Genomic DNA, 234568 nt, shown 5'->3' on the forward strand with positions numbered 1-234568 from the left:
AGCAGGGATAACCTAAGAAACAAAAAGGCTGGGGAGAAAAAGCCAAATAGCAACAGATCCCTTGTGCAGGCCAAGTGTTGCTAAGCAGAGCAACCTGGGTATTGTATGTAGGCATAGACATGTGGAAGAAGTAGAATGAGTAAGTCAAAGGCAAGGAAAACTAGCAGGAGCCTTGTAGAAGGCTCTCATTCTCTTATTACTATTTGAGACATTCTGATGAAATGATTTCCTGTTTGCTGCTGCCAATAATGAAAAATAATTTATGAAGCCAAAAACTGATAAGTACTGGTAGGAGCCTTAACGTAACCCTTGAAAAATTGCATTAGTTTATTTGAAAATTTAAGATTGTGTTCTCAATGTCCTTGTTCTCCTCTCCCAAATTCTTGTCTCTAGTTGGCCCCTGTGTCATTCCTCTCCACCAAAAAGTTCTTTTATCCATTATGTTTAAAAATCAGTCTTTCATTCCCCCTCCTCATCATTAAAATGTGTGGTCTTTATAGTACAGATAAAACTAAATACAAGGTAGAAATCAAGCTGGTTGAACTAATTCAAGCTCATGTAGGGATAATTGAGAGCTCTTGAATGATCTCAGGACACTGCTCTTTAAAAGAAGATAAGGTTTATCCAAATTAATTTCTGATCCTGGAAAAATTTTAAACTAAATGATTTGATGAATTTTTAGAGGGAAGGTTTGGGGAGGGAGAGGAACCTCTTGGTGCCCTTTAGATCACACACTACTTTGCTGCATTGCTTTGACTACTTTCTAATTGTACTGTCATCCAGGACAGGGAATATGATCAGAACCTTAAAAACGCACGAATGCAGAAGCATAAGGTCTTGAAGCATTAGATGTTAAATGAAAGTGAGAATCATAGCATTAGATGTTATTTTATTGAATCTCAGTAAAACTACCCATTTGGTGTCTTCCTGGAGAAAGCCTCCTCTCTGTGTGTTACATCTTCAGAGCAGTCTGGTTAAGACTAATGATTATCTGCCTTATTTTGGAATTTCCTTGCAGAGATAACAGTAGGTAAGAGATGAATGAGAAGATTAGCATCAAGGTGAGATACTCTAAACCAAGCATGTCAAACTCAAAGGCTAACATGGGCCAAATAAACAAGGTTTAAGTTTATGTGGGCCCCCCAAAAACAAAAGCTTCAATTTTCATAGAAATGTAAGCTTATTTTGATAGAGACATGCTGAATGCAAAGGGCTGAAATAAATGAGTAATCATTAACATAAAATAATAGAACATTTTTTTAAAATTAATATTCTTGAACATTAACTTACCAGACACTGAGTAACTGCACAAATTAATAAGTGTAATGCAAATAAACATTTTTCTTGTTCTCCGATAGGGAAATATTTCCTGTTGCGCACACAAACAAGTCAGTCCAAGACTAATGACGTTGCAACTGGCTGCTAAAATATTCGCTGCTAGTATTAGTGGAGAGAAATGATGCCCCTGTGCATAAGGCACTTAAGGGAAATGAATGTAACATGATTATAGTAATCAGTCATTAGCAAGCATTGTAGTTGGTTATTAATAATTATGTATAACAGAGTATTATAAAAATTCATTTATGAAATTTTTATTAAAATGTTTATTACACACCATTATATTGGTTGGGCCACAAAAACATTCGTTGTGGACTGCATGGGCCTGTGGGCCGCGAGTTTGACATGCTTGCTCTAAACTAATGGAGAAAGAAAAAGTCCCTTGGTATACATCAGCCTCAGCAAACTGAGTAGCTGGTATTTTTCTTGCACTCTCAATTTGCCAGTTGGTGAAATTCAGCACTGAGTTAATACACACAATTGTGAGTAATGCATGCACTGTTTCACAAGCAAACTCACTGCAGACAATGAGCGACAGATTCTGCAGTGAGGTTCCACCTAGTTGGCCTGTAACTTATTTGCCGATGCATGGCTCTGCTGGATATAAAAAAAACAAACAAACAAACAAACAAACAAAAAAAAAACACAAACAACCAAAAAAACCCCACTCTTTATTCTAAGCTTTTTCCTTGGCGGTTTCCATCCCATCACCAGCATCATCCTCCGCCTCCAGCACAAAGACACACTTTGCAGTTTGCAGGGCTGCTAACTATACCTAAAGTTAAGCATCACAATCACTTTGATTGACAGAACAGCCAAATGAGACTCAAGAGAACAGGAAAGTTTTCTATGTACACTGTACATCGTACAGTACATTGTACAGTATCATGTCATCTGTGAATAGAGACAATTTTACTTCCTCCTTTCCAATTTGGATGCCTTTTATTTCTTCTTCTTGTCTGATCGCAATGGCTAGCAATTCCAGTACTATGATGAACAAGAGTGATGAAAGTGGGCATCCGTTTCTTGTTCCTGTTTTTATGGGAAATGGTTTTAGCTTTTGTCCAATGAGTATGATGTTGACTATAGGTCTGTCATACAGAGCTTTTATTACGTTGAGGTATGATCCCTCTATTCCCACTTTTTTGAGAGTTTTTATCAAAAAAGGGTGTTGGATTTTGTCGAATGCTTTTTCTGCATCTATTGATATGATCATGTGGTTTTTATGTTTCAGTTTGTTTATGGGATGTATCACAGTTATTGATTTGCGGATATTGTACCATCCTTGCATCCCTGGAATAATTCCCTCTTGGTCATGATGTATGATCTTTCTAATGTATTGCTGGATCTGGTTTGCTAGAATTTTGTTGAGTATTTTATCATCTATGTTTATCAGGGATATTGGCCTGTAGTTATCTTTCTTTATTGTGTCTTTATATAGTTTTGGGATTAGGCTAATGCTGGCCTCACAGAAAGAGCTTCGCAGTGTTCCTTCTTTCTGAAATTTTTGGAATAGTTTGAGGAGGATAGGTGTTAGTTCTTTGAATGTTTGGTCACACTCCCCTGTGAAGCCATCTGGTCCAGGGCTTTGTTTGCTTGGAGTGGGTTTTTTTTATTATTATTACTGCTTCAATTAAAGACTCTATCAGAAAAATACTAGATTTAATAAATGAATTTGGCAATGTAGTAGGATATAAAATTAATACCCAGAAATTCCTGAGGTTTTTATACACCAGTAATGAACTCTCAGAAAGGGAAATCAAACAAACAACACCATTTGCTATTGCAACAAAAAAATTAGATACTTTGGCATAAACTTAACCAAGGACATAAAAGGCCTGCATTTGGAAAACTACAAGACATTAAAAAAAAGAGATAGAGGAAGATATACACATGTGGAAGAATATACCGTGTTCAAGGATTGGTAGAATCAACATCATTAAAATGTCCTTACTACCCAAGGCAATCTACAGATTCAATGCAATCTCTATAAAAATACCAACAGCCTATTTCACAGACGTAGAAATAATTCTCCAAAAATATATATGGAATAAAAAAAGACTGCTAATAGCTATAGAAATATTGAGAAAGAAAAACAAAGTTGGAGGAATCACAATGCTATATTTCAAGTTATATTACAAAGCCACTGTACTCAAAATATGCACATCAACAGGTATATAGACCAATGGAGCAGAACAGAGAACCCAGAAATAGACCAATGCCATTATGCTCAATTAATATTTGACATACAAGGCAAGAGCATACACTGGAATCAAGACAGTCTCTTCCATAAATGGTGTTGGGAAAATTGGACAGATACATGCAAAAAATTGAAATTTGACCACCAACTTTCACCATACACAAAAATAAACTCAAAATGGTTAAAAGACTTAAATGGAAGTTGGGAAACCATAAAAATTGTAGAAGAAACCATTGGTAGCAAAATCTCAATCATCTCTTGTAGCAACATGTTTATGAATACATCTCCTAGGACAATGGAAATTAAGGAGAAAATAAACAAATGGGAGCTTCTGCACAGCAAAAGAAACCATCAAAATAAATAGTTTCTGCACAACAAAAGAAACCATCAATAAAATAACAAGAGTGCCTACTCCATGGGAGAACATATTTGCCAATGATACATCTGATAAGGGGTTAATCTCCAAAATCTTCAGGGAGCTCATACAACTTAACAAAAGGAAGATAAACATTCCAATTAAAAATGTCAAAAGACCTAAATAGACTCTTTTCCAAAATGGAAATACAGATGGCCAAAAGGCATATGAAAACGTGCTCAAAGTCACTGAGCATCTGAGAGGTGGAAATCAAAATGACAATGAGATGCCACCTGTAAGAATGACAATTATATAATTTATGAAGTGATCCCCCAATTAATCCAGTACCCACCTGGCACCACACATAGTTATTACAATATTATTGACTATATTCCCTATGCTGTACTTTATATCCTGTGACTATTTTGTAACTACCAATTTGTAGTTCTTAATCTCTTCACTTTTTTCATCCAGTCCCCAATCCCCTCTAATCTGGCAACTATCAGTCTCTTCTCTGTGTCTTTGAGTCTTCTTCTGTTTTATTTGTTTATTTATTTTGTTCTCTGGATTCCACATAAAAGTGAAATTTTATGGTATTAGTCTTTCTTTGTCTGACTTATTTCACTTAGCATAATACCCTCTTGGTCTATCCATGTTTTCACAATAGAAACAATTCATTATTTTTTATGGTCAAGTAATAACCCATTGTACATATCTACCACTTTTTTTTAATACTTAGAATGTTTTATTTACTCTAGGTAGGCTGGGAACAATTACTTACATTTATACTTTTTAAGATATTTCACTTTATTGAAAAATAGATAATTTTTACATTATAGACTTGTGACTTTCATGTGTTTGCTGCTTTAGGTTGAGAAAACATCCAGCTCTTTCCTGCAATGTGTTTCAGTATTACAACTTATCAACAAAAGGTGTATGACCCAAATTTCCACTTGCTGCCATTGACTTCTGGCCAGAAACAATCTTCTTTGCAGCATTTATGACATAGGTGTCAGCTACTGAGTCAGTCTGCTAAAGGACTGTGGATGGTGGCATGTATGAACCAGTAACAAGAGCTTGAGAACTGACTTCATCCAGGAATCCCTCAGAAGAATCCAATGACTTTAGGTACCTAGGTTTCAGCTTGTTCTTAGCAGCCTGGACATCTGTACTGGAAAGGTTTCCTTGAGCAATTGCTTTTACTTGGTTGTAGGCAGCCTTGATAACATCTCTGGCTGCTGCATCTGGAGATAATGTAAATCCCAGAGTGCAGAATCTAAGTAGCTGGCATTAAAAGGGGAAATGTCAAATGGCTGGTGAAGTCCCTTGGCAGAAACTTGGTTCAGAGGGCTGGTGGCATTGCTGCCTCTCTTGACATGTGGCCCAGCACCCAGAACATGCTGAAGAACATTAAGTGCATTTCCTTCTGCCCTTCCTGAGGTTGAACTTTCTGCTGCAAAGCAGCATGGAGGAGATTGTCTCCATTCTGTTCTCAAATTTTACCTCCATGGTATCTGGCCTTTGCACCAGGTAAACTAAACCCACACCTCATGTTCAGTACCTGTTCAGCAACTTGCTTCAGAACAAGATGACTCATACCAACTCCTATCAGAGCCATTCCTTCACTTGTAAAATGGTTCTGAACATAGTAATGTAACTCATCTGTTGTCACTTTTCCAATCCTATAATCAGGACAATACAAGGAGTTAGCCAAGGCATGTCGGTAAGCTGCAGGATGCAAATTTCAATGATATGAGCCTGTGGATTCTGAAAAGCCACAGCTTTGTCAATCCTTATCTGAGACAGAAGGGCAGCTACCTCGCAACAGCGAAATTCAAGTGCTGTGGTGACATTGAGTAGGAACTCCATTAGAATATTGATGTCATCCTGCAGGCATTCCACAGTGTAGGCCATGTTTTCCCTTGTTGAAGTCACAATTTACCACCACCTGCTTCAATTCCATAGGTTAACTTGAAAGATGATGCTCCTTTTGTAGTCAGACTGGATGCAAAATGAAGCAAAAGAGAGGTTCCTATGTTGTTAGAGTTCTTGTACCTACTGCCTGCTTTAATGAACAAACCAATTCTTGATGAAGGAGCATAGTTTTCCAGAGAAGCAATCACTAAACCATTTGGTAATTTGGTAAACCCAAGGTCCTGAGGATGTGGAGGCACTCCTTCAAGGGTAGTCATGGCCTTCACTTTGGGAGCAACTTTGAGGGAATAAAATCTCAAGAAAGACCTGGCTCCATTTAGCAGCTGCATGGCCCAGAATTGCTCTGACCACTGCCACTGCCAATGTAAAGGAAAGCAAGATTGTTGTGGACCTGTATCCACTCATCTATTGATGGGCATTTGGGTTGCTTCCATATTTTCCTTCTTGTAAATAATGTTATAGTGAACATAGGGTTGCATTTATCTTTTCAAATTAGTGTTTTGGGTTTCTTTGGATACCAGTATATACCCAGAAGTGAAATCACTGGGTCATAAGGTAGCTCTGTTTATATATTTTTTTAGGAACCTCCATACAATTTTCTATAGTGGATGCATCACCTTGCAATTCCACCAATAGTGTTCCAGGGTTCCTTTTCTCAACAACCTCACCAATACTTGTTAGTTGCTGAGATAATGATGATAGTCATTCTGAAAGGTATGAGGTGATTTCTCATTGTGGTTTTAATTTGCATGTCTCTGATGATTACTGACATTGATTATCTTTTCATATGTCTATTGGCCATCTGTATGTCCTCTTTGGAAAAGTGTCTGTTCGGGCCCTCTGCCCATGTTTTAATTGTATTGTGGTTTTGGTGTGTGCTGCTTATGTGTGTGTTGAGTTGTATGAGTTATTTTAAAAAATAAATTTTTGATATTAACCCCTCATCAGATGTATCATCTTCTTCCATTCAGTAGGTTGCCTTTTCTTTTCTTTTCTTTTCTTTTCTTTTCTTTTCTTTTCTTTTCTTTTCTTTTCTTTTCTTTTTTTTTTGGTGGATTCTTTTGTGTGCAAAAGCTTTTTAGTTCGTTGTGGTCCCATTTGTATATTTTTTCTTTCGTTTCCCTTGCCATAGAATATATAATAAAAAATACCACTAAGAGAAATGTCCAAAATGTTACTGCCTATGTTTTCTTCTAGAAATTTTATAGGTTTTGTTAGTCTTATATTTAATCCATTTTGAGTTTATATTTGTATACGGTGTATGAAGATGGTCTAGTTTCATTTTTTTGGATGTATTTGTCCAACTTTTCCAACACCATTTGTTGAATAGACTGTCTTTACCCCATTGTATGTTCTTGCATTCTTTGTCAAATATTAATTGTCCATAAATGTATCTCAGTGCCATGCTGTTTTGATTACTATGGACATGCAATATAGTTTGATATCAGGTAGCGTAATATCTTCAACTTTGCTCTTTTTTTCTTTTTTGTTATTGTTAATCCTCACCTGAGGATATTTTTCCCATTGATTCTCTTTTAAAGAGAATGGGAGGGGTAGAGACAGACAGAAATATTGATGTGAAAGAGACACATAAATTGGTTGCCTTCTGCACATGTCCCAACCAGGGCCAGGGATTGAGCTTCAACAGAGGCACATACTCCTGACCAGAAACAAACCCATGACCCTTCAGTCCATGGGCCCACACTCTAACTACTGAGCAAACTAGTTAGGGCTGTTTTTTTATTCTTAAGATTGCTGTGGCTATTTGGGGTCTTATGTGGTTCCATATAAATTTTAGGATTATCACTTCTAGTTCTGTGAAAAACACCAATCTGTGAATCAATAGATTGCTTTGGGTAGTATGGATATTTTAACAATAATATCGTTAGTTATAACTAAACTATTCCAGGCCTCTTGTTGGTCTTTTTGTCAACTTTCAAGGCAGTGAATTGAAACAGATAGGTTGAAAGATTTGGTTTTAGACCTATATTTGCTTTTTACTAGTTTTGTGGACCTGGAAAACTTACTGGCCCCTCAGAGTTTGTTTCCTCATCTATAAAATAGGATAATCTATTTCCTGGACAGATCACATTTTTCTGGTGAGGACAAGTAATATATTGAAAAACCCATATGTAAGTTAATTGCTACTTTTCTAAAATCTTATACATATATAAAGTTGTTTTTAAAGATCCATTTCAACAACAAAACAAAATGCTGATCCATCCTTCACACTGCTTTTTAAATTCTGTGTCTACCTTTTATATAATGATGCCCTCTGCTGTTCTCTTGTATATCTTTCAGACCATACAGGAGACATAGTCTATCTTCATTCTACCCAAGACTATTAGAATGGGAACGATACATGGCTATCAGTTAGTCTTATTTTAATGTATCTGTCCAACTTTATTTTAAAGATGAGAGCAAAATATGGACATAATGGTGAACTGCCTAAAATCAGTCAAATCAAGACCAGGACCTAGACTTCTAGACTCCAAAATCACTGTCCTTTAGTTAGAATGACAATATAGAACTATTAAAAACTATGGAGTTTTAATTAAATGTCCAAATAGACTTTATTATTATGCCCCAACACTTGTTCTTTCTCCTAAATTTATTATCAACATTAAAAGGTTATTGGTGGCATCTACCCAGTTACCCAAGACAGAAACCTGTTAGTTTTAATTTTGCCTTCTCCTTTACCCACCACATTAAATGTTATGTATTCTCTCTATTATGACTTTAAATATTCTACCTTCTAAATACATTTCTACCTTCTAAATCTAGTAATTCTTCCTTCTAAATCTATTTCACCCTCTTCTTTATTTGGACTGCCATCATTTAAGCCTTCATGTTTCTTTAGCCTGTGTTATATCAAAAGCCTCCTAAGTTTTTTAGCTTAGGTTAACTTAGCCTACAGTCATTCTTCATTCAATAAAAATTTTGCTTAAATCCTTACAATGTTCAAGGCAATATGCTAGACATGGAGAATTAAAATAGAAACAGATATTGTGTTCTCAAAGACTCTAGTAAAGATAAATATGTAAACAAATATGAAATTTTGGTTCCACCAAAATAACTGATTGATGAAACAAAGCTGAATTTATTCTTTCCACTGTAAAGGGAAGTATTAACTCAGCATAGACTTAGTAGCATTTTTAAGTAGTGAAGGTGAAGTCAGGATATCTATAAAATTTTCAAGTCTTTTTTAAGGCAAGGCTTTAAATGGGGGAGGAGAATTGACTATAATCGAGTAAGAATCATGTTACAATAGTTTAAGATTGATTGACCTAGCAGGTGAGGATTTTGGAGAGAGAGTTCCAAAGAGGTTTTGGGTGTAAATTATTGGTTGATGTTTTCTGTTGCGAAGATGGTGGTTCCTTCAGTAAGTTCCTGGGATGTAACAATAAAGTTTATTTGCAATTTTCTTTCTGGTCAAGAATTTTATAGGATAATAGAGTTGGTGAAGAGAGTAGAATAGTAAAGTCATGTGATGTAGACAAACTGTGGTGGTAGATGGTTTCACTTATCAGAAGGAAGTACTGAAAAGCATTATAAACATATGTATGGGGTACTATGGGAGGATGGAGGAGAGAGTGGGGAATAATTAGAAAAGGTTTTACAGACGTGAACTGCTTCTTAAAATGTAAATAATATTCCATTTATAGATATACAACATTTTGTTTACCCATTCATCAGTTGATAGACATTGGGTTGCTTTCACTTTGGGGCTATTATGAATAATGCTGTGATGAACATTTATGTATACATTTATTGTGAACATATATTTTCATTTGTCTTTGGTACAATATACATCTAGGAGTAAAATTGTTGGGTTATATGGTAATTATATGGATTACTGTTTGAGGAACTGCAAGACTATTTTCTAAAGAAGCTGCACCATTTTACATTTCTACCAGCAACATATGAATTTTCAAATTTCCTTACATTCTTGCTAGCATCTATTTGCCATGTTTTTTTTTTTTTAAAAAAACTATAGCCTTCTTGGTGGTATTTTATTGTCGTTTTGATTTGCATTTATCTAATAACTAATGATGTTGAACATTTTTTCATGTGCATGTTGGCCATTTCTATAACTTCTCTGGGGAAATGTCTTTTCAAATCCTTTGTCTGTTTGTTTTTTTTTTCCGATTTTTAAATCATTTTTTATTTTCAATTACAGTTAATATATTATTATATTAGTTTCAGATGTACACCCAGTGATAAACATTACATAACTTAGTAAGTGATCATCCCATGGATCTTGCACTCATCTGACACCATACATAGTTATTAGACTATTATGACTATATTCCCTATGCGTACTTTACATCCCCATGGCTATTCTGTAACAACCAACTTGAACTTCTTAATTCCTTCACCTTTTTAAAAAAATGATTAAAGTATTACATACGTGTCCTTATTCCCCCACTCATGCCCTCACCCCCCGTTTGTCTGTGTCCATTGGTTAGGCTTATATGCATGCATACAAGTCCTCGGTTGATATTTCTTCCTTACCCCCACCCTCCCCAACCTTCCCTCTGAGGTTTGATGGTCTGATTGATGCTTCTCTGTCTCTGGATCTGTTTTTGTTCATCACTTTATGTTGTTCATTATATTCCATAAATAAGTGAGGTCATGTGATATTTATCTTTCTCTGACTGGCTTATGTCCATTTGGTTTTTAATTACATTATTTTTCTTTTAATTGTTGAGCTGTAAAAGCAAATTACTCTGGATATAAATCCCTTATCAGATATATGATTTGCAAATATTTCCCCATATTTATGATGTCTTTTCACTTTTTTGATGGTATATTTCAAAGCACAAATGTTTCAATTTTTTATTGAGATATCAGTCACATAACATAAAATTAACCACTTTAAAGTGAACACATTCAGTGACATTTAGTACATATAAAATGTTGTGCAATCACTGCTTTTATCTAGTTCCAAAATATTTTCAACATACCAAAAGGAAACTCTGTAACTATTAAGCAGTTGCTCCCCATTCCTTATTCCCCCAGCCACTGGCAATCACCAATCTATGTTATGTCTCTATGGATTTATCTATTCTAACTAGCTCATATAAATAGAATCATGCAATATGTGATTTTTTGGTGTCTGGTTTCTTTCACTTACTATAATGTTTTCGAGGTTCTTCTACATTGTAGCATGTATCAGTACAGTAATTACTGACAACATTGTTGATAGGGTCGGCAACATTAAGTGAACTGACTATAATGAAACCAATTTTTACCATAGGCTAATTAATACCAATAAGAGTTAAGCCCTGACTGGTTTGGCTCAGTGGATAGAGCGTTGGCCTGTGGACTGAAGGGTCCCAGGTTCAATTCCGGTCAAGGGCATGTACCTTGGTTGCAGGCACATCCCCAGTAGAGGGTGTGCAGGAGGCGGCTGGTCGATGTTTCTATCGCATCGATGTTTCTAACTCTCTATCCCTCTCCCTTCCTCTATGTAAGAAAATCAATAAAATATATTTTAAAAAAGAGTTAAGTTCCTAGGTACGTCAATCCTAATATATAAAAACCCAGGGTCCATAACATCCAAAACGACCAAACGCCAGCCTAGGGAGCTGAGGGAGCGGGAGCTGATCAATCAGTGGCAGTGGTGACTGGCCAGTGGCTGAAAGACGAACTCTTGGTCCCTCCTCCCAACCCTCAGGCTCCAATAAATCGGTGGCAGAAGCGGGCGGAACTGGGGACTGGCTCCCTTAGTAGTCCTGCAGGCTCTATCTCAAGAGGACAGGACAGGCACCAACGGACCAGCATTGCTGGCAAGATCCCGACAGCGCTGCTGGCCTCCTGGAACTTGGCCTCGGGCACTGCGGCCACTTCCCCTCTTTAGATGCTCCATAAGGAAGAAAGGATACCTCCAGCAGCACCAGGGGCGACCAGCAGTGACTGCTTTCCCCATGCTTCCTCCAGGTCACTTGAGCCCTCCCTGCTCCAGATGAAGTGTGATCACTGCACACAGAAGAAATGTAGTAAAAAAATAAAAACCAATGACCAAGGGCCCGCCTCCACGAGCTCTCAGGAGCCTCCGAGCATTGGGCACCCTGACTATTTTAGGGGCTTCAGGTGAGCGGGGATGCAGAGGGGTCAGGAAACCACCCTGGAGGTGGGGCTGTTGGCCTGATCGCAGATCCATCCATCCTGCTTTCTGCCAACAGCCGCCCCCGTGGAGAATGGGAGAACAAAGGGAGAGGGCGGTTCTGCAAACCCCAGAAGGAATCCAGGGTCCCAGGTACTTTGCCCTGCCTGCTGACACTTTAGGTTTCTCCCCTAGTCAGAGGCTCCGCCTGAGAGACCCTGGGCAGGTGCCTGGTACAGCCACCTCTCTGCATTTGCCTGTTCTTCTTTGTGTCTGTCTGTGCCTGTCAGGCTGTCCCCGAGCTTGCCTCCACTTCTAGAACTAAGCTTCTGGTATAGCGACGACCCACAAACCCTCATGCTTTTCCTATGGCAGGATACTTGCTCCCCACAGGGTACACCCCTTGACCCGCTCCTCTCTACCCTGTGACCCCTGAGTACCCAGAGCAGTTGCAGCATCCTGGGCCCGGACCAGTGCCAGTGCCTGTCCACGTGCCTGCCCCTGCACCCAGCTTCACTCTCTTCCCCTCGCCTGGCCCCAGTGCCCTGGGACCTGCTGCCAGGCCTGCTGCTCTTCTCTTGCCACTGCCAAGGGTGCCTCTGCCCTCAAATTCTTGGAGCCGATTGATCGATTGATCAGATTCTGATTCACCAGAAGGCTGTGTGAGTGGAAAAGCTCCTAGGCTGGGAGACAAGTAACCGGTATGAACTGCGCTCAGGGGCTGGACAGTGGCTGGGCACAGACACCAACTTTGAGGTGCCAGGTGGCTGAAGAGAGCAACTGCTGTGCACGTCTGTGCTGTGGGGCCTGCCGGCCCCTAAGCGTCTATCTGGTGGACTCCAGGGACCGAGAGATGGAAGTACAGTCACCACCAGGCACCACCATTGGCCATGTGCTGCAGACCTGGCATCCCTTCTCAAGTTTTCCACTCAAGATGCCGATCGCCATACGATCCTGTGAGTGGTGGGGCCCTGCTGGACCTGTGGCTGTGCTGCCGGACCTGTGGCTATGGCACAGACACCAACTTTGAGGTGAAGACTCTGGATGAGTCCCACAGTGTGGGCTGCATCAGCAAGCAGTGGGGGAGCGGGGGCTTCTCCAAGAACCCCTCAGGAATGCAAATGACTTTGGCTTGCAGTTCCCGCTGGATCTGGATGTGAGTGAACGCTGTACTGCTGGGAGCCACATTCCTCATTGACTACATGTCCTTTGAGAAGCGAGGAGGCACTGGGCCCTTTGCCATCACCAGTTAGACGGCATCTGAGGGTGAGGACCATCACCTCAGCCAGAACTCAAGATGATCTCCTGGCCTGGCCTGGTCCCTCCTCAGAGGCAGCCCTTTCCGCCATGTACACTGCAGAGGACAGACAGGGATGCCTAAGAGGCTGGAGCCATGGTGCCCCATCCCTATCCTACTCCCCTGGCCTCCTTCACCTGTGGCCCCCATAGAAGGGTATGTATGATAGCCCTTCCCCTACTACCTCTCACCACTATCTCTGGCCATTCTGGAGTTCGGCTTTCGAACTTGCCCTACTCACTTCTTCTCACCCCCTTTCAGGGCTTCTACTCTGGATGGGGCCTTTGGAATCCAGGGCTCTGGGGTTTTACAACAGAGCTGGGGTGGGAAAAGGTAAAAATCACCAAAGATGGCTGATATGGCCACCCACCTCTGCCTCAGCTTGACCAATTAGTTCAGCCTCAGAACGTGCCACTCAGAGGGGACCCCTACTTCCCCAACAATGGCTCTAGAGCCTCAGCCCCAGTGCCAACCTCCTCTCCCTCTTACCCCTCCCCACAGCTGGTGCTTGCTGCAGCTCTGTGTGCCTTACTTAACCACGCCTTCCTTCCCTGTTCCTACAAAGGAGGCTGCATCTTTGTATGATATATTCATATAAACTTTGTAACATTTTGGGGAAAAACACACACACAAAAATGATGACCAAGAGAATGCCGCAGTCAACATTCAGAGTCCGGCTCAGGAGAACGGTGAGAAGGGAGACTTCCATAAATTGGCTGATTCCAAGATATTTCTGAGTGACCGCCTGATGTGTGACAATTGTGTGACTGCAGAGGAAGGAGTCCAAGTTTCTCAGCAGTCGTAAGGACCAGCGAGCAGGCAGGCAGTAAGGAGTGAAGGGTTTCGGACTGCGAGAATGTGCAGGCTGGGCTGAGGGACCTGCCCCCCTCCCAGTGCATGAATTTCATGCACTGGGCCTCTAGTGTTATATAAAAAAACAAGATTAAAGGAAACAATGTTATTTGAGGACTAGAGGCCCGGTGCACAAAAATTTGTGCACTGGAGGGGGGGGTCCCTCAGCCCAGCTTGCTCCCTATCACATACTGGGAGCCCTCAGGGGATGTCCTACTCCCTGCTCCCTGCTCCCCTTGGGGAGCGGGCCTAAGCCACAGTCTGACCTCCCTTTTTGGGAGGCAACCTGGCTGGTCAGGGGAAGGCAGCAGCCCCATCACCCCGCTGCTGCAGCCACTGCCAGTTACCGCAGCCACCAAGGTGTTTTCATCAACACGGACTCCAGTCCCTTTACCATGAAAAAATGACAACTTTCTTTAGCCATTTTCAAGATGTGTCTTTCATAGGATATGACATTTCTTTATTATATTTTTTATCCTCACCTGAGGATATGTTTCCATTGATTTTTAGAGAATGTGGAAGAGAAAGTGAAAGACAGAGAGTAACATCAAAGTGAGAGGAACACTTTGATTTGTTGCCTCCTGCATGAGCCCTGACCTGGGCCCAGGCCAGGGAGGAGCCTGCAACCTAGGTACATGCCCTTAGTCAGAATTGAACCCAGATCCAGCAGTGGCCAGGCCGAGGCATTATCCACCGAGCAAAACCAGCTAGGACAGGATATGACATTTCTTAACCCTCCAGCAGCGGACTTTCTTTTTCTTCTCCAGGAGTGTGGTAAAAAACCCAAGATCACCTATTTGGATTCTTATTACCCAAATTACTAAGAATATTACCAATGGCATACAGGGAGCTAAGCCAATGAGCGGTCAGAAAAGGTGTTTCCTCTGTAGTTCACACCAATTGCCGGCTTGGCCCCTGCCCAGGCCTAACGCCTCTGGCCAAGTCATTAGACCTGGGCAGGGGGCCTCCAGCTCACTGAATCGTTGGCTCAGCCCCTGCTCCCCATGATCACTGGCTCTGCCCCTCTCCCCACCATCGCCAGCTCCCTCCCTGCTCCCTGCAATCGCTGGCTCCACCCCTGCACCGGCCTAACGCCTCTGGCAAAGGCATTAGGCCCGGGCAGTGGACCCCCCCAACCCCCCGCAATCTCCTGCTCAGCCCCTGCCTAGGCCTAATGCCTTGGTCCCTCCTCCCTGCTATGGCTGGTTCCACCCTTGCCCAGGCCTAATGCCTCTGGCCAAGGCGTTAGGCCTGGGCAGGGGACCCTCAACTCCCTATGATCGCTGACTCCGCCCCTGCTTATGATAGCTGGCTCTGCCTATGCCCAGACCTAACCCTCTGACCAAGGTGTTAGGCCTGGGCAGGGTACCCCCAGCTGCTCATGATCGCTGACTCCTCCCCTGCTCCCCACTATTGCCGGCTCCGCCCCTGCCCAGGCCTAATGCCTCTGGCCAAGGCATTAGGCCTTGGCAGAGGACCCCCAGCTCCCACCATTGCCAGCTCCACCCATGCCCAGGCCTAATGCCTCTGACGGAGGCGTTAGGCCTGGGCAGGGGGCCCCCAGCTTCCCACGATCTCCTGCTCTACCCCTGCCTAGGCCTAACACCTCTGGCAGAAGCATTAGGCCTGGGCAGGGGACCCCCAGCTCCCCCCATTGCTGACTCCGCCCCTGCTCCCAGCGATGTCTGGTTCCGCCCCTGCCCCAGCCTAATGCCTCTGGCCAAGGTGTTAGGCCTGGGCAGGGGACCCCCAGCTCCCATTGCCAGCTCTGCCCCTGCTTCCCGCGATCACTGGCCGGGGGCAGGCAAAGGCACCCGGTTCTCTGATCACGGGGCAGGGCAAAGGCGTCCCCCAGGGCCGCCTTTGCCCTGCCCCCTCGCTCTTGGCTGCCTCTTCGGTTTCCGATCACCGGAAGCAACAGGCGGCTTCTTCCGTCCTTCCCCTTTCGCCTCCCAGCATTGCACCTACGTATGCAAATTAACCACCATCTTTGTTGGCGGTTAACTGCCATCTTAGTTGGCAGTTAATTTGCACATCGCCCTGATTAGCCAATGGGAAGGGTAGTGAAGTTACGGTTAATTACCATGTTTGTCTATTATTAGATAGGATGTGCTGTACTTCATTTCTTTAGATATAGCTGAATAAATTGGGAACTGTGAGTCCTCCAACTTTGTTCATTTTCAAGATTATTTTAGATATTTGGGATCCCTTGCAATTCCATATTAATTTGAGGATTTGCTCTTTAATTTATACCAAAAAAAGCCATTGGAATTTCTATAGGGATTGAGTTGAATGTGTAGATTATTTTGAGTAATATTGCAGTCTTAACAATATTAAGCTTCTAATCCATGAAAATGAGATTATCTTCCATTTTGTTAGTTGTTCTTCAATTTCTTCCAGCAGTTTTGCAGTTTCAATATACAAGTCTTCCACCTCCTTGGTTAAATTTATTTCTAAGTATTTTATTCTTTTGAATGCCATTATAAATAAAATTATTTTCTTAATTTTTTTCATACTTATCATTTCTAGTGTATAGAAATACAACTGATTTTTGCACCCTGTAACTTTGGTGAATATATTTATTATCTCTAGTGAGTTTTCTGTGTATAGATTTTTTAGAATGCTGAAGTATTTGTATATAACCTATATTTTTAAATAGGTTACAGCAAGGTGTGCCTACACATGGTTTTATTTGTGTGTATTCAGCATGGTGTTAGGTATGTGGTATATTTGAGTTTTGCTTTTTGTAACTTTCTAAGATTTTCCCCCCAATATTTTTTTATCGGTATTGGTTGAATTCGTGGATGCCTACTGTATTTATTTTCTTGTCCAATGGATCTGATGAGAACTAGTATATTCAACATTTTGAATGCCTGTAGTTAGAGTAGACATCCTTATCTTATTCCTGATATTTGGGGAATATTTTCAGTCTTTCATCATTGAGTATGATATTAGCTATGTGTTTTCACAAATGCCCAATATCATGTGAAGGAAGTTACTTTCTGTTTTTATTTTGTTGCAAATTTTATCAAGAAAATGTGGTTGGCCCTGGCCAGTGTTGTTCAGTTGGTTGGCATGTGATCCTCTACACTGAATGGTCATGGGTTCGATTCCCAGTCAGGGCAAATATCCAGGTTGAGGGTTTCATCCCCCGCCCCCCCCCCCATTGGAGTACATATGGGAGGCAACCTATCGATGTTTCTCTTACATCAATGTTTGTTCTCTCTCTTTCCTTCTCCCTTCCTCTCTCTCTAAAAATCAATGGAAACATATCCTTGGGTTAGGATTAAAAATAAAGAAAAGAAAAATGTGAAAAGTAATTGTGATCAATTACTTTTTCTGCCTTAATTAAAATTATCACAAGGTTTTATTCCTCCCTTCTGTTAATGTGATGTATTATATTGATTAATTGACTTATGCCAAACCACCCTTGTCTTACTGGAATAATTCCCACTTATTTTGATCTTTTTAATATACTGATGGATTTTCTTCATTAGTGTTTTGTTGAGAAGCTTTGAATCTATATTCGAATGGAATATTTGTCTTTAGTTTTCTCTTCTTGTGATGCCTTTGTGTGGCTTTGGTATTGGGGGAAAATTGTCATTATGAAATGAGTTAAGAAGCGTTTTCTATTTTTTGGAAGATGTTGAGTAAGTTTCATGTTCTATGGTATATATGCACCACTTCTTTATTCATCTATCTATTGATGAACACTTAGGTTGGTTGCTTCCATATCCTGGCTATTGTAAATAATGCTGAAATGAACATAGGGATGTATATGTTTTTTTGATTTAGTGGTTTGGCTTTCTTCAGATAAATACCCAGAAATGGAATTGCTGGGTCCTTCTTTGTCATTTGTTATATAGCTTTTGTTTTAAAGTCTATTTTGTCTAAGTATTGCTACTTCAGCTTTTTTTCTGTTTGTTTCCATTTTCATGAAATATCTTTTTCTATCCCTTTAATTTCAGTTTCTGTGTGTATTTTGATCTGAGTGAATCTCTTGTAGACAGCACATGTAAGGGTCTTGTTTTCTTATCCATTCTTTTGATTAGATAATGAATTTAACTGGGGAGATCAACTAAGATTCTATTGGTAGCAGTGATAGTGGTGGTGGTAGTGGTGGTGGTAGTAGTAGAAGTAGTAGTAGTAAGAATAAAGAGATGGGGAAAAACAAAGAACATGGACTTAGAAGGAGGAGGGAGGAATAGGAAAACTAGAAAGTAGCTGGGCTATGAATAAGAAGGGCATCCAAAAACCCAGCAATGGGTCTTTAGCTTTTGCAGAAAGAAGAAACAGAACAACTTCAATAGTGCAACAGCTGGCAATGACAACATTCAATTTGGAGAAAAGTAAGATGGGTGGGGCAGGAAAGAGAGAGCACTCAGATAATTGATAGAACGGAAACAAATTTTAAAAAGAAAATTCCCATTTTAGTGTAAAGGAAACTTCAGAAGTATGAACATAGATGAGAAACACTGCTCACATTCTCTTGGGGCTTAATCTCTGTCTCAGGCCTACTATAAGACCAGAGATACTCTGATCCTCTTGGTTCAGTGTAAAGAATGGGAAAAGTCTAATTTATCACTGCTCAGAGAACATGAACAGTTTATTAGGAACTGTGACAGGCCTGTGGAGATGATAATTAGAGAAGAGAGTGAATCTCAATTGCCTTATTGAAATTGAATTTTGGGGGGCAGTGGGGTAGAGTTGAATAATCACAAGCTTTGTAGCCAGACAGACATATATCTGAATCTTGACTCTGCTACTTTACTCCCTGTATGTTTTTGGACAAGTTATATATCCTCTCTGAACCTTGATTTTTCTCTCTCCAAAATGCAAATATATTAATTTCATAAGGTTGTTGTGATAATTAAATGAAATAATGTCAGCAAACCACCCAACACAATGTCTGGGAAGTGTATTACTAGATGCTCAGTATGTTCCAGTTGCTTTCCCCAGGCTCTTATCACTGCATTCTAGGCACAAACTGGAGCTGTCTCCTGATTCTAAAGGCTTTGACCCAATAATTCTACTTCTGATATTATATTATGAGGAAACTCCTCAAAGAACAGAAGACATTTTGTGATCAAGGATATTCAGTGAGTTTTTTTTTATTCCAAATTGGTTATACATCAAATTATTATACAACAAATTATTAAGGATCATTGCCTTTGGGTGGAGAATTATCAATAACTTTATTTTTACTTTTCTACCTTGCACATTACATTACTTTTATACTAAAGTTTAATTTAATTACAGAATACTTTTTAAAAGGCTCTTGAGAAGTACTTCACAGCAAACAAAATGGTCTACAACTATATGTGATAATATGGGTGAATACCACAAGCATAATACTGAGAAAAAGGAGCCAGATGCAAAAGAATAGATAGTGTAAATTCAATTTATATTAAGTACAAAATCAAGCAAAACTAATTTATGCTATTAGTAATCAGGATAATGGTAATTCTTGGAGGGATAGTGGTAGTAACCTTTGCATCTGGCTCTGTTTGCTCAACATTACATTTGCAAAATTCATTGTGTCTGTAGAGATGGGGGAGTGACTGAAAAGGAGTATAAGAGAGCTTTTCAGATCTGGATACTAGGTGTGCTCAGTTTGTGAATATTTATCATCCTTATGAATAGTGTTATACTTCAATAAAAATAAAAAATAGAATGATGGATAGATTAATAAGTAGGTAGATAGGTAGGTAGATAGAAAAATGAAAGAAAATGTACTGAGTGAATGCAAATCATCATCAGTGCCTTATCTGGAAAGTAATCTTTAAAACAAAGAAAAACCCTTGTTTTGGCCACAAGATGGCGACATTGGTTTCCTGGAAATCAAATTCCAAAGTGCTCTTCAGCACATTTTTAAGAACCAAATAGTTGGTGTATTGTCTTAGAAGAAAACTTAGAGAGTTTAAAGTCCAGCTTTCTCTAATTTTCCAGATAAAAGAAATAAGGTTGTGGAAGGATGACTTGCCCAAGATCACACTGCTAGTTAGAAGACCTTAGGCTGAAAACCCAGGTTTTGGGGCTATCGGCTTGCTCTGCCACACTTAACAATTCCTATTTTCAGCTCTTTTTCCTTCCTGCCATGATATGGAATAAAAGGTTTATCAATAATAAGTGCTCCTTCCTTTTTTTCTTTTCATTAATTCTTACCTGCGGATATTTTTTCCATTGATTTTTAGAGAGAGTAGAGGAAGAGAGGGGAGAGAAAGAGAGAAACATTGATGTGAGAGAGACACATCAATTAGTTGCCTCACATATGCGCCCCTGCAATCCAGGTACATGCCCCTGACCCAAAACCCTTAGTGCCACAGGCAGATGATCTAACCAGTGAGAAACAGGCCAGAGTATAAGTGACCCTTCTTTTGTAACTCTAGAAAATAGAAGTCTCATATGTAATAGAAAATTCATGACTAGAATTGCCATTATTTTCAGGGTCCAGTGTGAAATTTCCATATATGGACATTTAAAAACATCATATGGCCAATTTTGCCTGAGCTGGCTTAGGTTTCTACTTCCAAGATGTGAAGGATAGACCAGACATGCTCTGTCTGTTTTCCTCCTTTTTCTGTTTGTTTTAGCCTACCTTCCTTCCTTCCTTCCTTCCTTCCTTCCTTCCTTCCTTCCTCCCTCCCTCTCTCCCTCCCTCCCTCCCTTTTTAGTCTCTTACCTCTGAGCCACCAATGTTTCTCAGAACCAAAAACTCAAAATCAAGTATAATGGCTTTCTTGAATAGACCAGACCTTAGCTCTGTGTTGTGATTGATTTGTCAATGTTGCAGAGGACTTTCAGGAGAGAGCTCATGTGGCAGATTAAAGTGTCAAACTAAGATGAAAGATCTCTGTCCTTGTAATCTGGACCTTTTGACAGGCTCCAAGATATGCACAGGAATCTTTTTTGATCACCTCCAATTTACAGGTGGGCTTCTTATATGGGAGCTAGATAGATTGAAACAAGGGGTTATCCTCTCTCTCCCTGGAAATGTTTGGCCATGTCTGGAGACCTTTTTCATTGTCACAACTGGTAGAAAGATGGTACTGGAACCTAATAGGTGGAGGACAGATATGCTGCTAAACATCCTACAATGCACAGGACAGCCCCCCCTAACAAAGAATTAACTAACTCCAAATGTCAATAATGCCAAGGTTAAGAAACCCTGCTGTATATAAAATTAGATGCAAGTGGAATGTCTTTTAGATTTCTCAAGCAAGCCAGATACCTTTCCAGCTCTGTGAGAAATAAAACAGGTAGTGTCTAACTCCAAGGTGAAGACCTATAGAGATATAATGCAGTTGATTTGGGCCAATCCATATTTTATTGTATAATTTTGCTTTTTAATTTCTTCTTAGTCCAGAACTAGTCAAGTCAGTTTTTAAAACATTGAGTGTCTGCAGGAACAAGGGAGGCGCAGTAACTGGTGAGCCAAAAAGACTCTCAAGGGCATAAGTTACAAGGTCAGAGAGTCAACCTTAGCCTGAGATTTCCCTTTCTTGTGCATTCTTTCTAAATGGTGACAAAGGAATTTGAATTTTCTTTGAAAGATCTGCTGAACATTTCATGGCATCACACATATTTCATATATTACCCAATGTCATTACTATCATCTCTCTATATAAAAGCCTAAGTGACCGTTTGACCGTTTGACTGGTAGCTATGATGCACACTGACCACCAGGGGCAGATGCTCAATGCACAGGCATGGAAACATGGAACAGACTGATGAATCTCAGATGGAAGGGGGGAGGGGGAAGGGGGGAAGGGGGGAAAAGATTAACCAAAGATCTTATATGCATACTAGAGACCTGGTGCACAGATTTGTGCACTGGCGGGGTCCCTCGGCCTGGCCTGCAAGGATCAGGCTAAAACCAGCAGTCCAACATCCCCTGAGGAGGGGTCCCGGATTGCAAGAGGGCTCAGGCCAAGCTGAGGGACCCCCCCCATGCATGAATCCATGTACCGGGCCTCTAGTATAACAATAAAGGATGATTGTTGGCCCACCCTGCATCCCACTGAGTCTAGACTCTAGTTGCTCTAAGTCCTACCCCTAGTCCTAGTCACAAGCAAGCAGAAAAGCTTATCAGAGGGAAGTCTCCAGTTACCAGAATTCTTGGTGGCTGAAGGAAGGCTTCTGGTTTATTTATTTTTCTAGGTAACTAGAGGATAACCAGAAAAGGTATTGTTGCTAAAAAATCTTTCTAATATGTGTGTCCCTTTTCTACATTAGGAAGTAAGAGAACCTGGATGACTAGTTTGAAGCAGATGTTTTCATGGTTTTATTCATTGTCTTGCTCATAAGTGACCCCTATCCAGACCTGGAGATAGTAATTGGAATATAAGAACTTTAGAAGTAGTCCAGTCCCTCATTTTCCAAATGATGAAACTGAGTTACGGAGATCAGATTGAGCTGAGGTCATAGGGGTCACAGAGCTGGAAAGGCAAAAGACCAGCTTCAATGTGAATATATATATATATATATATATATATATATATATATATATATATATGTTTTAACTGGGAAGGAAAATAAATAATCTTGCTTAAGTTGAAAGTTCTGGCTAGTATAAATAGAAGGCATAAGTTTTCCTGTTCTTCATTCACTTCTTCTGTAAGTACCAGCCAGAACTCTACTGACAAAATAAAGGACTGAAGCAATTTTCTGAATCATTTCCACTAAAACCCCATTGCATAGCTATAGTCTTTAAATATATGTGGTGTGGCTATAAAGTAATGTGACCAGTTTCCACAAACCACACAAGAAAACTGGGCACACTATTATATATTCATACTGCATGCTCTGGATTTTCCATGAATACAGGGGACAGGAAATCCAGAAATAACCCCCAAACTTGTTTTGAAGCCAGTTTCTACCTCCACCTTCAACAAATCTCTTGGAAAAAGCCACTAAGGAGAAGTAAAATGGACTTACCCATGCCATCACATTTCTCCTTATCTTTTCTCTTATGCATGCTTATTTTATCATCTCCTGATGCTAATATCAAGGCAAGTGACAACAAGTTCGAAAGGAAGGGGGAGAGATGGCAATTGAAAAATAGTCTACTCATAGGGTAAAAGACACAAATTACAGAACACTAGCAGTGATGCTTACACTTCAAGAGAAATATGATTGGTTGGCTTCTCCCACTAGATATGCTCAATAGCCTTACAACTCAAGGTGTGGCCCAAGTACCTGCAGCATTGGCATCACCTGAGAGCTGGTTACAAATGCAGAATCTCAGTCCCCTATGGCATATTTCAAGTTAAACAAGATCGCCAAGTGATTTGTGTATACAGTAAAGTTTTGTGAAGCATTGCTGTAGAGTATGGTGAGAATAATTCAGGCTTAGGATTGGAAAACCAGGTTTCTCTTCCTGCTTTTGCCACTTGCTGGTTTAATAAATTTTTCCAAATCACTCCTTCTTTCTGAGCTCCAGTTTTATCATGGGTACAATGAAGGAATTGGACTAGAAGACCTCTGAGGGTCTTTATGCCCCCCAAATCTAGGTTCCAACTAACAGTGGACACCTGACCCTGGATGCCTCCTTGTAAACATCTCAACTTCCTTCAGATTAGCAAAGTTCATGATTGAAAACCCAGATGGTAAGACATTGGCTTTTGGGGCATTTCCAACTCCTTTCAGTTTGCCCCAACCTTACTGGCTCTTCCAAGGATTCTGAGATGGGATGGTCATGGTTATTATTATGCTCAGTTTTTCAGAGTGAGTCTACATGAAGCAACAGGAGAAAGCAGCTATGCTGAAGGTGGGAAGGAACCAACATCTGTGGCTGTCCCCCAGGAACTGCAACAGAGATACATTTCTAGGATGAGGAGAGCTAGTAACAGCTTCAGAAGCTTGTCCGAGTCCACCTACCAGTTCCTCTTCACAAGATCACCTAAGAAGCACTACATTTATCTCCAGCGTTAATTTTTCTCTTTCTGCTCTTCCATCTCATGGACCAAGTCAAGTTGGCTCTATTGCCACATAGGTTTTGGCCCTAGACTTACTATTGAAAATGGGCTAAAATGCGGCAGAAGAGAAGCATCACCTCAACACCAGGGTCATATTCTGTAGAAAGTAAGATATTTGAGTGGCTTATCTTGGGTGCTTCAAACCTCAACTAGCCATCTTCAGACTACTGTTAGTTTGAAGTTACTATAACTACTGTTACAGTAACAATTGCTGCATATAAACCACCCCAAGCTTTGTGACACAACAATTTTATTTTGCTCATGGATTCAGTGGTTTATGAATTTGGGTAGAGATTGGCTGGGTAATAGTTTTGCTCCTTATGGTATGAATTGAGGTCACTTGAGGTACTTAGGTGATAGGATAGTATGGAAGATCCAAGATGGCTTAACTTCCATGTCTGGTACCTTGGTAGCAATCTCTGGAAGACTGGATCTGCTGACATTGTTTCCTAGAGTGCTTACATGCGGCTTCTCTAGTATGGCTGTCTCAGGGTTATTTAAATTCTTTCAGTAATATAGTGTCACTTTTGTCATATTGTATTTGTTGAAGCAGTCAGAAGACTACTTTGATTAAAAAAAGATGGAACACAGACTCCAAATCTCGATGGGAGGAGTGTCAACGAATTTGCGGCCATAAAACAAACAAACAAGTGAAAAAAAAAAAAACAAACACAAATAACCCTGTACCATACCCAGGAGATAAATAACACCGAGGAAGCACTCTGTATTCAGTCCTTGATTGGACCATGTATACTTCCAAGGACTCCTTTTCCCCCTCCATCATGGGGCCTATATAAGAGGGTGAGCTCAGAAGAATGCTGAGGATGCTCTTTGGTTCTTCTCTCTATGGCCCACACCATATTGTTCTTCACTAGATTTTAGAACCTAGCCTACAAGGAGGAAGTAAAGTGAGGGCATAGGAAAAAATGTTCTCTCCCTTCTCTTTCACCACCCCTGTCTTTTTTTTATAAGACCTATATGGGCTCAGTCACCCATTTCCTGCCTCCTTTCCCTGGGCTGCACCTTGGTCCTGTATAAATTTCCATGAGCTAGGGAATGGTATGTTACTTCACTTACCCTCTGGGATCAGAAGGAATAAAAAGAGCAAACTATGCAGAAAAGAAGGGTTCCAAGAGAGCCAAAAGAAAGCTAAGATTTGTTTGCCTTAGGCCAGTTCTATTTATATTTCCTCTAACCCACCCTAGCAGGGTGGTCGAATTGTGTGACTCTGTGGACTCCAGAGCTCCATTTTATTCTTGATCCACACCAGAGTGCTTCTGCTAAGTGGGGGGAAGGAGTTCCAGTTCCCCATTCCTCTCCCTTCCAAGAGTTACAGTGTATGCCACTTAGCTATTATTGATCACCAACTCTGTGCCAGTAATTGTGACACTTTACACCCATTATCCCATATAAGTCTCACAATAACCCTATGAGATGTATAATATTATCCCTAAGTTACACATGAGGAAACCCAAAGGCTCAGTAAGTTGAAGCAACTTGTCCTGGCTCACAGTGTTTGTATAAAACAGAACGTAGATAGGAACCAAGGTGATCTGACCCCAAAGCCTTCGAGTGGCAATCTACCCATGTTTTTCTCAGCCGAGCAAGATGCACAGTAGTAGTTATTATAAAGCTATAGGAACAATATATTTATAGTCAATAAGACTTTTGGTTAAGGGCTATTTGTAGCTAACCGATTATATTAGTATACAAATTATAATAGTAATAATATACAATTATGTTAGTAACCAATATCAATAAGAGGCCAATGGATAATGATAATAGCATCTAACATTTACCAAAAGCTTACCATGTGCCAAGAACTAATGAAACATGTTAGCTACATTAATTTTTGAATTACAACAGCTTGGGGGTATGTACTGTCATTATCACAGTTGTAATTGAGTAAAATGAGGCACAGAAAAGGTAACTTGCCCAAAGTCAAACTATAAATAATTGACACAGCAGAGTTAAATACAGACAAGCCTGACTTAAAAGTTCATGCTCTTAACCATTATCCAACACTGCCTCTCCAAATTGTATCTGCCTGTGAAAGTTGAAATCATAGGTGTTATTAATCTTTCTATGAAAGTGAACATATGTAGCCTACTATAGAGGTACAGAGTTTTAAACATGTAAGAGCTATTTTGGTCAAGGCCTTGCATCACTTCAGTTGATCCTACTCTAGGACCTTTATGATTATATGAATCCAGAAGCTAAATAAAAAATCATTTCTTTTCTGCTCAAATCTCTTAGGCATTATTAATGCATGAGGCTGTGTGCTAAGCATTTTGGGAAACACAAGAAATTAGACAGTGATAGTTCCCTAAAAGTTCCTGGTTCTGGGTAAATCACTATATATAAAATAAACCTCATCTTATTACTTCTTGTATCTTTGCATCACTACCCTTTTCCTCTAGAAAAATTATATTTTACATATGATTCTTTAATCCTGGAGTTATTAGGTTGTCATCAGAGTTGTTCCAAATTACTACCATCACCACTTCTCTAGGTATAGTTCCTCACCTAGAGACCATTTTCCACTCACCATGCCTGGTGAATTTCAGCTGCCAACCAGCTTGTTAGAGGAGTGAGGGCAGAATCCGAATGTAGCTACAGTTTGGTTTTTCTTTCATGTGGTCCTTTCAACAAGTCTTGACCCATCAGCCTACCACATGAAATACAAATACTTCCCTCTGATTTTCCAAGTCTTCTATCTATATCTGGCCTCACCTAATCCACCAACTTCATTTCTCCCTGCTCCTATGTAAATATCTTCTGTAAGGCAGATAAGCCCTTGACCCCAAAAATAACATCATGCTTATTCCTACCTCCTTGTGTTTGTTCACTCAATTTTCCCTTCTTCCTGCTACCACTAGTGCTTGTACCAGCCAGGTTAACACTTAATGGCGTTCTTGTAACAGGCACCCATTATATAATGTATCAGCTTTGACTTCTCAACTATATTGTTGTGATATTGTGATTTATAAGAAATATATATAAGAACAAAATAAGCCCAACGCAAGCAAAAGGAAGAACATAGCAAAGAGGACGTCAATAAAATTTAAAACAGAAAAATAATAGCAAAACATATCAGTGAAACAAAGAAATTGTTCTTTGAAAGAATCAATACAATTGACAAATGTCTAGCAAAACTGACAAAAAAGAGCCGAAACCGGTTTGGCTCAGTGGATGGAGCGTCGGCCTGCGGACTGAAAGGTCCTGGGTTCGATTCCGGTCAAGGGCATGTACCTAGGTTGCGGGCACATCCCCAGTGGGGGATGTGCAGGAGGCGGCTGATCGATGTTTCTCTCTCATAGATGTTTCTGACTCTCTATCCCTCTCCCTTCCTCTCTGTAAAAAAATCAATAAAATATATTTTTAAAAAAACTGACAAAAAAGAGAAAACACACAAATTACCAATATCAGGAAAAAAACAGAGGATATCACTACCATCTGCAGACATTAGAAGAATAATAAGGGATATACTATAGTTAACTTCCTGTTAAGAGGGGCTTTTTTTCTTCCTGGACTGTAACTGGGGGTGGTTAAAAATGACCACCTGGGTGTAGATACAGGAATGGATACAATTGAGTGAGGCTTTCTCTCACAAAGATTTGCTGTGTGGGCTGGCATATGCCCCAGCTTAAATTATTCAAACTGGATATTGCCTCATTAAGGACAGCTTTGTCAGCCTTTAAATAATAGCTTCCCATTTCCATTGACACTGGTACATTCATCTCCCCCTATGAGCCTGCAGGAGGAAAAATTGTAGTTTTTCTACTAACAAACAACAGCAGCAAAGTTTGGGATCCAAGATGACAGTGGAGTAGAAGGAAGTTAGACTCATCTCTTCCCAAAACAAAATTGAAATTTCAACTAAATTATAAAACAACCAACCTGAATAACCAATTGAAAACTAGCTGGTCAGAAGTTTTATAACCAAGGATTTACAGAAGAAGCCATGCCAAGACTGGTAGGAAGTGCAGATACATGAAAAGAGCTGAAAGACTTGTACTTAGAAAATTATAAAACATTGAAGAAAGAAATTGAAGAAGATACAAATATTTGGAAGCATATACCATGCTCATTGATAATAAGAATCAACATTGTTGAAATATCTATATTATGCAAAGCAATCTATAGATTCAGTGCAATGCCTATCAAAATACCAATGGCATCTTTCACAGAACTAGAAGAAGTCACCCAAAAACTTATATGGAATAACACATACAACAACAACAATAAAACCCAAAACACCAAATAGCTACAGCAATCTTGAGAAAGAACAACAAAGTTAGGAGTATCATGCTACTTGATATCAATCTACAATGCAAGGCTATAGTAATCAAAACAGCATGTTTCTGGCATAAAAGCAGACACATAGATCAATGGAACAGAGTAGAGAGCCCAGAAAAAAACCCATTCCTATATAGTCAATATTTGACAAAGGAGGCAAGAACATACAATGAGGTAAAGAAAATCTATGCAATAAATGGTGTTGGGAAATTTGGACAGATATCTGCTAAAAATGAAACTAGACCACCTTCTTAGCCAATGCACAAGAATAAAATAAAAATGACTTAAAGACTTAAATGTAAGATTTAAAACCTTAAAAATCCTAGAAGAAAACATAGCAGTAAAATCTCTGACATTTCTCTAACAATACTTTTTCTGATATATCTCCTTGGGCAAGGGAAATAAAAGAAAAACCAATGGGACTACATCAAACTAAAAAGATTGTACACAACAAAGGAAATAAAAAAATAAAATACAAAATGAAAAGACAATCTACTAAATGGGAGAACACATTTGCCAATTGTGTCTGATAAGGCGCTAATATCCAAAACTTATAAAAAACTCATACAACTCAATAGCCAAAAAACAAACAATTCAAAAAAAGTCTAAATTATTTTTTAATTAATAGAAATTATTTTGTTTTGAAATTCACTTTAAAAAAGTAGCCAGAGGACCTGAATAGATATTTCTTCAAAGAAGACATACAGATGGTGGAGGCATATGGGTATCATTGTTTCTCTTTCACCTCTCTCTCTCTCTCTCTCTCTCTCTCTCTCTCTCTCTCTTTCTCTCAAGCCAATTAAAAAAAGAAGCATATCCTCAAGTGAGGAGAAAAAACCCACAATCAGGCATCATCTCACAGCTGTCAGAATGGCTATAATCAATAAATCAACAAACTTGACTGTGAGTCCTGCGGTGCGCCCCAGACTCTGACAGGAGGAAGATTTTCATATACATTGTACTAATTTTCTTTCATCTCTGACATTTCTATTATAGAGAAAGGGCAAATAGCAATATTAAAATATTTCCTCTAATTAATTCCCCTTTAATGTGCACGAATTTCATGCACCGGGCCACTAGTAATCAATAAATTAACAAACAAATGCTTGGTCACTGTTCATGCACTTTTGAATGCAGATTGGTGCAGCCACTATGGAAAGCAGTATGGATTTTCTCAAAAAATTAAAAATGGAACTGCCATATGTCTCATCAGTTCCACTTCTGGCAATATATCTGAAGCAACTTGAAACACTAATTTGAAAGAATATATGTACCCCTGTGTCCATTGCAGTGTTATTAACAATAGCCAAGATATGTAAGTAATACAAGTGCCCTTCAATAGATGAATGGATAAAGAAGAAGTGGGACATGTATACAATGAATTATTCGTTGGTCATAAAAATATATGAAATCTTACCACTTGGGACAGTGTAGATCAAGCATGTCAAACTCGGGGCTGCCGGGCCACAGAGCCCGATTTTGACATGCTTGGTGTAGATTGACGTAGTGGGTATTATGCTAAGTGAAATAAGTTAGATAGAGAAAAACAAATACCATACGATTTCACTAATAAAGGGAATCTAAAGAACAAAATTATCAAACAAAAAAACAGAAACAGACTCATAGATATTGAGAACAGAATGATAGTTGCCAAATGGGAGGGAGATTGGAGGGCGAGGTGAAAAAACGTGAAGGAATTATCCATTCATCTAAGTACAAATTGGTAGTTACAAAATTGTCATTGGGATGTAAAGTACAACATAGATAATATAGTCAATAATATTGCAATAACGATGCATACTATTAGGTAGGTACTTGAAATAGCAATGGGATCACTTTTTAAAGTATATGATTGTCTAACAACTATGCTATACACCTGAAACTAATACAAATTAATATTGAGTGTAAACTGTAATAGAAAAAATAGAATAAAAAGACTAATAAAATAATACTACATATAACTCTACACACATAAATTCAGTCACTTACAGTAAAAGGACCATTTCCTTGGAAAAACATAAAGTACCACATTTGTCTGATACAAAAATATATAATTTGAACAGCCTTACAACTAGTAATACAATTGAATTAATAATTTAAAAACTCCAAAAAATCTCCATGCCCAGATTGTTACTACATGATTCTATAAAATGTTTAAAGAAGAATTAACATAATTCTACACAATCTCTTCCAGAAAAATAAAAGGAGTGCTTTCCATTCATTTTATGAAGCTAAAAATCCCCATGATACTAAAAGAAGACAAAGATAGTTGAAAGAAAGAAAGTTTACAGGCCCATATCCCTCATGAATATAGATGTAAAAATCCTGAACAAATATTAGGAAATAGAATCCAGCAATATATACAAATAGTTATACAGCATGAAATATAGAACTTATTCAAGAATAAGGTTAGCAACATAGATAAATACAAAAGCCAATATATTGCCCCTTTTTTGGATTAAAATTTCTATTTTTCTCTCAGTGTAACTTAAAAGGTAAGTAAATAAAACAATAATTATAAATGTATATTAATGGGCACAAAATGTATAAAGCTATAACTTATAACAATAACATAAAGGGGGTATGGAGCTGTAAAGTAGTGTTTTATACTATTGAAACGAAATTGTTATTAAATTCAAGCCTTATTGTTATAAAGTTAAGATGGTAATTGTAACCCCTAAGATAAGCACTCAGAAAACAACTTTTAAAATATACATAAGAAGAGATTAATTGAAATATTAACAAACAGAAGGGGAAAAAAAAAGATGGCGGCATAGGTAAACATCAGAGATTGCTGCCTCGCACAACCACTTCAAAAATACAACTAAAAGATGGAACGGACATCACACAGAACCACAGGAAGACTGGCTGAGGGGAAATTCTACAACTAGAAGGAAAGAGAAAAGCATACCGAGACTCAGGGAAGGCGCAGTGCGGAAAATACAAAGGTGCGAAGGTGCGTGCGGAGCGGGCTGGCGACTGAGGGCATGGTTGTCTGTTTCAATCCGGAGGGAGTCTCAGGCTCTGAGCTCCAGTTCTGGGTGAGTCTCTGGGGACCCAGCTCAAACAGAAGAAGTGGGATTGTCTGGCATTGGTCAGAACTCGAAGGCAGCTTTCTCGCTGAGGTTTGCAGCAGTTGCTGGGACTCTGAGAGGCAGAGCCTCTGGGGACAGGACTGAGAGCAGCCATAAGTACTTGCTCCGCCCGCCCTGTTGATCCCCTGGGACCCGCCCTGCCCATGCCTTGCACAGAGGCGTTTGCAAGACAGCCTTAGGCAAAGGCTAGATTAGCACCTCCCTAGAGGACAGAAGTTCTCCCTCTGCAGACACAGCTGATTCTCACAGCCAATTGGCCTGGAGGTCAAATCCCCCCCAGTATTACCTACAACAATCAAGGCTTAACTACAACAAGACTGCGCACAAAGACCACAAGGGGGTGCACCAAGAAAGCATAAAAATTGCGGAGACAAAGAAACAGGACACAACTGACAGAAATGGAGGATATAGAGTTCAAAACCACACTTTTAAGGTCTTTAAAGAACTGTCTAGAAGCCACCGATAAACTTAGTAAGGCCCTCGAAAAGACTGGTGAGACCACTGATAAATCTAGTGAGATCCTCAAAAAATCTAATGAGACCCTCGATGTTGTGATAAAGAACCAACTAGAAATTAAGCATACACTGACTGAAATAAAGAATACTATACAGACTCCCAACAGCAGACCAGAGGAGCGCAAGAATCAAGTCAAAGATTTGAAATGCGAAGAAGCAAAAAACACCCAACTGGAAAAGCAAAATGAAACAAGAATCCGAAAATACGAAGATAGTGTAAGGAGCCTCTGGGACAGCTTCAAGCGTACCAACATCCGAATTATAGGGGTGCCAGAAGATGAGAGAGAGCAAGATATTGAAAACCTATTTGAAGAAATAATGACAGAAAACTTCCCCTACCTGGTGAAAGAAATAGACTTACAGGTCCAGGAAGCGCAGAGAACCCCAAACAAACGGAATCCAAAGAGGACCACACCAAGACACATCATAATTAAAATGCCAAGAGCAAAAGACAAAGAGAGAATCTTAAAAGCAGCAAGAGAAAGAAACTCAGTTACCTACAAGGGAATACCCATATGACTGTCAGCTGATTTCTCAACAGAAACTTTGCAGGGAGTGGCAAGAAATATTCAAAGTGATGAATACCAAGAACCTACAACCAAGATTGCTTTATCCAGCACAGCTATCATTCAGAATTGAAGGTCCGATAGAGCTTCACAGATAAGGAAAAGCTAAAGGAGTTCATCACCACCAAACCAGTATTATATGAAATGCTGAAAGGTATCCTTTAAGAAGAGGAAGAAGAAGAAAAAGGTAAAGATACAAATTATGAACAACAAATACGCATCTATCAACAAGTGAATCTAAGAATCAAGTGAATAAATCATCTGATGAACAGAATGAACTGGTGATTATAATAGAATCAGGGACATAGAATAGGAATGGGCTGACTATTCTTGGGGGGAAAGGGGTGTGGGAGAGGTGGGAAGAGACTGGACAAAAATCGTGCACCTATGGATGAGGACAGTGGGTGGGGAGTGAGGGCGGAGGGTAGGGTGGGAACTGGGAAGAGGGGAGTTATGGGGGAAAAAAGAGGAACAAATGTAATAATCTGAACAATAAAGATTTAATTTAAAAAACAAACAAAAAACAAACAGAAGGGGCCTGTAAGGAACTCAAGATTATAGATATATATGAAGAAACAAGAAAGAAATTAAACAGTTTACCAAAAAGTTAATGAATCACAACAAAGGTAGTAAAGGAGTCAATGAGAAACAAAAAAATATGAGACATGTAAAAGACAAAGCAAAATGGCAGAAGTAAGCCTTTCCTTATCAGCAATTACTTTAAATGTAAAGGGATTAAACACTATAATCCTATATAATATGAGGCTAATATGCAAATAGGCTAAATAACCAAACAACTGGTCATTATGACATGTGCTGACCACCAGAGAGCGCTCAAAGAACATGGCAGGTGTCAGCATCAGGTGGCAGAGCACCGAACATAGTGGGCGTTGGCCACAGCGGGATGGTGAAGCAGGTGAGCAGGGGCGCCAGACCAAGGCAGGGCGCTGGTCGCTGTCATCAGGGCGAGCCTCTGGTGTTTACTGAAAATTCTTTGCTCCCATGTGCCACAGTCCCACCCAGAGCTCACACCTGCTGCCGGCACAGGAGCCGCCATACACACACACTGCTGGCGCCCAGCACCAGCCCCAATCACTCGGTGCCAACAGCGGGTGAGAGAGGCGGCTGCCAGCCCCAATTGCCCCTCAGGGCTTCTCCACCTCCCCCTGCTCCTAAGGAGTGATCAGGGCTGGCAACCACCTCTCCCACCCACTGCTGGCAATGGCCCTGCTTGCACCTGCTGCCGGTTCTGGAGCTGCAGCTCGCACCTGCTGCTGGTGCCTGGTGCCAGCCCTGATTGCTTGGCACCATAAGTGGGTGTGAGCGGCAGCTACCAGCCCCAATCACCCCTGAGGGCTTCTCCACCTCCCCCTGCTCCTGAGGGGTGGTTGGGCAGCAGCCACTGCTGGCATCAACTGATGGCGCCAGCCCCAATTGTTCTGCACTGTCAGCAGGTGCGAGCAGAGCCAGCACAGTCAGCACATGGGAGTGGCGGCCGCAGGAGTGGCACTGCTGGTAAACAGGGGGCTGGGGGCCCTGGCAGGAGGGGCTGGTAGGGGCCAGGTGGGGGGCACGGAGGATGGGTCAAGACCCTCCCCTGTTCCCAAGCAGCCTCACAGTTCACAGTTCCTTTCAAGGTGCATGAATTCATACACTGGGCCCCTAGTTAAAGGATAAAATTGTTGGAATGGAGAAAAAAAAAACAATACACTGCCTACAAGAGACTCAATTTATATCCGAAGACTATCGATACATAAACAACATGGATAAATGTCTAGAGAATTATATCAAGTGGGAAAAAAAAGCCAATCTCAAAGGTTACATACTCTATACTAAATTTATATAACCTTCTTGAAATGCCAACATTTTAGAAATGGAGAACAGATTCATGATTGTCAGAGGTTAAATGGATGGATGTATGAAGAAAGTTGATGAGGCTATAAATGGACACTGTGAGAGATTCTTACTGTGATGGAACTCTTCTGTATTTGGCTGTGATATTGTGTTAGAGTTTTGGAAAATATTACCATTGGGGAAATATTGGTGATGGTTACATGCGATCTCTCAATATTGTTTCTTTCTATACTAAAAAAACATGTGAATCTGTAATTATCTCAAAATAAAAATATAATCAAAAAATAAAAATGCACAGAAAGAAAAATATCTGGATGGGAACATATTATCTCTGGATGATCGGAATATTCTGGTATTTATTTTTCCTTTGAGCTTTAAAAAATTTTAGTCTGTCTAATATGAACTGCATTGTTTTGTATAATTTTGTTATTTGTGCCAATGTGTGGGAATCATCAAAGTGGTCCTCCCACCATTCCTCTTTCTTCTTCCCCTTTTCACAGGACACCCAGCTTATTTTAAGTAGCTTCCCCACCAAATTCCCACCCCACCATACCCCACCCCATCACACTTCATTCCTATCTGCATTTAGATCTTGCATTACAGTTATAGAGTTTTTCCTTCACCTGGCGGGGATCAAAGCTTTAACTTAAGTCTAGGATCCGTGAATAGATTTCAGGATTCAACCTACGGAAAAGGGCAGGCATAGGATTTGGAGGATTCAGAGAGGGAGCATGAGGGCCTTTGCCACATCTCTGATAATACACAGAGTAAATAACTAAGGAATGAGAAAAGAGCTCCTGGGATATGGTTGTGCTTGTTTTTTTTTTCTTCTTTGTTTTTTTTTTTGTTTGTTTGTTTTACTATTCTTTTCTTACACGCACCCACGCAGCCCTACAAATGAATAAGGAAATAGGCATCTGGCTCCCTTTTCTCTTCAAGAAATGCTGATTCTTGTCTTCTGAGGAATAAGTGCCTTCCCTGCTCCTAAACAATAAATCAATGCCCTGAAAAATCGTCTGAAATACACCAAGGTTTGCCCTTGATTAATTTCTTATTTCACCTTTTCTTCCCTAATGTTAAAAAGGAGATGATACATTTCAGTTTTAAATGACAGTTGCTGGCTTGGACTTATGAAGTATCTTCTTTGGTGCTTTGTTTTGGTTTTTTTTTTTGAGGGGAAAATACCAGTTAATTTTTTTCAAGCATTTTATTATGAAACTTTCAAAGATACAGAAAAATATAAAGAATTTTTTAGTCAACACCTATACACTCACTCCCTAGCTTCTAGAATTTACATTTTATGGAACTTGCTTTATTTATTTTTTTATTTTTATTGATTTCAGAGAGGAAGGGAGAGGAAGAGAGAGATAGAAACATCAATTATGAGAGAGAATCATAGATTGGCTGCCTCCTGCATGCACCCCCACTGGGGATTGAGCCCTGACCAGAATTGAAATGTGACCTCCTGGTTCCTGGGTCCATGCTCAACTGCTGAGCCACACCCGGCCAGGTGGAACTTGCTTTATGACATAAATTTCCATCTAGCCAGCCTATCTAAATACTCATCAATCTGTCTCATTATTGTTTGAGCCATTTCAAAGTAAGTTGCTTTCTTCAGTACACTTCTTAAACACTTCAGCATGCATGTCAGTAGCTCGAGTTTAATAATTGTGCGAGTCTTTTTCTCCTTTGGATGTGAAATTTATATATAGCAAAATGTACAAATCTTAAGTAGTACATTGACTGAGTTTTGACATATACATACAAGTGTGTAATCCAAACCTCTGTCAAGACACAGAATGTGATAATCAGAAATTTCCCTGATGCCCCTTCCCAGTCAGTACTCACCTCTAACCCCTTTGAAGTTAACCAGTATCCAGATGTTTGCAACATAGCATAGATTTGCCTTTCTTAGAATTTTATATAATGGAGTGATACAGTACTCTTTATGGAAAGCTTCTTTCACACAGCATAATACTTTTGAGAGTCATCTTTGTTGTTTTGTATCAGTAGTTTTTACCTTTTCATTGCTTTGTAGTAGTTCATTATTTGAGTTATCACAGTCTATCCAGTCTTTAATTAATGGACACCTGACATGCTTCCAGTTTTTTGCTATAATGATAAATTTATCATTGCTTTTCTGTGTTAATAAGTACTATAGTGTATTTAAATTGAAAGAGCAGGGTTGTGGAAAGTAGTTGTCTCCTACATTATACCTGGTGAACTGCACCTTAGCCTAATGGTCTGTCTCTAGAGCTGGTATCAGGCCTTTGCCTTCCCTCAGCCCAGAACAAAGAAATATCTGTGTCCCTGGCTGCACTTCCTCTCAACTCATAAATTTCTCTATTGAAGCAGGTGTGACATCATTAAAAAGTTGCTTTTAGTGTGTGATTTAATATTCACAATCTCAAATCAGTCTTTTTTTTCTCACTGTCCAATAGACTCCAGCCTAGCACTAGCTTCCACAGTGCTTAGTATAGACAACTGCAATAGGCTCCTATTGGGTATTACATTTCCATTATGGTCACTTATTATCACAAAGTCACTGTGTAATAATTCTAATTTTTAAAAATTAAAATATAGTTAACATACAATATTATCTTATTTTAGATGCACAACACAGTTATTCAACATTTATATACCTAACATAGTGATCACCACAATAAGTTTAGTAATGATCTGTCACTGTACAAAATTAGTTTGATATTGTTGACTACTAGTGGCCCAGTGCACAAAATTTGTGCACGGAGGGGGGTTCCCTCAGCCCAGCCTGCACCCTCTCCAATCAGGGACCCCTTGGGGGATGTCCGACTGCTGGCAGTCAGACATCCCTCTCGCAATCTGGGACCACTGGCTCCTAACCCCTCACCTGCCTGCCTGCCTGATTGCCCTTAACTGCCCGCCCCTGCCGGCCTGATCTCGCCTCCAACTGCTCTCTCCTGCCGGCCTTATTTCACCCCCAACTGTGCTCCCCTGCCAGCCTGGTTGCCCGCAACTGCCCTCCCCTGCTGGCCTGATCTTGCCCCCAACTGCCCTCCCCTGCAGGCCTGATCTTGCCCCCAACTGCCCTCTTCTGCTGGCCAATTTTGTTCTGATTGGTCAGTTTCTATGCCAGTCAGCGTCAAAAGCTCTGCCTCCTAGGTAGCCATTGGCTCCTCACACTTCACCCAGATTTGGTTCTGATTGGTTGGATTCTATGCCAGTCAGCATCTCTGGGCCTATCAACGGGGCCTGATCAGAAAGGTGAGGCCTCCTGGTGGAGGCGTCGACCTCCATCACCCTCCAATCACCAGATGGCCACTTGCCCAGGCCTGACACCTCTGCCAGCGGTGTCAGGCCTGGGCAGGGGACCTCCATCTCCCCCCGATCACCAGCTTCTGGGTGGCTTCTGGGGTCGCACATGGGGGCCTGGATGGTGGCTCTCGCACTGGCGGCTACGCTGTCCCGCCCTGCCTACAGTATGCAAGTTAGCCACCATCTTTGTTGGTGGTTAATTTGCATATTGGACTGATTAGCCAATGGGAGGCGGAGCAAAGGTACGGTCAATTACCATGTTTGTCTATTATTAGATAGGATAATCCCTATGCTATGATTTATTTATAACTGGAAATTTGTACCTTATATTCCCCTTTACCTTTTTTGCCCTTTCCCTCACTTGCTTCTCTTCTGGCAACCATCGGCTTGTTCTCTATATGTATGAGGGTTTTTTTCTGTTTTATTTTGGTTGTTTGTTTTGTTTTTTTAGATTCCACATATAAGTGAAATCATATGGTATTTGCCCTTCTCTGTCTGATTTATTTCACTTAACATAATATCCTTTAGATTCATTCATTGTGTTGCAATGACTAGATTTCATGTTTATTAGGAATGAGTAATATTCTATGTATATACACCACATTTTCTTATCCACTCACAGATCAATAGAAAGTTAGTTTCTATAAGTTGGTTACTGTAAATAATACTGAAATAAACAGAGGGGTGCATATATCCTTAAAATTAGTGTTTTTGTTTTATTTGGGCAAATACCCATAAGTGAAATTATTTGGTCATATGATCACTCTATTCTTAATTTTTTGAAGAACCTCCCTCCATGTTTCCCATAGTGGTTCTACCAATATTCAACCCCATCAACAGTGTATGAGAATTCTGTTTTCTCCACAATCTCTCCAAAACTTGTAATTTGTTGTCTTTTTGATAATAGCTAATCTTACAGATGTGAGGTAATTTATCACCATGGTTTTAATTTGTACTTTCTTAATGATTAGTGATGTTGAGCGTTTTTCATATGCTTATTAGTCATCTGCATGTCTTCTTTGGAAAATTTTTTACTCTGTACACTTTTAAATTAGGTTGTTAGATTTCTTTTTATTTTGAGTTGTACAGTTCTTTATATATTTTTTATTAACTCCTTATCATATATGTCATTTTCAAATATCTTCTCCCATTCTGTAGATTGCCTTTTCAGTTTATTTTTTTCCCATGCAGAAGCTTTTTAGTTTGATGTAGTCCTACTTTCTTTTGTTACCTTTGGTTTTGGTGTCAAATATAAACTCATTGCCAAGACTGATGTCAGAAAGCTTATGGCCTATATTTTCTTCCGAGAATTTTGTGGTTTCAGGTATTATATTCAAGTCTTAAACCTATTTTAAGTTTATTTTTGTGTATGGTGTAAGACAGTCGTCCAATATCATTCTTTGGTGCATGGCTGTCCAGTTTTTCCAGCACCACTTATTAAAGAGACTGTCCTTTCCCCATTGTTTATTCTTGGCTCCTCTGTGGTAAGTTAATTGACCATATATGGATGGGTTTATTTCTGGGCTCTCAACTCTGTTCCATTGATCTATGTGTTTGTTTTTGTGCCAGTATCATAATGTTATAATTGCTGTAGCTTTGTAATACGGTTTGAGATAAGGGAGAATGATTTCTCCATCTTTAGTCTTCTTTCTCAAGATTGATTTGATTATTCAGGATCTTTTGTGATTCCATATAAATTTTAGAATTGTTTCTTCTATTTCTGTGAAAAATGCCATTGAAATTTTGATAGGGATTGCATTGAATCTATAGATTGTTTTGGGTAGTATGCCAATCGATGTAATCTGACAAGTGTAAAATAATTTCTCACCATGGTTTTGATTTGCATTTTCCTGATTAGTGGAATACCTTTCCATTTACTTGTATCTTCTTCAATTTCTCATAGATTTCATTGTACAGATCTTTCACCTCCTATTTTAAATTTATGCTTTGGTATTTTATTCTTTTTGATGTAATTGTAAACAGGATTGTTTATTTTTTTAAAATTTTGCTTCCTAATAGTTTTGTTGTAGGCAGTTAGACAGACATGAGCAGAACAAGGGCCATGGGCCAGGTACAGAAGGTCACCAGGGTAGAAAGCCCCAGGTGCCTAACAAGGACAGTCAAATGTAGAGTGGGACCTCACCCCCAAGGTGACTTTTCCTCCCCGACCTTTCCTCCCTAGAGATAACATTTATGCCTCAAGTTGTATTTCAACTCTAGACCCAGATAAGCAACAAAACTCCTACAACAATTTGTTATTAATGTCTAGAAATGCAAACAATTTCTGAATGTCAATGTTATATCCCACAATTTTACTGAATTAATTTACAATCATGCACCACTTAATGACAGAACTACATTCTGAGAAATACCTCATTAGGTGATTTCATCATAGTGTTGTAGGTGGCAGGAACAGCATCAGGTGTCTGACCCATGGGGTCAGAACAAACCTGGGTTCAGCAACCTCGGTAAAGACCCAAACTGTAAAAGAACATTTATTGGGTAAATGACAGAGGTTGAAAAAGTAATTCCTAGCCAAAACTGGTTTGGCTCAGTGGATAGAGCGTCGGCCTGCGGACTGAAGGGTCCCAGGTTCGATTCCGGTCAAGGGCATGTACCTGGGTTGCAGGCACATCCCCAGTGGGAGATGTGCTGGAGGCAGCTGATCGATGTTTCTCTCTCATCGATGTTTCTAGCTCTCTATCTCTCTCCCTTCCTCTCTGTAAAAAATCAATAAAATATATATATTTTTTTAAAAAAAGTAATTCCTAGAAGATATGGGCTTAGCAAACAAGTTCTAGAGGTAAAGGAAGGGTCCTTGGAGCTTGGGAGTGAGGAAGCTAATAGTAATGTGCCTGGGGCCAGGACAGGGAGGGGGAGGGGAAGAGGAGAGGGAGGGGAAGGGGGAAAGGAAGGGAAACTCAAGGGCATGCTCCCTGGAGGGATAGCACACTGGGTCTTCCATCTTAAAGGTTTTAAGGGCTTAAGAGTGGAGATTTCAGGGGTTGTCCCAGGGAATGATCTTAATAGAATATTTATCAGTTTTCCAGGTGTGTCCTTTCAGAGTTGTGGTCTCCACTGATTGATTGGTGGCACCCGGGCAGGGGTTCATTATTCAATGCAGCTGCTCTTGAAGTTAGCTGTGTCTGGATTTATTGCTTATCTAGGCCTGGAGCTGAAATACAACTTGAGGCCTAGATGTTATCTCTCGGGAGGAATTTTTCAGGGGGTCCAAACCACATGACCAGCAATATGATAGGGGAGGAAAAGTCACCATGGGGCCAAGGTCCCATCTTATAATTGATTGTATATTGCTAGGCACCTGGGGCTTTCTACCCTGGTGACCTTCTGAACCTAACCCATGGTCCTTACTCTGCTCATGTCTGTCTAACTGGCTACAACAGTAGTGCAAGCACAGTGTGCATTTATACAAACCTAGGCCATGTGGTATAGGGTATTGCTCTAAGAGTCTAAGGGAAGGAAAACTAATTTTTCTTCTACCCTTCTAGATACTTGGCTGAGACATCCTTTTAATAAAAGATAAATTAACACAAGAAAAACAAATAAAAGTTTAATAACATTTATACCCTGTATATACATGGAAGAGAGCCAGGAAACCTGAGTAATTTGCTAAAATGGCAGAAGCTACCTTGTTAAACACCATTTTCAGCTGAAGACAAAAGAAGATGTTGGAGGTGGGGGGAGTTAGTTATGAGAGTTTACCAGAAAAAGCATAGTAAATAGAGTAAGGTTGTTTGGGGTCCCAGCCCTTCTGCGAGGCATGGGACCTCCTTGGAAGCTGGGAACTGGAAGAAGACCTTAGCAGCCTCGGGTAGATGGGATGTGCTTTATTGCAAACAAAGCAGCTGGCCACCCGACTGTTCGATAGCACCTTTTATACCAACTCAAACAAAAGAGGCTTCTTGCCAATAAATGACATCAGTGTTACACAAAATAGGTGGGTTATCAGAGTTCGTCTGTATAGTGCACATACTGATATTTGTCTTCTTGTATGTGTATGGCACATGGGTTTTTAACATCCTGCATACTCTGGTCAGGGCCCCTACAGTTTATTATTCAGGTTTGTCATTGTCTTCTGCATTGATAAGTTTCTAAAGATAAGGTCATCCCCCCTTGCCGGTACAGGGAGGGAGATACCCTTACGAATGGAGATTTCCCTTATAAATGTAAATGCATTTTACAAAGGGTAACTTATACTTGGTTTTCAGAACTTCTCCCAAGTCTTCTGTTTCTTAAAATTAACCAGCATGAAATAATACTTAGGCCAAATAGACTTATTTTGGGGTGAAAAATTCTGTTTCCATGCAGTGTCTAGGCTGCAAACTTGCACAGCATGTTATAGTTCTGAATACTGTAGGCAATCCTATCTAATAATAGACAAACATGGTAATTGACCATACCTTCGCTATGCCTCCCATTGGCTAATCAGCACAATATGCAAATTAACCCAACCAAGATGGCGGCCGGCAGCCACACAGCTGAAGTGAGCAGGAGGCTTGCTTGCTCCAGTGATGGAGGAAGCCAAGGTTCCCTGCCTGCTGTGGCCTGGATCTGAGCTCCGAAAGCAACAAAGTTTCAATTATAGAAGCTAAACAAACCCCAGATACCTGCTTTCATCAGGCCATGGCCTCAGAGCTGGAGTGAACAGGAGCTGGCTCTCAGCTCCAGTGATGGCAACAAAGTTTCAATTATAGAAGGTAAATAAATCCCAGAATAAAAAAAAGAAAAAAAGGAGAGGCTGGGAGTTTCAGTCGCCGGCCAGACTGAAAATGGCCCTCAGCCCCTCACCCAGACTGGCCAGGCACCCCAGTGGGGACCCCCACCTTAAAGGGGGTGTGGCTAGCCTGAAAACAGCCATCAGCCCCTCATCCAGGCTGGCCAGGCACCCAAGCGAGACCCCCACCCTGATCCGGGACACCATTCAGGGCAAACCAGCCGGCCCCCACCTGTGCACCAGGCCTCTATCCTATATAGTCAAAGGGTAATATGCAAACTGACCCTAACAGCAGAAAGACTGGGAATGACTGATCACTGACACACACTGACCACCAGGGGGCAGATGCTCAATGCAGGAGCTGCCCTCTGGTGGTCAGTGCGCTCCCACATGGGAGGAGCTCTGCTCAGCCACAAGCCAGGCTGATGGCTGCCAATATAGCAGTGGTGGTGAGAGCCTCTCCTGCCTCCTCAGCAGTGCTAAGGATGTCCGACTGCAGCTTAGGTCTGCTCCCTGCTGGCAAGTGGACATCCCCTGAGGGCTGCCGGGCTGCTAGAGGGATTTCAGATTGCCAGTTTAGGCCCAATCCCCTGGGGCCTAAGCCAGCATGTGGTCATCCCCCGAGGGGTCCCAGACTGCGAGAGGGCACACGCCGGGCTGATGGACCCCGCCCCCCGAGTGTACAAATTTTTGTGCACCCGGCCTCTAGTTTTAACATAATGGCATTTTTGAAAAGCACTGTGCTATGACATTGTGATGGCTATGAGATCACTCATTTTTAGCTCTATAAACTCATGTGAGATTGTATATCAGTCTGTTTTTTTAAAGATTTTTATTAATTTCAGAGAGGAAGGGATTGGGAGAGAGAGATAGAAACATCAATGATGAGAGAATCATTGGTCGGCTGCCTTCTGCATGCTTCACACCAGGGATTGGGGATTGAGCCCACAACCTGGGCATGTGCCCTGACCAGAAATCAAACCATGACCTCCTGATTCATAGGTCTATGCTAAACCACTGAGCCACACCAGCTGGGCTATAGCAGTCTGTTGTTAACTAAGATGTCATTATGTGGTGCATAATTGTATTTTTTTGTTGTTAATCCTCACTGGCAGATATATTTTCCATTGATTTTTAGACAGAGTGGAGGCGGGGGGGGGGACAGAAAGAGAAACATCAATGTGAGAGAGACACATTGATTGGTTGCCTCCCACATGCATCCTGACTGGGGTCGGGGATCAATCCTGCAATGGAGGTAGCTGCCCTTGACCAGAATGGAAGCCCGGACCCTTCAATCTGGAAGCCAATGCTCCAACCACTGAGCCAAACCAGCTAGGGCCACATAACTGTATTTTAAGTATTTTTGGGGAGTTGTTTGGCTTTTCTATATATACTATCACAGCTGCTAATCGTGACAGTTTTATACTGTCCTTCCAATTTGGATGTGTTTTATTTCTCTCCCCCCCCCCCCCCGCCCCCGAATTGTCTGGCTAGGACTTCCAATATTATGTTGAATAAAAGTGGTAAGAATGGAAATTTTTGTTTTCTTCTTGATCTTAGAAGAAAAGTTTTCAGCTTTTCACTGTTGAGTGTGGTTTGTCACACATGGTCTTTATTATGTTGAGGTACATGACCTCTATACTCATTTTGTTAAATATTTTTAACATAAATTGACATTTAATTTTGCCAAATGCTTTTTTTTGCATCTATTGAGATGATATAATTCTTATCCTTTGTTTTGTTTATATTGAGTAACACATTAATTGATTTGCAGATGTTGAAATATCCTTGCAACCCTGGAATAAATCTCATTTGATCACGGTATATGACCCTTTTAATATGTTAAAGTAAGAAACATTCAAACTTATATAGAATTTTTGTGAGTTTATTTAAGCCTGCCGACAATTGCTGGGAAGCAGAATCTCAACGTATTGAGATAATGCTCTGAAGAATGGTGTTTTTTTCACCTAGTTTTATAAATTAGCATCAAAAGAGAAGACATAAGTGGATTACATCAGATCCATTGGTGATAGATTAGGGAGGTTGGAGAAAGCAAAGAGGGGAAACCTCTGGGATTGGATAAAAAGTAAAATGATAGACACATGCTTCTTCTACATAGGTGGGTACAGGATTCATAGGTGTTACCTATGATAACAATAACAATGAGGGAATTTGTGGTCTCAGCCCTGGTGCATTGGGTGTGCCCTGAGGGGTCCAGAAAAAGAGAAGTTAGAAGTTACCCTGACGTTCTAAAGGTATGTTATCATAGATGCAAAGAAACAATAGGCACCCCTATATTCATTGCAGCATTATTTACAATAGCCAAGAATTGGAAGTACCCTAAGTGCCCATCAGTAGATGAGTGGATAAAAAACACACACTGTGATACATTTACACAATGGAATACTACTTGGCTGTAAAAAAGAAGCTTCTCTTACCCTTTGTGACCACATGGATGGACCTGGAGAACAATATGCTAAATGAAATAATCTAGTCAGAGAAAGATAAGTATCACATGATCTCACTCATATGTGGAATGTAATGAACAAACAACTAACAAGCAAAACAGAGACACCCTCGTAGATAGCAGGCAGATTGCTCTGTTAGGGGATATAGGGGGGATTGAGCAAAAAATAAAAAAGGAGAAAAACTGATGGACATGAACAACAGTATGATGATTGCAGGGGTTGCGGGGGAGGTGGAAGAGAGTATGGGGGATAAATGGAGATAGAATAAAAAAGAAAAAAAAAAGAAACTGCCATATCTCTTTCCAAATGTGGAGAAACACTTCTTTCATTTAAGGTGCCTTTAGTATCTCTGACTCATGGGTTTCCCAGGAATAGAATTGCTCTTTGTTGTTGAAATTGTGGAGGTGGAATGATTCCCACCCCCTTCCTGGATCAGAATTGATTTGAAAATATATGTGCCTTTTCATAGCATCTCTGCTCTCACAGCTGTCAGCCCTAGTCAGGGGGAGGCGGGGAGGTTTAATTATAATGCTTCTGACAGTTTCTGAGCAGAGAGCCCAGTGCCTGCTTGCTGCACCAACAGCTGAATTCAACCTGAAGCTGCTGTGCTGAAAACTCACCTCCAAATATCTGACCCTTTATCAGTAAGCCTGCATAATGGTTCAAGAACTTCATGTTTTCACATGCTCAGTCTGGTCAAGTGCAGGTTGTAGGCTGCAGCACACTCCAACTTAAGAGGCTTGCATTAATTTCCTTATCTTACCATTAGGTTAGGGGCAGCCCAGGATATAGTCCAGCAGAGACCAAACCACCTGAGAATGGGGTCCTCAATACAGCCCATGTTCTCAAAGTTCATCACATTTGAACATACATGAACTAACTGGCTCTGCTCTGCTCATGTACCTCTGGGATCTATTTTTTAAAAATATATTTTTATTGATTTCAGAGAAGAAGGGAGAGGGATAGAGAGATAGAAACATCAATGATGAGAGAGAATCACTGATAGGCTACCTCCTGCACGCCCCACACTGGGGGTCAAGAAAGCAACCCAGGCATATGCCCCAACCGGGAATCGACCCCTGACCTTCTGGTTCATAGGTCGATGCTCAACCACTGGGCAACACCAGCCAGGCCCTCTGGGATCTATTTTTATGTCCCCTGTTTGCTTTCTTCCATGACTGTTTAGAAGAGCATGGGCAACAAAATGCTCTGGGAGGTGGGCTACTCTTGTTTTAACCCATCCAGAAATGTTCTTTACTTCCTCCCATAGTACTTTAGTTTAGTACTTATGACACTGAACATTTTATACCTTGCATCATCACTATTTGAAGCCATTTGTTTACTTAATACCCCACCTTGTCCCAGATAGAATTTGAAGTGGTTTGTAGAAATAAAAAAAAATACAAATAAATATCACAAATTGAAAGTGGAATAAAAGAGACACAAGGGTGGAGACATAAAATGGAGTCAAACATGCTTTTTTTTGTACATATCTTAGCTCTCCTTATAAATAGTGAGTGCCATAAGGAAATAGCTGTTTTATTTATCTTTGTATTTCTAACAAGACATGGTCCATTCTTTTTTTAAAATAGCTGTATTGAAATATAATCATATACCACAAAACTAATCCATTTAAATGTGGAATTCAATGGTTTTTAGTATATTCACAGAGCTGTGCAATCATCAGCACAATCTATGGTAGAATATTTTTGTCATCCCACAAAGAAACCCTATACCTTTTAGCAGCCAAATCTCATTTCTTCTTACCCTTAACCCCTGGCAACTATTAATCAGTTGTTGTTTTTTTGTCTCTGTGAATTTGCCTATGATTACTTCGTATAAGTGGACACATATAACATATGGGTTTTCATTTCTGGCTTCCTTCACTTAGAATATTTTCTTGGTTTATCCGTGTTGTAACATGTATTAGTACTTGACTTCTTTTATGGCTGCATAATATTCCATATTATGAATATAATGCATTTTGTTTACCCATTTATTTAATGGGCTATTATAAATAACTAGAAGCCCAATGCACAAAATTCATGCAAGGGGCTTGGCCCTCACAGCCCCAGCTGCCTCTCTGCCCTGCTGCCCCATGGCCCCACCCACTGGTCGTTTCCGAGGGTCATTCCCGAAGGTCGTTCTTCTGTCTGGTTTAATTAACACATTAGCTCTTTATTATATAGGATTCTGCTATGAACATTTATGTACCATTTTACATTCCCATCACCACGCCTAAAGGTTCCAATTTCTCTACATTCCTGCTAATATTTTTCATTATCTCTCTTTGTGATTCTTGCATCTTAGTGAGTGCAAAATAGTACCTCATTTTAGATTTGATTTGCATTTTATTAATGACTAATGATATTAAGCATCTTTTCATGTGCCTATTGGCCTTTTGTACTAGTATATCTTATATGAAAAAAATGTCTATCATATCCATTGCTCATTTTTATTGCATCATTTCTTTATTTTTGAGTTGCATGAGTTATTTATATATCCTACATACAAGTCCCTTGTCTGCTATATGATTTGACAATATAGTTTCCCATTCTATGAGTTATTTTTTCACTTTCTTGGTAGCATAATATGACATATAGAAGTTTTACATATTTTAAAATATATTTTTATTGATTTCAGGGAGAGGAATGAAGAAGGAGAGAGAAACATCAATGATGAGAATCATTGATCAGCTGCCTCCTGCATGCCCCACACTGGGGATCAAGCCCACAACTCAGGCATGTGCCTGACCAGGAATCAAATCCTGATCTCCTGGTTCATAGGTAGACACTCAACCACTGAGCCATGCCAGCTACGCAAAAGTTTTACATTTTGATGAAGTACAAGGTATCTATTTTTTTGGTCAATTGTACTTTTGCAGTTGTATGTAAGAAATTTTTACTTAGCCCAAGATCACAAAGATTTACCCAACCCCTTTCTTGCACAGTTTGGAAATGCAAATGTTTAATTACAGCAACAGCTACCATTTGTTGACTGCTTACTCTGAGCTTGACATTACACCACTTACTGTCAAAAGGATATTGATGTCAGGATTGGCAACAATGATTAACTTTATTGACTTCTTTTTTATTGTTTGAAGTATTACATGTCTCCTTTCTTCCCCGATTAACTCTGCCTCAGCCACTCCCACCCCCAAGGGCAAGCCCTCACTGCCCCAGTGTCTGTGTTCACTGGTCATGCTAATATGCATGCATACAAGTCCTTTGGTTGATCTCTAACTCCCCTTCCCTTGCTGTCTCCCTGAGGTTGGACAGTCTTTTCAGTGCCACCTTGTCTCTGGATCCATTTTTGTTCATCAGTTTATGTTGATCATTATATCCCACATATGAGTGAGATCATGTGATATTTACCTTTCTCCGACCGGCTTATTTCGCTTAGCATAATGCCCTTCAGTCCCATCCAGGCTGTTGCAAATGGTAAAAGTTCTTTCTTTTTTATAGCGGTGTAGTATTCCATTGTGTAGATGTGCCAAAGGTTTATAATCCACTCCATCTGCTGATGGGCACTTAGGCTGTTTTCAAATCTTAGCTATTGTAAATTGTGCTGCTATGAACATAGGGGTGCATATATCCTTTCTGATTGGTGTTTCTGGTTTCTTGAGAAATATTCTTAGATGTGAGATCACTGGGTCAAATGAGAGTTCCATTTTAAATTTTTTGAGGAAACTCCATACTGTTTTCTATAGAAGCTGTACCAGTCTGCATTCCCACTAGCAGTGTACTAGGGTTCCCTTTTCTACATCCTTGCCAACATTTATTGTTTGTTGATGATAGCCATTCTGACAGATGTGAGCTGGAACCTCATTGTTTTTTGATTTGCATTTCTCAGATGATTAGTGACTTTGAGCATGTTTTCATATGTCTCTTGGCCTTCTGTACCTCTTCTTTCAAAAAAAGTGTTTATTTAGGTCCTTTCCCCATTTTTGTATTGGATTGTTTAACTCCCTTTTGTTAAGTTGTATGAGTTCCCTGTAAATTTTGGAGATTAAACACTTATTTAAAATAGTATTGGCAAATATGTTCTCCCATGCAGTGGGCTTTCTTGTTGTTTTGTTAATAGTTTCTTTTGCTGTGCAGAAGCTTTTTATTTTGATGTAGCCCCATTTGTTTATTTTCTCTTTAGTTTCCATTGCCCTGGGAGCTATATTGGTAAAGATATTGCTACGACATTTGTCTGATATTTTGCTGCCTATGGAGTCTTCTAAGATTTTTATGGTTTCCTGTCTTACACTTAAGTCCTTTAGCCATTTTTAGTTTGTTTTTGTATATGGTGTAAGTTGGTGATCTAGTTTCATTTTTGTGCATGTATTTGACCATATTTCCTAGCACCATTTATTGAAGAGACTGTCTTGTCTCCATTGTATGTTCTTGCCTCCTTTGTCAAATATTAATTGAGCATAATGGCTTGGGTCGATTTCTGGGTTTTCTGTTCTGTTCCATTGGCCTATATATCTGTTCTTGTGCCAGTACCAGGCAGTTTTGAGAACTGTGGCTTGGTAATATAGCTTGATATCTGATATTATGATTCCCCCCCTACTTTGTTTTTCTTTCTTAGGATTGCTGTGGCTATTCCGGGTCTTTTTAAATTCCAGATGAATTTTTGGAGAGTTTTTTCTAGGTCTGTGAAATATGCCATTGGTATTTTAATGGGTATTGCATTAAATCTATAAATTGCTTTGGATAGTATGGACATTTTAGTGATGTTGATTCTACCAATCCATGAACACGGTATGTTCTTCCATTTGTTTATATGTTCCTTTATCTATTTTTTTCAATGTCCTGTAATTTCCCGAGTACAGTTCTTTTACCTCCATAGTTAAGTTTATTCATGGGTATCTTTTTTTGGTGCAATGTTAAATGGTGCCGGGAGCCGGTCCATCCTTGCTGTTTCAAGGGACCTGGCATATATAGCACACGGTTCTTAATATGTTTGCTCACCTTCTTGGCGCTGTGTTTTAACCAAGGTCACCTCTCCGAGAAAGGTTGAATCCCCAGGTAGGGATTTTCCCCTGAAGTTAGGGAGGGGATGAAACTCAACTAAGTGCCAGGCGGGTAGTTAATCAATTTAACTACAAACAATCATGCTTAAGCTACATAATCTTTACTCCCTGGAATGGAGATAAGAAACGCCCTAACCTTTGTAATAGAAATTGACAGGATTAGAATCAACTAGTATAAATACAGATGCAACAAGACAACAACAGACAGAATTTAGAACACAGAACTTAGAACACAGAACTCAGAACACAGAACTAAGGACACAGGGCTTGGAAGACAGGACCAAGAGAGACAGAGCCTAGGCATAGAACCTACACAGAACGTTCTCTAGAGACAGAAGAACTTCGCTGGCGAGAGCATGCTGGAGGATCCTGGACAGGGACTGGCCTCAGAGCCTGGAGGCGGAGCCTGGCGAGAGAGCATGGCAGGGGATCCTGGACTGAACCTGACTGCGGAGATTGGCAGGAGAGCCTGACTAGAACCTGGTGACTGAATCTGACTGGCGAACCTGGACAGAACCTCTCTGGAGATCCAGACCAGAACTTGGCTGGAGATCCTGGCTAGGCTGCTGATCAACTGAACCCTGTCTCCGTGTCCTTCCTTCTTCACCGACTCCGTCCACACCTTTGGGGACCCCTGGACCTGCTGGGGTTGGACCCCGGCAAAATGGGATTGTTTTTTTGTTGTTTGTTTTTTTTCCTTTTTTTTTTAGTTTCTATTTCTGTGAGTTCATTGTTAGTGTATAAAAAAGCCATAGATTTCTGGGTGTTAATTTTGTATCCTGCTACACTGATGAATTCATTTATTAAGTCTGGCAGTTTTTTTTTTATGGAATCTTTTGGGTTTTCTATGTACAGTATCATGTGATCTGTGAATACTAACAGTTTTACTTCTTCTTTTCCAATTTGAATGCCTTTTACTTCTTCTTCTTCTTGTCTAATCACTATGGTTAACACTTCCAGTACTATATAACTTTATTGACCTCTTATATGAATGACCTTATTTAATCCTCACAACAAATATTTGAGATAAATATAAATATGTCTATTTTACAGGATCAGAGACATTATCTGCATGTGATTCCTAGAAATGCTGTAGCCATCTTCTGGCCATGAAATAATGCATTGATGTCAAGCCCTGGGAGACAGAAGGGAAATATGGGTAGGACCAACTATTTATAAGATACCAAATTAAAAGCTAAATGAACATCAGCAACAACCTTAATAAATTACATTTATTGAGCACTTTACAAGATTTATTTCATTTGATAGAAACAACAGTTCTCTGAGTAAAAACGTATATGTGGACCCCATTATGAGGCTCAGAAATATTAAGTACTGTAGCAAAACTTGTTTGTCCTTTCCTCTTCCTCATTAATAGAAGTTCATTTTTTTCACCTTCCTCTGGGTAGACATTATTTGGAGGGTTGAACTTTTTCTTGTCCTTGGGAAGTGAATCATGATTACTTTTCGCCAATCAGTGATCTCATTCCCCTTGTTAGTAATTGCATCCCCCCCTCCACCATGGAAATGGGACTAATCCTGGTCAATGGAACCTAAAGGGAATTCTGCTAAGAGGCTTCTGGGAGAGGTTATCATTGAAAGTTAAAAGACACTAATGGAAAGAAATGTCTTCCCTGTTACTTGAAATGAATGGTTCTGCATAGTATGCCTAGAACATCTGTAACTTTGTGGCTCATAAGAACAGAGATTGCTGACAATGTGGGAAGGGAAGAGGGGCTAAATGGAAAGCACTGAATCTCTGATGAGCCATTGAATTAAGAAAAAGCCCTGGAATTGTGTTGCATCTAAACTTGTTGTTTAAGCCACTTTTCATTAGGCATTCTGTTATTGGCAGGTGAATTCATTCTGTCTTATCCAAATACTTAGGAAGTTAAATGGCAAAGTCAGGAATGAAATCAAGGTCTGGCTGTCTCTAAAATTCATGGGCTTAATCCTTATATAAAGTGTCTCTGAATAGGTGAACTCTCAAGGCTGGGCTAACAGCCTGCAATATTATAGCATATTAGATGCTATAGGTTAGAAGTAATTTTGTGTTGTTAAAGAATAAATGTATGAATTTATAAGACAAACTTAGAATCTTAGAATTCTAAAAAATCTTAGATATTCTTACCCAACTTCTCACTTGGTGAAATAATTCCCTTTCTACAATATCTGATAATCCCTATTATCAACTTAAATATTTCCAGTGGGGAGGCAATGATTGTAACAGGGAAAAGTTAGACTTCGTAGTCTCTGACTTATACCCGAATCCTGATTCTATTATTACACTGGCTCTTTTCATCTAAATTTGTAAAATGGCACAATAATAGCCACTCAAGATTGTGATGATGGTTAGTACAATAATGAAGATAAAATGTTTAACACAAAATACAAGGTAGAGAGGTCATTATTTCATTTGACATACAGTAATTTCTAATGAAAATAATTTGAACCCCCATCCAAGCATCTGGAAAGAGGAAAACATACTCATTATTTTTTTTCAAGTACAGTTTACATTTGATATTATTTTGTATTAGTTTCAGGCTTACAGTGTAGTGGTTGGATAATCATATACTTTGTAAAGTATTCCCCCTGATATTTCCAGTACCCACATGGCACCATACATAGTTATTGGGATATTGTTGACTATAGTTCCTATGGTGCACTTTTCATCCCCATGACTATTTTGTGAAATATTTTTTTCTTTAATTCCTTAACCTTTTTCACTCAGTCCCCCAATCTCCATCCCTTCTGGCAACCATCAGTTCTCTGTATGAGTCTGTCTCTGTTTAGTTTGTTTGTTCATATTGTTCTTTAGATTCCACATATAAATGAAATAGTATGGTATTTGTCCTTCTCTGACTAACTTATTTCACTTAGCATAATATTATCTAGGACCATCAATGCTGTTGTTGCAAATGATAAGATTTCATCCTTTTTATGGCCAAGTGATATTCTATTGTATATACATGCCACTACTTTTATAAAAATATTTTTATTGATTTCAGAGAGCAAGGGTGAGGGAGAGAGAGGTAGAAACATCAATGATGAGAGAATCATTGATCAGCTGCCTTATGCACACCCACAAATGGGGATTGAGCCCACAATCTGGGCATGTGCCCTGACTAGGATTTGAAACCTGGTTAATAGGTTAATGCTTAACCACTGAGCCATGCTGGCCAGGCATACCCCACTTTTTTATCCACTTTCTTATTGATGGACACTTGTATTGCTTCCATAGCTTAGCTATTGTAAATAATGTTTCAATGAACATAAGGGTGCATAAATCCTTTCAAATCAGTGTTCGGGTTTCTTCAGATATATACCCAGAATTGGAAATGCTGGGTCATAAGGCAGTTCCATTATTCAATTTTTTTGAGAAACCTTCATACTGCTTTCCATAGTGCCTGCACCAATTTGCATTCCCACCAAACAGTGCACAAGAGTTCCCTTTTCTCCAAATACCAACGTTTGTTTGTTGATTTATTGATGGTAGCATTCTGGACAGATGTGAGGTGATATCTCATTGTGGTTTTAATTTGCATCTTTTCATATGTCTATTGGCCATCTGTATGTCATCTCTGGAGAAGTGTCTATTCAGGTCCTTTGCCCATTTTTTCATTGGATTGTTTGTTTTTGGAGTTGAGTTATATGAGTTTTAATAAATTTTAGATAATAGCCCCTTATTAGATGTATCATTGGTAAATATGTCTTCTCATTCAGTGGGTTGTCCTTGTATTTTGTTGATGGCTTCTTTCTCTGTGCAAAAACTTTTGTTTGGTGTTGTTCCACTTTTTTATTTTTTCTCTTACCTGAGGAGATATATCAGAAAAAGCTTTACTTAGAGAAATGTTTTAAATTTTACTGCTTCTGTTTTCTTCTAGGAGTTTTATGGTTTCAAGTCTAACATTTAAGTCTTTAATCCATTTTGAGTTTATTCTTGTGTGCGGTGTAAGAAGGTGGTCTAGTATTTTTGTTTTGTTTTGTTTGTTTTTTTGTTAATCCTCACCTGAGGATATTTTTCCATTGATTTTTAGAGAGAGTGGAAGGGAGAGAAACATCAATGTGAGAGAGACACATTGATTGGTTCCCTCCTGTATGCACCCTGACCAGAACCAGGGAACCTGCAACCAAGGTATGTGTCCTTGACCTGAATTGAACCCGGGACCCTTCATTCCACAGGACGATGATCTATCCACTGAGCAAACACAGCTAAGACAGAAGGTGGTCTAGTTTTATTTTTTTGCATGTATCTGTCCAGTTTTCCCAACACCATTTATGTAATAGACTGTATTTACCCCATTGTATTTTTGTGTTTCCTTAAACATTTTCAGTTTTGAGGGATAAAGAATTTTGAAGGATGCTAGCTGATACTAAGAGTAACAATTTCACCATTGTATAGGCAGAGAGGGAACTTTGGGATCCCATATGACATTTACCCTTTGAACTTACAAATTTTGATTATATGAAATATTGTATTTTTCTATATAACTACAGTAATATCCCTCATTGCATGTGTTCTTCTTAAAATGTGACTTTAATGTTCCTCCCAATGAAGGGAGGGCTCTATATTTCATCCCCTCAAATGTGGATGGGGGCTTATGACTGATCTAGTCTACATACACCAGAAATGATGTTATATTACTTTTGAAGTTAAATCATAATAAAGATAACAGTTTCTTTGACACACTTGATCTCTGGAAGTCAGCCATTATGCTGTGAGATAACTCATACAAGCCTAAGTAGAGAGACCACACATAGAGACACAATATGGAGGAGAACTGAGGCCCCCAGCTGACAGCCAGCATCAACTACCAGACTTGTGAGTGAACTAGCCTAGCCTTTGAGTATTTGGCTGAGAGTTCTGACATTATGGAGCAGAAAAAAGCTATCCTCATTATCTCCTGTCCAATTTCCTGACCCACAGCATCTGGAGTATAATAAATGTTTGCTTTATGCCTCTAAGTTTTGGGGTAATTATTTTTGCAGCCACAGTAACTGGAATATGTGGCATATGCACAAAAATTCAATACCATACCTGTGGGGGTAATTTTTAAAGCACAGTTCAATGAAACATAGTTATTTTTAATATCACTAGCTGTGGACCCAGAAGTTTGTATGCGTTATCTTATTGAATTCTTACAAATTCCGACAGAGTTGGCCCTATTATTATCCACATTTTATAACCAGTAAACTGAAGATTAAGTAACTTGCTTGGGTCATGCAGTTAAAGTCTACGCTCTTTACATTATGTGACATGACTTCTTGAGGAAGAACTATAGTTTAAATGTGCAACAAAAGATAGACTCTCTAAGACAGTGATGGCGAACCTATGACACGCGACACACGAACTCATTTTTGTGGTTGATTTTTCTTTGTTAAATGGCATTTGAATATATAAAATAAATATCAAAAATATAAGTCTTTGTTTTACTATGGTTGCAAATATCAAAAGATTTCTATATGTGACACGGCACCAGAGTTAAGTTAGGGTTTTTCAAAATGCTGACACGCCAAGCTCAAAAGGTTCGCCATCACTGCTCTAAGACTTGATTACAGAAACCTTGCCCAAATTCCCATGTTTATGCTGCCCAACTTCCATAAGACCACTTTCACTAAATGCCTGTAATTATTGCATTAGCTTCTAGTTAGGTTACCTGCTTTCAGATTTTTGGGGTACAAAGTCCTCCTGTATTCTCTAATGAATTTCCTAAAACACCAGTTTGGGTCTGTCTCTCACCAATGTTCTTGCTTAATAACTTCATCCAAAAACTTCTCTATTTCTGAAGGACTCAATCAAGAATGCCTACTCTTAAAAAAACACAGGATCTTCCACTTTCTCTTTGTTTATCTTTTCATCATTGCACCTCTCAGTGCCTAGCTCAGAGCCTGGCACATAGAATAAGTTCAGGAAATATTTTGTGAAATGAAATATCTTGAGTACAATATTGTGTAGACCAGTTTTCTGCCTTCTTATACTTTGCTCCATACAAGGGTATGTTGGACCAGGAATGAACCTTGGGACTGGCGTTAGATGAGCAAGTACTTTCTAGTTGTTAACTGGGGCTTAAACAAGGCTAGTGAGCACAGGGAAGTTTAGAAAACCCTAATGCTCTCATAAACTTCTGGAAAAAAACTACATAAGTATTCACATCCCCATTGTTAATGTAGAGTAAGAACACAATGTTTTGCTTAGTTTGAGCAAAATTTATGGGTAACTTATTTTTTGTTTGTTTTTCAATTACAGTTTACATGCAATATCATTTTGCATTAGTTTCAGGTGTACAGCATAGTTGTTAGACAAACACATGCTTTACAAAGTGGTCTCCCTGATATTTCCAGTACTTACCTGGCACTATACAATAATTTATTACAATATTATTGACTATATTTCCTATGCTATACTTCACATTCCTGTGACTATTTTGTGACTACCAACTTGTACTTCTTAATCCTTTTTTCACCAAAGCCCCCAATCTCTCTCCTTTTGGCAACTATCACTCTGATCTTTGTGTCTATGAGTGTGTTTTTATTTTGTTTGTTCATTTATTTTGCTTTTGAAATTCCACATAAAAGTGAAATCATATGGCACTTGCCTTTCTATGGGTAACACCTTTCATTGACTTTACATTTGCTAAACTTTCTCACAGATGGAAGATAGAAAATATCTCATATTTTTAAAATTAATTTTAATTATATAGGCAATACATGAATGAATAAGTATTATTTTTTAAAAAACATTGCTTTCCAAAAATTATTATTATTTTTTTGATGATGTATATTCTGTAATAATTCTTTCTTAGAGTTTCTATGGGTGGTAAGGTTTCTGATTTCTTATACGTCCAAAACGCCTTTATTTCATCCTTTTACTTATATAACAGTTTTGGCTTGATATTAAATCCAAGGTTCAACATTATCTTCACTCAACAGCTTAAAGATATTTCTCCACCATTTTCCTGCATTTTATGTTGCTAATGGGAAGTCTGATGTCTTGTTTCATTTTCATTTAGAAAATTTTTAGTATTTTCTTATTTTCCTTGATGCTCTAAACTTCCCTTGTGTTATCTCTAGGTTTAGAGGTTGTTGTTTTGTCAATTACAGTTCTTGTTTTTATAAGTCATCCTCCTTGGAATTTTAAAGGTCCCTTTCAATCTGAGGGTTCATGACTTCAATTCTGGAAATGTTTTTGTTTGTTTTGATATTTAATCTTCAAATACTCAATCCTATCCATTCTTTTCATTTTTACTCAACAGAACTCCTGAGACAAATGTGAAAATTTTTTGATTGATCTATCTTTAGTGCCTTTCTTTAATACTTTCTATCCTTTATCTTATGCTCTGGGAGAATTCCTCAAGCCAATTTTCCAGGTCACTGATTTAATCTCTGTTTGTGTCCATCACAACTAATCATTCAGTCCATCTATTGACATTTGAATTTAACCAATTATTTATTTTTAATACCTCTTATTTTCATATTTACTCATTATTATTTCATAATTACTTTTTATTTCATGAATGTGGTATCTTTTATTATCATTCTGAGGTTATTATAATTTTATATTCATTTTCTGAGGACTATTTCTCTGATGAAAGTCCTTTTATTTGTTGAGTTCATTTGCTCCATTTCATGGTATTTGATTTACTTAAATGTCTGATGATTCTCTTATGATAGGCTTCTGTCTGTAGTTGATATTTCTTTTTAGACTGTATAATCCCTCTGTTTATGCAGCCCATTTAGGAGAATCGAGGGAAGAGATGTAGCTATTGATTTCAGTGTATATAAGATGGAGAACATGATGCAATAGAAAGGGAACCTTGATGAATCTGTGTGCTTCTTTAGCTTCTTTATTTCTCATAAATACATCTGCTTGGCAATTGCCCACCACTCAGGATACTAGATTATCTCATAGCCTTAACCTCTTATACTCATTGCTTTTACTTGAAGACAGATCCCCTGTTACTGCTTGCTGGTCTATGTGGTGGGAAGAGGGATGAACAAAAATTGAGTCTTTTGGATTTTCTTCCTGTGATATTGAATAGTTGCCTCTAAGACCACTTTTTCATCCTACTTTTTGCCTTTTGGCATGAAGAACTCCTGACGTACTTCTACTGTCTATAAGAATTATTTTACTATGCTCCCTTATGTATGTCCTGGACAGTGGTTTTCTTATTTAATCAGAACCCAACTACTTCTCATATTTCAAGTATTCCTCTCAGTATTTGGCCCACCAAGAGTTACTCAATAATGAATATATATTGAATCATTTTTCTGTTGTATCAGGTAGAACAGAGCAAGTAAAGAAACTCTAAATAGTGGCTCAACGAAGGTATAAGATTATTTCTCTATTACAAAAAAGAAGTTTATAAGGAAGTTTCCCAGGGCTGATCACCAGACTCCAGTTTGTCTTGTTGTTGTGCCATTCTCAATACCAGGCTTATACTTTCTGATATAGATAACTGCTTGAACACAAATCATGTTACTCACATTTCAACCAGTAAGATGGAAAAAATGATTAAAAGGGAAAAAAAGGTGTGGTTCCCCTCTCTATGGATATTTCCAATAAGTTATACATGAAACTCCTATATTCTTGGAGTCTGGTACATGCATACTACTGGGGACTTTACATATAATATTTTATTTATTTTTCAAAACAACCCTTATATTATCCTTATTTTATAGATAAACTAAAGGCCCATTGCAGGAAGATTCCTGCAAGAATAAGGCTTCGCTCCCACCTCTGCTGCCTTGGCTCCCTCCAGCCTCCCGCTGCCTCCCGCTGCCTCCCGCTGCCTCCCGCAGCCTCCCGCCTCCCGCCTCCCACTGCCTCCTGCCTCCTCCCGCCACCTCCTGCCTCCCACCGCCCACTGCCTCCCTCTGCATCCTGCCTCCCGCCTCCCGCTGCCTGCCACACCCTGGTTCTGCTCCCATCTCCCTCCTCGACCGCTTTGGCTCTGTTCCTGTCTCCGCCGCCTCTACTTTGCTCCTTTCTGCAGTGCTTGGCTTCCTTCTACATTGTCTTCAGTCTTCACTCCCAGCTGGTATATGCAAATTAACCACCATCTTGGTTGGGTTAATTTGCATATAGTCACTCTGATTGGCTGGTGAGCATAGCGAAGGTACGGTCAATTAGCATCTTTGTCTTTTATTAGTGTAGATGTCACTAATTTGCTCAAGGCCATGCAACTAATAAGCTGTGAAACTCTGATCTGAACTCAGATCTGACTCCAAAGTCCACTTCACTAGGTTTTTTTTCACCATACCAGTGGTTCTCAACATTGGCTGTACAAGATAATCACCAGGGTAGCTTTAAAAAAACAATGTTTGGGAACTACACCAGATCAATTAAATCATAGTCAAGAACATTTTGTAAAACTTTCTATTTTATTCTATTGTGAAGTCAGGGTTGAATACTACTGTACTTTCTTACTTTTCTTTGTAGCTATGTCCCTCTGCCAAGTATTTTATTAATCACCTGATTGCTAACACTCTGCTTACATTTTTAATTGTCTGTGTAATTTTTTAACTATTATTTTTACGATTTAAAGAAAATTACCTCATTTCATATTTGCTTCAAATTTAAAAAAATCATTAAATATATATCAGACATGCAAAATTATACAGATTTTTAAAATCAATCTATATAGTCAGACATATTAACAAGCTATAGAAGAAAAATCACATGCTAAAATTAATAGATGCAGAAAAAACATTTGACAAAATTCAACACCCATTCATGATTTTTAAAAATAGATTTTTATTGATTTCAGAAAGGAAAGGAGATGGAGAGAGATACAGAAACATCAATGATAAAAGAGAATCATTGATAGGCTGCCTCTTGCATGCCCCACACTGGGGGTTGAGCCTGCAACCCAGGCATGTGCCCTGACTAGGAATTGAACCGTGACCTCCTGGTTTATAGGTTGAAGCTAAACTGTTGGGCCATGCTGGCTGGGCCCATTCATGATTTTAAAAATACCTTCAGAAAACTCTAAGAATTAAGGGTAAAATGCTCAACTTGACTGAGAACATCTACAAAAACAGAAACAAGAACAAACCCAAAACCTCTCAATTTCACACTTAATAGTGAAAGGCTAAATGCTGTCAAGCTAAGATTGGAAAATAAGGCAAAGATGTCCATTCTCACCATATTATTCAATACAAAACTAGAATTTTTAGCCAATGCAATAAGGCAGAAAAAAGGCATTCTGATTGGCAAGGAATAAATAAACCATCTCTATTTGAAGATGACACAGTGATCAGTGTAGAAAATCTCAAAACAATTACAAAAAACTTCTGAAACCAATAAGTGAATTCAGCATGGTTACAAAATATAAGATTAACATACAATTATCAATTGTTTTATATATATTAACAACGTGTGGAAAGCAAAATTTTAAGTACAATACCATTTCTAATTATTTAAAATAAATAGAAATAAATCCAACAAAACATGTATAGAAGTTATGTGATGAAAATTACAAAACAGTAAGGAAATAAATCAAAGAAGATTTAAAGAAGATTTTTAAAAAAGTAGAGTTATACCATGTATATGGATTGGAAGACTTAATATAGTAAAAATGTAAATTCTTTTCAAATTGGTATATAGGTTTAACACAATTTCTATCAAGAACCTCAGCAAGATGTTTTATAGATACAACAAAGGTTTTTATAAAATTTGTATTGAAAGACAAAGGACCGAGAATAACCAAAACAATTTCAAAAAAGAAGAATGAAATGGGAAAAATTAGTGTACCTGATTTAAAAATTTTTTTAAAGCTACAGTAATGAATACTATTTAATATTGGAGGAAGGGTAGACACATGAATCTATGTGCCAGAATAGCAAACACAATAACTGACTCACATAGATATACCCAATTGATTTTTGACAAAAGTGAAAAAGCAACTCAGTAGAGAAAAAATAATGTTTTCAACAAATGGTGCTGGAACAATTTCATGTCTATAGGTAAAAAAAAAAAAAAGAACCACGATCTAAATCTTATACCTTGTATGAAAATTAACTCAAAAATGATCATAGATTTAAGAGTAAAATATACATCTATAAAGTTTTTAGAATCCAACATAGGAGAAAACTTCAGGTTTTATGCTTCATGAAAAGTTTTTAGAAATGGCACCAAATACACAAGCTATTAAAAAAAAGAACAAAGTAAAATGTTTTGCTCTATAAAAGACCATGTTAAGAGGCTGAAAACATAAACTACAGATTGAGAGAAAATTTGCAAACTACATATCTTACAAATGACTCATCTATAATATATAATGAACACCAAAAGCTAATCATTAAAAAACAAACAATCCAATTAGAAAATGGGTACAAAGAGTAATTTCACCAAGGAAGATATACAGTTAGCAAATAAGAAAACAAAAGATGTTCACCACCTTTACACATTAGGGAAATTAAAATTAAGACCACAAAGGGATATCATACCACATCTATTAAAATGATGAAAATAAAAATACCAAATGTGGGTAAGGATGCAGAGATACTGGATCTTTGATACATTGGTAGTGGGGATCTCTCATACATAAAGCCACTCTGCAAAAACAGTTTGGCAGCTTATTACAAAATTAAACATACAGGAGGATTAAAAATGGAGGTAGAATAAGTGGAATCTACATTGACATTCTCCCAGGACCAAATTGGAAATACAACTAAAATGCAGAAAAAAAGAAACCCTGAAAAGTCAACTGAAGACTAACTGGAAAGAACCCTGATAATTAAGGATGGAAAGTGGAGACCACAAAAGGTCTGGCCAGGCTCCCACAGACAGAAGCTGAAGTCCTAGAGGGATATCTTAGCTGTGGGGGGTTCCCACTGAGAACCATTGTGTCAAACCCCAAGCTGGGCACTCCAGCCCAGAACTGAAAAAGGTGCCCACAGAACATCTGATTATGATAATCAGCAGGGTTGTTATTTGTCAGGAAGAAATGGCTGAGAATGTAGGTGCCCTCTTAAAGGACCAATGCAAAAATTTAGTGTGCAGCCACTCACTTGGGCTCTGGCAGAGGAATGGCAGGATGGGTTGGAGCTGTGTGAGGAGAAACCAGGTTTGGTGGCTCTGGGGTTGTGTCTTGGAGGGCAGAAACCCTGGTCATTCCCTCATGCTGCAGGGGAACTTTGCTATCCAGACAGTTTTTACCCCTGGGAAGGCAGTTGCCCCACCCTATTGGAAAATCCCAGGCCCACCCTGTGTAGCTTCTAAGGCCCATTAAGAGAACTGAGAATAATGTTTAGCCTCCAGGCAGAAGCAATTGCCCACACCTTGTTGGAAAACCTCTTGCCCCACCTGTGGGCGATAGTCTGAGGCAACTCAAGTTTGAATACAGTCAGTCTACAGGCAGAGGCAGGTCTCTGGGAGGCTTTGAGTCATTGCCTGATCTAATTAGTCAGAAACAGTATTTGACACTGTCCTGCACTAGAGATTGGAAGATGTACTAGATCTACCTAATACATAGTCATGAATTCAAAGAGGCAGCCAAAATGGGGAGACAAAAAAAAAAAAAAAGCCCCAAACGAAAGAACAAGGCATTTCTCCAGAAGAAGAACTAAATGTGGAGGTAAGAAATTTATCAGACATAATGATTACATGGATGTTCATGAGCATGAGAAACGATATAGTAACTATGAAGAATGACATAGCACTAATAAAGAACACAGTGGAAGAAATACACAGATTAGGGGAAGCTGAAAATCAGATCAGGGAATTAGAAGACAAGGTAGAAAAAATCAATCAGAGAACTAAAAAGAAAAAAAAATAATTAAAAACAGGAGAACAGCTTAAGGAAGCTATGGGACAAAATGAATCATAACATTTGCAAAGTAGGAGTGTGAGAAAGAGAAGAAAGGGATTAAGGGATAGAGAACATGTTTGAAGAAATAACAGCAGAAAACTTCCCTAAACTAGTGAAGGAAAAAGTCACACAAGTCCAGGAGGCACAGAGAATACCAAACAAGAAGAACCCAAGTAGGCCCACACCCAGACATATTATAATTAAAATGCCAAAAATTTAAGACAAAGAGAGACTCTTAAAGACAACAAGAGAAAATCAATTTGTTTCCTACACAGAAGCTCCTATGAGGCTATTAGCTGATTTCTCATCAGAAACTATACAGGCCAGAAGGGAATGGCATGAAGTATTCAAGATAATGAAAAGCAAAATCTGAAACCAAGATTATTATATCTAGCAGGGCTATCATTCAAAATAGATGGTGAAATAAAGAGCTTCCGACACACAAAAAAGGCTAAAGTACTTTATCACCACCAAACCAGCACTGCAAGAAATGCTAAAGGGACTGCTATAATGAGAAGAAAAAGATAGAGAGAAACATGGGCATACAGGATTAAAATGGCAATAAATAAGTGCTTATCAAAAATAACTAAATGTAAATGGCTTAAATGACCCAACCAAAAGACATAGGATAGCTAGATGGATTTTAAAAAAAATGACTGAATTATATGCTGTCTATAAGAGACCCACCTCAGAACAGAATATTCTCACAGGATAAGAGTGAAGAGATGGAAATACATTTTCCATGCAAATGGAAATGAAAAAAAAAAGCTGCAATACTCATATCTGACAAAATAGACTTCAAAATGAAGGCTGTCACAAGAGACAACAAAGGTTACCATATGAAACTAAAGAGATAGATCCAACAAGGGTATATAACCCTGGTAAACATATATGCAACTGATATAGGAGCATCTAAATATGAAGTAACTTCTAGAGGACTTTAATGGAGAGATTGACAGCAATACAGTCATAGTAGGGTACTTCAACACCCTGCTGACTTCACAGGATATATCTTCCAGAAAAAGAAAATTAAGAAGGAAACAGTGACTATAAAGGGCACAATGGATCAGATGGATTTAACTGACATTTATAGAATATTTGACCCCAATGCTGCAGAATATACATTCTTCTCAAGTGGATATGGGTCATTCTCAAAGATAGACCACATGTTAGGACACAAAACAAGTCTCTACAAGTTCAAGAAGATTGAAATCATTTCAAGCATATTCTCAGATCACAATAGAATGAAATTAGAAATAAACTACAGTATAAACACTCAAAAACATTCAAACACATGGAGGCTAAATAGCATGTTTTTAAACAACTAGAGGCCCAGTGCACGAAATTCGTTCAAGGGTCTCAGCCCTTGCAGCCCTGGCTGCCTCAGCCCTCACAGCCCTGGCTTTGTCTGGAAGGTCATCCGGAAGGTCATTCTGCTGTTTGGTCTAATTAGCATATTAGCTCTTTATTATATAGGATGAATGGGTTACCAATGAGATCAAGAAATAAATGAAAATTTTCTTGCAAAAAATGAAAATAAACACACAATGAACAAAAATCTCAGGGACACAGCAAAAAGCAATTCTGAGAGGGAAGTTCATAGCAGTACAGGGATATATCAAAAAACAAGAAAAATTAATAATAAACTATTTAACCATACAAGTTAAAGAATTAGAAAGAGAACAACAACAAAAACCCAGAGTAAGTAGAAGAAAGGAAATTATAAATATTAGAGCAGAAATAAATGACACAGAGACTAAAATCAAACAAAAAAATAATACTAAAGATCAATGCAACGAAGAGCTCATTCTTTGAAAAGATAAATAAGATTGATGAACCTTTAGGCAGACTCATCAAGAAACAAAGAGAGATGACTCAAATAAATAAAATCAGAAATGAAAGCAGTGAAGTAACAACTGACACCACAGAAATACAAATGATTGTAAGAAAATACTATGAACAACTATAGGCAAACAACCTGGGTAATGTGGATGAAATGGACAAATTCATAGAAAAAAACCAATCTCCAAAAACAGAATCAGGAGGAATCAGAAAACCTGAATATGCCAATAATGACTGATGAAGTAGAAGCAGTAATCAGAAAATTCTCAGCAAACAAAAGCTCAGGTCAGGAGGACTTCACAGGGAAGTTTTACCAAATATTCAAAGAACTAACACCTACACTCTTCAAACTATTTCAGAAAATCCAAGAGGAAGGAACACTTCCAAACTCTTTTCATGAGGCCAGCATTATATTAATTCCAAAACCAGATGAAGACACTACAAAGAGAGAGAATTACAAGCCAATATCCCTGATGAACATAGATGTTAAAATCCTCAAGAAAATATTAGCAAATTAGATCCAGCAATATATTAAAGAAAGTCATAGACCATGACCAAGAGGAATTTAATCTAGGGATACAAGGCTGGTACAATATTCACAAATCAATAAACATGATCATCACATAAACAAATTAAATGACATAAATCACATGCTCAAATCAACAGATTCAGAAGCCTGACCAGCATGGCTCAGTAGTTGAACATCGACCTCTGAACCAGGAAGTTATGGTTCAGTTCCCCATCAGGCATATGCTTGGGTTGCAGGCTTGATCCCCAGTGTGGGGTGTGCAAGAGGCAGCCCATCAATGATTCTCTCTCATCATTGATGCTTCTCTCTCTCTCTCTCTCTCTCTCTCTCTCTCTCTCTCTCTCCCTCCCTCCCTCCCTTCCTCTCTGAAATACAAAAATTAGATGCAGAAAAAGCATTCGACAAAATCCAGCACCCATTTTTGATAAAAACTCTCAACAAAGTGGGAAGAGAAGGGCCATACCTCAACATAATAAAGGCCATATATGACAAACCTACAGCCAACATCATACTCAATGAGCAAAAACTAAAACCATTTCCCCTAAAAACAGGAACAAGACAGGGATGTCCACTTTCACCACTCTTATTCAACTTAGTACTCGAAGTCCTAGCCACAGCACTCAGACAAGAGGAAAACATAAATGGCATCAAAATTGGAAAGGAGGAAGTAAAACTCTCATTATTCACAGATGACATGACATTGTACATAGAAAACTCTAAAAGACTCCATCAAAAACTACTAGATTTAATAAATGAATTTGGCAATGTAGCAGGAAACAATATTAACACTCAGAAATTCCTGGCATTTTTATACACCAATAATGAATTCTCAGAAAGAGAAACTAAACAAACAAAAAAATCCAATTTACCACTGTAACAAATATTAAGATACTTAGAAATAAACTTAACCAAGGAGGTAAAAGACTTGTACTTGGAAAACTACAGGACATTGAAAAAAGAGATAAAGATATAAAGAAGTGGAAGATTATACCGTGTTTATGGCTTGGTAAAATTAACATTAAAATGTCTATTCTACCGAGAGCAATCTATAGATTCAATTCAATCCCTATTAAAATACCAGCAGCACATTTCAAAGATCTAGAACAAATACTCCAAAAATTATATTTAACAAAAAAGGCCCCTTAATAGCCACAGCAATCTTGATAAAGAAGAAGAAAGTTGGAGGGATCACAATACTGGATATCAAGTTATAGCACAAAGCCGCTCTACTCAAAAACAGCCTGATACTAGCCCAAGAATAGGCATATACCAGCAGATCAATGGAATGAACAGAGACCCCAGAAATGGACCCAAGCCATTATGCTCTATTAATATTTGACAAAAGAGGTAAGAACATACAACGGAGTTAAGAGAGTCTCTTCAATAAATGGTGTTGGGAAAATTGGACAAATACATGCAAAAAAAAAATGAAAGTAGACAATGAACTTACACCATACACAAGAATAAACAAAATGGATAAGAGACTTAAATGTAAGTCATGAAACCACAAAAATCCTATATGAAACTATAGGCAGCAAAATCTGAGACATCTCTCATAGCAATATGTTTACTGATGCATCTGCTAGGATGAAGGAAACTAAGGAGAATATAAACAAATAGGACTAAATCAAAATAAAAAGCTTCTGCATAGCAAAAGAAACCATCAACAAAACAAAAAGGAGGTCACTGCATGGGAGAACATATTTGGCAATGATACATCTGTTAAAGGGTTAATATCCAAAATACATAAGGAACTCATAGAACTTAACAAAAGGAAAACAAACAATCCAATTAAAAATGAGCAAAGGACCTAAATAGACACTTCTCCAAAGTGGACATACAAATAGCCAAGAGACACATGAAAAAATGCTCAAAGTCACTAATCATTAGAGAGATGCAAATCAAAAAGAGGTATCACCTCACATCTGTCAAAATGACTCCCATCAACAAATCAATAAATAACAAGTACTGGCAAGGATTTGAGAAAAGGGAACCCTAGTACAATGCGAGTGGGAATGCAGACTGGTGCAACCATTATGGAAAATAGTATGGAGTTTCCTCAAAAAATTAAAAATGGAACTGCCTTATGACTTAATATTTCCACTTCTGGGAATATATCTGAAGAAGACCAAAATACTAATTTGGAAGAATATATGCATCCCCATGTTCTTAACAGTCCAATTTATAATAGCTAAGGTCTGGAAACAGCCCAAGTGCCCATATGTGGATGTGTGGAGAAAATAGCTGTGGTACATTTACACCATAGAATACTATGCATCATTAAAAAAGAAGGATCTCTTACCCTTTGAGACATCATGGAGACACCTGGAGAGTATCATGCTAAGTAAAATAAGTCTGTCATAGAAATACAAGTATCACATGATCTCACTCATATGTGGAATCTAATGAACAAAATAAACTGATGGACAAAATAGATCCAGAGACATATAAGCATAGAAAATATTGTGGAATATCAGAGGGAAGATGGGGGAGGGTGGGTTGGAGGGAAGGGATCAATTGAAGAACTTGTATGCATACCAGTTTATGCATAACCCGTGGACACAGACAATATGGTGGTGAAGGTCTGGGGTGGGGGGCAGAGGTGGGCAATATACAGTCAAAGGGGGGAAATGGGGGACATATTTAATACTTTCAACAATAAAGATTTAATTTAAAAATATAAAATAGAATATGGTGCCAACAACCCCCTTTCCCCCCAAAAAAACCCACAAAAAAATCCACCGTAAATGTACAATTATCATATGACTCAGCAATTGCATTTCTCAGCATTTTATTTCCAGAGAAATAAAAACTATGGCTGCACAGAAATCTATGCACCACCATTTACACATAGCACTCATTTATTTTATATAATATTTCATGTATTAATAACCACTAATCCAATTTGTTATACCAATGATGGGAATTTGGCTTATTTCATTTTCAACATTTAAAATAATGCTGTTATGAATATCCTTGTAGCTTTCTTCTTGAACACATGCATGAGAATTTTCCAAGATGCACAACTAGAAATGAAATTTTAGGGTCATAGGTTGATATACATTTTCAAATTTGCTAGTTACCAAAAATTACTCTTCAAAATGGAGCCATATATGTCTCCTTTTTTTTTCTCCCCTTGACTTTCCCCTAGCTTCCCGTACCCCCCAGTGTCTTGTGTCCATTGGTTATGCTTATATGCATGCATACAAGTCCTTCAGTTGATTTCTTACCCACCCCTGCAACCCTCCCCGGCCTTCCCGCTGTGGTTTGACAGTCTGTTCGATGTTGCTCTGCCTCTGTATCTATTTTTGCTCATCAGTTTATAATGGTCTTAATTATCCATAAATGAGTGAGATCATGTGGTATTTTTCTTTCATTGACTGGCTTATTTCACTTAGCATAATGCTCTCCAGTTCCATCCATGCTGTTGCAAAAGGAGACATATATAATACTCTTTGTAATACTTTAAGCAATAAAACAATTAAAAAATAGAGCCAATTTATGTTTCCTCCAACATTGTATAAAAGTTTCAGCTTTTTTTGTCTTTGCCTATATTTGGTATGCCATACTTAAAAATTTCTATCAACCTAATGTTTGTGAAATATGTAATTTCTGGGATTACTTCGATTTCCCTAGTTAAGTGTGAGGTTGAGTGTATTTTCACATGTTTATTGGCCAATTGGGTTTCCTCTTCTATGAACAACATGGACATATTATATGCTCATTTTTCCTATTGGAGTTTTGTGTTTTTCTTATTGATATGGTATAACTTTATATATGTATCAAGACTTTAATCCTTTATCAGTTAAATAAGATGCAAATATAATTCCTCAGTCTACTACTTATCTTTTAATGTTTTGATGCTATCTTTTGTCTTCAGAGGCTTTAAATTCTCCTGTAATCAAATTTACCATTATCCTATGTAATAAAAGGCTAATATGCAAATTGTCACCTTGACCAGGAGTTCGACCAGAGGGTGGGGCCGGTTGGTCAACAGCCCAAAGTCCCTCCCCCCAGCCAGCCCCATCCCCGATCGCCCCCCCCCCTCCATCAGGGCAGGCCAGACCCCACCCATGCACGAATTCATGCACCAGGCCTCTAGGTTTTCCTATAAGATTTCTGCCTTTTGCCTCTTGGTGAAGGTCTTTTTTTTATCACAAGAATTTAAAGAGAGTCTCCTAGATTTTCTTCTAATAATTTTATTTATTTATTTTTTTTAATTAAATCTTTATTGTTCAGATTATTACATTTGTTCCTCTTTTTTTCCCCCCCATAACTCCCCTCCTCCCAGTTCCCACCCCACCCTCCGCCCTCACTCCCCACCCACTGTCCTCATCCATAGGTGCACGATTTTTGTCCAGTCTCTTCCCACATCTCCCACACCCCTTTCCCCGCCAAGAATAGTCAGTCCATTCCCTTTCTATGTCCCTGATTCTATTATAATCAACAGTTCATTCTGTTCATCAGATTATTTATTCACTTGATTCTTATATTCACTTGTTGATAGATGCATATTTGTTGTTCATAATTTGTATCTTTACCTTTTTCTTCCTCTTCCTCTTCTTAAAGGATACCTTTCAGCATTTCATATAATCCTGGTTTGGTGGTGATGAACTCCTTTAGTTTTTCCTTATCTGTGAAGCTCTTTATCTGACCTTCAATTCTGAATGATAGCTTTGCTGGATAAAGTAATCTTGGTTGTAGGTTCTTGGTATTCATCACTTTGAATATTTCTTGCCACTCCCTTCTGGCCTGCAAAGTTTCTGTTGAGAAATCAGCTGACAGTCGTATGGGTATTCCCTTGTAGGTAACTGAGTTTCTTTCTCTTGCTGTTTTTAAGATTCTCTCTTTATCTTTTGCTCTTGGCATTTTAATTATGATGTGTCTTGGTGTGGTCCTCTTTGGATTCCTTTTGTTTGGGGTTCTCCGCGCTTCTTGGACCTGTAAGTCCATTTCTTTCACCAGGTGGGGGAAGTTTTCTGTCATTATTTCTTCAAATAGGTTTTCAATATCTTGCTCTCTCTCATCTTCTGGCACCCCTATAATTCTGATGTTGGTACGCTTGAAGCTGTCCCAGAGGCTCCTTACACTATCCTCGCATTTTTGGATTCTTTTTTCATTTTGCTTTTCCGGTTGGATGTTTTTTGCTTCCTCGCATTTCAAATCATTGACTTGATTCTTGCGCTCCTCTGGTCTGCTGTCGGGCGTCTGTATAATATTCGTTATTTCAGTCCGTGTATGCTTAATTTCTAGTTGGTTCCCCAATATAAGATCGAGGGTCTTATTAGTTTTCGTGTAGAGCTCATTAAGTTTATCGGCAGCTTCTAAACAGTTCTTGAGAGACCTTAAAAGTGTGGTTCTGAACTCTATATCTTCCTTTGACAATTTTGTCCTGTTTCTTTGTCTCCGCATTTTGTTATGCTTCCTTGGTGCACCCCCTAGTGGTCTTTGTTCGCAGTCTTATAGTTAAATCTTGATTGTTGTAGTTAATCCCAGGGAGGGTTTGATCTCCAGGCCAAGTGGCTATGAGGATCAGCTGTGTCAGCAGTGAGAGAACTTCTGTCCTCTAGGGAGGTGCTAATCTAGCCTTTGCCTGAGGCTATCCGGCAAATGCCTCTGTGCAGGGCTTGGGCAGGGCGGGTCGCACAGGATCAACAGGGTGGGCCGGAGAGAGCAGTTATGGCGGCTCTCAGTCCTGTCCCCAGGGGCTCTGCCTCTCTGAGTCCCAGCACCCGCTGCAAAGCTGGGAGAGAAAGCTGCACTGGCTCTGACCGAAGCCAGACAGTCCCGCTTCTCCCGTTTGAGTATGGGTCCCCAAAGACTCGCCTGTATCTGGAGCTCAGAGTCTGCGACTCCCTCCCGATTGAAAACAACAACCGCGCCCTCCGCCGCCAGCCCGCTCCTCGCACTCCGCACCTCAGAATTTGACTTCAGCACTGCGCCTCCTCTGAGTGTCCGTATGCGTTTCTCTTTCCTCCTAGTTGTAGGACTTCCACTCAGCCAGCGTTCCTGTGGTTCTGGGTGATGTCCCTTCCGTTTTTTGGTTTCACTTTTGAAGTAGTTGTTCAAAGCAGCAAACTCCGGCGTTAACCTATGCCGCCATCTTGGTTCTCCCCTCTTCTAATAATTTTAAAGTTCTGTTCTTTATAATTAAGTCTTTAAAATGTCTGGAGTTTATTATTATATAATATGTGAGGTGATCTAATTTAATTTTTCCCATATGAAAGTTAATCCCAATCTCATCTGTTGAATATTCCATGCTTTCCTTACTTTATCCAGTTAAACAAATATCTATACCAATTTTCTAAACATTGTTCTAGTCACTTTGAATACAGTATTAAGACAAATAAAATGATTGCTGATTATTAATCATATTTCATTAAATCTCTTGCCCTTGTTGAGTTTGTATTCTACTTTGGGGAGATATATAATAAACACAATAAATAGGTATATAATGTAGTATGTTGGAAGATGACAAGTGTTATGGAAAGAAACTGAGCAGTATAAGGGAAATTGGGAGTGCTGGATTGGGAGGAATGATTGTAACTTTAAATAGGGTCCTATAGTTTTGTCACATTAAGAAGTTATTTGAAGAAAGACTTGAGAGAAGTGAGGAAGTTGGCATGTGAATATTTGGGGGATAATAAAGCTAATACTTATACATACTGTTTACTAAATAAGTAAAATATTACATATATTTACTAATTTAATAATCATAACAGATGTTTCACAATAACTAATATTTGTTAATTTCACAAAATTTCTCCTTTTTAAAAAAAAAATTTGACAGTATTACAGATGTCCTTCAATTTATGTTGGGGTTTTTAATTAGAATTTCTTTATATACATTACTCGGGATGATATCTTTACAATATTGCATCTTGCCATCCATGAGTATGTTCTGGCTCTACATTTATTTACAGCTTCTGTTATGTTTTTCAATAATTTTTATTTTCTCAATAAAGTTCCTACAGATATTTGTTGGATTTTTTCCGATGTACTTTATAGTTTTATGATCACCATGAATAATTTGGATATATTTCCAACCTTATTTCTTGTTTATTTACCCCACCCCAGATCCTATTCTTTTTTTTTCCCCATGGGTAATATAATCTAATGATTCTCTCTGTGTGTGTATGTGTATGTCTATATGATGGATGGTCTTATGTCCTGACCCTGATCTTTAAACTGAGTTTCAGTAACCCAGACCACAGCATATCAAGAAAGATCTAATTCCTTCTCCTTCATGATTTTATAAAGATTCATATTCTTGTCCTGTCTCTTCAATGAATATTCAAGCCCCTCAGGAGCAGTGGCTGATGTCTCCTACTGTGCTTCTTGTCTGTGGTACTGGTCACATGGTAATTACTCAAAAAGTCTTACTGCTGCATTTCTCACAGTGGGGTTTTTATACTTTTCCTTTAATCATTGAACCCTTGACCATAATGCTTCCTTGATCATCAACGTTGACTTCCATACACAAAGAAGTACTTTCCCCCTGAACTCATGCCTGATACCTCTCTTCTGCCAGTGATCCTTCTCTAAAGATGGGAGAGAAAATGTCTTAGTGAGTAGATGAGAGTTCTTTGAGAAAAATATATGTTTGTGAGATTAAAACCAGGCACAATGGGTCTGAGGCTGCCAGTCACTACTTGAGCCAAATTAACCAGAGACGGGGTTGAATCATATATGAGCGTTTATTCCAATGATTCCAGCAGTATGGGGAAAGCAATCAGCCACCCTGGAAAGTCTTCTCTGATCCCCCTCACAAGTTGGCTGATTATATATGCACATGAAGTAGATTAGCTTCAAGGGTACTGTAACAGGGAAGGGGGAGAGTACGGTCTGCAGTCCGGCCTTCAGGATCTCAACAACAAGTGGTTAATCTTCTATGATGTTACAAACAGCTCAACCTGGTCCTGGGACCGGAGAATGGTCAGCGTTCCTGAGAAAATCTCCTGGAGGGGGTCAGGGTCCAGGTAGAGCAATCAAAGTGTGTCCAATCCTTGGTCTGTTCTCAAAATATATTTCTTTTCTGAGTAATGGACCCATTGGAGGCATCTTATCTTTTTAAAGGCTTGTTTCATCCTCCAGTTTCCCAGGATCTGTAAGAAAACTTCTCATCAGTAGTTAGTAAGGTGATTAATTGTTAAGCAACTATGGCTTTATTCTTATTTCATGCCCTTCCCCAGTATCAAGATGATCTAGTCCAGGTTTTATAAAAGTTTTTTCCACAGAACATTAGTCCATGAAATACTTGGGGCTAAAGGTGGGTGGGTTCTGAGCTTAAAAAAAAGCCAGGTAAACTCTTTATACTAAGTTGTCTTTTTGGAGACTTGTGTCATATTTTAAAAATCTTAAAGGCCCTGAGAAATTTCATGATAAAAAAAAACCTAATTTTGTGTAGCCCATCACTTTTGAAAGGCTTTTGAACACAGAACCTTTTTCCTTGGAGCTCAGACAACAAAGAACACCTATTAACATCCACATACCTCACACTTGGAAACTGAGTTTGTTCACCTCCCTGCTCTCTGGTATGTGTAAAACAAACAAAGCCATCTATTCTAGATTGTCTTTTAGAAACAGTTTGCAGCTTCCACTGTAGTGTTGCAAATCTTATACCATGAGGATATTTTCTCTAATATATTCTAAATTCCCCTTTTTTAAGTTTTAAAAATATATCTATTCTTATATCCTCACTGGAAATAAAATTATTTTTTTCTTTTGATGCAAAATGAATTGCTTATATTTACAGAATGCTTATTATGTGAGAAAAAAATATTGAGATATTGGCCTTGCTGGACAAGAATGTTGCAATCATTGATTAGAATTTTCATATTTCTCTACTCCTATTCCCTGATATTTCTGTGCACCTGACCTGAATAACCCTTGTTTTTCAAGAGGTGACTACAATTTAAGGCAGAAACAAATGAAAAAGACACATGCAGTTTCTTCAGGAACTTATTTAGAAACCAGGAGTGAAGCAGCAAGGGGGAGTTGGCTATACTGGTTGCACACTTGAGGCTGACCACCCAGCTAACATAGATAATTTAGGCGTTGCTAAGCCAACACCTTCCAGAGAAGAAAAATCATATTTTTATCCAATTTTGAGGTAGCTTACAGTAAAACACATACACATAAAGTGCTTAACTGTGAACCCTCAATATATATATTTGAGAAAAATTCCTGGGGTGTGTGTGTGTGTGTGTGTGTGTGTGTGTGTGTGTGTGTGTGAGAAAAGGGTTACTTATACTTGGAATTAGATATAAGATAATTACTGAGCATACTAATGTCTCTGAGCTTCCTGGAAGCCAAGTAAAATTGGAACCATGATAGTTCAAGACTGTTAAATATTAATACATGAAACCTCAGTTGTGAAAATGGTAGCCCACCCCTCTTTAGTCGCTCATCTTTCTCTTCTTTTATCTTACAGTTTGGCTAGATTTAATAAATTCAATTTGGACTCTTCCTTGCTCTTTATAATATATATGATATAAATAAGCCAATTAGTAACAAATAGAACAAATAGGACATTCAAGGAGAAAGCTGTTAATATTTATCTTGTAGCCATCAGACTCAGTTCACATAGAAAGGTCTCTGGGTTGGATTTTAAGTTTCAAACTCTCAAAGGTAAATTTCACAGATCCCATTAACAAAAGCTAAAAGGTCTTTGGGGTCCTTTTTCAACTCTATCCTCTATGAAATCTGGAACTCCTTTCCCTTGTCTTGTCTGTTTCCTACTCCCTTTTAGTCTGTTCCATTGTCCTCATTTAAAAAAATACCCAGTTGTTGGATGTACAGACTAAAATTCCTTAAATAACTTGCCGATTTAATTGTTTTCTCTCAAGAAGGTGAAAGGAAGATATTGACAATTTCTAAGAAGCCTGCTTTGACTGTGTCCAGCCCCTCAGGCAGATTAAGTCAAGATTTTGGCCAAGTGAAATTACCAATTCGTTAAAAGAAAAGGCTAGCACAATGCTCATTAGAGCATTCTAAACTTGCCTGTGCAATCTTTTTGCTACCCTGCAATTTCCTGTTGGTTATAAATGAAACCTTTCTAGTTGTTAATGCAGGCTGAAAATTGAAAAAAAAACCATGCAATTAATCATAGGAGGTTGGGGGATTCACTAAGCCTGAGTATAGGGGAGATGCTGGGCAAGGCACTAGGACCTAGAAGGCATCTATCCACCCTGGCAGGAATTTCTTGCTTGGAGCTCAGACAACAAAGGCACAGAGAGATTGGTTTTCTTTCTCTCAGCATCTCCACCCAACCAGCAGAAAACCGGTGAGTGGGGCTTTCAAGTTATTTTCAGGAAGAATGTAACAGATGTCAAACGGGGAAAGCACAAGGCAAAGTTCTCTCTTTCTCTCTCTTTTTCTCCACCCCTCTGTCTCTCTCTCTGTCTCTTTTTGCCTCCTGCCTTATTCCTGGATTTGTTTCCTAAGCCTCTACCTGGAATTTTCCTTTGAAAAAGTGAGTTTGATGTTCCTTTGTTTTCACTGTGATGTTGATTTAGAGATTTAGAATAATACCACCCTGACACTAGAGCCAAGCATTGCTAGCACGCCTGGGGAAATGCCTGCTACTTGTCTTGAGGAGGTGGGGTCTCTACCACTGCAGGTTGTCTGACAGACAATGCTGAGCTCAGCACAGGTCATGGTGACACTGGAAGAAAAAGGGGACTGAGCCTGGAAAACCTACTAGGCAGCAGTCCTCCTTTATCTCATATCCTTCTGGTCCCTTGCAAATATCTCAATGTGGCAGCGTGTAGCAGCTGAGCTCTGCTTGCTTTGTGAGTCCTTTTATCCCCATCTGTGAGATGCATGTTAATAGTTTGTTTCCTAAGCTGTCACTACCTTTGCTAGCTTTTGAGACTTCTGTTGAATTTGGTTTCATGTTTTGATTTTTTGTTGTTGTTGTTCAACAGAAGGGGAAAGCAAATCTGACAGATGACCATCTTGTAACACACCTGGGCAATAGACACGTTTGGGGTGAATTGCCTGCTGTGAAGGCAAAATGCCCCTTCAGTCAGGTTAGAACTACAGAACAATGAAAGGTGTGCTTGCTTCTAAAGACCCCATATGCTGTTCAGAGATTCATTTGGGAATCTTTTAAACAATTAAATTATTCTGTTAAGAGGTGGGGCTGCATTGGTGGGAAGGGGGATAAAGCATCTAAAAAAAAAAATAGAAGAGGATTTTGTTACTAAATGGAACCAGAGGGAAGCAAAGCTAATAAATTGTTAAGTAACTGAATTTTCTAATCCTTTTCTCCCCCAGCTTATTTCTTATGAATGTTGTATAGCTGTACCAGCTTGGTGGGGAAAGGGTTTGATGAATAGCACAAAGACACTGGCTATTCCCTGGAGGCTGCCCCTTTAGAGGAGACTCTTACTCAAGGCTTATTCTGGGGGAGAGTATGCACACATTAGAATGGGAAAGAGAGTTTGGAATAAAATTAAAACACTCCCCTTCATAGTCATTTTACTGAGATGCAAAAATTGTTTCCTAAGCTAGAGATGCTAACGTTGGCTAGCTCCTTCTATTCTCTTCAAGGGGAATTTTCTTAGGCTATGGATTCATATTCAACTGTTAGTCATGTGAGCATGTGTGAGGAAACAGATGCCGGTTTTAATGTATTTAGCCCGAAGTTACAATTTGATAGGAGCCAGTGTCAGTAGGTCCCAGGATTTCAAGCTATTTCAAAATCCTTCCCACTTCTCTGTTTGGAACAGTGCCAAAAGTGCCTCTCTCTATCTCTCATCCCAACCCCCACAACCACCAGCACCCCCTTAGCCCCTCCTTCTTCTCTATTAAGATCAATATTCCTGCAGCTCAGGGGCAAGCAGCAGATGGGTCACTGGCTTTTTTCAACCAGCTCTTTTCACAAGCAGCAGATTGCAAATTTGGATCTGGCTAATATTTGATTTTTTTCTCCCCACTGTTTTTTCTTTCCTCTTTTCACCCTGACCCTTTTCTCCAATACTCAGGTATTTGAGGTTCCACTAAAATATGGAACTTGATTTTGGACATTTTGACGAAAGAGATAAGGCATCCAGGAACATGCGAGGCTCACGGATGAATGGGCTGCCTAGCCCCACTCACAGCGCCCATTGTAGCTTCTACCGAACCAGAACCTTGCAGGCACTGAGCAATGAGAAGAAAGCCAAGAAGGTACGTTTCTACCGCAATGGGGACCGCTACTTCAAGGGGATTGTGTACGCTGTGTCCTCTGACCGTTTTCGCAGCTTTGATGCATTGCTGGCTGACCTGACTCGGTCTCTGTCTGACAACATCAACCTGCCTCAGGGAGTGCGTTACATTTACACCATTGATGGATCCAGGAAAATCGGAAGCATGGATGAACTTGAGGAAGGTAATTCAAGGAGTGGGTGGCGGCCTTTGGTGGGAGGTGGCATCATTGGTAATGGTTACATTTTTTGGATTTCATTGAAAGAAATTAGGAAATATATTTGTCAAACAGCACGTTGATGCTCAGGCTTCTGATTCTATAGACATCAACAGAGCCATTAGCGATTACCCTTCATGGCCTTCAGTCTCTGCTGGGGTTCAAGTGTAGATTGCGGTGATAATACATTGTGCGTATCCATGAGGGTTTACAAAGGAAAACCTGAACTGTGTGTCATTTACTCTAGATCTTAAAATTTAACTCTAAGTAGTACTATCAAGGCAGACAATGAAATCATTAAGGGTGTTAAGTGATGAAATAAGTTTGATTGGGTTAACAGAAAGAAAATATACTCAAATGTCCTTTGAACTGCTAAGAGACTATTTGTGAATTGCAACTCTGGAAATATGCATCTTAAAAGTAGGACTTCTTGAATATGTTCACAAAGGATTATGCTTTTAGGTAAGTGGTCATTGCTCAGCTGTTGCTTCTAAAAAGCCCATTTCAGGGTGTGTCCCTAAGGCTGAGGTCATTGAGAGAAATATAAAAGAAAGCTGTAGGTATTCCTGGTATTTTAATAAGGACTATTCTTACTAGAATAGGAACTAACTAACTGTACCTAGACCCTTTCAAATCCTCTCTACATTTTGGTTTTGCAATTGAATTTTATGACTAGATTGCTGAAAATCCTGACAACCTGTGTACACACCCAAAAACAGGGGCTGAGCGATTATCAAAACTTGCTCATTCATCAAGTATTTTTTGGTAGTCATTTAGAAAATAGATCTTGAGATGCATTCTACTTTACTTTATCAAATAAATTATATTGAGGATGCCTTCCTACCCCCACTTTTAATTTTATATGACATATGTGATCAGTTTAACCTGAACACAATGCTTTCAAGGACAGCCTCAAGAAGTGGTGATAATGAAAATGCCCCTGCACAACCTCTCCCCCCTCTCCAGCCTTCACTCCTCACTCCCTCCATTCCCTGAGCAAAGGTGTGTTTAGAGCAGGCAGATCCCTAGGGAAATCAATTATGAAACAGCCAACAAGGAAGCAGAAACAGCACATTCAATGACTTGGTGTGAGAGTGCTCCGCCTCCGCTTCACTGCTTCTAGGTTTCTTGTGTTCCCAGACAAAGAAGCATGAGGGCTTCCCTTGTATGAGATCACATTCTTGCAAGTAGCTGCTTTTTCCAAATTAAGGTCAAGTAATTTAGGACCAGTTACTTATAAGATACAGTGTCTATATGGCTACTAGATTTAGGTCTTATGGTTCAAGTCCAAGGTTTTTCTACAAAACTAACTGACCTTGGAAAACAATGCTGAGGAGGCTTAGGTTATTTGATCATGTGCCAAATGGCCAGGTAGAGGTTAATCTTAGGCTTTTTCTGAGCATTGAAGGATTAGCCATCCTAGTGTATATCTTAAAATAAAGGAGAATCAGGGCAAACTGGAAGAAGGGCTTCAAGCTAGATTGAGGGAGCTGTCCAACAGAGTAATCAATAAAATGTTTGTCTTTTGTCACTGTAAAATACACATTTGAGTCAAATTGGAGGGTTTTATTCTGTAATAATTTTCACAAAGCAACCCACATCACCCAATATGTCCTCATTTTCACTAGCTGTGATCTTCTAAAGACCATAATTGACACTACCACAGACTTCTGAGCCAAGTGACATTGCATTTAAAGCAAGAATTAGAATGGTCTTGTGTTTGATAAAAGAAAGTTGTCATGCACAGATTCTCCCCCCCTCCCAATCTATTTTTAACATGTCTTACTCAAGTATAAGATGTTGGTCTTTGATTCCCCACCCCAAAATGTGTGTGTGTGTGTGTGTGTGTGTGTGTGTGTGTGTGTGTTATAATCTCAGTTCAGTATAGGTAATGCATGTAATTTTGAAGACTGGAGCTTCATTTTCTTTTTTTTTAAATATATTTTATTGATTTTTTACAGAGAGGAAGGGAGAGAGATAGAGAGTCAGAAACATCGATGGGAGAGAAACATCGATCAGCTGCCTCCTGCACATCTCCTACTGGGGATGTGCCCGCAACCCAGGTACATGCCCTTGACTGGAATCGAACCTGGGACCCCTCAGTCCGCAGGCCGACGCTCTATCCACTGAGCCAAACCGGTTTCGGCTGGAGCTTCATTTTCTTTTGATCCTCTTAAGCCTTGCTAGATTGGACTCCTCTCATTTACCACTCCTGGGTGCAGTGATAACACTTCCTGGTGAATTACTGGGCTATGTAGAGTATGAATATGTCTCAATTGCATTTATTCATGTCATCTACAACCACAAGCTGCAGTGGCCCTCACTGCTGCCACCCCCCTCCCTTGAGTACTGCCCACTTAGACAAGGAAATTATGGGGTATCTCTGGGATAATGTTGGTAAATGTGACTGGTTTTTCCACTACCAGAGCGAGAAAAAAAGGGGCATTGCCATAAGGAGGATAAATAAAAGGGGCATTTTTCCTTCCTTTTTGTCCTTTGTAACTCCCCATATAGGAACACAGGGCAGAAGTCTCTCATTTTGGTAATTTTTGGAAGAAGTTGAATGAAAGCTTTAAAAAATCATATACATGGCTTCCTATGAGATTTCAAATTGAAAATGTTTAGAAAGATCCCTGGGTGAAGAATCAGGGGCATTGGATTATAGTCTTAGAGGCAGAAGATTCAGATTTGTTTCAAATCCAATATTTGTTAACTGTTAGCTTGTGACTTTGGGGAAACCATTTTGATGTCCTGAGCCTCAGTTACTCATCTGCAAAGTGGGAATAACTGCTTTGACAATTAAATAAGACAATGGCTATCAAGAGTTTAGTATTCTGCCTGGCACACAGTAGCACTGAATAAAGGGTAGCAATTGCTGTTTGAGTCATCCTACTTTATGGCTGGTTAGCTACATGACTATACGTTTGTCCTCATTATCACTATGACTAATGTTCTTTTTAAAATAACTTATCTTAAAACAACAACTTTGCTAAGGTACAATTTCCATACCATAAATTTCACCCATTTATGTGTGCAATTCAATGATTTTTAGAAAATTTACCAAGTGGTGCAACGGTCATCATAATCTAATTTTGATCACCCTGAAAAGAAACCATGTAAAAGGGGGAGGGAAACAAGAGCTATCTGTAATATTATTAACAATAAAAATATATTTTAAAAAAGAAGCTGTGTAGCAATTAGCTGCCACTATTTCCCCTGTTCTCTCCAGCCATAAGCAACAATGAATCTACTTTATGTCTCTATAGATTTTCTGGTTCTGGACATTTTATATAAATTGAATCATACACGATGTACTTTTTTTAAAATATATTTTATTGATTTTTTACAGAGAGGAAGGGAGAGAGATAGAGAGTTAGAAACATCGATGAGAGAGGAACATCGATCAGCTGCCTCCTGCACATCTCCTACTGGGGATGTGCCGCAACCCAGGTACATGCCCTTGACCAGAATTGAACCTGGGACCTTTCAGTCCGCAGGCCGATGCTCTATCCACTGAGCCAAACCGGTTTCGGTAACGATGTACTTTTTGATGACTGGCTTCTTTCACTTAGAAAACTGTTGACAAGGCTTACCCATACTATACCATCTTTCAACACTTAAATTTTTTATTGAGGAATATTCCATGTATATATAGAGCACATTTTATAGTATACTTACTATAATATACTTATTGTAATAAGTATACATGCAATTTTGAAGGCTGTAGCTTCCTTTTCTTTTGATCCTTTTGAGTCTTGCTATATTGAACTCCTCTCATTTACCACTCCTGGGTGCAGTGGTAATACTCCCTGGTAAATTACAGGACTATGTAGAGTGTGAATATCTTATATAATAAAAGTGAAATATGCAAATTGACCCTAATGGTGGAACAACTGGTCACTATGACGCACAATGACCACCAGGGGGCAGATGCTCAACACAGGAGCTGCCCCCTGGTGGTCAGTGCGCTTCCACAGGGGGAGTGCCACTCACCCAGAAGCTGGCTCATGGCTGGTCAGCACAGCGGCGGTGGCGAGAGCCTCTCCCACTCTGCAGCAGCGCTAAGGATGTCTGACTAATGGCTTAGGCCTGCTCCACAGTCGCACATCCCCCGGGGGGTCCCGGACTACGAGAAGGTGCAGGCTGGGCTGAGGGACTCACTCCCCCCCAGTGCAAGAATTTTCGTGCACCGGGCCTCTAGTATAATATACTTATCTATAAAATGAAACTAGTAACACCTAACTTCTATATCTATTATAGTGGTTATGAGAATAAAAACAGATAATGGGTATAGAAACACAATGACAAAGTAAAACTATAGCTATAAGGTACCATTATTGTTAGTGATGTAAAAATAGTAATGATGATGAATATGCTAGTGAGGGGTTGGAATGGCTAGTGGTTCCCATACCTGGCTGTCTTTAAGAATCTTTTAGAGCAGTGGTTCTCAACCCTCTGACGCTTTAAATACAGTTCCTCATGTTGTGACCCAACCATAAAATCATTTTCGTTGCTACTTCATAACTGTAATGTTGCTACTATTATGAATCATATTGTAAATATCTGATATGCAGGATGGTCTTAGGTGACCCCTGTGAAAGGGTTGTTTGACTGCCAAAGGGGTTGCGACCCACAGGTTGAGAACCGCTGTTTTAGAGCTTTAGAAAAATATAAATTCCTGGCCCACACCCTAGATCACGGGTGGGCAAACTTTTTGACTCGAGGGCCACAGTGGGTTCTTAAACTGGACCAGAGGGCCGGAACAAAAGCATGGATGGAGTGTTTGTGTGAACTAATATAAATTCAAAGTAAACATCATTACATGAAAGGGTACGGTCTTTTTTTTTTTAGTTTTATTCATTTCAAATGGGCCGGATCCGGCCCGTGGGCCATAGTTTGCCCACGGCTGCCCTAGATCTATTGTGTTAGAAGCCCCAAGGCTAGGGCTCCAGAGTGTATGTGCTGCTTACAAATCTCCCCAGGTGATTCTTATGAGCACTTAGACTTGGGAAATGCTGGATTAGGTTATCCTGATGGTCCCCTACAGCTAACTACAGTGGTGGGAGTTCAGAACTCCTTGTTTTAGTTTTTTGCTTTGTAGATAAAAGGAATAATGGAGCATAGAACATACTATGTTTTTAAATTGCCACATTATTAAATATATAGCTAAAATTAAATAAAAACCAATCATTTAATAATCACTCTGGCCTTGTGGCACTCCTTTGTCTAATGTCTCTAGTCTACTGTCTGCTTCTACATACTGAAAGTAGCAAGGGGAAAATTTGGGACCAAAGTTAGGTTATTGATGTCAGCTTTCCCACGTATCCTTGGTTACACTAAGGGTCTTAGCAAAGTCATATAGAAAATGGGCCTTATTAGCTGTATTCCCAACAAAGGAAGTCCATGAATGACATTTTCTTTTGTCTTGCTTAGTGTTCATTGTTGAATCTTTCTCCTTCCCTCTTATCTTGCCCAGATCTTTCCCCAATTTCTTGTATGTGAGTGTCCAGAACAATTTTAGGGGTATACATTTTGAGCATTATTATGCAGAACAGGGGACAAAATATTTATAATTGAGACAGTCTTTTTAGAAAATCTGAGCTGTATGGTGACCTTAGTTATGATTCAGTTTCTTTGCCATAGTTCATTTATTCCAATGAGATGAGACCATCTTCTCACTAATTTATCCGCTGACTACTAAAGCAAGCACATTGCCAAAGAGGAGGATCTTAGGATAACTGGGAGAGATGCATCATTAGTAGGTATGATAATACCATGAAGTATCATTTAATATGTTTCTTCTTGAGTAATGAAGCCCCAGAAAAAAGGAGAAAGCCCAGGCAGAAGTATTTCACACTGAAAAAATGTTTAATATTTTTGAAAATGGAGCCATCCTGAAAGTGAAGGGAGGTAGACATTAGATCATCTTGAACCCACATCTTATTCCTTTCTTGCCTTTTCAGCTGTACTTCCATGACTTCATTTCCTTAATCCCTCATACTAAAGCACTTTGTCAACTCCAGCAAATTGTCACCTTGCTTGCTCTCTGAAGCCAGCTTTCCTTTTGGTTCCCAATGGGCGGGAAATGGCCCTTGGAAGCTGTGGCAGAATGGGAACCCAGCTGTGTAAAGGTACAACACACCTCACCCAGCTCCAAGTGCCAGGCAACTGGATATACAGGAAATACAGAACTCTGGCAGCAGATGTTGCAGACATTTGCAAAATCAGAACAAGGAAGCCTGGGTCTAGAGAAATAGCACATTTGATGTCTTTCCAGTAGTAGAATTAGAGAGTCCTCAGTGGTGGGCACCTATTTCTTTAACATTTAATTACCATAACAGGTTTGTTATGGTAAAGCTTATTTGGGATGGAAAAAAGAAAAAGAAATTTCTTATAGACCTTTAGAAGGAACTCAGATGTCACTAGTATAGCTAGAATTTATCAAGTGCTTACTATGTACCAGGCTCTGAGCTCAGCACTTTACATACGTCATCTGACTTGTGCCACTGAACAACCTTAGGAGATAAGGATTGTTATTATCATCCCCAGTTTGCAGAGAAGTAATTGAAGCCAAGGGAGGTTAGGTAACTTGCCCAACAATACACAAGTAGGAAGTACTGGGGACCTCATGCTGATTGACATCAAAACAGCTGCTCTTTTTCCATTACTCCATATTGGGACCAAAGGAGAGAGAGTGGAGAGACTGAAATGTACTTTTGGAAGGTGCTTAACGTAGATTTGGCTGAGAGCCGGACCCTTTGGAAAGTTCTTGGGTGCCATATGATACCATAGCTCTCTGCCATCATGTTCATTTGCATCTAGGGGTGCTTAATCATTCTCATAGTTCAGAGGCTTAAGAGGTTTAAGAGATGGGAGCAAAAAAAAGTACAGAGTCCTAATAGGGCTACACAGCTGACTGTCCAGAAGAGACTGTAGATGAGTGAAATCATAAATATATAGCTTCACACATTTCTACACCACCAGTTGTCTAAAAGAGTTTTAAAGTGTATGACAAGTTATGGAAAAAATCTGACATAATGACCATGGCCTCTTGGAATGTGCCAGTGAAACTGTTAAGGCAGTAGGCTGTTTCTAAGATGTAGGGTATATTGGCTGTAAATATATGAGGGAATTGAAAAGCACCCCTTTCATCCTTTTAAATCACAAATTAAAGACCCTAGAGTCTAGTAGTTGAACTGGGTTTGGTTAGGATTAGTCAACAAGGGAGCCAGAGAAATTAGGGTTTCTTTTGGCTGTGGTCTTTGAACACCCTATCGTGTGTGCGTGTGTGCAACAGGGTGCCTGTGCTTGCATACAAAGCAGTAGTGAACACTAGCAGCTTCTGGGATTTGGAGATGTGTTGGAGGCCACTGTGCATACGTTGGAAGCCACTTATTCTCCCCTTCCACACACCCTCATAAATGTCCTCAAAGGTGCCCTAGAGATTCTGACTCAATCTTCTCTCAGCATTAACTGAGTAATTTATTAATTAACGTGGCTTAAAGAATTTGGTGGTACAGCAAAGCGATCAATATTTGCAAAGGGAGTGAATTATCAGCCTGGTGTTTCTGAATGTCTCTGCATGCTTGTCCTGCTGAAACCAAAGGAAGAAGAGCCATCAGACTATAATTGTGTTTAATGCTTCCCTTGCACTGGCTAGAGTTGGTAGGTTGGTTGGTTGGTTTATTTATTTATTTATTTATTTATTTATTTATTTATTTATTTACCTAATTACTTATTTATTTAGAGTCATTACTGACAGGTTAAGCCTGATCAAATGCCAATGATTTTCTGCGGCTTGACCTCTGGATGAACTTCTGTATACCTTGAGGCAAATGTATTTTACTCAACAAATTCACCAGTTTCCAATACTCTTTCCCCCAGGCTGAGTCTACCTCTCTTCAGAAATTCCAGTTTCTAGTCCCAAGTGACTAATCCCTCCTTTTGCCTCTGACCCTTGTGTTTCTTCCGCTGTATTAGTCATTTCCTCTAGCCTCAGGTACATGTGAAATTTACACTAGATCCCTCCAATCCATAAATCAGGCAGTATAATATATTCTCACATCTTCGCCTCATTACTTGCAGCAGCCAAGGGTGAGCACTGGTGAAGACAGCCCTGACTACACAGTGCAGCATTTGGGAAAATAGAAAGATGAGATGTGGGTGGTGAAAACAAGGAAGAGTATTTCTCAAGCAAAAGCTATGACTTGCAGACACAAGGAATATTCTCTCTCTCTCTCTCTCTCTCTCTCTCTCTCTCTCTCTCTCTCTCTGTAATAAAAATGTATTAACTTTGAAAGTTATCCTAGGTTTATAATACAACAATGGAGCAGGTCTATGAGTCCAGAAATAGTACAGGAACATTAAATAAGATGTACATGTGAGAAACACTGTGGTAATGCCCCTAAATGTTAAAAACATCTTAGAAATAAACATTTCAATTCTAATAAAACTGTATCAAGCTTAAGAACCCTACTTGTTAGATTGTGCTTAGGTGTGTTCATTGCCCTGGGGAAAATCATTTTATAGGATTTTCCAAAAAGGTATGCCATTATAATGAATAATGTGTTTCTGATTACTCGCTCTTGAATTTGAATGAGCCAAGTTGTTAGAAAGCCCTGTTAGGAATTGTACCTAAGGTTGGTTATTATTACCACTTCTCCAAAAGTCCTACTCCAAGATTAGTGTGTATTAGTTTGGTTAGAATAGTCCATATACCTACTATTAAACTAATCACCACTTATTTCTTCCCTTAGGGGAAAGCTATGTTTGTTCCTCAGACAACTTCTTTAAAAAGGTGGAGTACACCAAGAATGTCAATCCCAACTGGTCTGTCAATGTGAAGACATCTGCCAACATGAAAGCCCCCCAATCCCTGGCTAGCAGCAACAGTGCCCAGGCCAGGGAGAACAAAGACTTTGTGCGCCCCAAGCTGGTGACCATCATCCGCAGTGGGGTGAAACCTCGGAAGGCTGTGCGTGTGCTTCTGAACAAGAAGACAGCCCACTCTTTTGAGCAAGTCCTCACTGATATCACTGAAGCCATCAAACTAGAGACTGGGGTTGTCAAAAAACTCTACACTCTGGATGGAAAACAGGTAGGTTTGTTTTTTTTTCCAGACTACTTTTCTTCTCATTTGTTCTAAATCCTTGGATGATCATCTTATACCTCAGGCATAATTTCTGGTTAGGGGACTCTTCCTCCACCTCTCATAATTACTATCTGATATTTTATGTCTCATTTTGGAAGAAAGTCTTTTCAGCAGACAAATCAATGGACCTGGAATCTGAGGCTTTGAAATTCAATCTGATTATTTCTTACTAAGTAAAATGGTTATGTAGCCTCAGCTTTTTTATCTTCTAAGATTCGTTATAACCTAGGTCAGTGATGGCAAACCTATGACACGCATGTCAGAGGTGGCACACGAACTCATTTTTTTTAAATGTATTTTTATTGATTTCAGAGAGGAAGGGAGAAAGAGAGAGAGAAACATCAATAATGAGAGAGAATCATTGATCAGCTGCCTCCTGCATGCCTCCTACTGGGGATTGAACCCACAACTTGGGCATGCGCCCTTGACCAGAATTGAACCCAGGATCCTTCAGTTCGCAGGCCGACGCTCTAGCCACTGAGCCAAACCAGCTAGGGCGCAAACTCATTTTTTGGGTTGATTTTTCTTTGTTCAATGGCATTTAAATATATAAAATAAATATCAAAAACATAAATCTTTGTTTTACTATGGTTGCAAAGATAAAAAAAATTCTATATGTGACACGGCACCAGAGTTAAGTTAGAGTTTTTCAAAATGCTGACACGCCGAGCTCAAAGGGTTTGCCATCACTGACCTAGGTCCTACATTCTTATGTATATGAATTTATTTATTACATGATGCAACCTTAGTTGTTCAATGCATGTGACTGGAAATGACCTTTCCTCACTCATTTCTTCTGAGATATCCTCACATTGGTATTCAGCATCAGTTTGTTGAAAAGAAGTTGAAGTGACCCTTGTATTCTATGAAAAGAGTGAGATCTGGAGGAGGCATGGAAGTCTCTGTTTCATTGTCCTTGCCTCACACTACACATTTTTTCTCTCTTCCTTGTCCATGTGACATAGCTATTTTATTTAGGTTCCACTGATGGTTTGTGTGAGAAAAGAACTGTTTCAGTATCCTAAAATTAGCCCAAGAAAGATGCTGCCATCTGCTCTCTTCCAAATCAGGTTCTTCATGTCATTGGTTATGCTACTAAAGTACCACCTATATTAATATCTGGGAAAGAATGCAGTCAGGCGTCTCCTTCAGACAGATGCACCATTCTCTTGAGCACAGAGAGCTGTAAATATATGACAAAAAATGTTCTAAGGGAATTGGAACAGTGGCTGGATCTGTTGGCTCTAAAGAGAATGCATGTCCCTCATAAGAGAAGACAAGTGTGGATTACTTTCTAACTTATAAAATACCATTAGCGTTTGAACAAAGGGGCTGATCATAACTGCCCTACCCATGCTCACAGGATTCTCATGAGGATTAAAGGAAATCACGAATATGAAAGTACTTCTTAAATTAAGACATATAATATAAATATGTATGCATAAATTCATTAAATGAGATAAATGTGTAAATTGCCAGACATTTTCATATATATATATATATATATATATATATATATATATATATATATATATATCTCCTATATAATAAAAGAGAAACATTTAAATTGACCATCCCTCTGCAATGCTCACCAGCCAATCAGGAGTGAGTATGCAAATTAACCTGACAAAGATGGTGGATTAATTTGCATACATAGGCACCGAGTGGCCTGGGTCCCAGGAACATTCTCGGGACTCAGGCCGCTCCTAGCCTGTAGGCACATGTGTAGGCCCTGAGCGGCCGGGGTCCCAGAATGACCCCGGCCACTCTGGGCCTACGGGAGCAGGCACAAAGCAGATGTTCCCGCCCCATGGCTGCTTGCACATGCACCAGCACCAAGCAGCGGCCTGGGTCCATGTCCCCCAGCCTGGCACACACAATGTGTGGGGCTGGCTGCCGGCCTCAAGAGCATGTGGAGACCCGGCGGCCGCCACGCGCGTGGCCTGGGGTCTCTGCACACCCCTAAGCCCGGCGCCCACAACGTGCGGGGATGGCTGCCAGCCTCAGGGGCATGGGCCCCCGCTCCCTGCCGGCGGGGACACTCCACTAGCCCAGTGGACACTACACAGGGGGTCCTCTGCTCATGAGCTGCAGAGGAAACACCTTTTCTTTTCCTTTTTTTCATAATTTTTTCCCTTTATGAAATAAAATATTTGAAATGTGTCCTTATCCCCCCAACGTCCCCTCATGTTTTTTTTAAAATATATTTTATTGATTTTTTTACAGAGAAGCAGGGAGAGGGATAGACAGTTGGAAACATCGATGAGAGAGAAACATCGATCAGCTGCCTCCTGCACACTCCCCAACCAAGGTACATGCCCTTAACAGGAATCAAACCTGGGACCCTTCAGTCTGCAGGCTGATGCTCTATCCACTGATCCAAACCAGTTCGAGCATAAACACCTTTTCTGACTGCTCATTGGCTAAGCTCCCTGTATGCCGCCACTTGCAGTGTTCTTGGTAACTTGGGTTATAAGAATCCAAGAAGGTGATCTAGGGTTTTTCCACCACACTCCTGGAGGAAAAAACGAAGGTCCGCTGCTGGATGGCCTAAGAAATGTCATATCCTGCCATAGCCAGTTTGGCTCAGTGGATAGAGCCTCGGCCTGCAGACCGCAGGGTCTGGGTTCAATTATGGTCAAGGGCATGTACCTAGGTTGCAGGTTCCTCCCTGGCCGGGGCTCAGGTCAGGGCTCATGCAGGAGGCAACCGATCAAAGTGTCCATCTCACATTGATGTTTTTCTCTGTCTCTCCCTCTCTCTTCCACACTCTCTAAAAATCAATGGAAATATATCCTCATTAATATAGTTGGTACTTTAGTAATATAACCAATGACATTTCCTAAATCTATTTTGAATTTTTTATTCAAAAAACTTTTTTTGGACAAAAAACAAAAAAGAAAGAAATGTCTTATCCTATGAAAGACACATCTTGAAAATGCCTAAAGAAAGTTGTTATTTTTTCATGGTGAAGGGACTGGAATCTGTGTTGATGAAAACACCTTGGTGGCTGTGGTGGCTGGCAGTGGCTGCAGCAGCGGGGTGATAGGTCTGGCACCTTCCCCTGATCAGCCCTGTCGCCTCCTGTAGAGGGAGGCCAGACTGTGGCTTAGGCCTGCTCCCCATGGGGACGTCCCCTAAGGGTTCCCAGTCTGTGAGAGGGGGCAAGCTGGGCTGAGGGACGCCGCCCCCAGTGCACAAATTTAATGCACTGGGCCCCTAATATATATAATAGATAGAGTTCTCTCCCCTTTATTTTATCTCCATCATTCTTAGATTGAATTTCCAACATTTTTTGGAGATATACCATACCTTGGCATTCTGTGACTACTCCTAATAATAAATAAAGGGACACTTTCACCTCCTAGGTAAGCAAGCTCCAGTCTAGTGATGGGTGGATTTTTATCCTACAGCAGTCTACACAGAGTGACAATCCCTCTCCAACTACTTCAAACATTGGCTCCCATTTCTTTGGGAAACAAGTTACACAATGCCAGTGTATGATATGGTGTGTGTACAAAAATGCTAAAGAGCACTGCTCAAGGGAGCAGAACAATGCCTCGTCAGGCATCAGTGCCACTGTTGATACTTTCCTTCTCTTTAAAATGTCTCTCACTGTCTACTCCAACCCCTGGGAGTTATATTTTAACACCTGGTTCATGTTATGTTATCTCTGAAAACTGTCTCCACTATGCAAAGTTAAAGCAATCTTAACTTTTTTTAATGCTCAGCTCCTGATACATTGTGAATGATCTACTAGTAAAATGGTTGTTGATTCAATGAACTGACATAAAGAGATTCTTACATGGTCAAGGTAGATTTTCTGAGATGTTCTGAGAGGCCCTCTGCTTTCAATACCCCAGACACATTCCTTTTTTCTATCTGAAGAGATAGGGACCTTCCAAAGGAGTGGATATTCTACCCAGATGATTTCTATCCTTTACTTACTTGGAAGTCACTGAAGGGAGACTTTTCAAGCAATATTTCCCAAAGTATATTCTAAGAACTCTCTCTACCTTCCTGACCCTAGAAGCTCCTCATAAAGGGTTCTGTGGTCAAATAAGGTTGTAAAATGCTGCAAAATATATGCCTTTCTTAGAGATTCATGGTGCTTTTTAGCATATTAAATGTTCTGCGAAGTCCTGCAGAAAGGAAGCACATTTAATTTACTTCCAGAATTATTTAACCACAAACACTTTTTGTGAAATATATTTATGAATATATATGTATATATAATAGAACATATAATGGAAAATATACATTATGGGATATATACATATATATAAATATATTATGGACTATATATACACATATATTCTGCAGAGCACACTAGGGAATGCTGTTAACACAAGATGATGAATGATTGAGATATAACTACCCAAACCTCACAGGTAAGATTGGTATGTATGGGATACCCCACAAATTAAACATTGTTGTGTGGTTACAACAAGGACATTCAATAACTATATTTGGGGGTGCAGGGACAAACCTAATTACAAAATAGATTCTGAGTATACTGAACATTGATGCCAAGCTCAAAATTTTGGATCCCAGCCCATTTTCCAATTTTAGTGATGACAACTCTAATGTTAACATCTGTCAGTCACTTTGATTACTGGTGGGTATTCTTACTACTTAGGAATATGGTCTTTCTCTATGCAGGCTGAAGGCACATGTGTTGCAATGGCTTGGACTTGCTCAAATGAGATTTGGTTTAGCCTGTCTTTGGCTAAATGAGGTACCAGACAGAAAGGAGAAAGTAAGGCCAAGACTATTTGTTATTAAATGTTTTAACATGAAATCCAGGCCATCACTTGGTTTCTGTCTTGCATCTTGCTCTAAGTGGATACCAGATAAACCAGAACAAGTGGTTTTTTCCTTCTCTGTTTAAAACAGCCCAGTTGATTATATCAGATTTATTGTTGCTTCTGTTCTCATGTGTACCATTTGACTGATTGGCTTACATTTATTGACAAACAATCTGCAGACAAGGCTCTCATCTCTTTCTGTTATTATTTTGTTAGGATGTGCTTTGGAGCCCTTGGTCTTTTCAGGGCTTATGTTTTGTCATATAGAAGACTGGTTTCCTGATTTCTTGCCTCTGAGATATTGTGGTTTGTGTAGTCAGGAAACTAACCATCACCAGTAGGAAGGAGTCCTAATTTGTTTCTCAACTCAATAAGAAGTTGCTAATGTAATTAGGAGTAGTTTGTAGGGTCCTAATACTCCCACGGGCTACAATGGATTTCTAGGAGGTCAGGGAAAACAAGATTATATTAGGATGTATGCTTACTCTCAGCTGAGGTTTTTTTTTGATTTCTTGGCAGCTGCAGTAGTTGTGGTATGTTGACAAAATTACAAAACTATCAATTTCTATAATCAAGTCACACATTGATCTTTATGCTTAAAGATCATGGATGCATAAACACTGGAATTCAAATTTCTGGTTCACTTGCTGACTCAGATACATGGTCTAACCTTAAATTCATTTCTGTAAAGCACAGAGCATGGTGCTTCTGTTGGTGATGCAGAGCTTTAACAATAGACTTCCAGCTTTTTGTTATCTTACACAGGCATACAGCTGGTCCTTACACCATCTATTTTCATGCTTCACTTATTGGCATCTCTAGTCTCAGTTTTGTCCACATCCAGGATCTGTGCCATCAAAGATTCTCTATTGCCTCAAGATAAATACCTAAGGGATAACTGTAGCCTTTAGTATTATTTGTGTTAGCTTTGTTAGGCCAATTTTTAATTGGATGAATTTATTTTGTGTTTCTGTCTATATCCTTCTATTACTAACTACTTGCACCAGGAATTTTAGGTCTTAGAATAACAAAGCAAAACAAGAAAAACCCAAAAACAAACAAACCAAAAAAAAAAAAAGAGGTTTGAGCTGATTTCAAAAATACCTATAGCCTTGAAAGCTAGAACAGGAGATTTAAGAAATATTTTCAACCATAGATGGTGGAATAGGAAAATGAGAACACAAAGAATATTTGAACCACTGCTAAGTATTCCAGGAAAGACTTGTCCCTTCTATCTTGTTATACTAAATAACTGGGTGCTGCAAGCACAAAAGCAATTGCAGGAAACACAGGAAGACAAGTTGGATTTAACCTTGGAAATGTTGAATGCTTTTCCCAAGGTCTTTACTGGGCCTATGTAGCCATTTTATCTTTCCCTCCATCATCTCTGCCCCCTCAAGTCACATCTGGCCTTACTTATATTCTCTGGCCTCCAGCTCTCCAAGAGCCAACCTCTATCTCCTCCTGGTGTTATGACCCTGTCAGTCAAGGTTGAGTTCAATAGAAAATGCCACGTGGCTATAAATTATGCCCCAAGAGGGCGGTCATTTACCATTGACCTTCCCTTGAGAAAATCAAGGCTGGAAAGGTGATGTTTGTTTTACCAAAAGTTCCACCCTCTCCCCACCCCCTGCAACCTTCCACAGATTTGATTCCAGGAGACAGGCTTTAAGAGGATTGGCTTGGGCATGAAATTGGGAAAAAGTAAAGATGGGAAGCCAGGCTGGGCACGGTGAAAGGAGACAGTTTGCAAACTGCCTTGCCGTATGTAGAGTATACCAAGGTTTCTCACACTGAGGTAGATTTTGTATTTTAGAAGAGGGCTTTTGGAATGCATCAAATATATTATCTTTCAGAAAAGAAAAGACCAAGTGTAGCCTGGTTGTTGGATATTTCTTAAGTAAATTATCCTCTTAAGAGTTTTATTTATTTCTATTTTTTGTCAATCTTCACCAGAGGATATTTTTCCCAATGATTTCTTTTTTTAGGGATAGTGGAAGGGAGGGGGAGAAACACACAGAGAGAAACATACATGTGAGAGAGACATATCAATTGGTTACTTCCCAAAAGTGCCCCTTCTGGGCCGGGGGTCAACCTTGCAACCAAGGTATGTACCCTTGACTGGAATCATACTCACGACCCTTCAGTCCGAGGGCCGACGCTTTTACCACTGAGAAACTGGCTAGGGAAAAAGTACTATTGTTGATGAAACCCTCCTGGTTCTGAGTAGTGATAGAGGTGGGGTTTGGCCATTTCAATCAAAAGTTTTGGCATAGTATTCCAGTCTTTCACATTGATGAATCTGTTGAAATCCAACAATCAGTATATGGAGAGAGCTAGATTTGGATTTAAAGACCTGAGTTCCAGTCTTCACTCTTCTCCAATCACATCTCTTCTCCAGGCCTTAGTTTTGTAGAGGTGCATGACCTTTAAGAGTATTATGTTAAGTGAAATAAGGCAGTCAGAGAAAGACAAATATCACATGATCTCACTTATATGTGGAAATTATATTTAGAACAAAATAAATTCACTAACAAAATAGGTTTAGAGGTATGGGTGCATGGAACAAACTGATGAATCTTAGGGGGAAAAGGTGTGGGGGGCCAGAAGAGATTAACCAAAGAACTTATATACATATATGCATAGCTCATGGACACAGACAATAGTGTGATAAGGGCCTGAGGTGGGACCGTGACTGTGTGGAGGGGTGCAAAGTTGAGGAAAATAGGGGACATCTATAATACTGTCAACAATATCTATCTATCTATCTATCTATCTATCTATCTATCTATCTATTCAAAAAAGAGTACTTCAGCTCTGTGATAACTGAGTATTTATATCACAGTATTGCTTCTGTCTAGATATTTTTAACCAAGCCACTACTCTTCTCAGTACCCTCCACCTCTCTATGTTGCTAGAATCTGCGGTGTGATGTACTTCACACCATAGTGGATACATTGTATTCTAAGTGGTATTTGCACAGTCCATATATTCAGTTCTTTCTTGCCACCTGTGTTGACGTGACCAAAGAATATTTTTAAACTTATAATTTTGATTTGACCTCCTTTTCTTTCCAATGTGGATAATATGAGTAGAGAGTGGAGGAATAATTTTTAAAAAAGCAATATAAAAGCCAGCCTGCTAAAATTGTGACAAGTACTTGACAGTGCCATTATTAAGGCATCTCCACGACAGTGGTGCTATTTTAGGTGCTGAGAATTGTTGCCAAAGGAGGAGGTTAGCATCAGAGTTATTTCTTTGTCTTCTTTTTTTAAAATTAAATCTTTATTGTTCAGATTATTACAGTTGTTCCTCATTTTCCCCCCCAAAGATCCCCTCCACCCGGTTCCCACCCCACCCTCTGCCCTTACCCCCCCCATTGTCCTCATCCATAGGTGTACGATTTTTGTCCAGTCTCTTCCCGCACCCCCCCCCCCCGAGAATAGTCAGTCCACTCCCTTTCTATGCCCCTGATTCTATTATATTCACCAGTTTATTCTGTTCATCAGATTATTTATTCACTTGATTTTTAGATTCACTTGTTGATAGATGTGTATTTGTTGTTCATAATTTGTATCTTTACCTTTTTCTTCTTCTTCCTCTTAAAGGATACCTTTCAGCATTTCTTTTTTTTTTTTTTAATTAAATCTTTATTGTTCAGATTATTACATTTGTTCCTCTTTTTTTTTTTCCCCCCATAACTCCCCTCCTCCCAGTTCCCGCCCCACCCTCCGCCCTCACTCCCCACCCACTGCCCTCATCCATAGGTGCACGATTTTTGTCCAGTCTCTTCCCACATCTCCCACACCCCTTTCCCCCGCAAGAATAGTCAGTCCATTCCCTTTCTATGTCCCTGATTCTATTATAATCAACAGTTCATTCTGTTCATCAGATTATTAATTCACTTGATTCTTAGATTCACTTGTTGATAGATGCATATTTGTTGTTCATAATGTGTATCTTTACCTTTTTCTTCCTCTTCCTCTTCTTAAAGGATACCTTTCAGCATTTCATATAATCCTGGTTTGGTGGTGATGAACTCCTTTAGCTTTTCCTTATCTGTGAAGCTCTTTATCTGACCTTCAATTCTGAATGATAGCTTTGCTGGATAAAGTAATCTTGGTTGTAGGTTCTTGGTATTCATCACTTTGAATATTTCTTGCCACTCCCTTCTGGCCTGCAAAGTTTCTGTTGAGAAATCAGCTGACAGTCGTATGGGTATTCCCTTGTAGGTAACTGAGTTTCTTTCTCTTGCTGTTTTTAAGATTCTCTCTTTATCTTTTGCTCTTGGCATTTTAATTATGATGTGTCTTGGTGTGGTCCTCTTTGGATTCCTTTTGTTTGGGGTTCTCCGCGCTTCTTGGACCTGTAAGTCCATTTCTTTCACCAGGTGGGGGAAGTTTTCTGTCATTATTTCTTCAAATAGGTTTTCAATATCTTGTTCTCTCTCATCTTCTGGCACCCCTATAATTCTGATGTTGGTACGCTTGAAGCTGTCCCAGAGGCTCCTTACACTATCCTCGCATTTTTGGATTCTTTTTTCATTTTGCTTTTCCGGTTGGATGTTTTTTGCTTCCTCGCATTTCAAATCATTGACTTGATTCTTGCGCTCCTCTGGTCTGCTGTCGGGCGTCTGTATAATATTCGTTATTTCAGTCCGTGTATGCTTAATTTCTCGTTGGTTCCCCAATATAAGATCGAGGGTCTTATTAGTTTTCGTGTAGATCTCATTAAGTTTATCGACAGCTTCTAAACAGTTCTTGAGAGACCTTAAAAGTGTGGTTCTGAACTCTATATCTTCCATTGACAATTTTGTCCTGTTTCTTTGTCTCCGCATTTTGTTATGTTTCCTTGGTGTACCCCCTAGTGGTCTTTGTTCGAAGTCTTATAGTTAAATCTTGATTGTTGTAGCTAATTCCAGGGAGGGTTTGACCTCCAGGCCAAGTGGCTATGAGAATCAGCTGTGTCAGCAGTGAGAGAACTTGTGTCCTCTAGGGAGGTGCTAATCTAGCCTTTGCCTGAGGCTATCCGGCAAATGCCTCTGTGCAGGGCTTGGGCGGGGCGGGTCGCACAGGATCAACAGGGTGGGCCGGAGAGAGCAGTTATGGCGGCTCTCAGTCCTGTCCCCAGGGGCTCTGCCTCTCTGAGTCCCAGCACCCGCTGCAAAGCTCAGAGAGAAAGCTGCACTCGCTCTGACCGAAGCCAGACAGTCCCGCTTCTCCCGTTTGAGTCTGGGTCCCTAAAGACTCGCCCGGATCTGGTGCTCAGAGTCTGCGACTCCCTCCCGATTGAAAACAACAACCGCGCCCTCCGCCGCCAGCCCGCTCCGCGCACTCCGCACCTCAGAATTTGACTTCAGCACTGCACCTCCTCTGAGTGTCCGTGTGCGTTTCTCTTTCCTCCTAGTTGTAGGACTTCCACTCAGCCAGCGTTCCTGTGGTTCTGGGTGATGTCCGTTCCGTGTTTTAGTTTCACTTTTGAAGTAGTTGTTCAAAGCAGCAAACTCCGGCGTTAACCTATGCCGCCATCTTGGTTCTCTCACCTTTCAGCATTTCATATAATACTGGATTGATGGTGATGAACTCCTTTAGCTTTTTCTTTGCAGTGAAGCTCTTTATCTGCCCTTCAATTATGAATGATAGCTTTGCTGGGTAAAGTAATCTTGGTTGTAGGTTCTTGCTATTCATCCCTTTGGATATTTCTTGACACTCCCTTCTGGCCTGCATAGTTACTGTTGAGAAATCAGCTGACAGTCGTATGTGTACTCCCTTGTAGGTAACTGACTGTCTTTCTCTTGTTGCTTTTAAGATTCTCTCTTTGTCTTTTGCTCTTGGCATTTTAATTATGATGTGTCTTGGTGTGGTCCTCTTTGGATTCCTTTTGTTTGGGGTTCTCTGCACTTCCTGGACTTGTAAGTCTATTTCTTTCACCAGGTAGGGAAAGTTTTCTGTCATTATTTCTTCAAATAGTTTTTCAATATCTTGCTCTCTCTCTTCTTCTGGCACCCCCATAATTCAGATGTTGGTGACTTGAAGTTGTCCAAAAGGCTCCTTACAATATCTTCATATATTTGGATACATTTTTCTTTTTGTTTTTCCAGTTGGGTGTTTTTTGCTTCTTCGTATTTCAAATCTTTGACTTGATTCTCGTGATCCTCTAGTCTGCTGTTGGAACTCTGTATAATATTCTTTATTTCAGTCAGTGTATGCTTAATTTCTAGTTGGTCCTTTTTCATAACCCCGAGGGTCTCACTAGATTTCTTGAGGATCTCACTAAATTTATTGGCGGTGTCTAGAAAATTCTTGAAAAACCTTAGAAGTGTGGTTTTGAACTCTATATCCAGTAGTTTGCTTTCCTCCATTTCTGTCATTTGTGACCTGTTTCTTTGTCTCCGCATTTTTTATGATTCCCTGTGTTGATAGAGTGGCTTTCTGTGCTAGGTGTCCTATAGGGCCCAGTGGCTCAGCGTCCCCAATTACCTGAGGTGGACACTCTTGGTGCACCCCCTTGTGGGCTTTGTGCACAGTCTTGTTGTAGTTAAGCCTTGAGTGTTGTAGATATCACTGGGAGGAATTGACCTCCAGGTCAATTGGCTGTGAGAATCAGCTGTGTCTGCAGTGGGAGAACTTCTGTGCTGGAGACACCCTTCTGGGTCAAGATTTGCTTCAGTGGGGCTTTAGTGCTCACTTTGTCTGCCCCCTGAGTGTGCCCTTATGGATCTGAGGAGTTGTAATCTGGATGGTCCCACTCTGACCACTGGGTACACTGGCTCTTGGATCTCTAAGGAGATGCTAATTTAGCCTCTTCCTGAGGCTATTCAGCAGGAGCTATGGAGAGATCTGCAGATTCCTCTTCTTTGTTTGGGGTTTAGAGATGCCCAGATGAGGCCCAGCTGTGAAGCAATGCAAGCTGCTGTGGGGCCTTGGGCCTTCTTTTGGAAGTTCTGTGTCTCTCTGACCCAGCTGCAGTTTGTTAGGTAATTTTCAGATTGCAAAGGGTCAGGCCTTTCATATGCAACAGCCTCTCTGCACAGCTTAGGTGGGGCGGGGTCTCAGGGGATCAACAGGGCAAAGCAAGCAGCTAGGGCTGCTCCTCAGTCCTACCCTAAGAGGCCCCGCATCTCAGGGTCCCGGTAATCGCTGCAAGCACCTCTGAGAGAAAGCCACCCTTGAGTTTCGACCGATGTCAGACAGTCCAGTTTCTCCCCGTATGAGTCTGGGTCCCCAGAGACTCACCCGGAACTGGAGTTCAGAGCAGTGGGGAGCTTGAGACTCCCTCCTGATTGAAAAAGACAACTGTGTCCTCAGTTGCCAGCCCTTTCCACGTGTGCCTCCATACCTCTGCACTTTATTTCTGCACCTCCTCTGAGTCTCAGTGTGCTTTTCTCTTTCCTTCTAGTTGTAGAATTTCTACTCAGTCAGCCTTCCTGTGGCTCTGGATGATGTCCGTTTTGTCCTTTAGTTGTATTTTTGAAGTGGTTGTGTGAGGCAGCAATTTCTGGTGTTTACCTATGCTGCCATCTTGGTTTTTCTCCAGAGTTATTTCTTGATTATATTTAAGATAATTAAGTAGGGATTTATCCAGAGATGCAGACTGTTCCATTACCAACCTCTGAAGTAACTAGTTTCTTGTTCTTATTTTTTAATTTTAATCTTTGTCATTATTGTCATTCCCTCAAAGTGGCAGACAAAGCATTTTCTCCAAATACAGTTTTTTAAGAAATATTTATTGTTGAGAGTATTACAGATGTCCACCTCCCCACCATTACTCCCATCTGCCTGGTTCCCACCCTGCCCCTTCACCACTCTACTGTCTGTGTCCATAAGAAGATCTTTGGTCAATCCCCCACCCCCGCCTTCTCTCTGAGATTCATCAGTCTGTTCCATGCTTCCATGACTCTAATTCTGTTTTTTCACCAGTTTGTTTTGTTCATTAGACTTCTTTTTTGTTTACTTTGCTTTTTAGATTCAAAATAGCTTTATTGAGATACTAGTGGCTCAGTGCACAAATTCATGCACATTGAAAGGAAATTAATTAGAAGAAATATTTTAATATCGCTATTCACCCTTTCTCTATAATAAAAGTGTCAACCAAATTCATGATTGACAATGACAGATGGAAACACATGTGTGTGATTGGCATCAGCGATAGCTTTACCTGTATCACACATGAGCGAGTCAACTTAGCCTTATATATATAGAATAAACTTGCTTAATTATGCTTGTTTTCTGATTTAGCTAAACTTTTTCAGCCCGGTGAAGCACCCCAACTTCTGTTCCAGGTAATTGTTAGTAACACAGCAGTAAATATCAACATAAAGCAGATTATTATTGTAGATCACTCAGGGAGAGCAAAGGGTAAAATACTTAACTGCAGTAGTGTTTAACTATATTCTGTGCAGTGAGAAAACCTGAAGTCATTTTCAAGGTCCACCATTTCTTACTTCTTTTCAGCAGGGTCAACTTTCTAAACTTTCTAATCCTCCATTTTCTGGCTAATGAAAAGAAAATAGGACTCTACCAAGACTCCTATCTACCTAATCCAGGATTTCTGTGAGGTTCAAATGAGATGAGGCATAGAAAAACACTTCACAGATATTTGGATAAAATGTGAAATGTTTCCACCTGGCTATAAAGCAATTGTGTTAATGGGCTAAAGAAACTGCAAGGAGACTTGTCATTGCTAGAGAGAGGAAGCTGGGTGTTGTTACCCTTTGCCCACAGAGACCTTTTCCAAGCTGGGCTGGGCTGGGCTGTGGGCCACATTTTGTGTCATGGCAGTGTCAGCTGCGATTTGGTGGGCTGTCACTCTGGGGTGATGGTGAGTGTTGGGGGAAACTGAGTGTTGCTCTGTCAGCTTCCATTTCTCTGTAAATGGCTAGTGCGCATCATGGCAGCTCCTGTGTTGAGCGTCTGCCCCCTGGTGGTCAGTGTGCATCATAGCCACCAGTCAGACGGTGAAGGGACACTTAGCATATTAGCCTTTTATATATATAGATGCTCCCTGTATCATACAATTGACACATTTTAAGTGTACTATCATTGGATTTAATATATACAGAGTTGTCCATCAATCATCACAACCAAGTTTATATTTTCATCACCACAGAAATAAACTCTATACCCTTTAGACATCATGTTCCAATCCCATCAATGACTAGGCAATTATTTATGTATTTTCTGCCTCTACAGATTTGCCCATTCTGGACATTAAAAATTAATTCAGATGGAATCAACAATATGTGATCCATGCTGGCTGGCTTCTTAACTTAGTATGTTTCCAGGGTTCATCATGTTGTAGCATAGTAATACTTTATTTCTTTTTGTGGCTTAATAATATTCTATTGTACAGATATTCTGCATTTTATTTATTCATTCATCAGTTGATGGAAATTTGGGTTGTTTTTACCTTTTTGCTATTATGAATAATGCTGCAATGAACATTCATGATTTGATTTTTAAGTGGACATATGCCTTCAAATACCCAGGAATGGTATTTACCAATGGTATTCACTGGGTTTTAAAGTATGTGTATATTTAAAAATTTAAGAAACTGCTGAACTGTTTTCTAAACTGGCTGCTACATATTATATCTCTATCAACAGTATATGAGGGATTCCACTTCCTCCACATCCTCATTAACACTTGTTATTATTTATCTTTTTATTTAGTAATCCTAGTGGGTGTGAATTGGGATCACATTGTGGTTTGACTGGCATTTCCCTAATGACTAATGATATAGAATACATTTTCAGATACTTATTGGAATTTGTATATTCTTATTGGGGAAAAAAAGTGTATTTAAATCCTTTACCCATTTTTAAATTTTTTTTATTTTCTTAAATACTTTTTATTTTCAAAAACAGTTGACATACATTATGTTAGTTGCAGGTGTATACATTAGTGATTAGACATTACATAACTTACTAAGTGCTCATTTTAATGTCTCACACTTATCTGGCACTATACAGTTATTACAATATTATTGACTATATTTCCTATGCTGTATTTTACATCTTCATGACTATTTTGCAACTACCAATTTGTACTACTTAATCCCTTTATACTTTACCAACCATCCCCCTAACCCCCTCCCATCTGGCAACTATCAAAATGTTCTATCTGGGAGTTCATTTCTCAATGTTTGTTTATTTTGTTTTTTTTTAATATTCCACATGAAAGCAAAACTATCTAGTACAGTGGGGCCTTGACTTACGAGTTTAATTCATTCCGTGACGGAGCTTGTAACTCAAATTACTCAAATGTCAAATCATAAAGTGAATGAGTGAGACACGTGATGCTGGGCTGATGTTGTTGAATTCACTGTGACATTCGCTGCGCCAACTAGCAGTGGGGTATCTGAAGCTGGCTCGTAACCCGAATTTTAGCTCTCAACTCAAAGCAAAAAATCGGCCAAGAGACGGCTCGTATTTTGAAAAACTCGTTAGTCGGGACACTCGTAAGTCAAGGCCCCACTGTATTTGTCTTTTCTCTGTCTGACTTATTTTACTCAGCACAATACCCTCTAGGTACAACCATGTTTTTCCAGATGGCAAGATTTAATTTATCTTTTATGGCTGAGTCATATTCCATTGCATGTATGTACCACTTTTGTTGTTGTTGTTGTTAATTCTCACCCAGGGTTATTGTTTCCATTGATTTTCTTACAGACAGTGGAAGGGAGGGAGGAGGGGGAGGGGAAGAGAGAGAGGAAAAAAATCAATATGAGAGAGACACATCAATTGATTGTCTCCCACATGCGCCCTGACTGGAGGCAGGGATCAAATCACAATCCATATATGTGCTCTTTACCAGGAAGCAAACCCACATCCACTTGATGAATGGGCTGATACTCTAACCACTGAGAAAAACAGCCAGGTCACACCACTTCTTCGTTATCCATTCATGTATTGATGGACACTTAGTTTGCTTCTATATCCTGGCTATTGTAAATAATGCTGCAATGAACATAAGGATGCTTTTGTCTTTTCAAATTCGTGTTTTGGGTTCTTTCAGCTAAATACCCCAAAGTGGAATTTATGGGTTATTCTTTTTCTCTCGATATAAACTTTGATTTAAATCTATTTTGTATGGTATAAGTATTGCTACCCCAGCTTTTGTTGTATCAATTTTTGTGAAATACATTTTCCATCTTTTTACTTTCAGTCAGTGGGTGTCTTTAGATCTTAAGGGAGTCTCCTGTAGACAACGTATGAAAGGGTCTTGTTTTCTATCCAGTCAGTCACCCTGTATCTTTTGATTCAAACTTTTAATAAATTTCCATCTAAATTTATCATTGATAGCTATGTAGTTATTGCCATTGTATCATTCATACTTTTATTTGTTTTTTTTTCTTCTTAAAGAAGTCCCTTTAACACTTCTTGTAATACTGGTTTGGTGGTGATAAACTCCTTTAGTTTTGTCTTGTCTGGGAAGCTCTTTATCTTTGATTCTAAATGTTGGCTTTGCTGGGTAGAGTAATCTTGGTTGTAGGTCCTTGCTTTTCATCACTTTATTTTGTGTCAATCTCTTATGCCTTGCAAAGTTTCAGTTGAGAAATCAGCTGACACTCTGATGGGAGTTCCCTTGTAGGTAGGTAACTACTTTCTCTTTATACTTTTAAGATCCTCTCTTTGTTTTTAACATTTGGCATTTTATTTATGATGTGTCTTGGTGTGGGTCTCTTTAGGTTCATCTTGTTTGGGACGCTCTGTACTTCCTTTGCCAGGTTAGAGAATATTTTCATTATTATTTCTTCAAATAGGTTTTCAATTTTTTTGCTCTTTCTCTTCTCCTTTTTGTACCCTCATGATGTGAATCTTGGACTACTTGGTGTTTTCCCAGAGGGCCCTTAAACTATCCTAATTTTTTTAATATATATATATTTTTATTTTTGCTATTGATTGTCTGTTTTCTGCTACTTTATCTTCCAAATTGCTGATTTTATTCTCTGCTTCATTTAATCAACTGTTGGTTCCCTCTAATGTATTCTTCATTTCAGTTAGTGTATTCTTCATTTCTGACTGGTTCATTTTTATGTGATGTATCTCCATTTTTATGTTTGCTATTCTGTTGACGTTCTCACTGATCATTGAGCATCCTTATAACCAGTGTTTTGAATTCTGCTTCTGGTAGGTTGCTTGTCTCTATTTAATTGGATTCTTTTTTCTGGAGTTTTGTTCCTTTATTTGGAACACCTCTCTTTGTCTCCTCATTTTGACTTCCTTCCTGTGTTTGTTTGTTGTATTAAGCAGAGCTGCTATGTCTCCCAGTCTTGATAGGATGGCCTGATGTAATAGGTATCCTGTAGGGCCCAGTGTCATAGTTTCTTTGGTCATCTGAGCCGAGTTTTCCATATGTGTCCCTTATGTAATTTGTGTGTGCCTTCCTGTTGTAGTTGAGTCTTGATTGCTGTTAGCACATCAGAGGGATGGATTGACCCTCAGCCTGATTTGTTGTGAGGACTAGCTGTGACTACGCCAGAGGAATTGATGTGCAGAGGCTGACCCTACGTAGCAGGATTCACTTTAGCAGGGCTCTGGTGCCTGCCCAGTCTGCCCTTTAAGTATGTCATTTATAGAGGTGACTGGGTATGCTCTGGTGTGGTCTGAAGCTGGCCACCAGGTACTTCATTCCTGAGTCCTCTTGGGAGGTGCAGGCCAAGGTCAGCCACTGCCTGTGCCCTGCTTGAGGCCACATTGTATGAGCTACAAAGTGATCTTCAGATGGTAGCCACTTGTGCTTGGCTTGTAGGTGGCTGGGAGAAGTTCAGCTTTGAAATGAGGCTGGCTGCCACTAATGCAGGACTTGTGGTTGCTTAACAAGAGGTATGGGCAGGCCAAGACCAGATGCTGCTTGTTTGTGATTTGTGAACCTTTGAGAGATTTTAGGAAAGTCCACAGCACGACCCCTGTCAGACCCTTTGTATGGAAAATCCATTGGAGCATCTTGGATGAGCCTGCAAGTTTGGTGAGGTGGGTTCTCAGGGAATCATCAGGGTGGAGCAAAGAGTGTTGGCCAGGTTGATGGAGACTCAGATATGGTGCCCACCTGCACATGCAGAGGGAGGGTTCAACAAAGAAACAATGACTTCTGCCAGAGAAATCTGCCCTCAGCCATTGCCCTGAAGCCAGGGAATTCATTTATTTCCTGTATGATCCTGGTGCCTTTTGTACAGTTGCCCCAGTGCTGGAGCTCAGAGAGAGTGAGTCTGTTAATAAGAAAGTTCATGTGTGGGCCCTTTAAATGGACTGCCTGGGACTGCAGTAGCTCTTATCTCATCAGGACAGAATCTTCACTGGTTTTCACAACCAGAAATTATTGGGACTTCTACTCTCTTGGGCTGGGTAGTCTTGTGTGGGTCTGGGACTTCTCACTCCTCAAGGGTACCTCTGCAGCTGAGATATCGCTCCTTATTTTAGACTGCCACATGTATGTGTGGGACCAACCCCTTTTGCATCTCTGCTCCTCCTTTGTCTTCTTATTATTGAGTTATAACAGTTGTTTATATATTATGGATACAAGCCTTTGATCACATAGTCTCCCAATCTACAGCATGTCTTTTCATTTTCTACAGCTGTATTAACTTTTCAAGAGGAATTTTCTTTTATTTTGATAAAGTCCAATTTATTATTTTTCTTATATACATTATGCATTGGTATCAGAAGTTTCTTCTATATAGATGCTTGGGAACAGCTATCCACTCCAAGGCTAAAGCAATGAGGTAGGCTAAGCCTCATTAAGTAGGAAAAATCAAGAGGGTTGATAAGAGAATTTAAAAGGAATTAGTGTACCTTGGCAGTGTCCCCACCCCTGTGCTCTAGACTCTGAATGTCTCACCCTAGACCTATCCAAGCTGGCTTGTCCCAGGTTCTATCCCTTCAAGCTGGTGCCAAGAAGGATGCGTGCAGGGCAGTAGGGAGATGCACAGAACTACTTACATAACTTATTTTTTTTAGTAATAGCTTAATTGGGATATAAGTCACACCATATACTTCATCCATTCAAAGTATACAATTCAATGATTGTTATTATATTTATAGATTTATTCATTCATCACCACAGTGAAATGTAAAACATTTTCTTCACCTCAAAAAGAAATCCTGACCATTTAGTTACCATCCTCCCTTACTTCCCATTCCCCCTAGCCCTAAGCAACCATTAATCTACTTTCTGTACCTATATATTTGCCTTTTCTGGAAATTTCATATTGATGAATCATACAATATGTAGTATTTTTTGACTGGCTTCTTTCACTTAGCATAATGTTTCCAAGGCTAATCCATGTTGTAGTATATATTTGGTCTTCATTCCTTTTTGTGAATGAATAATATTCCATTGTATGGATATGCCATATTTTGTTTATCCATTCATTGGTTGATGGACATTTGAGTTGTTTCTATCTTTTGGCTATTATTAATAATTCCATTATGAACATTAATATATAAATTTTTAGGTGGATGTATATTTTCATTTATCTTGAGTATATACCTAGTAACAGAATTGTTGGGTGATGGGGTTTCTGCTGTCCCCTAACAAACTCATGTATCCCAACAGATGTTCCAGACAAACAATTTCACACTTTTTTTCTGTATAGAGATTTGGCCCAGAGTTCTTCCCTAAACAACATAGAAGGAAACATGAAGGTACTTTTAACAACTTTTCTTAAAGCTAGAACAAATACAAAGAAGCAATCTCCTTTTTAAATCTTAGTCCTACCCTGACCCTTTGAACTCTCCAGAATCAAAGAAGTTTTCTAAACAGAAGGGACTTCTAGTACAAAGAGTCACAGATTTCCCCAATCACCAATGTTCCTTAATTTTAAAAAAGGTGACAGGAGAAGATTTGACTTTGGGTGGTGGACACATGGTGAAATATACAGATTTTGTAATATAGAAACCCAAATATGAAACCTATATAATCATGTTGACCAATGTCACCCCAATAAATTAAAATAAATAATAAATAAATAAATAAACAAATAAGTAAATAAATAAATAAGGTATACGCCTGCCAGGCCAGTGTGGCTTAGTGGATGAGTATCAACTTATGAACCAGGAGGTCATGGTTCAATTTCTGGTCAGAGCAAACGCTCAGGTTGTGGCTCAACACCTAGTAGGGGGCATGTAGGAGGCAGCCAATCAATGATTCTTTTTCATCAGTGATGTTTCTATCTCTCTCTCTCCCTGCCTCTCTGAAATCAATAAAAAACATATTTTTTAAAAAAGCCATACATCTGTCAGAATGGCTAACATTACTATATCAACAAACAACAAGTGTTGGCGAGCATGTGGAGAAAATGGAACACACTGTTGGTGGGAATGCACATTGGTGCAGCCACTGTGGAAAGCAGTGTAGGGTTACCTCAAAAAATTAAAAATGAAACTGCCTGATGACTCAGCGATTCCTCTTCTGGGGATCCTAATATATAAAAAGCCAGAGGCCATCACAACCAAAACAACTGGATGGACGACCAAATAGCAGGCTGTGTGGGGAGACCAGGCAGGCAGGGGGGTTAGTAAGGGATGACCAAACAACTGAATAACAGGCTGTGTGGGGTTACCAGGCCAGTGTGGGGGGGGGGAGTTGGGGGTGACCAGCCTGGAATGGGGGCAGTTGGGGGTGACCAGGCCAGCAGGGGAAGTAGTTATGGGTGATCAGGCTGGCAGGCAGGGGCAGTTAAGGGTGATCAGGCTGGCAGGGGGGCAGTTAGGGGAAATCAGGCAGGCAGGCAGGTGAGAAGTTTGGAGGCAGTGGTCCCGGATTGTGAGAGGGATGTCGACTGCTGGTTTAGGCCCGATCCCCAGGATCTCAGATTGGAGAGGTTGCAGACTGGGCTGAGGGGAGCCACCCCCTCGTACACGAATTTCATGCACCAGGCCTCTAGTATATTCATAAAAACCCAAACCACTAATTTGAAATATATACCCCTATGTTCATTGCAGCACTGTTTACAATAAACCAAGATTTGAAAGCAGCCCAAGCGCCCATCAGTAGATGAATGGATAAAAAAGCTGTTGTACATTCACACAATGGAATACTACTTTACCATAAAAAAGAAGGAAATCTTGCCTTTCGCAACAGCATGGATGGACCTGAAGAGTACTATGCTAAGTGAAATAAGCCAGCCAGAGAAATACAAGTACCATATGATTTCACTTATATGTGGAATCTAATGAAAAAAATATTCTAACAAACAAAATAGAAACAGACTCATAGATACAAAGAACAATATGACAGCTGTCAGAGGGGAGGAGGTTTGAGGGGCTGGGTGAAAAAGGTGAATGGATTAAGCAAAAACAAAAACAAAACACCCAAAAAACAAAAAACAACCCTTATAGACACAGACAACAGTATGGTGATTACCAGAGGGAAAGAGGTATAGTGGGAGGTAGAATAGGGTAAAGTGGGTTAAATGGTGATGGAAGGAGACTTGACTTGGTGAACAGAAATACAATATACAGATGATGTATTATAGAATTGTATAGCTGAAACCTATATAATTTTATTAACCAATGTCACCCCAATAAATTCAATTAAAAAAGGGTATGCTAAAAAGATTCCAGATTTCCAGTCCATTTATTTTTCTTAAGATTTTAGAATACTTTTATTCTTGGTGCCACAGACTCTACCCTCTCCAGGTATTATATTACCTCCTGAGGAAAAAAAAAACAGCTTGGGTTTAGGGAGCCACAGCAGTTCTGTATTGTTATCCCAGTGGCCTACAACCAGGGCAATTCCCACCCTCACTCCAAGAGGAGATTTTGCAATGTAACAGTTTTGGTTGTCATGGACGGGGTGAGGAGCAATTGAAATCTAGCTGGTAAAGGACAGGGAACCTGCTAAGCATCATACAATGCACAGAACATCCCCCCAAATAAAGATTTACTTGACCCAAAATGTCAATAGTGCTATGGTTAAAATACTCTGCATTACAGGATAAAGCTCAAGGTAGGCATTGCAGTAAAAGAAGCTGAGAGGAAGTAGAAGACAAGATCCAGGGATAACTTTGTAAAAGCTGTTCAGGAGCTTGGATGTTATTCTGTAGGGATAGAAGCCACTGAAGGTTTTTAAGCCAAAAAATAGTACAATCATATTTGCAGTTTGAGTAGTTCACTCTGTTGTTTTGGATTTGAATAGGACAAAAACAGTAGGGTGACCAGATAGAAGGCTGTGTGATAGTCCAAGAAAGAACATAGAAAGATCTAAACTCTAGCAATGGTACTGGACATAGAAAAGGACAAAACAGATTCAAGAAATATTTGGGAGGTAGGAATTGGAGAGCTTAGGGCTTAATTGAATTTGGGGCTGTATTAGTTTTCTACTGCTGTGTATAAATTACTACTAACATAGCAGCTTAGAACAACATCCATTTATGATCTCACAGCTCTATAGGTCAGAAGAGCAGACTTGACTGGGTTTTCTGCTTAGGGTCTCACAAAGTTGAAGTTAAGGTGTCAAATGGGATAGACTCTTATCTGGAGGCTCTGGGAATGAATCCACTTTCAGCCTCATTCAGGATTATTGGCAGAATTTAGCTCCTTGGACCTGTAGGTCTGAAGTTACCATTGCCTCCCTGATTATCAGCTGGGAGCCATTTGCAGCTTTTAGAGGCTACACACATCCTTCTCACATAGTTCTCTCCATCTTCAATCCAACAAGTATACATTAAATTTTTCTTATGCTTAGAATTTCTTCATATATATATATATATATATATATATATATCAATATATCACTATATATCAATGTATATATTAATATATCTATATATCTATATATTTATATCTATATATATATATGTATATATTTCAGAGAGTAAGGGAGAGGGAAAGAGATAGAAACATCAATGATGAAAGAAAATCATCTATTGACTACCTCCTGCATGCCCCCTATTGGGGAACAAGCCTGCAACCTGGGAATGTGCCCTGACCAGGAATCGAACCATGACCTCCTGGCTCATAAGTTGATACTCAACCACTGAGCACACCAGTTTGGGCTCATGCTTAGAATCTATTTAACTCCCCCTTCTGCCACAAGTCAGAGCAAAATTTCTGCTTTTAAAAGGCTCCTGTGATTAAATTGCTCCCACCTGGATACTAATTTTCCTTTGATTAACTCCACGTCAACTGATAATTAACCTTAATTACATCTGAAAAGTCATCTTTTGCCATGTTACATAAATAATCATAGGAATTACACATTTTCATAGGTACCTATCACACTCAGAGGAGGAGATGATACAAGGGCACGGGCTAGTCTTAGAATTCTAACTACACAGGCGATGGAGGGGGAGGAATCAGATGACTCTGAGGTTTATGGCTGAGGTATATGAATGGATGGTAGGGCCATTCATTGAGATAGGAAAATCCAGAGCAAGTAGAGTTTAGGTATATTGAGCTTGGGATGCCTTGTTACATTTAAGTGGAATCTCCAGAAGGTAGGGGTATATATAGGTCTAGAACTCATAAAAGAAGTCTGGGCTGGAAGTACAGATTTTGATACTTCAACAATGGTAATTAAAATTAGGCTGGGAGATGAGCTCACCAAAGGTTCATGTGATAAGTTGCTCCAGGAAAAGACCATTAAAGGAATATTTGCATTAAAGGGATAGGTAGGAGGAAGAGTCCAGGAATTGTTAGAGAGAATAATGAAGAACTAGATGAAAATGTGTCCAGAGAGTCTAAGAGAATAGTTTTGAGGTGGGAGTGTGCAGCTATGTCAAACGTGGCATATAAGGTCTGTTTCATATGAGGATTTAGAATATTAAATCAAATTCAAATTATTTGAATAATCATTCTTTCTGGGAACAGGAGGCCAAATTCTCTGGTAGATGTGAGGGCAGGGGCTTGCTTAAGAAGACACTCAGAGACAACTAGGCAGATGGAGTCATGACTGGGTCAGTCTCTGGGATGTAATGCTTCTTGGCAGCTCCTCATTCTTCATTTTCTTATGGCCTTGGTCTCCTCTAGCTCTTGTGTTATACATGGTTGCTAAAATTTTCTTCTGATATAATTTATGTCATGTGTGCATTTTAATATACAGAGCTAGCCCTTTGTCCAGTTGTGCTCTGTCCTACCTTATAACTTAAAGCTCAATCCCCAGATAAGTTAATCCTTTTTAGATCTGATTTTTCTCAGAGCCTCATCTCAGTTCATGGATTTAGTTGGGAAGGCTCTAACGAATCAATCCTTACTCTAATGTTAGCTCCTATCAGTTTATAACACATTTCCCAAATTATATTTAATACTAGTTTAAACAAATGTTCTTTGGTCAAATAAGTTTAGTAACATCACATAGAAGCAAGACTTACTGGGAAAAAAGTCTAATAAACTCTCTGTAAACTTCTTGACTTGATTTAGTCCAGTGTTCCTTCCCTAAACTTGAACATCAAACCTTAAAAAAAAACCAAACCCACACCTAACTATGACTATATGGTAGAAGGTACTTTGGGAATCATTGGCTTCTACCTCAGGTATTTATTTTCATTTTATTATTTATTTATTTATTTATTTTTAAAATATTGTTGAAAGTATTACATATGTCCTCTTTTTTCTCCCATTGACCCTTTATAGCCTTTCCCTGACCCCCAACCCAGGCCTCCACCACTCTATTGTCTGTGTCCATGGGTTATACATATATGCATACAAATTCTTTGGTTGATCTCTTCCCTCCCACCGACTCACCACTGCCTTCCTTCTGAGATTTGATAATCTGTTCCATGCTTCTATGTTTCTGGATCTATTTTGTTGCATTTTAATAAGAGAATCTTGAAAAGAAAGAAAAACCTTCAAGGCCAAAGGAATGATTAAAGGAAACAGACACCATTACATTTTGACAGGGTTGATAAACTGGGGCAAGAGGGCATTTGTAGATAAAGTAGCACCTATTCTCTTATGGTCAGGCTAAGGCTTGAGAACATTAGTCTCTGATATAGACTCTAGAGCAGCGGTTCTCAACCTGTGGGTCGCTACCCCTTTGGGGGTCGACCAACCCTTTCACAGGGGTCGCCTAAGACCACCAGAAAACACATATATAATTACATATTGTTTTTGTGATTAATCACTATGCTTTAATTATGTTCAATTTGTAACAATGAAAATACATCCTGCATGTCAGATATTTACATTACGATTCATAACAGTAGCAAAATTACAGTTATGAAGTAGCAATGAAAATAATTTTATGGTTGTGGGTCACCACAACATGAGGAACTGTATTAAAGGATCGTGGCATTAGGAAGGTTGAGAACCACTGCTCTAGAGGGAAAAGGAGAAATTGCTCAAAAGGTGAGATTTGTCAAGAGTCCCCCCAAATTGACTTTTGGTCATAAGCATTACAGTTTGGCTTCCCTAAACACAGTGGTAAAGAGGCAGCAATACCAATTCCATTGCTGGGTTTAGAGCCTTCACAATAGATTTAGTCATATAAGTCAGCCCTCCTTCCATACTGGAGAGTCTCACTGCAGGAACCAGAGACAGATTTACTAATTAGACTTAACTGCCATAACTAGTGCTTGCCATTTATGTAGACTGCACACTTTTTTAGTGTAGATTGCACCAACTCCATGGTTCTCTAGCTGGGAACAATTTGGCAGAACCTTGGGGTCGGAATGTCTCACCCAGCATGATAAAATCCCTTAAAAGAGGTTTTAGGCCAGAGACTAATACCTTCTGAAGTCTCTTTGTGTCTGCCTATGTGTATCCGTGCCCATTTCTTTTAAGTATTGGCAGTCTCATCTGATGAAGTCGTATATAAATATTTATATGTCAAGGTATTTCTGGTCTTACTCACCAGAGACTTCACAGCCATGGTAAAAAGCTTCCCTCTGTCAGTCTTGCCTCCACAATTTATTTAATAAGGCAGTTGATAGGTGAACTTCCTCTTGTTGTTTGCAAAGAGGATGGAGCCTTATTTGCTTGGAGTGTCAAGTGTTTGGCTTGTCTCCTGGTGTGAATTGATGTTTGTGCTTTCTCAGGGACTCCTCTGATTAAAAGAAGTGGAGATTCTCTAGTGGGCCATCCTACCCTTTAGATTTTGGATCTTCAGGAATAGTTGATACACATACAGTTGCATTATAACTTTTCTGGGTCCTAGGCACTTTTGCCTTTGTAGACCCTTTCCTCCACTAAAATTAATAATTATCACTGTGTTGCTATGAAGATGAATATATTAATATTATATACATAAGCATTTTCTTCAATCTAAAATTATTTTTTTCTGATTTTAAAATTAATTAAATCATTACTTAATTTTTGTGTATGGGTACATAAATGTATGGTGGGCCCTAGGCACTGTGCCTACTGTACCTGATGAATAATCAGCCCTGGATATACTGGGTTATCTGTTTTCTAGGTTGGTATTGTGAGCTCACTTCAGCCAAGCAGAGAATAAGAATGCTGTGACTGAGAACTTAGTCCAAGAGAGTGGTAGCTTCTTAGACCTCCCAACTAATAATTGAACCCTTCTTCTGGTTTACTTCTAACGTGTTTTACCAACTGTACAAAGCATGATAAAATGCTGTCAATAGTCAGCATTTTTCCTAGCTTGGCAGACTCAGAGTTGGGAATGATGAATCCTCAACATCTTCAAGGAGAGACTTCTGGGATTGATAAATGGCATCATTTATTTCCAGGCTGTAACTGCTTCTGTCATTTAGCCTGCAGCCCTGCAGAGGGCAGCTGAGTGAAAGGGGGTGTGGAAGTTGATTAGCAATGAGAGAGATTACTGCCAGCTCATCCAGAGAAAACAGGATTGGGGCAGGTTTTAATACATGTCTATTCTTAGTGGTATTTAATATAGACACCTCTATCTCAACCCTTCCATAATCTTCCTTAGCAACAGCTACTCCACACTGGAATGTGGTTCTGAATGGTAATAGTGGTAGCACTGCTATTATGTTGGAAGCTGAAGAATTTGTTGATTAAAGGTTTACCAATAAGCTCTATCTAGAAGTTGGTAGAGACTGGAATTGGGGATGAATTAATGTAGAAAGTGAACATTTAAAAGGGTCTCCTTCTTGGAGTTTACTTCATATAGCCACACTTGCTTTCAGATTTTCCTGGGACTAGGACTATGACTCAGACTCCAGAGTAAATAACTGTTAATGAGTAGGCTAACAAATTCTCAGCCCCCCTACTCAGCTTAACAGTCCTGCCTCTGGCTCCAAGAATATTTCCTTTAGAATACAAAGGAAAACTTGATTTTTCATTACAATACAATAGATTAGGGTTGGCAAATGATAGGTTTAAAATAAAGGAATGCAGGATTTCAAAATGTCAGTGGAGTAAGTGGAAGCTACACTGATATACTCCCAAGATCAATCTGAAATCAAAACTAAAATGCAGAAAAACCATCCTGAATAATCACCTGAAGACTAGCTGGAGAGAACCCTGATAATCAAGGATGGAAAGTGGAGATTTCATAGAGACTGGTAGGAAGTGCAGAGGTGTGAAGGGCTGGCCAGGATCCCACAGACAGCAGCTTAAGTGCCAGGGGGTATTTCAGCTGTGAGGGGTTCCTACTGAGAACTCTGGGGTCCAAACTCCAAGCTTGGCTCCCTAGCTCAGAGCACCAGAACTGAGAAAGGTCCCCACAGAACATCTGGCTGTGAAAAACGGCAGAGTTGCTGTCTGCCAGGGAAAGATAGCTGGAAATGCAGGCAACCTTTTAAAGGAACAATGCATAAAATATTGTGTGCAGACACTCACTTTGCACTCTGGCAGAGGGTGGGCAGAGTGGACTGGAGCTGTGTGAGCAGAAGCCAGGGTTGGGGGCTCTGGGGTTGGAGATTGGAGGGCAGACACTGAGGTTTCCTGTGCTGAGTCATTCCCTCACACGAGGGAGAACATTGTTCTCCTGCAGACCTTTACCATCCAGGCAGCTTTTGCCTGGGAAGGAAGCAGTAGCCCCATTCTCTTAGAAGGCCCCTTGCCCCACCCTGTGGAGTTTCTGAGGTCCATTAAAAGACTGAGAATAACAGTCAGCCTGCAAACTGAAGCAATTGCCTCACCCTGTTGGAAAACCTCTCACCCTACCCTGTGATCGATAGCCTGAGGCTAATCAAGACTGAATTAACAATTTACTACAGGCAGAGGCAGGTTTCTAGAGCAGCGGCTCTCAACCTGTGGGTCACGACTCCTTTGGCGGTCGAATGACCCTTTCACAGGGGTGGCCTAAGACCATCCTGCATATCAGATATTTACATTAAGATTCATAACAGTAGCAACATTACAGTTATGAAGTAGCAACGAAAATAATTTTATGGTTGGATCACTACATGAGGAACTGTATTTGAAGGGCCAGAAGGTTGAGAACCACTGTTCTAGAGGCTTTGAGTTGGCCTGATCTAATTTGGGGCCTGGGGCTAAGAAATACAGATCTTCGTCCTTTCTAAAGGCACCCAGCCTGAGCAGAGCGAGCCACAAGCTGTGGATTGCTGATAGCTCTAAACAGGGTTCTCAGGGCCAGTTACAAACAGTGTCTGACATTGTACTGCACTAGAGATTGGGAGTTGTACCAAATCTATTTAACATACAGCCAAAATGGGGAGATAAGAAAGCAAGCCCCAAATGAAAGAACAAGACAATTTTCCAGAAGAAAAGCTAAATGTAATGGAGATAAGAAATGTATCAGACATAGAACTCAGAATAATGATTACATGAATGCTCAACAGCATGAGAAAAAATAGAGTAACTATGAAGAATAACATAGTACTAATAAAGATCACATCAGAAGGAATACCAAGCAGATTAGGGAAAGCTGAGGATTAGCTCAGTGAATTAGAAGATAGGGTAGAAAAAAAATCACTCAATCAAAGAACCAAAAAGAAAAAAACAAAAACAAGAGGAAAGCTTAAGGGAGCTTCAGGGCACCATGAAACATAACAATATTCCCATCATAGGGGGATGATAAGGTGAAGAAAGTGAGCAAGGGATAGAGAATGTGTTTGAAGAAATAATGGCAGAAAACTGCCCTAACCTGGTGAAAGAAACAGTCACAAAGTTCAGGAGGCACAGAGAGTCCCAAGCAAGAAGAACCCAAATAGACCCACGCCCAGACACATCATAATTAAAATGCCAAAAGTTAAAGACAAAGAGAGAATCCTAAGTCAGCAAGAGAAAATCAATTTACATACAAAGGAGCTCCGATAAGGCTGTCAGCTGATTTTTCATCAGAAACGCTACCAGCCAGAAAGAAATGGCATGAAGTGTTCAAAGTAATGAAAAGCAAGGATCTGAAGCCAAGATTACTATATCTAGCAAGGCTATCATTCAAAATAGATGGTGAAATAAAGAGCTTCCAAGACCAAAAAAAGGCTAAAAGAGTTTATCACCACCAAACCTGTACCATAAGAAATGCTAAAGAGACTGCTGTAATGAGAAGAAAGAAAAGGAGAGAAACATGGACATAAAGAATTGAAATGGCAATACATAAATACCTATCACAGGGGAACTTTAACACCCCACTAACTTCACTGGATAGATCTTCCAGACAAAAACTTAACAAAGAAACAGTGAATCTAAATGGTACACTGGATCAGATGGATTTAATTGACATTTATAGAACATTACACCCCAAAGCTGAAGAATATACATTATTTTCAAGTGCACATGGGTCATCCTCAAAGATAGACCACATGTTAGGACACAAAACAAGTCTCTACAAGCTCAAGAAGATTGAAATCATATCAAGTATCTTCTCAGATCACAGTTGAATGAAATTAGAAATCAATTACAGTAAAAACACTCAAAATATTCAAACACATGAAGGTTAAATAGCATGTTAGTAAACAATGAATGGGTTACCAATGAGATCAAGAAATAAAAAAATTCCTGGAAACAAATAAAAATGAACACACACCACCACCAAATCTCTGGGACACAGCAAAAGAAGTCCTAAGAGGGAAGTTCATAATACCACAGGCCTACCTCAAAAATAAGAGAAAAAATAATAAAAAACTATTTAACCATTCAACTTAAAGAATTTGAAAAGAACAGGAAAAGCCTAGAGCAGTGGTCGGCAAACTCATTAGTCAACAAAGCCAAATATCAACAGTACAACGATTGAAATTTCTTTTGAGAGCCAAATTTTTTAAACTTAAACTATATAGGTAGGTACATTGTTATTAACTTAATTAGGGTACTCCTAAGGCTTAGGAAGAGCCACACTCAAGGGGCCAAAGAGCCACATGTGGCTCGCAAGCCGCAGTTTGCCGACCACGGGCCTAGAGTAAGTAGAAGGAAGGAAATAAAAAAAATTAGAGCAGAAATAAATGACATAGAGACTAAAAAACAATACAAAAGATTAATGAAACCAAGAGCTGGTTCTTGGAAAAGGTAAGCAAGGTTGATTAACCATTAGCCAGACTCATCAAGAAACAAAGGTAGAGGACCCAAAGAATTAAAATTATAAGTGAATGCAGTGAACTAATAATGCAGTGGCACCACAGAAATACAAAGAACTGTGAGAAAATACTATAAGCAACTATATATATGCCAACAAGCTGGACAATGTGATGAAAATTACAAATTCATAGAAAAATACAACCTTCCAAAACTGAATCAGGAAGAATCAGAAAATATGAATATGTCAATAATCATTGACAAAATTGAAGCAATAATCAGAAAACTTCCAGTAAACAACAGCCTTAGTCTGGACAGCTTCACACGGGAGTTTTGCCAAACATTCAAAGAAGAACTAACACATATCCTCAAACTATTCTAAAAAATCCAAGAGGAAGGAACACTTCCAAGCTCTTTTTATGAGGCCAGCATTATCCTAATTCCAAAACCAGGTAAAGATACTACAAAGAAAGAGAATTATAGGCCAATATATCTGATGAGCATAAATACTAAAATCCTCAACCAAATATTAGCAAATTGTATCCAGCAATATATTAAAAAGATCATACACCATGACCAAGTGGGATTTATTGCATAGATGCAAGGCTGGTACAACATTCATAAATCAATAAACGTGATACATCACATAAACAAATTGAAAGACAAAAACCACATGATCATATCAATAGATGCAGAAAAAGAATTCAACAAAATCCAACACCCATTTTTGACAAAAACTCTCAGGAAAATGGGAATATAGGGATCCTATCTCAATATAATAAAGGCCAAGTATGACAGACCTACAGCCAACATCGTACTCAATGGGCATAACCCATGGACACAGACAATAGGGTGGTGAAGGACTGGGGTGGGGAGCAGGGACAAGCTGGAAGGGGTCAATGGGGAAAAAGTGGGCCATATGTAATACTTTCAACAGTAAAGATCTAAAAAAATTAACAAGGAAGAAAACATGTAACAGCATTTATTTTCTTTTTCAAAAAAATGTATTAAAAATATATATGGAGGAAACTCCAAATAAAACATATTTAAAAAACAAAAAACAAAATAAGAAATGCTGTCATTTGTGACAACGTGGATGGATCTCGAGAATATCATGCTAAGCAAAGTAAGTCAGATGGGAAAAAGTCAAGAACCATATGATGTCCCTCGTGGGAAATAACTGAAAGCAACAAATGAACAAACAAGCAAATAAAAACTCTTAGACATAGACAACAATATGGCAGTTTTATTGATTTCAGAGAGGAAGGGTGAGGGAGACAGAAACATCTACACTAATAAAAGAGAAAAATGGTAATTGGCGTACGACGATACCCTTTTCATTGGCTAATCAGGGCTATATGCAAGTTAACTGCCAACTAAGGTTGGCAGTTAACTGCCAATAACTGCCAACTAAGATTGGCAGTTAACTGCCAACAAGATGGCGGTTCATTTGCATATGTAGGCACAATGCAGGCAGGCGAAAGGGAAAGCAGGAAGAAGCCCCCTGCCACTGACAGGGATCAGAAACCCAGGGGGGAGCTAAGAGCTGGGGGGCAGGGCAAAGGCGGCCCTGGGGCTGCCTTTGCCCTGCCCCCCAGCCATGATCAGAGAATCAGGCGCCTTTGCCACCCTGGCCAGTGATAGCAGGAAGTAGGGGTGGAGCCAGCGATGGGAGCTGGGCACAGTCGAAGCTGGCAGTCCCAGGAGCTAGGGGTCCCTTGCCTGGGCCTAAAGTGGAGCCCATGATGGCGGGGCCGCTGCAGCTGTGGGTCCCCGCTGCCCAGGCCGGACGCCTCAGCCAGAGGCGTCCTGCAGGGGCAGGGGCGGAGCCTGCGCGATCGCGGCGCCCCCCGCTGCCACTGCAGGTCCCCGCTGCCCCGGCCGGACGCCTAGGCGAGAGGCGTCAGGCCTGGGCAAGGGGCCGATCCTGCGATTGGAGGGTGATGGGGGTCAACGCCTGAGGGCTCCCAGTATGTGAGAGGGGGCAGGCTGGGCTGAGGGACACTCCCCCCCCCACACACACACACCAGTGCACGAATTTCATGCACTGGGCCCCTAGTCCTATCTAATAAAAGAGAAACATGGTAATTAGTGTACGTCCGCTACTCTTCCCATTGGCTAATCAGCAAGATATGCAAATTAACTGCCAGCCAAGATGGCGGCCGGCAGCCAGGCAGCTTGAAACTAACATGAGGCTTGCTTGCTTCAGTGACGGAGGAAACCAACATTCCCCGCCTGCTTTGCCGGCCTCTGAGCTTGCAGTTTGAGGCATTGTTACAAATACAGAAGCTAAACAAAACCCCAGAAACCTGCTTTCAGCCCGCCGGGATCTCAGAGTTGGAGTTGATACAGAGTTTCAATTATAGAACCCAAACAACCAGATACCTGCTTTCAGCAGCAGAGGCCTCAGAGCTGGACCCAGAGCTAAAGCTGGCCCAGAATAAAAAAAGAAAAGAAAAAAAGGAGCAGTTGGGAGCTTCAGTCACCCGCCAGTAAGAAAACAGCCCTCAGCCCCTCACCCAGACTGGCCAGGCACCCCAGTGGGGACCCCTACCCTGAAGGGTGTGTGACCAGCTGCAAACAGCCATCATCCCCTCACCCAGGCTGGCCAGGCACCCCAGTGGGGACCCCCACCCTGAAGGGTATGTGACCAGCTGCAAACAGCCATCATCCCTTCACCCAGGCTGGCCAGGCACCCCAGTGGGGACCCCCACCCTGATCCAGGACACCCTTCAGGGCAAACCAGCTGGCCCCCACCCGTGCACCAGGCCTCTATCCTATATAGTAAAAGGGTAACATGCCTCCCAGCACCGGGATCAGCGGAGCTGAGAGGCCTCCCGGCACCGGGATCAGCATGACAGGGGGCAGTGCCCAAACCCCCTGATCGCACTGCAGCTCTGTGTGTGACAGGGGCGGGGCCACAACCTCCCTATCCGTCCTGCTCTGTTTGTGACAGGGGAAGGCGCCCCACCCCCCTGATCAGCCCTGCTCTGTGCCTGATAGGGGGGAGCTCCCCAACCCCCTGATCACCCTGCGGCTCTGTGTGTGACAGGATGTGGTGCCCCAACCCTCCCTCCACGGGCCCTGCTCTGTGAGTAATGGGGTAGAGCCATAACCTCCCCATCGGCCCTGCACTGAGTGTGACAGTGGTGGCGCCCCACCCCCCTGATCAGCCCTGCTCTGTGCCTGATAGGGGGGAGCTCCCCAACCCCCTGATCACCCTGCAGCTCTGTGTGTGACAGGATGTGGTGCGCCAACCCTCCCTCCACGGGCCCTGCTCTGTGAGTAATGGGGTAGAGCCATAACCTCCCCATCGGCCCTGAACTGAGTGTGACAGTGGCGGCGCCCCAACCCCCTGATCGGCCCTGGTCTGTGGGTGATAGAGGGCGGCGCCCCAACCCCCTGATGGGCCCTGCTCTGTGCGTGACAGGGTACGGAGCCCCAACCCCCCTGATGGGCCCTGCTCTGTGAGTGACAGGGGGCAGTGCCCCAACCCCCTAATTGGCCCTGCTCTGTGCGTGACAGGGTGGCATCGCAACCTCCCGATCTGCCCTGCTCTGTGCATGACAGGGGGTGGCGCCCCAACTCCCCATCGGCCCTGCTCTGAGCCCAACTAGGGGCTGCACCTAGGGATTGGGCCTGCCCTCTGCCACCCGGGAGCAGGCCTAAGCCAGCAGGTCGTTATCTCCTGAGGCGTCCCAGACTGCGAGAGGGCACAGGCCGGGCTGAGGGACCCCCCTCCCCCCACCGAGTGCACAAATTTTTGTGCACCAGGCCTCTAGTCTATTATGATAAAAGCGTAATATGCTAATTAGACCAGACATTTTTCTGGTCAATCTTCTGGATGAAGCTGAGGCTGTGAGAGAAGCCTGGGTCCCAGGTGCCTGCTGGTGGCTGGAAGGAAGCCTGGGTCCCGTTTGCCAGAGGGAAGCCAGTGCTGGCAGCTGGGGGAATGAAGGGCTACTCTTGCATGAATTTCATGCATCGGGCCTCTAGTCAATGATAAGAGAGAACTATTGATCGGCTGCCTCCTGCATGCCCCACACCAGGGACTGAGCCCATAACCCAGGCATGTGCCCTTACCTGGAATCAAACCATGACCTCCTGGTTCATAGTTTGACACTCAATCACTGAGCCATACCAGCTGGGAATTTCTTCTTTTCTTATGGCTGTGTAGTAACACACACACACACACACACACACACACACACACACACACACTCACATCTTCTTTATCCAGTCATCTATTGAAGGACACTTTGGTTGTTTTTATGTCTTGGCCATTGTGGGTAATGCTGCAATGAACATAGAGGTGCATATATCTTTATGAATAACTTCAAATTTTTCAGATAGATACCCAGAAGCAGGATTGCTGGGTCATATGATAACACTATTCTTATTTTTTTGAGGAGCCTCCATACTGTTTTTCATAATGGATGTACCAATTTACATTCCCACCAGAATACCAACCATATTCTCTGACCACAATGCTTTGAAATTGGTAAAAACAAAAAAAGCAGGAAAAAAACAAAGTATGTGGAGATTAAATGACATGCTACTAAAGAAATAAAATGAGAGATCAAAATATACATAGAGACAAATGAGAATGACAATACAACATATTAAAACTTTTGGGATACAGCAAAAGTGGTAATAAGAGGGAAGTTTATGTCATTACAGGCCTACATTAAGAAACAGGAAAAAATCCCAAATAAACAACCTGTCATTACTCCTTAAAGAACTAGAAAAAGAAGAACAAATGAAGCTCAAAATCAACAGAAGGGATGAAAGAATAAAAATTAGGGCAACCTTAGCTGGTTTGACTCAGTGGATAAAGCATCAGCCCACGGACTGAAAGTTCACGGGTTTGATTCAGGTCAAGGGCATGTACCTCTCTGCAGGCTAGATCCCTGGCCTGGATTGGGGTGCATGTGGGAGACAACCCATCGATATATCTCTCTAACATTGATGTTTCTCTCTCTCTGTTTCTTCCCCACCCTTCCACTCTCTGTAAAAATCAATGGAAAAATATCCTTGGGTGAGGATTAACAAAAAAATAAAATAAAATTAGGGCAGAATTAAATAAAATAGAGAACAAAAATACAATAGAAAAATAAATGCAACAAAGAATTGGTTCTTTGTAAAGATTAATAAAACTGACAAACCTCTGGCTAGATTCACTAAGTAAAAAAGCAAAAAAGGCCCAAATAAACAAAATCATAAATGAAAGTGGAGAAATTACAATGAATGGACACCACAGAAATATTAGTGTTGTTTTTTTTTTAAAGAGTAACTGACTGTGACAGTTCTCTATAATCATTAAATAAAAGACTTACCTGTTATTTGAAGAGTATTGTACAAGGCACTTTGGGGTACTCTATGTAAATACCAGAAAACAGAGTATCTATTCTTGAGATGCTAATTAGGAAGACATGCTCCATACCTAGACTAAAGCTTTAATCTTGTAGAGTAACATACAAATAAATGTTCATAGAAGAGGTATTGTCTCATTCATGTAAGTATCCTCAGGACCTAGAACAGTGTATAGAACATGATATATGCTCACTATATATTGGATGACTGAGTGGAGGATGTCTTAGTAGTAAGTACTAAAGGAATGCATGCATGCTTAGATAAGGACCAGGTGGGAGCTAATTTGGGAAGGCCTTCAAATGGAGGAGAGGGTACAGTGAACTGAACAGAGGAAGACTAAGTGTGATGTTTCTTGAAATGTTCGATTTCTATACATAAAAGTACCCAGGGCAAAGTATGGTTAAGAACCATATCAGATTTGGATATTAGGTAAGCCAAAGGCAGCCTGAAACAGAGGTATAAGCTTTGAAATAGAATAAAATAGATTCTATCTCCCACTTTAGAATTGACTTAGTTTTTAACCATCATCGGTTATTTAACCTCTCCATGTCTCAGTTCCCTCATCCATACAATGAAAATGACATCTAAATTCAGAATGTCAGAGATGGAAGAGACCTTAGACTTCATCTAGTCCAATTGGTTTCTATCCTGGCTGCACATTAGAAACATTAGGAGGCCCATTGCTCAGGCCTTGTGAGGAGCAGCTATAGGGTTAAGCTCAGACTGACCTGTTGGCAAAGTCACAAACAAGTCCCAGCTTAGAGGGCACAGTCCTCTTAAGCATAAGTAGGCTTGACCTTATGATGCTCCCTAGATCTTATCTGGGAAGCTAATGGGCTGAGGGAAGTGCAGCAAGAACAAGAATAAAAACAAGTGAAACTCACAAGAACAGTGTAACTATGGTCAAAACAAGTGAAACTCACAAGAACAGTGTAACTGTGGAAACCACTACCTTGTTTACCTCTGACTATAAAATAAAGGTTCAGCTTGCCTCGGGATCTTTCTCTGTGGCCTCAGCCAGGCACAGGATGATCCACGGAGACTGAAGAGAGCTAGAGAGTTCTGAACGCTGTCTCTGTGTAAAACATTCTTCGTCAACTCCATCCACACCTTTGGGAACCCCTGGACCCCCGGGGCTGGACCCCCGCAAGGCCTGGCCCCACAACAATTACATAAGAATCTTTGGAAGTGCACCCAGACATCAGTATCAGTATTTTTTAAAATCTACCTAGGCAAGCCAATGTCCAACCAAGATTGCAAACCATTGTTCTAGTCCAACTCTTATTTTATACACAAATAAACTGAGGCCAGAGCAGATTAAGGAAACTTTTCAACCTATTTTATAGAGCTATTAGAAGGGTAATATTAGATCACGAAGATGATTTGACTTTGTGTGTTGGGCATACAATGAAATATATCGATTATATATCATAGAAATGTATACTTGAAACCTGTGACACCCTATTAACCAATGTCACCCTATTAAATAAACATTTTGAGAGCTCAAAGGGACCTTAGATATCAAAATATCTATGAAAGTGCTCTGAATAATAAAATGTTATTCATTTGTAAGAGATTATACCAACAGAACTAGAACATTAACAAATATACCCTGCATCATTAAATTATACTAGAAAGATAATCAATGAAACTTGTGAATTTTTTTTCATTTTCCAGGTCTCCCTGAGTTAACAAATATGTAAATTTTCCATTCCAAAAGCTAGAATATGGATTATTAGAAAATACTTGATAAATAAAGTTGGCATACATTGTCCTGAAAAATTCACATTTTTTCAACTAGAAACATAAGCATATTGTAAATGTAGGAGGACATGGATCCATAGCAGGGGGTTCTGTTAAGCCTAGTTCTAGCATATTTCTAACCTACATCATCGGTTAGGGGCATGCTCATACCTGGAGGTGAAGGAATGAGGTTTGAAAAATTTCATGTGGCATCAGGTATTGTTGCTTAGAAGGGCCTTTACTTGCTCCTGGCTTGAGATACTTTCGCTTTGTATTGAATTTAAAGATGCTTCACATTACAGAGGATGAAAAGTTAGAGTAATTTCCAGCAAGATACATTTCCCCATTCCTACCTGTTCTTTATTTAATCAGATCCACTCTTTATAATTATAATTTGTCTTTTTTATGTAAGAGTTTGACATTGGGTATTAATTGCATAATTCCCCTGTTATGCTCCTGTTGTTTAGTTATATATTTTTTGTCTTATAGTCAATTTGTTGAATGATTTTATAGCGGAAAGGGAATACAAATGTAAGGTAATTTTTAATGTAGGCCCACTGTTCACCTCTTTTGTGCAGCTTTGTGAATTACTCCAATTCACTTATCTTGTTTCTATATCAATCATACTGAGAATGCCAGAGTTTATAATTCATTGTTTTGTAATTATTTTTAATGTGTAGTAGGTCTATCTCCTCTACAGAACCTGTCTTATACTCCCTTTATCTCCCATTATTTAAAATATTGTTTCAGGGTTTTTTGGTTTGTTTGGTTGGTCTTTGGCCAACTGTTTTTTAATGTTTTATTAATTTTTTTAATGTTAACACTATTGCAGATGTCCTCATCCCCCCTTCCTTTGTCTCCCTGAACCCAGGCCCTGGACTCCCTCCCCGCAGGCCATCACCTCACTGTTGTCTGTGTCCATGGGCTATGTTTATATGTTCTTTGGCTAATCTTTCACCCTTGTTCATCCAGTACCTTTAACCCCCTCCCCTTACAGCAGTCAGTTTGTTCCATGTATCCATGACTCTGATTCTATTTTGTTCATTAGATTTCACATATAAGTGAGATCATATGGTATTTGTTTTTCTCTGACTTGCTTATTTCACGTAGTGTAATATGCTCCGGGTCCCTCCATGCTGTCTCAAAAGGTAAGATTTCCTTCTTTTTGTTACATATGCATAGTATTCCACAGATTTTTTATCTACTCATCTGCTGATGGGCACTTGGTTTTTCTAGAAACAACCCTGTGAGATAGTTTAGGTGGATATGATTATCTCTCTTTGGCAGATGCAGAGTCTGATTTTCAGTGAAGAGTTTCATCCAAGGTCACAGATCTTATCAATGGCAGAGCCATAAATAGAATCCAGATCTCTTAACTCCTAAGTCAGTCCTTTTCCCCCATACCATTTTGACTGATCTAGTAAAACTCATTTCATATTTTCACTACATGCTAATTAGGTTGCTGCAAGCATGGAAGTAAAGCAAGCTGAAGCCTTCTTTGAAAATATTTTATTTATTTATTTTAAATTGTTGACAGTATTACAGATGTCCTCCATTTCCTCCTCTTTGTTCCACTACCCTGCACCCGCCCCACCACAGGGCTTCATCACACTATTGTCTGTGTCATGGCTATGCATATATGCATATGTTTTTTGGTTAACCTCTTCCCAACCCCACTCCTAAACCTTCCCCTCTGATATCTGTCAGACTGTTCCATGCATCCAAGCCTGTGAACCTATTTTCCTGTTCAGCTTTTACTTATCTGCTTGAATTAAAGCTTACATCATCTGTCAGAGAAACATAGCTAAAATCCTGTTTTGAATTTATATGCATCAGAAGACATCAACTGTTGGCAGGCAGTTAGATTACATGTAAATTTCAAGAATCAAAGGCTTGCCTTAGATAACTACATTAGGAAACCAGAATAATATTCTTGCACCATCGAAAGCCCTTTAGAAAAGATTATAAATAAAAACATATCTTTCAATACAAGCTGAAACTTGAGCCCTCCTCTTCTCCTTTGAGTTTTGGGTTTTTGACACATAGCCTAGTTTTCAGAGTAAGTGGAAACTGAAGAGTTTCAACTCTGGACAGCCACAGTTACTGGGATTTACACCTTAATGTAGACATTTCTTATTTGCAGGTAAATGCTACAGAATGAAATATTTTGCTTGAACAGGCAAAACTGAAGGATACATTTCTTGTTTTTAAAAGAGGATGTTTTTGAAATTGGTTCTGGACAGAGTTGTCTTCTTCATATAATAGGCAGAAGACATGGCTTCCTGCTTGAATCTTGAGGGCAATTCTGCATTTTTCCATTCCAGCTCTCCCCCCAATAAAAAGCTTACACCCATACCACTATACACAGATAATTCCCCTCCACCAAAAACTCTGTTTGAAGTTCCATTAGCTACATGTCCTTTGAGGTTCCCTGTGTTATGGGCTGTGCTTCACTGGCATTTTCATTCAACATTGTGCACTGTCCAATAGTTTACATTATGTTTTAGATTCTCCAAATATCTTTTGATCCAGGAGACAAATGCTACACAAATATTTTTAACCTGAAAAATTCAGGTATACTAAATATGGAGTTGAAAACATAAGGACATGAAATTGACCCAGCAAAAATTTATCATTAATACAGAATTTGGACAAGGGGATAGAGGAAAAAATGAATTATGTTCCCAGCAGAAACCTAATGAATTCTTTCAACAACAACATAAAAAATGTCATTTAAAATTTTTAAGAAATAAAGGAAGAAAGCGTGGTCTGGTGAAAACATCTTTTAGAAAGGATCTAAATAGACACTTTTCAGAGTTGGGAGTTAAAAGACTTGTGTTTCAGTTATAGCTCTATTAGTTTGCTGTTCAAGCTATAAGCCAGCCACTTAATCTCTCAGGGTGCCAGTTTTAACATCTATGAAATGAGGAGAAATATTCTTGTTTTAACTAAATGAGATAATTTCAAAAAAGGGTAAAGCCAGGACTCTTGTAATCTTGAAAAAGAACAAAGTGGGTGGACTCACACTTCCCAATTTCAAAACATACCTAACAAGGTTATAGTGATAAAAATACTAGTAGTGTGGTATTGGCATAAAGAAAGAAATATAGATGAATGGAGTAAAATTGAGAGCCCAAAAATAAGCCCTCACGTTTATAGTCAATTGTTTACAAAAAAAGTGCCAAGCAAATTCAATGATGAAAGAATAGTCATTTCAACAAATCATGCTAGGACAACTGGATATCCACATGTAAAAAATTTAATAAATATAAAAAGTTAGACTCCTACCTCACACTACATATAAAAATTAACTCAAAATGATCAAAGATACAAATGTAAGAGCAAAAACTATACAACCTTTAGAAGGAAACATATGTGTAAATTTTGGATTTAGATCCAGGGGTGGGCAAACTTTTTGACTCGAGGGCCACAATGGGTTCTTACACTGGACCGGAGGGCCGGAACAAAAGCATGGATGGAGTGTTTGTGTGAACTAATATAAATTCAAAGTAAACATCATTACATAAAAGGGTACGTTCTTTTTTTTTTTTAGTTTTATTCATTTCAAACTGGCCAGATCCGGCCCGCGGGCCGTAGTTTGCCCACGGCTGGATTAGGCAATAGTTTTTTAGCTAGACCACCAAAAGTACCAACAATGAAAGAAAAAAACAGACAAATTGGAATTCATTAAAATTAAAAAATTATGCCCTGGTCAGGCGGATGGGGTAGTTGGAGCATCATCCCATACACCACAAGATCTGGGGTTTGTTTCTCAGTCAGGGCGTATACCTGGGTTGCAGGTTCCATACCTGGTCAGGACACATACGGGAGACAACCAATCAATGTTTCTCTCTCACATTGATGTTTTCCTCTCTCATTTTCTCTCTCTCTCTCTCTCTCTCTCTCTCTCTCTCTCTCTCTCTTTCTCTCTCATTGCTCTTCCCTTAAAATCAAAGAAAAAAACATATCCTCGGATGAGGACTTAAAAAAAAAAAAGAAAATTTAGAACTTTTGTGCTTCTTTTTTGTTTATTGTCTAAAGTTTTACATATGTCTCCTTTTCCCACAATTGACCGCCCCCACAGCCACTCCCACCCTGGGCAAGCCTCCACCGCCACAGTGTTTGTGTCTGTTGGTTATGCTAATGTGTATGCATACAAATCCTTTGGTTGCTCTCTAATCACCCCCTCCCCTACCATTTGTCTCTGGATCTATTCTTGTTCATCAAATTATGTTGATCATTATATCCCACATATGAGTGAGATCATGTGATATTCATCTTTCTCTGATTGGCTTATTTTTCTTAGCATAATGCTCTCCAGTTCCATCCATGCTGTTGTAAATGGTAAAAGGTCCTTCTTTTTTTATAGCGGCATAGTATTCCATTGTTTAGATGTGCCACGGTTTTTCAATCCACTCATCTGCTGATGGGCACTTAGGCTGTTTTCAAATCTTAGCTATGGTGAATTGTGCTGCTGTGAACATAGGCGTGCATATATCCTTTCTGATTGGTGTTTCTGGTTTCTTGGGATATAGTCCTAGAAGTAGGATTACTGGGTCAAATGGGAGTTCCACTTTTAACATTTTGAGGAAACTCCATACTGTCTTCCACAGTGGCTGCACCAGTCTGCATTCCCACCAGCAGTGCAGGAGGGTTCCTTTTTCTCCACATCCTCGCCAGCTTTTGTCGTTTGTTGATTTGTTGATGGCCGCCATTCTGACAAGTGTGAGATGGTATCTCATTGTTGTTTTGATTTGCATCTATTGGATGATTAGTGACTTTGAGCATGTGTCTCTTGGCCTTCTGTATGTCCTCTTTCGAAAAGTGTCTATTTAGATCCTTTGCCCATTTTTTGATTGGATCTTTATCTTCCTTTTGTTAAGTTGTATACGTTCTGTGTAAATTTTAGAGATTAAACCCTTATGAAATATATCATTAGCCAATATGTTTTCCCATGCAATGGAATTTCTTGTTGTTTTGTTGATGGTTTCTTTTCCTGTGCAGAAGCTTTTTATTTTGATGTAGCCCCATTGTTTATTTTCTCCTTAGTCTCCATTGCCCCAGGAGCTGTGTCTGTAAAGATATTGCTACAACATATGTCTGCTATTTTGCTGCCTATGGAGTCTTGTAGGATTTTTATGGTTCCCGTCTTACATTTAAGTCCTTTAGCTATGTTGAGTTTGTTTTTGTGTATGGTGTAAGTTGGTGATCTAGTTTCATTTTTTTTTTTGCATGTCTGTGACCAAATTTCCCAGCACCATTTATTGAGGAGACTGTCTTGACTCCATTGCATGCTCTTGCCTCCTTTGTCAAATATTAATTGAGCATAATGGCTTGGGTCAATTTCTGGGTTCTCCATTCTGTTCCATGGTCTGTATGTTCTTGTGCCAGTACCAGGCAGTTTTGAGGACCGTGGCTTGGTAATATAGCTTGATATCTGGTATTGTGATCCCTCCAACTTTGTTCCTCTTTCTCAGGATTGCTGTGGCTATTCGTGGTCTTTTTTATTCCAGATAAAAAAAAGCACGTAATCATATCAAATTCCAGATGAATTTTTGGAGAGTTTGTTCTAGATCTTTGAAATATGCCAGTGGTGTGTTAATGGGGATTGCATTGAATCTGTAGATTGCTTTGGGTAGTATGGACATTTTAATGATGTTGATTCTACCAATCCATGAACATGGTATGTTCTTCCATTTCTTTATGTCTTCATCTATCTCTTTTTTCAATGCCCTATAGTTTTCCGAGTACAGGTCTTTTAACTCCTTAGTTAAGTTTATTCCTAGATATCTTAATTTTTTTTTTTGGTGCAATGGTAAATGAGATTGTTTTTTCTGTTTCTCTTTCTGTGAGTTCATTATTGGTGTATAAAAAGGTCATAGATTTCTGGGTGTTAACTTTGTATCCTGCTACATTGCCAAATTCATTTATTAGGTCTAGCCATTTTTTCTGATGGAGTCTTTGGGGTTTTCTATGTATAGTGTCATGTCATCTGTGAATAAAGACAGTTTTACTTTTTCTTTTCCAATTTGGATGCCTTTTATTTCTTCTTCTTGTCTGATTGCCATGGCTAGCATTTCCAGTACTATACCGAATAGGAGTGGTGAAAGTGGACATCCCCATCTTGTTCCTGTTCTTAGGAGAATTGAGTTTAGTTTTTGCCCGTTGATTATGATGTTGGCTGTGGATTTGTCATATAAAGGCTTTTATTATGTTAAGGTATCATCCCTCTATTCCCACTTTGCTGAGAGTTGGTTTTTTTTTTTTTTGTAAAAAATGGTTTATCAATTCCATTGAGAGTTTTTATCAAGAAAGGGTGTTGGATTTTGTCAAATGCTTTTTCTGCATCAATTGATATGATTACGTGATTTTTGTCTCAGTTTGTTTATGTGATGTATCACATTTACTGATTTGCAGATATTGTACCATCCTTCCATCCCCAGAATAAATCCCATTTGATCATGGTGTATGATCTTTCTAATGTAATGCTGAATCTGATTTACTGGAATTTTGTTGAGGATATGAGCATCTATGTTCATCAAGGATATTGGCCTGTAGTTCTCTTTTTTTGTGATGTCTTTATCTGGTTTTGGAATTAGGGTAATGCAGACTTCATAGAAAGCGCTTGTAAGTGTGCCTTCCTCCTGAAGTTTTTGGAATTGTGTGAGGAGGATAGGTTTTAGTTCTTCTTTGAATGCTTCGTAGTACTTCCCCATATATCTGTCCAGACCAGGGCTTTTGGTTGCTGCAAGATTTTTGATTGCTGCTTCAATTTCTGTGGTAGTTATTGACCTCTTCGGGTTTTTTAATTCTTCTTGGTTGAGTTTTGGGAGCTTGTATTTTTCTTAGAATATTTCCACTTTATCTAGGTGGTCCATTTTGTTGGAATAGGCTTGTTCATAGTATTTTTTCATAATCCTTTGTATTTCTGTGGGATTGGTTGTTATATGACCTCTTCCACTTCTAATGTTGTTTATTTGGGTCCTTACTCTTTGCTTCTTGGTTAGCCTGGCTAGAGGTTCATCAATCTTGTTTATCCTTTCAAAGAACCAGCTCTTGGTTTCATTGATTTTATGTATTTTTTTGGTCTCTATGTAATTTATTTCTGCTCTAATCTTTATTTATTTATTTATTTTTTACTGTTCATCAGATTATTTATTCACTTGATTTTTAGATTCACTTGTTGATAGATGTGTATTTGTTGTTCATAATTTGTATCTTTACCTTTTTCTTCTTCTTCCTCTTCTTAAAGGATACCTTTCAGCATTTCATATAATACTGGTTTGGTGGTGATGAACTCCTTTAGCTTTTTCTTATCTGTGAAGCTCTTTATCTGGCCTTCACTTCTGAATGATAGCTTTGCTGGATAAAGTAGTATTGGTTGTAGGTTCTTGGTATTCATCACTTTGAATATTTCTTGCCACTCCCTTCTGGCTTGCAAAGTTTCTGTGGAGAAATCAGCTGACAGTCGTATGGGTACTTGCTTGTAGGTAACTGATTTTCTTTCTCTTGCTGCTTTTAGGATTCTCTCTTTGTCTTTTGCTCTTGGCATTTTAATTATGATGTGTCTTGGTGTGGTCCTCTTTGGATTCCTTTTGTTTGGGGTTCTGTGCATTTCCTGGACTTGAAAGTCTATTTCTTTCACCAGGTAGGGGAAGTTTTCTGTCATTATTTATTCAAATAGGTTTTCAATATCTTGTTCTCTCTCATCTTCTGGCACCCCTATAATCCAGATATTTGTATGCTTGAAGCTCTCCCAGAGGCTTCTTCTTACACTATCTTGGTATTTTTGGATTCTTTTTTCATTTTGCTTTTACGGGTGAGTGTTTTTTGCTTCTTCGTATTTCAAATCTTTGACTTGATTCTTGCGCTCCTCTGGTCTGCTGTTGGGAGTCTGTATAATATTCTTTATTTCAGTCAGTGTATGCTTAATTTCTAGTTGGTTCTTTATCACAACATCGAGGGTCTCATTAGATTTCTTGAGGATCTCACTACATTTATCGGCAGTCTCACCAGTGTTTTCGAGGGCCTTATTAAATTTATTGGCGGCTTCTAGACAGTTCTTTAAATACCTTAAAAGTGTGGTTTTGAACTCTATATCCAACAGTTTGCTTTCCTCCAATTCTGTTGTTTGTGTCTTGTTTCTTTGTCTCAGCATTTTTTATGCTCGCTGTGTCGATAGAGTGCCTTTCTGTTCTAAGTGTCCCAATTACCTGAATTAGACACTCTTGGTGCACCCCCTTGTGGGCTTTGTGCACAGTCTTGTAGTTAAGCCATGATTGTTGTAGTTATCACTGTGAGGAATTGACCTCCAGGCCAATTGGCTGTGAGAATCAGCTGTGTCTGCAGTGGGAGAACTTCTGCGCTAGAGACACCCCTCTGGGGCTAGACTTGCTTCGATGGGGCTTTGGTGCTCACTGAGTCTGCCCCCTGAGTGTGTCTTTTATAGTTCCACGGAGCTGCAAACTCTGCTCTAATCTTTATTATCTCCTTCCTTCTGCTCTCTTTCTAATTCTTTGAGATGTAGAGTTAGGTGATTTACTACCATTTTTTCTTGTTTTTTTGAGATAGGCCTGTAGAGCTATAAACTTCCCTCTCAGGACTGCTTTCATTGTGTCCCATTCGTTTTTGATTGTTGTGTTTTCATTGACATTTGTTGCCATGATGCATTTCATTTCTTCTTTGATATTTTGGTAACCCAATCATCTACACTAATAAAAGACAAAGGTGCTAATTGATCGTACCTTTGCTACACCCAAGCCACACCCACCAGCCAATCAGGGCGACTATATTCAAATTAAACCAACCCAGATTGTGGCCGGCAGCCAAGGAACTGGAGCTAGCAGGAGCCTTGGTTGCCCCAGCGATGGAGGAAGCCAAGCTTCCTGCCTGCCTTGGCTGGCTGTGGCCTCCACAAAAGGCAACAAAGTTTCAATTATGGAAGATAAATAAATCCCAGATACCTGCTTCCAACCAGCCTCCACTGGGAGATTGGGTGGCTGGGGGCTGTGGCCAGCCAGCAAACAGCCATCAGCCCCTCACCCAGGATGGCCACACCCTCATGGGGTGAGGGTCCCTGCTGGGGGGCTTGGCCAGACTGAAAACAGCCATCAGCCCCTCACCCAGGCTGGCCAGGCACCCCAGTGGGGACCTCTACCCTGAAGGGGCTGTGGCCAGCCTGCAAATAGCCATCAGCCCCTCACCCAGGATGGCCACACCCTCATGAGTGAGGGTCCCTGCTGGGGGGCTTGGCCAGCCTGCAAACAGCCATCAGCCCCTCACCCAGGCTGGCCAGGCACCCCAGCATGATGCTCCACCTGAAGGGGGTATGGCCAGCCTTAAAATGGCCCTCATTCCCTCACCCCAGCTGGCCAGGCACCCCAGCAGGGACCCCTACCCTGAAGGGGCTGTGGCCAGCCTGATAACAACCATCAGCCCCTCACCCGGGCTGTCCAGACACCCCAGCGGGGACCCCCACCCTGAAGGGGCTGTGGCCAACCTGCAAACAGCCACCAGCCCCTCACCCAGGCTGGCCAGTCACCCCAGTGGGGACTCCCACCCTGAAGGGGCTAGGGAAGCCTATAAACAGCCATCAGCCCCTCACCCAGGCTGCTACACCCTCATGGGGTGAGGGTCCTTGCTGGGGAGCTTGGCCAGCCTGCAAACAGCCATCATCCCCTCACCCAGGCTGGCCAGGCACCCCAGTGGAGACCCAAAACCTGAAGGGGCTGTGGCCAGCCTGCAAACATCCATCAGCCACTCACCCAGGCTGGCCAGGCACGCCAGCAGTACCTCCCTCCCTGAGAGAGGTGTGGCCAGCCTGAAACGGCCCTCAGCCCCTTGCCCAGGCTGGCCAGGCACCCCAGTGGGACCCCCACCCTGATCTGGGACACCCTTCAGGGCAAACCAGCCAGCCCCCACCATGCACCAGGCCTCTATCATATACAGTAAAATGGTAATATGCAAATTGACCCTAACAGCAGAAGGACTGGGAATCACTGGTCACTATGACACACATTGACCACCAGGGGGGCAGACGCTCAATGCAGGAGCTGCCCCCTGGTGGTCAATGAGCTCCCACAGGACCTCTGCTCAGCCACTAGCCAGGCTGATGGCTGCCAGTACAGCGGTGGTGGTGGGAGCCTCTCCTGCCTCCTCAGCAGCGCTAAGGATGTCCGACTGCAGCTAGGCCTGCTCCCTGCTACAAGTGGACATCCTTTGAGGGCTCCCGGGCTGCCAGAGGGATGTCTGACTGCCAGCTTAGGCCCAGTCCCCCAGGGAGCGGACCTAAGCCAGCAGGTGGTCATTCCCCAATGGGTCTCAGACTGCGAGAGGGCACAGGCCGGGCTGAGGGACCCCCCCTGAGTGCACAAATTTTTGTGCACCGGGCCTCTAGTTATTTAATAGCATGCTATTTAGCCTCCAGGTGTTTGATTTTTTTATTGTTTTATTGTAGTTGATTTCCAATTTTATGCCATTGTGATCTGAGAAGATGCTTGATATGATTTCTATCTTTTTTAATTTGAAGAGAATTCACCTGTGTCCTAATATGTGGTCTATCTTTGAAAATGACTCATGTGCACTTGATAAGAATGTATATTCTCTGGTCTTGGGGTGAACTGTTCTGATGATGTCAATTAATTACATCTGATCTAGCAAGTCATTTTGGATTGATGTTTATTTGCTGATTTTTTTTTTTGTTGTTTAGAGGATTTGTCTAGTGGTGTTAGTGGGGTATTAAAGTCCCTTACTATGACTGTATTGCTGTCAATCTCTCCCTTGATATCCTCCAGAATGTTTTTTTTATGTATTTGGTTGCTCCTGTAATGGGTGCATATATGTTTACCAGAGTTATATCTTCTTGTTTAATTGCTCCCTTTTGTATTATGAAGTGGCCTTCCTTATTTCTTGTTATGGCCTTCACTTTGAGGTCTATTTTGTCAGATATAAGTATTGCTACCCTAGATTTTCCTTTCATTTCTATTCACCTGAAAAACCCTTTTCCATCCCCTCACCATCAGTCTGTGTGAGTCCCTTGTTCTGAGGTGGGTCTCCTGTAGACAGCAGATATATGGGTCACGTTAACTTTTGTGCTTCTTAGTCCCTTCACCTTTTTTCACCCAGCCCCTGAACGCCCCTCCTCTCTGGCAACCATCAGTTTGTTCTCTGTATCTGTGAGTCTGTTTCTGTTTTGTTACTTTATTTTGTTCTTTAGATTCCACATATAAGTGAAATCATATGGTACTTGTCTTAAGAAGTACAATTTGGTGTTTCTTTGTAACAAAATAGTCATAGGGATGTAAAGAAAAGCATAGGGAATATAGTCAATAATATATATATGAAAGCCAAATGACCAGAATGACTGAACGACCAGAACAACCGGAATGACCACAATAACCAGTGGCTATGATGGGCACTGCAGAGACCAACCAGTCTGATCGGGGTATGATCGGCCCCCACACCCTGATCAGGGCCAAGGCCAACCACCCGCAGCCCCTCCCCCTAGCCAGCCTGGTCCTGATCAGCCCCCATTGGGGTGGGCCAGCCAGACCCCACCCATGCACAAATTCGTGCACTGGGCCTCTAGTCCTATATAATAAAAGGGTAATATGCAAATTGACCCTAACAGGAGAATGACTGGGAATGACTGGTCACTATGACATACATTGACCACCAGGGGGCAGACGCTCAATGCAGGAGCTGTCCCTTGGTGGTCAGTGTGCTCCCACAGGGGGAGCTCTGCTCAGCCACAAGCCAGGCTGACAGCTGACAGCACAGCGGTGGTGGTGGGATCCTCTCCTGCCTCCTCAGCAGCGCTAAGGATGTCTGACTGCAGCTTAGGCCTGCTCCCTGCTGGCAAGTGGACATCCCCTGAGGGCTCCCGGGCTGCCAGAGGGATGTCTGATTGCCAGCTTAGACCCGATCCCCCAGGGAGCGGGCCTAAGCTAGCAGGTGGACATCCCCCGAGGGGTCCCAGACTGCGAGAGGGCACAGGCCGGGCTTAGGGACCCCACCGAGTGCACAAATTTTTGTGCTCCAGGCCTTTAGTATTACAATAAGTATGTATGGTGCCAAGTGGGTATTTGAAATATCAGGGGAATCACTTTGTAAATTATATGATTGTCTAAGAACTATGCTGTACACCTGAAACTAATATAAAATAATATTGAAGGTCAAGTGTAATTTAAAAATAAAATTTTCAAATAAATAAATCAATGAATCTAGGAGACTAAAAAATACTTTTATGCTATAAATGATACCATTAAGAAAGTAGAAAGACAACTCATAGAATGGGGAAAATATTTGGAAATTATCTGACTAGGGACTTGCGTCTAGAATAAATATAAATAATTCTTGCAATGCAAAAATAAAGAAAATGGTCTGATTAAAAATGTGCAAAGGCATGGCCAATATGGTTCAATTGGTTAAGTGTAGTCCTGTGCACCCAAAGGTTGCCAGTTGGATTCCAGGTTAAGGCACATGCCCATGTTTCCAGCTTGATCCCCAGTAGGGGGCATGCAGGAGTCAGCCTATTAATGTTTCTCTCATCCATGTTTTTTTTTTTCTCTCTCTCTCTCCCTCTCCCTTCCTCTCTTTAAAATTAATAAAATCATTTGTTAAAATGTGCCAACAACGTGAATAGACATTTCTCCAAAGAAAAATAGAAATGACCAAGGAACCTATGAAAAGATGCCCAACATTTTAGCCATCAGGGAAATACAAATTAAAACCATAATAAGATGGTTTTACACTCATTAGGATGGCAGTAATAAAAATAAAAGAATCAATGTACTACTTCAGATTGGGCAATGTTTTTCCAAATTGTATTGCATTTTTTGAGAAGCTAATTGACTTTAAAGAAAACAGTTGTTGCAAAAAATACAAAGATTGGAAAATTTTACCACACTGAAGCAAAAGATGAAAAGGTATCAATATCCTAATTGTGTTATTTTACAGATAATGAAATAAAAGCTGTATCTCATCACCCAAAGCTCTGTGCAATAAAAAACTTCTAGGAATGTAGGTATTGGGGTTCAATGGAGTATGTCAGTCAGTAGTCAAACTGTGAATTTATACTGGTTTCTCCACAGGAAAATGGTTATATTAAGGTAGGAACAAAAACAATGTTTTTTAAAGTTAAGATTGAAAATTCATACCTGACATCAGTCAACAGAAATTGCTTTCTCACCACTACCATCATGTCTACTGTCTGTCTTTGACCTTCCACATGACAATACTTCACAATTCCTTTCATTATTTTTTAAATATTTTTTTACTGCCTGTGGGTTGTGATGTATACAGAAGTTGTACATTAAACATATTGTCATTTTTTTCTTTTCTTTTTTTTAGTACAAAAATGTTTAGTTTCTTTTTTTCATAATGTGGTAACTACAAAGTTATGGTAGATTTTAAATATTTTTTTCATTTATATTTTTATATTTCTTTTCATTGAGGCCATATCTCCAAAAAAAGAAAAAAAATACAAACAAAAAAAGAGGGTAATGTACAAGTTTCTGTATGTATATTAGTAAAGTCATGCTCTATTTTGGGAGAGCAGCTGATCACAATTTGCTTCATGAATCAAGGTGTGGAAATAGTTGCACATGATTTAGAAAATGGTTACCAGTACAGACAAAAAAGAAAAAAATTCAACTATAAGAAAGAAACACAACTTCAAAGATTTTTCAGTGATAAAAATCCACATTTGTATTTCAAGATAATGTAGTTTCTTAAAAAAGAAAAAAATATTGAGGTAAATGCCTCCTTTTTTCTGGCTTATGAATATCATTTATTCAGTATAAAATCTTCATATGTTCCACATGTTAAAGATAAATGTACATTAAATCTTGTTAAGCATAGTGATGGGTGTTTTTAAATACTGTTCTAGTTTCCTTAAAGTGGTTTCATAGTAACCAAATTATTTACAAGATATAGGGGAAATACAGTCGTGTACTAACATAGTCCCTCGTTACAAAACTGTGAGGTCCAGAGGAAACTTTAGGGGTTATCTACCTTAGAGTTGGGAGCAACAGTTTGACTTTCTCAAAGTACTTATCTAATTAGCCTTTGTTTGAAGCAATCAACTCCAATGACATGGAGGTATGAGGATTTTCAGTATATATGGGAGGTGGCTGCTAGCCCATGAAGTAACACCTCAAGAGCTCACCATCCTGACAGTGTGAGACTGCCTTTTACTCACTTGTCTTAATTTTAATCAGAGTTCAACCTATTCCATGTTTCGTCTTTGTGCCTCAAAGTTATTTTACACCATGTATATATTTATATTGTGCAGTAAATAATATGTTATATTATATGTGGTGTACATAGTGCTAAGTGGTTATTTCTATTTCAGGGCATATTAATATTCTCATATTCCTTCCTACCTGGTGCATAGTAGTTTTTTAATACTAGTCATTTCTTATTTAATACTAGAGGCCCAGTGCATGAAATTCGTGCACTCGGGAAGGTCCCTCAGCCCGGCCTGCACCCTCTCGCAGTCTAGGAGCCCTCGAGGGATGTCCTACTCATTGCTTAGGCCTGCTCCCCGCAGTTGGACATCCTTATTGCTGTTGCGGAGGCAGAAGAGGCTCCTGCAAAAGCCATTGTGCTTGCCAGCCGTGAGCCCGGCTTCTGGCTGAGTGGTGCTCCCCCTGTGGGAGCACATTGAGCACCAGGGGGCAGCTCCTGCATTGAACATCTGCTGGCCTCTGGTGGTCAGTGCATGTCATAGTGAACAGTCATTCCACTGTTTGGTCAATTTGCATATTATCCTTTTATTATATAGGATTTTTCTGCCTCAATAAAAAATCAAATAATAAAAAAGATAGATGTTAAGTGTTGGGAAGGATATGGAGAAATTAGAACCTCACAAACTGCTTGTGGGAATGTAAAATGGTGCATCCACTTTGGAAACAATCTGGAAATATAGAAGAATTACCTTATAACCCAGCAACTCTACTTGGTGTATATACTCCAGAGAAATGAAAATATATGTCCACAAGAAAACTTGTACGTAAATGTCCATAGCAGCATTATTTCTAATAGACAAAAGTTGGAAGCAATCTAACACCTGTCAATGGACAAATGGATAAACAAAATGTGCTATATCCATGCAATGAACTATTATTCAGTCATAAAAAGTAATCAAGTATTAATACATACTACAATGCTAATGAACTGTTAAAACATGGTAAATAAAGGAAGCCAGGCACAAAACTGTTCAATTCCATGTAATGCCCAGAACAGGCTAATCCTTAGTGACAGAAAGTAGATAGTCGTTGCCTGGGTTAGAGATTTGGGTAGAAATGGAGAGTTACTCCTAACATGTTTGGGGGTTCTTTGGGGAGTTAAAAAAATGTTCTAAAATTGATGTGGTGACAGTTGCACAACTCTGTGAATATACTAAAAAACATTGAATTGTACAGTTTGAATGGGTGAATTATATGATATGTGAATTATATCTCAATAAAGCTGTTATTTTAAAAATAAGTTTTTATTTTAACGCTATTCAAATTCAGTAATACAGTTCATGTATAAATAACAATTTACAATTAACTAAATATATATCACAGTTTGCAATGCTTTACTCTTTAAAATTTTAAACAAAAAATCTGCAAGTGATCACATAGAATGACAGGATTGAAGTAAAAATATTGAAGAGGACCTTCAGAAGTCAGAAAGTTTCTCTCCTGCTGTGAAGAAGTTAACTACTGTATTGTCACATGAGAGTGCCTGTGCGTGGGTGGCTTCTAAATGCTGAAACAGGCTCCTGGCTGACAGTCAGTAAGAAAGGAAGGACCTCAGTCTTATAATTGCAAGAAAGTGAATTCTGTTGACAACTTGAGTGAGCTTGGAAGAGAACTCAGAACCCAGGTGAGAACTACAACACAGTTTATACCTTGACTGCAGCCTTTTGAAATTCTGAGCAGAGGACACAGTTAAGCTGTGCAGGGACTCTGGATTACTGAAAACTGTGAGATAATGAATGGACATTGTTTTTAGCTGCTAAATTTGTTACATAGAATAGAAAACTACTACACAAAGTTTCTATGAACTGAGATGAAGTTAAGGGGTGGGCTTTATGTTGTGCATCTGAATTTATATATTTGCTCTTTCTGCAAGGCTGTGAGCAAAGTAGCACAATAAAAATGTAACCAACATGAAGTCTCTAAAAGGGCAGGCATTCCAGTCAATTCCAACCTTGTGTTCAAATCAGTGGAGTTGGAGACAGAGACAAAATGGATGCCTACTAGACAGACAACTGCGGGTATAGTAGTAGGACAAGCTAGTAATGCCCCCTAAAGTGTCTCTTCATGCCCAGTAACAGAAACGTAACCTTTACCCATTAGCCATATGAAGTTGAAAGGTGGTTATCTATTAGGGACTATTAGTGGAGTGGTGTGAAGAATGTAATTTAATTACATAAAAATTCTAAAAAACTTTTATGTCAAAAGATACCATAAACCACTGTTTTGCAGTGTTGTGCATGGACTCTATTTGTGTGAGGAGCTTGTTAAAAATGCAAATTTCCTTGACACCAACTCAAACCTACTAAATCAGATTTTCTAGAGGGTGGGACTCAGGACTCTTCATTTTAAGGAGCTGGCAAGGTGATTCATATAAGTGCTAATGTTTAAAATTCACTGAGCTAATCCTTCACCTTCTGCAGTATTGGGAAGTTCTCAACATCTGGGGAGCTTTAAAAAATACAGATGGTGGTCCCTTTCATCTGCAGTGGGGGGGGAAAATTGAAGAAAGAAGAAGATGATAATGATGATAATGATGAAGAGGAGGAAGAGGAAGAGGAGGTTGAAATAAATGCTCAATTATTAAATACTAGAAGCCTAGTGCACGAAATTCATGCGGGGGGGGGGCATCCCTCAGCCCGACCTGCACCATCTCCAATCTGGGAGCCCTCAGGGGATGTCCTACTGACAGCTTAGGCCCGCCCCCATGGTTCTCTGCTCTCTGTGGACCTGCCTGCTTGACACCACCACAGACCTTGGTGTCTGCTCTCTGTGGGAGCCTGCTTGCCCCTCGCTGCCTTGGCCAGGGGCAAGCAGGGACCTGCTATCTGCTTGCTGCAGGGGCCCTGTTGTCTGCTCTCTGCAGGGGCCTGCATGCCCCTCAGTGCCGCAGCAAGGGGCAAGCAGCACCCTGCTGTCTGCTCACCATGGGGGACTGGGGCGCTGCTTGCCCCTAGCCCCCATGGTGAGGGCTTAAAGGACTGGGGGACTCCAGTAGTGCTGAGGGGACTGGGCTCCGCTATCTTGTGGCTATGGGCACCGCCATCTTTGTCAAGAAGTGACAGTCAATTTGAATATTCTGTCTTTATTAGATAGGATGTGTATTAAAGATTGGAGAGGTGTCCCACTGTCAAATGAAAAAAAATCCATATGTACCAAACAGAATATTTGACATCTCTGGGAAGCATCTTTATTCCCACTCCTCCCTCAATGCTCCCAGTTTTACACCCAGGAGTGACTGCTTAGAGCTGGTTGCTGAGCCCAAGCAGCCTGATTTTTTAATTGAATCACAACAGGAAGGGGCTTCAACTCCTGCTTATCTTTTCTTACTGGAATATAGTATTAGACCCCAAGACAAAGCTCAGATTGATGCAGATCCTGGTTTCTTTTCTGTAAGTCATGCTTTCAGTGTTGGGAGTCTGGCAGCTGCAAGGCCTGGTTGCTAGGTAACAATTTCCCAGCACAAAGAACCCTCAGCTGGGAAAGTCAGGTCTGTCAGTGTGAAACAGCTGTATCAAATTTTTATTTATCTTCCTCTTGTTTTGGTTAATCACAGGGCATGAAACCAGAATCAATTTTTTCATAGAAATGAGAAATGCTTGAGGATACTAGTTCAGCTGCCGCTGCTTTATTTGCTGCTCTTTAAATCACAGCCTTTCTATTCTTCTTGAATAGAGCCCCAACAAGCCCAGCAGGCTGCAGATGGAGCAGGAAGGTTGAGTAGTCAGATGCCCCTTAGCTTCTTTAGAATCTGGGATGGAGTATAGGAGCATAGCTGAGCCATAAGATAAGAAGTTAACTCCCTTTCTTCAAATTGACCAGCAGTTTTCTAGGATTAGGGTTACCAGATTACCACATACCAATGCAGAATACCAAGCTAAATTTCAGTTTCAGATAAACAATGAGAAATTAAAATTTAACTGGACATTTTGTATTTTTATTTGCTAAATCTGTCAACCCTACCTAGTATGCAAACAGTTTGGCATGAAATTTTTGTGGGATTGATACAAAAAGAGTAAGAGAAATAGGAATTGACCTGATTATGATGCTGTCATGGAGGGTTAAGCCTCTGCTTGGGCAGTATGCTAAAGTCATTTTGTATAGAGTCACACAAAGAAAAGGCTGAATCCATTTCTATTGCAATCATCTAGTTATCCATCAAATGCTAGTCTAGTCACTAAACCTGAGTGTGATGCTCTGGGATAAAAATATATATGATTGGAAATCAGGAGACCTGGGTGGACTATTAACCAGCTGTGTGATCTTGGAAAAGCCATTGCTCTTTTCGGCCTCAGGTGCCTTTCCTATGCCCTAAAGAACTTGGACTAGAGCATGATTTTCAAAGTGTGCCCCCTGCTCCATTAGCAGAATCAACGTCACTGTGAATTTGTTAGAAATGCAGATTAACTGGCTCTATGTCACACCCTCTGAACCAGAAACTCTGGGTGTGGGACCTTGCTAACTGTTTTAACAAGACCTCCTGGTGATTCTAATACAAGCCCACATTTGAGAACCATTGAGCTAGAGAATCTTTAAGGACCTTTTCAGCTCTACTTTCACAGGTTCTATTTACTGCTTGGCAAGCACCAGGAGTTAGCTGATTATTTGAAATGGCATGTTCTCCTCAGTCCCATTCACTCTCCTTAGGGATTTATTCTAAATTAGTTTTTGGAGCTCTATTTCATAGCACAAAGGTCTATCTTATATTTTCACCTTTATTTGTCCTTGTAGCCTCTCTTGTTTTCATACATTCTCTCTCCTCTTTTGACAAATTTGGCAACGACTTCTAGGGTCCATTTTCCCTGGAAGCCAGTGTCAAGATGAAGGTTTCTTCAAGGATCAGCAAGGCTCCCAACTGCTGTATCCCTGATCCAACTCAGCACTAGACAAGGGACTCTGTCAATGGGAATATTGTTATGCAGGAATAACTGGCTAAGGGAACATTTCTATCTACTCAAGTTGTTTTGAACCATAGCTGCCTTCCATTCTGATTTTTCCTTAAAACTCTATTTTTCAAAAGCTCCCTCTCCCCACTTCATTCCTCGTTCTCCCTATTGATCAGTATAGAACTCCACCACACAGTCTTAATAAATATCTTATTACTAAGTGAGGGAAGCAAAATCAAGAGGAGAAACTCAGGGACTAGGTAGTGTGCCCCCTATTTCTCCCAGTAACTGGCATCCAGTGGTGGTGTCCATGGTGCTGAATATGGTTGTTTATCCTAACGTTGGAAATCTTTCTGGAAATGTAAGCAAAGGAGGGGAAAGCTGGATTGTTGTAGTAGTCTGTCCTTTGTTTCATTTCCCACTGGAGATAACCTAATGAATTTGATAATCACATCATGCCACTTAGTCAAGATGATCAAGGTAATTATATGTTTATTTTATAGGCCAATGCCTTTCTCTGGTGCTTTTCTAGTGGAGTGGCAGAGAAAGGTACACCTAGCTTGGGTAACTATATTTTATTCTGACAGATAGTATTCTATATAAAGTGTGTGCTTACGTAAGAGGAATGGATAATTTCCCAAGTGCTTCACTGTAAATATAAATGAGCATGGAGAACAATAAGATATGAAGTTAGCAATCAAGTTAGAGTAGGACTCACAAATAATCTGAACCATCAAAGCAGCTTTGAATGTAATGGAACTGAAGAATGTTGCGTAGGCTACTCACAGAAAGGTTTTTAAAGCTATTCTGGGTGATGCTTCCGTGGGTGGAGAGTAGGACCAAGATAATTAGAAGGGTTTAGTGGTCGGCAAACTGCGGCTCAGCAAACTGCGGCTCGTGAGCCACATGCGGCTCTTTGGCCCCTTGAGTGTGCTCTTCCACAAAATACCGACTTCTGCGCATGGGCCATGAAGTTTCAATCGCACTTTATGTGCGTGCCCGCACGTGGTATTTTGTGGAAGAGCCACACTCAAGGGGCCAAAGAGCCGCATGTGGCTCGCGAGCCACAGTTTGCCAACCACGGGTTTAGCCTAAACTTAAGATTTCTTCCAATTCTACCCATTAGGCCTTGGTTTTCTTGGCCTCCTTCAGGGTTCTTATTATGGCGTGGGCTGTACTTTAATAACACACTCCTATGTGTCCATAGTAGTTTTGTACCTCACATGGGCACCTAATCTCATATTCAGTGTAATTTTATGAACTCTATAATCATTTGGGGGTCAAAGTAGAATAAAGACAGATGCAGGAAGCCTATAGGTGTTACTTTAAGGAGGCTGGGTTTGTCTAGGAGAGAAAAAGGCAGTGTGTATCCATTTACAAATCTCTTTAAAGTACTGCCACAGTCAATTATAGATTGTGACCTAAGTAAGTTACTAAACCTCTTGCAGTTTCAATTTTATCATTTGTAAAATGGGTTTAATGATACTTAACAGGCCCTATATATTGAGTAGTTACTATATTTGAGACACTATCCCTACTTCACAAGTCTCTTGTGATAATTCAATATAGCTGTTTTAAAGTGCCTGGTGCATAGTAGGTATTCAAAAATTGCATCTACTAATGTTATTATTATTTTTAAAAAATATTTTACTCTACTTTTCAGGGGGCCTAGATTTATTTGGGCTATGCACGGTAGATCAGACTATCTTGTTGGCCAGGACTTGATGCTGCCTAATGTTAGCATGTCTGACAGATGTTTCCCAGGAGCCACAATAATTCCTAGAAATGAGAGTAAATAAAACCAATTATTCCCATTTTCTTGGCTCAGCAAACACTAGTTTTGTGTACTAACTCTGAATGAGGACCAGAGGAATCTCTAAGATATATTATTCCTTAGCTGAGAGTCAAAGTATCCACACAGGAAAAATTTCCTAAAGGACTGTGGAATCAAGAACCAGGGAAGGGATGTTTTATGGTTTAACCTAGTCCCGCTGTTCCTACAGTTACGCACCTTAATGGAATGCTCAGCCCCTCTGGGGCTAGAAGGATAATGATAGAAAGGCCACTCTTATTGTGTTTTGGCCACAAGTCCAGTAGCTGATAGCATCAAATCACAGCAGTGATTACTCTGGGGACATTAACTCCAATGGTGGTGTGATAATGGAACACTGACCTTTCTAACAGAAAACTTCATTTCATTGCATTGTGTTATCAGAGTTCCTCTATTGGAAAGGATCCATTGATTGCTGACTTCATCATAACCCCAGGCACTCGTTTAGCTAAATTGCTAGCTATTTCCATCCCTGGCAGAAGGGTCCCTATTAGCCTTTACATGATTAAGAGAAGTCTGGCAGTCTGAGATTGCAAAGGATCCACTGAGCTTAAAGGCTCACACTTCTCCCCATGTTTTCCCTACTCTTTTTGCTACCTGCCTGCTGAACTTAACCTCTAGAATTTTGAAATTGATTTACCAGACTTTTCTGTTTCCAGTTGTCAACAGGCTTCCTCTTAAGTCTCAGCTACAGAGATTACTATTAGACATCCATCTGCTGTCTTGCCCAGAGTGTGCCACTCCCTTCCCTTTGCCAACCAATAGTGTCATCTAGCCTGTGAGACAGACTGTTAGAAATGAGTGGCTCAATAAGGGAGACTGAGGGGTAAGATGGCTTTGTGTGATGTTGCCTTAGTTGGGAAGAAAATGGACACTGATGTACATAAATGGACACCTAGAATGGGGTGTGGAAAATTGTCCAATTTAATGGGATTTTCATTAGGGGAAAGAGCAACATAATGTAGCTTGAGTGAGCCCTGCCCTTTCTCTAGCTCTGTGGAGATGTTAATCAAGCTGCTCTTGGCAAGTCTGTCAGAGATGAAGTGGGTGATGTAACTGATTTTCCAGCCATTCCTTTGTCTGAGTGACTGCAGCACAGCTGCAGAACAGAGCACCAGGGAGCTGGATGTGTTAATGGGAAAAAAGTGCTTCCCTTAGTTCTTTCTTTCAAGGGCGATGTTGTCACTGGGAGCTTTGTGTGTTGGTTGGCAATGTGTCTGGTCTTATTGTTGGTGTTTCTCAAAGTCAGGATGGAAAGGGCTTTGTTACGAACACAATGGATACAGATGATCATGCCAAGGTGTGGATCAGTAACACTGGGCTGCTGAGATTTCTAAGCTTTTTATGTTTGGGGGTCAAAGGTTTCATGCTTTCATTTGGACTCTGTAATTGAATAAATAATAGAAATGATAGGCATACATATACACATATATATCTATAATACAATGTGCATATAATAAATATATAACATTTTCCGAGCTTTTACTATGTGTGGCAAGCATGAAGAAGGAAGTATATTGGTTAATAGTGTGGGAATGTGGTTCTGAGAATCAAACCAATTTATTCTAGCTCTCCAAGTTATTAGATATGTGATTTTGGGCAAGGTACCCTTTCTAAGCTTCTTTTCCTATCTGTCATGGGGATCATAACACTAAGGAGGATTAGATGAGGTAATTGACGCAATTAGTGTAGTGCCTAGCAAATTGTAAGCAGTTAATAAATATTAATTTATTACTAATTTATTAATGCTATATCATTTAAGTCTTCTAAACAACCTGGTGTGGTAGGTATTATTATGATCCTTATTTTATACGTAAGAAAACTGAGGTTCACAGTAGATGTTAACTTGGCGAGAATTTCACAAATAGCAACTGGTTGAGCTGGACTTGGCTATCTGAAGCTATCTGACTCCAGAGCTTTTAAACAACAAGCTCTACTGCCTCAGTTATAAAGGGGTGGGAGCTGGAATTTGTCTGTTTCTCTTTAAGAAGTTTGCATCCCTGGCTCCAATTTGGAATTGCCTGGGGGGAAAAATCAGAACAGAATAGTGATTGCCTCTCAGAAGTGGGAGTGAGTATTTACTGGGAAGGTGTATGAGGTGATATTTTTATATCTTGATAGGGGTTTGGATTATATATGTGTATGCATTTGTCAAAAGTCAAGAAATGGTACTTTTACAATTTATGCATTTCACTATATGTTAATGTTATGTAATAACAGTTAACTTCAAACAAATATTGAACTCTAATTAATTATATGCCTGCAGAATTATTCAAGGGTGAAGTATACTGGTATCTACAACGAATTTTGAAGTGTATGAAAAATAAGATTGGTTGTTAGATGGCTGGATAGAGGGATAGATAAGTGATAAGGCACCATAGAAAATGCTAATTATAGAATGTAGGTGATACAGACTTTACTATATGTTTTAAAATGTTCATAACAAAATGTTGGAATACAAATTTAGAATCACTTGGGTAGCTTTTTAAAAATACCGATGCCTGGAATTACCTCAGAGTTTCAGAAATAAATTAGTCTGGAGTAAGGCTCAGGTATGTTTAAAAATAAAAACCACAACTCTCAAGGTGATTCTAAAGAGTGTTTAAAATTTTGAAAATAAAAGCAAGCAAACAAACACAATGTTAACTGGGCCCTCAAAGCCAATTCACAAGAAATGTCCCTAGGTCCCAAACTGAAAGTGTCCTGATGACGTGTCAGCCAGTGATAGCTTATCCCTCCTTCTCTCTTGTATATCTTCACTGCCTGCACTCTGCTTCTAGTTTCAAACATTTTCTCTAGCTAAAAACAGCACTGGGAAGAACACAATGAACAGTATCAGCTAAATTGTAGATGGCAGCCACCTCCCTCTCCCAGCTACCAGACCATTGCTTGAGGTTCTGCCTCACCTATGCCCCCACTATGCAGTTCCTGGAGAAGCAGACACTCATCTTTTGGCTAAGAGGTTGGCTAGATAGCTCAAGCTGAACACAAGGCTCAAAGTTGCCTGGATTTTAGCATCTGTGTTCTTGTGTCTGAGCTGGTCTGGGATTGTGTTCTCAAACAAGCACTATTTAGGGTCTCTGAAGGGAGAAGAATCCCCAGGATCCCAGAGTTTCAGCCTGTGAGCTCTCTTAAGAGCACTTACCGTATGTTTTCTGCAAACCCATATATTCAGGATCACTCTCTCTCAGAACCTCTCTCTCTCTCTCTCTCTCTCTCTCTCTCTCTCTCTCTCTCTCTCTCTCTCCTGCTAGGGTGCTATGAATCTGTAATGGTTCATACGTGGGAAAGGAGTCATGTTTTAAGTGACTCATAAGCTAAATTCACATAGGAATAGTTCTTTCTGTAATCAATGTGCCAGGGATCACAGGCTGCTGATTCAGCTAAGAAGCAGTGAACTGGGTCTTTTTATCACTGCTTTAACTTATACAGGGGATTGTTTCTCCCTTGCATATGGAAGGCAACTTTGCCAAGAGAAGCTGGGACTGACATATGGCCAAAGAAGGGTTATATGAAATTTGTGTCAGACTATAGTGGAATCATTTTGGGAACTAGTGCAATCACCAATAGTTAAGAGTGAGGGAAATGAAATTAGAACCATATGCTAGATTAAGTCAAGATGGCTTCTCATGGAGTCTCCAAAATATAGGTAGGTGTAATGTTCTAATACAGTGATGCCGAACTTATGACACGCATGTCAGAGTTGACACATGAACTCATTTTTTTGGTTGATTTTTGTTAAATGGCATTTAATATATAAAATAAATATCAAAAATATAAATCTTTGTTTTACTATGGCTGCAAATATCAAAAAATTTCTATATGTGACATGGCACCAGAGTTAAGTTAGGATTTTTCAAAACACTGACACACCAAACTCAAAAGGTTTGCCATCACTGTTCTAATATCTAAACCTACTAACTTGACCTGGCCAGAAACAAAGTTAACTAGAAAAATAAATTTTTTTAATGAAATAACTATAATTTTCAAAATAATTTTTAATTGTGTGAATTATGGCATTGTTTTATATATATACTAGAGTCCTGATGCATGAGATTTGTGCATTGGTAGGGGGTCCCTCAGCCCAGGCTGTGTCTTCTTACAGTCCAGGACACCTCGGGGGATGTCTGCCTGCTGGCTTAGGCCTGCTCCCCTGGGGATCAGGCCTAAGCCGGCAGTCAGACATCCCTCTCACACTCCTTGGCCCTGGCAATCTGGGACCCCTCATTCCTTATTGTCCACCTGCAGTGGATGTGGGAGAGGCTCCCACCACCGCTGCTGCGCTTGCCAGCCATAAGCCAGGCTTTTGGCTGAGTGGTGCTTTATTTTTAATCATTTAAAGTATTACATATGTCTCCTTTTCCCCTAATTGACCCTCCTGCCCCCACCCCCTCCTGCACTTTGCTTTTAATGGCTCCAGTCTATCTCCCAAGCATCATGCATCTTTTAAAAAAATCCTCACGCAAGGATATTTTTCATTGAGTTTTTGGAGAGAGTTGAAAAGAGGGAGGAAGGAGAGAGAGAGAGAGAGAGAGAGAGAGAGAGAGAGAGAGAGAGAGATTGATGTGAAAGAGACACATAGATTGGTTGCCTCCCACTCACACTGACAAGGGCTTGGAATTGAATGTGCAACTGAGGTATGTGCCCTTAAACCGGAATCAAACCCAAGACCCTTCAGTCAGAAGGCCAACATTCTAACCACTAAACAAAACTGGCCAGGGAGCATTATGAACCTTGTTAACATTTCTGGCAGCCTAGATTTTTCCAGAGTCTTGGGCCTGCCCTACACCAGAACTCTACTCTGGGCCTGGTTTTTCCAAAAGGTGGTAGACATTCCATCTATGGTACATGATATTGTTTTATTGGCTTCCTAGATGAACATTTCAAATTCTAATAGTTGTGGAGTTTTTTAGACATATTAGAAAAAATTACACACCAATCATTATTTTATCAATGTTACTGATTAGGATGAGGCTAATTTCTGTAGGTAAAAAAGAATAATTTAAAAAAGGGCATACAGGTGAAAAGATGTTCAAAGTCACTATTCATCAAGGAAATGCAAATTAAATCTCAATGAGATGTTACCTCCGACCCATCAGAATGGCTATCATCAATAAATCAACAAATAAGTATGGTTGAAGATGTGGAGAAAAGGGAACCCTTGTGCACTGGGATCACAAATTGGTGCAGTCACTATGGAAAACAGTATGAAGATTCCTCAAAAAATTAAAAATAAAGCTGCCTTATGACTCAGCAATTTCATTTCTGGATATATATCCAAAAAAACCCAAAACACTAATTTGAAAAGAATATATGCACCCCTATATTCATTGCAGCATTACTTACAATAGCCAAGATATGGAAGCAACCCAAATGTCCATCAATATACCAACTGATATTGAAGAAGCAGCATATATATATATGAACTAGAGGCCCAGTGCATGGATTCATGCAGATTGAAAGGAAATTAATTAGAAGAAATATTTTAGAGGCCAAGGAAGGACCACTGGAGATTGGCCAGCGGGGAAGGGACAACAGGATGGCTCCAGGGTGTGTCCTGCCCATCTTGCCCAGTTCTGATTGGCCAGGTCCCAGCAGCAAGTTAACCTACTTGTCAGTGCATCTGCCCCCTGGTGGTCAGTGCACATAATAGCAACTGGTCTAACAGTCGAACAAACGGTCTGACACTTAGCATATTAGGCTTTTATTTTTTTAAAATATATTTTTATTGATTTCAGAGAGGAAGGAAGAAGGAAGAGAGAGAAACATCAATGATGTGAGAGAATCATTGATTGGCTGCCTCCTGCATGTCCCCTACTGGGGATCAAGTCCACAATCCGGACATATGCCCTTGACCAGAATCGAACCCAGGACGCTTCAGTCCATAGGTTACACTCTATCCAATGAGCCAAACCAGCTAGGGCAGGCTTTTATTATATAGGATATTACTTGGCCAAAAGAAGGAATGAAATCAACATTTGTAATAGCATGGAGGGACCTGGAGGGTATTATGCTAAGTGAGATAAATCAGACAGAGAAAAACAAATACCATATGATTTCACTTATATGTGGAATCAAAGAACAACATAAACAGCAAACAAAGCAGAAACAGACTCATTGATGCAGAGAATAAACTCTGGATTGCCAGATGGAAGAGGGGTGGGAGGGCTGGGTGAAAAAGGTGAAGGGATTAAGTACTACAAATTGATAGTTACAAAATAGTCACAGGATATAAAGTACAGCATAGGGAATATAGTCAATAATATTTTAATAACTATGTGTGGTGCCAGATAGGTACTGGATTAATTGGGGGATCACTTCATAAATTATAAAATTGTCTAATCACTGTGCTGTAAACCTGAAACCTATCTGTCCTATATAATAAAAGAGAAACATGCAAATGAACCTCCCCTCTGCTATGCTCAAGCCATGCCCACAAGCCAATCCAAGTGACTATGCAAATTAACCCAACAAAGATGGCGGTTAATTTGCATATGCAGGTTTCAGGTGCCCCAGGAAGAGACGGCAGCCATGGCTGTGAGCTCCCGGGACCATTATCGGCCTGGGAGGTGAGGCCTGCGGGCTCCCAGGACCTTCGCCGGCTCTGGGAGGCGAGGCTGTAGCCATGCCCACAGGCTCCCAGGACTTTCGCCGGTCAGGGAGGAGAGGCTGCCCGCTCATAACCACGCCCGCGGGCTCTCGGGACCTTGCCAGAGGAGAGCGGGAGATTTGGAGGACTTGGCAGAGCAGGAGACCACTGGACATAGAGCAGAGCAAGAGAGAGGGCGGCTTGAAGGGTGTGGCTCCCTCTGTCACCCCAGCTTCCTCATCACAGCTGTGGAAACTGACAGCAGGTAGGAGGAAGTCCCACCCCCACAGAATCAACCAGAATCAGCCATTGTTCAGACAGCTCTCAGTGGCCTGACAGCCAGGACTCTCATTCACCTGCATCTCAGACCATGACAGTAGAGAGGTGGGACTATGTCCAAAGAATAATTGTTGACACAATGTAGCTCTGCAGCCGAAAGAAAGTGTCTGCAGAGCAGCATGCATCTGATCTTGAAAGAAGGCAGAGCCTGCGACAGGATGTATCTGAACACCAGCTACTGGAAAAACGTCACTCTGATGCCGAAAAACACCAGCGTTATCCACAGAAAATGTCTAGACCAACGTGCCTTTGAAGTTGAAAGAAGGCGGTGGCGATGACAGAATATGTCTAGAGAACAGTCATCAACAAGTACTACCAATACCGGTAGGAACTGCCTTCTCAGCGAAAATGGAATACATGAGGATGCAATCCTCGAACATAGTTGTGGTGGAATGACTGTTCCATGTGAATTTTGCCTATCCCTAAATTTCTCTGATGAAAAACCATCCAATGGGAAATTTACTCGATGTTGTAGCAAAGGGAAAGTCTGTCCAAATGATATACATTTTCCAGATTACCCGGCATATTTAACAAGATTAATGACAAACAAAGATTCTGACAGTAACAATTTCATGGAAAATATTCGTTCCATAAATAGTTCTTTTGCTTTTGCTTCCATGGGTGCAAATATTGCATCACCATCAGGATATGGGCCATACTGTTTTAGAATACATGGACAAGTTTATCACCATATTGAAACTTTACATCCTTCGGATGGTTTTTCTCAGAAGTTTGCTCAACTCTATATTTTGGATACAGCCGAAGCCACAGTAAAAGATTGGCAATGCCAGAAAACCAGGGCTGCTCAGAAAGACTCATGATCAACATCAACGACCCCATGCATGACATAAATGAATTAACAAAATTGTACAAGATGCTACATGAGGTAGAAAAGGAAACCCAATCTGAAGCAGCAGCAAAAGTTACTGCTCCCACAGAAGTAACAATGGCAATTAAATATGATGGTAACAGTGATCCGGGTAGATATAATTCTCCCCATGTAACCGAGGTTGCTGTCATATTCAGAAACAAAGATGGAGAACCTCCTTTTGAAAGGGACTTGCTCATTCATTGTAAACCAGATCCCAATAATCCAAATGCCACTAAAATGAAACAAATCAATATCCTGTTTTCTACATTAGATGCAATGACATATCCTATTCTTTTTCCACATGGTGAAAAAGGCTGAGGGACAGATATTGCATTCAGACTCAGAGACAACAGTGTAATTGACAATAATACTAGACAAAATGTAAGGACACAAGTCACACAAATGCAGTATTATGGATTTCATCTCTCTGTGCGGGACACGTTCAATTCTATTTTAAATGCAGGAAAATTAACTCAACAGTTTATCATGGATTCATATTAAAAAAAAATGGAGGCCAATCGGATAAATTTCATCAAAGCAAACTAATCTAAGTTGAGAGTTGAAAATATAGTGGTTTGATGGATTATCTCAAATCTAGATCTGAAAAGGACAATGTGCTGATTGGTAAAATGATAATACTTCCATCATCTTTTGAGGGTGGTCCCAGAAATATGCAGCAGTGATATCAGAATGCTATGGCAATTGTAACGAGGTAAGGCAAGCCCAATTTATTCATAACCATGACATGCAACCCCAAGTGGGCAGATATTGCAAACAATTTACAATGCTGGCAAAAAATTGAAAACAGACCTGACTTGGTAGCCAGAATTTTTAATATTAAGCTGAATGCTCTTTTAAATGATATCTGTAAATTCCATTTATTTGGCAAAGTAACAGCTAAAATTCACGTCATTGAATTTCAGAAACGTGGACTGCCTCATGCTCACATATTATTGATATTAGATAGTGAGTCCAAATTACATTCCTCTAATTAGTTCCCTTTCAATGTGCATGAATTTCGTGCACCGGGCTACTAGTATCTGTATATACTAGTACTACATATATATATATATATATATATATATATATATATATATATATATATATATGCCTAAGCGTATTAATGACCGAACACATAAGTCATACCATTTCAAACATAGTAAAGAGCTTTTCTCCCACCCTCCAACTTGTGGCTCAGGAAGAAAAATACCTCACTTAGCTATTACAAATGTTTATATCTTGCTGTGAATAAAGGCTCTAAGGAGTGGGGCAGGATGGTTTTGCCAACTTTGGAAAGAATGGCCCACTACTGGGGGAAGGGGATGCTAAGTGGAAGGTTGGGGGCTAACAAAACAAACTGGTCCTCTTCTTAATTTTGTTCTAGGTTCCCCCTCTCTGTGAGTATGACCAGAAATTCCTGGACTTGGAAATATATATGTAAATTGAGACAGGGCTATCACTGGGACCAGAATTGTGAATCTGTCCCAAAGGGCCACTGTGTACCCCTACCACAGAGTACATCACTTCTCATTTGTCACTTCCCTAAGCCCTATTAATACCAGAGAAACACAGGACAAAGGAAAGACTACAAGAAGACAAAGGGAGTAGGCATTCAGTAAAGTTATTAAATATGCATTTCAGAGCAAATAATTATTTCTATTGGATGGCAATTGAATAGTCCAGTATTTGGCCAGTGACTGAACTTGGGTGCATTCAATCCCTAATTTTCAAGCAAGCACTATGGAGTCTTCTCTAATTGAACTCATTTCATTCTTCAGATGATGGTGAATTATTTACAAGGCATAATGATATTCTGCAATGCTCCCTTTCCTGATAAGTGATTTTATCATCTCTCCAGATTTCATACCAGGGTCAGTCTCACTTGGCTCTGCACTTGGCTCTGTTTTCCTTGTGTCTGCAGATCTCAAATTGTCAGAGAGCATCTTGTCAGGAAAAGGCCAGATGGGCATGCAGGGCGGTTATCTAGCACCTGAGGAAATAATGTCTTCAACCTATCTCCACTCCTTCAAGGCACTGAGGAATGAGGGGCCAGACAGACAATGACACAAGAAGCGTTATCTCCAATTTAGCTTAGGGCTGCAGAAACCTGGGCCAGATGAGCATTTTTTGGAGTTTAGGGAGCAGGAAATTCAATTTTCATGTTGTAAGCTCACATGATGAAATCTGATACCACCCTCCCTATGCTCTGGAAATGAACTCAGTCCTCTGCTTAAATCAGGGTCTTGAAGCCACAGAGTCTCACAATGCAATTTTCACTTCCATTTCCCTGTGGGAGGCAAAGTGAAATACTGAAGTCATAGGCATGGATAGTGATACATGGTCTAATTAAGTGCTCAAAATGAGGGATGTTCTCACTGGTTTTACATTTTTATTCTCGAGAGATGTTTTTCTTAGGCAATTATGTAGTAAATAGATTTTAGACTAAATCATTCTGGAGTCATCTTGGCATCCTCAGCACCTAACACAGTTATGTGGTGTTCAGTAAATGTTTCTTTAAAGGGTAAGCCTGAAACCTGGCATTAACTTCTCCCTATCTCTTTGGAATATAAGCTTTGGGGTCTCTGTCTCTTGACCTCATCAGGCAGATGCCATCTCTTCTATGGCCTATTTCTACCCTCTGGATTGATGCCCTGGGAGCCTGGACAATGTCTACATAAAGCAGACAGGGAATAGGGAAGCATTGTTAGCCAAGCAACCATGTTTTTGATTGTTCTAAGAGCTGTTCCTGGGATGAGATCTAGTTGGCTTCTGCTTCTCAGCTTTGGCCCTTAGCCCCGTGGCTTTGACCTACAGCTGTGTCTCTGGACTGATTATTTTCTACAATCTTATTGGATTTCCTGATTGCTATCCTTGTTCCATGACCCATGATCTGAACATTAGTCCACAGATGTCAGAGGGAAAGGCTTGGCTTTATTGTCTAATTGCTTTAGTGGTGGTAAGTCAGAGTACAGTTCTGGTTTGAGGAATTCCAAACCAACTTATTCTATACCTAGAAAAAGAGCAGTAAGAAGCAAGGACAATTTATCAAGGTTAGGGCTGAGATCCACAGGCCAGGAGTGTAAATTAGAGACAGTACATTGGCATTAAATTTGGAAGTATGGGATAGGTTATGAAAATTTATTTCATAACATTATGCTAATTATGTGATGGTTCTAGACTAGGGGCAATTTTGCCAGGGGATATCTAACAATGTCCAGAGATATTTTCTTAATTTTATTTTTCAATTACAGTTTACATTCAGCATTATTTTGTTTTAGTTTCAGGTGTACAGAATAGTGGTTAGACAATCATCTACTTTACAAAATGTTCCTCCCTAAATTTCAGGTACACACCTGGCAGCATACATAGTTATTATAATATTATTGATTATATTCACTATGTTATACTTTACATCTCCATGACCGTTCTGTAACAATGAATTTGTACTTCTTAATCCCTTCACCTTTTTCACCTAGCCCCAACACCTTTCCCATCTACCATCCATCAGTCTGTTCTCTGTATCTATAAATTTGTTTCTGTTTTCTTTGTTAGTTTATTTTTTTCTTTAGATTCCATATATAAGTGAAGTCATATGGTGTTTGTTTTTCTCTCCAGAGATATTTTTGAGTGTCATAATTGTGAGGGTGCTACTGTCATCTAGTGGGTAGTGGCCTGGGATGCTTCTAAACATAAAAATATGCAAGGATAACTCCCATAACAAAGAATTATTCAATTCAAAATGTCAATAGTGCCACCATAGCCAGTATAGCTCTGTGGTTAGAGTGATGGCCCTCCTACCAAAGGGTCACAGGTTTGATTCTCTGTCAAGGGCACGTACCTGGGTTTCTAATATAATTTTTAAATTAAATTTTAATTATATAAATAATATATTAACACATTCTGCTTGTAAAATATAGTACTAAATATAGCCTAGCTGGTGTTGCTCAGTGGTTGAGCATCAACCTAGGAAGCAAGAGGTCAGGGTTCAATTCCCGGTCAAGGCACATGCCTGGGATGTGCGCTCGATCCCCAGTAGGGAGCATGCAGAAGGCAGCTGGTCGATGATGTTTCTCCCTGTCCCTTCCCTTCTCTCTAAAAATCAATAAAAACATTTTTTAAAAATGATATGATCAGCCCGGCTGGTGTGGGTAAGTGGTTGAGCATCGACCTATGAACCAGGAGGTACGGTTCGATTCCCTGTCAGGGCACATGCCTGGGTTGAGGGTTTGATCCCCAGTGTGGGGCGTGCAGGAGGCAGCCAATCAATGATTCTCTCTCATCACTGATGTTTCTATCTCTCCTTCCTTCTCCCTTCATCTCTGAAAAGAAAAGACCAAAGACCTCTTTGAAAACCTGTCTTTCCCACCTTAGTCCCCTTCCTAAAGGTAACCAGTTTTGTGGATGTCAACTTTCAGAGCTTTATCTATACATTTACACATATAGCAGTCCCCCTCACCCACAGTTTCACTTTCTGTTGTTTGCTACCCACAGTCAACTGGGGCCTGAAAACATTAAGTAGATTGTCCCATAAAAATTATGTTTTTAATTTCTGCTGCTCTGTGTATTGTGATGAAATCTCATGCCACCCCGCTCTGTCCTGCCTGAGATGTGAATCATCACTACCCCACTTGATAGTCATGTAGTATTCTTGGTTATCAGAGGACTGTTGTAATGTAGCAAGGCTTCTGTTAGAGTAATCCTTATTTTACTTAATCGTGGCTCTGAGTGCAAGAATAGTGGTGCTGGCAATTCAGCTATGGCAAAGAGAATTGGTAACGTGCTTCCTTTAAGTGAAAAAGTGAAAGTTATTTTTTATATGTTTATTACCATAACCAACACAAAGAGAAATATATTTCTTTCTTTTTTAATTGTTGAAAGTATTACAGATGTCCCCCATTTTCCCCTTTTGTCCCCCTCCACCCAGCCACAGCCCTCCCTGGACTTCCCTACACTATTGTCTATGTTCATGGAAGGTGAAAGTTTTTGATTTAATAAGGAAAGAAAAAAATATGCCGATGCTTCTAAGATCTATGGTATAAACAAATCTTCTATCTGTGAAATTGTCTAATTTATAAATTAAAGTGTATCATAGGTATGTATGTATAGGAAAAACATAGTATACATGGGGTTGAGTACTGTCTGTGGTTTCAGGCATCCACTGGTTTTCTATGAACATATCCACTGTGGATAAACAGGAACTACTATATATTATGTGCAGCTATAGAAAATATAAACTATCTCATTATTTTTTTACAGCTTAATTGTATTCTGTAGTTTATCTATTTCCCTACTAATGAACATTTTGGTTGCTTCTGGTCTGGACCTGTTATTACAAATGTTGCATTGTATATGCCTCCTTGAACATGCTTGCCAGGATTTCCTGAAGTGAGCATAGGAATGAAAATTGCCAGGTTATGGAAAAACGTCCATTTAAAACTTTATCAGCTACTACCAATGGCCTTCTAAAGAGCCCACAAATTTAATTCCCTGACAGTCTCACCAACAGTTGATACTTATCTTTTTCATATTTGCCAACCAAATGATTAGAAAACAGTAACTTTCCTTTGTTTTAATTTTCATTTCCCTTGTTACTGATGAGTTTGAGCACTTCTTTATATTTTTGTTGAACCTGTCATATATTCTGTTCTTTGGCCAGTGGTGTTCACATCCCTTGCTCACTTTTGTATTATAAGACATTTCCAATAGTTTTTTAAGAACAAAAGAGAGCAGGATCAGATTTGTTTAAAAACACAGATGTCAGACTACCCAGCGTCTTAACTGTCCTTCCTACCTAAGACAGATCCTGAGTCCCAAACAGACCAAAAGGACCCTTTCTTGTCATTACTGAGACTCAATAAAGCAATTATATTAGGAAATAAATTAGCCAGACCATTCTTGCCACTGCTCCACGTTTCCCTGGACCGTAAGCCTTTGCTATGCCAGCGTCTTAACACTGAGTAGCCAGCAGGTACTGCCAGTCAGATTCGCTCCAGTCAAATACAAATATGATATGTGGTGAGGAATAAAGGACCATGAAAGGCAGCGTGTGAACTGAATGGTATCTGCTGCCCGTGCAAATGGCAATTAGAACCATTAAATTTAAGTTAATCTTCATTAAGAACATCTGTTGTCTAGCCCACATGAGAAAACCAAAGATGAGGTTGGGTGATTGTGAACATTACAAATACTAGTAAGTAGTTGTATTAACTAGTTTTCCTCCCCCTTATCCATAAGCTGGAAAAGATGTGGCAATGAAATTGTATAACATGTGATATGTAGTGACTAAGGAATAAAACTAGATAGTTTTTTCAAGACTCTTGGGCATTTTAAACAAAACAAAACTAGGATGCTTATAAGTCATGCCCCTTTGTGGTGAATTAGATGATGGATTTAGTTCTAGTGAATTTTAGGATCAGAATAAATTATTCCAAAGACCCAAGCAGAACTGGCCCTTGGCCAAATTGGGTATAATCAAACTGAATTGTACCCAATCTGGACTTTCTGGTCCACTCTAGCCTCTTGGTTGCTTCATCTCATACACCATCCTACTCTGTTTTCTTGGGGCCCTGCTCTCTGTTGGAGAACAATGGATATAGAACAGACTGTCAAACTACAGCGGGAAGGCCCGGGAGCATTGTGGGGAGGGGGGTAAGAGATCAACCGAAGGACTTCTATGCATGCATATAAGCATAACCAATGGACACAAGACACTGGGGGGTAGGGGAGGCTGGGGGAAGGTCAAGGGGAAACAAAAGGAGACATATGTACTACTCTTTGTAATATTTTAAGCAATAAAACAAATTTTTTTAAAAAAAATTTAAATCCTTGATACCAACATGTTGCTTGACTGTCATCCTTCTGCCTCACAAGTGGAGGACATTGCTGCCTTATCACTCTTTCATTTGGTTTGTATCTGTGGTGGAGCAGACTATTCTCACAAGTTCCGGAAGAGGTGTTAGGGGAAGGACAGAAACTTCTGCACCTTTGAGTTTAGGCAGGTTAATTTCTTCCTGACCATCAACTATTACAGTGATGGTCTTTTTTTGGTAAGTAAGTGTGGCATTAGGTATGGATGTACATAGGTAGATTACTAGTCTAGCTTGTGTTTCCTTTGTATGTGCACCATATACCTCACCTTGATAACTTTATCAGTGTTGCAATTTTACATTTGTTTCAGTGACTGTTTGGTCAATATCCATCTCCCCTACTAGTCTGTGACAAACATGGTAGCAAGAGCCATGTCTGTTTTTGTTCATTAGTGTATTCTCAGCACCTAGCACAGTGTCTGCCCCACATGTGCTGAATATAATTTGTTGATTAAAAAACAAATAGTTGTGATTCTGATGTTCTTATAATGAAGGAAAGTCTGGTATTCAGGCAAGAGGGTAGGGAGAAGGATTTGTGAAAGGTAGGGCATCTCATCATTTCTCTAACTCTCACTCTAAGGCAGTGGTTCCCAACATGCGACACACGCCCCACAGGGGGGAAATTTGACTTTTAAGGAGGGCAATTAGATAATGAGTTAACAGTGGATTTTTGTATTTCTTATGGTTCTAGGGGCCTCATATACAGTATATAAATATATATATATTGTGACATATCTATGCATTTCAATTCTCTATTATATGTTTTGAATCTTTATTTGCTATGTTTTCATATCATTTCATATTATTATTATTACTATCATTATTATTATTAACAACTTCTTAGTGATTTCTTCCTCAGTAGTTCAATTGTCCTTTCGTTCTTTATTTTTCTCTTTCATGGACACCATGTTCTTTGGAAGCTTGTTTAGACCAAGTTAATGGCCTTTTAGGCTCCCTCTACATGAATAGGAGTTCAATTTTAAATAATAAGAATTATATGTCATAGAGGAGCCATCAGGATTTTATTTTATTTTTTAAATTCTTTATTGTTTAAAGTATTACATATAGTATTACATATGTCTCCTTTTCCCCCCATTGAGGGCATCAGGATTTTAGAGATGCTTCGGTGGGGCATGGCCAAAAAAAGGTTGGGAACCACTGCTCCAGGGAGACATCTCACACTGAGTCCACAATCCACCTTTGTATAAGCTGTCCCCAGCCATAGCCATCCCCTGAATCTGCCAACACTATTTTTATCTAGGAAGGTTGGGGTTGATTGAGAATGAAGCCTGTGTTTGATAGTTCACTATTTTCCTGTTTTCTGAAAGCCAGTCCTCTCCAGAGCAGAGGCACATTCCTTGGGCCAAGGAGTAAAACAGTGTCAGTAAGGTGTAGAGCTGTGATGGTGAGGGAACTGAATAGCTTGGATACTGTATTTCCATTACATTTAAAACAAGGCTATACTAGTGTATTTCTTGCATCATAATTGCTCCAGGAATCTGCCAATATATCACTCACTTGCATCTCAGAGAGAATTTACATGAAAGGAGGAGAGGATAAAGGGTATTACAAATATGCTAGAAATGAAATATAGTGTTTTAATAAACTTTGACTCAACTTTGATTCAAGACAATTCTTTTTTTAAATATATATTTTATTGATTTTAGAGAAGAAGGGAGAGGGAGAGAGAGATAGAAACATCAATTATGAGAGAGAATCATTGATTGGGTGCCTCGTGCACACCCCCCACTGGCGATCTAGCCCACAACCCTGGCATGTGCCCTGACCAGAATAAAACTGACTTCCTGGTTCATAGGTCGATGCTCAACCACTGAGCCACGCCGACCAGGCAACAATTCTTTTTTAAAAAATATTTATTGTTGCAGGTGTTATACATATCCCCCTTTCCTTGCCATTGACCTCTTCTAGTCAGCCCGCGCCCCCATCCCTAGCCTTCACCATCCCATTGTTTAAAGTAGTGATGCTTTCTCCACTTCTTTTCAAACATCCCATTTTATCTCTTTTCAAACCCAGCTCTTTTCTCAGAATCCTGTTCTTTTCCCACAATCTTTCTCTTGACCTCTTATCTATCACCCTGAATTCTTACAAGGACTTATACCCCTATCAATACCAAAAATAAGATTCTAACTGCCTCTCCCATGTGACACAAGACACTGATACAGAAATGAGGAGTAAGCTGAAAGCATGAATTCTTTTACCACATCAGTTCAACAATTACTAGTAACTGGAATAGCGCTTATTCATAAAATCTAGATATTTCCAGGGAGACCATTGCTAATCCCATAAATTCAAGGCTTAGATAAAGCAGTTGGCTTGGGTATCACTAATTTCATCTTTATGCTTATGTTTACCATCGTTCACAGAAGGACAAGAACAAGTCAGCCATGATAAGGGTAAACCCTGGATTAGCATTATATATTATAGCTGTAAATTTTACTGTAAATGAAAAGTGCATATGATGTAAAGTCAGTTATAGAGTCAACAAGAAGTTACAAATGAGCCTTTGATGGAAAATGGTTATTTGCTTACTTGGGTATTTGGGATTGGTTTATTTTTCACATTTTATAATAGTTTCCAATAGGTTCAAACATTTGATTTATATGAACAGCTTAGCAGCTTTGGTGAAGTTAATAAAACCAAACTTCAAAATGTGTTGAAATGGAAGTAAGAGTTTAAAGTCTAGCTATTTTAAAGATACAGACAATTTCTCCTCTTAGAAGCATGAAACTTTTTAAAGCCAAAGAATCAACCTAATAAGGTCACCCAGTCTCATCTCCCATGCAAAATAAAAACTCCCCTTACCAGTTTAAACCCTAAACATTTCCAGAGACAGGAAGCTCATTGCTTTTTAATTGTTTTTAAAAAAACACACATAATATATTAGTCTATTATAATTTTTAGGTGATTCAAGCAATCCAAAAGTATATAGAGAATATGAAAGTCTTCTCCTCTCCTCCACTTACTTTTTCTCCCTCCAGAGGTAACCATTTTTAACTGTTCAGTGTGTATCCTTCTAACCCTTCTTTAAAAATATATTTATATCAATGGTTCTTCACCTGAGCAATTTTGTCTCCCAGAGGACATTTGGAAATGTGTGGAGACATGTTTGGTTGTCATAGCAGAGGGTGGGATGTTACTGGCACCTAATGGGTAGAAGCCTGGGATGCTGCTAAATATCCCATAGTACACAAGATAGCTCTTCAGAAAAAAAAAGAATTATCTTCCCCCAAATGTCAATAATGACAAAGCTGAGAAGCCCTGATTTTTTTATACATAGAGGTGGAGATGGAGATAAACGTATCTTTCCTTCTTAAATAATGTCATGTAATCTCCATTTTTTTGTGTGTGTATGATCTACATTTTCACCACATGGAGTTCTTTTTATTTGAGTACATGTATTTCCAGTGCATTCTTTTTAATAGCTGCATGGTATTTTCTAGTATGAATATATTGTACTTTATTAAACAGTCTTCTATCGGTAGATATTTAGGTTAGTTTCAATTGTTCAAATTTACATAGAAGAAAGCAATAAGCATCTATGTGCACATATTATATGTTATATAGCTTCCTAGGAGGAGAAATACTGGATCAAAAATTACACACACACACACACACACACACACACACACACACACACTAGAGGCCTAGTGCATGGATTCGTGCACTGGAGGGGTCCCTTGGCCTGGCCTGCCCCCTCTTGCAATCTGGGACCACTCAGGGGATGTTGAAGAGCTGGTTTTGGCCTAATTCCCACAGGCCAGGCTGAGGGACCCCACTGGTGCACAAATCCGTGGACTGGGCCTCTAATATGCATATAAGATCTTTGGTTAATCTCTTCCCACTTTTTTCCCTCCCCACTTCCCTCTGAAATTCATCAGTCTCTTCCATGCTTCCATGCCTGTGGTTTCCACTCCTGCTTTGAGCATTTTCCCCCTGGTGGTAAGTGTGTGTAATAGCTACTGGCCAGTCTGCAGGTCAGCAGGTCTGCTGGTCAGTTAGGCTTTTATATATATACTAGAGGCCCGGTGCACAAAAATTTGTACACTCGGGGGGGGGGGAGGGCAGTCTCTCAGCCCGGCCTGTGCCTTCTCACAGTCTGGGAGCCCTCGGGAGATAACGACCTGCTGGCTTAGGCCTGCCCCCGGGTGGCAGAGGGCAGGCCCAATCCCTAGGTGCAGCCCCTGGTTGGGCTCAGAGCACGGCCGATTGGGGAGTTGGGGCGCCACCACCTGTCATGCACAGAGCAGGGTGGATCGGGAGGTTGCGATGCCACCCTCAGTCACGCTCAGGGTAGGGCCGATTGGGGGGTTGGGGCACCGCCCCCTGTCACACTCAAGGTCGGGTCGATGGGGAGGTTGCAGCTCCACCCTCTGTCACGCACAGAGCAGGGCCAATCAGGGGGTTGGGGCGCTGTCCCCTGCCACTAACAGAGCAGGGCCCATCAGGGGGGTTGGGGCGCCATACCCTGTCACGCACACAGCAGGGTTGATCAGGGGGTTGGGGAGCTCCCCCCTGTCACACACAGAGCAGGGCCCATCGAGGGTTGGGGAGCTCCCACCTGTCACTCACAGAGTAGGGCCAATAGGGGAGTTGGGGCACCGCCCCCTGTCACACACAGAACAGGGCGGATCAGGGGGTTGGGGCACTGCACCCTGCCACACTCAGGGCACTTAGGCTGTTTCCAAATCTTAGCTATTGTAAATTGGGCTGCTATGAAAATAGTAGTGCATATGTCCTTTCTAATTTGTGTTTCTGATTTCTTGGGATATATTCCTAGAAGTGGGATTACTAGGTCAAATAGGAGTTCCATTTTTAACTTTTTGAGGAAACTCCATACTGTACTCCACAGTGGCTGCACCAGTCTGCATTCCCACCAGCAGTGCACAAGGGTTCCATTTTCTCCACATCCTCGCCAGCACTTGTTGTTTGTCAATTTGTTGATGATAGCCATTCTGACAGATGTGAGATGGTATATCATTGTCATTTTGATTTGCATCTCTCAGATAATTAGTGACTTTGAGCATGTTTTCATATGTCTCTTGACCTTCTTTATATCCACTTTCGAAAAGTGTCTATTTAAGTAGTTTGCCCATTTTTTGATTGGATTGTTTATCTTCCTTTTGTTAAGAGATTATATATATTTTACCAGAGGCCTAGTGCAGAAAATTCGTGTGCGGGTGTAGTCCCTAGGCCTGGCCCGTGATTGAAGCACCAGCATCTGGCATGAAAGGTCAGGTCCCAGCTGGCCTCTGGGCCCTATATAGCACCTGGATCCTTGGGCCCCCACGCACCCCCCTCTGCCTGAGTCATGGCGCCTGAGTCCCCACATGGAGAGACAGTGAGCAAGGCCGGACACTGTGGTCCAGGGTGCAACGTGGGCCTCTGGGCTGCCCAGCACTGCCACACTGAAGCCGGGTGGGCAGCGTGCTCTCTCCCAGCTGGCATTGCAGACCAACTCCTACACGAACGCATGTGGAGCCCGACCGGCCCCTGCAGTCCCAGCAGCTGTGGCCCGGCTCACCCAGAAGATTCCATGCAGGTGCGGGTCGGGCTCCTCGTGGGCACACGGCACCTGAGCATGGGGGCATCTCTGGCATGCGAGCCCTTGTATCCAGGGGCAGGGTAACAGGGGGAGTGAGAGTGAGCTTGGCAGATACCCTGCATTTTCACTTCACCTCCATCCCCGTCACTCCCACTCCCAGGTAGCTGGTGAGAGGTTGCAGCATGTCACCAATGCCTGCCATGTTCCGCACCACCCCCTGATGTTCAGCACACGTCAACAAGTGGTCGAATTCCCTGTCGAGGGGACAATTTGCATATCAGTCTTTTATTATATAGAATGTTTTATTAAATTCTGCCAAATTTCCTTCTCAAAAGGCTTTATAAATGTATAATGCTATCCACAGTGTTTAAAAGTGCTGTTTTCTCATACATTCAACAATACTTTTATTAATGTTTTAGATTCTTGCCAGCCTGATGGGTAAAAAATAATATGAAATTGCTGCTTTAATTTGCACTGCCCTGATACTACCAAAATTGGGTGAGCATGACCTTTGTCCATTTTAAATTAGTAGTTAATTAATTGCCTATTTATTTACTTTGTCCATGTTTCTATTGTATTACAAGCTAATTCTTTGTTAAATATGTTGCTTATAGCTTGTATATTAGATTTATTTACCACATTTTTTAACTTTAAATTAAAAGTTTTAATTTTGGTGTAATCAAGTTTATTATTTTATTTTATAGCTTCTGTATTTTGGGTCTTGCTGAATAAAGACCTTCCTTACCCAAAGATGATAAAAATAATAATTATCTATTTTTTTTAAACATTATTGTGATTTTTTTAAATGTCCATCTCTCCTTTGTGTGTGTATGTGTGTGCATGTTTGGTGTGAACTGGGGTAGGGGTCCTACCTTTTTTCCAAATACATAGGCAAGGTTTAAATCCAATTTATAAAATAATTAATTCTTATAAGAAATAGATACATCTATTCATCTATAATCTCTGTTACATCTACAAATTCTTGGTCTAATATAACCCTATCCTATATATTAAAAGAGAAACATGGTAATTAGCATACGTCTGCTACCCTTCCCATTGGCTAATCAGGGTGATATGCAAATTAACTGCCAGCCAAAATGGCGGCCGGCAGCCAGGCAGCTTGAAACTAACATGAGGCTTGCTTGCTTCAGTGACGGAGGAAACCAACGTTCCCCGCCTGCCTTGCAGGCCTCTGAGCTTGCAGTTTGAAACATTGTTACAAATATAGAAGCTAAACAAAACCCCAGAAACATGCATTCAGCCCGCTGTGATCTCAGAGCTGGAGTTGATACAGTGCTTCGATTATAAAACCCAAACAAACCAGATACCTGCTTACAGCAGCAGAGGCCTCAGAGCTGGACCCAGAGCTAAAGCTGGCCCAGAATTAAAAAAAAGAAAAAAAGGAGCAGTTGGGAGCTTCAGTCACCTGCCAGCCAGAAAACAGCCCTCAGCCCCTCACCCAGAATGGCCAGGCACCCCAGTGGGTACCCCCACCCTGAAGGGTGTGTGACCAGCTGCAAACAGCCATCGTCCCCTCACCCAGACTGGCCAGGCACCCCAGTGGGGACCCCCACCCTGAAAGGTGTGTGACCAGCTGCAAACAGCCATCATCCCCTCATCCAGGCTGGCCAGGCACCGCAGTGGGGACCCCCACCCTGATCCAGGACACCCTTCAGGGCAAACCAGCTGGCCCCCACCCATGCACCAGGCCTCTATCCTATATAGTAAAAGGGTAATATGCCTCCCAGCACCAGGACCAGTGGAGCCAGGAGGCCTCCCAGCACTGGGATCAGCGTGACAGGGGGCAGTGCCCAAACCCCCGATCGCCCTGCGGCCCTGTGTGTGACAGGGGGCGGGGCCACAACCTCCCTATCCGCCCTGCTCTGTTTGTGACAGGGGAAGGCGCCCCAAGCCCCTGATCAGCCCTTCTCTGTGCCTGATAGGGGGGAGCTCCCCAACCCCCTGATCGCCCTGCGGCTCTGTGTGTGATAGGGTGCGGTGCCCCAACCCCCCGATTGGCCCTGCTCTGTGTGTGACAGGGTGCAGCGCCCCAAACCCTCTGCCCCCAGGGGCCCTGTTCTGTGTGTGAAAGTGGCCGTGCCCCAACCCCCTGATTGGCCCTGCTCTGTGGGTGATAGAGGGCAGCCCTCCAACCCGCTGATCTGCCCTGCTCTGTGTGTGACAGGGGGCAGTGCCCCAACTCCCCTACCGGCCCTGCTCTGTGAATGACAGGGGGGAGCTCCCCAACCTGCTGATTGACCCTGCTCTGTGCGTGAAAGGGGGCAGCGCCCCACCCCCTGATTGGCCCTGCTCTGTGCATGACAGGGTGCAGCGCCCCAAATCCCTGATTGGACCTGCTCTGTGCATGTCAGCGGGTGGCACCGCAACCTCCCCATCGACCCTACCTTGAGTGTGACAGAGGGCGATGCCCCAACCCCCCAATCGGCCCCACCCAGAGCGTGACTGAGGGTGGCATCACAACTTCCCAATACGCCCTGCTCTGTGCATGACAGGCGGCGGCACCCCAACTCCCCAATCGGCCGTGCTCTGAGCCTGACCAGGGGCTGCACCTAGGGATTGGGCCTGCCCTCTGCCACCCGGGAGCAGGCCTAAGCCAGCAGTTCGTTATCTCCCGAGGGGTCCCAGACTGCGAGAGGGCACAGGCCAGGCTGAGGAACCCCCCCTCCCTCCCGAGTGCACAAATTTTTGTGCACCGGGCCTCTCGTCTTACCTAATAATAGACAAACATGTAAATTGACCATCCCCCCGCTATGCTCACTAGCCAATCAGGAGAGTATGAAAATTAACCCAACAAAGATGGAGGTTAATTTGCATATGTAGGTGCAAAGTGGCAGAGTGGGAGCAGTGAAGACTGAAGGCTCCGGCCTGAGCGAAGGCCTGGGTCCCAGGTGCCAAAGGAAAACCGGTGCCGGCAGCCAGGGGAAGGGAAGGCCTATTGCATGAATCTCTTCATGCAACGGGCCTCTAGAATTACATAATATAGTCTGTTTTGATGTCTGATGTTCTAAGACCTCAGTTCTTGAGATCCCCCCCTTCCACAAAATACCATTTTCTATTCTTGTACATTTTTTTCATGTGAACTTTAGAATCAGATGATCAATTTCTTACAGTTTCTAATGAGACTTTTATTTGAATTTCTTTGAATTTTATATCTAAGTTTAGGGAGAATTGACATCTTTAAAATATTTTAAATATCTTGCATTCAAATATCTTTAATAAAGACTTGTATAGTTTTGACCAAGTATGTCAAATATATTTCTTATAGATTTATTCCTAGATACCTTATCTGTTAATAAAATATTTGTCTCAGAACTTTTTTATAATTGACTGTTGCTGTAGGATAGGAAAACTATTATTTTTGTATGTGGCCACCTTGCTGAACTATCTTACTGGAACAAATCTTTTAGTTCATTTTTCTGGCACTTTCTTAATTGACAGTCATACAGGATGAAAATAGTGGTAATTTCTCTTTGATATTGCACAATTTATACATTTTTGTTTTTAAAGATTTTTATTGAATTTATTGGAGTAGCATTGTTTAACAAAATTATATAGGTTTCAAGTGTACAATTTTATAATTTTATAAAGTTTTATATCATCTGTATGTTGTATTGTGTACTCACCACCCAAAGTCAAGTCTCCTTCTGTCACCATCTATCCCACATTTACCCTCCTCCACCTCCCCTACCCCTATACCTCATTTTTTGTTCTAATTACAAACTCATTATTTTGTAAAGCTACATGCTTAAAAGTTGCTTCTTGAGTCAAAATCTGTTCTAAAATTTTTCCATCCACTAGTTCTAGCTCAGTTTTGTAGAGCTAAACAGAATAAGGCAAACCCTTCTTCTACAGGATAACCTTTCGGGTATTTGATCTCCCCACATCTTCTGTTTTCAAGGATAAGCAACTCTAATATCTTCTATATGTATATATCTTTTGTACCTTGACTCATCTTTCCCTAAATTAATTCCATTTTGTCAATGTCCCTCTCAAAACATGTTCAGAGTGGAAGTGTTCAGGTATTTTTTGACCATTGCAGAGTATAGAGAGACTAATGTTACAAAGTTAGAGCTAAATGGGTTTAAAATATTTTTTACAATGGAATAATTTCATAAATGAAATCTTAGCCAGTACCTTAATTCTTAAAACAGATAAAGTGGAGTTTCTCTCATTGAAGTGAAAGGAGGGTGAGAGGGTACAGAACCTTAATGATCTGAACTTCCTTTTTGTTCCCCAAGGTAGCCCACGAAGAATCCAGAGGATCTAAAAACTACAAATTTAATCCAACTTCTTTAGAAGACAATGTGGCTTAGAGAGGAGAAATGACTTACTGAGGTCACACATTTACTTTACAGGATAGAACTAAACTTGGGTCTCCTGTCTCCCATCCCATAGATCTTTCACCATGTCACTATTAACCCCCCCCACCCCCAACTTAATGATTCATATTATCCTTGAAATCAACTGAAATCTTAGAGCTGCTGTTAATATCCATCTGCTTCAGTTATACAGTTGAATTTTGGAAATCTAAATGTGGGACTTTATATTTATTAAATGTATTAACTATAATCTCTACTAGAATTCAAGGAAACAGACTTTTTGTTTGTTTGTTTTGGCCCATCAATTGTGCCTTTTAAAAACGTTCTAAGTCTTGATTCTGTCATCCAACTTTAATTTCTTTTGGCAAGGCTGTTCAAGTAATACTATAATTAATTATATTGACACTCAACCCCCAGTTCTTCAATTTGCCAACAAATGTATAAGCAGGACCTAACTTCAAAAACTTCAGACTCACATTTTATGGCATGTATCCTCCTTTAGATGGAAAACTCTTACTTATATGTTGAGACCCATTTCACATACCACCTCCTCTTAAAGTGGTACTATATCCCTATTCTTTATCCTTGAGGCAGAATTGATAGGAGCCATTCTATACTAAAATATAATTTCCATAACTAAACAAACTTTCTCTGCTATTTTATGAATTCCGTAATGGTCTTACTTATTCTGTGCATTCCCATACCCTGAGTCTAGGATGGCAGGTGACTATAGTGACTGCCTACTGAGAAGGATTGTGAGGTCAGGTAGTGGCAAAGAGTGTTGTGAGGGGTTAATGATTTCTGCCATGGGCTCAGGAAGGAAGTATTTTGCCAACCCTAAGACATTCCCAATACTCAAAAATGCTTCAAAATATACTTTATACCCCCCAGATGTATAGTAACTTTATTTTAAAAAGTTAGTTGGGCATGGCTTGTGTCATCCCTTCTTTTTGTCTACTGATCATAATTTTGCTTAAGTGCTCACAAACAATATTCTAATAACCTTTTAAAAGATATTTTTGGGTTTCTGCATAAAGTTGATTATTGGTTTATATTTTTGAGATATGCTTCTTCCTCTTTTCAAAAATAAGACAACATTTCCTTGTCTTAAGCCTTCTGGCAACTCTTTCATTTTCCAAGAACTTTCCAGGTGGTGGTGACTCATTTGGAGAAAAAGGCCCCTTTCACTCGGACCTTTCAACATCATTGTTTGTAATGGTTAGGGGCCATAACTAGGAGAGCTGTTTCTTGGAAAAAGTATATTTGAATTGGGCAAATCAGAGGTTGAAGTCAGGATGGCCAAAAAATGTGTTATTGACAGAGGTCTGGCCTAGAAAGACAGCCAATTCTAGTGAGGCCGTTTTCTCTGAAACATGGCCCAACAAGCATTTCAGATGGCTCTCCCTATCTTTCTTCCCTTCCCCTTCTCTTGGCTTCGTGTTCTCCTCTTGCTGTAGTTTTTCACCTCTGAGCTGAATTTGGATGGCTAAAGTGTAACTTCAGCACAAAAATGGCCAGAAGAATGCACATCTGTCCTTGAGTTCCGGATGAGAGTCTAGGTCAATGACTGCTAGTGACAGAGATAATAAGCAAAACAGGAAACAATTTCAAGAAACTGAAGATAGTAAGGCAATAATAGATGCAACTAAGACTGTATACATATGAAAAAGAGAGGATATCAACTGTGTAGACACACAAAAATGCAGTAAAATGGTGATTCATTAGAACACTAAAAGCCACAGATTTTTTTTGTGTGTGTGTGTGAACATACCTTTTGCTCAGTCTTGAGCTAGACACTGTGAGAATACAAAGACATGATCCTAAAGATGTTACAGTAATTTAAATTTTTTTCTACCTTATTATGCTAATGAGAAATAGCCAGAATCTGGTGTTTAGTTGTATTTTTTTTATATATATTTTATTGATTTTTTACAGAGAGGAAGAGAGAGAGATAGTCAGAAACATCGATGAGAGAGAAACATCGATCAGCTGCCTCCTGCACATCTCCCACTGGGGATATGCCCGCAACCCAGGTACATGCCCTTGACCGGAATTGAACCCGGGACCTTTCAGTCCGCAGGCCGACGCTCTATCCACTGAGCCAAACCGGCTTCGGCTAGTTGTATTTTTTAAAAAAGCCTTTTCTTTAACAAGTTTTGGAACAAAAATATAGTGACTTTTTAAAAAGGCTAACCTTCAATGATTGCAAAATGAAATCCATGCAAACTCTCTGTTCTAACTATATGTTAGTTAAATGATCATTGATCTATTATAAATGCAAAGAAAACAAAATTGAAATCAATTGCAGCTTGTCTCCCCACTCAGTGTTGTGGGTTCCTTTGTAGAAGCTGCAACAAACCTGGTTTATTTAGACTGGGAAATCTCATCATGCAGGCTCAGTCCAGCTAAGGATCTTGTCACTTCAATGTGGATCTTACCACTTATTTGGGTAAGAGGTACAGTGAGAATGGGGCCTTTGGCCCTACAAATGGTTGTTCTGTTGCTATAAACCATTGCAAGCCCATGCAAGGGACAAATGTAAACAGGGGCTGCTTTGCTCTCAGTGGAAAGGTTTGAGTTGAATGCCTTCCAGGCAATCACACTGGCTGCCATTTTATACAGTCTATTTCTGTCTTCCTGTACACATCCCTTAATTTGCATTTCTGCTTAAACTTGCCACTAGTCTTGCCTCTCTGTGTGGGAGGTGGAATGGATTTGAAGAGGGAAAAAAGAAAGGCCTTTTTGTGAGGAGGGGGAGAATATAAGACTTTCACTAGCTGTTCCTTTTGGATGTCTTCAGAGAAGAATTTTGTCTCCTGGCCTCCTTGTGGGGTGTCACAGAAGCTCTCTTTTAGCAAAGACATCAGCCTTACTTTTTTGTGTATTTGACTTTTAGCTGAGTTTGAACCAATTTGGCTCATTAAAAAGTGCTAACAGGCATAATGGGAATATCAACTAAAAGAAGGTGGAGACAGAACTCTAAGATGGTTTACATGAAGAGAGTGATTTGAAGGGGCCACTAAAGGCCCTCAAATATCTTTCACCAAATTTTAAGGGACATGATATGTCTACTATTAGAGCATTATTCCTTAGATTCAGTTATGGTCCTGTCTAGGTATTACCTCCAATTCTGGGCAGGATGCAGATTAAGCTATCAACACTCTAGTATGCATCTGCTCATTAGAAATTTGCAGCCAACTCGTCCTTTCTCAGTAACCAGTTGTTGTTCCTTGGCAATATATTGGACTTGGATTACTTTCACCAATCTTAAGGGAAATTAATTTAATTGTGTAAATCCACAATCTTAACAGGCCTCAAAAAGCGATTTGTATGAGTCAAAACTTGGAATGGCTAAGCAGTTTAGATGATTGTATAAACAAGTTCCAAGTCAATTTTTCAGAAAATTATATGTAGGTCAGACTCAAGGAGATAATTAAATTATGACAGAAGATATATAACCAAGAAGTTTCCATCAGACTAGCAGCTCCTTGAGGACAGGAGGAATGTCTTATTCTTTTTGTATCCCTAACAGTTACTATGGTGATTGAATTCTCATGAGCACTCAGTGAATGTTATTCAATAAGTGAACAAATTCAGAAAAATATATTGACTTAAAAATTGATTCTGGAGTGAATTACCAAATAATGTTGGTGAGTTTTATTGTAGAGATTTTATAAAAGAAGATAGGTACAGTAATACTATGCTTAGGACATGGAAGTAAAACGCTCTGTAGAGGAAGACAAAGACAGTGCATGTCCCTTCTAGTTTGTGGATGCTATAAAACATGATGAAGGTAGTTCATATAAGGTTCTCTCTCTCTCATTCTCTCTCATTCTGATTCCCCCCCCCTTTCTTTTCTAAAACCAATTTATTTTATCAGATTTCCTGGGTATCACCATATTCAGCTGAATTTCCTCCTCATAGAGCACATATCTTTTGCAAAATAACGATAATAATTTGCATTCATATACCACTAATACTTTTCAAGGCACTGTTATATGGACTATCTCGTTTTGTTTCAAATTGCAAAACACCCCACTATGAGCATGAAAAATAGTATTAGTTGCAGTTTTCAAAAAAGGAACCTTAGGTATAGAGTGTTTAAATGATTTGTGCATGATCATGTAGCAATGTGTGACTGAATTAGGACTAGAAGTCACCTTGAGTCTCAAAATTTGGGAATGAAGGTTTGTTAGGAAAAGAAGAGTTAGTCCTACTGTCTTCAAGGTTATAATCTTCATACGTTTTGTTGTTTCAAATTCCTTCTTTAGATTCCTTTCTAGGCATATGAGACTGATACTTGAAAAATGGCCAAATCAGGCATTCTCCCAACTGTGAGGTCTCAATTTTTCTCAGCTTTTTTCTTCTGCAAACATGAAGTGCATACTTAACTAGATTTAAAATAATATTGTGCAGGACATCTTTATGTCTCTTTAAGCCAGCTGACATAGAAGTCTTCTGGATTGTGTTGCCCCAGAATGCATTTTCTCTTTCTGTCTTACAGTTTTCTTTGACAATCACAGGAGGAGGACGTCTTGCTCTAGATGACATTTTGTTGAGTCCTTCCCTTCTTGGGGTGACAACTTTTTCACACAGATTCAAGAGGTAGCAGGTCTCCTGTAATTACCAGCCCAAACCCTATTTGGTGTCCCAGAATAGAATAGTAAGGCAGTGTTGTACTGAAACCATGGATGAAGTTGGACCTCAGAGCCTGGGAAGGATGCCAGGACTAAAAGAGCCAAGGACTTTGCAAAAACCGGAGGTCTAGGCAGGCTGTGAGTCATTAACCAGACAAGCAGTTACAAAGTAGGAAATAGGCTTCTTATTGGGGTTAAAGCAAGGCCAAGGGTCAGAAACTAAATAGCAATGAACAATAGTAATAACAACAGTACTACCCTGGAGAATGAGATAAAATTTGCCTTAGCCTGGAAGATAGTTGAAGTGGCGCTGATTCTAGGGAGTCGCCAGTCTGAGATCTGTAGGTTGGAGCAAGGAATGGAGAATGTGGTGGTCGTAGCAAAGGTATTATCTTGATAGTCAAGAAATGCCTTAGAGCAGGGTTTCTCAACCCTGGCCAGATAGTTCTTTGTTGAGGGGCGCCATTGTGTTCATTGCAGGTCATTTAGCAGCATCTCTGGCCTCTACCCACTAGATGTCAGTAGCATACCCCCCCAAGTTGTGACAACCAAAAAATGTCTCCAGATATTGTCCAATATCTCTTGAGGATTTAGGAGGAGGAAAAATAGCCTGGGTTGAAAACCACTTAAAGTTATAGATTGTGAAAATATTGATTTTGAAGCTTGTAGGATTTACTGGTCTCTAAATTATCCTCAGAGCAGGGAATCTAATGTAGCAGGTTTAGGCATCTGCAATCCAATCATTCTCAAATGCCTTTTTCACATCTAGTGCCTGGATCATCTCTTCCATTAAGCACTATTGCCATCCCTAGGAACACTGAACTTCAATTCCCTTAATTGCAACATCAAGGGTAAATCTGCTCATGGTATTTATTCTTGGTTTACATGCAAATTGCGACAAATATGAAAATACATTTTACTTTTAGAAATTGTGTTCTAAAAGACATGTTCAATTTCTGTTTTCTTGTTATTTACCTTGAGTTTTTTATTTATTTATTTCCATTTCTTTCCTACTTTCATCCAGCCATATCCGTCACAATGGAAGTGTGTAGATAATGAGGTGGGACACCCAGCGGCCAAAAATGAAGAGGAATGAGAGAGCTAGAGAACGTAGGCTAGGGCCACTTGACAAGAACTGCTTTGGAAAATAATTGCAAAGAATATTTTACCCACTTATCTATCTTCTAACTCAGTCTCTTTTCTTATCATGCATTATACTGACCCTTTCTTAATTATGTGAAGATGTCTATGCAACTTTTTTCTTTATTGTTGCCCTTGTGGTAGATTGTAATACCCATCAGAAGTAGAAATCCTCTAAAGACCATTCCAAACAACTTAATGGAGTGAAACGTGACATAGAAGAGACAGTAATATATAGTGGAAATGGCCCTAGACCAGGAGTCCAAAACCAAGTTCTATTTTCTGTTTTCATCATTACAGACATTTGATCTTGCACATCACCTTATGTTGGCTGAACTTCAGTTTTCTCATGTGTTTAATAGATCTACCTGTTTGCCTACATAATAAACTATATGGTTCAGATGAGACGATAGGGTGAAAGCATTGTGAAACATGTAAAAGCATTTATAAATGCAAAATATTATTGATTAATTGCAGACTATACCTCTTCAATTTTTTTGCCGAAATATCACAGTGTTCATTGGATAGATGTCATATTCAAGGCTATAACAATAGTTTCTTTCTCTTGCTTGCAGTGATAGACCAACTCTCCAGGCCTTCCTCTACAGATCTGCTTTCTACCCTATTCCACCCTGCTCTGCCCTAGAAGGCTGACCCATTATCAACAGGCTCTCTTATCTTTTGGATTCCAGTTGTGTTTGGCCACTGGGGAGCACTGGCAGGGAGAAGAATGTGATTAGTCTATTTATTCCCTGGCACCCTGCCTGAGAGGTTGCTTCTATCAGGGAGCTCTCTTCATGCAGTATTCATGCTCTCTTCCCCCTCTGGGTTTTGGTAACAGCTATTTCCCCTCTCTCTTTCAGGCCTAAGGGTGGTAATGGACCCCACTATTACTAGTCTTGGGATACTTCAGTATCCCCTGAGGTTTTATTATACTCTATCCATATTTTTGTAATCAATTATCTTTATTAAACTCTACTCAATTTATCCACTCTGAGTGTGTCATGTGTTTCTTACTTGAACCATGACTGATATACCCACCAAATCTCTGTCTTCTCTGCTCTCCCAATCTTTATTGTAGTAAAATAAACTGTTTTAAATAAGGGGACGTTATATAAGGAAATGCAGTAGGTTCATGGCCATCAGTATTCTGTCCAGTTATGTTAAGAATTAGCTCCTTAAGTCATTATCTCAGAACATCTTACAAATTGGGTAGTCCATGCTCTTTTTTTATCCTCAACCATTGAAGGGCATTTAAAGGCCATGAATCTAGTGCCTACTCTCTCCCACAAAGTTCATATCCTTACTAAATTCAAGCAACCTGGGAGGCAATTCTCCGATGCACACTCCAGTCTCTTGTTCGCTGTAAATCAGTTTGCACTCCTTTGCTTCCCTTGGACTCAGTTTGCAGAGAATGAGCTTACATCCGTTTGATTCCCTTGGACTGGAGTCTCAGGAAGCCTGGGAAAGGGGTACAGTTAAGCCTCTGGGATTCCATGACAGCTGCCAACATTCTGGTCCTGGTGTCTCTGCTCATTAACCGTGTCTAACCTGGAATGCTTCATAAATGGTCAGAGCTAGAAGAGGTCTCAGAAATGAACTAGTTCAGATGTTCTTTACTTAGGATCTATAGATGGGCTTCAGGGAAATCCTCAAGTCTCCTAAATTATATGAAAAATTAGCTATGTACACATGGGCATTTTTCTGGGGAGAAGGTCCATAGTTTTCATAAAATACTCATAAGGGCTTTTGACTCAAAAAATACACAGCCCTTAAAAGGCTCTAGATCAATACTTTTATCTTACAACAGAGGAAACTGAGGCCCAGAGATAAAGCAACTTATACAAGATTCTGCAGCAAGTCAATGGCAGGATTTAATCTAGAATCTATGTAGACGTTCACTTCCTTTTTAAAACAAACTTTCCTTCCTCACCACCCTTCCTCTACTGAATTCCAAAGTCATATTCCCACTATACTTCTTGCATATCAGACACCAGCTAACTGTTAACTGCAACTGATAACTGCAATGGGCCCTACAAGCACACCGTCTTATTTTAATTGACCCTGCTAAACAGAATTTGGAGTTGTGTGGGGCTCAGGGCCAACCTTAGAGCTTAGTGGTGCCAAGGGATCAAGCAGGGTTTTTCCACCCCAGTTCTCTCTGATGAATGAAGTTCTGTCTCATCCCCATTTCTCTGAGCCAACTTGTCCCCGGGGCCCCGTGGAGGGGCAGGTGTTGGTCCTGGGCATGGACTCAGCAGCCCAACTCCAGTGCCTCTGCAGCTGTTCTCATCTCTGTGAGGCCCCCAATGGGAGCTGAAACAGAGAATCTTGGAAAATGGCAAAAAAAAAAAAAAAAAAAAGCTAAGGAAAAAACACCCTTGAGCCAGGCTTCCAAAGGAGCTGGCACTGCCCAGCTCAGGTTATTAAATCATAACTAGCTCCTGGTAAAATAGGGTAGAAAGTCTTATTTTTCCCACCTCTCCTTCTGTGCCCCACTTTCCCATGTCACAGGTATTTTCATTCTACCCAGAGTCCTCTACTGTATTTCTTTACCCATGTCTCCCTGTCTAGAAAATAAGTGCCTTTGTTATATGACTTAGGTACCCGATATGTCAGAGTGAAAGAAGCAGTCTTGACTTCTAGTATCAGCTCTGTAACTAACTAGCAATGGGGTCTTATTCAACTCTCTTAATCTTGATGAGATTTCATGCTTCATCCATTAGAAAATGGGGTTAACGAACCAAATGAGGTAATAGAGGTGAGATCGCTTGACAAATGCCAAACAACAAAAGCTATGTGGGTTCATTATGGCCTTTCATCGCTCAAAGATAAATTATTTTAAAGGTTGAAAAGACTAACCTTGAGGGCCTATAGTCCAGCTGAGATCTGGCTGCCTATATTTCAGTTTAACTGGGTTTTCTGGGGGAAATTCTAGAATGGAGTAGGAAGGAGAGTAACCACTGGCTGTAAGTTTAAGAAAAAAATCAGTGTAAGAAATCACTTGACAGAAGCACAATCTATTCCTGGAGTCATGCATGGTATTTTACATCCTAAATACCTACGAAAAGAACATCTAAGGACCAGTGACACTTCGCCAGGCAAGAAAGAAGAAATGCCCATCATATCTAGTGCTCAAGGATCAGGAGTCAGACTTAATATGACTTTCCATAGGAATAAGTAGACTAGCTTGCAGAGAGTCAGAAAATTCTCAAGGATGGCACAAGGTAGTGGAAACAGAATATCAATCCTTCTCTTCACAATAAACCAATAAATACTGGTTCGTAAGGCACGATAGCTAAGCACCATGATGCAAGAAAAAGGAAATCAGACTCATTAAGAAATGGATGCTTAGCTCTCGGCAAAGTGGAAATAGAGGCAACATACCTCAACATAATAAAGGCCATATATGAAAAGCCCACATCTGATATCATACTCAATGGGGAAAAACTGAAAGCATTTCCCTTAAGATTTGGAACAAGACAGGGATGTCTGCTTTCACCACTCATTCAACATAGTACTGGAAGTGCTAGCCATAACAATCAGACAAGAAAAGAAATAAAAGGTATCAAAATTGGAATGGAAACTGTCATTATTTACAGATGACATGATACTGTATATAGATAACCCTAAAGATTCTACCAGAAACTATAAGAACTTATAAATGAATTCAGTAAGTAGCAGGATACAAAATAAATACCAAAAATCAGTTGCATTTTTATACATCAATAATGAGCTAGCAGAAAAGGACATTAAAAAATAATCCCATTTACAATTACATCAAAAGATAACTAGGAATAAATTTAACCAAGGATGTAAAAGACCTGTACTTAGAAAATTATAAGATACTGAAGAAAGAAACTGAAGAAGATACAAATAAGTAGAAGCATATACTGTGTTCATGGATAGGAATAATAACATTAAAATGTCCATACTACCCAAAGCAATCTAGAGATTCGATGCAATCCCTATCGAGATACCAAAGGCATATTTCACAGAACTAGAAAAAACATTCCAAAAATGTATAAGGAAAGACAAAAGACCCCAAATATCCACAGCAATCTTGAGAAAGAAGAACAAAGTTGGAGGAATCATGCTGCCTGATATCAAACTATACTATAAGGCCATAACAATCAAAACAGCATGATACTGGCATAAAAACAGTTAGATTAATGGAATATAATAGAGAGAGAGAGAGATCCCAGAAATAAACCTACACCTTTCTAGTCAATTAACATTTGACAAAGGAAGCAAGAACATACAATGGGGTAGACAGTCTATTCAATAAACGAGGTTGGGCAAATTGGACAGATAAATGCAAAAAAATGAAATTACACCACCTTCTTACAATATACAAAAGAATAAGCTCAAAATAGATTAAGGATTTAAATGTAAGACTTGAAAACATAAAACTCCTAGAAGAAAACATAGGCAGTAAAATAGGCATTTCTGGTAACAATATTTTTTTCTGATATATCTCCTTGGGCAAGGGAAACAGAAGAAAAAATAAACAAATGGGACTATATCAAACTAAAAACAGTTTTTGCACAGCTGAGTAAACCATCAACAATGAAAAGATAACCTACTATATGGAAGAACATATTTTCCAATGTTACATCTGATAAGGGGTTAATATTGAAAATCTATAAAGAACTTATACAAATCAACACCAAAAAACAAACAAACAATGCAATTAAAAATGGGCAAAGGACCTGAATAAACACTTCTCCAAAGAGAACATAAAAATGTCCAATAGACATATGAAAAGATGCTCAATGTCACAAATCATCAGAGAAATACAAATTATAACCGTAATGAGATATCACCTAACACCTGTCAGAATGGCTATCATCAATAAACCAACAAGCAATAAGTGTTGGCAAGGATGCGAAGGAAAGGAAACCCTTGTTAAGTGTTGCTAGGAATCCAGATTGCTGTGACCACTGTGGAGTCAGCTCAAAAAATAAAAATAGAACTACCTTATGACCCAGCAATTCTATTTCTGGGAATATACCCAAAGAAACTCGAAATACTAATTCAAAAGAATATAGGCACCCCTATGTTCATTGCAGTATTATTTACAATAGCTATGATTTGGAAGCAGCCCAAGTGCTTGTGAGTAGATCAGTGGATAAAAATACAGTGTTGGTGAGGGCCTGGGGAGGGGGCATGAGCAGGGTGGAGAGGGTCAATGGGGGGGGGGAACGGGGACATCTATGATACTTTGAATAATAAAGATAAATTTTTAAAAATGTAGTGGTACATTTACACAATGGAATAATAGTAGGCAATAAAATAGAGGGAAATCTTACCTTTTTTTTTGGTTAAATTGTATGAATACATGAATACAATGTGACTCCATTGCATGTTTATACCACAATTTGTTTATCCATTCAGCTGTTGATAGACACTTGGATTGTTTCTATCTTTTGGCTTTTGTGAATATTGTTGTAACAAACATTACGTACAAGTATCTATTTGAGTCTCTGGTTTCAATTCTTTTGCGTATATACCTAGAAGTAAAATTGGTGGGTGTTATGGTGTGATATATATGATAACAAAAAATACATACATGCACCGCATAACAATGTTTTTGTCAATGACAGATCACATGTATGATGCTGGTCCCATAAGCTTATAATGGAGATTAAAAATTCCTATCACCTAATGATGTAGTTGTTGTAACATTGTAACACATTACTTATGTTTGTGGTGATGCTGGTGAAAACAAGCCAGTCATAAAAATATAGCACATACATTTATGTATGTACATATATTGACAATGATAATAAACCACTATGTTATTGGTTTATATATTTACTATTAGAGGCCCAGTGCACGAAATTCATGCATGGGGGGGTGTCCCTCAGCCCGGCTTGCACCCTCTCACAATCCGGGACCCCTCGTGGTCTTGGGCCTAAATCAGCAGTCAGACATCCCTCTCACAATCCAGGGCCGCTGACTCCTAACCACTCACCTGCCTGCCTGCTTGATCTCCCCTAACCACACTACTTGCCTGCCTCATCGCCCCTAACCACTCACCTGCCTGCCTCATTGCCCCTAACTGCTGGCCTGCCTGATTGCCTCTACCAATCTTCCTGCTTGCCTCATAGCTCCTAACCACGCAGCCAGCCTGCCTGATGCCTCTAACTGCTCACTTGCCTGCCTGACCACCCCTAACCACTCTGCCTGCCTGTCTGATGCCTCTAACTGCTCACTTGCCTGCCTGATCACCCCTACCCCCTCTGCCTGCCTTCCTGATTGCCCCTAACCACCTCTGCCTCGGCCCCATCCCTCTGAGATTCATCAGTCTGTTCCATATTTCCATGCCTGTGTATTGAGCATCTGCCCCCTGGTGGTCATTGCTCATCATAGCTATGGTCAGTCAGCTGATCTTAGGCTTTTATATATATTAATCCCCTTTTAATCTTTTAATTTATATACATTAATCATATATATATATGTGTGTGTATGTGTGTGTGTGTATATATATATATGTATATATATATATATGTATATATATATATATATATATATATATATATATGTATGTATATTTCAGTGGCCCAGTGCATGAAATTCATGCACATGAAAAGGGGATTAATTAGAGGAAATATTTTAATATTGCTATTTGCCCTTTATAATAGAAGTGTCAGAGATGAAAGAAAATTAGTAAAATGTATATGAAAATCTTCCTCCTGTCAGAGTCTGAGGCATGCTGTGGGACCCAGAGTTGTCCCCACCCACCCGCAGTGCCTTAGAATTGCACAAGACCCAGACCCAGCCGGCCCCACCCCCATTGGGGGGGATCCAGACCCAGCCAGCCCCAACCCCGTCAAGCACCGCAGGGCGGGGGGCACAGCCTCAGGTCCTCCGTCAAGCCCCACCAGGTGGGGGCCGCAGCCTAAGGTCCCCCGGCCCAGGGTGGGAGGAGCAGTCTAAGGCCCAGCAGTGGGGTAAGGGGCGCTTCTTAAGGTTCCCCATCAAGCTCCGCTGGGCAGGGGGCATGGCCTGAGATCCCCTGTTAATCCCTGCCAGGCGGGGGGGCATGGCCTCAGGTCCCCTGGCCCGATGCAGAGGAGGGGGCGTGGCTTGTGGTCCCCTGGCCCAGTGCTGGGGTGGGGGGTGGGGCCTGAGGTCCTTTGTCAAGCCTCAGCAGGTGGTGCGTGCAGGCTCAGGTCCCCCGCCATGGCCCAGTGCCACGCAGCCTCAGGTCCCCTGTCATGGCCCAGCACCATGCAGCCTCAGGTCCCTGCTAATTGCTGCTTAAGGCTCATTACAGGAACTCAGCCTCCTTGTGGGTGCAGCCATCTTATGTTATGGAAACCCTGCCTCTGCTGTGGGCGCAGCCATCTTTGTGACAGTGTGATGGTAAATTTGTATATTCCCTCTTTATTAGAGAGGATAAGTGGTGAGTCTGTTGGTGATGTGAAAGCAGCTGAAGAATATTTGGAAACTTTAGATAAGCTGATTGTTGAGGAAAATTTTATGCCAGAGCAAGGATTGAATATGAATGAAACCTCCCTATTCTGAAAACAGATGTCTGAAAGGACTTTCATCCATAAGGAGGTCAAGTCAATGCCAGACTTTTAAGTAGAGGGTAACAGTCTTGCTTGGGGACAATGTTGCCGGTTACAAATTGAAATCCTTTGTAATCTGGCACAGTGAAGACCCCAGAGCCTTCAAACATATCAGTGGCACACACTGCCAGTAGCCTACAGAAGCATTAAAAAGTCATGGATGACCCAACTCCTTTTCCAAGATGCCCTCCTGAATTGCTATGCCAGAAAAGTGGAAAAATACTCTTTGCATAATAATGCACATTTCAAAATTTTGCTTATTGTTGATAATACACCCAGATGTCCTCCTTTCATTGGTCATCTTCATCTTAATAGCAAAGTGATGTTTCTCTCTTTGAACACCAGATCTTTGATCCAACCAATGAATCAAGGAGTTATAGCAGCTTTTCAGGCCTACTACCTGAGGAGAATCTGTATCCAGGCTATTGCTGCAACTGAAAAAGACACTAAGAAGATGCTGATGCAATTCTGGACGGATTATAAGATCTATGACTACATCAAAAACCTTTCTTGGGCTTCGAGGGATGTCACTGAGAAATGCTTAAATGGCAAGAGGAAGAAGACATCATCTAGAGGTTCATTGATGACTTCAAAGAATTTGCCACTGATGAGGAGGTTGCAAAAATCCACAAGGCTGTGGTTGAGATGGCAAACAATTTTAACCTGGCTGTGGATGAGGATGACACTGAGTAGTTCCTAGAGGTGGTTCCTGATGGATTCACTAATGAGGAGTTGTTGAAACTGAAACAAGAACACATAGCTGAAGAAGAGGCAGGAGAAAAGGAAACTGCAGGAAAAGAAAAAAATAGATAAAAATGCTCAAGAAAATTCACAATGAAGGGTTTAACAAAAACTTTTTCAGACCTCAACAAGCTCCTTAAAATGAAAAGACGGACCCTAATCAAAAAGTTTTTAGTAATAAAGAAGAAAATTCATGGCGCCTTATCTGCTTACAAGTGTATATAAGATGAAAAAGGAAATAAATCAAGCAAACCACCACAGACCTGTTTCTGGAAAGAGTGACACCTCCTTAAGAAGAGCCTCAGGCAGGTACTTCTGGAGCTTTTCTAGAAGAAGGCGTGGTTATTTTTTAAAAATATATTTTATTGATTTTTTACAGAGAGGAAGGGAGAGAGATAGAGAGTTAGAAACATCGATGAGAGAGAAACATCGATCAGCTGCCTCCTGCACATCCCCCACTGGGGAAGTGCCTGCAACCGAGGTACATGCCCTTGACCGGAATCAAACCTGGGACCTTTCAGTCCGCAGGCCAATGCTCTATCCGCTGAGCCAAACCGGCTTTGGCAAGCATGGTTATTAAAGGAGAATACAGCCCCTGAAGACCTTCCAGTGGGACAAGATGTGGAGGTGGAAGATGGTGATACTGATTATCCTGACACTGTGTAGGCCTAGGCTAATGTGTGTTTGTGTCTTAGTTTTTAACAAAAACATTTAAAAAGAAAAAAGCTTTTAAAAATAGAAAAAAAGACTCATGGAATTAAGGATGTAAAGAACGAAAATATCTTTGTGAAGCTGTACTATGTATGTTTTAAAGCTGTATTATTACAAAAGAGTCAAAAAGTTAAAATGTAAAAAAATATCTCCAAGGTAAAGCCTTGGGATGGGATATGGTCACCTAGTAAATAAATGTAAATAAAGAAGTTCTTAGAACTGAATGCTGGGGCTTTCAAATATTGAACAGTCTGGAAGAGGAAGAGAATCTAGCTAAGGAGATTGAGGTAGGAGGAAATCCAGAATTCTGCAGTGTCCCAGAAGTCAAGAGCGGAAAGTGTTTAAGAAGGACTAGCTCAATTTACATCTAATGTTGCTGAGGTGTTTATTTATTAAGACAAAGCCAGAAAAGTGACCATGGGATTTGACAACAGGGAAGTTATTGCTGACCTTGATGAGAGCAGCCTTGGTGGAATGGTGGGGAAGGAAGCCTGATTGGATTGGGTTGAGAGAAGAATTGGAAGTGTGGAAGAAAATATAAGATCCTATAAATGTGGAAGTGTTTTGAGAACAGTAAAATATCTTACCAATGCAAGTAAAATCGTTATCATTTTACCAGAGATTTTAGGAAAGTTTAAAGTGTTGAATAAATACATCTGTGTCAATAGAGGCACTGCAGAACCAAGGAGCTGTTTGCCCAGGCAAAAATGTTGACAAGAAAAACCCACAAGTAAGACCTCAAGATAACTTCATGAAAACAAGTTTGATAAGAACACCAGGGCTGTCTCAGAAACAAGCTCTTCAAGCCAGCCCTATGTCAACCTCTGGCTGGAGCCCATACAGGGTTGGCAAGCAGGAAATGTTCCAGAATGAGAGTAGAAATGCCTCATCCATGATGTTTACTGAATCTCTCATTAACTTATTTTATGAAGCTTGCTAGCTACTCATTATGGGCAGGGCACACTGTTGCCAAGACTGGGAAATCAGTGTGGTTTGTCTGCCTTGCCACAAGGTTCCTTCTTTTTCACCACTGGGGCCACTCCTCTCCCCATAGACACTCTCTGTCCTCTTCACCCTGAATTTCACGAGTAGGCAACTGTATGTTTTGTCTGTGCAGAAGGCTGGCAGATGGGTCTGGGCAATTGTGTTTGGAGAGTTAGAATCTCTGTGACTATACTGGACTTTTTTCCCAGTACTGTTAAGAAAAAGGCATGTTCCTGCTTTTGGGCCTTTATTTATGCAGTTACCCAAAATACTCTTTACTCCTATCTCCATCGCTTATATCTTACATATCTTTCAAGACTCAGATTTTGTGTCATCTCTGAAACCTTCCCCAGTGTTCATGATTAGACTTGTTCTCTTTCTTTTGGGTTCCCATTGCTCTTTGTGTCTCTATAACAGTGCTAACAGCAGTATTCCCTGTGCTCCATTTTTTATCTAGTGCTAACTTGCTTATTATGCTGTCACCTGTGAAGACAGAGGCCTTTTATTGTATATTTCTGAATCTCTCACATAGTTGTTCTTTTGCCATAATGTTTAATGAATGAATATTAGTGGGATAGACCTTTCAATGAAAATATTTTGCATGTTGAAAGTGAGTATAATACATAGAGAAGCAAGGTCTTTTTTTTACTTCTTGAGATAATTTCATTCTGAACAATTAGATAGTGAAATCTAGAATCTACCAACAGTAGGCACATATGAGAACTAAGTGTCAGTATCTGGATGGAGAATTATTCAAGGTTAAATCAAGTCAGAGTGAACTTGCCATTTGCAGCTAATAGAATAAAACTACTCTCACACAGTGATCTATTGTCTTCATCACTCCATTTTTTACTTTGGCCTTTAAGTCAGTGGATGGTCTATATATAATCTATTGTTCACACTAACTAATGTTCAATGAAGCTAGCTTCCTTTCCCCCAATAGTTGCTGATTTTTTTTTAAAAAAAAGGAAGAACATTGATTTAATGGTTCAATGTTAAAGTTGATATTATTGATTTTGAACTGGTAGTTGGTTAATTACAAACACAGGTGTCATGTTTTTGTGTTCTTGTCCCTGACTTGAATACTCAAATGTGACTCATACAAAAGCTGATGTCAACAAGACTCTTTTTCTCCAAGGATGCTGTGAGTAGTATCATAATGATTATTATTTTTATCACTTCTGTTTCCACCTCATGATGGGCATTTTATCTCAAATAACTAATGTCAAAATTATACATTTGCAACATAAACTAAGGTGGACTTTGTGTTGCATTGCTTCCATGGAATTTCAAAAACCATGTTTGTAGTGTGAGTTTCATTTGGGAATAATTTCTTACACTCCATTCTTTTAAAAAAAACATATTTTTATTGAATTAATAGAGGAAGGGAGAGGAAGAGGGAGATAGAAGCATCAATGATGGGAGAGAATCACTGATAGGCCTTCTGCATGTCCCCTACTGGGGATCAAGCCCAGAAACCCAGGCATGTGCCCTGTCTGGGAATTGAACCGTGATGTCCTGGTTCATAGGTCAATGCTCAACCACTGAGCAACTCTGGCAGGGCTACACTCCATTCTTGTCCTCCTTCTTCCTTCTTTGTTCCTCTTTCTTTTTCTTTTCCTTCTCACCCTCTTTCTCTTTGTCCTCCTTCTCCATTGCATACTTGGTTGCCAATTAGAGTAATAAATAGGAGTTTTCTTGTTCATAGATAAAAAATAAGATCCGTAAAGGTGCTTTTGTTTTCAATCCAGTAAAATGTTCTAATGAGTATCAGATACTGGTTAGGACAAATGGGGACTCTCCTGTCTAGGCTATATACATGCCTTTCAGGGCTCTAAGAAGGCATTTTTTTATCAGAAAATTTAATTGTTTTGTCCTGAATTCAATCAGGACACCTAAGTGCTACTCTCAACTCTTCCATGAGCCACCTGTGTATCCTTGGGCCGCTTTAACTCTGTATTTTGTGTTCCTGATGTTTTTCCAGCTCTGTAACAAAGTAGAGGAGGGCTGTTGTGTTTCAGTATTCAAATCAATTGGGAGAGCTGGGTATCCACATGCACAATGTGAATTGGTCTACATTTTGGAGCCAGTAAAATGTGGGGTTGGATCACACAAGAAACCTGATGTTGAACAGCTGGATTGCAAAATGAATGTGTTTGAAGCCAGCCCCCACCGTTGTGAGTGTGTCATAAGCATAGGGGGCTTTGCCTTTCTTAGAAGCTCCCCAAAGGAGGGGTTATCCAAAGACTTTCCCAAAGCCTGGGTGAGGCAGAGAGGCTTGGGGTTGGAGGAGAGTAGGTCATTGTAACAGCAATCACCAGAACAGTATGTGAAGGCTGTGTTGTCCTAAAATAGGATATCATGGTGTGTCACTGCAATGGTCGCTTTTGAGCTTTTGGTTTTTCTTCTTGGGAAGAAATTTCCACAAATACCTCCAAAATGAATGTTCTGGTGCCTTTTGGTGAAGTGTTGCTGTTTGAAGTATTTACTAAATTATTTTTATGGCTAGTAGTTGGTTTGAGGTTTTCTATTCCTTTTTGAGCTAATTTCATTATTTAAGTTTTCTTTTAAGCATCATCTGTCTCATCTAAGTTTTCAAGCTAGTTGGCATAATCGTGTAAAGAATAACTTCTGACTTCATAGTTATTGTTCCTTTCTTATTCCTAAATGTGTGTATTTGTTACCTTTCAAAACCTTTGGATGCTGGTTTCTACTTTGTGCTGCACTGATTTCTTCTTTCTTGTTTCTACTTTTCTGCCTTTGCATGCCCTTACAAAGCTGCCCCTCCCCCTCATTTTTTTGTACATTTGAGGCAAAAACAGTCCTGGTTACATTCTCACTATGTGATAAGCTTTCTACCAGGAACCATTGATAGATACAGAGGGATGGATAGACTTGGTCTTTACATTCAGGAAACCTGTGATCTAATGGGAATGACTAGGAGAGTACTCATGAAAATACAGGCAAGTCTTGAAACAAAGTGCTAAATCCTAGAGACTACTAGTGGAAAGACACTCAAGTATGAGGCTTTCCTCATTCATGATAAACACTAAAGGCAGCCAGTCAGGGTCAGGAGCGTCCCCTTAAGGTCAAGGAGGTGTCATGGAGTAAACAATTCAGAGACACACAATGTATCCAAGTTAGGGGTTCCAGATTTTATTAAGCGGAAGTCCAAGATATCAGTGGGAGTGTGCAGCAGAGTTTAAAGCCATGTAGCCTCTGTCATTGGATCTGCTTCCAGGACAATATGCATGGTACTTATTGAATTAACAGTGCCAGCCAGTGACTGGTTCACTTGCTACTAAATAGCTCCCATGGCACCTACATATTCTTCTATCTTACCACTCATTTACAACCTCTGTTTCAATGTCTCTCACACTATCAGACTGTGAGCTCCATGAAGTCATCGCCTGAGTGTTATTAATCTTTGTCTCCCCATTGCATGGACAATCCCTAAGTGCTTTGTTTTACCAAGTGGCCAAAAGCACAGGCTTTGGAGTCATATCTGCATTTATTTGGCTTCATCCCTTTCCACCTGAGTAATTTACTTATTGTCTCTGTGCCTCAGTTTTCTCATCTGAGAAATAGTGAAGATAATAATACTTACTTCTAAGATTTGTTGTGACAGTAAAATGAGGTGACAAATTTAGAAGTACTTAACAGAGTGCCTGTCACAGAGTAAGCATTCAATTAGTGGTAGTTCTGATTATCATTACATGATTGTGGAATGAATGAATGAGTGAGAGACGGGACTAAAGAAGGATATTATATTATTTGATGAGGTCAGAATTTAGGGTTAGAAGAAGCTTGATAGGAGCAACCCTGACAGTTCTCCAAGTCTCCTTCTTTTCTCTTAACATCTCTTGGATTATTGGGAGGCTGAGAAAATGGGGACAATCTTTATGCATCTTTTGCTTTGTGTAAGGCTTGCAATCATATTGGTTGAGGGAACAGGAGTTGAATAGGCCAAGGATGGAGAATAATATTATTATTATAAACATTTTTCAAATGTAACATAGTGTACCCAACAAGCCATTGTTAGTTTGTGAGCACTGTGCCTTTGGATAGTCATTACTGGTAGCTTAAATGGGTAGCTTAGAACAATTAGAAGCTTTGAACACTTTCAAACTAAAGATTGAGATAAGAATGTTTTGACTTCATGGTTTCTCCTGGGTTTTACCTGGTGTGCTGAACTAATTATCAGATGTAATTAGGAAAGCTGAGAATTGGGGAGACTGCAAGGAGCACCATACTTTCCCAGGGACCCTTGTTGCTTTATGCAGCAAAGGGGTTGGGAAGAAAGTCTCTTTATTTTGGACAAGCAGCAATGCATAGGGGACTAGAGGGTGGGAAAGATCCTGGGAATATGTCTTTACCAGCAGAACCTCAAGCCTATGGGGATCCATTGCTCTTGATTAGATTTTAAGTGGTCAGGGCAGTTTCCAACTTCTTGTTCTTCAGGAAGGAATGGTATTCTGGGCTTTGATCAGGTTCTGGGTCCATTTTCAACAAAAGTTCAATTTGGGGCGTGGGCAAAGAAGTTAAGAATTGATGTCCTTGTTTAAAGACTAATGAAGATGATGAAGAGAGTACCTTCCCCTCTCAGTCAGTCACAGCCTCTCCACCACATGCTTACGAAGATCTTTCTTACCAGCCTTGGTCTAGAGTCCAGTGGTCAGCAAACTGTGGCTCACGAGCCACATGCGGCTCTTTGGCCCCTTGAGTGTGGCTCTTCCACAAAATACCAACTTCTGCACATGGGCCACGAAGTTTCAATCACACTGTACGTGCGCGCCCGCATGTGGTATTTTGAGGAAGAGCCACACTCAAGGGGCCAAAGAGCCGCATGTGGCTTGCAAGCCGCAGTTTGCCGACCACTGGTCTAGACACTTGACCCAGACCACTGGCCCCAGAGTTGGGCTAGGATTACTGTCATCTCTGTGTCTCTAAGGAAAGGTAACATTTGTAAGGCCATATGCTTGTTGACTTTTGTAAAGAGGGGGGTATTCCATTTGGACATGGTTCCAAAGTTACTCTTGATACAAGGCTACCATGAAAAATGGAAAGGCAATGGCACTCAGTATATCTTTACCCATTAGGGGCTGTGTACAGACTCTGAGCCTAGTGTTTTGAGACAAAGAAGATCCCTGGGGCTAGAAATAATGGCTCAGATATGATTTTTCCCCCCTCTGCCAACATGGTATAAATTTAATTGCCATAAGGCCATCAAATAACAATCCAATGATTCTGCTTTCTCCATAGGTAACTTGTCTCCATGATTTCTTTGGTGATGACGATGTATTTATTGCCTGTGGTCCTGAAAAATTTCGCTATGCTCAGGATGACTTTTCTCTGGATGAAAATGGTAAGCACAGTCACAGGATTTTATTGCTCTGTTGTTCTCTCTCATTATATCCCTTAGGGTTTCCATGGGTTCATATGGCCTGGAGCACATCCATTCATGCTCTCTAAAGGGAAAATATTGTTAGTCTTTCTCCGGTATTTTTGGAAACATGAGTCACTAAATGAAAGGTTAATTGGATGTCCCAGATACCCACCATCCAAACTCAATAAGACTCACTCTCTACCCCAACAGTGACCATATTTCTTAAACCACATATTGTGTCACATGGGCTGACAGGTACAATAAGACCATGGTAAGGAACATTTGGAGTCAACTTGGATATTCTATTCATGCATTTTTTTTCTAGTCAACACCTCTAGCTATTTGGCCCATGTTGGTGATTCTATCTTAGATTTCCCTCTGTTTTCTTACTATAAAAACTTTCTCCTTTAATCACCTTGGTTTGTTGCCCCATTCCCTCTGCATTTTGACTCAAGAGTCTAGAGGGTTGTTAATCTCAGGAAGGAGGTGAAACATCTGCCCATCTCCCTTTTCTGTGTCTAAGCTCCAGATGTAAATTAATGTAATTTAACTCACACAACATCAGGTTTAGGATATGATCCTAATGGAAAGACACATTCAAAAAAGATATTTCCCACTTATAAGGAGTAAGGTGTGAGAAAAACAAACAGTTGTACTAATGCAGACTTTACAAACAACTTAAATGGCAAGGACCCTGAAGGAGGTGGCATTTCTACTTTGTTTCCTTTGAAAAGAGGCAAATGACCATAAAATAGCTAAACAAATTCAAGGCTATGTCCATTTTCCTATACCTTCCATATCTTCAGCTCTGGACAGTGATAATTGAAGTTCATCAACCAAAACAAGAATGAGCTTTCTGCTTAATTGAGTTTCCTAAAATAATCTTAATCTACCAGAAAAGATCCACTATTCTCTCTGGGTAAATGATATTTCAATGTATCTTTAAGTAGAAGGTGATGAGGAGGTATTCAAAGAAAAAACTAACCTTTGCCAAGCTGTTCGTTTCTACTCTGAGCAGCACAAGGTTGGAAAATCTATAAAATAGAGTGGGAAGAACACTACACTGGGACTCAAAAGACTTGGCTGCTAGTGCTTGTTCTGCTATTTTCTTGCTTTGTGGTCCTAAGCAAGAGGCTTAAGCTTTTTGTATTCTTATCAGTAAAATTAGTATAATACTCCTTCTAATACATTAGCACAATAAGTGTCCCGAATTGCCATAATAGAGGTGCTGAGTGACCTAAATAGAAAGGGTGCTCCAAAGATGTAAAACTGGGGTTGGTGCAGTAGCAGGGACATTTGGCAGACTCTCCCACACACCCACTAGCTTTCTGTAAGTTCCCAATGGCAGAGTCACTGCTGGCCCGTTTATTCATTAAATCAGCAGAGGGGGTTATGATAACATACATGCATTTAAACTAAAAAAAAACTCTATAGATGCAAGGTGGTGGTGGTAGTAGTCCTTATTTATAAAATCACATGACATCCTAAATATGCCTACCACAATACATGATATGTAATAAACAATAAAGTTTAAACTACTCGTAAATGTTTCATCTGTGTGATTACAACCTCTAAGCTGGCAATCTCTCCTCCAAGGATATTAATTATGTCAACAGGTGCTATTCTGAGTCATGAATGGCTTGTCCACAAATGATTGGGTTAATTAATGACCTATCCAATCTGCTTCTTAACTCTTTCCCTTGTTTCCATAATCCAGGGATGTAAACATCTGGTTTAGCCCAGGTGACTTTTGAGAGTTTATCAACTGCCTCCCTCTCCAGAGACATCATTTTTTTCAAAAAACTGAGGATCACCTTTTGGACCTAAGCCATTTGGTGCTTTGACCTGTGCTGGTTATTCTAGCTTCCAGAGGTTGTTAATATGCTCAGCCTCGGTCCTCCCCTAGCTCCAGTAAGCTGTCTGTATCTTTTTCCACCAGAATGCCGAGTCATGAAAGGAAACCCTTCAGCCACAGCTGGTCCAAAGGCATCCCCAACACCTCAGAAGAGTTCAGCTAAGAGCCCTGGCCCCATGCGCAGGAGCAAGTCTCCAGCTGACTCAGGTAACGACCAAGACGGTGAGTGTTCTTCTCTTAACTGTGTATAATGACTTCATTTACAGAGGCCAGTACCCCTGCATGAAGAGGAATGAGTCCCTCATGAACACCTTTGTGTCTCCATGATACCAATTGTATGAATTCAGAGTCTAAATAATTCAATTTGTTTGGAATCATGGAGGCACACACATGGCCCTGATCCTACTCAAGTGGATGCAAACCAGAAATCTGGCCTATTTCCATGCTTACTGTAATGCTTATTGTTGTGGTTGTCTTCATTGTCATCATCTTTGACATCATCCAGCAAAAGCATAGTAATGAAATAACCATCACACATTAATTTGAAATAAAAAATCAGAAAAAAACAAGAATTTAAAAAATGCTACCTAAAAGTGTCAACATAATTGATGCTTTTGAGCTTCAAATTTGACTTTAAACTTTATAGAATTCAAAACAAAAAGAGAAACAAGATAAATTGCATTATTCTCAATTTAGAAAAGAAAATACAAGCCAGGTTCTAAAATGAAACAAAGAGATTTGTCATATAGGATTTTATCTAGTGGATAGTAAGTGATCAAAAAAAAAATGTGGGCTATGGATCCCTGACAAACCATACACAATTTATCACACTATGATAAGTTTAGGAGCTTGTGCCAAATGTAAGTCATGCCATTGAGCAACCCATTTACTTCAGCTGACTCTTTTTTTCATAGCATAATTTTACTGATGAAGGCAGGAATATGTTGGTTTATGTTCTGGTACAAAGTCTTATATCGACAGTTTGAGTGAATATCGACAGTTTGAGTGACACTGATCTAAAAGGCAAAAGGCCACAGAAGTCTGAGTTTGGAAGCTTAATAGACTCATGTACAGACAATTTGAGTTGTTCATGGTAAGGAAAACATATGGTCCTGAGGAACTCACACAATTATCCTCCCAAGGCTCAGGGATTACCAGGAGAATTCTAGCTTGAGAACCTTGGAGCAGAAAGCACAAGCACCTTTTCTCTTTCCTTCAATTTGCTTGAGCAGCCTTTTGGCTTGAAATGCCTATAGTCTAGAAAACAGGCCTGTCATGCTGGCCTCACAATGCTAGAAATATGCATGTCACTAGTCATCTCTTTATTTGCAGGAAGAAGGAACTAAACTGTGAAGAGGCATTTTAGGCTTTCCATACTTCCATATGTTTGCACATGTTCCCCTGCACCTGGAATGCCACCCCTCTAGTAAACCACTCTTCTTTGCTTGAAAATGCCTAGTCATCCTTCAACACCTCAAAAAGATAGTTGTTCTGTTCTCTGAATTATCATAGCATGCATAAAGTATGTATTTACATGTTTACTTCCCCAACTAAATACTGGGCCCCTCAAAAGCCAGGTGTCATGTTCCTTTTTGTATCTTCAGTGCCTAGCACAGTGCCTGGACCCTAGTAGATGCTCAGATAATGCTTATGAATGATTAAACGCATAAGAGCACCTCTTTCGCCTGGCATGGTGCTAGAGATGCAGTAAGAATTTAGGTAATGTTTGCTGAAGGAATAAAAATGCATGTGTTTGGTGATATTTTGGTTAAGTTTACAGAATAGCACATGAATCCATTTAAACAAATTCATATTGTTCAAACTACAAGGACCTAGATTTTAACACTTGGATTGAAAATGAAATTGTTTGTACATATTCTAAGCAAAGTCTTGCAAAAATGATTTCAAACACTTTATCAAGATTATAAAGTCTGGCAACAATCACTTAGCCAATCATTTCTTTGAAATATCACTGGTTATTTCTGAGCCTTCTAACCTGTATCATTACTTATTTCTTGCTATGAAACAAATTGCCCCAAATCTGAGTGGCTTAGAAAATATACATTTTTATCTCAGTTTCTGTGGGTCATGAATTTTGTGTGGCTTAGCTAGGTGGTCCTATCTGGCCCAGGATCTCTCCTATAGTTGTAGTTAAGGTGTACGTTGGGATTGTAGTCATCTGAAGGTTCAACTGGGACTGTAGGATCCACTTCCAAGATGGCTCTTGCAAGATCTTCACCCAGACCGAGTGATTCAAGATAATGAACAAAGCCCCAAACTGTCACATATTTTGTAGTCTATTCATTAGAAGCAATAGCTAAGTCCAGCCTACATTCAAGGAGAGGGGAATCAGGTTGCAACTCTTGCAGGGAGGAGTAGCAAATAATTGATGAACCTATTTTTAAACTAGCACACAACTCATGAGTTACAAATGCTGAGGAAGCAGCAGCTTGAAGTAAAAGGGTTTTCTTCAAAGACTGTATCCAATTGTGTTACACGGCACACATGAACACAACCACTTGTAATTAAACACAATTTAAGCATGTCAAATCATTGATCATCAGCATGCTACCTACAGTATTTCCCTTCTATAAAAATGCATGTCACTGATTCCAAGATATTAGAGACAGAACAGGAATGCATAAGGACTCAGTGAATATTTGTCAAACTGAAAGGAGTAATACCAGATCCCAACCCAAGCTTTGTTCGCAAGATATGTTCTTGCTCCTTCAGAACTAACTTGCTAAAGGGAAGGAATGAGGATATAGTCACACATACAAAATAAACAGAGTAACGAATTTGAGGAGGGAAAGGGGGATTTTACTTGGCAGATTTCAGAATTATAAGCAGCCCCTATTCTCTTTCCCTACAAATATAAAATCTAAAGTGATGTTCTCAGTAGTGAAAATTTAAATTTTCATTTCAGATAGTTCATGAACATAAGTGAAGCTTAACTCCAGTCTAGTCAGCATCCTTGGAAATTTCCAGAACATTTAGCTTCATCTCAAATGATGGTCTAGGGCAGTGGTTCTCAACCTGTGGGTTGCGACCCCTTTGGAGGTCAAACGACCCTTTCACAGGGGTCGTCTATGACCATCTTGCATATCAGATATTTACATTATGATTCATAACAGTAGCAACATTACAGTTATGAAGTAGCAACGACAATAATTTTATGGTTGGGTCACAACATGAGGAACTGTATTTAAAGGGCCAGAAGGTTGAGAACCACTGCTCTAGGGCCTTCACATGATTTCAGCCCCAAGGAGTAAAATGATCTATGTTATATAACCTTGCCCATTACATTGCAGTTTGTTTGGAGCCAAGTTCAGAGAATCCAGTCAGTGAACATTCCATGGGGCAAAATGACCTCAGGCAAAACAGTATTTTAGATAAGGTTTGGATTTTACATAGTTGTACAATAGCTTCCATTGAATCAGAATCATAGAACCAGAAGGATGAGGTATAGCCAGCACAATTTTGCATTAGTGTAAATTTACCCTTACAGGCATTAAGAAGAAATAATTATTTCATAGTGTCAAGAATTTTCTGAGCTGATAGTAAGGGACATATGTAGATTAATATACATTTAACCAAAGAACATTACCATTGGATAAGTCTGATATGTTTTGTTTTTTTTCTAGAGTATGTTAGTACCACCCTGTTTCCATTCTATGTTAGTCTGTCTTGAATCTGGGAATTGTGGATGGGTTCACATTCCTTCATTTAACCTGAATAACTAAAAGTTGTGGAAGATAAGCCACTTCCAAGGAATTTTAACTACCTTCCTTTGATGGCAAATGAAAGCAAAAAATGTTCCTCTTTAACAGGGACTCAAACCAAATGAAACATTGGCTCAGTTCAGTTTCAGTTAAAGGAATGTTTTGATGTTCTAGTTCATTAGAAAATATATAGGTTTGATTCTGGTTTGAACAAGTTTGATTGATTTTTCAAATATATATATTTGGTCCAATTCATGGTTCAGTTAATATCTAGGTTCAGTTTGACTTGAGGTTTAGTAAATTGATGCTATTTGGTCTGTAATTTGCGTCATAATTTGAATCCTTATTCCTTACTACTTAATTGTCTCTTTCCTGTTCTGCCTCTGAATAAATCAAAATCCTTCTACTTTATTCCCTTTGAGTTCAATCCCTATCTACTTATGCCAATACTGAGTTTGCCCCACATGGAATGTCTGTTGTTAAGTCCTGAATTGGAGTTTAGGAAAGATTTACTATTATATTGCTATAAGGAGCTCGTTCTCACTGGGCATAGATGATGGACGCAGACTCCAAGTCCTGTTAGCCATGTCTGTATTTAAAGTAAGCCAAAGGACTGTGGTCAGCAGAGAATATCTGAGCCCAGGAGGCTCGCTTCTATGGGATTTCTAAAGAAAACTTGTGTAGTGCCAGCCACATTTGCCATTTTAACCCAAGACTTGCTATTTTGATGGAGGAGAGGTGAGCCTGGCTTCAGAACTAAAGGAAGACATTTCTAGTGTGTCTATTTCCATTTCTGCCATTAATGTGCTAATTTTTCCCTTCATGCAACTAGCTCCAATTGAATTAAATTAAAAGGACAAAGTTGCTGGGAAGGAATCTTTACCCTCCCTCCCTCCCTCCCTCCCTTCCTTCCTTCCTTCCTTCCTTCCTTCCTTCCTTCCTTCCTTCCTTCCTTCCTTCCTTCCTTCCTTCCTTCCTTCTTTCCTCCCTTTTCCTTTCCCTCCTACCATCCCTCTCTCCTTTCTTTCTTCCCTTCCCTTCCCTTCCCTTCCCTTCCCTTCCCTTCCCTTCCCTTCCCTTCCCTTCCCTTCCCTTCCCTTCTCTTCTTTCTTCTTCTTCTTCTTCTTCTTCTTCTTCTTCTTCTTCTTCTTCTTCTTCTTCTTCTTCTTCTTCTTCTTCTTCTTCTTCTTCTTCTTCTTCTTCTCCTCCTCCTCCTCCTCCTCCTCCTTCCCCCCCTTTCCCTCTAAGGAAGCTAATTACCTTCCTTGATAGGATGAGTGAATTATAATGTCATAATTAGTTTACTATTCTTCAACAGTAAGTCATGATCATTATCATAGCTACAATGGTCCCAACCCCCTTCCCCCAATCTATATGCACCAATTCCTGAGAATCAACTTTTTTCTGTATGAGAAAGAATGGCTTCTCTGCTGAAATATACAGACTTTGAAAGGGGCAGTCAAGGGACACAAAACAATGTGGGGTGGGGGAGCTGGAAGGGGTCCATGGGAGAATTGTATTTGCGAGTCTTTATCTTCTGCACTGAACAGACTTCTTTGAGTTCTTAAAATGGAAGATCATTGTTCTTCTGACCTTCCTGGATATGACTCTCGACCAGTCTGTCCAATAGGAATATGATACAAACCACAAATGCAAGCCTTGTATCTTATTTTCCATTTTCTAGTAGCCGCAGTTAGAAAGTTCAAAGAAGAAACAGGGGGGATTAGTTTTGATAATATATTTATTTTACTCAGTTTGTCCAAAATATTAAAATTTCAACATTTAATCAATGTAAGAAATTATTAACAAAATATTTTACATTCTTTGAAATTGTGTTGTATATTACACTCATAGCATATCTCAGTTCAAACTAGCCACACTTCAAATGTTCAATAGCCACATGTGACTAACGGGTACTATATTAGACAACAGAATCCTATGCTTTTCTTCTTCATCTAAGAGAGGTCCAAAATAATGATCTCCTACATGAATTAAATGCTTTGTGCTTTGCAAAATATTTCCAAATCTCTCACCTCATTTGTCACTGATGATAACACCATGAGTTAGATTGGGTAAGGATAATTAATCCATTTCTTTATATAGGGAAACTAAAATATAAAGAGATTTATTATCTGTGATCTTCCTAATGTCACAAAACTATTTAGTACCTAAGAGCCAAGGTCTGGAAGGCAATCCTTGCAGTGTACCTGAGGCAGGGTGTGGAAGTTCCAGAATGGTGAAAAGAAACTTCTTTGTTGGGTGTTTCTTGCTTCTCTGCTATGTTCCATCTTCTCTAAACTCCAGGCATAGGATGTGGGGAGTAGAGGGTGGGACATTCCATCATTTCCCCTACTGTCACACCAAAGGGAAGTGGTACCTTTGGTAAAGCTATGTGAAGAGAACAACTTCCCCTCTCCCCCCCATTATTATTCTTTCTAAAACCACAGCTTATGTCTAGCTTAAATGGAAGAACTGCTCTATATCTATGGCAACTTTCCCATTGTCACTTAATAGCCATTAATGAAATGGTTGAATGAAGCAGTATAATGGGGGACACTTAGTACCCCACATGGCATAGGATGTAATCATATTGACCTATCCCCTTGTAGCAACCTGCCACATCCTGGGATTTTGGTTTAGATATAATTGAATCTCCGAAGTTTGTATAGTGTACCTAGTAGTACTAGGTGCTATGAAGAAAAGAAATGATAAGACAAATTCCCTGTCACTAAGCAATTTATAATTTATTTGCGGATCCAATAGTCATATAAATTTAATATTTTTTCTACAAATAATCTATACTAAGAAAAGGGTAATATGCTAATTAGACCAGACATCTTCCAGAGTCCTTCCAGACAAACCCACAGTGGTCGGGCCGAGGCAGAGGCGGTTAGGGGCGATCAGGCTGGCAGGGGAGAGCAGTTAGGGGGATCAGGCCAGCAGGGGAGAGCAGTTTCTGGTTTTTTTGGTTATTTATTTTTTAGATTCCACATATAAGTGAAATCATATGGCATTTGTCTTTATTTGACTTATTTCACTTGGTACAATATTCTCTAGGTCCATCCATGTTGCTGCAAATGGCAAGATTTTATTCTTTATTATGACTCAGTCATATTCCCTTGTATATATGCACCACTACTTCTTTATCCATTCACATAGTGATGGACACTTAGCTTGCTTCCATATATTGGCTATTTATACTAATAAAAAGGTAATATGCTAATTAGACTGGGAGACCTTCCAGGAGACCTTCCAGACATCCTTCCGGACAAAGCCATGGTGGCAGGGCTGAGGCAGAGGTGGTTAGGGGTGATCAGGCAAGGAGGAGAGGGCAGTTGGGGGTGATCAGGCTGGCAAGGGGGGGCAGTGGGGGCAAGAAGGCCAGCAGGGGGGCAGTTGGAGGTGAGTAGGCTGGCAGTGGGGGGCAGTTGGGGGCAATTAGGCTGGCAAGGGGGGCAGTTGGGGGTGAGAAGGCCAGCGGAGGGGGGGCATTTGGGGGCAAGCAGACCGGCAGGCAGAGTGGTTAAGGGCAATCAGGCAGGCAGGCAGGTGAGCGGTTAGGAGCCAGTGGTCCCGGATTGCAAGAGGGATGTCCTACAGGAATCAGGCCTAAACTGGCAGTTGGACATCCCCCAAGGGTCCCAGATTGGAGAGGGTGCAGGCCAGGCTGAGGGACACCCCCCATGCACGAATTTAGTGCACTGAGCCACTAGTTGTAAATAATGCTATAATGAATATATGGATGTACAGTGGGGCCTTGACTTATGAGTTTAATTCGTTCCGTGATGGAGCTGGTAACTCAAATTACTCGTATGTCAAATCGACAGTGAATGAGTGAGACACGTGATGCTGGGCTGATGTTGTGGCGTTCACTGTGATGTTCGCTGCGCCAACTAGCGGTGGGGTATCTGAAGCTGGCTCGTAACCCGAATTTTAGCTTGCCACTCAAAGCAAAAAATCGGCTGAGAGACAGCTCGTATCTCGAAAAACTCGTTAGTCAGGACACTAGTAAGTCAAGGCCCCACTGAATATGCCTTCTCAAATTAATGTTTTGGGTTTCTTTGTATAAATACCCAGAAGTGGAATTACTGTATGCTTCTTAGTCTCTTGTTATGGCATTTGTTTTTAAAGTCTATTTTGTATGGTGTAACTACTGCTACCCTATTTTTTTTTTAATTCATTTCCATTTTTGTGACATATCATTCTTCATGCCGTTTCTATTAGCCTTTGTGTTTCTTTTGACTAGAAGTGAGTCTCTTATAGACAACATATTTAAGGGTCATTTTTTTATCCATTCAGTCACCCTATATTTTTTATTAGAGCATTTAATCTATTTATATTTAAAGTATTTATTAATGGATATATAGTTATTGCTATATATATATATATATATATATATATATATATATATATATAGATTTTTTTCTTCTTAAATAAGCTCCTAATACTGGTTTGGTGGTGATGAACTCCTTTAGCTTTGTCTTGTCTGGAAAGCTCTTTACCTTTCCTTCCATTATAAATGATAGCTTTGCTGGGTAAAGTAATCTTGGTTGTAGGTCCTTGCTTTTCATCACTTTGAATATTTCTTGACAATCCCTCTTGCAAAAAGTTTCTGTTGAGAAATCAGCTGTAATATGGGAGCTCCCTTGTAGGTAAATAACTACTTTTCTTTTGTTGGTTATAATATTTTCTCTTTGTTTTTAACCTTTGGAATTTTATGTATCTTTTTTTATGATGTATTTTTTTATGATGCCTCTTTGGGTTCATCATATTTGGGACTCTTTTCACTTCCTGAACCTGTATGTCTATTTCCTTGGCCAGTTTAAGAAAGTTTTCCAAAATGTTTCTTTAATTAGGTTTACAATTCCTTGTGCTCTCTCTTCTCTTTCTGGTACCCCTATGATGCAAATGTTGATATTCTTGATGTTGTCCCAGAGGCCCCTTAAACTTTCTTCATTTATAGGGGGTTCCTTTTTTTTTTCTTTTTGCTGCTTTGATTTGGTGTTTTCTGCTTCCTTCTCATCCAAATTGCTGATTTTATCCTCTGCATTTTCTTCTCTACTGGTGATTACCTGTAATGCATTCTTCATTTCAGTTCGTGTATTCTTCATTTCTGACTGGTTCTATTTTATGTTTTCTATCTCCATTTTATGTTTCTTATCTCTTTATAGAAGTTCTCACTGAGATTATTTAGCACCCTTATAACCATTGTTTTGAACTCTTCATCTGGTAGATTGCTTATCTCCATTTTATTTAGTTCTTTTTCGGTAGTTTTGTTATGTTCTTTTATTTGGGACATGTCTTTGTCTCCTCATTTTGACTGCCTTTAATTAGGTTTTCAATTAGGCTTCTTCTGTGTTTGGTTTTATGTATTAAAGCTTCTTTTTCTCCCAGTTTCGATAGAATGGTCTTATGTAGTAGGTATCCTGCGGGGCCCACTGGCACAACCTCATTTGTCACCTTTGCTGGGTGCATCAGGTGTGTCTTTTGTGTGGATTGTTTGTACCCTCCTGTTGTAGTTGAGCCTTGGTTGCTGTTGGCACATAAATGGGAAGAAGGATTGAGCCTCAGGCTGATTTGATGTGAGGACTGGCCATGACTATACTGGAGAAGCTGATGTGCAAAGGCTGACCCTACAGAGTAGGATTCACTTTAGCAGGGCTCTGGTGGTCTTTGAGTGCGGCATTTGTGGAGATGGTTGAGTGGTACTCTGGTGTGGTCTAAAGCTGACCAGTGGGTATGTCAGTCTGGGGCCTCTTGGAAGGTGCAGACCAAAGTCAGGCACTACCAGTGCCCTGAATGAGATCACCTGAGATAAGCTACAAAGTGATCTGCAGATGGTTGCCACTTGTGCTGGGTTTGGAGGTACTTGGGAGTGGTAACCTATTAATTGAGGCCAGCTGCCTTTAATGCCTAGCTTTGGGCTGCTTAGGAGAGGTACCGGCATGCTGAGTCCAGACACTGCTTGTTTAGGGTTTGTGAACCTCTGAGAGATTTTGGGAAAGTCGACAGCATGAGCCAAGACAGGCCATTTGTATGGAAAAGCCAGTAGCAGCAGCTTGGGTGCATCCACACAGTGGGTGGGGCAAGTTCTCAGGGAATCACCAGGAAGTCTGTTAGCCAAGTTTATGGAGACTCAGATATGTTACTTGCCTGAACTTGCAGGGGGTTGGGGAGCTCAGCAAAAAAAACAAAAACAAAAAAACAACAGCAACAACAACAACAAAAAACAATACCCAAAACCAAACCAAAACAAACAAACAAACCAATGGCTTCTGCCAGCACTTCTGTCTGGGAGAAAGCTGCCCCTCCGGCCCTCACCCTGAATTCAACCAGATATTTAGTTCCTTCCTGTATGTCCCTGGTGCCTTTTGAGCTGTCATTCTAGCACTGAAGCTCAGAACAAGTAAATCTCAGTAGGTCTGTGCCTTTTAAGAGGAACTCCTGGGATTCCAGAAGCCCTTCATCTCACTCAGCCACAATTTCTGATGGTTTTTACATCCATAAGTATGGGAACTTCTCTTCCCAGCTCTAGAATCCTGAGCTGGGAAAGCTGGCGTGGGCCTGGGACCCCTCACTTCTCAGGGGGCCTCTGCAGCAGAGATATCCCTCCTGATTTTTAACTGCCACATATGGGTGTAGGATCAGCCTGTTCAGCATCTCTGCTTCTTCTACCAGTCTCCTCATGGCTTCTTCTGCGTGTCCTTAGTTGTAGAATTTCTGTTTAGCTAGACTTCAGGTGGTATTGAATGAATGATGGTTGTTGTGTAGCTTAGTTGTAATTTTGATGTAGTTGTGGGAGGAGACTAGTACAACATTTAAATACTCCACTATCTTGACTGGAACTCTGGGGAGTTATATTTCAATTTGTAAGGAAATAAATATTTCAGGCATGGTGGGGAAATCAGAACATAGAAAAGAGTTGGTGTGAATATAACATATCAGGGCATAGGGAGTTGGCTGTTAAACTTACGTCTCTGGCCCCTATTTTCCTTCAGATATCTTTGTTATTAATGCTTAGCCAACAATCCTGCTTATAGGAGCCAAATACAATGTGTCTTAAAATTAAACAGATTTCTTCTCCTCAGCTCCCTGTCTCACAATAGATTCAATTCTATTCTATTCTCCAGGCCCAGCACCTTTGATTCTTCCCCCTCTTTAATTCCTCATGTCCACCATATACTGCTGCCATTGTTGTTGTTGAACCTTTGAAACATCTCCACATTACTCACACAAAAGTTCCTTCCTTTCCCTAATCATCTGATATGTGGATTATTTCATAGACTCCTAAGTAGTATCTCTGTTTCAAACATCTGTTCTGGTGCCATCACATTTCTTGTCCTAAAACTCCATTTCCATTGTGTTACTTATCTGCTACAAAATCTTCAATGGTTCCACACTGCACTTATTGACACCCTTTCCCACCATGGTATTACTGAGAGTAAAAAGAGAGACAAACAGAGGGCCAAGGGCTGTGTTTGAGGGAGGACAGCAATAAAATGCAAAAACCAGAAGTAATAGTCTTCACTGAGAAAAATGTCAGTCCTCTAATGCCTGACTGCTAGCTAATGAGTTAGTCTTCAGCCAGTATAGGTTGATATATCTTCCATTGTGGAAGGGGATTTCCTAACTCAGTGCTGATATTTTGTACAGTTACTCAATTCCTTCCATTTCTAGTAGTCACCTTAGTAATATCAATTGAAGGTGTCATTATTGAAACTTTCCTTTGTACTAATACACTTGGACAAGCATTATAGTCAGTCATGTAATTCTAAAAAAAAATATAACAATAATAGAGATCACATTATTTTTTATTCAGATGTTACAGATGTGGAAACAGACTCTCAGGAGTTAGGTTATACTCAAGGACACACGTCTAGTAAATGGTTAAGCCGGGATTTAAAATATTGACTGATTCCAAACCATGTGATCTTTCCACAAATTAAGAGCAGTGCAGTTTATTCTGGTTCCTGCTCCATAAAACTGGTAGTGAGAAGGCTTGCTTCACCTGAAACATGTTCTCAGCAGAACCACCTTCAAAAGGAAATAAATTTGAGCATTTATTTTGAGAAAACAACTTTTCTCCCTCCTTCCTACCCCTATCAGAAAGATGTTGTGAGAAAGCAATCCTGGACTTTGCCCAGCCTTCTTACAGTGGCTCTCTTCTTGAGGGAAAATGATATATGTTAAATTGCTGGAATGGGTACATATCTTAGTTTTGCAACAGGGAAGACTCTAACTTTTCTCCCTTATTTAAAGAACTCATTCTATGCTCTCCAAAACTCTGTAGAGAATATATTTAACATTCAAGTTATAGTATCTCACAGGCTATGATTGAATTTGGCCTGAGAACCAGCCATATGATCAAATTAGTGAAGAACTGTCCCTGTGCCCTCAATTCTTGCTTCCTTAATTTATGGATATTTGGAGTTTTTCCACTGAGCAGAAACAATTAGCCAAACCAATATAAACATCACGCTCAACACCTCTTTGTATTGAATGTGTGAAAACCACAGGCTCTGTCTAAGCCTTGTTCTGAAGTAAGTTGAAACCAGCTTGGTTCTACTTGGTTGGTCTTCCATAAAAAAAAAATAAACAAAAAAAACCACCCTCCTTGTGTATGTAGGGAAAGTACAGGGTATCTTTAGACTGGAATGAAGGAACACTGAGAGCATCTCAATATGAGAAAATCTGAGGAAGTAGATGAACTATGTATTGAGATCTCCCTCTGAAAGGCATTAGGAAATTAGAGAAGACAAGACAGAGAACCAATCACTAAAAGGTCACAATGAGAGGTATGTGAGGTACTAACCTTAAGGCAGTGGTTCTCAACCTTGGCTGCACATTAGAATCACCTGGGAATCTTTTTTAAAATCCTGATTTCTGGGCCTCATCCTCTGGAAATTCTGTTTCTTTGTTATGGGGTGGGGCCACAACATTAGTAACAAAGAAACAATTTCCAGAGGATGAGGCCCAGAAATCAGGATTTTAAAAAGATTCCCAGGTGATTCTAATGTGCAGCTAAGGCTGAGAACCACTGCCTTAAGAGAATTTTGAAATGAATCTGTGAGCAAATCCCTCAAATCACCATCCATTGAAAAGAAGTGGTTTATATTAGTTAAGCAAATCCTACTCTCTTTAAGCCTCTATACCAGTGGTTCTCAACCTTGGCTTCACATTAGAATGACCTGGGAATCTTTTTAAAATCCTGATTTCTGGGCCTCATCCTCCAGAAATTCTGTTTCTTTGTTACTAATGTTGTGGCCCCACCCCATAACAAAGAAACAGAATTTCCGGAGGATGAGGCCCAGAAATCAGGATTTTAAAAAGATTCCCAGGTGATTCTAATGTGCAGCCAAGGTTGAGAACCACTGATCTATACCCTTATGATTAAATGGATACCAGTAATACTGGCCACTAGTTCTTGTATATGTGGTAAATGTTTTGAAAACAATAGTTAAAAAACAACTGTAATGATTAAGACAGCTCTGAAATTATTTTCATGGCTTTTCTTAGTAGACTGGACTTGCTTTCAGTGAGCAATATTTCAAAACAGACATAAAACCAAAACCAGTGTGCTTGATTTTGAGTTGAGCTCAAGTGTTAGGATTGAAATGGGAGGGAAAGCCAGAGCTAAGTTAATGGGCATTAAATCACTTTGGTCTCCAGTCAACAATTGGGTGTTAAGCAGATATCAAGCTGGCCCTTTCCTTCCTATGCCATTCTAGCCATGTGAATATGAAGCCGGAACGTATAATGACCTTTCTAACTTGTTGCCCAGAGAGTTTTTTAATCACCACACCTGAGGCTACTTATATCACTTGGTACGCAGTTCATCTTAATTTCTAGGGATCAGTCCAGCCTCCAGATAATGGAATTCATAGACTAGATTCTAGACTCTAGAAAATCAGTATCAACTCTGCCAGGCTGGTGACTACACTTTGTCCTTGGCCTCTCATGTAATAAAATGGACTCTGTCCTTGTTATGTGGAAACTGACTTCCCCCACCTATTCCTCACTTTTGGGAATCCATCTTCCCCATACATTTAAATCCCTATAAATTTAGGTAAATCAGACCAGTTACTTTACCATCTATCTTTTGCTATGCTTCTACTGTTCCATTCTGACGGAGCCAAGAATTTAAAGATGAGCACTGAGTCAGGGGCATACATAATCATTCAGAGAATCTAGTGAATCAAGACTGTGCTAGGCCAAGCTTGGCAACTGTGCTGCAAGCTGAGGGGAGTGAGAGACATGGCACAGATACCATCCTCCCAGATAGATCTGTGGCATAAGGGTAGTTACATGCCATGATGGTTGCTCTGTCTGCTATTGTTTCATGGTACTGTTTATGGCCCCCAGTCATTTTGGTGACTCACAGATCTTGCTGATCACTTTCTAATGTCAACTAAATCAAGCAGGACAAAAGCCAAAATGATATGTGTAAGTTATGGTGTCTACTTTCACCTTTTCCTGTTCTTCTTTTCTCTGCCACAATTTTCACCCTCCTTCCTTACCCCCAGGAGAAAGTTGTCATAGGAAGGAGTCCCAGAAGAAATTCATTTTAAAATGGAAGAGTAATGTAGAAAAAAAAACTGAAAACTAACCCAAAAAACACATAGGTGTTGGACTCAGAGAAACCCACCTTCAAATTCTGACTTTGCTACCCCTTAAACTGGAAGAAGCTTGTTTCCCCATCAAAAGTAAGAATATGACTGGCTTCCAGTCAAGACAGCAGATAGGTAAACATGGTACTCACACCCACAATCACATCAAAATTACAACAAAACTTCAGAACAACTATCATTTAAAACCACCTGAAATGTATCTGAACAGAAGTCCTATCACTAAGGATATAAACAACCCATGATGAACCCAGCTGTTGTGGCTCAGTGGTTCAGGGTCAACCCAGGAATCAAGAGGTCACAGGTTTGATTCCCAATCAGGGCAAATGCCTGGGTTGGGCCCCTGCATAACAGCTCCTCTGCTGTGGGGCAGCCAGTTATCAAATCTGATGGGCCTGTGACTAAGTATCTCCCATGTATGTGACAACAACAGTCAGGACTAAACTATTACAAGAGGGTGCACACAGACCACAAGGAGTTGTACTTAAAGCACCCAGATTGAGTGAATGGGGACGCTCAGACCTATAGGACTATTACATAAGGCCAATCTATAAAGACTGGGAGATGTAGCAACTCCACCTAATTAATTGAAATATGCAAAGGGAGGCAGCCAAAATGAGGAGACAAAGAAACATGTCCCAAATAAAAGAGATGAATAAAACTCCAGAAAAAGAATTAAACAAAGTGGAGACAAACAATCTACTAGATGCAAAATTAAAAACACTGCTTATAAGGATGCTCAATGATCTCAGTGAGAACTTCAGCAAAGAGGCAGGAAACATAAAAATTGAGATAGAAAACATAAAAAAGAACTAGTCAGAAATGAAGAACACACTAACTGAAATGAAGAATGCATTACAGGTAATCACCAGTAGAGAAGATGAAGCAGAGGAAAACAATCAGCATTGGGAAGAGAAGGAAGCAGAAAGAGCCAAATAAAAAAGAATTTAAAAAATGAGGATAGTTTAAGGAGCCTCCAGAACAACCTCACAGTATACCAACATTAGAATTATGGAGGTGCCAGATGAGGAAGAAAGAGAGCAGAAATTGAAAACCTATTTTAAAAAAATAATCCTGGAAAATTTCCTTAACCTGATATAGGAAATAGACATTGAAGTCCAGGAAGCACAGATGCACCCAAAGAGGTCACACTAAGACACATGATAATTAAAATGCCAAAGGATTAAGGCAATGATAGAGTCTTAAAAGCAGCAAGAGAAAATCAGTTAGTTACCTACAAGAGAGATCCCATAATACTGTCAGCTGATTTCTCAACAGAAACTTTGCAGGCCAGAAGGGAGTGGCAAGAAATACTCAAAGTGATGAAATGTAAGGATCTGCAACCAAGATTACTCTTCCCAGCAAAGCTGTCATTTAGAATCAAAGGTCAGATAAAGAGCTTCATAGATAAGAAAATGTTAAAGCAGTTAATCACCACAAAACCAGTATTACAAGAAATGTTAAAGTGTCTTCCTTAAGAAGAAAAAGAAACAAAGGTCAAAATATGATTAATATTGTAAAAAATTACATTTTATCCACAATTACTTTAAATATAAAAGGATTAAACGCTCTAGTCAAAACACATATGTACAAGAAATGTACAAGAAAACAGGACCCTTACATATGTGGTCTATAAGAGTCTGACTTCAGATAGAAGACACACATAGAATGAAAGTAAAGGGATGGAAAAAGATATTTCATGAAAATGTAGACAAGCAAACAAAAAGGCTGAGCAGCAATACTTATACCAGACAAAATAGACTTTAAAACAAATGCCATAACAAGAGACTAAGTAGATTCAGCAATTCCACTTCTGGGTATTTATTTAAATAAACCCAAAACACTAACTTGAAAAGAAATAAGCATCCATATATTCATTGCAGCATTATTTACCACTAGAGGCCCAATGCATGAAATTCGTGCAAGCCCCTCGGCCCTGGCAGCCCTAGCTTCATCTGGATGGTCATCTGGAAGGACGTCCAGAAGGTCATTTGGCTGTCCAGTCTAATTAGCATATTACGTTTTTATTATTATAGATAGCCAAGGTATAGAAGCAACCTAAGTGTCCATCAAGAAATGAACGGATAAAGAAGTGCTGCATATATACAATGGGATATTAAATGGTTATTAAAAATAATATAATCTTGCCATCTGTAACAACATGGATAGGCCTAGATGGTATTATGTTAAGTGAAATAAGTCAAAGAAAGACAAATGCCAGATGATTTCACTTATATGTGGAATCTATAAAACAAAATAAATGAACAAGCAGAGCAGAAACAGTCCCATAGATACAGAGAACATTTTAAGGTTGCCAGATGGGAGGAAGGTTGGGGAACTAGGTGAAAAAAGTGAAGGGATTAAGAAGTGCAAATCTGGTAGTTACAGAATAGTTATGGGGATATAAAGTACAACATAGGGAATATAATCAATAAGATTGTAATAAATGTTTATTATGTAAGGTGGGTGCTAGATTTATTGGAGCAATCACTTCATAAGTTATATAAATGTCTAATTGCTATGTTATACACCTGAAAGTAATATAGTATAGTATGTCAACTGTAATTGAAAAATAAAAAAAATATTTAAAAATTAAAAATGGTTGAACTATTTCTAAAAAAATAAAACAACTAAATGTGGAGAGAGTGACAGAGAGAGGAAAATAGAGATAAAAACTGGTAAACAGAGAAAAAGACAGACACTCATATTATAGACATTCAGTAAACATTAATGATTATCCTGGCTTTTATTGGTAAGATTGATAAGATGGCTTAGGTCACAGTGGTTCTCAACCTTCTGGCCCTTTAAATACAGTTCCTCATGTTGTGACCCAACCATAAAATTATTTTCGTTGCTACTTCATAACTGTAATGTTGCTACTGTTATGAATCGTAATGTAAATATCTGATATGCAGGATGGTCTTAGGCGACCCCTGTGAAAGGGTCATTCGCCAGCCAAACGGGTCACAACCCACAGATTGAGAACCGCTGGCTTAAGATATTGAAAAGTTCCTGATGTTGTAGAGGGGGAATTTTTTAAACAAAGTACAATGGGGGAAAATTTTTAACAGTACAATGAGAAGAAAGGAGTGAAAGAATTTGGACTATAAGTAAATAAAAGGTGACAACAGTGAAACAATGCTGTGGTTCTAAGGAGAGAGAGACAGCTAAAAGAGGGCAAAGACTTCCCAAATGCATTTCCAAATTGCAGCTGAGAAATAGAAGCTCAGAGACAAGAGTGAAGGATTTTAGTAAAAAATAATAAAAGAAAACGAGGGATATCATACAGTTGTATTATTTTCAGCCACTCTCAAAATGAACTGTGACAGGCTTTCATTTGGATTTGCCCATTTAGGACCATGCACAGTTTTGCAGACCACATTTCTGTTTTTTCACTGCTAGTACTTTTACTTGACATTTATATGAACTGGCTTCAGAATCTATATCAAATGGCATTCTCCTAGGTTTTTCACACGAAACCCATAGAAGAAATGCATATATGAATATATTTTACCTACTTTGTAAATGTAGGCATTCCTTCAACTGATGCATGTCTACATTTTCTCATTTCTCTAATGTCCATGTTTGGGTTTCATTCCGTCAGGAAATATGAGAAAGTATCTGCATTTTTCAGCAATGTAGTGAGTGGCAGTTAAATAATTAAAAACTGATTTCCAAAATGCTTGTTGAGTGTTGATGACAATATGAAGTCCTCTATAGATAGCTTAAAATTGTCTAGCTTGGGTTGGTGGTGGCAGGGAGACATATATGAACGTATAGATGGAATATGTATTAGCCCTAAAATTTTGGGGTGAGAGAGTTTCAGAAGATATTGAAAAAAATAATTAGAAGTTGCAAAAGAACCTGTAGCAGCTTTACGGCCAATAGGTGGAAAATGACTCGCATGTAGATGTACTGTGGTTAATAATTTTCCACATTTTGGTAAGATTGGTAAGCTCATTGTCAGCTAGATAAGAATGTAAGGGGTGGGGAGAGATAGTTTTCACTTTGTAGCATGGCTGACAAATGCTGGGAAACTAGAATCTGTTGTTGCCAAAGGATACAGCAATCATGTGGAACAAAATGTCAGAACTTACCTAGGAATACCTACATCTCTTAGACTTCCTGGCTGATGTTTGGGCTTATTGGGGAGACTTTGATTATGTCTACTCAGATCTCCAAGATTGCTCTCCCTCTTGAATACTAGGGGACAGGTTCTGCTGGGGAGGTCCCCATGCAGTGTAGGTAGTCCAGTAACTCCTTCCTTTTCCCTAAGAGTAACTGATTACTTTGCCCCTCTGTGGCTCCACAGAGAATACTTTGCCCCTCTGTGGCTTCTTGAGAATATTATTCTAATAAGGTGGTCAGAAAAAGCCAAGAATCATATGATTTCACTCATATGTAGGATATAAAAATGAAACTCATGGACACAAACAACAATACGGTGATTACCAAAGGGAAGAAGGTAGAGGTTAGTGAAGGGTAAAGGAGGAAAACTATATGATGACCAAAGATGATTTGACTTTGGGAAGTGGGCACATAATGCAATATACAGATCATGTAATCATAGAAATGTACACTTGAAACTTATATGACCTTATTAACCAAGATCACCTCAATAAATTTAATTTAAAAAATGAAAAAAAAGGTTCATTAGATATTTATTGAGCATCTACTCTGTGCCAGGCATTATTCCAGTAACTGGGATGCAACATTAAACAAAATAGGGAAAACCCTTTGCTCTCTTGGCACTTACATTATTTTGGGAATCAAATATCCTCAATAGATCTTTGTACTTGTTATTCTGGTGACCATGTTAGGTGTATCTCATAGAGGATGATGATTGAAGTGCCTCCTTTATTCACCAGAAAGCCTAGTACCCTGACTAAGCTTAGCTCCCCCAGTCTCCGTGCTGTTTGGCATGGGTCATGTTCTTCTTTGGGTGGCTTATATTGTATGTGAGCATAATATTGTAAGCTTGCCTGGCCTATCTGTCTCTATCTTCCACCATGTCCTTTCTTTACCTCACTGGTGCTTTAATTTAAGCCATCATTGATTCTCACTTGGACTACTGCATTGTCTTCTAACCCATCTCTGCTTCTACCCTTTCCTTACCCTACCCCACCCCATCCAAGTTCTACCACAGCAACTGGAGTAATAGTTTTAAAATGCAAATGTGATGGTATCACTCCCAGATTTATTTTACAAATCAAACTAAAAATGAAACATCACAAAGAGCCCCCAGGCTTTGGCCTTTATCCTCCTCCCAGTCTTATTTCTTAGAACTCACTGCTGGCACCCTATGACTCAGTCATTTTGAGCTACTTGCTCTTCTGTAAACATTCTGTTTTCTTTCACACCTGCATGTCTTTGGCCCTATTGGTGCAATTCTAAAGTCTAGAATACCATTTTTAGCCTCTTTGTCTAAATTCATCATTCTTATGACTTTATTGAGATACAATCACAGAGCAAACAATTCACTCATTTAAAATGTACAATTCAATGGTATTCGTTCAGCCACAGCGTTGTGCAACAATAACCACTATTTAATGTCAGAACATCTTTATTCCCCTAAAAGAAACTGCACCTATTAGCAGATACTCTCTATTTCCACCCAGCTCCTCCTTCTCTGATCCATCCTAGCCAGCCCCTGGCAACCATTAATCTACTTTCTGTCTCTATAAATTTGTGTATTCCAGAGTAATTTTCAAGACTTTTTCTGGTGTTGCCTCCTCTTGTTTGCCTCCCAGTCCCCTGATTTCAAAGTCTCTCCTCTGGGCTCCAATAGTACCTCTTACATGGCTTTGTCATAGCACTTAGCCTGCTGTATTCTTTCCTTTGTCCACACAGGAAATGACTTACTCATCTCTGAAACCCCAATGTATAGTGCTTGGTCTGGCTTATAGAAAGTACTCTGTAACCACTGGCTAAATGAATGAATTATTTCCAGGAAGCTCAGACAGGGATAAAGGTCTCTCAGTGAGTGGGTGAGAGATGAGTGAATACACAGGCAAAGCCAGATAGTGGATGTCTAAGTCCCTACTTTTCAGCCCACTTGCACTTGGACAAATGCAGCAACCACCACACTGATGTCTATTTCCTTTCTATAGTTGGTATTCAGGTTGCAGAATCTAGGGAAGCATTACCATAAGTGGTGCAGAGGAAGTATATCCTTAGGAACTGTTTATGATACAACAGTTTATGCTTTACCTGTGTGACTAATAGCAACACTCTCAGGCCATTATCCTGCTTAACTTGTTGGATTTTTTTACTTTCTCTTCTCTCTCTCTCTCGCTCTGTCTCTCTCTCTCTCTCTCTCTCTCTCTCTCTCTCTCCCTCTCTCTCCCCCCCTCTTTCTCTCCCTCCCTCCCTTCCCCCATTCCTGCCTTCCCTTCTTCTTTCTTTCTATCCTCCTCCATCCCTCTTATTCCATCCTCACACCATTGGAATATTTGCCTTTATATTTGTAAAGCACATTTCAGAATATCTCTGATTAATAACATAGTACTTAATTTAAAAAAAAACATACCATAGCATGAGCTATCTGAATAGGAATCCACTTTGAAAGCTGTTTAATTGTTCTACTCAATGCACTACATTTCTTTTTACTTGATTGGATATTTGAAAAGCTTATTAGCAAAGGAATATAAAACAATTGCAAACACAATGGAATATGAAGATTTTAAATACTAAATAATCTCAATTTTAGCATTTTATTGACTAGAGACAGATTGGGGTGCACTCTGACTTTGGCCACCATTGTCTGCCTTTCTCTATTTCAAATTCCCCATTCTTCTCTTCTCCAAATCTCTACCCTATTTCCCCTCTCCTCCATTCCTTATCTCTTTTTGCCACGCTTTTTTATTGTTTCCTCCACCCATTTTGCAGTATGAGCCCTTTTTATGCTTCATTCTGTGTTTCTCCTCCACTTTTTAATTCTTCTTCCTGACTAGTCCCTTTTTCTCTTTCTTTCCTTTTGTTCTTTTTGCTCAGGATGAGGTAGGGAAGAGATAGTGTGTGGGGAGGGGAGAGGGTAGGTTGAGCAGGAAAAGAGAGAGTGGAGAAAGATTGACAATGGGGCTGTCCTGAACCCACCAGATCATCTGCTATCAAAAGGGATGTGCCCTGGTTCGAACCACCCATATTTCCTCTCCTTTAGCTAAGGCACAAAATTCCTTTGTGACTCACTTTTTTATCACTTACAAAATTGAAGCAAAATAATATGTTTCCAGACTACCTCACAGAAATGTTGTTAGGGTCAAACTTGGTAATGAATATGAAAAAGGTTTGAAAAGAACCAGACCCTGTAATTGGAAGCACTCAAGGGAAAGGGTGGGAGGATTGCTGCCTTGCACTGCTCAGGGATCTGATTAACGTGAGGACTGCACTTCTTGTCTTTCTGAGGAATGTGTTTCTTTTCACCTTTGTCCTACTCATCAAATAACTTGTTTGTATGTGTGCCTTGTTTGAATGTCCTTAGTGTCTGCAGAGGGGAAGGATAACGTGTTCCTTTGTATGCTGTTGATTTTTATCCATTCCTTTTCTCTTGCCTTGGGCTAGCAAATGGAACCTCCAGCAGCCAGCTCTCTACCCCCAAGTCTAAGCAGTCTCCCATCTCTACACCTACCAGTCCTGGCAGCCTCCGGAAGCACAAGGTATTATGTCTCTTATACCTTACTAAACCCCTTTACAATTGGACTTTTTTTTATTAGCTTGGTTACAGTTTTCTCTTCCATCAGCTTCAATAGCACATCAAGGCTAGAATTTCTTTTCATCTGGTCTATTAGTGTGAAGCCCTGGGAATCAGCAGGGGCTGAGCTTCCATTCACTTTTATATATTCCTCTGACCCCTGGTTTATTTACTCCTGATTACATTTACCCAAAAGGTAGGGTCCCAAATATGCATTCTGAGCTAGTGGTGTCACCAAATAATTTACTCAGGGGGTGGGATGAGCACTTGTCTGTCCAATTCAGAGGCATGGTGAAGAGGGCCTTAAAGGCAACTTATGTCTCATAGGCGCCAGTCAATAGAAGTGACGTAAATGTAGCACTCAAAGAAAGTTAGCACTGAGTTAGTTCCTTTAGATTTTCCAGACATCAAAATATGAACAGATCCTAGTTTCACTATGTATTTTCAGACAGATTCTGATGCAGCATAGGAAGAGAGGGCACATGTGTACTGCATTGGTCCTAGGCATCATGTGCACTTCTAAGTCATCTCAAATAAATATACCATTAAAATAATAGAAGTGTATAGATTCTCTAGCTCCACTTTTAAAATAGATTCATATCCAGGAATCTCTTCTGTATAGAAAATCTGGAGTGGTTAATGCCTTGTACCTCATCTCTGAGATGTTATAAATGTGGTTTCTGCTCTGATTACCACATTCTAGAGCAGTGTCCTCTAGGATTCTCTTGTATTTTGCTTGTTCATAAGACTCAGTGTGAGATGGGAAAGGCAAAATTCACCAATGTGGCCAACTGCATCACAGAACCATAGATGGTCAAAGCTGGAGATCTTAGATGGAAATAAACTAGTTTCATTTTATTCTTTCTGTGATCTTCTGAGGTTAATATTTTACTACTACAGAGGAGGAAATTGCAACTTAACAAGGTTAAGTTATTTAGTACAGTAACATAACTAGGTAGTAGCAGACAGAGGACTGGTACCCAGATTATTGCCAGTAATATGGCTGGAGTCAGTTGGTACAAGATTATTCGACCTGACTGTGCATTGCTTCCCAACTCTGTGCTCAGTGACATTGTGTTGGTAACTAGGACACAGCTGTTGTAGGAAGATTTACACCATGGAAATCAGCAAAGACTACAAATCAAGGTTGTTTTGTTCCTACATAAAGTCAGTGGTTAAAGATTTAACAGCACACCTCTACCTGACATCCATTTTCATTTCCTTTTCTCTGCATTGGGGTTTTAATTTCCTGGTTAATCTGACCATTACCTGCTCCATCATTCCTAATGTCTGTTGTATTCCTTGAGTGGCCCTTTTAACCTATGGTATTGACTCTGACCAGAACCTTCTAATTGTCCTGCTGAACTATTTGGTTTCCCCAAAGGAGGAGATGCTGAACTGTCTATGTAACCAACATTATCCAGAGATTGTGAGGTGAATGAAAATTAATTTTGCAGTGAGCTTTCAGTTATTCTTTTTAGCAGCAAAGCTTATTTAATGTGGACATTCCAAGATGGGGAGTAGCCTAATTCTACTTTTCCACTCTCCACACAGAACCCTCCTATATGCTACATTACTTATTACTATATATTTGCCCTATGCATTTCTGCCCTTACATTTTCTCTGAGAAGTGTGACCTATCCCAGCACCTTCTGTTAGTACCTACCCCGAATAGCTGGGAGAAGCATGGGAATATATTTGGTCTGCACTCGTGAGTCATTCAGCTTTTCATTTGACATGTTCAGTTCATTTAGGCTGAAGATCTATTATTCATAAGCCCATTGATGTGAGTGACGGGCTTGTTAAACCATTTCTCCTGGTTGGGTTTGCAGGCTTGCTTATTTATTTATTTAGCAGTCAATTCTAAATCTAATTTAACTACTGAAAGACTAGAACAAGATATAGGTGGCAATATTGTCAGACCTTCACTGTTTTCTTAACGGTGGAATATTCAGTGTATCATTTTATTTTTAAAATAACTCTTTTAATGACAGTTAAGCAAACAAACATTAAGTACTGAATTATATAATTTTTAGAGAAAACTTTTAAAAAATTATACTTTGGTTTAATTCTAAGTCATTTTTAAGCTTTTTATTTTGATATCCTTTCATATTTACAGAAGTTGCAAAATAATAAAGAACTTCTGTATAGTCTTTACATAGATTGACCAGTTGTTTACATTTTGCCCCATTGACTTTATTTTTTGTGTTCTCTCTGTCTCTCTCTCTTTTCTCTCTCTCTCTCTCTCTACACACACACACACACACACACACACACACACACACACACTTTACTATTTTTTAGCCATCAAAATCAGGAAATTTGCTCTGCTGTGATACTATCATTTACAGTCCATATTCGAATTTTATCAATTGCCCTAGTAACATTTTTTTTCTGGCCAGGATCCAATTCAGGATGACACAGAGCCTTCAGTTTTCATGTATCTTTAGTATTCTTTAATCTAGTAGTGTTCTTGAGTCTTTTAAAAATCTTTTAGGACACTGTATTCTACAAATGAAGAGTACAGGCCCAGTATGTAGAAGAATGTTTTTTAAATTTAGGTTTGTCTATTGTTTTCTTGTTATTAAATTCAGATTATGCATTGGGGGCAGAAGCATCACAGAAGTGATTCTGTGCCTCTCTTGGTGCATCGTATCAGGAATCAATGATGGAAAGTGAACTGGTTTTCCTAAATAAGATAAAAAGTATCTTGTGACCTTGGCTTAGCCCCCCTGGGGCTCTAGTCTCAACTTATTGCTCCTCCTTTCACACAGCTACCTGAACCTTAGCACCATTAAGGTCCTTGGGCAGTGGACCTAAGCAGATCTCATCTGAATGTCCATCCAAGTGGACCTGAAAGGTGTGAGTCATGGTGGAGACAGGAAGCAGGTGGCTAAGGCCATGACTTTCCTCCTGCGCAATTGGAAAGAAACTTGAAGTCCCAGCATCCCTTTGGTAATTTTTGATGGCTGTGGCAGGGCCCAAAGCTGTAATCAGCTTCTTGGCTTCCCCTCTTAAGCAGCTCATGGAGAATCCTCTTTTTAATGCAGCTGTGATGGGGTTAGCCAAAGTCCGCATACTCAAGTGCTACAATATGGACACAAAGTAAATCCTTGTATAGTTAATGAGAACAACATTTTGCATTTCTATACTGCTTAATCTTTTTGCATAGCCATTTTCTCATTTACCTTTGTGATAACCCTGTGAAAAAGATAGGGCAGGTAACATTTCCATTTTATAGGTGATAAAAAGGAAAGGCTGGGATTAAAGACAGCCCTAATATGATTCAACAATTGGGAGAAGGTGACATATTAAAGATGTACAAAAAGCTTAGAAACATTAGGGAACATTTTTCATTTATTTTTATATTTTTCCAGATTAGTGATTATACTCATGGCTTTACATTTGGAGGCATTTTGCTTGCAAAGTTGTCTCAAGAGTGGAGGAAAATATATTTGACATATTATCTGAAAATGTAACTAATATTACCTAAATATACATTTTTTCTCTGCATTTCCAGACTTTTTTTGTCATCCTGTAAGTGCTTGGAGAGATAGTTGGATGAATAAAGCAGGATCCTGACCCTTAAATCACAGATACCGCTCTAAATGGATTTTGGTAGTATAATCAAGAACAAACAAAAGGACTACAGGAGCACAAAAGAGGATGGGAGACAAGGAAGGCTTTACAGACTAGGTGACATTTAAGTGGGCCCTTGAAACCTGGGTAGGCTTTTGATTACTGATGAAGAGAACAGGGAGTTTCAGCTTTAAAAAGTTTACTCACATGTGGAATTTAATGAACAAACTGAACTACCAAGAAAATAGAGACAGACTCATAGATGGAGAGCAGGCAGACAGCATTGGTGGGGCAGCTAGGGGGGAGAAGGGGGAGGGTAGATTGAGCAAAAAAGAAAAAAAAGAGAGAGAACTCATGGACAACTGTGTGATGATTGAAGGGCGTAGTGGTGGGGGAGATGGAAGAGGGCAGAGAGGGGATAAATAGTGATGGAAAAAAAATAAAATAAAATTTTAAAAATCAGCAAAAACAAAGCCAAACCATAAGAAAAATGCAGAGCACATTTGGGGAAAAGCAAACTAGAAGCCAGTTTTCTCAAAACTCCTCTTTGACTTTCCTTGGACTATAAGCTTCTTGGATCAGAGACCAAGATTTTGTTTCCTCTAATGCAAAAATATCGCCAGCACAGCTGTATTTGTTACAAACATTTTGTTCTGTAGGGCTCCCAGGGACTAAGCAAATGAATTTCAGGTGCAAATTATTTGTATTGTTAAGCAATATGTGTATTTCTGTATTTTTACATATCAATCAACAAAAACAGAATATTGAGATAATTCTTTTCCCTGAACATTGTTTTACCCATACAAGGTAATATATTTTGAATATTAAATAAATTGATGGAGGACAGAAGTTCATACTTAGGCCTAGTCATATGGATTATTTCCATAGCCTGTATCTAACTGTACCCATTCCAAGACAGAGCAGCTGCTAGTGGAGTCTCCTCAGGTTTCTACCCTGAGGCCTGTTCCTCTGTCCTCTGAGATAAGAGTCTGGAACAATCTTCTCATAATTATTTCCACTAACCAACCAGCTACATTGAAGGATCTGTTACATGAACAACTAAGAGCAGGGGTGAATGCTGAAGCCCAGTGGTTCAGAGTGGTGGGACTCAATGATGGTGGTCTCCATAATGAAAAGGCCCTTTTATACTGCTTAAAAAATGTCCAGGGAGTTCACTAACTTGGCAGTGTCTAATTTTCTATGCTTTGGTATAAAGAAAAAATGCAATGATCTGAATTACATGTTATAGATTTTTATAACTAGAAGGAACTCTAAAGATTTTATAGCTCACATATTCCATAATTTTCAGATATAAGAACAAAGGCTCTGAAAGGGGGGAAGTTAAAAGGCAAAGCTAAGCCTAGAATTTAGAGCTCCTGATTCTTAATCCTGAGCTCCTTCTACTACAGTGGACTTGCATTCTGTGTAAATTTAACTTGTGGAATTTATCAATAGTCACAATTTAGTCAATAAAAAAACTACTACAAAACTGTTTCATATTTGTACACATGCTGAGTATTACTATCTGCATTATACATTGCATATTGCTGTATAGGGTTTCATATTTAAGAATCACATAAATAGTATTTAATTGTCAATGTGAGATTTTCAAAGGTACTATTTTTTTTAAATAAGAGCTTATTGAGTTACTAGTGGCCCGGTGCACGAAATTCATGCAGGGGGCGGGGATTCTTGCACGAGGGGGGGTGGGGGGACAGGTTCCCTCAGCCCAGCCTGCACCTTCTCCAATCGGGGACCCCTTGGAGGATGTCTGACTGCCAGTTTAGGCCTGATCTCTGTGGGATCGGGCCTAAACCAGCAGTTGGACACCCCTCTCGCAATCTGGGACTGCTGGCTCCTAACCACTCACCTGCTTGCCTGCCTGATCACACCTAACTGCCTTTTCCTGCCTGTCTGATTGCCCCTAGACCAGGGGTGGGCAAACTTTTTGACTCGAGGGCCACAATGGGTTCTTAAACTGGACCGGAGGGCCGGAACAAAAGCATGGATGGAGTGTTTGTGTGAACTAATATAAATTCAAAGTAAACATCATTACATAAAAGGGTACGGTCTCTTTTTTTTTTTTTTTTTAGTTTTATTCATTTCAAACAGGCCAGATCCGGCCCGCGGGCTGTAGTTTGCGCACGGCTGTTAGACCCTCTGCCTGCTTGCCTGATCATCCCTAACTGCCCTCCCCTGCCAGCTTGATCTTGCCCCCAACTGCCCTCCCCTGCCAGCTTGATCTCGCCCAGTCTCTGTTTCTCTTTATTTTTCTCAGCAGTCCTCCAGACCTCCCTGCCTCCCTGTGTCCATCTTCCTCTTTCCTGGCTGGGAGGGGGCGGGGCTAGTAGGGGGCCTCTCCACCCTCTGCCGGCCCTCCCTTCTATCCAGGCCTCTTCAGGCCCAGTCTGTTTTGTTTCCTCATTCTGAGAGAGGCTCTGAGAGCGAGCTGGGAGGGAGGAAAAGAAAGGGAGAAAAGCCTGTGAGCTGGTGGGCACTGTGTGTGTCTGTGCATGTATGCAGTTGTGAGTGAGTGTGAGTGCCAGCCCTGCCTCCCCCATCCCTGACTCCACTGCCATAAGTCCCCACTCACCAGAGCCTACAGCACATGCAGCCTGGGCATTAGGTTGAGTCTCCAGTCTTTGTGGATGTGATGGACTCAGGGTTTTTATTTATTAGGATAATTCACATAGTATAAGTTACACCTTTTAAAATTGTACAGTTTAATGTTTTTTTAGTAAATCCCACCATTGTGCAGGAATATGTTCATCACCCCCAAAAGAATCACTATGCCCATAAGTAGTTACAGGTCTTTTCTCCTCTACCCATGCCTTGGATGCCACTAATTTACTGCTCTCTGTTTTCTATGAGCTAGCATATACTGAACATCTCATATAAATTTTTCTCTGGGTACTGCTTTAGCTGGATCCCATAATTTTTGCTATATTATTTATTTCATTTTTATTAAGTATTTTGTAGTTTCCCTTATAATTTCTCCTTTGACTCATTAGCTATTTAGCAACGTGTTTAATCTTCACATATTTGTGAATTTCCCAAATATCTGTATTTTGCTTTTTAATTTAGTTCTACTGTAGTCAAAGAACACGTTTTACATGATTTTAGTACTTTTATATTTATTTAGACTTGTTTTATGACCTAACATATAATCTATACTGCAGAATGTTCCATGCGCACTTGAGGAGAATGTGTATTCTATGGTTGTTTGATGGAATATCCTAGAGCTGTGTAATTGTTTGTAGTGTTGTTCAAGTCTTCTCTTTTCTTGCTGGTCTTTTGCCTAGTTATTCTGTCCATTATTGAAGGTCTGGGGTATTGAAGTCTTCAATTGAATTGTTTAGTTCTCCTTTCAGTTCAGTCATTTTTTGCTTCATGTATTTGGGTGTTCTGCTGTTAAAGTGTATATATACAAGGGTATCTCAAAAATGTATACATATTTTAATAGCGGAGAACTTGATTGATGTTTCTTTCTTTTCAGATTTAATCCATTACCATTAGAATTAATAATGTCATTCAAGGTGTGTATACATTTTTTGGACACCCTGTATTCATAATTATGTTTTGGGATTTAGTGACCCTTTTATCATTATAAAATGTCTTTATTTGCCTCTAGTAACAATTTTTGTCTTAAAGTCTATTTTTTTCTGATATTAGCATAGCCACTCCAGCTCTCTTTTGTTTCCTAACTGCATGGTAAGTCCTTTTCCATCTTTGAACTTTCAACCTATTTGTGTCTCTGAATCTAAGTTGTGTCTCTTTCAAACAGCATAGATCTGGATCATGTGGGTTTTTTTCTGTTTTTTTTTTTAAATATATATTTTTATTGATTTCATAGAGGAGGAGAGAGAATCATTGCTCAGTTGCCTCCTGCACGCCCCACACTAGGGATCAAGCCTGCAACCTGGGCATGTGTCCTGACCTGGAATTGAACCCAGGACCCTTCAGTCCACAGGCCGATGCTCTATCCACTAAGCCAAACTGGCTAGGGTGGATCATGTTTTTGTTTTTTTTCTCCTTCAATGCATTCTGCCGATCTCTGCCTTTTCATTTGAGTATTTAATCTATATTTAGTGCAGTTACTAAAAAGGTGGGAATTACGTATTCCTTTTTGCTATTTTGTATTTGTCTTATATATTTTTTGTTCCTTTATCCCTTTATTTCTGCCCTTTTGTGTTAGATAAACCTATTTACAGTGTACCATTTTAATTCCCCTTTTGTGTTTTTACTAATTTTATTTTGTATTATTTTCTTAGTGTTTGCCCTGGGGATTACAATCAACATCTTAATACAATCTACTTTGAATTAATATCAACTTAATTTCAATTGTATATAAAAATTTTGCTCTAGTATAGCACTGTCCCTTTTGCCTTCTCTTTGTGCTCTTATTGACATACAGATTACATAATTATATATAACTAGAGGCCTGATGCATGAAATTTTTCTCAGCCCCATCTGCCTCGGCCCTCACAACCTTGGTTGCCTAGGCCCTCGTGGCCCCGTGGCCCCACAACCCGCCCACTGGTCCTTCAGGAAGGTCCTATTGCCTTCTGGTATAATTAACATATTAGCTCTTTATTATATAGGATAAGTTCACCAACGCATTATTATAATTGCTATTTTATGCAGTTGTCTTTTGAATTGAATAACAGAAGAAAAGAGTACAAAAATAAATTTTTACCATCTACTGTATTTATCTTTACCAGTATTCTTTATTTCTTATGTGGATTTAGATTACTGTCTTGTTATCCTTTCATTTCTCCCTGAAGGATTCTCTTTAGTATTTCTTGTAGGACATGTTTGCTAGTAACAAATAATCTGTCTTTATTTATCTGGGAACTGTCTTCATTTATCCTTCATTCTTGAAGGATAATTTTGCTAGATTTTCTTGATTACCTTTCTCTGATAAGTCTTTGCTGAAAGCTCTGTGGGTGTGTACTGGGGCATAATTTCAATACTCCGAAAGGCAGTTTAAAACTTTGTCTTAACCTTCAGTTGCTGCTTGCACAGGGCCTCAAGGGCAAATAGAAGTGAGAGATTAGAGGCTTTTCAGGTCCTTTCTGAGAATACACCAGTCCTGAAGAGATTACTGGGAATATGCTGGTGCTTTTCAAAGTCCCCTTTGGACATTAATTCTTCAGCTTTTCCTTTAAGATTTTAAGCAGCTTCATTTCCCCCAAATATTTCCCCCACCCAAGAAGGCTATGATTTAAGCAATTGCAGCTGATTAATACTTTCTGAAAAGGCTGTTCACAGGGAGTGTGCTCTGAGTTAGGTCAAATATAAAAAAAAAAGAACCCTACAAATGCAGTTTCCAGACAGGTCAAAGAGTGACAATTCTCAGGGACTAGGGTATTTTGGGGGAGCTCCAAACTCATTCTGCATTGTCCAGAGGCTGTTAGGGTGTAGTTTTTTAAATACTGTAGTGGTGAGGCTATTTGTTTTCAAAGCTACCCTGCATCTGGAGAATGAGATAATGAAATAAGGTGAGTTAAAGCACCATAAGTCTTGGTATTCTCACTGAGATTTATCCATTTTTCTTGAATGAACACTTATTGGATTTTTGCAAGCCTTTGCTTAATTTCTAGAGTTCCGAAAGAGTTGATTTTGACAATTATCCTAGTGTTACTACATTTATGTAAAAGCAGGTTTTCAGAGTCTTTCTTCACCATTATGGAAGTCTAGAGCTCAAAGATACCTTTGATTATGTTCAATTTTCACTATATTCAAGTACTGAAGAACTGAATATCTTCAGAGATGCAACTCCATTCTATGCCACTTCAATTCTATTTTATAAGTTGTATTGTACTGTATTGTTTCTTCAGCCTTGTACTCCCTACCTATTTATCACTTTTCTAAGAAATTTCGTTTGGTAGTTTAAAACAAAACAAGGTTTTCAAATCCTACCTATGGCCTGCTTGCTTTTGGATGAATCCCCATTGTAAAAAAAAAAATGTTTCTTACATCTTTAAAGGGTTATAAATGAAACAAAACCCAAACAAACAAGACTGTGTGGCAGAGGCCACATACGACCAGCAAAGAGAGCCTAAAATATTTACTATCTAGCTATTTACAGAAAAAGTTTGCAAACCCTTGAGTTACAGAGAAGGGATGGTGGGGTGATGAGAGTTGAATCTATTCACAGTAGTTGCCTTTGTTGTGTTTTTTAATTATTTAATATTTCCTTGAGAGTTCCAAATAATAGCCTCCAAACTGGAAGAGACATTACAGATTGTCCATTCCAAAGTCTGCATTTTCTTGATGAAGAAGCCAATGCTAAAAAGACTTGTTCAGTGCCATAGTACTAATTAGCCCGAATTAAAACCTAATGTTTCTGAATATAATTTTCTCCTCTTTCCATTCTATGATACCTAAAACTTTTCCTGCCTCTCTTTTCCACAAAAAAAGCAGTTTAATGTTAGATGAATAAGTCATTCTCCTTCCCATTCTTGCCCCTCTTCCTCATCATCACTTTTTCTTCTGCCTCATAGAGAAACTGTATTTTCCAATTTTCTTGGACTTTCTCTGCTGAAGTTCTATGTCTCCATTTTAGCAAAATAGGTCTATTAAATATCCACAGAATTGTCCCTAAACTTTTCTAGTTACCATTAGTATCTTGCTGATAATATGAATAAAAACAGTGGTTTTCAAATTGTGTTTAATTTGGAGGTGGGTGAGATCCTGCCTCCTCAATGTCTAGTTCAACTAGAACAACTACACTTTTATTTTTTTTTGATGAATTGGGCATCCAAGCAAATTTCAGATGAATAGAGGATTTAAATAGAAGATTTAGAGAGATTTGAAAATCACTGATTTAGACCAATGGGTGAAGTAAATTCAAGAGAAATCACAAGGTTCTCCAAATATAATTCTGGGGACAATGAAAAACAAAAACAAAAACAAAAAACAAACAAAAAAAATGCCATTTCATTCCCCCATCTCCTAAAGACAATAAACAAGGCTTGGAATAGTATTGGAGTCATGAATCCTAATGGTTAGAAATGGAAGTATCTGGAAATATGTAGATGGGGTACATTTTCTGGGCTAAGCATTTGTTTAGGCAGTTTTCTCAGAGCCTGAAATAAATTTACATGTATAGCCACAACTGATTTTTGACAAAAGTTCAAAAGGCAGTGAATGGAGCAAAGCTAACCTTTTCAAATATTGGTGCTGGAGCAATTATATATCTATAGGCAAAAAATACCCCTAAACTAAAATTCACATTTCATGTAAAAAATTAATTAAAACATAGACTTTAGATGTAAATGTAAAACATTTAGAAAAGAAACAGGAGAAAATCTTCTGATCTTCTGCTAGGCAAATAATTCTAAGCTTGGCAACAAAAAGTACATCCTAAGAGAAAAAAAAATGATACATTAGACCTCATCAAAACTAAAAACTTTGCTATGTCAAAAACTGTGCCATCGGTATGAAAACACAAACTACAGACTGGGAGAAAAATATTAGCAAGACCATATTTAGAATATAAAATAACTGTTAAAAATCAATGATAGGAAAAAATCCAATTAGAATATGAGCAATAGACATGAAGAAACATTTCACTGAGGAGGAATTACAGATGTCAAATATGCACATGAAAAGATATTTAATAGCATTCACCATCAGGGAAATTAAAACCACAATGAGATATCAATACAAACCTACAAAAATGGCTAAAATAAAAATTAGTGAAAACACAAAATACTGGTGAGGATGTGGATAAACTGAATCACATACTTTTCTGGTAAGAATTTAAATAGTATAGCCATTCTGGAAAACAATATGGCAGTCATTACAAAACTAAACATGCAATTGCCATACTATTCAGCAATAGTACCCTTGACTTTATCCAGAGAAATGAAAATGTATATTCATATAAAAATATAGTGTGTCGATGTTTATAGCAGTTTTATTTGTAATAGCTTGAAGCTGGAATAATCCCACATGCCCTTCAATGGTTGAATGGTTACATATTGTATGGTCCATTTATATAACATTCATGAAATGTCAAAGTTTTAGATGGGAAACAGATTATTGGTTACCGGGGCTTTGGGTTGCAAGAGGAGCAGATGTTGATATAAAGTTGTAGCACACGAGAGCCTGAAATACAATTCTGTATCTTGATTGTGGTGGAGGTCACACAACTATATACATGTGGTAAAATAGCATGGGAACACACACACACACACACACACACACACAGACACAAAAACCCAAGTAAATGGAAACCTAGAAGATGTTACCATTGAGGAAACTGAGGGAAGAATACATTGGTACAAAGATACCTCCCTGTACTTCAACTTCCTATGAGTCTATAATTATTTCAAAATAATATTAGAGACAATATTAATTAAAAAACAAAGCAGTCATATAATCTTGTTCATTTTGGAGCCCAAGTTGTTAGGAAAAAGAGAATTAACTTTTCCTCTTATTTTCTTATAGGACCTGTACCTGCCTCTGTCTTTGGATGACTCAGACTCACTTGGTGATTCTATGTGAAGGAGGAGAGCGTGTTCAGAGTCCAGAGTACAAATCCAAGATTACTGTTATAATAGGGTACTTCTGCTTAAATGTCCAACAGGGCTATTGGTGCTTTCAAGTTTTTATTTTTGTTGTTGTTATTTTTAAAAACATACTGTATTATGTTGGGTTTATTTTCCTGTGATTTCTCCTCTGGGCCACTGATCTATAGTTACCAATTATAAGAGATAGATTGATAACCATCATTTGGGGTAACTTTCCTGGGATTCAAAATGTGCTAGTCCATGACCTTTATATTGAATACTTAGGCACCTGCATTATTTTCTCCTGTCTCACTTTGCTTATACATGACAGTTTTCCTTTCATAGAGGGATGTTTACATGCATAACACTTAAAATGTGTGTGTGTGGGGAAAAAATCATTGGCAAATCCAAGAGTGACAAACACAAAATCACTAATACCCCTTGTCTCTTAATCTCAAGAATGCTATAAAATCCTGGGAGGATGGCAAGGCAGCTCCCCAGTCTTGTTCTTTACTCCTAATTGAACACCCTGTTTGTTGTCTAACACAAGTTCTGGTTGTCAATGGGGAGAAACACCAGCAACTTATAATTCTGACACCAGACACCTAGGACTATGACACAGGAATGGCTAAACCAGACTAGGCAGAAATGGGGAAACACTATAGACATCTAAGTAGAGTTTATAAAGTGCAGTGAATTTTTTTGTCAATTGCTCCACTGGGGCAATTTAGAATCAATAAGCAATTAATTAGAGTTGGGGGGTGAGGGATTTCATATACCTGGTTCCTCTAAGAGGCTGTCCAACATAGCAAGTTATTACACAAACTGAATGGTATCCATCTATCTCTGTTCTATTGAATGCCTTGTAAACAGCCAACACTGAAAAAACTGTGAGAATTTGTTTTCAGGTCTGACACATTTTGGTCGCTTTTTATAGCAAGAAACCAATATCCTTTTTATAAAACCTCATATCTATATTTCAGGAGCAAACTCTTCAGGCTCCTTTTTTATAAACTGGTGACTTTTCTTTTGTCTAAAAAACACATGCAGAAAACTTACCAAAAAAATGCAGAGCAACGTAGTTTAGGAATTATGCTGTTACTGGCAAACAGAAACCTTCAGGAGAAAACAAAATAAATAGCAGAGGCCAATTCAATAGAATCAGTCTTTTGACAACTTTTAAACAGTTATGCTTACATTAATAATTTCAATGTGGACCAGACATTCTAATTATATTTTAAATGAAATGTTATGGCATATTTTAAGCAACTCTTTTTTATCTATAACCCTAATATTTCATACTGAAGACATAGAAAATTTTCTTTTGCCTTTAACACTAGAAAGGATTTTGCTTTGCTAAGGACTGAATATTTGAAATAATTCTTAGTCTTTGAAGTACAGATTTATAACACTGCTTTTTGTCTGTAATCATAGCCCATAATGGCAAAGACAACTAAATTTAAGTGAAAGCCATGCATGCCAATTCTGTGTTTGCTTTTAGCAGATATGAAGATTTTTAAAAATTTCTTTGTAATTGTGCAGATAGTTGGAAAGGTGCAGTATTCGGAGCCAAGTGGCTGCTTGGCTATGGAATGACTTGCAGTTGTTCCTCCACTGTAACAGGAATGAGCTTGGTGTGTGTGTGTGTGTGTGTGTGTGTGTGTGTGTGTGTGTGTGTACGTGCACACATGCGCGCAACCACTTCATAATTAGGAGATACAACAGGATACCCCAACATGGATCAGTGGCAAATTGGTGGCATTGCTGATGAGAACTGTGTAGAAGAGAATTCAGTGGTGCAAGGAATAGTTCAGATGCCCCTAGACAAGTTTCAGATGGTGTTAACCAGGTGAAATATTTTTGGTTCGAGAAGAGTCCAGATGATGATAGTATGATTCCTGATTAAATTGGTCATTGAAGAACCCCAAATTATGAAAATCTATTTTTGCACCTGTCCTCCATTTGTAGGCTTGTTATAACCCCTTAAGAAGCCCGTGTTGCTGACCCCCTTCTCCTTTCTATAAGTTCAAGGTTTGGATAATTTATCTCAGAACAATTTGTGGTTAAATAGGAAAAACTGGTACTTGGGATGGAGGTGGTGGTGTATACAGTGGTAGGCAATCTGTTTTTAAACTTCAGGCCAGACCTCCAAAGATTCTTCCCTTTCTCTAGATCTCATTTAGTCCAATTCCTTCAATCTAAGATGAAATGGAGTTTGAGGCAGCTAAATGACCTGCTGGAAAAAGCAAGACCAGAAGAGGAATTGAGATTTCCTTATGTCCATGTCCTATGCTAGCTCTCTGAGCATTTCTTTGCTTGTAGAGCATATGTACCATTAAAAATACTAAATGGCATATTTTCATTACAATAATCTTTAAACCAACAATCGTCTATAATAATAGTAGATTTTCCATCTTTCTTGTAATAAATTATAGGGAAAAGTTTCTGTACTCCCACTCCAGAGGGATTTGGTGTAGTTCAAAATTCAATCCTTCAATAATTGCATTTTATTTTTAATTTATCATTATTGTTGAAAGTATTACAGATGTTCCCTTTTTTACCCCATTAACCCCTCCACCCTGCACCCCTCCCCCCAGGCCTTCACTGCACTATTGTCTTGGGCCCATTTTCAAGGCAACAAAGAAAAATGTAACTGAGCACCTTCACTCTCATCATTTATTCCCAATTTTACCCAGTCCAGTTTTACCACTAAAGTTCCATTGTGTTACCTTCTGCACAGTTAGCAAATATAATTCAACAAACATTTGCCTCCACCCCAAAATTATCTCTTCCTCTTTCACACACACATACAAACACACACACATACAAACACACACACAATCCATGTGTTGCTTGTTCCTACCTCCTGAATATTCTCCCTTACCGAACTAGAAATAGGGACAAAGAATGGGAAAATGTATATATGGGGACTGGGCTGAACAACTTCATAAGTAGTGTTAACTAGGGGTAAATTGAGAGAAAACATCCTTTTCTCTTCACTGTTTTTGGAAAGGATAGCCATTAGCATGATTTCTTTGTGTCTTTATGGACCTTAGTATTAGCCTAGATTGAATTATAGAGTTTCCTAGCTGGAAGGAACCTTGAGATCACATCATCTACACCAGATTCCTTATTTTCAAACCAGGAATGGAGATGCACAGGTAATTTTCCGCAAGTCACACAGCTGGCTTGAGACAAGCCTAGGATTAGAACCCATATCTTCTGACTCTTATTCCAGAGCCTGTTCCCACTGAACTATATTGCCTTCCACTATGCTCCTGAGAATACTTTCCCAGGGTCATGTCGCATCTTGGAGCCATACGCTCCTGCACTGATCTCAGTGGGAAATCCACCCAACAACCTAACACAGCTATTTTTCCTTGTATTTACATGGTTTTCATCCACATGGATTGCAGATGTCTCCAAAAGAGGAAGAGTTGAGGGCAGTACCAATGGGTGTATAACCATGTCCATTCAACACAGGGAATCACTGCCCTACCTTGAGGATCCCTCAGAACAGCCTTCTGACCTCTCGCCTTATCCAGATTGGATGTAGAAAGACTGGTTTTCCCAGACAGCTCACCTCATTTCATCTGATACTGGTTGGTCTTCACAGGCTGAGAAAAATGTTTCTTGTTCTTAGAGCAAAGAAAGGAAGGAAGAGGGAACAATAGCTTTGTTCATCCAAATTTCTGAGATGGCTTTTCAGTCTTTTTAAAATGAGTGTGGCTACCATTCACTGCCAATGATTTCTTTTAAAATATGGGAGTGAGACTAGGTAGAAAAAATAACCTGGCCTTGCTGTGGTTGTCCTCATTCACAATGTCCCCATAGCCATCCTGCCATAATGGGGACAATTTCCAAGTATAAGCAAAGGACTTTGTGACTAAAATGTGCTCTGGCTGATGTTAAACATTGGCTCCTTGTGTTTGCACTAAAATAGCAAGCTATGTGCTCTACACACTGTACTGATCTTGTATACACTACTCCTGTGGCCTTCCATTCCAGAAACCAGAGCAACAAGTTCTGAACACATAGTTTCCCTCACAACAAGGCTCTTCCTGGGAACGAAAGGGTATTCATTAGATTAGTTCCAAGAGACCTCTGTCCAGGCAGGTCTTTCCCTACTCCTCCGGAAATTCTTTCCTTCCTGCTTCTCATCCCAAATCAGAAGCGACTAAGGAAGCAAAATGAATGTGTAGTTATCTGAAGAAAGCAAAGAAGGAGTCTGAATGCTTGAGCCTTCTTTTAATTACCCATCCCAAGTGTTAGAGCAGCAATCCAGTGCTTGCCTTGGGCAACATTGTGTCTACTGCTTTAGTTCCTTCCATATTCTGGATGGACATGCTCCCAATTCCCCTCAGATTTGGTTCTTAGTAGTTTAAAAACACACACAAAACAAACAAACAAAGAACAAAACCACATCGCCCAGCCAGAGTGGCTTAGTTGGTTGAATATTGTCTTGTGCACTGAAAGGTTGTCACTTCGATTCCCCATCAGGGTACATACCTGGGTTGTGTGTTCAATCCTGGTCAGGGCACATACAGAAGGCAACTGATGGATATTTCTCTCTCTCTCTCTCTCTCTCTCTCTCTCCCCCCCCCCCTCTCTCTCTCGGCATGTCCTCTGCTGAGGATTTGAAAACCCCCACACATGTCCTCTTTGGACAAGAGAACAAGCTGGCCAATGTCCTCAAAATGAGCTCTAGCACAATGGTGAGGATGTTTCCAAAGACCAGCCCATATCAGAAACATCTATGCCAAAAGACTTCCCCATACAGATGTACTAGGATGGTGAGGTTTGAATAACCTCCTTCATCATCTAGTTTGCTATGGAAATAAAAGACATTGGAGATTTCTTAATAAAATAACAACATTGAGACTTTTGGAACTTTTCCTTGACCACATGGGGCCACTTGGATATCCAAGGACAGCATCTTCACTCATGCATTATCCTCATTGCATGAAAGGATTTGGCTATTAGGCTGATTTTATAAGTAAATGATCAGTGTTTTGAAGCTTATCTGGGATGGAAGAGGGATCAGAGTCCTTTGTTTTAGGACCTGAAATCTAGACAGAATAAAGGTCCACTGTCACACTTATGCCTCTGTCCTAAGAAGGGGACTCTATAATTAGCCTTGTCCACTGTTCTATGACGTTATGCAGGTTTTCCTCTTCAATATAGTTGTGACCACCTGGAGCAATGATACTGAATTGATTCCTCATGCACACCTTTTGGCTGGAGAGGCATCTCCAACAGACTCTCCGGCTGTTGGTGGCTCAGACCCAGTCTAGTGCTGTTAATATTCAATGAATTGTTTTCAATCATCCCTGAGGGCTGATTTTGGACTAAAAAAACACAGATCTTTTCCTTAAAATGAATTCCCAATTTTATTCCTCCTCTGACTAGCCACACAGTAGCTAAGTCACATGTGCTGAGAGGAAAATGCATTTCTAAACCCATGGAACACTGACTCCAGTGGGAAACCTACAGTAGTCTGGACTGTCAGCAGCTCCTCCTAGCCTCTTCTACTTTTTATTTTCAGAGACTAGAATACTCTCCATCAACTATCTTTCAATATGCCTGGATAAAGAATTTTGCCCTTCCTCTCTCTTCAGGAAAAGGTGCCTTCCTCCTCAGTCTCCCTCACCCTGGTCCCCAGAGCTTTTCTTCATCCCCAAAATCTAGTGTGATCTTTACATCAGCCTCTCAGTGTTAGTGTTGCTTCCTACTTGTTTCCCTTTAATGATCCATGCAGACTTCTGACTTTGGCCTAGGTAGTGTGACATTGGTTCTCATATGACAAGACTCTTGAAGCACTAATTAGAGTCATGACAAAACTTTAACTGCCTAATTTTTAATATCTTAGTTTATAGGCTTCAACATGTTCTAGAATCAGAGGCAATCTTATCTTACCTTGGATGCCTGGGGCTAGGAGAGTACAGAATTCCCTTTGGAAATTAAGACATTTTCTTGCTGCTGATTAAAAATACAGGCTAGTTTGGAAGAGTCATATGTCCCAACGGAAGTCAGAGCAAAAACATTATAAACTAAGGCAAAAACTTACAAATATTGGAGCTTCTGATTTCTGGGTAAATAGGCTCAGAAAATCAACGGCTTTTTGCCACTCTCTAACTTCCTTGTGCATCTCTTTGTATTTTCTTTCTCTCTCTAGTTCACCTATTTTTGCTCTTAGTTTTATATTCTGTGTTATTACAATCTCTTTCCATAGTACACACATCCATCTTTAGCCTCTGCAATTCTTTTGTCTCTCTTTTGTTCACTCAGAGCCGTTTCTTTTCCTTCCTCCTTATCTAGGCATTGGGCATATGCCTCTTCTTAGCCCTGGTATTTTGCCTTGGTGATGAGAAATATTTGCATACTCAGCCAGCCCTGATTCTATCCCAGTCTAGTCAGAAATATGTTGGTGGGAATAATCCAAACCTGGCCCTTTCTTCTTCTTCATTTCCAGTTGTAATTCCCTGAGGCAGATCCACACACGCAGTTTCCTTATAGCTCATGGGTCTTTTGGTCTTTGCCTTCCAAGCACTGTATAGAATACTTTGTGGTTCCTTTTTAGTCTGCCATTTTGTGGAGCAGTGAAGTGTGTTTAAGAAATAATCAGCTGAACAGAAAAATCCACCCATGGATTCCTGTCAGCTAAATACCATTAATTGATTTTGTTTAATTTGCTCATATTTTGGAAAGCTGCAATATAATATAATGAGAGACCACTGGTAATATTTTCTCCTGTCATTTCATTTGGCTGGTGGGAATGTTGGTTAGGGAGCAATTTGTTTAAAGTTTTACTGATACTCATTAAGCTCTCTGTAATAACCTTATGTTTTGGGTTTGCCAAGTGTTGAATTATTTTAACTAAACATATAGGCAGTTGGGGTCGATTTAAATGAAAAGGATATTTAACAACTTATTCTATAAAAGGAAACATTCACTTAATTGAAGTGTATTTTTTCATTTGTTACTAAATTCACCTAAACATTTACTAATGACACCAACTGTTCATGATCTGTTCAGGCATTCAATATAAAAGTAATTAATAAACCTAAAGGAGCAAACTTCTAGGTGCTAATTTATTCAACAAGGTGCACATCCTTTGGGAATGTCACTGCTTGGCAATACCATATAGAGTGCCCTTTCCAATGCCATTTCTTTATAAGTTCTCTTAAGAGGATTTGAGCAAGCAAGAGGTTATACCAAAATGTCTTCAATATATGGTCCTGTAATATATTGCAGCTTGAAGCCAATGATCTTTTATGACTTGTACACAACAAATGCATGTTTTGATTGAATTTTGCATTAATCATTTGTGGTAAGTTCTTTAAAACACTTAGGTCACCTTTTTGTGCCATTAAACTTGTACAGAAAAAGTTTTTATGGCCATTTTCAAAGGGAGAAAGTTTAAAATGGAAACAGCCCACCCTTTCTGCCCTGTAGCTGTAGTTAGAACTCAGTAACTGTAGCAAGACAGTTGTAATTGGTGGTTGTAGTGTTAAAGGTGTTAGCTTGCTAGTGACTAGCTTTGGAGAGTAAATGCATGGTATTGTACATCACATTTCTTAAATAACTCATTTTATCCTCTGAAAAGAATATATTCTTCCTTGTGGTCCCTCCTCAATCCCTTGCCCTCTCCCTCTCCCTGCTCCCAGCTGTCTTAGAGTTGTAAATAACTGATTCGGGGGCCAATAACTTTTGCCAAGTAAAGTCAGAAAAGAACAAACAAATCAAAAAAGGGAAAGGGGGCATTTCTCAAAAGCCTTTCAACAGTTTATTATTGACCATTTCTCAAAAAATGGCATTGTGATCAAAGACTCAACTCCCCTTTGCATAAAAATCAGCGGCAAATTGGGAGTGGTATTGGCTATTTGATTAGCAGAATTAAATAGTTTTCAGAATCACTTGTAATCAGATGACAGTGGACAATGATAT

The 234568-nt window shown here is 39.8% G+C and overlaps 1 protein-coding gene and 2 pseudogenes across 1 annotated transcript; 2 read left to right on the top strand and 1 right to left on the bottom strand.

Annotated features, from left to right (window-relative positions):
* Positions 1-4788: 4788 nt before the first annotated feature.
* On the bottom strand, positions 4789-6157 carry LOC132225291 (cytochrome b-c1 complex subunit 2, mitochondrial-like; annotated as a pseudogene).
* A 6148-nt stretch (positions 6158-12305) lies between these two features.
* Positions 12306-13190, top strand: LOC132224910 (phospholipid scramblase 3-like; annotated as a pseudogene).
* Positions 13191-77002: 63812 nt separating this feature from the next.
* DCX (doublecortin) lies at positions 77003-215333 on the top strand. Its single transcript, XM_059678648.1, has 6 exons — positions 77003-77471; positions 86261-86601; positions 190508-190610; positions 192571-192708; positions 214394-214488; positions 215271-215333. The coding sequence occupies exons 1-6, from the start codon at positions 77108-77110 to the stop codon at positions 215331-215333; spliced, it is 1104 nt and encodes a 367-aa protein (XP_059534631.1). The 5' UTR covers positions 77003-77107.
* The last annotated feature ends 19235 nt before the right edge of the window (positions 215334-234568 follow it).

The sequence above is a fragment of the Myotis daubentonii genome, chromosome X (genome assembly GCF_963259705.1).
Source record: "Myotis daubentonii chromosome X, mMyoDau2.1, whole genome shotgun sequence".
NCBI classification, from domain to species: domain Eukaryota; kingdom Metazoa; phylum Chordata; class Mammalia; order Chiroptera; family Vespertilionidae; genus Myotis; species Myotis daubentonii.

Excerpts from the sequence above, each read along its gene's own strand:
- DCX (XM_059678648.1), top strand. The coding sequence starts at position 77,108 with ATGGAACTTGATTTTGGACATTTTGACGAAAGAGATAAGGCATCCAGG. Across the intron at positions 86,602-190,507 it reads ACACTCTGGATGGAAAACAG|GTAACTTGTCTCCATGATTT; the intron begins GTAGGTTTGTTT and ends CTTTCTCCATAG. Across the intron at positions 190,611-192,570 it reads CTTTTCTCTGGATGAAAATG|AATGCCGAGTCATGAAAGGA; the intron begins GTAAGCACAGTC and ends TTTTTCCACCAG.